Here is a 288,358-nt window from a genome sequence, read left to right as displayed (position 1 = left end):
CAATTAACTTGTGTTCTCTGTTTCATATCTACTGAATATAGTAGGACTGAAGGAAGATAGAGCAATACTACCAGAGATTAAATAAATTAACCAGAGATTAAAGATTTGTTTTGGATGATCGGCGTGGAAGGGCTGAGTTCACTCTATTTAAAAACATAGTTAGGTTTCTCTCTCTGTTATAACATAGCAGCCTCTCTGCAAAACTCAATATTCAACCCAAGGCCAAAGAAGCATTTCCTCAAAATGTTTTATCTTTAATAAAATTCTTTTGTGTGTGTGGTATTAGCAAATATGATTTTAGAAAGCATCCAAAACCTTCTCTTATTTTAGTAGTAATCACTTGAATCTCTAATAAGTCAGCTTCAACCCACTTTCTCTGGTCTAATCTTCAGAGGGAAGCATCGCTAGCTTATGAACGTGTAGGATGTTGGCACTGGACACCACTAAGTAAGCCTTGCTGCATTGTCATAACTACAAACATAAACGGAACTTCACATTTTGCCTGTAGATCTTCAGGCTTAAGGTATCAGAAGAATGGGGTTTTCCAATACATTGATTACGTGCTCTGTGTGTGTGTATACTCGTCTTTTGTGATAGTTATACCTGATAGAGAATATGGGCACATTTTATCAGGTAACATATCCACAGACCAATACTGTTCCTCACATGACAGAATTAAATTCACATATTAATGAATGGGACTATCAATATGACCCGTCCTCTAAAAAGTATAAAATAGATCATTGCTTTCTACAACTATCAGAGTATTGAGAAGCAGTAAGTTTTCCTTCTTTCTCTTTCATATTTTCATGGAGTCTCGACTGCCGCACACCCAGCAGTCTATTGACTACAAGTGACCCCAGAGTTTATACCTCGGGAAGGGGTAAGCAGTGTCAGCCTAGCCCATATACAGGCTCGTGACTCAAGGACAAGCTGCAGCCTGGGGCTCACCAGATGAGTTTGTCAGGGGAGAAATGTCAATTTGAGCAGATGTGTTTTGTTTTTATAATACAGCTTAGAGAAACGGAATGGTTGTCATAGTGTAGGAGTTTTAGCGAGAGTTTTAAATTCAATAGAGAAGGAACCCAGAGGCACATAAACAAGAAAGGAATGAGAAAGGCATTGCAGAATTTAGCAAGAAACTGATGCTTCCCCCTCATCCTTTACTGAAAAGATTTTTAAGAAGCAGTGATAATAGCTCCAATTGCTACCAGCAAATGCCATGCAGAGGCAACCAGAGTTGTTTTTTTGATTAGAGGAGCCTGGCTTGTAACCAGCTTACTGTTTCATGCTTGAGAGTAAGAATGGCCAAGTCATGTTTGTCTGGGTTTACAGGCAGAATTGGCCACTTACTGGCTAGGTGACCTTGGACAAGAGGTCCATTTCCTTACCTATAAAACGGGGTTAATAATAGCACCTATCTCATAAGGTGTCTAAGAGGATTATGGCTAATGATACATGTAAAGGGTTTTGCATAGCACCTGAACACATAGAAAGTGCTCAACAGAAATTTACTCATCAATATTCGTAAGTATTTGAAGACAGTATGTTCTCTTAAGTAGGCTAATCCACCCTGAATCTTTTTCAACAAATGCTCTCTCCGTAGGATATATATAAGTAAACGTCAATCAAGCCCAGGTGAAATGATCATAAATTCCAAATTAGTGGTGGCTTACATAAATGTGGTGTCGCTGTTTTCTACTATCTGTGTAAATACTTCCCTCCATTTGTACAGCTAATTGAGAGCTGAATGTAGTCTCCATAAAATGTTAGCGCTGTAATGCCCAAGTGGAACTTATTTAAGGAACAATTATGGCTAGAAAATGGTCTGTAAAAATAGCTCCCGTCCCTGCATCACATTGCTTGTTCCCAGCGGTGCCTTCAAGCCTTTCTGACAAACAGGCCTGCCCTCCTGCAGACCCAGGAGTTTATTCTGCTTCACACGCCCCAACGAAACTGCCAGCTGAGGTCTAATTGCAGAACCTTCATTACCAGGGATGATTGATACTATAAAAAGAACCCAGCTGAATTTTTCACATCCTGCTGGGTGAGCACAAGGGCGGCTCTCCTGTTCCTGTGCCCCGCCTCCCCACCCGACCCCCACCAGCAGTTATCCTTGGTACCTGTGTGGTCTGGTCTCTGCAGGAAGCTCCTAGCAGTTGACAGATGTTACCTCCCTTCTGCTCGGATCCTCCCTCCGCAGAAGGCGGGCTGATGACCATGATAGATAGGGCTGGCCTTCCTTCACAGCTGCAGACAGGATCTTCATTTCTTAACCTCCCCACTTAAGTATCTTGCTTAAGGTCACCCGGAAGTGTGAGACCAGAGGAAGATGAGACATTTCTCCTGTCCCCGTAGGCCTTTGTGACAATGTATGGGTGACTCTATCTGTAAATCAGCCTTTTCCAGTTACATTCTGTTAGTCCATCAACAAGCATGTGTAAACCTCCTACTCAGTGTTCAGTACTGAGTTAATGACAGTGAAGGGAGATATTCAGAAGCAAGAGGACACTAAGGAATTTAAAACCTAGTTGGAAGGCAGAATTAGGCAGGATTGCTCCTGCTTCTATAGCTAATAACTTTAAGAAGAGAGTGATTTATGCAAATTTTATATGAAGCTTACGAAAAACCATTTTTCCATCTGTGTGTGTGTTTGTGTGTGTGTGTCTGAGAGAGAGAGAGAGAGTGGGAGGGAGAGAGAGGACAGAGCACATCTCTCTGTATATCTCGAAACAGAAAGGCAGAAAAAGAAACGTCTGGAAAGATGTTCACCAAATAAGTTAGGTTGCATCTCTAAGACCTGCGTAGCAAAATGCCTGAGAGCGTAGTCTCTGAAGACACAAGGTACATTTACATCCCAATTCTGCCACTGACTGTTACCTTGTCCATGTTATATTTAGCCACTCTGAGTTTCAGTTTTCTTAAAGCGGGATAGTAATTGTTGTATCTCATAGGGTTCTCATCAGGATTAACTAGAGCATTGTGTAGTGCCTGGCACGTGGCATTTAAATATAAGTGCTCAATAAATGTAACTGTTTACAGTGATAAGCTATTGAAAGAGAAGAGGATGGGAGGGGAAGCCTTAGAAAAGGCAAGACTTGAACGGGTCTCTGGAGAACAATAAAGATTTGGCTGGCTAGAAGGGAAGGCTGGCAGTGGGGAGGCGGGTGTTCTCAGGGTTAGGGAAACATTCTGAGCAAAGGCAGAGGCAGGAAGGAGCCTTATTTGTTCTCCAAGAAAGAGAAGGCTTGTGGGAAGTGAGAAACAAGGTTGCATAAGAAGGGGACCCGAGATAGTGGAGGGCCTCAGGGATTCTGGGTGTTGTCCAATAGGGAAAATAAAGCTCTTGAATGTATTTGAGCCACAAAGAATCTCATCAGTTTAGTGTCAGAAAATCACCCTGTCATTGAGATGAAAAAGTGAAGTTAGAAGAGCAATAGAGGCAAGATGGTGTGATTTTTAATTTTCCTTACTCCCCCCAACAAAAATAGGGATGACCCCTAAGATAGCAAAACAGACAAGAAGCAAGCTACCAGACTGGAAGGCAGCAGAGGGAAGACAGTTCTAAGAGCCAGAAAGCCTAGAGATTACTATTAAGTACTCACCTTCACAAGGAGGGGATTTCATAAAGGTGTAAGTTTGACAGACCCAGCTGAAATTGTAAGGGGGACTTTCAGCCTCCAAACGGTGGTATAGTTGGCATGTGGCCAACTCCCCTTGAGAAGAAGAGTCAAAGTGCATGTAAGGTCGGATCTTAACAAACGGCACCGCGAAACAGAGGAAAGCTTCAAGCGAGCTTTATTTGGGAGCGCTCCCGGGCGAGGTTCACTGGCCCGAGAAAAAGGGGCCAGGGAAGTCGCGCCCGGGCGAGGGTTTTGGCAGAATTTATAGGGGAAGAAGGGAAAGGGGTGTGGTGAATCCGGGAGGGCGCAGGGTATTCCTTATTTGGTGGTCTTTTCGAGTATCGTGGGGGACCGTTAGTCCCGCCCCTCGACAGGCGGGAAGGCTGGGCCGGGTGGAAAGTCCCCAGGTCAGTTCCCGGAACTGGGTGGTCCGGAAAGTCTCCAGGTCAGTTTCTGGAACTGGGTGGTCCGGAGGGTTTCGTTCTGATGCAACCTGTGAATCTGATTGCGCTCCCCTGCCTCGGGCCAGTTGGCCTTACAGTGGAGAACACGTTTCTACAAGATTTCAAAAGAAGTGCTCTGAATGGATCATTGCCCGCCCCAACATTACTGAGAGACAGGAAAATAGAATGTCAGGCCAGCAGAGGGTTGGTGCATTAATGTTATGTGAGTCTAGAAGCCTCGTGTGAGAAGGAGGGAATGGATGGCCATGGGAGCAAAGGTTAGACCAAGGTGTCCCTTCCTCCTGCCTTCCTGTCAAGTAAGTAAAACTCTTGATAAAAACAAAGAAAGAAACAAACAAAAACAGTGCCAAGGACAGAACTATGGGGACTCAGACTATGCGGACAAGATCATCTTATGAGGAGGCAGCAATGGGAGATGGTCAAACCCAGACCCCGATCTATTGATTCTCTTCCCTGGGGGGCCATCTCTGTCCTCCTTTAAATCAGCAGGAATGACACAAATAAGAGGCTGAGTTGAGGCTTCTCTCCACTAAGGGCGCATTAACAGCCAAATAGCTGACACCTAGAAGGCAAAATGAAATTGCAGAGAAAAGTACCCTGATAGCTGAGGAATGCAGCCATTAATAAAAGAAAGGTAATAAACGGAATTATTCATACTAGATGATAGGCAGATTTTAAAAATTGAAATAGGTATAATATATACAATCAAAGAGTGACAAATAGTATATTAACATGAATATAACAATTTTTTAAAAGATCAAGTAAAAATACTAGGTAGGAAAAATATAACAGTTTAATTAAGGAATTCAAAGAGACAAAAAACAGAATGGATACAAACAAATTTGAACCAGTGAACAAAAGATCAGGTTGAGGAACTATCTCACAAGGCATCAAGAAGAAATAAAGTGAGGAAAAATAAACTAGAAAAGGTAAGAATAATGAAAGCAAAAAGTAGGGATTTTAACAGGAGTTCCAGAAGGAAAGAAAAAAGTAAACAGAGGGAGATGTGGTAGACTGTAGCACTACGCGGTCCCCAATGAACCACACCTCTCATAATGTAGAGTTAGGCCCCCCTCTCACACTGATGCTGAACTTGATCATGGGCTTTACTTTGACCAATGGGATATCAATAAAGCAAGTAGAGATGTAAGTACCTATGCTGGGTGTGATCATGTGAATTACCCTGATTACTGTGACAAACGTAACATCAGTAAACTTGAAGCGAGCAGAGACTTAAGAAGCCCTTGTGTACACTGTCCTGACCGTGTGAGGCAGCCTAGTCTAGCCTCCTAGGATGAAAGACCCCATGATGAGAGAGGCCTAGTCATCCCAGCTGTCCAGAGGAGCCTAGTTCCCTGGATTCCCTTCAGCTGAAAGCAGACACAGGAGTTTGCCCCATGAAACCAATAGAACCTCCCAGACAACTCAGAACCTTAAGAAATCATTGTTGCTCTTTTAAGCCACTACGTTTTGGGGTAATTTATTATGCATGCAGCAATAGCTAATTCATACAGGAGGTATAGATAAATAATGACCAAAAATTCCCAGGGTAAAAGATTTTAGACTGAAATAAAAAATATTTGAGACTGAAAGGCTGATACAGTGCAAAAAAGATAAGAAAAAAAATTATCTAATATTTATAGTGGAATGTAATAACTTCACATTCCAAAAGGCAATTCTAAGAGCATGTAGAAAGAGAATATATATCTTACAAAACAACATGAATTCACTTGACATTAGATATCTAAATGGTGACACTGAAATCAAGAAGTCAATGGAGTATTCTTTTCAAGGAGAAAAAAAGGACTTCTAACATAGAATTAAACTATCCCATTTAAACATGAGGATTCAATAAAGATATTCTTAGGTAAACAAGGCTACAGGAACTTTAAAATATTCCTGGACCAAAAATATTGGTGTAGATAATATTTGGTCCAGGAATAAACAGGACCAAATATTCCTGGACCAAATAAAATAAAAATATTCCTGGACCAAAAACTAATGAATTAAGTTAACAACTCAAAAAGTTAAATATAATAAATAAAAACAAATCTATTTAAACAAATATATATAATATATAAATATATATCATGAAGAAAAAAAATCTTTTATTTGAAAAGATTTATAAGGTAGACAAACTTCTGGCAAGAGTAATGAGAAAAAAAAGTGAGATGATAAAATAAATAAAACAGAATAATAAGGAAAAAATACCTAAAGACACAGCAAAGATCTTAAACATAATCAGAGTGTCATGAAGATCTATATGCTAATAAATTTGACAACATAGACGAAATGGCAGTTGGGGGACTCCTCAGGCAAAATTACTGAGGCAAGAAGAAATAGAAAATTGGGGGCAGCGGCGGAATAGGCTGGGGCAAGTCGCACTCGCTGCCTTCTACCCTGAAGAGAGACGCGGGGGGAGGCGGGTGTGGAGAGCGGCTCTGCGCTCTCCCCATCGCTCCACTCACGCCCCAGTGTAATGAGGGTCACCCCCTCCCCCCAGCCAGCCCAGGATGGGGCGCGGGGCACGGTTGATGCTGGCCCAGGATGGATCAGACCTGTGAACTACCTAGAAGAAATTGTCTGCTGCCCTTTTCCAATCCACTGAATTTAGATGCCCCTGAAGACAAGGACAGCCCTTTCGGTGATGGTGAATCCAATTATTCTGAGCCACTTCATAGGTGTACTATGCAGTTACATACTGCCAGTGAAAAATCCCCAAATGCTTATGGACAAGATTCTCCATCTTGTTACATTCCACTGCGGAGACTACAGGATTTGGCCTCCGTGATCAACGTAGAGTATCTAAATGGGTCTGCTGATGGATCAGAATCCTTTCAGACCCTGAAAAAAGTGATTCAAGAGCTCAGTCGCCAATTGTTTGCACTTCCCTGAGTCCTGGTGGTCCAACAGCACTTGCTATGAAACAGGAACCCTCTTGTAATAACTCCCCTGAACTCCAGATAAAAGTAACAAAGACTATCAAGAATGGCTTTCTGCACTTTGAGAATTTTACTTGTCTGGATGATGCAGATGTAGATTCTGAAATGGACCCAGAACAGCCAGGCACAGAGGATGAGAGTATAGAGGAGATCTTTGAGGAAAGTCAGACCAATGCCACCTGCAATTATGAGCCTAAATCAGAGAATGGTGTAGACGTGGCCAGGGGAAATGAACAAGACAGCACACCAGACAGTAGACACGGTGCAGTCAAATCACCATTCTTGCCATTAGCTCCTCAAACTGAAACACAGAAAAGTAAGCAAAGAAATGAAGTGGACGGCAGCAATGAAAAAGCAGCCCTTCTCCCAGCCCCCCTTTCACTAGGAGATATAACCATTACCATAGAAGAGCAATTAAGCTCAATAAATTTATCTTTTCAGGATGATCCAGACTCCAGTACCAGTACATTAGGAAACATGCTAGAAGTACCTGGAACTTCATCATCATCTACTTCACAAGAATTGCCATTTGTAAGCAGTTTTTGGTACAACTTAAATATATACATAAATGTATATATACAGGCAACTTAAAGCGAAACTATAAAAACCAATTATAACTAATTGGTTTTTGGTTGTTTGTCAGTTCACAGATGAAAGCCTACTGCTAATGATAAGCTCTTTGGGGAAATTTTACTTTGATTTAAAAAATTTTCCTCTATTGTATGAGTTTGGTTCTTTTTTGATTCTTCCCAGTTAACTCTCCATTGAGGACTGGCTAAGAGTTAAACTCTTAAGGGCATTTGATTGAGTTCAGATTTAAATGTTCAAGATGGAGGTATACATTTGTTTAGCTTTTTCTTTTTTAAGTGGGCTCGGCTTTGGTTTGCCGGTATTACGGGTACAGGTGAACCAGTTAATTACCTGGAGTCCTGTTTCTGTGTAAGGCATGGCTTATATTTTTAGTTGATGGGGTGACTTTTTGCTGCAGGTTGAAATGCATTGTGGGTAAACATTCAGAGTAGCTAAGATGAGAAGGCCTTCTTGGACATCAGTCAGAATTTAAATTAGGCTAATTTTCCTGAACTACGTATTGTACAGAATCCTATGCTTCAGGTAACTGCCACCATCAGAGTAGGCTCTTGAACCTTTCCTAGTTTTAAATTTTGAAGTGTATATAAATGTGTGGTATGGGTGTATGTGTATAGAAATGGAAAAAAATTTAATTTGAGTTACTCAATAGTGCTACATATTACTGTTAGATTGTGGTAAATGATAAAGTTTTTTAGAAGTTGGATCTTATGCAGAATTTTTTGACTATTCCTAGTTGGCTAAATGATCAGTTAACTTTTCTTAGCCTCAGTTTAATCACCTTTAAAATCTGATTGTTTTAACTTGATTGTTACAAGATTCCTTTCAGCTTTAAATATTTGATTCTGATTTTGTTTCTGTCCAGACACATTGTCATGGTCACCTGTAATGTCACCAAAGAGGATACCATTTCCTCCCAACATACCTCTGAAATATTATGTAAAGATTTAATCAGAGAAAATTTTATGGTGTGTGTTGATAGTTTTGAGTGCATTAAACATTCATTTTACTGTAAAAAAGGAAAAGAAGAAATAGAAAATTGGAATCAAACACTATAAATTAAAATAGTCATCAAAAGCTCTCTACCTAAACACACACATACACACACACACACACACACACACACAAGTAAATTTTACCAAACTTTCAAGGAATGAACAGTCACTATCATCAAAGATGTTCCAGAAAATTTTTAAAGGTTAAAAACTCCCTAACTCATTTTATGAAGCATATAGGAACCAGGTTCCAAAACTGGATAAGAAGTACAACAAAGCATCTTCTATACCAATAAGATCCAGCTGAAAAAATAATATAAGATACTATTTACAATAGCCAAAAAGCAATAAGGGAATCTAAGAATTAACCTAAGAATAAAGAACTTCACCAAGAAAAAATTTAAACTCTATTAAATAACAAATGAATTTGCATAAATGAAAAGATATGCCATGTTCATGGATGGGAAAATGCAAAATTATAAAGAAGTAATTCTCCCCCAAAACTATGTATCTAATATAATCTCAGTAGTACTTTCAAAATATTTTAAGATAGTAAATGTTATATAGAATAAAGGTCTATAAGTAGTAAAGCAATTTTGAAACTAATGAATAAATGGCAAGAGGGAAGCATGAGAGGAGAGAAGTAGGAGAGGCCTCACTATATCAGATATTAAGTTTATAATATAAAGCTGTAACAACACTATCAACAGATGAATGGATAAAGATGATGTTGTATATATACATACAATGGAATATTAGCCATAAAAAAGAATGAACTAATGCCATTTGCAGCAACATGGATGGCCCTAGAGATTATCACACTAAGTGAAGTCAGACAAAGACAAATATCATATGATATCGCTTATATGTGGAATCTAAAAAAATGATACAAATGAACTTATTTACACAACAGAAACAGACTCACAGACATAGAAAACAAACTTAAGGTTACCAAAGAGGGAAGCAGGGGAGGGATAAATTGGGAGTTTGGGATTAACAGATACACACAACTATATATAAAATAGATAAGCAACAAGGACCTGCTGTATGGCACAGGGAACTATATTCAATATATTGTAACAACCCATAATGGAGAAGGATCTGAAAAAGAATAGATATATATGTGTGTGTGTGTATATATATATATATATATATATATATATATATATATATATATATTTAGTTATATATATAACTGAATCACTTTGCTGTATACCTGAAACTATCACAACATTGTAAATCAACTATACATCAATAAAAATAATAAAAAATAAAGCTGTAACAATAAATATATTGATACACTGCAAAACAAAACTCAGTGAAGGTAGACTGGAAACAGTGGGATCAGTTGCAATCTTGGATGATTACAAAAGTGCAGGCAGAGAATGGTGAGGCTTGGCATTATCCTGGTGGAACAGCAGTGGGAACAGCACAGCAGGGGTGCTATGAGGTATATGTCATGAAAATGTCAGGAGGGATTTCTGACTGGATGGATATGGGGGTTAAGGAAAAGAGAAGATCGGGTTGTGTGACAGGAGCTGAGCCTGGCTAGATAGACCAGGGATAGACTGTGTAGATCCTTTATAGGAAGTTAATCTCAGAAAGGTTAAGTTTAGGGGCAGCAGAGAGAATGATGAACGAGAATAGAGGGAGAACAGTTAGGCTAACTGGAGAAACACCCATTAAACTGTTTCAATATTCAGGTTGAAGGACTGAACTAAGACAGTGGGAATTGGGAAGGGAAGGGGGAATTCGAGACAGGAGATATTTAAAATGTTGAATCTGAGTGACTTGGTAGATTAGCTGAAAGAGGATGGTGAGGGAAGGGGGTGGTTCAAGGAAACTGAGTTGTCTAGCTTTGTTAGGAGGTAAGTGGCAGCAGCATTAACCAAGATAGGAAATTCGAGGCGCACTGTTTTTGCTAGAAATTAATCTAATTTTGAACATGTAAGTACGGATGCTTCCAATTACACATGTCCAGTGGGTAATTAGAAATGTAGGTTAGGGCTAAGCATATAGAATTGAGAACCACCAGAGTTTGGGAATGTAACCGAAGCCATGGATATGCCTAAGATTTCACAGAAAATCAATATGGAAGGTAAATGTCAGGTGGTCGAGTTCTCCAGGAGTCTGTGGTCTAAAGGCAGAAATTAGTTCTGCCTTTCAGAGGTGCAGGGAATGCTGGGAAAAGTGAGAGTCACATTTGGCGACTGTCAGATCACATCTGCTCTCTGTGGTGTGTTTTCCTCACTGACTGACAATCAGACACAAAAAATATATGCAACACATCAAACAGACAAATCCACTCTGCATGGATCTGCCTAAATATTTAGACACAGCCAGGAAGTGACAGAAATTATTAAGAAATTGAAATTCCAATCACTAAAGGTGATCAGTGAAAGAGAAAACATCTCTCGTTCCATCTCGACTGATGATCTCATTCATCATCAGACCAGTGGTTGATTTGTCACATCGAGAATGGGGAAAGGACAGTTCAACAAATGTGGAAGTTCTCTATTTAACTGATTGTTTATACCTCATCCCTTAATTCTCCTTTGGTGAATTTTCTTCTTATGACATCCCAACACGAAAGGGTAGACTGAGGAAGTGAGCAAAGGGCAAGGCATAGGTAGGGTTAAAAGGATACTAAATTTGGCATCAGAAGATTGAGCTCAAGTTCCAGCTCCGCCAGTTCCTACGTGTGAGACCCAGGCTCCCCGAACCTGTTCTTATCTATAACATAAGAATATTAATTCCTGACATACCTACCTCACAGGGCACATGAGAGTCAAGAGCTAATGGATGCCAATTTTCGAATTGCATTCTTCTGGGTTCCAGGCTTCCTCAGTGGTCCCTCAGAAGCCACAACTCCAGGGCGGAGGGAGGGGAGGAATTATCCACATGGGCAGGGCTCTGATGTCTTCTGGTCTGGCTACACCACAGCAGCTCCACTTTTATCTGCTTTATATCATGAGGTGCCAAAGGAGATTTTGTTTGAGACTATGTATCTACTGCTAAAAACATCCTTGAAACTCACTCCTACATATGAAAGGTCCACACATAAACATGAACTATTATCATTAGAGTGGAAATTCACTGCCCTGGATAAATGTTGGATGAAAAAGAACATGTATCTGAAATTAGCTTTTTGGATTATCTGTGCTCTGCAATTCTGGTATCCTCTCTTGAACTTCATTATCAGATAATTAAGAGTTCCCTGTGTGTGAATTTTTATTATAATAATTATAACTTGGCTCCTAGTACTGCCCTGAATTACATCTCCTATAACAACCCTGACTTATTTATCTTGATTACATCTGTGGGTGGGGTGCTGAGCAGCTGGGCGAGGACTGTTACCATCTTCCATTTTCCTGGTTTAATCACGATTCCCCTTCCTGCAGCCCAGGAACTGATAGGAAGAGGCAGGGTCCCAACGTTTCCCCACTGCAGAGACACCATTCATGAGAGTAAACTGCCCCCCACCGCCCAGAGTTCCTGCGAGAGAACTCAATTTCCCTCCAGGTTTCGGCACATTATTGCACACCATTAGACAAGGCACTATCACAAGGGAGGGTATCAAGGTTGAGAAGCAGAGCTTAGGTTTTCTGCAGGCAGATCATTGATGACTTCCCTCTGGTGTGTCTTAATAGGATTCCCAGGAGCTCAGGCTCTGAATGGTCTGTAGTGCTGATCTGCTGAGGAAAGGGAAATGGGTTAACAAAGGAAAAATTTCAGAGCTGCTCTAGTTTTCAAAAGAGCGGCATAAATCCTGATCGGGTTAGTGACCATGGAAGCCGGAGGTAGTTAATTATTATTCATGGGTAAGAATATCAAGTTACCCATAAGTCCCTCCTTTTCAGCAATAACATCCAAGAAACACCAGTCAGAAATAAAGGGAACATTTAATTTAAGAAAGCTCTTAAATTCTTAATTATCTTAGCCTCTGAAGACGGCAGGCCTTTCTCGAGGCAGTAGCTTTTGTAGTCAACTTTTTCAAAAATCTGCTTCCACCTCCTCAGGGATGTGTCACACAGCAGCTTGTTCTCTTCAAGTGTTGCTTTCTCTAATGCCACCCGGACATCCAGCCAGGACACCAGGAGGAAGCATTGCAGGGTTTTTTCCATTTCTTCTCAACCAGAGAAAAGGGAGGATTGGAATAGTGTTTCCTAAAGTCATATTCAAGGCCTAGGTGGCCTCTGTCACAGTAGGAAAATGACAAAAGTTTTGGGTCTCTAAATGGGAAGCAAGGAGATCTTATGGAGGCTGAAGGGAAATTCCAGAATCCTTCACTGGCACCAAGCTGGAGTAGGAAAGAGACGCAGAGCCCTGTTGGCCCCTAGAAGAGCCATAGCATCCCAGCTCCCATCAGCTTGTTTCATAGAGGTGAGAACAATGATAACTAAAGGGTAGGGAGCAAAGAATATGGTCTACATGTCGGAATTCATTTGGGAACTTCCAGAACCTTACCAGGAACCGCTGATTTCTTCCTCAGATAACAGAAGAACACAGGAATTGCCATATGAGCCCCAAACATGATCCACCCAGCCTAGAAGTTGCTTTATCATGAAAACTCCAGAGGTATATTAGGGGAAGACATGCTGGCCCCAAAGCCTCAAATCCCAAATGTTTTCAGTGTCCAGCATGAGCATCTCTAAGAGCAAAGTCTCCGTAATTCAGAAGAGCTCTTCTGCAGTGTGGGCCGAGGAGAAGAAAAGGAAGCGGGGAAGAAAACCAGTCTTTGGGGAAAATCTATTTCGTACAAGGCTCTCTGATAGGTGTCTTTACACTGAGCACCTTTAAGGCTCCCAACAACCTTATGAATTAGGTATTCCTAATCCCAATGTTTTAAATGAGGGACCTGAGAATTGGAAAGGTCAGGCACTGTGTCCAAGGTCACATCAGTAATACAGGGTAGAACGGAGTTTCTCTCTCTCATCCATTTCATTCAATTAACTAACTGCTAAATCCTATTGGTTCTGCTGCTTAACTGAGTCTCAGATCAGTCTCTGGTCTGACTGACCGGTCTTATTACTATGAGTCTAGTTCAGTCTGGACCATTGCAATGACCACTTAACTGGTCTCCCTACTTGTCTCAATACCCCTGTCCCCACCTCTGCCTGTCCCCCTGTCCCCACCTCTAGGCTCCCACGTCACCCTCCACTAGCCACACTTTCCCTTCTAAAATACAGAGCTGATCCTATTACTCTATGCTTAGAAACCTTCCATGACTCTGACATCTACATGATAAAGACCAAACTCCTCTGTGTGACTTATGAGGCCCCCCATGGCCCAATCCTGCAAGCACCTCCAGTCACTTCTCTGGCCACACCTATTCTAACCTTAGACTCCACATACGTTAAATTCTCTTGCAATTCTCCAACATGCTGTTTCATGTCATGGGACGTGTCCCTGAACTAGGATACCCTTACCACCTACCCTAGACTGTCTTGGTAAAGTCTATTTTCTCCTTTAAGTGCCAACTCGGAACATCACTTCCTTTGTGAAGCCCTGATACTCACAGGCTTAGATGCTCTTCCTCCAGGGCAGTAACTTATAAACAGGTCCTTTATAGCAGTGATGACATTATATCATAATTGGCTTTTTAAGTATATGTCTGTATCCTCACTAGACTGAGCTTTTTGTGGACAGGGATTGTGTCTCTTCATCCATTTACCTCTTGTATTTAACAGTGTCTTGCCCCGAGTAGGCACTAAATAAGAACTTGTCAAATAAAATGAATTGATTGATTAATGAGGGGAATTTTTAAAAACTCAGAGTGAAAAAAATGAATAGATGAAATTAAAAAAAAAACAGGTTATCTGACTCAAAGCTGCACTATAAAGGAATTTTGAATCATTACTAAAATATTAGATTTCTTTTGTAAACACAGAAGGAACAAGAAAAATAACTATAGAATAAACTTGATATGTAAAATTTGAATTTAAAATAGACAAGGTAACATTATTATTCATTTCAATTTGCAAAGAGTATACACAGAACTGTGATAAATTATATCATGTAATATTTCATAGTTTTCAAAGGATACTTATATAGTCTGCTTCATTTGAACTTAATGGCAACCCATGGGGTAAAACAGAGGAGGTATTTACTATCACCATTTTTCATGTGAGGAAACTAAGGATCAAAGAAGAACTAAGGACACACCCAAAGTCATACAGAGGCAGAGAGAGAACAGAACCCAAGAATTCTGAACGCAAGTTTAGAATTCCTCCCTCCCTACGGGTGACCTCTGATAGCAGGCTTTGATCATTTGACTGACAGTGAAAATGTACTATGATCTTCTAGTTTCCTGTTCTGACAGACTTCTTTAATCCTTTTCAGACAATAGGCAATTGGGTCCCATGCCCCTCAAGACCCAAGGCAGGTAAATTCCTTCAGGGTCAAGATTCTACTCCCTTAATCTTCCTAGCAAACAATTGGCACTGTGATTGATTCGGTGATCTCATTGTCTCAAGCTTTAGAGTCACCTTTCTGAAGACTGTGGCCAGAGAGGGTATAGGCAGGGCAAGGACAGAGCAAGGGTGGGAACAGAGAGCAGAGATGTAGTGAAGGGATATAGAAGGAGGCAGACAGACCTAGGGTGTACAAATTCTGCCTCTACCTACTCACTTTTCCATATAGATGTCCAGTTATTCCAGCATCATCCAGTGAAAACACTTTTCTTTCCTCAATGGACTATTAATAGTGCCTTTGACTGTATAAATGGTCTATTCTTGGGTACTCTAGTTGGTTCTATTGATTTATTTTTCTTTCCTAATAGTACTCTGTCTTGATAGTGTAACTTTACTGTAAGTATTGAAGCCAGTGTAAGTCCTTAAACTTTGTTCTTTTTCCGCAATTCTTTGGACAATCTTTGTATATAGATGTGAGAGTTTGAGAATTTCTACAAAAAATCTTGGTGGTATTATGATTGGAATTGCTCTGAATTGATAGATCAATATGGAGAGAATTGATATCTTAACAACATTGAGTCTTCCAATCCTTAAACATGGTACAGCTATCGATTTTTTTAGGTCCTTTAAAATTTCTCTTTTGTAGTTTCCAGTGCAGAAATCTGACACATCTTTTGTTAAATTTACTCCTAAGTATTATATGTTTTTGCTCTTATCGAAAATGGAGTTAGAGGTTTTTAATTTTTTTCATTTTTCAGTTCTACCTACTGAGAGCAAATGTGAATTTACCTTGGGGTTAATAAGCTTAACCCTCAGAGTTCTCCCTTGTGAAGATCCTTTGCAAGATCTTTGGAAGTACCCTAGCAGTTTTATCATCATAATTTTGTATTGTTTTTCTTAAATAGGGCCCTTTCTTAAATTGTAAAAAATTCAGACCACACAAACTTAGATTCGTCCCTTGTATGATGGTAATGTCCTTGACTTCTCTTAGAGCCTCAGTCCTCTTATCTGTAACGTTGGGATAATGATACCTAACTCCTAGGATTATATTTTTTTATTGTGGTAAATGACATATAACACAATTTACAATTTAAACCGTTTTAAAGTGTACAGTCCAGTGGCATTTAAGTACGCAATGTTGTACAACCATTACCACTATCTATTTCCAAGAATTTTTCATTACCCCGAAAGGAAACCCTGTACCCATTAAATAATCACTCCCCATTCTTCCCTCCTCCTAGCCTCTGGCAACCACCAGTCAGTTTTCTGTCTCTGTGGGTTTGCCTGGCTTCTTTCACTTAACATAATGTTTTCAAGGTTTCTCCATGTTGTAGCACGTATCAGTATTTCGTTCCTTTTTATGGCTGAGTGATAGTCCATGGCAACATACCACATTTTGTTCCACTGTCCATCTGTTTATGTACATTTGGGTTGTTTCCGCCTTTTGGCTACTGTGAATAGTGTTGCTATGAACATTGGTGTATAAATTTTTGTTTAAGTACCTGTTCCCAATTTTGGGGGGTATATACCCAGGAGTGGAATTGCTGGGTCATATGGTAATTCCGAGTTTAACTTGTTGAGGAAACACCAAACTGCTTTCCCTTGTAGGGTTGTTTTCAGGATCAAATTAACCAACACATTTGTACAGCTTTTAGTATAGTGCCTGGCACATAGGACTCAATAAATCACTGCTGAAAGATAAAATTCAAATTGTTCACAAGTTATCGGCAATAGAGTACATCTGCTGTAAAATATGTTATGTGTTGGAGGGAACAATTAGTCGCTGCTCTTCATCTTTTTGTGTGGAGGGGCTGCCATTAGAATAACATTCCAAGCCTTTGTTCCATCCCTTTTCTTACCCCTTCCAGGAAAAGAGGAGTGACTCTCTATCTGGCAGACCAAACAGGGCGTGCTAATGTCAGCCCATTTCACTCTTCCCTAAGGATCTACATGCTTGTCAGGAGCAGGTACTCAGTCTCCCGTACTCTGCCATAAGTTTTAAGGGGCAGGCCCCTGTAACAGAGGTCTGAGGCTGTTCAGTTCTAAGGCTGCCATAGCAGGGTGGTGGGTAAACTTAATCTGGATCATGGTACCAGCAAGCACACTTGCTAACAGACCTAAGCACCTTCTCCAAACACCTTCCTCATGAGTAATAAAGATTTTATTGTTGACTACTCAGTCATAAAAAAGAATGAAATAATGCCATTTGCAGCAACAAGATGAACCTAGAGATTATCACACTAAGTGAAGTAAGTCAGACAGAGAAAGACAACTACCATATGATATCAATTATATGTGGAATCTAAAATATGACACAAATGAACTTATTTACAAAGCAGAAACAGACTCACAGACATAGAAAACAAACTTATGGTTACCAAAGGGGGAAGGGGGGGAGGAGGGATAAATTAGGAGTTTGGGATTAGCAGATACAAACTACGATCTATAAAATAGATAAACAACAAGGGCCTACTATATAGCACAGGTAACTACATTCAATATCCTGTAATAAACCATAATGGAAAAGAATATGAAAAAGAATGTATATGTATAGCTGAATTACTTTGCTGTGCACCAGAAACCAGCACAACATTGTGAATCAACTATACTTCAACGAAATAAAGAAAGATTTAATTTTTGATTTACATTTGCCTGACCCCTGTGTGTCTCACACAATTGGTTCTGACAGTGGAAAGGATAAGGATATTACATACTGCTCCCCCGGCCAAAAAAACCCTGAACATATCCAGAAAAATTAACAAGCCTATTTCTAATTCCCATGTTCTTCTACCTCAAATATAAGTAGGTTAAAAGACAAACTTTAAATTGAGATCAAATATAATGAGTGATTATTTGTGGTTTTTAGAGAGTTTTTTATTCTTTGATCTTGGAAAATTTGGAATTAAAATAGAAAGGCTGTGGACTATTGTGTGGTATTGTTATAGTAAACCTTGAGATAGAAAATGCTTTGCTTGCAATTCTTCATTGTGGAGAGACTTCATTTCAGAATCCCCATATTCTTAAATTAACAACCTTGAGATGGTATTTGTTTTCATTTTTGCACTTAATAGGGCATAATATCACATTCATTCTTTTTTCTCCTGGGATGAGTGTAGAATTGACAAGCAGTGAATGTTTTCTTTTTAATTCAATTCAATAAACATTTATTGAGCACCTGCTATGTGCCAGACACTGTGCCAGGCATTCTGAGGGAGGCCAAGATGAGTAACCTTCAGTTTCATATGCAAGGAGCTTTTAGTCTGGTGGCAGATGAAGGAAGACACTTACATAATCAAACACATGGTAAAATGTAGCTGATCTGGCTTTAATTGGGTTTCAGCCATTCGGTTTAGATGATTAAAATCAAATATGTGTCACCAAAGGAAATTGGATTCAGAATTCTTATTTTATTACCTATTCCCATGTTGGTTATCCTCCCTTCTGTCAGGCAAAATTCCTCTCTCCCTTTGGAAAATGACGTGTTTCCTATAGCTGCAAACATATCATGAACTATTCAACAAGCAGTTTATTTTATCATTATGAACCATCCTTCAAGTAGCTTAATTGTTTAGTTTTTGCTGCTATTTCTCAAGTAGGTAGCAGGAAACATCAGGCTGATGAACGAACAAGCTAATGAATAAATAGAATCCTGAACTAAGGCTCAAAAGCCATGAATTTTAATTTCATCTCAGCTGTAGCCCATACAAAATTCCTTTCTCCAGAGCCACTTCCCAGCTCACACTGTCTAAGTTCACATGACGCGTAGATTTAAAGGAGTAGAAAACAAAGTTATCCAGCGCGTCTATATCTAGGCAAACCTAGGTATGAACATATCTTGAAGGACAAATATAGGTACAGTCAAGGCCCAAATGAGAAGCAGCTGTAGCTAAATGATTTCGGATGGGGCTTTGAAGGCAGACTGCTCAGGCTTGAACTTGGCTATCTCACCTATTAGCTGTGTGATCTTGGGAAGGTAAGGTGACTTGATTTTTTCATCTGTAAAATAAGGGTAATCACAGTGTCTGCTTAATAGATTTGCTGTGGGGAATAAAAGTGAGTTAATATTTGTAGGCATGTGGACTGGCCCCTGGCACATACTAAGGACCCAGGCACATCAGCTGAAACACAGTCACATGTGTGGAGGGATGAAAACACAGTCACAGAAGGAGGGATGAAAACAGAGCCCCCAAAGGACATGAAGAGGGCGGAATGAGGTGGAATGAAGTGAAACAAAAGAATGGGCAGAATGAAGGGAAAGTTATAAGATGGAAAAGAATATGAGGCAAATGCACAGCTCAGAGTGAGGTGATGATCCCATTGCAGAGTGGGGAAAGAAAGGAATGATGCCCTCCTGCTTCCTGTTCTATGTGATCTTGTGCAACTCACCTGACTTCCCTGCACCTCACACTTTTTCTCTGCGAAACAGATGGGAGGCAGTAGAGTATAGTGGTTAAATACCAGCATCACCACTGACCAGCTGTGTGACCTTGGGCAAGCCACTTAACCTCTCTGGGCCTTAGTTTCAACTGTTCCACGGGGATACTAATAGTTCTTACTTTGTAGGTACTATGGGATCGGGAAGTGTGTATTTAACTTGAGGTCTCAGGATATGTTTGTATATAAAGGCATTTTATAAACTTTGAAGGAACCCACCCCAATAAATACTAGGAATTATATGGCCTTCAAATTTATTTAGCATTTTTCATTTTGAGAGCACTATGGCCTAAATATTTTCTTTCTCTCATCATCCAACTGATTTTTGAAACTAATTGAGAATCTCAGTCAGTTACAGAGATTTCATAGCTTCTATCTTTCCTGTCTGTGGACTGATTTCCTAGCTAATTCTCTCCCTCTGGATAGCTGTAAAAGCAAGAAGTACTGCCAGGACAGCTCTTATCAAAATATTTTAGCACTTCTGCATCTGGTCCTGGCCATAAAATAGAAGTGCAGAAACACTTATGTAAAGCTTTCAGAGCTGTGAAGGAAAAAGAGAGCTCTTACTTTATTGGCTCTGGTTTGTATATCTCCAGGACAGGAAGGAAAAAAATAACTTAAAGATTTAAAGCAAAAAGGCATTCAGTGAAAGAAACTTAAAGATATGACATGAGCACCAGCAACTAAGATAAACAAGAGAGGAAAAAAGAGTGAATGTTGTTGAGTGAATTATCTTTCCCCTGGGCTCTGTTCAGCTTTGTGTACCAAGTAAACTAATGAGCTGGGCCTGTGGGAGAACTCAGCCATCCATATGCTAACAAATCAGCTTTCCACACAATCCTTCCCACCCTTGCCCAACTGCTGCGCTGGCGGCTCACATCCACACCAGCCAGTCTCCCGGGCCCCAAACCTCTTCCTCCTATTTTCTTTTGCAGCTCAATTCTTTCTCTCCTAGCCCTTCTCATGATCAAATAGGAAATGGGTAAGACAGCATTCATTTAATATTTTTGGAGCATCTACCATGTTCCAGACACTGAGCCTGGATCCGGGGTATGAAGATGAATAAGACAAAGCCCTGCGCTCAAAGAGTTCCGTGAGCGATGGGAGAGACAAGCACAATGCCCGTTGCAAGAACTAGCCCGGGGAGGGGGGATGTCCTGGGGGCACAGTTGGGGTGTTATCACTCTCTCTGAAGGCCTTGGAAAGACAAAAGCTTTCACTTGGCATTTCTCATAACAACTGTCTTAGATAGTCCTCATAGCCATTATGGGGAGGTACTGTTTTTATCACTTTATACATTAGAGAACCAAGCTCAATGTAATTAAGTAACTTGCTCAAGGTCACAAGTGACTGAATCTAAACATGACAGCAAGGCCTCTGTTCTTCCCAGTAACCTTATGTTGTTGGCATCAGACAGGATGATGATGCTGGTGAGACTCAGAGGAAAGGAGAACGGAAGGAAATCCTAGGTGAAATTGTGGGTAACACGTGGCAGAGAGGGAAGGCAATTGCACAGAACAGGGAAGAGTGAACAGGAGATTATACGAAGAAAGAGAGGAAAATGATGGTGTGCTGAAGCCTGCTCTTACTGACTCTCACATTCAGAAATTTTTCTAGCTGGGTTGCCATACCTTTGGTAGTTTAATCTGCCATAGTGGGAGGATCTGTAGAACAGAAATTGCCAAGTGTTACAAATCAGCTCTTTTTTTTCCCCAAAGGAAAAAAAGCACACCATTAGGAGGAAGCCATGAGAGAAAGAGTGAATGGTCATTGGAGAATTTACATGTACATGTCTTTGGCGGGGAAACTGAAGTCTCAAGTGATACACATCCCAACTGTTCACATACCTCTGTTTCTAGTGATAAAGAAGAGAAAGCATGGAGAGTGTGTGTAAATGTTAACAGACTTTGCTTTCCCCTCTTTAACACACTGCAATAGTCAGAATTATTTGGATTGTGACAGAAACCAAATTCAAACTACCTTGAGCAAAAAAGGGACATTTATTTGATCAGGCCCTCCAAACAGGAAGTCCAGGAAGGAGATGGCCTCTGGGATCCCTGAGAGTTAGGAAGTGTGTTAGTTGCCAGCTCTAGATCTTTTTCTCCCCCTCCATTTTCAGCTTTGTTCTGCATGTTCACCTAATTCTTTCCAATTACAGAGGGGGGTTCTATGCTGAGGAGGTGAGAGTAGGAGAAATCTAGAGTGGAAGAAGGAGGGAGTGGTCACAGATATTGTCAAGCTGGCATCATCCCTGCTTGGTGACCCCAGAGGACGGAGACAGTTTTTCCCATCCAGCATCCGACTCTGTTGGGAACAACTGTGATAGTCCTGGCTTAAGTCAGATACCCATGTCTGGGCCAGTCACTGTGGCCAGAGGAACGGGAGCCTGATTGGCTAGACCTAGGTGATGTGTGCATACCTGAGGCCAGAGAGAGTAAGGTTCTGTTTAGTAGACATACCTGGTTTGGGGTAGGTCAAGTGGCTGCACTTACCAGAAGAGATGGGAAAGGTTAGTTAAGTGGACCAAATAAAAATATGTCCCCTCTACCTGCAAATCTTATTTTCATAAACATTAGCATTCTGGATCTTTAGAGTACTTAAATGAGGCCCTTATGCCACATGGGGCAAGGACACAATCATTTGACTTCAGGATTATTTCTCTATCAAAGTTGATTTCCAGCTACACTTAGAACAAAACTCAAAATCTCGTAAGGTCATATAAAATCTGGCGGCCTGCCTACATCTGCATCTCTAACCTTCTTAACCATCACCCCAGAGCCACACCAATCTCTTCTTCATTTACATCCCTCCAGTTACACGGGTTTTCTTTCTGTTTCTAGAGAAAGTCAAGTTCATTCCCATCTCCCAGATTTCTAAGTGTTGTTCTTTCTGCCAAAAATGCTCATCCCCTATGGCTGGCCCTTTCTCAGACCTCATCTCAAATAGCACCTTTCAGAAGGACTTAACTATCATAAGTAAACTAGCTTTCCCCCCAACTCTAAACAATTTCTGCCTCTATTCTGTCTTATTTCACTCGCATCTATCACCACATCACACTTTCTTTTTCATTGATGATTTGTTTCCTTGTTAAGTGACTGTCTCTCTCTACTAGAACGTAAGCTTAATCAGAGCAGGAACCATGTCTGTCTTATTCACTGTTATGTCCCCCTGCCCTGGCACAGTTCTTCATACAGAATAGTGCTAAATAAATACATGTGGAATGAGAAAATGAATGAAGTTGCATGTGTTATGCTACTATAACCAGCAGAATGAACTTAGGGCAAGAAAAGAGGTTCAGGCTTTGTGTGGTGTTAACTCAGTTTCCTTGACACAATCCCCTCCCATCCCCTGTCTTCTTATTTCTGCTCCACTTAAACTGCTCAACAGTAAAAGATGCTCACTTTCTGACCAAATCTAATGATGTCTCTTTGATTCATTTCATCTTGATCTTTCTGCTGCCTTTGGCACCATTGCCCAACGACTTACTTGATTTTTCTCTTTCTAATTTCAAGTTCCACATCTTGATGCTACTTCCCTTACACTCCTACCTCTTCTGCCCTTCCTCATCTCTCCTTTGCTGGATCCAAGTCTTCCCATTAATCCTGGACAGCCATCAAATCTCAGTCTGTTTTATTTGCATATTTATCATGTGAACACAGTTTGGTCCAAAAGAAACTTCCAGAAGCCAAAAGATATACAGGAACCAAAGTTCAGTCAACCAAATCAGAGCAGGAACCAGAATTCACCAGTGTTGTCAACATGCGCCTGTAACAATTCTTCCAGGAACTTTAGTGTCAAAATCATTTATATACTGACTAGAATAGATTTAGGAGCATTACTAGGAGAATATCAATCTAGTCACACAACCTGATGTCAGAAGATACGACCTTAACACAAAGAAAAAAAAATCAGAGATGAGGACAAATATTTATGCCTAAAGTTCTACATCACAGTCTTATTCATAATAAGAAAACACTTGTAAGAAAAGCCAGTATTCAAAAAAAGGGGGAAGAAATAAAGATGTCTTTAAAATCAGATTTTTCAAAACATTGAATGCATGGGAAAATAATCAAGTTATATTACTGAGTGAAAATGGAGGACACAAAAAATTTAAATATGCATATATACATATATTTGGTATATGTATGTATACATCTATAGATATAGACAGAGAAAACAAAGAAGGGTAGATTTATTTACGGGTGATTTTCAATTATGTTATATGTTTTTATACTTTTAAAATATTTTCTAAACTCTACAATAAGCAAGTATGATTTTATGATGTCACTAATTTTTAAAAGAACAAATGACTACTTTTCTGTAAATACCTTTATACATTTTTTGCATATATATTTCCCAATGTAATTTTTAAAAACTTGACTTTGGATCATTTGTGAGAACTGTTTTCTTCCTTTTTTAAGTTTTTGTTTTGTTTTGTTTTGTTTGTGGTACATGGGCCTCTCACTGTTGTGGCCTCTCCCGCTGCGGAGCACAGGTTCTGGACGCGCAGGCTCAGCGGCCACGGCTCATGGGCCCAGCCGCTCCGCGGCATGTGGGATCCTCCCGGACTGGGGCACGAACCCGTGTCCCCTGCATCAGCAGGTGGACTCTCAACCATTGCGCCACCAGGGAAGCCCCCTTTTTTTAGTTTTTTAAAAAAATGAAATATACATAAAGTTCTGCAGGACTATGCCCAACACACAAGTCAGGGGGTTGTCAGTCCTCATATAAACAGGGCAGAGTAGCTATAACTACACTAAGGCACATGCATCAAGTGTCCAGGGTGTGAGGAGGAAGTGGCAGGGGAAAATACAGAATGAACTTTTTAAGTTTCTGTCAGTGAAGCTTGGTCTTGTTTAACTAATGAAGGAACTTGTTTGACAATAGTGTTTTCCTGAGTTTTGTAGGCAAGCTTCATGATGAGAAAACAACTGAAATTACAGATGATGGGATGGATATTTAAAAGACGAAAAGAGCCGATACGTAGAAAACGAGATGCTGATTCATAAGTTGAAATGCATAATTTAATTATTAGAGATAATCAGTAAATCTATATCCATTAATGGAATAAAATACAAATTACATAGTCAGCACAATTCAGTGCTTACAAGCTATGAGGATAATTCAAAACAATAAAGAACAGCTGTTTAATTAATTGACCATTTCCATTTTTATTAATTGAAGAACTCTATGGAAATCATTTAAATTGAAAAGAACTGTATTTGGTGGATAATACATTTAACCATTCCAGATACTTTCTTCAATGAAATATTTATTTTCATTCTGTTATCAGATTATTTTTATTGTTGGGACTTTTCATGTTAAAAGCCCGAGCAGTACACAACACCTCTGGGCCTCATTTTCTCATCAGAAAAATAAGGGTGTTGTAACGCTGGTTCTGATACCTCATTCCATGGCAGTGGGGCTACAGGACTTCACAAAGCCTTTACCCCATTTCATGGAAGTGGCTGCTACATAAGAGTGTGATCATCATCTGTATCTTTGGAGTTCCAATTTTTCTTAATCAAGCAGCCTTAGTGATCTTATTGATAAGCAAATATTGTACCCTTGAACTTATGAAATAAATTTACTCTGATGTTCTAAAATTGTTTTATTTATTGGGTAGAGTTCCACATGAGATTTTGTTGGGGAACAACATGGCTTTACTGTTTTAACAACAACAAAAATTTGAAAACTTATGAGCTAGAGGAGCTCAAAGCTGTGTTCAGCTTAGACTCTGAGATTATATACAAGCAGCATCCCAACCTTCTGATTTCAAAAAGTATTAGATCTAGGCCTTGCCCTAACCTGGCTCATCACCTTGAACTAATACCCTTGCAGGACCAGGGTCCATTCCCTACACTACTTTTCACTTTAGAAAAATCACTCAAACAATCTAATGGTCTCTTTGCACTTTTAAAACTGTCACACAAGGGAAGAAGTTCATGTTATATCATTAGATAAAAAAAGCAGGCTACAAAGAAATATTAATACTTCCTTCCCACTTAATATAAATATATAGCTGAATCTAGGTAGATAAATGCTAGATAAATATAGGTAATATTATTTTTTACAGATCTTGCAATGCAACATCACTATTCAAAGCACTTTGTGTATATTAACTCATGTTTTGCCCTCACTCTGAGGTGAATCATATTACTATTACTATCTTCATTTTATGGATGAGGAAACTGACATACAGCAACCAATTACATTACCTACCCAAGGTTATACAAACGCATAGAAAGAAATTTCTGAAAGTATTTGTTCTAAAAATTGTAAGACTATGGGTAATGTTTGCACTTTAGCCTGTGTATAATTTCTAAAAAAGAATTTGTATTACTTATGTAACCAAAGGAGAGGATGTCAGAGTTCCCACACCCATTTTTCCTGGAGAAGCTCTCACGTGGAGTCTGAGTGATGGAAGAGGAACCCCTGGGATCACAGACCCTGCTCTATTTGGGAATGGGGCAATGATCCATTAGGATCTGCAGACAGCCCTTTGTTCTGCGTAATACAGGATGGTAGCAATTTTTATTTAGTTGGCAGGAAGTGGTTACGATAAAATGTCCTTGGAGAGAAAACTTGCTCGTACAGGATGGCTCCCTTTTACTAAGAGTGAGTCTTCAGCCTGCCCTACCAGGCTGTCAGCGTCAGCCCCAGATAAGCCAGGCTTGCAGAAATTATGTCTTCATCTACTTGGCTGCACGAGAATCGGGGATCTGGCGCCAGCTTGCGCCAGAATTGTGTTGAACTACTTATTTTTAAATTGTACTTATCTGCTTTAAGTCTCTGTGTTTAATTTCTCCAATGAGACTGTGAACTCTTGGACGCCAGTGATGCTCCGGGACCTTATTTTTCCCAGAATGAATGTGATACAGTGTTTGATGAATGGTAGTTGAATGAAACAGAAGCATATATATATATTTACATGTGTATGTAGATTTTGGCAATTTGGAATATTTATTTTCTGTGTTAAACTAATGGGCAGCACATTGGTAAGTAAATTCATCACTCCAAGGTAATACCCTTTTAAAAAAAGATCACATGGAAATGAGTTCTCTGACTGGATTATGCCAGGTCACACTGTGGTGCTGTCAGCTACCTTAGAGGACCCAACTGCGAAGGTGGACCCCTCTGATGCATGCTCAATCACCAAAAAACAGAAGGGTCTTCTCCTCTTCCCGTCCTCTTCTTCCCTTCCCCTTTCTGAATAATTCAGTCCTAAAGCCATCATACAGGGCAAAGCAATGTAGACATCAGATGGGTGGCCTACTGTTGGGTGTCAGAACTCAAGTAGGGTGAGAAGGTAGCTATTCAGGGAAAGGAGCAGCCAGCATACTGGGGAGTTGATCAAATACATAAATAGATTAAAAATAATGAGGGCCAAGTTTCTCACTGTCATATAAGAGACTTAAAAATAAAGTAAAGGAGAAAGAGAATAAACACTGTGGTGTTGAAGTGATATCAGAGGCATCAGTGTAAGCTCACAGATTTCAGTAAATATATATAGATATGGAAATCAATTCAAATGTGTATATTCATATATATATATGTGTGTATATATACTTATATACATACCTATTCCTTACCTAAATATGTCTCTGACTTTTTATATTTTCAATTCCACATTTGCTTTGTCTGGGATTTATTTTTGAGTACAGTGTGAGATGGAGTGCCACATTTTTTTTGACCACATAACCAGCCAATTTCATCAACACTATTTATTGAATAATTCATCTTTCCTCATTGATCTGAGACACTTCCATTTCTATATTTTATGTTGACTGTAAACATCTTAGAAAAGCAACTCTGATCGTCTCATTAATGACGGAGGAATGCCGACACACCTCTACTTCTGACATCTTCTTGGGTATCAGTGGCCTATTTCCAACTGAGTGTCTAGAAGACATCCTTAAATTCAACACTTCCCAGACTAAACTGACCCTGTTTGTCCTCTTGTATTTCTGACATTACCTAACTGCCTGGCAGACTCTCAACTATCTCTGACCGTGCACTCCCCTCTCACTTTTTGTCTCTTCCTCCTTTTCCTTTCCTCAGCAACTCTCAAGTTTAGATCATCAGCGCTTCTCTCCTGAGCTATTACAACAGTTTCTAAATGTTTACCGCTTCTAAGTCATCCTTTGCACTGATTTCTGAATAATGAATACAAATAATGAATAAGTAAAACACAATATTAATAATAATCTGATCCTGTCCCTATAACATGGCAACTCAAAAACCTTCAGTTTTGTGCACTGTCTTAATTAAACACTACAGTGGAACACTCGAGGCTGCCGTGATTGACATATCAGACACTCTTTCTTCTACCTGACGTGCACTCTCATTACTCATACTAAACTCTGGTCCTGGAATATGCCAAACACTTATCCCATTTTGTGTTGTTTCTTTTTCTCCCCCAGCCTGGAAAATCAAATCTCTTTAAAAAAAAATCTATTCTCTTTTCAGGTCCGGCTTAAACACAGCCCTCTTCCGTGAAGTATTTCCCTAATCCTCCAGTTGAAATTCACTACTTCCCACTTGCCTCCAAAGCACTTTGTTTATGCTTATATGATACTGTGCATTTCTTTATGCCTCATAGGTAAGTACTATACACCTTAGTTTTCAGATACAGATTGTAACCCCTGAAGGCAGGACCACATTTTTGTTACCTCTGACCTCTGCTTACAGCTAACAGTTTTAGCCCACTTCCTTTGGCAACTTGCTAATTGCACTACCTCCCTTCCTTCCTCCCTCCCTCCCTTCCTTCCTTCCTTCGTTCCATCCCTCCTTCCTTCCTTCCCTCCTTCCTTCAATACTGATTTAATAAGTGTTAATTGCACACCAAGCACTATTCTAGCACTGGGGATACTGTGATTAACAAGACAAAGTTCTTGTCCTCATGGAACTTGCATTACACAAGGATTTGTATTTTATCCAACCATGACCCTATAACATAGGGGCTATTATTCTCCCCCTTTAAATTATTCCTCAAGAATGGCCACGTACTTGGCAAGTGGCAGAACTGAAATTCAAACGCAGGTCTGTGTGGTACCACTTGCCGCTAGCACCATAACTTGATGAAATATTTGGGGAACCAAAAAGGTACCTCAAGAGGATTAAATAAGATACCTCTTTAGGCACTGACCAGAGAGGAAAACAATTATGTGTCACTGTTGAAAAAGCCATGACCCCCTTTGCCATCTCTACATGCTCAGGAAGTAAAGAGAAACTGAATTTTACACCCAAATTGGATCCTTGTTCTGAGGGCTCACATCGCTTTACTGCAGAAAATTGAACAGAAAGAAATTCCCATTTATCTAAATACATACTTTACACTTAAAATCTTCACAAGAACGCTTCAAGGTAGATAGTGTTGTCTTAATTTTTATAGGTGAGGAAATAGACCAGGGAGGGAGCATTTAAACAACGGTCCACAGTCACATAACTGTTTCTGGCGTTATGTTTTAAATAGAACTTTTATAAGTAAGTATATATATAGAGCTTGTATAAATTGAATCATAGTTAAAATGTACATGGAAAAGTTTGCGATTTTAAGGACTTCTTTAAAAGGAACATTATTCAATAAATGGTAACTGGATTTACTGATTTGCCAAAATAAGTTCCAGATGGATCAAAGATATACATGTAAAACACGAAATCACAGACATCCTATAAGAACACATGGATGCATATTTTTGTGCTTCTAGAATGGGCAAGACTTTAGAAAATATAACACAAAACCCAGAAGTTGTAAAGGAAAGACTGATAAATTTGATTACATAAAAATTAGAGTTTTATATAGCAAACTTCATTCCCTTAAAAAGAAGGCAAAACGTAGACCTCCTCAAAGAACTACATAGGGGTTTGGAGCCCAAACCTGCTACTAATACAGGACTGCACGGCCTGGCATGTCTTCTGTACATCGATCTTGCTTGACAACCTCAAGTGATAGTAGACAGACAATAAAACAGGACTAGAGTCAGTATTCTACATCCTGAACTATGTGTTTCCTCCCAGTCGCAAGTTGCAACTAACTCACAATTTACTACTTGGGGGACCTTAATGGAGGAAAGTATATGATGTGCTGTCTGAGGCTTCGAAAATGGAAAGAATAAATGTGAAAGTGAAACATGTGGTCTGTTTGACAGTCAAGGCTGATTTGATGGATCTGAGTGACCAGATCCCTAGAGCTCCTTGTCACTCCTTCCTGAAGATAGGTCTCAGTCATAGAAGAGGGAAGAAAAGCAAGAATGAAAAAGCAGGTGAAGTCTATTTGATTCCTGGTGGAACTGGATTTTCTGCACAAGGTACTACTTTGATATTGTTTAAAATTGAAGTATAGTTGAGTTACAAAGTTGTATTCGTTTTAGGTATACAGCAAAGTGGTTCAGTTATATATATGTATATGTACATATACATGTATATATTCTTTTTCAGATTCTTTTCCATTAAAGGTTATTACAAGATATCGAGTGTAGTTCCCTGTGCTATACTGTAGGTCCTTGTGGGTTATCTATTCTATATATAGTAGTGTGTATATGTTAATCCCAAACTCCCAATTTATCCCTCCCCCTCCTTCCCCTTTGGTAACCGTAAGTTTGTTTTCTGTGTCTGTGAGTCTATTTCTGTTTATAAGTTCATTTGTACCATTTTTTTAGATTCCACATAAGTGATAACATATGATATTTTTAAAAGATATCTTGTTGAAGGGAAGCTGTAACTGAATTTGTGACTTTCCTTAGGAAAATTATGGAATTTATTAATTTAGAAAACTTTAGGAACTCAGAGGTTTATAGGGGAGTTTCTGTGTGTTTGTGTCCATTTGTATCGGTAAAATGCATATCCTGTATTAAGCTGTTTCTTCAGCATGACAAACCTGAGCTTACTGGGGATGAGCAGTAGACTTTTTTGGTATAGCTATGCTTTTATTCTTCATCATCATTGAAGTTATTTTCTAATGAGACTTTTAGAATCATGCTGAAGCTTTATGATAGGAAGATAGCTGTTTAGGGAGGCCATTGACCCATCCCAGTCTAGTCACTTTTGCTTTGTGACAGAACCTCAGTGTTTGTGGGGGGTGTGTGTGTGTGTGTGTAAGAGAGTTTGAAGAGCAGCACGATCAAAGAGCACAATAACACTTTGGGGCTCAGGCAGCTTTGTGATGGTATATCCTTCACTGAGTGTTACCCTGGGAAGCTGGCTGAGGGAATCTTCTCCTTCCCACTTCAGAAAAGATTACTGAGCTGTCACAGAACCCTGAGAAGGAGACACAAGATGAGGAGGAGACCAGAATAAGGTGGATCATCACACCTGGAACCTTGAATAAGAAGGCAAGGGAGAGAGATTCTCTCTCTCCAAGCACGCATTATCAAGGTGGGCAGAGTCTGAGCACCAGCTTCATTAGTAAGCCAGAGAGGATGTGTACAAACCCTCATAGGGATTAATGGAAACTGCTAAAGAATGAAACCCAGGGAAGACTGGACTTAGGGCAAATCAGCTAGGAGAGGGGCTGAGGGCAGGAAGAGTGTGCTCTGAGTCACTGCAGCTTGGGTATAAATGTCCATGAAGCCTCACAGGTTGACGAAGTCTGAATATTGTTACATGGTAGGGTTCCTTCCAGGGTTTTATGAATCCTAATGCTGTACATGCATATAACAAGGACTAATTGTTCCTTCTAAGCCCTAGAGTGAATTGGGATTTGGAGATGGCAGCGATACTGCAGGAGGCCTAAATAGGTGTGGGTCTCAGTTTGTTTGTGAGTGCCCGTGAGTAGTGAAGAAGTTGAAATTACAAACACCTGACAGTCTTCTTGAACGACCCTGGAAAGGCATAAAGTGCTTGGCAAGTTTTTCGGAAAGGAAGAGAAAGAAAATGCAGCCTTGCTAGAGCTTAATTATTTTGCATCCCTTGGAGAGATAAGCATTAGAAAGTAGTCTTTTAACCCTGTCCTCTCTACCTTGAAGACTGAGCTTCTGTAGAGACTGAATTTCTTCCTGGATCAAGACAGGCAGTAAATGTCAGATATGACCAGAGTCCTCGGATAAAAGATCACCCAATGGATTTAAAACTTAAGCAGGTTACCTGCTGCCGTACGCACATACAAGCTCATGTTCTGGGACACGCAGGGGTAGAATCCATGGGGGGTGGGGGTGGGTGGAGACAAAATGTGGTGTGTTCCTCAAGAGAATTACCACGGCATTGGGGGAAAAAAACATTACACTGCGGCTAGGGAAAACCACTTGGACACTGCAAAAATGGCAGGTGTCAGAAGTGAAATAGTAACAGCACCAAACACAGCTATGACAATAGCTCACATCTACTGCTTACTTACTAAGTGTCAGGCATTGTGCGAAGCACTTTACAAGCACTACCTCATTTAGGAAATTGAGGAACGTTAACGGAGAGCGTTAGAAGCTTGACATTTGAGGTTATAGATATCCTAAGTCATGTGCTATTTCAGTAAGACTACCTGATGTTTGAGAAGTCTTGAGCAGGTATTTGGAAGTGTTATCAACTGTAGAGTTACACAGGCAAAATTGCTAAATCATCAGTGAGCCAGAAAAGACCAAAAAAGCTTACTTATTAAAATTGGAGACCCTATGATGGTAATGAAGCAGGTATAGATCAAGCTCTGTGTGAACAAGTAATTATTCGGGCTGCCTTGAGCAGAATATGTCAATCAAAACTCTGACTGGCAGTCTAAGAACAGGTCACCCAAACCAACTGGGACAGCCACTGAACTACCAGGAAGGCGAAGTCCTGACTAGATCTAGGGCTTCTGAGAAGACCTATAGGTGACCTCTTGCCAGTCGCAAGGCTCAGTCTTCCAAGAAATGACGTGGGGAGCAGTGCTCAGAAAACCGCAAGACAAAAGCGCCCTTTAGGGCTTCCCTGGTGGCGCAGTGGTTGAGAATCTGCCTGCCAATGCAGGGGACACGGGTTCGAGCCCTGGTCTGGGAAGATCCCACATGCCGCAGAGCAACTAAGCCCGTGCACCACAGCTACTGAGCCTGCGTGCCTGGAGCCTGTGCTCCGCAACAAGAGAAGGCCGCAACAGTGAGAGGCCCGTGCACTACGATGAAGAGTGGCCCCCACTCGCCGCAACTAGATAAAGCCCTCGCACAGAAACAAAGACCCAACACAGCCAAAAATAAATAAATAAATAAATATTTTTAAAAAAGCATTTAAAAAAAAAGTGCCCTTTAATGGGTTATTGGTGTAGGGAACGAGGCTACACGCAAGAACACTGATCAGGTAGAAAACCCATCTTTAGTATTCACAAGCTAAAAGCATCACAGAGAGTCAGACCCAGCAAAGTGGCTAAGATACGAATTGGTCCTACCCCTCACAATAGCAGTCACTAGGCGTGCAGAGATTCAAGGGTATCAGAGTGGATGCAAAAGGAACAAGGGGGATTTGATGTCACGTGGTGTGGGACAGCAGATCACAAGCAGTTATGACCTCCCAATCACTCCACGACCTATACCCGACTCGCCTCCTTTTACGAGAATTGGGTGGATTAGGATTATGTGGTTTTAGCATAAAGGTTTGACTTTACCGTCTTTGGAACTGTGAGTGCAAGGCTTGAATTTTTCTGAAGGAAAGGAAGAGGTAGGTGCGGGTGGCAGTGTCTCTGTGCCTAAAAGAAGGTGGGACAAGGAACATCCACATGGACTCAAACCTGCTCCGGTTTGTTCAGAGGGCTTGCTGCACACTGGGCAGCAGGCTGGAACAGAGATCCAGAAGTTTTCCCCAACCCCTGCAGACGGAAGCCTACCGAGACAGACTCAGGAGGAGCGAAAGGCCTCTGCTCTTGAGGATGTTTCAACTGGTTCCCCAAGAATAAATTGAGAAATCTTAGAGAGTTTCGCTGCTGGGTGAAAAGAGAGGTTGAGGAGAATGTTACCCCCTAAGACCAAAATTTTTCTTTCTATAAATGGGACTGAGTGGTCTTCAGGGAAAACAGCATAAAAGAGAGCAGCATGAACCTTTTCCCTTTAGAGAAAAGTTTGCAAAGATTGCATTACTTGGGATTAGTGAGATCATCTTGAAGAATTCTAAAGAAATGTCAAAGTCTTGAAGTCCTATGACCTATATTCTTCCTCATGGCAGAAGAGGGAAGATGGGGTTAAAAAAAAAACAAACTATAGATTGTAGCAGACCACTGTCCAGAATACTTGCCCTAGACTGCCTCCTGGAACATCAGTGATTTTCAGTGTCTATTTGAAGAGAAGCTTGTCAAAACCCTATGACTGAAGGGACCTAAAAGAGACCATGACATAATCGGTGTATAATTTCAATTGGAGAAATTCGGAAGTAGAATGACTTGCATCTAGACCTGGATGTTATTAACAAGGATGCTTTGAAAACTAACATATAATACCGTAAAGCAAAAAGAAAATAACAAATGTTTATGGAGTGATTCTAGGCTATTATCTCCCGAACTTTAGCCATTCCCATGCTACCACCCTCAACATTTTTGCCATCTCTTTGTGCTTAACTTCATTTAATGTGTTTCTTTAAACCAATATGCACTTTAAACTTACATATACTCTTTTAAAGAAGAGACTTTATAACATGACTGTAAAAAACAAAAAAAAGAAAACACTTGCTGTAAATAGGAGGTAACAATAAAAACAAGTACTTATGTAATAGAAACCCAAACAATGCAAATGAAACACCTCCAGCTAGATACTACTGCATGTCAGAGGCTCTCAGCCTGAGGCCTGCTCTCTCTTTCTAAAGGGTAAAAAAATAAATACACAGAAGAAATAAATAAATAAATAAATACATTCTATCTTAAAAAAAAAAAAAAGGGAGATTAGGAAGTGATAGCTGTACAAGGACCAAATGGAAACTTTTCCCTTGAAGTAATCAGCAGGACTGAGAGAGCATTGGAAAGGGAATAACTTTCTCACTGTGTGATTCAATGTCATTTAATGTCAGCGTCTGGGTACTACTGATAATCCTCTCCCGTGCCACTTAAGCCCAAATCACAGTTTGTGTGCTGTGTACTTTGGGAAACACAGTTCTTGACCCTCCCAAGATGATGTAAACCTCATCCACCTTGAATGGAGTGGAAATACAGTGGGGAATCAGAGAAAGAAGGTATAAAAAACTCTAGAAAACAGATTAGGAAAATTATGAAGCAGAAACAAAGCAGGAGCAAAAAATGAACAAGCATAAGGCAAAATGTAAAAGAAGTTGAGGGGATAAACTTATTTGAATGTAAACAAAGACGACTAACAAAAGGAAGAAGCAAAGCTCTTTTAAGACTGAAAGTGGCTACCAAGTGACATCACATCCAACCAACATCCAACCAAGATAAGCGTGAGCAGAAATTATCCAAATAAGCATATGGACTAACTCTGTAGGCCATATCAACTGTCATTCATTGCCCTCTTTTCTTGAGGGGGAGTCGAGATGCTGTGGGTGAGATGGGCTACAGACCCCTCTGACTGCCCACTGGTTTGTTTTTTGGCCACGCCGCATGGCTTGTGGGAACTTAGTTCCCCGACCAGGGATTGAACCTGGGTAAAACACCGAGCCCTAGCCCCTGGACCGCCAGGGACTTCCCTGCCCACTGTTACATCACCACAGGGGGGAACTAGCTGGCTCAAGTAACAGGATGGACTGGCAAGTCAGGTTATTTCAGCTACTTCAAAACAAACACATTCTTCATCCCTCTTCCTCTCTTTCCCCCTCCCCCTGGGGAAAAACGAGGATTTGCCCAGCCGAATCTTGCTTCTCAGATAGCTGTTTTGCATGTGGAATGTGAGTTGCTCATCACTTAATTTGTTTTTCTAGAAGGTAATAAAATATGATTTATAACTGGTAGGCTCAGTGGCCAGAGAGAGTAATAAAACTCCAAACCCAATGCATTGGTATTCAATACCCTTACCCATTCCAATATATAATCTAGTTTACGGCACAGCAAAGATGGGTCACCTGGGGCTCCTATAGTTGACATTTATGCCTTGGAAAATAATTTCTAATGATTGGCGCAGGGTAAATAAATAGAAGACCAATAAACCTCAAGGTAAAAGATATTTTTGTATCATATCAGAAGCTACATGTATGCTAACTAACATAAAATTGTGTTTTGTTGCTTTAAAAATTCCACCATCTGGGTTATAACAGTGACTCAACATAATAGCCATAAATATGTAATAATATACTTAATATATACATAATATAAGAAGACGTAAATATATATACGTATTTTTTGAAAGCTTCAAAATGGTGTTTCTCGAATACCATTCCAAATGTGATTTTCTGAATTTTCAAAGTTCCTTCCAATTTTGGTTCATCCTCGCATTGACAGAATGAAGCAGAATGATAAGACTTCCTAGATTTTAATGTAAAATTTAAAAAATTATAGTTTACACTTGTGTAGTGCACTGCAGTCTATAGAGTGTTTTCCCTACTGATCTTCACCATGATCCTGTGAGGTAGGTAGACTGTACAAGGGGAGTTGACTGATCCAGCAGGGTTGAGTGACTTAAGCCCACACAGCCAGTAAATGAAGCTGACATTCAAAATGAGCATGGGTTGGGGCAGGTGCATTGCCAGGGGAGGAGAAGCTGTCTGTCTCCTCAGAGACCTCACTGGTGTCCTTACTCCACGGAGTCAGCAAGTTGCAAGATCGGTCCCTAGCTTGTCAATGTCCCAGAATTTTGCTCTCAAAGTCAACTGAAGCACCTGGACCAAACCCAGAAGGGACCAAAGTCTACACCAAAAGGCTGGTCTATTTATTGTGAGAAACCCTACTACCATGTGAACCAAATAGCATGCAGATGCTGGTGCACTGCAGTACCCTCTGCCTGTGGCAAATCATGCGGGATGACAAACTGCAATCGTGGGGTTCAGTGATGGGTGTGAAGGGAGGGGAGGATGTTGAGAAACAGAAAAGGAGAAACATGTACTCACACAAGGTGCCCATCCTGATTTCTAATTCCATTAGTACCAGTATTTATTATCATCAACTGTCCCATTCTAGAAGGGAGGAAATTTAGACATAAAAAGTTTAATTAACTTCCCCAAAGTCACACAACTAGTATGAGAGACAGGATTCAAACCCAGGTCTATCTGCTTTCAAGCCCCTTGAGCCTTCTGGAGGGAATGTGGTAGTGATGATAAGGATGGTGGTGATGGTGGCACAGCAGACGAGAAAGGAGAGGAGGTGAGGGAACAGTGAGAAAGGAGGAGAGGGGGAGGAAAACAGGGAGATGGGGGAGAGGCAGTAGGGAGAGGAGGAAGAGCGAGCGAGTGAGTGAGAGAATCAAGAAAAAAAGGAAGAGGGCTTCCCTGGTGGCGCAGTGGTTGGGAGTCCACCTGCCGATGCAGGGGACGCGGGTTCGTGCTCCGGTCCGGGAAGATACCACATGCCGCGGAGTGGCTAGGCTCGTGAGCCATGGCTGCTGGGCCTGCGCGTCCGGAGCCTGTGCTCAGCAACAGGAGAGGCCACGACAGTGAGAGGCCCGCGTACCGCAAAAAAAAAAAAAAAAAAAAGAAAGAAAAAAAGGAAGAGGAAGAAAAAGAGACAGAGGGGAAAGTGAGGGAGGGCCAGGATATAGCCTCTAATTGAAGTAAATCTCAACATTTCCAGGGACACCTTACCGTAACCCAAGTGTGAGCAATCAGCAGGACGGGATCTAGAGAGTACAGCTCTGCTCCATTTGGGGAGTAGGGCTGTTCTTCCGGGGGCAGAGGTAGGTGAGGGAGTCAGGGGGAGAGCCAGGCAAGCATTGCAGCATGCAGTGTCAGGGTGCACTTCCTCCCATTTGGAGAGGAGACTGGACTAATCAGCCATTTGGGGATTTGTAGAACGACCAATTACAAGAAGCAAATTGTAGCCCATATCCCGTAGAAGGAATTTCACTGTATCACTAGACCGCTAATTTGGGATCCTGGCCTCACTGTTTATCTTCTACATTAAATATCTTAACCACTTAAACTCTCTGAGCCTCAGTTTTCCCATCTGTAAAATGGAGCTAAAACTTGCCCGACTTTCCTTATTGTACCTAACATTTCAGAAGCAATTACCAAGTGCGAGCACTATGCTCAGTGCTCTCTCGACAGGCACCACTGTTTTTAGTACTTAGAACAATCTTGTGATTCATAAAATAAATTATGATTTACTTGTTTTATAAATGATAAAGGCTTAGCGAGGCTAAGTATCTTGACTGAGGTAGGATTACTGTAGCTTTGTTATAAAAATCTCAAAGATTTAGCCTAAAAGTTCTTTGATTCAAAGAGTAACTTAAAAAAAATTCTAGTCCATGAGACCACTGGAACCTCATGAGGAGTAAAGCATTTGTTTGATTTCACTTCTAGGTACTGCCTCTCCAGATGGTGTTCTCACACCGGAGCCGAAGCACCTGCTCTGAATTACGGCAGATAAAAGTGGGAAAAGAACTTCGCCTAGAGCAGGTTGGGGCCTACAAGCTTGCAGGGAGCAGGTCTCTCTATGAGTAAAACCCCCGTGTTAAGGGTCAGGTTGATTTCCTTTAAGTCTAGGCTCCTCGAATGGCAGCATCAGTGAATTTTTTAGTAGGACTCTTCATACAAAGTGGAAGACATTTAAGTGATACCCTCCAAGTTGTAGCCCTCTCTAGAGGTGCCCTTTGATAGTGGAGAATGTCTGCCAGACAAGGAGTGGCTCAGGATTTGGATTGAAAGAGTTCAAAAAAAACTTCTTGAAATTACTTTTTAAAGAATGACATCAATACCCTATTACAACATATAATTTGATGACCAGTAATAGGGAACACATCCCTTCTCCTTTTGTAATTTTATAGGTTCCACATTATTTTTTAGAGGTTTAAATATATCATCTCTTCAGGACCCTGTAGATTTTAATTATCAAAGCAGCTACATCCGTTTTTATACCAAAAGCAGAGTGACCTTATTTTATAATGGAAACAAAGCCCAAAGCTTGGTCCCAGCAGCAGGCAGTTAATAGGTCATTCCATAAAGATTTATATATACTTTGTGGACAGAGAAGAATTTCAAGTAGGGTAAGTCAAACTTACAGACTCACTTATCTTTAATCACTTTAGACAAGTTAAGATTTCCTTCAATTAGAGGCTTACAGCCTGGCTACATGAGGTTTGTTTTTATGAAGACGCCCCAAAACACTGCCATTAAACAATTTAGAGAAGAGTAAATTCAGCAACTAATTTTAGTATACCTGCAGGGGAAACAAAAACAACCACCACATTTCCTTTCATTTTAGGATGGAGGTAGCTTCACTGTGGGTTAGAGAAACAGGCAGTATTTCATAATTGCATTTAGATTCCTGCCATAAGAAAATACTCCTCCAAAGTGAAAGCAAAAACTTGGACAGAAATAGTTGGAGGGAGGTATGTGTGTAGGAGAGGATGAGGGCACTCTTTTATTATCTTTTGGATTCAGCAATAGTAATATCATCTATCTTTCTCACTTTAATGCTGTGAAATTCTGGAGAAAAAAAAATCTGCATTTCAAATCCTCAGTCTCTGCATCCCTATTCCCACACCTGCTATCCTCTTCCCTCAACAAAAAAATCTGTCACCAGTGCCTTTGCTATGATCCTTTCTTGTGTGGATTCTCTCTGGAATAACAGCTAAATCAGGAAGGGCCTTGGCCACAGCTCACTGCATCGGTGACCACCTTGAGGCCAGCTAGGGATAGACAGTCTCAGACTCTGGCCAGTTGCCACTGATGCAATTGCTTTGAAAAGCAGGTTCTCGTCACCACTAACCTCATGCAGAAAAATGAAAATGGGAAACGCGGTGATATTCTATTCAGTTTCCTCCTGCTCATTCTAGGAAATAGAACCAAGGCAACGTAGGATTGGACTGAAACGAGGTTTTTCTTAGCAAAGAAACATTCCACATGCAGAATCAGTACAAAATGTGGTTTAGAGAGTATTCTCAAAACTATTAAAGGACCATTCTTCATCTTCCTATCAGTGAGGGTGGGGGTAAGGTGCGGTGGGAGGTGGGGTGGGTCATAAATGGTTGACACAGAGACTAAGCCACATTATTCTTGTTTGTGAAAAGAGCATTCAAATGCATATAAGCTTTACAAATTATAATGTGATCATAACAGATAGAAGTATCCTTTAAACATGTTTTGGATGAGATATGAGGAAACGAGGTTGTTATGATGTTTTGAGATCTCTTAATTAAGACTATTAGAATTTTCTGCAAAATAGGGTATCATTCATCTGCCGTGTGAAGCCCAGAGCACCTATGCTCTGGGGGAGGGAAATCAGGAGTGGCTGGGCCTCAAAGTGAGAAAGACACTCAGTACAAGTGGAATGGGAGTGACAGCTTGCTACCAACTACAGTCCACATCATGTCCCTGACTCAGTGAATACATGTTCCTAATAACCTGCCTTATTCCTGGCTCTCTTTCTCCCTCAAAGCTCATGCTGTTGGTTAATCGTTTGTGTCATCTGCCTGAGGGGCTGTGTCCCCTCGGTGGGGGGAGCCTGCTGGAGACTGCATGCCTAAATAAATAGGCAGAGAGAGGAGTTACACCGGTGGAATCCTGCCATGAAATCACAGCATTCCCTTCACCATGGGAAGGGCAAGGGCCAGCCTCCCTACAGTTCAGATGTTATGCGCACTAGCAGTAAATATCACCCAGATTCATCAGACTGAGAGAGATGCTGCTAAGCTCAGGGACCGGAAGAGCTCAGCCTCAGGAAACTGGACACCGGAATGAAATGGGAAACCAGGATGGGGACCAGACCTGCCCACCCAGTGGGGGAGAAGGTTAGCATCTGTTTTGTTTTGTTTTTTGACCTTGCTACGTGGCATGCAGGATCTTAGTTCTCTGACCAGGGGTCAAACCCACGCCCCCTGCAGTGGAAGTGTGGAGTCTCAACTACTGGACCGCCAGGGAAATCCCAAGGCTAGCGTCTGACAAGGCGGTTCAGTGCAGTGGTTATGAGTCCAGCTGTGGGGTTTGATAGTCTGGTTCCTACTAACCAACTGATCTTGGGCACATTTCTAAACCTTTCCAGTTTCAACGGCAACCTTGAGTTCCTTAACTCTAACAAGGAAATAACTACGTTCTGAGAATTACAAGAGATGTACGCATTGTCTGTAGTAAGCACTCATTAAATGCTAGATATCATTATCATCAAAGGCAAAACAGATTTGCAATACGTGTAAGTCAAACCATTATACCATACACCTTAAACTTCTACCGTGTTGCATGTCAATTATATCTCAATAAAAATGGGGAAAAACTGAATAAATAAATAATAATACATTATTAAAAAAAAAAACAGACACGGATTTTTTCAAATGGCATCTGATGTGTGATTGGTGGTTCTTTTGTCCCTGACCCTGGGTTCTTGAATGGGGAAAAGGGGCACACTTAGCTGGGCTTTAAGTTATGTCTTTTACTTCAGTTCTGAAAATGTTGACTTTGCGTTGGATTAATTTCTCTGCAGAGGAGCTGGTATGAAAGTAGGCCAAGCTCTCAGTTGGCCATTTTTCCTGTATGTGCTACCTGGTCTCTACAAGTTGTCTAATCAATATTAATGAGTCAGAATTCATAAATGTCTACCTGAGAGAATGGCAGAGCAGTAACCTCTGACCTTTCATCCTGTCTCCCCTGTTTTCTGGGGTTTTGATAGTGACAATTATGGTCGTAACATCCATTTTTATTAAATAAGGAAAGACAAAATCAGGAAAATGAGTCTTGGGTGCACTTGGCTGTGCTGCTTTTGTAAACGTGTATTAACTATTCATATTAACTTTGTTCTGGGCACTGTGCCAGCTGTTTTCCTCATGCTCTATCCTCTAGTCATTGCAAGAACCTACGAGGAAGTAATCTTTACAACTTTCCTGAGGATCAGAGAAGTCAAGTAGCCTGCTCCAAGTTTCACAGTTGCAGGTGGCAGAGTCCTAATCCATCAATAGCTAGATCTAACTATCTATTCACTCCTCAGATATTTTGGAGTGCTTGCTGTATAAATTCTGGAAGATAAGCCATGAGTCCATTCTCCAGCAGTATATAGAATAAAACCATTTGAAGGCAACCTTGTGGATAAATCTACCCCCCCCACCAGTGCTTTTGACTCATTTCCCCCTATACCTGCACCAAACAATAGGATGTCTGTAAAGCTTGTACCTTCAGAGAAGCGGTAACTGCCTGAACCCTGGCTCTCCGGAAGTGGAGTGGCTGCCTGCAGGTGTGTATGTTTTTCACCCAGGCTGGAATCCTGGCTCCTCCTCAGGGAGCTCCAGAAATCCTCAGCCTAAGGTCGATGGCAGTGACGACGTGGAAGCTTTCTGTTCTGGAGAAGCGTCTTAAGGTTCATTACATGACCACATCCTGCCCCAGGAGATTCTCACTTAGTGGCTCAGGGAAGGGACAAGGCCTTGCAAATTAAAAAAAAAACCCAAAACATAAAAACAACAACAAAAACACCTCCATAGGTGATTATGAGCTACAGCTAGAAGTGAGAACCCCTGGAATTGGTTAATCAGATGGGAGTCATTAATCTCTCTGGTTAACAGAAAAAGGTAAAGAACACCTGACACCAGTGATGGTGGGGGTGATGATAATAATAATAAATAAATTAGTTGAATGAATGAATAAATGAATGCTTCAGTGTAATCTTGGGATTTAAATGCTCCCAGACTATTTGGTTATTGCATTAGAAATAAACATTTCCCTGCCTTTGCTGTGCCACAGTCATGTCAAGAGACCCAGCTCTTTTATGGAAAGTTACAACTTGGGACCTCTGTGTCCTTTACCCATCATTGACTTGCAGCTCTGTGCCCCTTGGTCCATCTTCCCTCCAGGTTTTATTCATATTGCTTCTCGGTGTTCTTTTTTCTATATTTATGCAGTGCTTCATTTGATTGCTTACTTTGGGGTTAGGGGTTGCTCCCCAGCTCTGCTTTTATCTGTATAAGGAATTTCTGCTTCTTCTGTTACATCAGCCTAAATGAACCTGATACCCAGAAGAGGCTGTGACTATCATTTTCCCCACTGCCTATAGGAATCCCTGGTAGAGAAGTTAAGTCAGGAGAGAAGTTCAGTTTAGATGCAGAGAACAACTTTGTAAGAAAGAGCAAGACAGCCGTTTGAGGGGTCTTCATTTTCCTCCAGTTCATAAAAATAAGGGGACATTGTGGATATTTTGCTTAAAAATGAGAGAAAGCACTAAAGACCTTTCCAAGTTCCTTGTTATTATTGATATATTAACATAATGATTAACGTTGCTACTGTGAAAATGATACAGTTAGTTTTTTTTTTTCTGTTGGGTACTAACCCCATCTTCAAATCTTGATGTAGTTGTAGAGGTAGTAGTAATTTCTGTGTAGTGTATGTAAATCTTCAGCATTATTCACATCTACTGGCGCATCAATTCCTTCGTTCCTTCCTTCCTTGCATATATATTTCCAGGAAGCACAAAGATTTGAAGAAAAAAACTATCACCAACACAAAAACAAAAATGAAAACCCCCTTCAACTTTAATGCATATCTGGCTCAACTAGAAATATAAAGAACTATAATTTTATTGATGTTGCCTAATTTTTTTCATGCTGTTTAAAACTAACATGTTACTATAATTTTGAAAAACATCAGAAAAGTGTAATGCATCCATTCTTTCAACTTCTGTTATAGGGAAGAACCCTACAACATCTTGATAGTGGAATCTCTGAGTTTAGCATTTCTGCATCAAGACAGAGATGTCTATATAGCATGATGGTAACCAAATCAGGTTTTAGGTAGGGTGATACAGCAACTGGCCCTAAAGGAGAAGAGCCCTCTTCACTATTTTGCTTGCACTGCCCCTGAATGCAGAGGACTGCAATTGAAGGAGCAATATTGTCTGAAGTGAACTTGAACATAATGGCTCATAATAAACAGCAGACTCCATGTATGAAATTTAGTGCAATATTAGCCCTCAAATAAGTGTTAACTTTAAAAATCAGACACAAAAAGAGTTTTGTCTTTTCAAAACACATCCTGGCCATCACTTGAGAGGCAATGCTAGAGCCACACATCTCACTGTGGCTCCATTCCTACCAGAAACATTTTAGTCTGCAGACTCCCAAACAGATTTCCCTTTAAGGCTCCAAAGGGTTTCCTGGCTGTTCAAGTAGTCCTGTTTCTGTATTATAGGCTCAAACTTCACTCCATGCATTAGAATATTAAATTGAAATTGCACAGCATGTTTGGAACTTTGAACCTCATTTGCATTTTGGAATAGCTGTAAAATAAATACAAAGCTTAAAATTATAATTGGAAATCTGTAAGTTCTTTAAACTGTTGTCATGCTTGAAGCTACTGAATAAAGTGTCTTTGGAAAAATAGCTCCTAATTTCCAGCATTTGTAAGTAACCTCAGTTTGGTTGTATAATTGGACACACCTCCCAACTTCGGTCAATGCAGAGTCATTGTTCTCTGAAAGATAAACACACATTGTAAACTTGGAATTAGTTTAAGGTAATTAATAACAACCTGGAAAAGAAAGGGAGTTATGTGCCATGAAATCTATGACTCTGAAAATTCACAGGTCAACAGATTGGATTTCCTTGTTCTTAAGACCAGCTGTGCACTAAGGAAAGTCACGACTACTTTATTACTCTAGTAGTTAGGCAAATAGGTATGTCTGAAAATCCATTATGTACAGAAAAATATGAAAATCTACAATAAAAATAATCATAAAGGACTATTATTATTATATGGAAAATGATTATTTAGAATATACACACATTTTTCTGATATTGTTAAAGTGTAATTTTCCCCCAGATGATTGAAACATTCCCTAAGCACCAATAGTTTAAAACAGAATACTTTTTGGTAGACGTCTTTTTGGCTCCGGACGCGCAGGCTCAGCGGCCACAGCTCACAGGCCCAGGCGCTCCGCGGCATGTGGGATCCTCCCGGACTGGGGCACGGACCCGCGTCCCCTGCATCGGCAGGCGGACTCTCAACAACTGCGCCACCAGGGAAACCCTGGTAAACATCTTTTAAAATTGATTTACATATTCCTTGTACATTGAATATAATTTAACTTTTTAATGAACCAGTTTGAATGTCAAAATTGAGGGGTTGAGAGTTAAGTGCTATCACCAGAAACAAGGAAACAATATCTCTACCTTTCCCTATTTCCACCCACACCCTGCTCCCCCCAGCCTCCAGCAAAACCCTGCTCTTCCTCCTCATTGCTAAGCATCAAGTCTTGTAGGGCACAGATATGGAGGCTATCTTTGATTCCCTCCCCTGCCATTCGATCAACAAGCTATCTGAATGTCCCTTGAAATGCCCACTCTTTTCCTTCACCAATGACCCTACTATAGTTCAGGCCATTAATATCTCTTAGCTAGAGGGAAGGAAGAGTTTTCTAAATGGTCTTCTTGTCTTTATGTGGTCTGACCACCCTGAAGTCCATTCTCCATTTTCTAGCCAGAGTGATCCTTATAAAAAAGGACATCTGATCTAATCACTACTTTGTTTAGAACCCTTTAATGGCTTCCTATTACTCTCAGAATAAAAGCCAACTCCTTAACGTGGCCTTCTTAGAGGCCCTTCATGGTTCAGTCCCTATTACCTCTGTTTTTTTTTTTTGTTGTTCTTCTTGATCTAGTCATGTCTGATAGATTGTTAAAATCTCCCACTCAGAGAGCAGGTTTGTCAGTTTCTCTTTGTAATTTTTCTTTCTGTAATTGAAAGCTATGTTATTAGGTACATTTGACTTTTGGTACTGACCCTCTTTATTTTTATTAATACATTTGGTTTAAAAGACTTTATTTGGTCTGATATTAATAATGCTTCATTGACTTTCTTTTTGACAGCATTTTGATAATTTCTTTTTTTATCCCTTTATATCCAATATTTCTGTGGTTTAGTTTTGTTTTTTGCTAGTGTTACATACCTGAATATTATTTTAAACCAGTCTGATAATCTGTCTTTTAGTAACTAATTTAAATCTGTTTAGTTATTGTGCTTGCTGTTATTAGAATTTAATTCTACTATTCTATTTAATTTGTGTGTTTTGTTTGACGTGTCTTTTTCTTCTTTTTTCTCCTTTCCTGCCTTCTATTGAAGGATCAGTTTTCCATATCAAATATCCTCATCCCTTGCTACTCTTTTCTCTCTGAATGTTTAGAAGCTCTAGATCAGTTTTTTATTAATATAAAATATCTTATAGACAAAGTATTCAGACAGTTATTATTTATATTCCTCTTCCAAACATAACAAAGACCGTAGCATCTTTTAACTACCCACTGTAACCATTTCTTTCCTTTTCTTTTAAACACTAAAGTAGCTATTATTATTATTTTTATTGAAATATAGTTGATTTACAATATTGTGTTAGTTTCAGGCGTACAGCAAAGTGATTCAGTTATATATATTTTTTCAGATTATTTTCCATTATAGGTTGTTATAAGATATTGAACATAGTTCCCTGTGTTATATAGTAAATCCTTGTTGCTTATCTATTTTATGTATGGTAGCTTGTATCTGTTAATCCCATACTCCTTAAGTAGCTATTTTTAATTCTACCATCACATTTTGTTAATTTCTTCCCTCACTAGTATCTTTTGTATCTTATACTTTCCCTCTGGGCTTAATTTTCTCATTGGGGGAAGTACATTCTTTAACAGTTCTTCTGGTGTAGGTCTGTGGGTGGAAAACTCCCTTGCCTTTTATGATTGAAAATGTCTTTGTTTTGCCCTCTCCCTGAAATGGCAGTTTATCTGGAAATCAAATTCTTGGTTGATAGTGTTCCATTCAATACTTGGAGAAAACTCAATTGTTTTCTTGTTTCTGTGGTTGCTTTTGAGAACTCTGGTTATAGTTCCTTTGTAAATAATCAGTGGTTTCCCTTTGGTGACTTGAGATTTTATCTTTATCCGTATTACTCTGTTGTTTCACTATAGTGAGAAAAGTGTTCCTTTACTCTTATTTACCTTGCTCAGTACATATGGTGTTCTGATGTTTTGATTAGAAAATCTTCAGTCATTTCTTTCTTCTTTTTTAAAGTATAGCTTATCCACTCTTCCCTTCAGTTTTTCCTTCTGGAACTCCTATGAGACATATGTTGAAGCCACTCAATATAACCCCATGAATCTGAATGATTTTTCACATTTTGAAATCTCTTTATTTTTCTATATTATGTTCTGGGTGAATTCTTCTGAGTGAATTCTTCTATACTATGTTCTGGGCGAATTACTTTTTCTCTTCAACTTTGGCCAGCTCCAGGGTTAACCCCATGTATTGACTTTTTTAAAAATTTCAATGACCAGATTTTTATTTTCAAGATTTCTATCAGTTTTTTGCCATATTTACCTTATTTACCTGTTCTTTATTCAGCTTATCTGTTTCCTAATTTCTTTTCTTTTTAAAATGAGTGCTATGCCTTCATTGATCGCTTTGAGAATGCAAAAATATTAATTAAAAAAATCTTTGTTACACAGTACCATAGAGTTAATTTTATCTGGAGTAAGTTCATATTCTGAGCGTTCATTTTGTTAGCAATCTTTCTTAGTATTAGACATCTGAATGTCTTTGGAATTTGCTGGTCAGCATCATTTTGAGTGGAAAGGTTCTATTTGTTTTTTTCTGTCTTATTTTAATTTAGTGTGCTTTTTTTTTCCCCCTCTCACCCTCTTTGTGCTCACCCCTCCAGGCTCAGTGATTTTTTATTTTATTTTATTATTATTATTTTTTTGCGGTACACGGGCCTCTCACTGTCGTGGCCTCTCCCGTTGCGCAGCACAGACTCCAGACGCGCAGTCTCAGCGGCCATGGCTCACGGGCCCAGCCGCTTTGCGGCATGTGGGATCTTCCTGGACCAGGGCACGAACCTGCGTCCCCTGCATCGGCAGGCGGACTCTCAACCACTGCGCCACCAGGGAAGCCCAGGGAAGCCCATGTTCAATCCTTTCAATTTTAGGTCTTCTCCCCACTTTTGCCCCTGGCCCAAGCCTGTTGGTGGCCTGAAAGAGTGGGCTCCTTCTGGTTCCCGATCCTTTACGCTTGTGAAACTACTGGTGCTTCACATACTACAGGCAGCCACAGCACCTCCATGCAAAGACACGCTGCGTATTAGTCAAGACTTTACATTGCAAGCCACAGAAACTAATTCTGACTGCAAAAGAAATTTATAGGCTTGTGTAACTGAGAGGTTCAAAGGATGAACTAGCCTTAGATATGGCTGGGTTCAGAGCAGAAGCAGATTTACTATGAGCCCAGGGAAGCTGAAGCTTCTGGCTTCCTCATTGCTTGGCCCTGTCTTAGGCACTGGGAGAGAGTAATGTGTTTCCATAGTCATATGTTTTTCTGAAATTTAAAAATTTCACTTTCCCCCTTCAAGAGTATTGGGGGTTTAGGGCCAGGCAAGCGATTTATTGGAAGAGTAAAGCAGGGAAGTTTCTGGATAAGTGGCAAAAACAAACAGCTGTGGATGCCTGTGCATGTTCTGCTCCCTATGTTGGAACACCACCCTTCTTCCCTGCTGGTTAATTAAAGGCTCAGCTCAGGTGGCACTTGATCTAGGAACCTTCCTTGACACATGCCCAATCTCCCTCCCTTCACTCTGGTGCCCTTTCAGTGAACACATGAGCCCCTGGGGCTTTAGTCTAACAGCACTCTTCCCTGTCAGGTAATTGTCAGTGCTCATTTACCACCCCACACAAGACTTCGAGTTCACTAAGATAGGGATTCTGACTTCTCCAAACTTCTAGCACCTAGTAGAGGCTGTATCACACAGTACCCTTCAACAAATGTGTCTTTTATAAGCAAATGAGCCTTAAATACTTTGGCTCAGAGAGACAGGTGAGGATTTTTGGCTCTCCTGACTTACCATGGAGCTGAAGTGAGAGTTTCATAACATTGAACTTAGGTTATCCCTGACCTGTAGGAAAAAAGCTTTACAGAAGAATGCAAGAGTGGAAAGAGCAGGGCCAGAGCTTGGTTATTTTTCTACACATTTAGGGGTCATGTCTTTGGGATATTTGGGAACCAGTTGAAACTAAGAAGGAACAAGTCATGTAAGTAAATCAAAAGCCTCTTTTTGCATACCAGCTGTATTTTTTTTCTCTAGCATATGACTTCAGTTTCACTTAAAACAGAGCTAGATGGTGTGTGTGTGTGTGTGTGTGTGTGTGTGTGTGTAATAGGTGTTAAACTGTTTCGATAATAGAAAAGTTAACGTATGATTGAACAAATACAAATAACTTTTGCATTGTAATACATAAGTGTATCCCAGTAATGGTCCTATAAATCTGAAATATGTCGGGGTAGATTTTGTTTTGTTAGGAATTGAACAATTCCTATTTCCTAAAATATTAATTAATTTACATGGATTTATAAAAGGGAAATTACCACTTTATCTGCCACTTTGGAATCCTGTCTATACCATTGATCAAAGCACAGCTACTCCTTGAAAATGAAATATTCTCTTTGTACTGTCTAGAATGAGATACGTCCCTATTACACGTATATATGAAAAAAATGTATATTTCATGTACTTTCTGATTTCTGTTGATTGCCCTCAGACATGTTCATCTTGATACAACTGAGTCCACCTATTTGAAATCTGACCTTAACTTTCTCAAGTATCACTTTATTTAAAAATTATTTATTTAATTATAAAAGTAACACAAACAGAACACATGGGGAAAAACTATATATAATACCAACATCTTAACACAACAGCTATAATCTTTTTCAAATTTCAACTTGCTTTTAAAAACCAACAAAACAATACTAATTCTTTTTTTTTTTGCGGTACACGGGCCTCTTACTGTTGTGGCCTCTCCCGTTGCGGAGCACAGGCTCCTGACTCGCAGGCTCAGCAGCCATCGCTCACGGGCCCAGCCGCTCCACGACATGTGGGATCTTCCCAGACCAGGCCACAAACCCGTGTCCCCTGCATCGGCAGGCGGACTCTCAACCACTGCGCCACCAGGGAAGCCCCTAATACTAATTCTTTTAAAACTCATTTGAGAGGGCCCTAGTCTCTAGAAGGGAATATACACATGCACACACACACACACACACACTTTTTGATGCTTGTGTAGGATTATAATAACTGATAGCATCATCAAGGGCCTTAGAATTGCAGACTGCATTTGGACATCTGCAATAACCTCTAATTTAAATAATATTTTTACTCTCCTGAAGGAAAAATGAATTTTGCAAAACAGGCAAGGGCAAGAAAGGAAAGGACACAGATAAGTCTTCTCCACTGGTTATGAGGTTGAGCCTGCTTAAGTCATGCTTGTCAACTAGGTTAAGGCAGGTTTCATGATCGATATTTCTGTGGTTAACAATTTGGTGTCAACCTAGATAACATTTACCTTTCAAGGCTTATGTAACTTGCTATTTCATTCAGATGTCAATATTTATTTCCCCTGATCTTTCCATGGAAATTAATGACCTCAGTAGTTGAACCCAAGTGTTTCTCTTCCTTTGGCTTACAGAGAGGCTCAGCATTAGAAACTTATTCATAAAATTGGCACACTTTATAAAGACACATTGGGAAGGCAGGGAATTTCTTATACCTACTTTTCACAAGTGTCCAACAAAAATTTCATTTTGGACTGGGCTGCCAGCCTGACTGGGTGAGAGGTGGCACCTAACATTTTTATCTCTTTATTTGGTGAATCAATGACAATGACTTCTTTGGCATATGGTAGATAGTGAGATATGCAGAGCTTCTGGAAATACTGCAGACTGGAATTGTACTTCGAATTGTGCCAGTGAAGATGAGGATTTTTGCTTGATTTTTAACTAAGGCTGACCTTTTGTCCCTGCCGCTGAAGGGACTGCTCTCCAACTCCCAGTCATCACTAAGGATATGTAGAGGCACTGACATCTTATCAAACAAGTGAGAATATTTGTGCATTACATAGAAATTTTTTGGACTTAATCACAACATGGTTCTTAAGATTATGGATAACAGAATCAACTCAGGGTGCTTTTAAGCCTGAATTTAAACAGCATTGCTGTCTTTTTGGATTTTAGCACCTTCTCGTTCATACTTATCTCTTTTATGGGAGGAGTGGTGGTGAGGAGTGTGATGATGGGAGAACGTCTTCCAGAAACTGAACCACGAGGAAGCTGTTGTCCTGTAGGGTCATATGGGCTGCTGTCAGAGACACCTCAGCCAGGAAACCTAACCTGAAGGTCGCCATTTTATTCTTAACACAGAGCCTGGCACACGGTTGCTGCTCAGTAGAGATGACTCGAGCTTCGGGTGCCCAACGACGTGCACATAGGCTGTAAGGAAGAAGTTGGAGACTCAGTCGTTGAGCCCTAGGGACCAATGGTCCATAACTGAAGACACGATCTCCACAAAGCAATATTAAACGTTAACCTTGGCCGTCAGATCCCTTTAGTCCTAGCAACCCTTGGATTGCAGCGAAGCCTTCGGGACCTGAGCCTCCCCGCCCTCCCCGCCCCCAACCTCGCCAACGCCGGGTCAATCCCACGAACTGGCGATGCCGAAGCCTGGCACCGGTGAAGTTATCAGTGAAGCGCGAACGGTCGACCTTCTCCCATCACGTGCCCAGACGCCGGCTGCAGGACGCTTCCGGGGGTCGCGCAGCCGACGGGCGGGAGGGCGGGCGCTGGAGCCCGCAGCAGCACCGCGAGGCCGGAGCGCGGGCCGGGCCGGGTGGGGCGGGGAAGGGGCGGGGGCGGCGGCGGCGAGGCCGGGAGCGTGCGCGCGCACCTCACACTCCGCCGCTCGGGGACGCCCACTCGCGAGTCGGGGCCGGAGGCAGGCCCGAGCCATCCGCCCCACCCCCGCACGCCGGCTCCCCTCAGGAGTGTGCCCAACGGGTGTCGGCAGTCGGCTGCTCTGCGCCCTCCCGGCCTAGGGAGCCACGGGACGAGGACCGGGCCGCAGCCCCGCACCGCGTGGACGCGCTGCCTCTCCCGCAGCCGTCGCCGCCACCACCAGAGCGAGCGGCTGCGAGCGACCGGAGGTTGCGCCGCGGGGGCCCCCACGGCGGCCAGGCAGTCCCCCACGGCGGCCAGGGAGGAAGGAGACGCAGCTGACCTCTGCCCGCCCAAGGCGCGACTGCTCTCGCGAGCCCAGGGCCGCCGCCACCCCCGGGCTGAGCGAGGAATGAGCAGGCGCCTGCCCCGGGTTTTCGGACAGGGGGGCCGCGGCTTTGCTTCTTCCCACGCCGCGGGGTCGCGGAGGCTCGGTCGCCGCGGCCGGGCACGGCGGGGCCAGAAGCGGCCTCGCTCTGGGAGCCGGCGCCTGGGTTAACTTAACCCGCTGCCGAGAGGAGGAGGAGGAGCCGAGCGGGGGCGGCCGCAGCGCCTCCCCTCCCCCCGCTCACGCCGGGGCTTCTCAGTGGCCGCGGAGGAGGAAGTTCCGCTCCCTGACAGACCCGAGCGGTAGCGACAGCGGCCGCGGCGGCCGCGGCTGGGAGGGCGCAGGTATTTTGGACGCGGATGCCCTTCGCGCCAGCCGTCGAGGGAGCAGCGTCGGAGCCCGGGGACAGCGTCGGGAGGCGCGGGCGTCCGAGCCCTCCTTCCTGCTTTTCGCCCAGCGCGGCTGCTTCGGTTTCCCGGCGAGGCGGGTGACCCTCCTCCCGGTTGACTGACTTCCGAGAAGCCCCTTGTTTTTCCACCACTGAGGTTCAGAGATTCTGCAATCGAAGCATCCGAGGAGCTCAAGTGAACCTTCTACAGCTCCTTGGATCACGTCAGGCTCCCTTTTGGGGCGGGAAACCACGTTGGAGCATCTCCCAGAGGTTCAGGAATGGAAGAACCCACCTTGCATCCTCAGTGCGGTGTTGCTTGTCTGATCTACCCTTAGGAATGGAGAGGAGACTTGTAATCACCCGGTGAGGTACTGAGAGCCAGATGGCAAAGAAAGTATCACAGGACTTAAACTAATGATCGTTTGGGGGCCACACTCATTTCTGCATGTAATTGGATGAGCGTGAAAGAGGTGCCCTGTTGAAACGCACAGCAGTCCTTTAAGAGGAGGAAAATTGAGTTTCCCCATTTTTGCCAGGATTCTGAAGACTGTTCAATGTATCGTACATTTGATGTAAGATGAGAACTTTATAAAATATTCTGCCCAAGAGCGTAAACGATGACTACCCCAGCGCTGCTACCCCTCTCTGGACGAAGGATACCACCTCTGAACCTGGGGCCGCCTTCCTTCCCGCATCACAGGGCTACCTTGAGACTTTCTGAGAAGTTTATCCTCCTCCTTATTCTAAGTGCCTTCATCACCCTGTGTTTTGGGGCATTCTTCTTCCTTCCAGACTCTTCAAAACACAAACGTTTTGATCTGGGTTTGGAAGATGTGTTAATTCCTCATGTAGATGCCGGCAAAGGGGCTAAAAACCCTGGAGTCTTCCTGATCCATGGACCAGATGAACATAGACACAGGTTTGTTTATTTCAGAAGTTCTGGTATTAACATTTGGCAGAGCAAGGTATGGTTTATTGCATCAAATCTGTCATTTTTTTGGCAGTAAAATGTAACTTTCCCTGAGTCGTGAGAGTTGTATTTTTACACAACTAGTTAAATAGAATCATAAACTGGAAGGACACCTAGAGCCCCATCCAAAGTCCAGCTCCTTCCTTTTATGTAGGAGGAGTGTTTGTGCTCAGGGTTGTTGTGTCTGATGTGAACAATTGGGAATGGAGGTATGAAGACTTAACCTGAAGAAATAGTGACATACGCTGCGCCTTCATTTATTAAGAATGTGTTGCATTCAATTATTGTGCCACCCTGTGAAATAGATCCATGGAATCCTGACATCTTCTCTGGGTTTGTTCTCTCCCAAACGGCTCTCATCTCTGGCTGGTAGTTAAAGCTTAGTAGTGAATCTTAGCTTTTTAGAAAGACAAACACAGGCACAATAGATGTGTTTTGGTACTCTGTGGAATCAGTTAAGTTAAAGAGATCACTGAATCTTAAGTCACTCACTTTGTGACTCTTGTAGACAAGGTTTGGTTATGTTTTAAAATTTAATTTTTTTTTTTCCCTAAATGTGAAAGATGGAGTGTATCGAATAACTGTTAGAATTTGCTTGATTAAAGGGTTCACATTCTTTAAAATCAGTAAATCCGAAGTGAGCTCTTGGGAGAATATGGGCAAATTAGTATAAAATGGGAGCTCTAGTTACAGTCTCTTTAAATCATTTATGTAATTTGTATCAAAAGAATCTGGGCAAGTAGTTTGCTTTCTTCAAACCTGCAGTATATATATATTTTTAACCTGCTAAACCTTTCTCCTTTTTTCTCTATTTCTTAAAATAATTTTTGAGCATGTAAAAAAATCATATGTTTTAGTTCTGTTCTCAACTGATGCTGTAAGTTTTCATCATGCACGAGGTTTTTGAAAAAGCTTGTGTTCAAATGTTATCCTAAGTTAAATACTTTAGAAAAATGCACTGTTGTAATGAGAGCTGGTTTTTCCTTTTTCTCAGTCTAGTTAATTTGTTCTTTGCTTGCTGTTTCTTTGACTTTGGGCTGAACCTTATGGAGTAATTACTTCTAAAATTGTTTCATATCATTCGTCTGTAACCAAATTAATTTGAAATTTTTGCCATCATTTTCAACTTCTGTACTCTTTTCATTTGTTTCTTTTATTTTGCCCTTTGCTCTTTGTGACTTCAAGAAAAATCTGATATAATCTGTGAAATAACGTTGCTGAAAAATTAACACTGAAAGTACTGTTTTCCTTGAAAACCTTATTTCCCATGTTATTTATAATGATAAGTATTTTTTTTATAAAAAGATGTTAAGACTGACTTCAGAGCTCTTTGAAGTCATGAATTAACTTTATTTAACTCTTATAAGTTGTCTGTCATATACTTAACAATTTACTTTATATTTTGTGTGGTCTAAAGGTTAAAAAATATGGCACTTTCTAGTTTAAAAACATTCACATAGAAAAATTCTTTGTTAAGTGGAATTTAAATTTCAAATTTGAATGAAAATACAGATATGTCCATTTTTTTCACATTTAAAAAAATCTGCTTAAATCTCTTAAAACAAGAATTCTAAAATTTATATAGCCCTTGAATACATATGCTTCTGTTTCGCTGTACAAGACTGTTGGATACTGTTGGATCCCGGAGTTTGGAGTGAGAGATTGGTCATTGAGTTTTCTTAACAAGGGATGGTGAGTGAGCCAAATTCTGGGTTTTGGGTAGTAAGAGTCTGGATACATGTGAGAACTTACTCAAATCTATTTGGTTCCTGAGTTTTGGAAGGCAAGAATTCAGATAGAGTTCAGGTATTGAGGGATCCCTGTATTAACTTTGTGTATATTTTATGTGGTTATGTCAGTTTATTTTTTTTAAACATCTTCATTGGAGTATAATTGTTTTACAATGGTGTGTTAGTTTCTGCTGTATAAAAAAGTGAATCAGCTATACATATACGTAGAACCCCATATCTCCTCCCTCTTGCGTCTCCCTCCCTCCCTCCCTATCCCACCCCTCTAGGTGGACATGAAGCACCAAGCTGATCTCCCTGTGCTATGTGGCTGCTTCCCACTAGCTATCTGTTTTACATTTGGTAGTGTATATATGTCCATGCCACTCTTTCACTTCGTCCCAGCTTACCTTTCTCCCTCCCATGTCCTCAAGTCCATTCTCTATGTCTGCGTCTTTATTCCTGTACTGCTCCTAGGTTCTTCTGAACCATTTTTTTTTTTTAGATGCTATATATATGTGTTAGCATACAGTATTTGTTTTTCTTTTTCTGATTCACTTCACTCTGTACGACAGTCTCTAGGTCCATCCATCTTACTACAAATAACTCAGCTTCGTTTCTTTTTATGGCTGAGTAATATTCCATTGTACGTATGTGCCACATCTTCTTTATCCATTCATCTGTCGATGGACACTTAGGTTGCTTCCATGTCCTGGCTATTGTAAATAGAGCTGCAATGAACACTGTGGTACATGACTCTTTGAATTATGGTTTTCTCAGGGTATACACCCAGTAGTGGGATTGCTGGGTCGTATGGTAGTTCTATTTTTAGTTTTTTAAGGAACCTCCATACTGTTTTCCATAGTGGCTGTATCAATTTACATTCCCACCAACAGTGCAAGAGGGTTCTCTTTTCTCCACATCATCTCCAGCATTTACTGTTTGTAGATTTTTTGATGATGGCCATTCTGACCGGTGTGAGGTGATACCTTACTGTAGTTTTGATTTGCATTTCTCTAATGATTAGTGATACATCCTTCTCTAATGATTAGTTAAACATCCTTTCATGTGTTTGTTGGCAATCTGTATGTCTTCTTTGGAGAAATGTCTGTTTAGGTCTTCTGCCACTTTTGGATTGGGTTGTTTGTTTTTTCATATTGAGCTGCATGAACTGCTTGTATATTTTGGAGATGAATCCTTTGTCAGTTGCTTCGTTTGCAAATATTTCCTCCCATTCTGAGGTTGTCTTTTGGTCTTGTTTATGGTTTCCTTGGCTGTGCAAAAGCTTTGAAGTTTCATTAGGTCCCATTTGTTTATTTTTGTTTTTATTTCCGTTTCTCCAGGAGGTGGGTCAAAAAGGATCTTGCTGTGATTTATGTCAAAGAGTGTTCTTTCTATGTTTTCCTCTAAGAGTTTTATAGTGTATGGCCTTACATTTAGGTCATTAATCCATTATGAGTTTATTTTTATGTATGGTGTTCGGGAGTTTTCTAACTTCATTCTTTTACATGTTAGCTGTCTAGTTTTCCCAGCACCACTTATCGAAGAGGCCGTCTTTTCTCCATTGTATATTCTTGCCTCCTTTATCAAAGATAAGGTGACCACAGGTGCGTGGGTTTATCTCTGGGCTTTCTATCCTGTTCCATTGATCTATATTTCTGTTTTTGTGCCAGGACCATACTGTCTTGATTACTGTAGCTTTGTAGTACAGTTTGAAGTTGGGGAGCCTGATTCCACCAGCTCTGTTTTACTTTCTCAAGATTGCTTTGGCTATTCGGGGTCTTTTGTGTTTCTATACAAATTGTGAAATTTTTTTGTTCTACTTCTGTGAAAAATGCCATTGGTAGTTTGATAGGGATTGCATTGAATGTGTAGATTGCTTTGGGTAGTATAGTCATTTTCACAATGTTGAGTCTTCCAATACAAGAACATGGTATATCTCTCCATCTGTTTGTATCATCTTTAATTTCTTTCATCAGTGTCTTATAGTTTTCTGCATACAGGTCTTTTGTCTCCTTAGGTAGGTTTATTCCTAGGTATTTTATTCTTTTTGTTGCAATGGTAAATGGGAGTATTTCCTTAATTTCTCTTTCAAATTTTTCATCATTAGTGTATAGGAATGCAAGAAATTTCTGTGCATTAATTTTATATCCTGCTACATTACCAAATTTATTGATTAGCTCTAGTAGTTTTCTGGTAGCATCTTTAGGATTCTCTATAGTATCATGTCATCTGCAAACTGTGACAGTTTTACTTCTTTTCCAAATTGGATTCCTTTTATATGTTTTTCTTCTCTGATTGCTTTGGCTAAAACTTCCAAGACTGTGTTGAATAATAGTGGTGAGCATGGGCAACCTTGTCTTGTTCCTGATCTTATTGGAAATGGTTTCAGTTTTTCACCATTGAGAATGATGTTGGCTGTGGGATTGTCGTATATGGCCTTTATTATGTTGAGGTAAGTTCCCTCTATACCTACTTTCTGGAGGGTTTTTATCATAAGTGGGTGTTGAATTTTGTCAGAAGCTTTTTCTGCATTTATTGAGATGGTCATTTGGTTTTTCTTCTTCAGTTTGTTAATATGGTTTATCACATTGATTGATTTGCATGTATTGAAGAATCCTTGCATTCCTGGATGATGATCATGGTGTATGATCCTTTTAATGTGCTGTTGGATTCTGTTTGCTAGTGTTTTGTTGAGGATTTTTGCATCTATGTTCATCAGTGATGTTGGCCTGTAGTTTTTTCTTTTTTTGTGACATCTTTGTCTGGTTTTGATATCAGGGTGATGGTGGCCTCGTAGAATGAGTTTGGGAGTGTTTCTCCCTCTGCTGTATTTTGGAAGAGTTGAGAAGGATGGGTGTTAGCTCTTCTCTAAATGTTTGATAAAGTTTGCCTGTGAATCCATCTGGTCCTGGGCTTTTGTTCGTTGGAAGATTTTTAATCACAGTTTCAATTGCAGTGCTTGTGATTGGTCTGTTTATATTTTCTGTTTCTTCCTGGTTCAGTCTCAGAAGGTTGTGCTTTTCTAAGAATTTGTCAATTTCTTCCAGGTTGTCCATTTTATTCACATATAGTTGCTTGCAGTAATCTCTCATGATCCTTTATATTTCTGTGGTGTCAGTTGTTACTTCTCCTTTTTCATTTCTAATTTTATTGATTTGAGTCTTCTCATTTTTTTCCTTGATGATTCTGGCTAATGGTTTATCAATTTTGTTTATCTTCTCAAAGAACCAGCTTTTAGTTTTATTCATCTTTGCTGTCGTTTCCTTCATTTCCTTTTCATTTATTTCTGATCTGATCTTTATGATTTCTTTCCTTCTGCTAACTTTGAGGTTTTTTTGTTCTTCTTTCTCTAATTGCTTTAGGTGTAAGGTTAGGTTATCTGAGATGTTTCTTGTTTCTTGAGGTAGGATTGTATTGCTATAAACTTCCTTCTTAGAACTGCTTTTGCTGCATCCCATAGGTTTTGGGTCGTCATGTTTTCATTGTCATTTGTTTCTAGGTATTTTTTTATTTCCTCTTAGATTTCTTTGGTGATCTCTTGGTTATTTAGTAGTGTATTGTTTAACCTCCCTGTGTTTGTATTTTTTACAGATTTTTTCTTGTAATTGATATCTAGTGTCATAGGACTGTGGTCAGAAAAGATACTTCATACAATTTCAATTTTCTTAAATTTACCAAGGCTTGATTTGTGTCCCAAGGTATGATCTATCCTGGGGAATGTTCCATGAGCACTTGAGAAAAATGTGTGTTCTGTTGTTTTTGGCTGGAATGTCCTATAAATATCAATTAAGTCCATTTTGTTTAATGTATCATTTAAAGCTTGTGTTTCTTATTTATTTTCATTTTGGATGATCTGCCCATTGGTGAAAATGGGGTGTTAAAGTTCCCTACTATGATTGTGTTACTGTCGATTTCCCCTTTTATGGCTGTTAGCATTTGCCTTATGTATTGAGGTGCTCCTATGTTGGGTGCATAAATATTTACAATTGTTGTATCTTCTTCTTGGATTGATCCCTTGATCATTATGTAGTGTCTTTTTTTGTCTCTTGTAATTGTTTTTATTTTAAAGTCTATTTTGTCAGATATGAGAATTGCTACGCCAGCTTTCTTTTTGTTTCCATTTGCATGGAATATCTTTTCCCATACCCTCACTTTCAGTCTGCATGTGTCCCTAGGTCTGAAGTGGCTCTCTTGTAGACAGCATATATATGGGTCTTGTTTTTGTATGCATTCAGCCAGTCTGTGTATTTTGGTGGGAGCATTTAATCCATTTACATTTAAGGTAGTTATCAATATGTATGTTCCTATTACCATTTTCTTAATTGGTTTGGGTTTGTTATTGCAGGTCTTTTCCTCCTCTTGTGTTTCCTGCCTAGAGAAGTTCCTTTAGCATTTGTTGTAAAGCTGGTTTGGTGGTGCTGAATTCTGTTAGCTTTCGCTTGTCTGTAAAGGTTTTAGTTTCTCCATCAAATCTGAATGAGATCCTTGCTGGGTAGAGTAATCTTGGTTGTAGGTTTTTTCCCTTTCATCCCTTTAAATATATCCTGCCACTCCCTTCTGGCTTGCGGAGTTTCTCCTGAAAGATCAGCTGTTAACCTTATGGGGATTCCCTTGTATGTTATTTGTTGCTTTTCCCTTGCTGCTTTTAATATGTTTTCTTTGAATTTAGTTTTTGATAGTTTGATTAATATGTGTCTTGACGTGTTTCTCCTTGGATTTATCCTGTATGGGACTCTCTGCGCTTCCTGGACTTGATTGACTATTTCCCTTCCCATTTTACGGATGTTTTCAACTACAAACTCTTCAAATATTTTCTCAGTTCTTTTCTTTTTCTCTTCTTTTTCTGAGACCCTATAATTCGTATGTTGGTGCGTGTAATGTTGTCCCAGAGGTCTCTGAGACTGTCCTTAGTTCTTTTCATTCTGTTTTTTTCATTCTGCTCTGTGGTAGTTATTTCCACTATTTTACCTTCCAGATCACTTATCCTTTCTTCTGCCTCAGTTATTCTCGATTGATTTCTATTTTTTATTTATTTATTTATTTTTTTGCTGTACGCGGGCCTCTCACTGTTGCGGCCCCTCCCGTTGCGGAGCACAGGCCCTGGACGCGCATGCTTAGCGGCTCGTGGGCCCAGCCGCTCCGCGGCATGTGGGATCTTCCCGGACTGGGGCATGAACCCGTGTCCCCTGCATTGGCAGGCGGACTCTCAACCTCTGCGCCACCAGGGAAGCCCTCAATTGATTTCTTCTAGAGAATTTTTAGTTTCATTCATTGTGCTGTTCATCATTGTTTGTGTGCTCTTTAGTTCTTCTAGGTCCTTGTTAAACGTTTCTTGTATTTTCTCTGTTCTATTTCCAAGATTTTGGATCATCTTTACTATCATTACTCTGAATTCTTTTTCAGGTAGACTGCCTGTTTCTTCTTCATTTGTTTGGTCTGTTGGGTTTTTACCTTGCTCTTTTCATCCGCTGCATATTTCTGTGTCTTTTCCTTTTGCTTAACTTACTGTGTTTGGGGTGTCCTTTTTTCAGGCAGCAGGTTCGTAGTTCCCGTTGTTTTTGCTGTCTGCCCCCAGTGGGTAAGGTTGGTTCAGTGGGTTGTGTAGGCTTCCTGGTGGAGGGGACTGGTGCCTGTGTTCTGGTGGATGAGGCTGGATCTTGTCTTTGTGGTGGGCAGGACCACGTCCAGTGGTGTGTTTTGGGGTGTCTGTGAACTTACTACGGTTTTAGGCAGCGTCTGTGCTAATGGGTGGGATTGTGTTCCTGTCTTGCTAATTGTTTGGCATAGGGGGTCCAGCATTGTAGCTTGCTGGTCGTTGAGTAGAGCTGTGTCAGCATTGAGATAGAGATCTCTGGTAGAGGTTTCGCCATTTGATACTCTGTGGGGCTGGGAGGTCTCTGGTGGACCGGTGTCCTGAACTTGGGTCTCCCACCTCAGAGGCTCAGGCCTGACACCTGGCCGGAGCAGCAAGACCCTGTCAGCCACACAGCTCAGAAGAAAGGGGAGGGAAAAAATTAAATTAAAAAAAATTAATAAAGTTATTAAAATAAAAAATATTGTTTAAAATAAAACAGTAATAAAAAAAAGAAGAGAGCAACCAAAGCAAAAAATGAAACCACCAATGTTAGCAAGCACTAAAAACTGTACTAAAAAAAAGAAAAAATAATAAAGGAGAGAGTCCTAGAACACATGGTAAAAGCAAAGCTATACAGACAGAATCACACGAAGAAGCATACACATACACATTCACAAAAAGAGATAAAGGATAAAAATATATATAAAAAAGAAAAAGAGAGCAACCAAATCAATAAACAAATCTACCAATGATAATAAGCTCTAAGTACTAAACTAAGATAAACGTAAAGCCAGAAACAAATTAGTTGCCAAAAGCAAACCCGAAGTCTACAGTTGCTCCCAAAGTCCACCTTCTCTTCTCAATTTGGGTTGATTCGTTGTCTATTCAGGTATTCCACAGATGCAGGGTACATCAAGTTGATTGTGGAGATTTAATCCGCTGCTCCTGAGGCTGCTGGGAGAAATTTCCATTTCTCTTCTTTGTTTGCACGGCTCCTGGGGTTCAGCTTTGGATTTGGCCCCACCTCTGCATGTAGTTCACCTGAGGGCGTCTGTTCCCACCCAGACAGGATGGGGTTAAAGTAGCAGCTGATTGGGGGCTCTGGCTCAGTCAGGCGGGGAGGGGGGGGTGGGGGGGGAAGGGGTACAGCTGGCGGCGCCAGAGGCTGGCGTGACCTTGCAACAGCCTGAGGCGTGCCGTGTGTTCTCCCGGGGAAGTTGTCCCTGCATCACGGGACCCTGGCAGTGGCGGGCTGCACAGGCTCCCCGGAGGGGATGTGTGGATAGTGACCTGTGCCTGTACACAGGCTTCTTGGTGGCTGCAGCAGCAGCGTTAGTGTTTCATGCCTGTCTCTGGGGTCCGCGCTGATAGTTGTGGCTCGCGCCTGTCTCTGGAACTCGTTTAGGCGGTGCTCTGAATCCCCTCTCCTCGCGCATCCCAAAACGATGGTTTCTTGCTTCTTAGGCAGGTCCGGACTTTTTCCCGGACTCCGTCCAGGCTAGCTGTGGTGCACTAGCCCTCTTCAGGCTGTGTTCACAACGCCAACCCCAGTCCTCTCCCTGGGACCTGACCTCCGAATCCCGAGCCTCAGCCCCCAGCCCTCACCCGCCCCAGCGGGTGAGCAGACAAGCCTCTCAGGCTGGTGAGCCCTGGTTGGCATTGATCCTGTGTGCGGGAATCTCTCCGCTTTGCTCTCTGCACCCCTGTTGCTGCACTCTTCTCCGTGGTTCTGAAGGCCCCCCCCTCCCCCGCCCACCTCCCGTCTTTGCTAGTGAAGGGGCTTCCTAGTGTGTGGAAACTTTCTCCTTCACAGCTGCCTCCCAGAGGTGCAGGTCCCTATTCTTTTGCCTCTGTTTTTCCTTTTTTCTTTTGCCCTATCCAGGTACGTGGGGAGTTTCTTGCCTTTTGGGAGTTCTGAGGTCTTTTTCCAGCACTCAGTAGGTGTTCTATAGGAGTTGTTCCACATGTAGATGTATTTTTGATATATTTGTGGGGAGGAACGTGATCTTCAAGTCTTACTTCTCCGCCATCTTGAAGGTCCCCCCCCTCAGTTTATTTTTATATCGATTATCACCGTATCTGAAAACACAGTCTGTAGTTATAAGAACTCTTCTAATTTGATCAATGAAATACATTTCAAATTAGAGATCATTCCAATAATAAGACTACAATGTAAAAACATTAATATATAAACATTAACATATTTAAAAATAATTCGGAAAGATAGCATTTTAACAGATATAGTTGGTACTAAGATCATGCTTATTTTGGATGTGGGTCAAAGAACCATCTTTCTTAATTTGGAAAATAAAACTTGATGATTTAATTTTATATGTGTGGAGAGGAGTGCAGGTTAGTGGGATGAGGAACCTTACTTTAACGGAGAAGTAATGAAAAATAAATCATGGCCATTATTTCTTACTTACAGTATTTAACAGATACTTGTTGAATTGGCTTTTCTTAATTAGTGTAGTTAGGTGCTTAAGCTTCGGAGTCAGACTGCGTGGTTTCGTACCCTAGTTTGTCACTGATTAGATGTGTGATATTGAGCAAATTTTTAAACTCTATGCATAAGTTGCTTCCTTTGGATGATAGTGGCATCACTTTATAGATTGTTATATTGAATGAGATAGTACACGTGAAGTGCTCAACATAGCTCTTAGCATTTAGTAAATGCTCAATAAATATGAGTAGTTATTATCATTAATTATAGTTTTAATTGAATATTTTAATTTTGAGTCTACTTACTTTAAAATATTGTACATGTTCCTGAAAAGTTGGGTAGAGATTAATTAATATTTTAAAAGTACACCAGACCCTTATTGTCTAAAGGAATATTTTATAACCAAACTGTTTAGCAACAAATGTGTATTGCATGTCTGCTGTGTATCAGGCCCAATTTTTATGGAGCTTCGCATCTTGGGGGAGGGGTGAGAGGGGATGACAGGCATTAAATAAACAAATTTATTTTTTAGGTGTGATGAGTGTTATGAAGGTGTACCCAGTGTTATCAGAGTACATAATGATGTGTTTTAGCCTGTGGAGTGGGGGTCGCGGGGACAGGCAGTGGGAGTAGGGAAGGCTTCTTGAGGAAACAACTGCTGAGAAGCTTACAAGTAGGAGATTGCTAGGTCAGGTAGAGTTGTGGGAAAAAAAGTGGTCAAAGCAGAGGACACAACATGTGTGAGAGCCCTAAGTAGTACTGTTGTTGAACCCAAGTTATGTGCCTGATGCGCAGTGAGGCCAAACAAACCAAAACGTCAGAGTTTGGAGTGGAGAAAGGTTTATTGCAGGGGCCAATCAAGGAGAATCGTGACTCATGCTCAAAAGACCCGAGCTCCCTAAAGATTTTGGGGGAAGAGTTTTTATAGGCAAAATTTCAGGGGAGAGCTGCAGGGTGTGTGACCTACTTCTGACTGGTTGGTGGTGAGGTAACAGCGTGGTATTCTAGGAATTTCAATCATCAGCCTTCTGGTTCCAACTAGTCAGAGGTCCACATGCTTGTGCTCAGCCTGAAAATACCACCCTCCACCTGGATGGGGGCCCTAGTTTCTGTAGAAGAACTCAGAGATATGTATGAGATTGTTATGCACAGCCCTGAGGAAGAACTGGGCCCCTGCCCCTTCACTGCACTATCGTTTCTTTCTGCTGTTCCCTCATTCCCCTAATTAGTAACTGAATCTGCCCTGTGGAACTTAGGAAAGGTCTTGGAGGTGGAAAGCCTTTTTCCTACAAACAAGAAACCAGAAGCAGAAAGGGTTTTGTGCCCTGGAGGCCCCCACGGGGTCCTGCTCGGTTTCAGTATCATTGAGGATCTGAGAAATATTCAGATTCAGTATGGCTGGTATAGAGATTAGTGGGGTGCGGTTAGGTGAAGAGACTAGATGACAGGTCAGATTTGGCCTCCTTATTGATTGGAAAGTTTGGATGAGTTGCCAGCATTGATATATCAGGAGAATTTCACACAAAAGTCTGGATTTCTGGCTTCTCTTGAAAAATGAGAGGATATAACAACATCCAAGTCTGTATTTTCAGATGGCAACGCTCAGCTGGATCCAGGCAGCTGCTACTCCCTCTAGTGGGGCATGGACTCTTCATTTTATGCCACTCAATTAAGTGGCCCGATAAGTAAATTTAATGAATCAATGTTTAACCTGGTTGTTGTTGAGTTTGGAATCCCTAGGCAGGATCCTGGAGAGTTTTTAGTCAAGTATTTTGATCTTTATGTTAAGTACTATGGGAAGTCATTGAAGAGTTTTCATTAAAGCAAGGGAATGTCATAATCATTTAATATTTTTTAAAAATTTAAATAATTACTTTGGTTGCAGTGTAAACAGTGGATTGGAGAGGAACAGGAGGAAATGTAGTGCAATCAGTTAAGAGAGCCTAGGTCACAGAGGATACTGGCTTAGACCAGAGTGATGAAAGTGGAGAAGGAGAGAAATTAGTGGAGAAAAGTAGTTGATTCAAGAGATGTTAAACTATTAAGTTTCACAGAAGTTGGTGGTTGATTGAATATGGGGGCTGAGGTAGGAGGAGGAGGTAGTCCGGGATAACTCCCAGTTTCTGGCTGACATGATTATGGATTACTAAGAAATATACACTGTATTTTTTAAAAAAATATTTATTTTATTTATTTATTTACCTTATTTTTTTTGGCTGCGTTTCTTAGTTGCAGCACATGGGATCTTTTTGTTGAGGCACGTGGGATCTTTTCGTTATGGCTCGCGGTCTGCTCGGGTTTCTCTCTAGTTGTGACATGTGGGTTTTCTCTCACTAGTTACGACGCGCAGGCTCCAGAGTGTGGGCTCTGTAGTTTGCGGCATGTGGGCTGTCTCGTTGAGGCGCGCGAGCCAACAGTTGTAGCACACAGGCTTAGTTGCCCCATGGCATGTGGGATCTTAGTTCCCCAACCAGGGCTCGAACCCATGTCCCCTGCATTGGCAGGCGGATTGTTTACCACTGGACCATCAGGAAAGTCCCAGAAATATCCGCTATATTTAAATAATACTTTAATTTATGTAATTGTTACTACATGAATTTGAGATAAAGTATTTTCATGAGAAAACCTGTATGTTTCCTTCTGTTAAGTGGTTCATAAATAATCCAGAGTTTTCAAACAATATATATCTTCCAGATGATGACATAAAATGTATAGTTTGATGTTCATGACAGTCATGTTTATTAGCATCTGTGATTTTGAAGTAACCAAAACAGGTATTGGTTATAGTATACATGAATATTGTTATAAATATACAATGATACACATAAAGTATCATGTTCATAATTTGTGTACATAATAGACTTATCTAATAAGAATTTTATTTTTTTCTTCCTGAAACAGGCCTGATAGTAACCCTTTATTCACAATAGTTTTATACATATATATATAAAATACATGCATACAATATATTGTCAGCGTGTTATTTACATTTTCTTATTTCTGTGCTTACATTTAGTTTTCATTTATTACATTCATTTTATTTAAACCTTTCTAATTTGTAAAATGTAACTATTATACAAAAATACATAAAAGAATAATCCACACTATAATAGATAGTATTTATATATAAATACTCATGCAACCACCTCCCAGATTGAGAAAACAAACATTGTCAGCACCCCAAAAGCCTCCAGATCATCACTTCCCAAACCAACCCTCCTCAGTATTTCCTGACCCCATTTGTGTGTTTGACTTTTATGGTAATTACAACCATGTGTTTCCCTACCGTTTTACCACTAGGTAAACATCACTAAACAATATAGTTAAGATTTTCCTGTTTTAACTTTTACATAAGTATATAAATGATGTATGTACTGTGTCTTGCCTTTTTTTGTGTGAAGGGGCTCAATATTATCTTGCTAAGATTCCATCATGTTGAAGTTTGTGGTGGTAGTTTATTTTCATCACTATGTAGCATTCTATTATATGAAAATATTACAGTTTACTTAATTCAATCTCTTATTAATGGCCATTTGTGTTATTTTAAGTTGAGGATAATATAAACAATGTTTGTTTTATAATAAGAATTTCATTAATTTTCACTTCGAAATTGACATTTGTTTTATATATTGGCATTATGTAAATGGGCTTTGTGGTTTTGTTTTGTTTTTAAAATATTTAGTTGAACTGCCAATAAGTTTCTTCCTCCAGTCAGGATTTTGCAAGTATGAATTGAATACTTGCGGGTTGGGTGTATGTTAACTTCTGATAGTTTCCTCAGACGTAAAGAGCAAAGGCTTTGGAGTTAGAAGGACTTAAAGTTGCATCTTGGTTCTACTAACTAGCTGTGTGACATTTTACTAGACATAATCACTCTAAACCTGTGCTGGATATATGGTAGTCACTAATGTCATATGGCTTTTGAACTTGACACCAGATTGTAGCATGCTTTGGTGAGAGTTTCTCAAGTTTTTCATGTCATGATTTGTATTTTTTGCTTGATTCATTTTTGCTTTCTGTTGCAAGAGTAGAGATTTTGTATCTCACTATTGTGATTTTAGCTTTCTTATCATCTTTCCTCATTTCATCTCTCTTCCATGCCTCCCCCACCCCCACCCCCACCCTCATCCTGTTCTTTACTCAGGGCTTACTGCTCCTGTTTTAGGGAGGTCACACATTTTATCCTCTAAGTCTGTGGGGCTTTCCTTTGTTCTACTTGCATATTGATCTACTTGCATATTGAGTGAATACCCTTTTCAACTCCATAGTTGGAGTACAAATTGATTTGTATAGCTCTCAGTCTGTTTTCCTCTGTTCTAATATCTTTAAGTCGTTTCAACTGTGGCGCTAGATTTCACAATTCCAAGTACAATTGGCATCATGGACAACTACTGAGATTCTTCTTGTTCTGCTTCATACCACTTAGAATACAGTTTTTCATTCTACTTCCCCCATCCTCCAGGAGTTGTTCTCTGACATAGCCTAGCTAATTAAATAATAAGGAAAGAATTGGGAAGAGACTGTGGGGAAAGGAAAGTTGGACAGTGCTCTGACTATATAAAGGTTTCTGTCCCATTTTATCATTGGGTCTCTGAGATAAGTTACAGTTGGGGTTGTGTAGTAGTTTGGATATTTTTTGTTTCATGAGTTAAATATGGTTATAAGTTACTGAAGAATTCTTCCAGATTCTGACATGATGGCTCTTATTTCTTTGATAGTCTGAGTTTTTATTATTTTCTGCATGTTTCATAAGTATTAATAGTAATTTGGTAGAAGCTGTGTTTTGGGTCTGCTCATCAGATGAAATTTTGTATACCCTTATTTAAAGTCTAATTTTGATCCTAAGCAAAGTGATAGTGACTTTGCTTTTATTAGTTCAGCATTATAAAATCACTGTTATAAAATCAGTATGTTTTTCATTCTTCTCAGAAATGAATAAAGTATTAGTATGGTGTGGTTAAATTGCAGAATGCCAAGGTATGTCCTGATTTTCATGTTGGTCAGGAAGTGTTGGACATTGCAGGAGATGACATACTGTTCAGTGCCCCAGAAGTTGAATGCTAATAGGTAAACATTATTTATTGGATGAAGTTAAATGTTTTAAGGAAATAAAATTTGTTCAAACATATTGATAGTTTATTTGCTTTAAAGCTATAATAGCCTTTCCAAAATTTCTCTTGGGTTTCATAGCAAGTGTTCTAGGGCTGTGAAATGTTTATTTTTATTTATTAATATTTCTTTTGATTTTTCTTCTTATTAAAGTATGAAACATACAATCTCAGAATATTCCTTCTATATTACTAACGTAGACTTATGTAGATTATGAAGCCTCTGTAATATGTAGTCTAAGATTAGGTTTCATTTTTTAATCATCATTTAGTGTTATAAATCTGTGCTTGAATTACCTTGACTTGCTTTTAATCTTATTTAATAATAGTGTTCTTTGATCTACAGCAGTCTTGTTAATATTAATTTACCCATTAACAGCTGAGATTGCCCACATCCACAGATAGATTTATTCCTTACTTTCCCTGCCTTTACGTAATCTTTTTCCCATGTACTTTTATCTTTCTCATGTATTGTCTGTGACTGCATATTTATAATCATCTGCTTACTTATCTGTTGTTCCCAGTAGAACATGGGCTCTTTGAGGACAAATGACTGTTCTTTTAATTATTTTTGTATTTCCAATGCTTGAGGTACATTTGACCCTTAATGAAAGTATATATTTTTTTATTTTAAATTGAAGTATAGTTATTTATAGTGTTGTGTTAGTTTCTGGTATCCAGCAAAGTGATTCAGTTATATATACATATGTTCTTCATCTAATTTTCTGTTGTGGTTTATTGCAGGATATTGAATATAGGTCCCTGTGTTATACAGTAGGACTGTGTTGCTTATCTATTTTACATATAGTAGTTTGTATCTGCTAATCTCAAACTCCTTATTTACCCCTCCCTCACCCCCTTTCCACTTTGGTAACCATGTTTATTTTCTATGTCTGTGAATATGTCTCTGTTTCGTAAATAAGTTCATTTGTGTTGTATTTTAGGTTCCACATATAAGTGGCATCATACGATATTTGTCTTTCTCTTTCTGACTTTATTTGGTATGATAATCTCTAGGTTCATCCATGTTGCTGCAAATGGCATTATTTCACTATTTTTATGGTTGAGTAAATACTCCATTGTGTAAATATACCACACCTTCTTTATCCATTCATCTTTTGATGGACATTTATGTTGTTTCCATGTCTTGGCTATTGTAAATAGTGCTGCCATGAGTATGGGGGTGCATGTATCTTTTCAAATTAGAGTTTTGTCTGGGTCTATTGCCAGGAGTGGGATTGCTGAATCATATGGCAGCTCTGTTTTTAAGCTCTATTTTTAAGGAACCTCCATACTGTTTTTCATAGTGGCTGCACCAATTTATATTCCCACCAGCAGGGTAGGAGGGTTCCGTTTTCTCCACACCCTTTCCAGCCTTTGTTATTTGTAGACCTTTTAATGATGGCCATTCTGACCAGTATGAGGTGGTACCTCATTGTAGTTTTGATTTACATTTCTCTAATAATTAGTGATATTGAGCATTTTTTCATATGCCTGTTGGCCATTTGTATGTCTTCTTTGGAGAAGTGTCTGTTTAGGTAATCTACCCATTTTTTGATTGGGTTCTTTGTTTTTTTTTTACTGAGTTGTATGAGCTGTTTGTATATTTTGGAAATTAAGCCCTTGTCAGTCGCATCATATGCAGATATTTTCTCCTAGTCCGTACGTTGTCTTTTGTTTTGTTGGAGGTTTCCTTGGTTGTGCAAAAGCTTATAAGTTTGATTGGGTCCCATTTGTTTATTTTTGTTTTTATTTCTGTTCCTTGGGAGACTGCCTTAAGAAAACATTGGTACGATTTATGTCAGAGAATGTTTTGCCTGTGTTCTCTTGTAGGAGTTTTATGGAGTCATGTTTTATATTTGTCTTTAAGCCATTTTGAGTTTATTTTTGTGTATGGTGTGAGGGTGTGTTCTAACATTGATTGGCATGCGGCTGTCCAGCTTTCCCAACACTACTTGCTGAAGAGGCTGTCTTCTCCATTGTATATTCTTGCCTCCTTTGTTGCAAATTAATTGACCGTAGGTGTGTGGGTTTATTTCTGGGCTTTCTATTCTGTACCATTGATCCATATGTCTGTTTTTGTGCCAATACCATGTTGTTTTGTTTTGTTTTTCCTTTTTGACCATGCTGCATGGCTTGTGTATTTCCCCAACCAGGAATTGAACCTGGGCCCTGGCAGTGAAAGCATCAAGTCCTAACCGCTGGACCACCAGGGAATTCCCAATACCATGCTATTTTGATTGCTGTAGCTTTGTAGTATTGTCTGAAGTTTGGGAGGGTTATGCCTCCAGCTTTGTTATTTTTCCTGCAGGATTGCTTTGGCAATTCTGGGTCTTTTATGGTTCCATATAGATTTTAGAATTATTTGTTCTAGTTCTGTGAAAAATATCATGGGTAATTTGACAGGGATCATATTAACTCTGTAGATTGCTTTAGGTAGTATGGCCATTTTAACAGTATTAATTCTTCTAATCCAAAAGCATGGGGTATTTTTCCATTTCTTTGAATCATCTTCAGTCTCCTTTATCAATGTTTTATAGTTCTCAGCATGTAAGTCTCTCATCTCCTTGGTCAGGTTTATTCCTAAGTATTTTTTTTTTGATGCGATTTTAAAAGGGATTGGATTTTTAACTTTCCCTTTATGATATTTCATTGTGAGCATAAATGCAACCAATTTCTGTATGTTAATCTTGTATCCTGCTCCCTTGCTGAATTTGTTTATCAGTTCTAGTAGATTTTTGTGGAGTCTTTAGGATTTTCTATATATAGTAGCATGTCATCTGCATATAATGTCAATTTTATCTCTTCTCTTCCAATTTGGATACCCTTTATTTCTTTTTACTGTCTGATTGCTGTGGCTAGGATTTCTAATACTATGTTGAATATAAGTGGTGAACACGGGCATTCTTGTCTTATTCTGGATTTTAGCAGGAAGACTTTCAGCTTTTCACCATTGAGTATTATGTTAACTGTAGGTTTGTCATAAATAGCTTTTATTATGTTGAGATATGTTCCCTCTCTACTCACTTTGGTAAGAGCTTTTATCATGATTGGATGTTGAATTTTATTAAATGCTTTTTCTGTGTGTATTGAGATGATCATGTGATTTTTGTCTTTTCTTTTGTTGATGTGGTGTATCACATTGATTGATTTGCATATGTTGAACCATCCGTGTGAGTCTGGGATGAATCCAGCTTGATTGTGGTGTATGATCTTTCTCATGTCTTGTTGGATTTGGTTTGCTAATATTTTGTGGAGAATTTTTGCATCTCTATTCATCAGAGATATTGGCCTTTAGTTTTCTTTTTTTGTATTGTCTTTGTCTGGTTTAGGTATCAGCGTGATGGTGGCTTCATAGAATGACTTTGGGAGTGTTCCCTCCTCTTCAGTCTTTTGGAAGAGTTTAAGAAGGATCAGTATAAGTTCTTCTTTGTATGTTTGGTAGAATTCCCCATTGAAGCCATCTGGAAAAGTGTATATCTTGAATAAACGATGTCCATGGCAAGGTGACAAATTCCGCAAGAGAAGATATAAACAAAATGCTAGGAGGGATTGAGAGATAAGATGTAGGACGAATGATGTCTTAAAGTGTGAAGGATACAGTCTTTAATAAAGGCTCTTTATTAAAAATAATTTTAAAAACTCAGGAATTATTCATATTTGCCCTTTCTAGAAAAAACTTTTTCATACACATGTATCTAAGGTATTTTACATGTCCTCACATTGAATTTTTCCTTCTTTAGGGAAAAAAATAACAGTAGAGAGTATGTGATGAGTGTTTTCACATGTTTAACCTTTAGTCTTTACATCAGACCTGTAAGTTAGGTATTACTAATCTTATTTTTACAAATATGAACACTTTAAAATCTAGATCATGCCATAGTTGGAAAGTGGGCACCACAGAAGCTAAGCATCTACTTAAAATCTGTAGTATGTGGTAAACATTAATTTAATTGATTAACTGGGCAAATGTTATGTTTACATATTGTTTGAAGGTTATAAAAATATTTAACTTACGGTTTAGGCTGACTACATATTCTTGGCTAGGAAAATGTTTGCTACTTTCTTTTTCCATAATTGTGCAAATTCTGTCAGAAAACTTTGTTTTGATTGTCACTAAATTTTTGCTGGAGTTTTTTCCCTTTTAGAACATGGTTGTAATGAAGCATGGATGGAGATTTATTTACAGATTGGCTTTTAGGATTTATTATAAAGCAACATCCACTTTAAAAGGCATTGATTCCAATGATTTATCTTGGAATTTTATGTAGTCCAGAAGGAAGGCATCATTGTATATTTAAAAGGGCATTGGGCTCAGTGTTAAGAGATAGGGGCTCTAGTTTCAGTGTTGTCCTTACTTGCTGGATGCATTTCATCAAGCTATTCAACTTCCTTTGTGCCTTATTTATGAAATGAAGGAATTGAATGAACCTTTAAAGATTCCTTCCAGCTCATGCATATGAAATACCAGTAATTTTATGAAGTGGGGACTGAAGAATGTGTAGTACTTTAGTTCAAGGCATTACAGATACTTTGAAAATAAAGTACATACTAAATAGGAATTAGTGTCATTTCTATATATAAAAATTAAGATTAAAAAATCATTTATAAATCATCATTTATAAATGACTAATTTATTTATATCATTGATTATTTATATAATGAAATGTGTACCAATTTAAAGAGTGTAAATGACTGAAATGCTGTTTTTATACATTCTTATTTCTCAAGTTTAAAAGTATAACTTACTAGACATATTTTATACCAGCCTGAAAGTAATAGGTATATTTACAAAAGTATTTCCAGGTGTCATTTTTGAGCTCAGTTAACAATTACATCTCTCATATAAAACTTTAGGATAGATTCTATGGAAAAACAAGAGTGCTTGAGTAATTCAGGCCTCAGACCCTGTGAAGGCTCTTATTACCCTGATGCCAAATTTTCTTTAAGATTATAATTTCCTAACCTCAGTATTGAAAGATGCCATTGAAAGTGTCTGTTCTTTTGTTCTCCATATCTTAATAAGAGCTTTAGAGATAAGTTATATAAATAGTTTTTAAAAAAAGGATGTGAAGTAATCTGGAGACTACAGAGAACAATGTGTGTATTGTTTTTCCTTTTACATTTTTGACGTTTACATATTTATAATATCAACCTCTGTTACTTGTGTAGATCTCTTGGTCTCTCCTTAGTGATATCACATTCACTTATTAAGCAAGTGTTTTTGAGTATGATGTACCAAGCATTATACTAAGTATTGGGGTTATTGGAGAATATTACAGAGGATTAATTTTCAGTTGGACACTACTGAGAAAGTTAAACCTTAGATTCAGATCTTAACATTGTCTTAAAGCATATAGTATTATCTTTGGAGTCAGATTCTGAGGGTCTTAGAGATGTCTTTTCACCTAGGTGAGGCTCAAGTATATACATTTAGTTCTTTGGTATTTTTTGAGAGTTCAGATAAGTTGTTACCTTACCTTTCTTCCTTTCTTTTTTTCCTAATATGCATTTATGTCATTAATTTATGCATTTCTGACGTATGGACAGGGTTATCAGGAAGTGAGATGCAATGTTCTGAAGCTTTCTTTAATAAGGAGCTAGACCCTGGCATCTAAAAGATGATGCCAATCATTGTGCTAAGTTGAGATTTGGTACAATTATATGTATTTGTGTATCTAAAACTATTTATGTTTAGCTCTATAGGGTTATATTGTAAGTTTATTTATAAAATTACATGTGTGTACATGACTTCTTTAATTACTTTGCAGTAAGGTGGCATCTGATATAAAGTTTATATCTTTTTGGTGTGTATAATAAATGTGAATTATTTTTTCTGTTAATTTGTGATGCCATGAATAAACATTTACCTTTTCATGACCTAGATTTTTTTCCTCTACTTCAAAAGATTGGTTATATCTAGGGTGCAGTGAACATTGATCGGCTGGCTCCTCTTGCACTTATACTGTTGGTGTAAGTGTAAATTAATAGAATTTTTGTGATGAACAATTTAGTAATCAACTATTTTAGTAAATATCAACTACTTCAAAGTACATATTCTTTAATTTAGAAATTCTTCTAAGAACTTATTCTTGGAAAATCTTTACATCATTGCACAAAGAGATGTTTAAGAATGTCCCCTGAAGCTATAACATGATATATTGTGAATGATCCAAATGTCTGTTATCAGAGAGAATTGGTTAAATAAAAGATAATATATCCCAGATTATAGAGAGTTCTTTTTTTCTTTAAACCCCCTATGGATCCTTCCAGTTACTCCCTAAAATAACATACTATTTTAATAGTTTTATAATAGTGTACAATAGTATGTTTTGATAGCTGCTATAAGTCCTCTTTATCATTATTTTTTTTAAAGTTATAAGCATACATAAAAGTCTTAACAGCTGATATTGTCACTGTATCCACTATTTTAAATCTTAACATTTTTCTATTTTAGCTGAAGATTACCCTTCTTGAGGTAAACCTCTAGCCTGAGTTTGACATTGTCTTTCTCAGTACATGGTTTTGTACTTCTACTACATATATATCAATATAAATTATATATACCAATAAATATAAAAATATATAATTGTATTGTTCTGCACGTTCTTAAACATTGTATATCTCATTCAGCAAGTGTTTTTTTTAATTCAACATTTTAAAAATGATTTATGTATATTAACATATCAGGCTCTGGCTTAGTTATTTTATTCACTTACATATTCTATTGTATGATTAAACTTCAAATTATTTATATATGCCCCTGTTGATAGATTTTTTTAAGGTTAATTCCATATTTTTTGCTGCAAAAACATTCTTGTACATGTGTTCTTGGGCACATGTGTTTTTTCTTCAAGGTAAAAGCTTAGCAGTAGAACTATTGAGTTGTAAAGTATATGCATCATTGTCTCCATAGTTTGTTGCTAAGTTAGTCTCTAAAGGGGTACCAGTTTACACTCCCATTTGCATCTTTGCAAACCATGGCATTGTTAAATTTTAAAAATCTTTAGCAATCTGATGCCAATTTTAGTTTTTAGTTCTCTGATTACTAGTGAGGTGGGATATTTTTTATTTATTGGTTGTTTGGGTTTCCTCATCTTTGAGTTGCTTGTTCATTTTTTTGCCAACTTTTTTTGAGATTGTTTTTCTTATTCATTTGTAGGAATTATCTGTACATTCTAGATGAATTCTTCATTAGTTATATGCATTACACATATCTTCTTGCAATGGATGTCTGAGTTTTTATTTTGTTTATGGTCTCTTTAGTTTTATAGAGGTTTAAGTGTGATTGAAGTTCATTATATTTTCCTTTATGGTATTTTGCTTTTTGGATTTTTACATAGGGAATGCTTTTATACCCTGAAGTTACAGTCTTCGATATTTTCAATTTTGGTGGTTTTAAAGTTTTGTTTTTCACATCTAGGGATTTAATCTACTTGGTTTTGATTTTTGTGTATGATGAGGTAGGGACTGAATTTATATTTATCCATATGGGTGTCCACTTTGTCCCTGTGCTACTTATTGAAGAGTCTTTCCTTTCCTATGGGTGTGTAATGCCATTTCTGCCATATGACAGTTTTTCATATTTCCATAGGTTTGTTTCTGGATTCTCTATGTTCTTTTGTGTATTTGTTGAACTAGCATAACATACTGTTTTAATAATGGTAAGCATAGGGGCTTCCCTGGTGGCGCAGTGGTTAAGAATCCGCCTGCCAGTGCAGGGGACATGGCTTCGAGCCCTGGTCCGGGAAGATCCCACATGCTGTGGAGCAACTAAGCCCGTGTGCCACAACTACTGAGCCTGCGCTCTAGAGCCCACAAGGCACCACTACTGAGACCCACATGCCGAAACTACTGAAGCCTGCGCGCCTAGAGCCCGTGCTCCGCAACAAGAGAAGCCATTGCAATGAGGAGCCTGCGCATTGCAGGAAAGAGTAGCCCCTGCTTGCCGCAACTAGAGAAAGCCCACGCACAGCAACGAAGACCCAACACAGCCAATAAATACATAAATAAATAAGTAGAATAAATCTTAAAAAAAAAAAGTGTAGCTTTAGAAAGTCTTGATATTAGGAATTGCTTTGGACTGAATGTCTGTGTCCTCCCCAAATTCTTTTGTTGAAATCCTGGTCTCCAATATGATGGTATTAGGAGATGGGGCCTTTGGGAAGTAATTAGGTCATGAGGATTAAACCCTCATGAATGGGATTAATGCCCTTATAAAAAGACACGAGAAAGCTTGCTTTCTCTCTCTCTGCTCTTACTACCATTTGAGAAGTTGGCAGTCTGCAGCCTGGAAGAGGATTCTCACCAGAACCTGACCATATTGGCACACTGATCTTGGACTTCCAGCCTTCAGGAACTGTGAGAAATAAATTGTTGTGGTTTATAAGCCACTCAGTCTATAGTACTTTGTTATAGCAGCACAAACTGACTAAGACAGGTAGGGTGGGTTCTACCTCATTCTTTAAAATTGTGTTTGCCTTCTTGATTCTAAGCTGTTCCACAAGTATTTAGTTTTTTAATTGAGGTAAATTTTGCAAAACATAAAATTAACCATTTTAAAGTGAACAATTTAGTGGCATTTAATACATTTCACAGTGTTGTGCAGCCACCACCTCTGTCTAGTTCCAGAACATTTTCATATCCCAAAAGGTTACTCTAAACCCATTAAGGAGTTACTCCCCATTCCTTCCTCTCCACCATTCCCTGGCAAACCACCAATCTGCTTTCTGTTTCTAAGGATTTACTTATTCTGGTAAGTATTATTACCTATGTGGTAAGTATTTCACATAAATGGAACCATGCTATGTAAGACCTTTTGTATCTAGCTTTTGCTTTTTTCACTTAGTATGATGTTTTTGAGACTCAGCCACACTGTAGCATGTATCAGTTCTTCATTCCTTATCTGTTATAGGTCTCTGCAGATATTTTGTTTCTTCTTGAGTCAGTTTTGGTAATTTGTGCCATTTTAGGATTGTATCTGGTTTATCCAGGTTATCTAATTTGTTGGTGTACAGTTGTTAATAGTACTTTCTTTTATTTATTTATTTTTATTTTTTTAAAGATTTAAGTTTTTAAAATATATTTTTGGCTGCGTTGGGTCTTCGTTGCTAAGCGCGGGCTTTCTCTAGTGTGGCAAGTGGGGACTACTCTTAGTTGCAGTGCACGGACTTCTCCTTGTGGTGGCTTCTCTTGTTGCAGAGCAAGGGCTCTAGGCACGAGGGCTTCAGTAGTTGTGGCTCATGGGCTCTAGAGCGCAGGTTCAGTAGTTGTGGTGCACAGGCTTAGTTGCTCCGCGGCATGTGGGATCCTCCCAGACCAGGGATCGAACCTGTGTCCCCTGAACTGGCAGGCGGACTCCTAATCACTGCGCCACCTATAGTACTCTGTTTTAATCTTTTTTATTTTCGTAAAGTTGGTAGCGAGGTCCCCATTTTTATTTCTGATTTTATTTGCTTCCCTTTTTTTGCTTTGTCATTTAGCTAAAGTTTTGTCAAATTTGTTGATCTTTTCAAAGAACCATCATGTGTCCCTTTTTTAAATTATTCTCTATTTTGTTTATCTCTATTCTGATCTTTATTGTTTTTTCCTTTTGCTAGCTTTGGGTTTAGTTTGCTCTTGTTTTTTTAGCTACTTAGATGTAAAGTTACATTATTAATTTGATACCTTCTTTTTAAACGGAGGTATTTACTGCTATGAATTTCCCTCTGAGCACTGCTTTTGTTGCATTCCATAATTCTTGGTATGTTGTGATTTTGTTTTCATTCTTCTTGTATTACCTAATTTGCCACGTGATTTCTTTTTTGACCCATTGTTTGTTTAAGAGTGTGTTGTTTAATTTCTACATATTTTGAATTTTTATTTTTTTCTGCTATTGATTTCTAATTTCATTTTATTGTAATCAGTGATACTTTGTATGATTTAATCTCATTACATTTATTGATAATTAATTTGTGCCCTAATATATGGTCTATCTTAGAGAACATTCCATGTGCATTTGAGAAGAATGTGGATTCTACTGTTGTTGGGTAGAGTGTTCTATATATGCTTTTTAGGTCTAGTGGGTTTTTATATTGTTCAAGTCTTCTCTTTCCATATTACTCTTCTGTCTATTTAAAGTGGGGTTATTGAAAGTGGGGTATTGAAATCTCCAACTGTTATTGTGGAATTGTCTGTTTTATTCCTACATTCCTATCAGTGCTTGCTTCATATGTTTTGGAGTTCTGTTGTTTAGTGTATATATTTAAAAAAAATTTTTTTTATTGGGGTATAGTTACTTTACAATATTGTGTTAATTTCTGCTGTACAGCAAAGTGAATCAGCGATACATATACATATATCCCCTACTTTTTGGATTTCCTTCCAATTTAAGCCACCACAGAGCACTGAGTTCCCTGAGCTATACAGCAGGTTCTCATTAGTTATCTGTTTTATACATAGTAGTGTATATATGTCAATCCCAATCTCCCAGTTCGCCCCACCCCCCCTCCCCCCTTGGTGTCCATACATTTGTTCTCTACGTCTGTGTGTTTATTTCTGCTTTGCAAATAGGTTCATCTGTGCCATTTTTCTGGATTCCACATATATGCATTAATACATGATGCTTGTTTTTCTCTTTCTGACTTACTTCACTCCGTATGACAGTCTCTAGGTCTATCCACGTCTCTGCAGATGGCACAATTTTGTTCCTTCTTACGGCTGAGTAATATTCTATTGTATATATGTACCACATCTTTATCCATTCCTTTGTTAATGGACGTTTTGGTTGCTTCCATGTCCTGGCTATTGTAAATAGTGCTGTAATGAACATTGGGGTGCATATATCTTTTGGAATTATGGTTTTTTCTGGGTATATACCCAGGAGTGGGATTGCTGGGTCATATGATAATTCTATTTTTAGTTTTTTAAGGAACCTCCATACTGTTCTCCATAGCAGCTATATCAATTTATATTCCCACCAACAGTGCAAGAGGGTTCCCTTTTCTCCACACCCTCTCTAGCATTTACTATTTGTAGATTTTTTGATGGCCATTCTGATCAGTGTAGTTTTGATTTGTATTTCTCTAATAATTAGTGATGTTGAGAATTTCTTCATGTGCCTGTTGGTCATCTGTATGTCTTCTTTGGAGAAATGTCTGTTTAGGTCTTCTGACTATTTTTTGATTGTGTTGTTTGTTTTTTTGGTATTGAGCTGCATGAGCTGTTTGTATATTTTGGAGCTTAATCCCTTGTCAGTTGGTTCATTTGCAAATATTTTCTCCCATTATGAGAGCTGTCTTTTCGTCTTGTTTATGGTTTCCTTTGCTGTGCAGAAGCTTTTAAGTTTCATTAGGTCTTATTTATTTATTTTTGTTTTTACTTTCATTACTCGAGGAGGTGGGTCAAAAAACATCTTGCTGTGGTTTATGTCAAAGAGTGCTCTGCCTGTGTTTTCCTCTCAAGAGTTTTATAGTGTCCAGCTTTACATATAGGTCTTTAATCCACTTCAAGTTTATTTTTGTGTATGGTGTTAGGGAGTGTTCTAATTTCATACTTTTACATGTAGCTGTCCAGTTTTCCTAGCACCACTTATTGAAGAGGCTGTCTTTTCTCCATTGTATATTCTTGACTCGTTTTTCATAGATTAGGTGACCATAGGTGTGTGTGTATATCTCTGGGCTTTTTATCCTGTTCCACTGATCTATATTTCTGGTTTTGTGCCAGTACCATACTGTCTTGATTACTGTAGCTTTGTAATATAGTCTGATGTCAGGGAGCAGGATTCTTCCAGCTCCATTTTTCTTATTCAAGATTGCTCTGGCTATTCAGGGTCTTTAGTGTTTCCATACAGATTGTAAAATTTTTCTTCTAATTCTGTGAAGAATGCCATTGGTCATTTGATAAGGATTGCAACTGAATCTGTAGATTGCTTTGGGTAGTATAGTCATTTTCACAGTATTGGTTCTTCCACTCCAAGAAAATGGTATATCTCTCCAACTGTTTGTGTCATCTTTGATTTCTTTCATTGGAATCATATAGTTTTCTGAGTACAGATCTTTTACCTCCTTAGGTAGGTTTATTCCTAGGTGTTTTATTCTTTTTGTTGCAGTGGTAAATGGGATTGTTTCCTTAATTTCTTTTTCTGATCTTTTTTTGTTAGTGTATAGAAATGCAAGAGATTTCTGTGCATTAATTTTGTATCCTGCAACTTTACCAAATTCATTGATTAGCTCTAGTAGTTTTCTGGTGGCATCTTTAGGATTTTCTACATATAGTGTCATGTCATCTGAAGACAGTGACAGTTTTACTTCTTCTCCAATTTGTATTCCTTTTATTTCTTTTTCTTCTCTGATTGCCGTGGATAGGACTTCCAAAACTCTGTTGAATAAGAGTGGCAAGAGTGTACATCCTTGTCTTGTTCCTGATCTTAGAGGAAATGCTTTCAGTTTTTCACCATTGAGAATGATGTTTGCTGTGGGTTTGTCATATATGGCCTTTATTATGTTGAGGTATGTTCCCTCTATGCCCACTTTCTGGAGAGTTTTTATCATAAATGTGTGTTGAATTTTGTCAAAAGCTTTTTCTGCATCTATTGAGATGATCATATGGTTTTTATTCTTCAATTTGTTAATATGGTGTCTCACATCGACTGATTTGTGTATATTGAAGAATCCTTGCATCCTTTGGATAAACCCCACTTGATCATAGTGTGTGATCCTTTTAATGTGTTGTTGGATTCTGTTTGCTAGTATTGCATTGAGGATTTTTGCGTCTGTGTTCATCGGTGATATTGCTCTGTAATTTTCCTTTTTATGTGATATCTTTGTTTGATTTTGGTATCAAGGTGATGGTGGCCTCGTAGAAGGAGCTTGGGAGTGCTCATCCCTCTAATTTTTTGCAAGAGTTTGAGGAAGTATCGTGTTACCTCTTCTCTAAATGATAGAATTCGCCTTTGAAGCCATCTGGTCCTGGACTTTGGTTTTTTGGAAGGTTTTTAATCACAGTGTCAATTTCACTACTTGTGATTGGTCTGTTTATATTTTTTATTTCTTCCTGGTTCAATCTTGGAAGGTTGTACCTTTCTAAGAATTTGTCCATTTTTTCCAGGTTGTCCATTTTATTGGCATATAGCTGCTTGTAGTAACATCTTATGATCCTTTGTATTTCTGCAGTTTCAGTTGTAATCTCTCCTTCTTCATTTCTAATTTTATTGATTTGAGTCCTCTCCCTTTTTTGAGTCTGGCTAAAGGTTTATCGATTTTGTTTATCTTTTCAAAGAACCAGCTTTTAGTTTCATTGATCTTTGCTATTGTTTTCTTCGTTTCTATTTCATTATTTCTGCACTGATTTTTGTGATTTCTTTTCTTCTACTAACATTGGATTTTGTGTGTTTTTCTTTTTCCAGTTGCTTTAGGTGTAAAGTTAGGTTGTTTATTTGAGATTTTTCTTGTTCCTTGAGGTATGATTGTATTGCTATAAACTTCCCTCTTAGAACTGCTTTTGCTGCATCCCATAAGTTTTGGGTCATCATGTTTTCATTGTCATTTGTTTTTTGGTACTTTTTGATTTTCTCTGATTTCTTCAGTGATCTCTTGGTTATTTAGTAGCATATTGTTTAGCCTCCATGTGTTTGTGGTTTTTTTACTGTTTTTTTTTTTTTTTTCCAGTAATCGATCTCTAATCTCAGCATTGTGGTCAGAAAAGATGATTGATACCATTTCAATTTTTTTACATTTACCAAGGCTTGATTTGTGACCCAAGATGTGATCTCTCCTGGAGAATGTTCTGTGTGCACTTGAGAAGAAAGTGTATTCGGCTGCTTTTGGATGGAATGTCCTATGAATATCAATTAAGTCTGTCTGGTCTAATGTGGCATTTAAAGCTTGTGTTTCCTTATTAATTTTCTGTCTGGATTATCTGTCCTTTGGTGTAAGTAGGGTGTTAAAGTCCCCCACTATTATTGTGTTACTGTCGATTTCCCCTTTTATGGTTGTTAGCCATTGCCTTATGTATTGAGTTGCTCCTGTGTTGGGTGCATAAATATTTACAGTTGTTACATTTTCTTGGATTGATCCCTCAGTCAGTATGTAGTGTCCTTTCTTTTCTCTTATAATAGTCTTTATTTTAAAGTTTATTTTGTTTGATATGATTATTGCTACTCCAGCTTTCTTTTACTTCCATTTGCATGGAATGTTTTTCCACCCTGTCACTTTGTCTGTATGTGTCCTCATGTTTGAAGTAGGTCTCTTGTAGACAGCATATATATCCGTCTTGTGTTCGTATCCATTCAGCCAGTCTATGTCTTTTGGCTGAAGCACTTTATCCATTTACATTTAAGGTAATTATTGATATGTATGTTCCTATTACCATTTTTAAAAATTGTTTTGGATTTGTTTTTTTGTGTTTCCCCCCTAGAAAAGTTCATTTAGCATTTGTTCTAAAGCTGGTTTGGTGGTGCTGAATACTTTTAACTTTTGCTTGTCTGTAAAGCTTTTGATTTTGCCATCAAATCTGAATGCTATCTTTGCTGGGTGAATTAATCTTGGTTGTAGGTTTTTCCCTTTCACCACTTTGAATATATCCTGCCACTCCCTTCTGGCCTGCAGACATTTTGCTGAAAAATCAGCAGATAACCTTATGGGGATTCCCTTGTGCTTTTCCTTTGCTTCTTTTAATAGTTTTTCTTTGAATTTAATTTTTGTTAGTTTGATTAATATGTGTCTTGTCGTGTTTTTCCTTGGGTTTATCCTGTATGGGCCTCTGCATTTCTTGGACTTGGGTGGCTATTTCCTTTACCATGTTAGGGAAATTTTTGACTAATAATCTCTTCAAATATTTTCTCAGACCTTACCTCTTTCTCTTCTTCTTCAGGGCCCCCTATAATTTGAATGTTGGTGCCTTTAATGTTGTCCCAGAGGTCTCTGAGACTGTCCTCATTTCTTTTCATTCTTTTTTCTTTATTCTGTTCCTCAGCAGTTATTTCAGCCATTCTATCTTCCAGCTCACTTATTCGTTCTTCTGGCTCATTTATTCTGCTATTGACTCCTTCTAGTGTATTTCTCATTTCATTTATTGTGTTGTTCATCACTGTTTGTTTGTTCTTCAGTTCTTCTATGTCCTGTAAAACATTTATTGTATTTTCTCGATTCTTGCTTCCATTGTATTTCCAAGATTTTGTATTTACTATCATTACTCTGATTTCTTTTTCAGGTAAATTGCCCAGTCCCTCTTCATTTATTTGGCCTTGTACGTTTTTACCTTGCTTCTTCATCTGTTTCATGTTTCTCTGTCGTCTTATTCTTGTTGATGGGTGGGGCTGTGTTCCTTTCTTGCTGGTTGTTTGGCCTGAGGCGTCTAGCACTGGAGCTTGTGGGCAGTTGAGTGGAGCTGGGTCTTGGTGCTGAGATGAGGACCCCTGGGAGAGCTCACAGCAATTAATATTCCCTTGGGCCTGAAGTGTTCTGGTAGTCCAGTGGCTCGGATTTCGGGCTCCCACCACACAGGGGCTCAGGCCCGAGCTCTGGCCTGGGAACGAAGACCCTGCAAGCCGCAAGAAAAAAAACAGACAAACAAAGCCCAAGGCAAATAATAAAAACAAAACCGAGCAAACAAAAAGAAAAACAAGCACACACACACAAAAGAAAACAAACAGACAAATAAAACCCAAGATAAGTAACAAAAACAAATCCAAACAAACAAAAAAGAATCAACAAGCAAACAACATCAAAAGAGACAACATGGAAAGCAGAAAACAAGAAGACACCCAAACAAACAAGAGAGCCCCCAAACGAATACCAATAATAAAAATTAAAACTAACTTAAACAGAAGACAAAAAACAAAACAAGATTAAAAAAAACAGAATAAAATAAAAGCTGCTGTTTCATTGCACTGTTGCTTCCGGCACATGGTTGGCAAATGCTGCGTTCAGTCAGGTTACAAGCTGGCAGAACAGAGTCTTTTGCACAGCAGGCAACCTTTTAATTACTGTTTCCTGATATTATATTCTTCTTGCGTGCCATCACTTGCTCATCTCTATTTTGCCAATGCTTGAAAAATAGCTGATGCTTCTTAAATGTCTTGGAAAGGATGTCATAGAGACTTGAGGTGTAGGTCTGCCTCCTCAGTTCATGGCTGGCCAGTTAGCTGTGCCTTCCCTATTCTCAGTTTGTCAAGTCAGAGAGTCTGGATAAGATAGTAAATGCACAACATAATCCATCTTTCTCTCAGTGTATATATTTCTGTACTGTTGTGTCTTCTTGATGACTGGCCTCCATAAGTATCTTAGAATCAGGTATCAAGATTTGATTCTTCTACTTTCCAGTCTCCCTTTGGTATTGCCTGTTGGTTGAACCTAATAGGAAACCAGCTGACAAAAGGGAGGGGGTAGTTTACAAAGTCTAAGACCTAGCATCAAGAAGGAGAGCACAGAAGAGTGAATTTGGAATTGAGGATTTGGGTTTACTTACTGATGCTACCTGGCTTCCTTGTTTTTAGTGTGTGGACTTTATTTAGGTCTAGATGAACAGTCAGTGAAGCAGTCTATGAAGGGCCACTTTATAGAATTGGAGTTGAATAGCTAGCACCTCACCTCAGGCAAATTTTTTTTTTTCCCCTTTCCTCCCCAGCCTCAGGCAAAATTTAATGCCTGTTGGGATCGGCCTTTTCTCTGGAGAGCCTTGCAGTTTCCTTCAGGTGGTGGTTTTGAACTGGGTAGATGATCAAAAAGACCTCTCCCCAGGAGCAACTGAGGTAGGTTCTCTCAGCTTGTGCTAGAAGTTATGGAAGTTACAGCAGTTCTCAACTCAGGTGAATAGCCTTGCAGGAGAGCAGGCTGTATAGGTTAGACCCTTGCTAGGTCCCAGGTCTCTTCCCAGATTCCTGAAAAATACCTTCTATATGAGTGAGTAGTAGTAAATAATAATTATGGGCTGGTTGACTACATTCTTGCATTTTATCTTGTTCTCATTTATGCCATTTTCAAAATAACTTGGAGTTTTAAACATGTAGGTGAGACTTCTCTATTTTTCAGTGGTATTGATGGGTCAGAATTTTCCATTGTACATTGGTTTAATTGCCTTAGCAAGAATTGAGAGGGAATGAGTCAAAGCTATGTGCATAAGTCATAGTCCCAGAATACCTCTTCCATTAACATTAAAAAGAATTATAGGAGAGGAATCTTGGATACAAATAGTAGAAACCAACTGTAACGCATGCAGAAAAAGGTATTTATTGGAAGGATATTGGCTTTCAGAATTGACCTAAAGTCAGGAGAACTAAGTTGAGTGTAGTCAAGCATTAAAGGAAGTCACATATGCAGAACTGTAGTGAAGGTTAAGGAACAGTTAGTGTACCACTGTCAGTGCTGCCGGTCTCTGAACACTAGTTATGGCTTTGCTACCTCTGCATGGAATTCCTTTCCTGAGTGATTTGTAAAATTGAGTTCTCGTTTCTTTATATCACTTACCCTGGATCTGTAGTCCCGGCCAGAGCATATGATTGCCTAAGTGTAGTCATAGGCGCTTGCCTTGCTGTTAGGGGATAGAAAGATAGAAAGATCTTGAATCTTCTGGCTTCTATAGGAAGGGAAGGAATTTTGCTACCAATATACTGGTGAATTCCTGAATTTAAGTAGGGAATTACATGTAAACAGCTTAAACATAAAGTAAACTGAAAAGAACCCTAAGTTTTATTACAGTGACTTGTTTTATAGTTAGGCATGAATTTCTTATCTGTGTTGTACTATTTAGAGATGTAGATATAAATAGTCTTTCTAGACTCTACCTTTTCAGACCTTCTGTGCAGGGGTTTAAAACAGGAGCCAGTAATGCTCCCCTTCAAGGATTCTTGGAAACATGGGGGCATTTTTTGGTTGTCACGAGGGGAAAGGTGGCACTATTGGTATTTAGTGTATGGGGGCCAAGAATGCTAACCATTCCATAGTGTCCTGGTGGTTGCACACAAAAAAGGTTTGAATTGTCTTGCCCCAAATGTCCATATTGCCTTTGAGAAATACTAGGTTATATGGATTATTTTAATGAAGGGCTAAAAATTATTAGTGGCTTCCTTTGCTTCATTGTCTTATACTGTAACTTGAGCATTATTTCTCGCTTCTTTGCTTTGCTTCTTGGTCCATTTCCTTACTTCAGGGGGCTTAATTCCTTAAAAAAATTTTTAAAATCTGGCTGTAACACTGTATAAAAAATTAACTCAAAGTGGGTCAGAGACCTAATGTAAGAGCTAAAACTATAAAACCCTTAAAAGTTAGGGGAAAAGCTTCATGACATTGGATTTGGCAATGATTACTCGGATATGACATCAACTGCACAGGCAACAAAAGGAAAAAATACATAAGTTGGACTTTATTAAAATTAAAAATTGTTGTGCCACTGTTTGTGGACCGCAGGGCTTGAGCTGAGTGTCAGGGGCTGTCTTAGTCTGCTCAGACTGCCATAACAGAATACCATAGACAGGATGGCTTAAATAACAACTTTCTACAGTTTTGGAGCCTGGAAAGTCCAAAATCAAGGCCCAGCAAGATTTGGTTTCTGGTGAATACTCTCTTCCTGGGTTGCCGGTGGCTGCCTTCTTGCTGTGCCCTCAAATTGCTTGTCCTTTGTGCTTGTGGTGGCGTGGGAGGGCGGCAGAGAAAGATCTATTTCTATCTTCCTCTTTTTATAAAGCCACTACCCATCATGAGGGTCTCACCCTTATTTTTATTTATTTATTTATTTATTTATTTGCGGTACGCGGGCCTCTCACTGTTGTGGCCTCTCCCGTTGCGGAGCACAGGCTCCGGACGCGCAGGCTCAGCGGCCATGGCTCACGGGCCCAGCCGCTCCGCGGCATGTGGGATCTTCCCGGACCGGGGCACGAACCCGTGTCCCCTGCATCGCCAGGCGGACTCTCAACCACTGCGCCACCAGCGAAGCCCCGAGGGTCTCACCCTTATGACCTAATCTAATCCTAATCACTTCCTAAAGGCCCATCTCCAAATACTATGTTGGGGGTTAGAGTTTCAACATATGAATTTCTAGGGACACAAACATTTTGTTAGTATGAATTTTGAAGGACATGTTTAGTTTAAGAGATAGTGTCTAGGGAGAAAACAAATAAACCTAGGTAGACCACAGAAACAAAATGTTAGTTTGAAGGGGGTCAGTCAGTTTGTCAGAGAAGGAGGGTGTGAGCCAATAACACGAAAATTAGAGAAAGAAGAAGAAAATAAAGGTTCAAAACCAGAAAATGGGAAGGCAGAGCTTAGAGAAATTCCCTGGAACAAGGAGAGGTGGCTTCAGCATTTGTTGTTGCGTCTCACTGCCTTAGGTGTAGGCAGAGGGTACTTGGTAAGGATACTTAAATTGAAATAGCTGCTTTGGGCCAGGAGCTGCACTGAAGCCTGAGTGGATAATACTTTATTCCATAAGCAAATAATGAATAACTTAACAAAACCGTTTTATAAAGAATATTTTAAATAAACTCTTTTTGTGTCTTGACAGATGACCTGTAGTGATGTTTTATTTTGTACTGATGATTTTTTATAATCAGTAGTCTAATGCATTAGTATTGTCTTTGGCATCTCTGCATTTAATGGTAACTTTTTGATGATCATAAATGATTTGGGGGGAGAGGATCTTGATTATAATCAGAAAACCATTCAACTTTCATCCTTTATACTTTTTTAGTCAATCAGAGGGACTACTTAAAATACCAAATCACCTTCTAAGACCAAAAAACAGTGAAAGTCTTATAAAATATTGAAGCTGAAAGGAAGAAGGTGGGGAGGAGTTAGTATGCATGATAATTTCCTTTTCCTTTGAACTTTATACCCATTTTCAGTCCTGATTCATTGCAGAAAGGCCAGGCTTTGTTTTATATAGAACGTGCATACTGGGGTGGTGATTTTACTGTTTTTTTTATTACGTATTTTTAAACTCCAGCAAAACAATTTGAAGGTCTTATAAAGTTTATGATGAGTTTTTACATATATTGTTTAGTTATCTGTGTGTCTGCATTTACCTATGCTGAGATTTTTTTAAAAATTGAAGTATAGTTGATTTACAATATTGTGTTAGTTATAGGTGTACAGCAAAGTGATTCAGAAACATACACATGCATATTTCAGGTTCTTTTCCATTGTAGGTTATTACAAGATGTTGAATATAGTTCTTTGTGCTATATAGTAAATCCTTGTCTATTATCTATTTTATATATAGTAGTGTGTATCTGTTAATCCCACACTCCTAATTTATCTCCCCCCACTCACTTTGGTAATCATAAGTTTGTTTTCTATGTCTGGATGTGCTTAGATTTTAATCTCAGGCTATAGGTGATACCTGAGGGTGGAGAGAAGTGAATTGACAAAATGTGTTTTTGGTTTTTTTTGCCTTGAAAATATATTATAAAAATTGGCTTGGTTAAAAAAAATACATGAGAGAAACAACAATCAAAATGATCACATGAAGGAAACAGAAACTTGTTATACAGCACTATATTTATTTTGGGGGTTGAAATAGTATGGTCAACATAGATGATCAGCTTGAAATAATATAGGGTCTGAGATACATAAAGAGAATTAAGGTGGTTCTCCAGGTGATCATTCATTCATCAAATATTTATTGAGTACTGTGTTTTACAGTAAGGATTAACAGAGTAAGACAATGCTCTAAACTCAAAGAGCTTAAGAAGCTCACAGGAAAATGATAAATATGAAAGTTTATAAGATTTATAAATAAAGGACTAAGGGAAGAGTGACCTCAGCATCATGGCTGCATCAGACATACATCATCCCTCCTCACCACCCCCCAGCAAAATTCTGGCATCCATTCACATACAAAAATGCCTTTATGGGTACTGTGGTACCCAACACCATACACCAAGGGACCCAGGAAGAGTCTCACCCATCCATGCATTGGATAATAGACCTTGGTCCCAGCTGTGGACCATGCAGCTGTGAACCAGCTCCAGCCTTTCTTGGCTGTGGTCTGGAACCTCTGGAGAACACTGACTTAGACAATCATCCATGGATTAGAGAGCCTTAGTGGACATCTGCATTTCCAGAGGAGAAGTTCTAACACTCTGTTAGAGCAAAAAAAAAGAAAAAGAAAAAAGAGTTTGGATTCATTGGAGTGGGTGAAAGGAACAGCTTGACTTTACCTGAATCATGCTTCCCCCAGTATGGCACAGCTTAGGGCCAAGAGAGCCTATTTCAACCTGTGGTTTCTCCCTCTGGGGAAAGGGAGAGCAGGTGAGTGAGCAGCCAGCTTCCCTAGTTGTGCAGGATGCTGCCAAAGAGGCTCATTTCTCTCAGCCTATCCAGAGTGTTAAATTGTGAGCTCTATGACGGGGGGTGGGAAAAGAGTGTGATAGTGCAGATAGGACTCTTGGAGAACATTAAAGGGACGTGGATCCTATTAAGTGCTTCATGGACTCCATCAAGAAGCCTGCCCGTGAGTTGCTGGGGAAGCCTCACCTGTGGATTCCTCCAACTGGCCCATGGGCATCCCTAGCATCCCACATGTATCATTCACATACCCTCCCACTCTGCAGGCAGCTCTCTGTGTTCCTGAAGGTAGTGGTGAGAGCAAGCTTTGGAATTCTCCAATCTGTGTGCCAGGGAGAGAACACAGACTTGAGCCGTAGTGCCACCTTTGGGAAGACGAAAGAGAGGCTGTCAGCACTCGGTCTGGTGCATTGCAGGATTGAGAGAAAGCATACAAGCTTAAGAATTCTGCCACAAGAGGGAACAAGAAGCATGGATCAATTGTATCCATAGGAGGTCTGAGAAAGCCCCAGAATCTCTAACAGGGCTGATGGAAGATATTTCTCCCCAGAAGGCAGTTAGTAAAGTCTGGAGGAGCTAACTGATATTTCAAATGTGAAGACAGCAACACAAAATTCTAAGGAACATGAAAAACCAAGGAAACATGACACCACTGAAGGATCACAGACTTTTAGTAACTGAACTCAACGACATGGAGATCTATAGTTACCTGATGAAGAATTCAAAAATAGCTGTATTGGGGCTTCCCTGGTGGCACATTGGTTGAGAGTCCACCTGCCGATGCAGGGCACACGGGTTCGTGCCCCTGTCTGGGAGGATCCCACATGCCGTGGAGCGGCTGGGCCTATGAGCCATGGCTGCTGGGCCTGTGCGTCCGGAGCCTGTGCTCAGCAATGGGAGAGGCCGCAACAGTGAGAGGCCGCAACAGCGAGAGGCCCGCGTACCACAAAACCAAAACAAAACAAAACAAAACAAATAGCTGTTTTAAGGAAACTTCAGAAAATACAGACAATTCAACAAAATCAAGAACACAATACAAACAAAATGTGAAGTTTAACAAAGAGCTAGAAATCATCAAAAAGAACCAAACAAATTCTGGAGCTGAAGAATTTAATGAATGAAAAGAAAAAGAAAAAATGAAGTGGAGGGCATAAACAGTAGAATGGACCAAGCAGAATAAAGAATCTGTGAAAGAGAAGACAGGAACTTTGCAATTATAGTCAGAGGAAAACAAATAAGAAATAATGAAAAAGAGTTAAGAAAGCTTATGTGATCTAGGGGATGTGTTCAAAACCAATTAATGAATTTTAATATTCCAGAAGAAGTGAGGGAGAAGGGGAAAGAAAGCAGAAAGCTTATTTAATGAAATAGTGATTGGGGAGAGATTTGGATATTCAAGTTCGTGAACCTCACAGGTCACCAAACAAACCAAACCTAAGGAGATCTTCTCTAAGACATATTACAATAAAACTGCCAAAAGTCAAAGACAAAGAGAAACTAGAAATCTATAACAGGAGGAAAGCTTGGAAATTCACAAATATGTTGAAATTAACAACACATTCTTGAACAATCAGTGGGTTAAAGAAGAAATACAAAGAGAAATTTAAAAAATATCTAGAAACAAATGAAAATGGAAACACAACATACCAAAACCTATGGGATTCTGTAAAAGCAGTTCTAGGATGGAAGATCTAGCAAAAAGCAGTTCTAGCAATGTAGTTTTCTACATTAAGAAAAAAGAGTGCTCTTAAATAAACAACCTAACTTTATACGTCAAGGGACTAAGAAAAAGAACAAACTAAGTTCAAAGTTAGCAGAAAGAAGGAAATATCAAAGATCAGAGCAGAAATAGAGAACAGAAGAACAATAGAAAAGTAGAAAAGATCAACAAAACTAAGAGCTGTTTTTTTTTTAAATAAACAAAATTGACAAATCTTTAGCTAGGCTAAGAAAAAAGAGAACTCAAAATCAGAAATGAAAGCGGAGACATTGCAACCGATACTGCAGAGATACAGAGGATGGTAAAGGAGTACTGTGAGCAATTATACACCAACAAATTGGGTAATCTATAAGATATGGACACATTCCTGGAAACATGAAACTTACCAAGTCCGAATCATGAAGAAAGAGAAAATCTGAACAGTTCAATAATGAGTAAGGTGATTGAATCAGTAATAAAAAACCTCCCAATAAGAAAAAGCCCAGGACCAGATGGTTTCACGTATGAACTCTAGCAAACAGTTAAGAATGAATTAAGGCCAGTCCTTCTCAAACTCTTCAAAAAGTTTAAGAGGAGACAATAATCCTAAACTCATTTAATGAGGCCAGCATTACCCTGATATCAAAGCCAGATAAGGATACTAAAAGTAAAGAAAACTATAGGCTATCTGATGAATATAGGTGCAGAAATTCTCAAGAAAGCATTAGCAAACAGAATTCAACATCACATTAAAAGGATCATACACCATGATCAAGCAGGATTTATCCCTGGGTTGCAAGAATGCCTCAAATACACCAATCAACATGTTAATAGAATGAAGCATAAAAAAGCATATGATCATCTTTGTAGATGCAGAAAAAGCATTTGACAAAATACAACATCCTTTTATGGTAACTCAGTAAGTTGGATATAGAAGAAACATACCTCAACTTAAAGGCCGTATATAATAAAATAACAGCCAACATCATACTCAGTGGTGAAAGGTTGAGAGCTTTTTCTCTAAAATCACAAACAAGACAGGTACACGCACTTTCACCATTCCTATTCAACATAGTACTGACAGTTGTAGCCAGAGCAGTCAGGCAAGATAAAGAAATAAAAGACATCCAAATTGGAAAGGAAGAAGTAAAATGTCTTTGTTAGCAGATAGACTCCACCAAAAAACTGTTAAACTAATAAATGAATTCAGTAAAGTTGCAGGGTGTAAAATCAACATACAGAAATCTGTTATGTTTTTTGTTTTTGTTTTTGTTTTTTTGCGGTACGCGGGCCTCTCACTGTTGTGGCCTCTCCTGTTGTGGAGCACAGGCTTCGGATGCGCAGGCTCAGCGGCCATGGCTCACGGGCCCAGCTGCTCCGCGGCATGTGGGATCTTCCCGGACCGGGGCACGAACCCATGTCCCCTGCATCGGCAGGCGGACTCCCAACCACTGTGCCACCAGGGAAGCCCCCATTTCTGTTTTTTCATTAATTTATTATTTTTTTTGTCTGGTTCTGATATCAGAGTAATGTTGCCCTTATGAGGTGAGTTGAAAGTATTCCCTCTTCAATTTTCTGAGTTTCTGTAAAACTGATACTAATTCTTCCCTAAATATTTGGTAGAATTCACCAGTGAAACCGTCTGAACTGGAATTTTCTTTGTGGAAAAGTTTTTGACTACACATTCTGTTTCTTTAATAGATATAGGCTATTTAGTTAATCTAGGTCTTCTTAAATTTACTTGAGTATTTTTTTATTTCTAACAAGGTGTATAAATTGTTGAAATTTTGGTGTAACGTTTTAGTGATACTCATTTACTATCATTTTAATATTTGTAGGATTGTGGTATGCTTCTTTCATTGTGTTATTTGTGATTTGTGGCTTTTCTCCCCCTCCCCTCTTATTAGTATTGTCAGAATTAATCAATTTTTTTAATCTCAAAAAGCCAGCTTTTTTATTGCTTTTTCTCAATCTTCTGTTTTCTATTTTTTCACTTCTATCTTTATTATTTCCTTTATTCTGCTTATTTTAGGTTTAATTTTCTCTTTTTCTGTTTCCTTAGGTTAGAACTTGAGGTCCTTCATGTGAGATCTTTTTTTCTTTCCTAATATAGATTGGTTAATACTATGACTTTCCCTTCTAACCGTTCTTTTTTTTTTTTTTTTGGTGGTACGAGGGCCTCTCACTGTTGCGGCCCCTCCCGTTGCGGAGCACAGGCTCTGGACGCGCAGGCTCAGCGGCCATGGCTCACAGGCCCAGCTGCTCCGCGGCATGTGGGATCTTCCCGGACCGGGGCACGAACCCGTGTCCCCTGCAAAGGCAGGCGGACTCTCAACCACTGTGCCACCAGGGAAGCCCCTGCTCCCCATTTTTAATAAACATCTTTATTGAAGTTTTCTTTACATACCATAAAATTCACCCATATAAGTGAACAGTTAGGTTGGAGCATTAGCTGCCTCCAGTAGGTTGATGATTTCCAAATCCAAGTCTTCAGACCTGGACGTCTTAACCTGTGTGCTTTGCTGACCTTTTAAACTTAGCGTGTCTAAAAACCGTACTTAATAATTCTTTCTTACTCTTTCCCTTTATTCCAAGTCACCTGTCCTCTAGGCTCTGTCTAGTTAATGGTACTCCTTTCTGTTTAGTCACTATAATGAAAACCTATCATCCTTAACTTCTTTTCTCTTTCATGTTTAATCATTTACCTAAACTTACTATTCTTGACTTTCTAAGGTCGCTGATATTTGGTCCTTCTCCATATCTACGCTAGATGGATTTTATTAGTTTTTGGTCATTTTTTGCCTGGGTGGCTGCTATGATCACCTAACTCCCTTTCGTACTGCCAACCTTGTATCTCCCTTTCTACCTCCTCTCCCAGGTCAATCCTGAGGAGGTGTTTTTCTGAAGATTTAAGTACAGTTATGCCATTTTCAATTAGAAGTACTTTAATGGTTTGCTTTTGTCCTCAGGTTGCAACACAAGCTCTGTTCATGATTGAGCTTTTGTCTTCTCTGTCTTCCTTATTATGCCCAGTCTATTCTATGCTACTGCACCCTTCTCCACCCTGCATACTATACCCTAGTGGCCATACCAACCTACCTTCTAACTGGTGTATTGTGTCGCTTCTTCCATATCTTTGTACACTATTCCTTCTCTACTTAGTATGCCCTTATTTTCTTGATCTTCCTAGCAAACTTGTTTTTTTCTTTTTTTTCCTTTTAATTTCTATTTGAAGATCATGCCTTTCTAATGCTATTTCCTATGTAAATCTGTTTTCAGGTTGTACTCGTGTGCTTATTAGAATATGCCTATGCTGTTAGACACCTCTTCTATCTAACCTATGGTCCCCTGGTACCTCACCTGTAGTTATTTACTTCCTCTGCTGTGATCTTCCTGTTTGGTGCTTATTTTGTTTACATATTTATTAGATTGTGAACTCCTGTGGGCAAATAATGTGTCTTATTTTTCTTATATTCCCTGCATCGAGCTCAATGCCACTCACATTTGGTAAATATTTGTTGATTATCATTGAGTTAGGCTGAAGTTAATTCAGTGACTGATAACTAACCTGAAATTACCATTAATTCAAACTAAAATCCCCTAAAACCCAAGTTAGATTAATCTGTAACAGCTCTTTATGTAAATAAAATCTGTTAATAGCCACATAAATGACCTGTATCTAACTAAATTTAAGATGGAGACAGTGAGTTTGTGTTGATGGTTCATCAACTGCTTTATTAAAGTGGGAACACTAAAGAAGTTGGTGTTTTGTGGGAGCTACATGACCAGAGTAATTGGATTTGGTGTAGAAGCTGAGGGTCAGTGAATTTCTCTGTGCTTCACCTTGAATTGCTTTCATCCTCTTTCAGGTAGCTGACAATTACTCGTATTGAGAAACAGTTGGACTTTTCTATTAACATGTTTTCTTAAGAATGGGATTCACTCTTATAGAATTTGTGAGCCCAGGTGTGATAGAATTTGTGTTGTTTGGTTCTTAACTATAAATCAGTACACCAGAAGAATACATGATTTTGCTTAAAAGGGTAACATTCAGAAAGGTCTTTGTTATTTATAGGACAGTGTTATTCTGTGCAAATGGGATATATTAATTTGCTATTGCAAATCATCTTAGACTGTATTTGTGAACAACTCCCTTATAATGGTTGATACCTCTTGGTTACTTTGAGTTTAAAGAGTTACTCATGACATTTCTCTTTGGAAGGGCTTAATTCCTTTAGGCACGTGCCGCTGAGCTCTGTAGAATACTGTTATTTGAGTATTTTCTGTACTGGTTGCTCACTCTCCTATAGTTGTTTCCTAAAACCATTCTTGGCCTATACTTGTACATAAGTAGCTATTTACATAACTGTTTCAACTATTTTTGTTGTGCTTTCCTGGATCCTCTGAAATATCTTTAGGGTGTTATTACAATTTAGGGTGTTTGAAAGGTTATTTAGTATCTAACATTGTTATTAAAAACAAGGACCATTGTATGGGCATTGTCTTTTATCTTTTAAAAGATAGAATTACATTGTTGATTTATTCAGCACTTTTTAAAAAGTCACTTCATAGGGGCTTTGGTGAGTTTTCATAGAATTTGGAGATTAGTAAGAGTCAATTTAGTAAAATTCCCTTATAATGGTTGAGGGTAGTTAATATATGCCAAAGTCTTTAAGGGCTCTCATGTTTCTTAAATCTAGGTCAAAGAACAGGGCCTGGAAATCTTAGCAATGAAATAATGGATGTGAATGAAAGCTGATGTAAAAAATGTTTCTATCAATATGAGGAAAGAATGTTATCAAAGGAAGTTTAAATGCTTGGAGTCCAGAAAGATGAGACCCAATGAGTAGGAAGAGAAGGAAATTACTGAGTACCTTCTGTCTGTTAGATAGTTTCTTTCCCTTCCTTGTTGTACTTTTATTTATAATAATTTGTAGATTCTTTGGATTTTCTATATAAAAAGCATGTTATCTGTCATAGAAGGCATTATTTTTTGGAACTTTAATTTTTTTCTTATATTTTAATCTTACTTTTGTCTCTTGTTTTACTTTGCTGGCTAGAAGTACAATCAAACAGAAGTGTGATAGTGAGAATCCTTATTTGTTTCTCTCATTTTGAAAGAAACGCTTCTAAAGTTTCACTATGAAGAATGATATTTGCTGTAGGTATTGGAAGATATCTTTTATTAGATTGAAGTTCTCTTTTTCTCCTTTGCTGTAGAGTTTTAAGAATGGGTGTTGAGGGCTTCCCTGGTGGCGCAGTGGTTGAGAGTCCGCCTGCCGATGCAGGGGACATGGGTTCGTGCCCCGGTCCGGGAAGATCCCACATGCCGCGGAGCGGCTGGGCCCGTGAGCCATGGCCGCTGAGCCTGTACGTCTGGATCCTGTGCTCTGCAACGGGAGAGGCCACAACAGTGCAAGGCCCGTGTACCGCAAAAAAAAAAAAAAATGGGTGTTGAATTTTGTCACTTTTCTGTTTTTACTTTGTACAATTTTTCTTTAATAATAGGTAGATTACGTGGATAGAATTTTCTGATGTTAAACTATTCTCCTTTCTGGGATAAGTCCAATTAGTTATGATGAATTTTTTTTTCTATTTTTTAAATGTTACTGATAATTTTGCTAATATTAAAAAAAATCTGTGTTCATGAATGAACTTAGCCTGTGATTGTCCTTTTTCCATGGTAATCATTCAGTTCTGTTTTGTGCATGTTAAATTAGAGGGGTTTGGCAAGTGTCTTACATGATATTAGAAATTTGGATCTGGAGTACTTAGTAACGTGGAAAAGGCTGACTATAAATATTTTGATATAATAGTTGAGAAAATACAGCTGGATGATGTTGAATAGGAAGGTATATAGAGTAAGAACAGAAATGAGGATGGAATACAACATTTTGGGGGTTCATCGATGGTGGTAAAGCCAATAATTAGAGACTTGTTGGAAAGGCAGGTGTGAGAAACAGGGAATTCAAAGGAAGGAAAAACTTCGCTATCAGTTTTTAACTGTGGTGGGTAGAAGAGATGTGAGGTTAGAGAAAATGGAAACAGCAAATGTAGTACTCTGAAAAAGTATGGTGGTAAAAGGAAGGAGGGGGGACACCAATGAAGGTAGAGCTGGAGGCAGTTTTGAAGGAAGTTTTTATTTAATTTTTTAAGGATGGATGAGACTTCATGTTTGTAGGTGAAGAGTAAAACTCTAGTAAAGAAGGATGTAGTGAATATAAAAGGGAAATGTATATTCACCTAAATCTTTGCCAAACAAGATTTCAATGTAATTTTATCTGTTCTTCTGTAATCTAGGGTTGTATTTGTCTTTCAGAATGTTTCCAAACATGATTTATTTAAACACTCTAATTGGAGAAGGAAATCTATTACTTGGTTAGTTTATTTCTGGCAGATCAGCCCTTAGATACTAACGAGAGTCTCAGGGAAAGAGGACATCTAGGGTGGAGAGTGGCTCAGTAAAGACTAGGTCATTCACCAGCCATAAAAATCACAAAATAATAGTGGCTTAAGCAGAAGCAAAGTAGAAGTCTGTTTCTGATTTATAGGGCAGTTTCTATGAGGGAAGCTGAAAAATAGAATTTTTATTTTGCAGGAGCATATGCTTAGCTAAAAATTGATGGCTCTAAGACTAAGGAGGAAGGGAGCAAGATATTGAGAGAATGGTATCAGTGTCTACACAGTTGAGACAATCTTTTAAATAAAATTCATCTTTTGTGTGAAAGGCAGTATTTGCATAGTTTAAGAAGTCAAAATGCACCTGTTTGTACCTAGGCTCTCTACTTACTAGCTCTGTGACCCTGAGCAAATTCCTTTTTCTCTTTGTGCTTTAGTGTTTTCCTAATAAGATGGAGAACAGTGTTAAATATAAGGTGCCTCATAAATTGGTATGAGGATTAAATAAGATAATCTAAGTAGTTGACTAAGTCAGTGCCTGGTATATCTAACCCAAAAACAAGTATTAGTTTTGTCATTTGCCTCTGATTTTCAAGAATCAAGGGTGTGTGGAAGGAAAAAACAAAAACAAAACAAAACGAGACAACAACAACAACTAAAAAAAAACCCCAAACCTAATATTACTTATGGGATATCAAAAAGTGATTTAACTGTTACGCATAGGATATAATTGAAAAAGTAATTTCAAATCTCATGAGAACCTGTAGATTTAAGATTGAATTTTTTTTGGAAGCCTTGGATGGTACCCAGAGTTAGCCAGACTGCAAAGTTTGAGGGCACAGTCCTCCACAAGACCACCCTTACTTCGGATACCACCTGAAATTTCAGGGGACTCCCAAAGCCACCCTCAGGTTTGATAATTTGCTAGGACTCACAAAACTCACTGAAAGTTATCACACTCATGAAAGGATTATAGATTACAGAGAAAGGATGGAGTTTAAAATCAGCCAAGGGAAAGAAGCACATAGGATAAATTCCAGGAAGGTTCCAAATGTGGAGCTTTTGGTGTCCTCTTCTTTTAAAGTCAGGACATTACTCTCCCAGCATCAGTGTGTGACAGTATGTGTTGCCACCCACCTAAGCTCACATGAGCTTTGGCGTCCAGAGTTTTCAAGGCATGATTAATTGATTTCCCATGTAGCTGAACTCAGTCTCCATGTTGGCTCATACTTTGTGACCCAAAACCCTTACCCTGAGTGGTATTGTTGGATTTTTTTAGCATGGCCAGCCCCCACCCTAGGACTATTGGATGTGGCCAACCCCATCCTAAAATCTGGTGTGGCCAGCACCCACCATAAACAAGGACACTTCTATGAAGTTTGACAGATTACCTCCCAGAAGCTGAGGACAAGTCCAGACTTCTCTTTGGGCAAGGCCAAATTCTTTACTACATAGAAAGATATAAGGCACTGATGAAAAGCAAGAGACATTTGCAAATGGAAGTTCAACATGATTATCTGTTGAAGATATCAAAGTTAAAAAAAAAATCTTAAAAACACATAAGTAAAACAAAGATCATTCAGGTGAAAATAAACATCCAGAACATTTGATCCAGCGGTGTAATTTAAAATCTAGAAATTTGGGCACTAAAGCAAAATTTGAGGAGCTCCTTGAAAAGAGATCAAAATAAAAATTTGAGATATATAGGGGAAAAAACGAGAAAGAAAACTCATGGTGCTACTAAATGATTATTGTGGAAAGATGTTCTTAAGGAAGAATAAAGTGCATTTTTTTGTAAATTGTGGGGATTACTGCATTCACTTGTATTTTGAAACAGATTGGAGGATTTGATATAATTAATGGTTTATGTTTGTATAGAAAATTACAGTTTTGTTAAATACTTGTACTTACCTTGGATAAGTGTAGCCAAGTGTATTAGGAGAGTATTATTTGTTTTCCTATTTTTATTGAAGAAAGTACTGATGTTAGAGGTTTTTGAGTGATTTGTGCCAGGTTGCTGGGTGAGTTTGGAGCAGAGCTGGAACTGGAATCCTTGTCTCCTAACTTTTTGCTTAAGTACTTTTTTTCCCAACTACAAAATGATTCTTCTTGGATCTATTCTCTAGGCCTAGGCACAATGTTTTCTGTTGGTAAGGAGGGGGAGGGGGATTGGAAGGCAATTGGGTGGTACCTGCCTGTATTTACTTTGGTTATCTCATCTAAGACTATTCAGCACCTGTCTGCTGCTGCTGCCCTCATCTGCCTGAGTCTTCTGAACAGATCAGCCCAGGATTACCCTTGGATGCACACTGGGGCCAACCTTGGCTCCTCTGTGCCATACTTTTTTCATATCCAGTCTGTCTGCAGGCCCTATGGACTTTTTCTTGCTACCCGAATGACCTTGTTTGTCCCTGACTCTCTGGCTCTGCTGTGATTCCTCCTCTTTTCTCTGTTTTCCTCATCAGCCCCTTTTCACAGCAAGGTATCCAATTTTCTTTTTCTCTAAACATTTAACATTTTATTTTAAATACTAGGCTGTGAATTGATTTTTTTCTCTCTTGATATACAGTTCTGTGATTTTCAGCACATGTTCACATTTGTGTAACCACTGAAATAGGATATATAACAATGCTATAATCCAGAAAAACTGTCCTGTATTATTCTCTTATAGTTAACCTCTCCCTTTATCCATAACTTGTGTCATCCACTAATATAGTCATCATCCTTCTATTTTTGTCTTTTTGAGAATGTCAAGTAAAATGTAACTTTTGAGACTCTCTCCTTTCACTGACATAATACCTTTGAAATGCATTCAAGTTGTGTTTACAAATAGTTTCTTTTTATTGCTGAGTAGTATTCCCATAGTGTGGCTATACCACAGTATAAACAGTGGTTTACTTAACCATTTACTTGCTGAAAGACATAAGGGTTGCTTCCAGTTTTTGCCTGTTATGAGTAAAGCTGCTATAAACATTTTTGTATAGGATCCCCCCCCCAATTTTTGAAATTGTAAAATATGCATAACATAAAATTTACCATCTTAACTATTTTTACTTGTACAGTGCAATGGTATTAAATACATTTATATTGTTGTGCAACCGTCACCACTATCCATCTCCAGAACTCTTTTCATCTTGCTAAACTGAAACTCTGCACCCATTAAACAATAACTTCCTACTTTTTCTTTTCCCCCAGCCTCTTGCAACCACCATTCTACTTTCTGTCTCCATAATTTTGACTATCCTAAGAATCTCATATAATTGGAATCATATAGTATTTGTCTTTTTGTAACTGGCTTGTGTATAGGTTTTTGTGTGAACATAAGCCTTAATTTCTCTGGGATAAATGTCCAGGGCAATTGCAGGATTCTGTGATAGTTACGTTTAGTTTTTAAAGAAACTGCTAAACTTTTCCAAAGTAGCTGTACTGTTTTACAATCTCACCAGCAATGTTGTTAAGTCCAGAGTTTGAATTCATTTTCTAGAGAGGTAACTTTGGTGACCCCCTTAGAGTAGTCATCACTGGATGATTTGGAAAATAGTAACTACCACTCCTGTATTCATTCACGTGGATTGGGGGGGGAGGTGGAGAAAAGATTCAGCGCTGGGTAGAAACTCAGTAGGTATCTACTGCAGTAGTGGTTTCCAAACCTGTATGCACACCAGAATCATCAAAGGAGCTCTTAATAATACAAATTCATGGGTCTCATACAGACCTGCTAAATTGGAATCTGTATTTTTAACAAGGGCTCAAGAGAATTTTAAGTGGTCATGCTCACATCAGTTGGAACATTGTGTTGTAAGATCGATGGAATTTCCAAAAGTTTAGAAGTGTATGATGTATATTTAACAAATAAAAAATTTCCCATCCTCTTATCTTTCCTGCTTCTCTCTCTTTGACCCTATGTTTATATTTTGTCCCCTCTTCACATCAGTTTATGAAATGCTCTTATTTATTTATTTACTTAAGCTTTATTTTTAATTGAAGTGTAGTTGATTTACAATGTTGTGTTAGTTTCTGGTTTACAGCAAAGTGATTCACTTATATATATTCTTCATATTGTTTTCCATTACGGTTTATTATAGGATATTGAATATAGTTCCCTGTGCTATACTGTAGGACCTTGTTGTTTATTATTTGGTCCCCTCTTGATACTTACTTCTATTTTTTATTTGGTCTCCCCCATCTAGTTTTTCACTGGTCTCTCTTTTCTCTCTCTCTCTCTCTTTTTTTTCCTCATGTGTCTACTAATAAGTTATTGATTGCTATTTTCTGTTTTTACTTGGTCCTTCAATTGTAACTTTCTAGGTTCCCTTTTTCTCCACTGTGTGAGGTGGTTGCTCTTCAGCATCTAGAGCTCATTTTCTTTCTCATACTAAGATATATTTATCCTCTTCTTCAGGCAGGTAGATCCAAGTCTCTCTCACGGATCATTCTTTTTTTTTTTTTTTGGTGGTACACGGACCTCTCACTGCTGCGGCCTCTCCCGTTGCGGAGCACGGGCTCCGGACGCGCAGGCCTAGCGGCCATGGCTCACGGACCCAGCCGCTCCGTGGTATGTGGGATCCTCCCGGACAGGGGCACGAACCCGTGTCCCCTGCATCGGCAGGCAGACCCCCAACCACTGCGCCACCAGGGAAGCCCATGGATCATTCTTATTAATGGCAGGAGCAGAAAACAACTATCAGGGTTTGGTGGAGGAAACTTTAAGTTTTATGTTTATTTTTCTCCTCTTCTTATAGGGAAGAAGAAGAACGTTTGAGAAATAAAATTCGAGCTGATCATGAGAAGGCCCTGGAAGAAGCAAAAGAAAAATTAAAAAAGTCAAGAGAGGAAATCCGAGCAGAAATACAGACAGAGAAGAATAAGGTAGTCCAAGAAATGAAGACAAAAGAGAAAAAGCCACTGCCAGCAGTTCCTATACCAAACCTTATAGGAACACATGGTGGAGACCCAGAAGATAATGACCTAAGAGAGAAAAGGGAAAAAATTAAAGAGGTAATAAGCTGAGATTTGTGATACGGGGTGTTATGGATATGGATATGTCTGTCTGTCTGTCTATCTATCTATCTATCTATCTATCGGGCTGGCCAAAGGTTCCTTTGGTTTTTAAGTAAAAAAAAAAAAAAGACACATTTTTCATTTTCACCAAGAGCTTTATTGGACAATGTATTCACCATTTTATTCCACTACCTTCTGCCATTTTTCAGGCAACTTCATAATTCCATCTTCCCAAAGCTTTTTATCTTTTTGAGCAAAGAACCGTTCTAGGTGCCTTTTACAGTCTTACGGGGAATTGAAATTTTTTCCATTAAGAGAATTGTGTAAAGAGTTAAATACATGGAAATCGGAAGGTGCAGTGTCTGGTGAATACGGCGGATCAATCAGAACTTCCCAGCCAAGCTGTAACAGTTTTTGCCTGGTCATCAAAGAAGCATGTGGTCTTGGGTTATCCTGATTGAAGACTATGCATTTTCTGTTGACTAATTCTGGATGCTTTTCGTCGAGTGCTGCTTTCAGTTGGTCAAATTGGGAGCAGTACTTGTTGGAATTAATCGTTTGGTTTTCTGGAGGGAGCTCATAATAGAGGACTCTCTTTGAACCCCACCATATACACAACATCACATTCTTTGGATGAAGCCCGGCCTTTGGTGTGGTTGGTGGTGGTTCATTTTGCTTGTCCCGTGATCTCTTCCATTCCACGTTACTGTACAGTATCCACTTTTCATCGCCCATCACAATTAGTTTTCAAAACAGAACATTTTCATTATGTTTAAGTAGAGAATTACTATGCGGAAATATGGTCAAGAAGTTTTATTTTTGCTTAACTTATGTGGAACCCAGACATCAAAGTGATGAACATGACCAAGCTGGTGCAAATGATTTTCAGTGCCTGATTTGGGTATTTTGAGTATGTCGGCTGTCTCCTGTGTGGTATAACATTGATTGTTCTCAGTGTCTCGATTTGATTGCCATTAACTTCAAATGGTCTACCTGACCATGGAGCATCATTCAGCGAGAAATCTCCATGAAACTTCACAAACCACTTTGGACATGTTTGATCAGTCACAGCACCTTCTCCATACACTGCACAAATCTTTTTTTGCGTTTCAGTTGCGTTTTTACTTTTCTTGAAATAATAAAGCATGATATGCCCCAAATGTTGCTTTATTTCTTCCATCTTCAATATTAAAATGGCTGCACGAAAATTCACCAGTTTTGGTTTGTTTTTTTAATGCACACTGATATGAGGTCTGTCACAATACGATCTAATAAAATTGTTTGGAATGAAGTTAAAGACAACTAAGCGCTACTAGAGCCATCTTACAGAAAAAACTGAATGAATCTTTTGGCCACCCAACCCAATATCTATCTGTATTTGTACCATCTATGGTGTCATACTTTGATCTTGTTTGTTTTGAGGTCAAAATTGTAGTTCAGTTTGCAAGTTGGCAGTAAGAGCTAAAACTCTCTTAATATCGATTATAATTATAGAATACTTAAAATTTTTGATATAATGTTGTTTGGATAGTTACATTACTCACCCTGTGTTCAGAGATCTTTTGATGTTCAGTATTTTATAAATAATGTAGAGTATATCCATAACAATTTATCATTTAATAAGAAATTTCTTAAGTGTTTAGTTACTCGGAACTCAGCTAGATATTATGTAAATCTTCTCATAAACATGTTTCTGAAGAGTTAGCATTATGTCTGCCATCTTTCAAGGAACCCGTTGTGATACCACTTAACTATACTGCAGATTAAGAACACATCCTTCCAAAGAGTCTCAATGGATTGAAGAGTAGGGAAGGATTGATTTCAACTTTTTTGAAATTTCTTTTGGTCTCAGAAGTCTGTCAATTTGTTATTCTAGGAGTTATTTGGAGATAAAGAGAGTACCAGAGGGAGAGGAGATCTGGTGAATATTTTAGTAGAACTTTGTTAATTAGAACTCCTAATTCTGGGTGGAGTTTGTAGTTGTACTGCTTATGAAGAAAAAGACTTCGTTAGAGTGTAATAGCATCAACAATATTTCAAATCTATTGTTCATCATAAAATAAGACAATAAGTTTAGTTCAAATAGATATCTATTTGGATATATTCTAGTAATGAATATGGAAGATTTGCAGGTATTTTAAGCGTGGCCTTATGAATTGGTATAAAATATGCCCTCTGATTTTACCTCACCTTTGGATTCTGTGTTTTATACTCAGGCTGCTTGAGGCACTTTCTTTGGACAGTGTTGAGGACTTTGATACATTTCTTTTCAGATGCCTGACCCTTTTTTTTAGATGTCATTAGAATTTATTGAAATACTGTCTGATGTACATAATAATTCAGATAGGTAACTGTGTGTTGAGAGGACCCAAGACCACCCACAGGCTCAGTGATTCACTGGGAGTACTCACAGAACTTAGCAAAACTGTTGCATTCATGGTTTTGGTGTATTCAGCTGAAAATGTACAGATTAAAATCAATAGAAAAGGCACATAGGACGAAGTCCAGTAGAGACCAGGTACAAACTCCTAGTTGTCCTCTCCCAGTGGAAGGATACGGACAGCGCTTAATTCTTCCAGAAGTGATTTGTGGCAATGTGCACAATGTATTGCCAGCCAGGGAAGTTCACCCCAGCCTTGGTGTCCAGATTGTTTATCAAGAGTTCATTATGTAGGGTTGGCTAATCTTAGTTCTTCAGCCCCTCCAGAGGTCATGCTGATACCGTGTGGTTCAAGGTCCCCACCGTAAATCACGTTTTAGCATAAACTATCTGACATGGCCCAAGACTTCAGGTAAACAAAGATACTCTTAACAGGCAGGATAATAAAGGTTTAGAGGTTATTTTCCAGGAGACTGGTACAGGCCAGACCTTTTTTGAGGATGTGCAGGGTTTGGACAACCCAGACCTGCTAAGTGAATCCTATAGAGCATACAATATTATCCAGGGTTCTTGTAAATTAACATAAAACATATTAAGAATCCCTGTGTAGGCTCCTGTTAAACATTATGGTAACTGACTTAGTAAGCAGAGAAAGTTGGGATCTAAGCCTGCAGGGGAAGAAGCTAACAAGAGGCAAGGTGATGTGAATACCTGCAGAATATCTGAAAGTATCAAGAATTAGAAACACCATTTACCTCTGAAGGCAGGGGTATAAAATAGAGCTGGAAAAGGATTATTTGAAAGTTTTTAAAGGAGCTCTTAACCCTTAGATCCCTAGTTCCCTAGCCTAAGCATCCTAGTTGCTGTCCTCCCTTCCCCAAAAGAAGACTAAAAGTTTACTTTTGGATGGATGAATTAGGGAAGATCTAGACTTTGGGAATACCAAGTATGGCTGAGGGGAAAGGGCAGAGGTCATTCTAAAAAGTGAAGCGGCCATAAAAAGAAAAACGAAATTGAGTTATTTGTAGTGAGGTGGATGGACCTAGAATCTGACATACAAAGTGAAGTAAGTCAGAAAGAGAAAAACAAATACTGTATGCTAACACAGATATATGGAATCTAACAACAACAACAACAAAAGTGGTCATGAAGAGCCTAGAGGCAAGACGGGAGTAAAGACACAGACCTACTAGAGAATGGACTTGAGGTTACAGGGAAGGGGAAGGGTAAGCTGGGACAAAGTGAGAGAGTGGCATGGACATATATACATATAGGTAGCTAGTGGGAAGCAGCCGCATAGCACAGGGAGATCAGCTCGGTGCTTTATGACCACCTAGAGGGGTGGGATAGGGAGGGTGGGAGGGAGACGCAAGAGGGAGGAGATATGGGGACATATGTATATGTATAACTGATTCACTTTGTTATAAAGCAGAAACTAACTCACCATTGTAAAGCAATTATACTCCAATAAAGATGTTTAAAAAAAAAAAGTGAAGCGAGTAGTAGGGATGGAGGGAATTAAGTGAAAAATGGATTCTGAATATTGAGACAACTTTATCCTGCTCAACTCTTTGAATTCTGGCAGCCAGGTGTATTTTCAATTAGCAGGAAAATGAAGGACTTCTGTCTGGAGAGACTTGACTGGCCCAAGAGGAAAGACCTAGTCTATTTCTCAGTGAAACACCCCTGGGTTTCATCTGAGCTCCCTAAGATGAGGCTCAGTCAATAAGTCTTGCCTCTTCACTGACAGCCTTTGATTGTCTTGTAAGTGCTTCACTCATATGTGAAGAGCAAACCACGGATCACCAGACATGTAAGGAAAGTTTCTCACATGAGACAAATGGAAGAAAGGAATTTAGAGGATACAGAAACCATACAGGGAGCAGAATACATATATCAAAAAAGAATATCTTTAGGATGCCGAAAAGTTAAATTCATGAAATGAGAATAAGTTATAAAAAGGAACATTTACAGAATAAGGAAGAGTTCTTGGAAATTAAAGATATTGATACATTAAAAAATTCAGTAGAAGAGTTGGAAGATAAAATTGAGCAAATCTCTTGGAAGGACAAAAGATTAAGAAAACAAGAAAAATGATAAGATCAATCTGGAACATCTAACAAGTGATTAATTAGGAGTTTTGGAAAAAGAACAGGGAAAATAGAGGGGAAGAAGTCAAAGAAACAATTCAAAGGCTCCTACTGAAATTTTAGAAAAAGAGGCGTAAAAAACAGATCCTAAAAGTTTACAGAGAAAAAAATAGTTTCACCCAAAAGATTTGGATTGTACATAATGGCACATTAGATTCCTCAACAATAATATTAGAAAGTGGAAGAGAATGGAGCTAAGGTTAGGAAGAATTATATATTCAGCCAAATTATGAATCAAATCTGAGGGTAAAGATATTTTTAGATGTTTTCTCAGATTGCTACTGCAAAATATGCTTCAGCATAAAAATAGGAAGATAAACGATTTTGGAAACAGGATCTGTCACTAGAGAGAGAAAGGAAGGTCAGTCTCAGGACTGTGAAAAAGGGGATCAGATGATGGCTGTGCTTCAGGTTGAGAGAATGGAAGTCTAGGTTAGAGTTAGGAGGATAGAGAGCCTCAGGAAGGATTTATCAGAGAATAAAATGGAACTGATGGTTTATCTGATGTGTTTAATTATATTGAGACAAATTTTGAAACTCAAGTATAATTTGGAAGTAAATTAATAATTGTTACATTTAAAACTACATCAACAAAAATACCCACCAAACTTCAGACCAGTAGTTAACATCAGGGAAAACAAAAGTTGAACAAAATAATATAGTAATTGTAAGAAAAACATGTTGTTAACTACATTGGTAGGATGTGAGCCAGGGAATATATGTGGGGAAGTTTATGTGGAGGTGAGCTGATAGTGTATACGAAAGCTAAATTATCTTAACTATAGGGGAATATAGTAAATAGCTAAAACTTTTTTTAAAATCAAGAAATAGCACTAAAAAATGTACTTAGAAATACAGTGGTAAATAGAAAAGCAGGTCAAAGAGTTTAAGTAATTGGCTAAGGAAAGTGGAAGGAAAGGAAAGTGGGGAAGATAGGACAGGCTATTAGATTTTTTAAAAATTCAACTTTATTGAGACATAATTTATGTACAATAAAATGTATTTATTTTAAGAGTATAGCTTGGTGAGTTTTGGCAGATGTATATACTTGAGTAACAACAGTGGCGATCAAGCTGTGAATAGGTCCATAATCTCAGAATGGTTTATTTGTGCCCCTCTTCAGTCTACCCCATTCCTTGGCCCCAGGCAACTGCTGGTCCGCTTTTAATCATTATAGATTAGATTTGTCTTTTCTAGAGTTTCAGTGAAATGGCGTCATAAGGTATGTGATATTTTGTTTCTGGGCTTTGGCTCAGCCTGTTTTTGAGATTCATCTATGTATATTACAATAAAGGTAATTTTTTTTTCTTCGTAGTATTCCATTGTATGGCTATACGATGATTTGTTTTATTCATTCACCTGTTGAACATTTGTTCAACCTTTGGTCCAGTTTTTGGCTATTATCAATAAAGTTGCTATGTACATTTGTGTACAAGTCTTTTTGTGGGCATATGTTTGTTTTAGTTTGACGTTTCAGTCTGTGATCTGTTGTGAGTTATTTTTTTTTTGTTTATTGTGTGAAGTAAAGGTTGTGCTTCATTTTCTCCCCATAGGGCTTTTTAGTGTTCCAGAATTATTTGTTGAAAAGATTATCCTTTCTTGATTGAATTACCTTGGCACTTTTGTTCAAAATCAATTGATAAAATCAACAGATGTTGAGTCTCTTTCTGGACTCATATCTGTTTCATTAATCTATATTCCTGTCCTTAATGAGAGTAGGACGCTGTGTTGATTGACTTTTATAGTTAAGTTTTGAAATCAGTTAAGTCCTCCAACTTTGTTCTTTTAAAAATAGTTTTGGCCATTCTAAGTCCTTTGACTTTATTGAATTAGCTTTTCTGTGAAAATAAAAGGTTGCTGGGATTTTGATTGGGATTTCATTGAATCTGTAGATGATTTGGGAAGAATTGTCATCTTAACAGTATTGACTTTTTCATTCCCTGAGCATATCTGTCCGCTTACTTAGGTTTTCTTTAATTTACCTCAGCAGTGTTTTGTAGTTCTTAGTGTATAGTTCTTGCACATGTTCTATTTCATGTTTTTTGATGCTAGTATAAATGGAATTGTTTTTGAATTTCCATTTCTGTTCATTACTAGCATATAGAAATATAATTTATTTTAGTTTGCTGAACTTGTATCTTATTTACTGAAGTCATCTTCTAGTTTTAGTGGCTTTTTATTTTAAGATTGCTTAGGATTTCCCTTGTACATCGTCATGTCGTCTGTGAATAGAGGTACTTTTCCTTTCTCCTTTTTGATTTTTATGCCTATTATTTCTTCTTATTATTGCCATGGCGAGGACTTTCAGTACATTGTTGAAAAGAAGTGATGAGAATAGATGTACTTGATTTGTTCTCAACTTTAGGAGTAGGGTCTTTTACCATTAAGTGTGATGTTAGCTGTAGTTTTTTTTTGAAGATGCCCTTAATTAAGTTGAGGATGTTGCCTTGTAGTTGTGGTTTACTGAAAGTTTTTTTCATGAATTGGTGTTGAATTTTGTCAAATGTTTTCTCTACATCTAAAAAGATGATTGTATGATTTTTTTCTTTTTATTCCGTTAACATGGTGAATTATAGTGATGTGTTTTTGAATGTTAAATTAGACTTATATTCCTGGGTTAAACTGCACTTGGTCATTGTGTAGTATCCTCTTTATATATTGTCACTTTTTGTTAAAGAATTGTTAAGGAATTTTGCATCTGTGCTTTTGAGATATGTTGGTTTTTAATTCCCTTGTAATGTCTTTGCCTAGTTTTGGTGTCTGAGTAATGCTGGCTGCAAAAAACAAGTTGATAAATGTTTTAATGAATATTATGTTTGAGATACCACAGGCTACTGTTACATAATTCAACTAATATATAATTAAATACTCTGCTGTTGTGTAGCTTAGTACTCCCTGGCTTGTAAGAAACTCAGTTCAAACTAATTGATATAAAAATATTTTTTAGCTTAGGGGCTCTGAACTAGAGCTTCAAGTTTGGCTGAATCCAAGTCTGTAGATGTTATTGTCAATAATATGCATGTCTCTTTCTGTTTTCTTTTTTTATTTAGTTTCTACATGTTGGGAGAGAGACCCCATCAGCTCCAGGATTATATATTACATAGATCTTGAGATTGCAAAATGAGATTCCTTCTGTCTGCTGGTGTCTATAACAATATGTATGAAAGGACTTGACTGCCTTTACTTGAGTCACATGTACTCAATCACTTTGTGTAGGTCAGGGGTTGGCAAACTACAAACTGCTGGCCAAATTCTGATTGCTGCCTATTTTTTAAAAATACAGTTTAATTGGAACCCAGTCATGCTCATTTGTTTATGTATTGTCTAGGGCTGCTTTTATTTTTTTAAAATACAGTTTAATTAGAACCCAGTCATGCCCATTTGTTTATGTATTGTCTAGGGCTGCTTTTATGCTGCAGTAGCCAAGTTTAGTAGTTGCCATACATGCTTACGGACTGCAAAGCCTAAAATATTTACTTTATAGGAAGAGTTTGCTGATCTTTGGTCTAAAGGTTATGGATACTCTAGCTAGGCTGTGTCAATTGGTTGTGGAATCAGAGCCGCTTTTTGACAGCTTTGTCAGAATCACAGTGAGGGAAGGAGAGCTGTTTCCAAAAGGATTGGCAGTTCCTAAAAGGAAAGAATGCCAAATAGACACCTTTCTCCCCAATAAAAACAGTTTTTCTATTACAACTCATTTTTTGTTCTGTTGTATAGACTTAAGGTAAACATGATTATGTGTGTTTTCACACTGATACAGGTGTTAATAGAATAATATACTAAAGTAGGAGATACAGGAGAATGTGTAAGGATATAGTAATAGAATCTCTAAATTATGTGAAATATAAAGATAACAGTCTGTGAAAAATATAAATTGATGGGTTATAATTTTTCCTTTCTCAGATGATGAAACATGCATGGGATAATTACAGGATATATGGATGGGGACATAATGAATTGAGACCAATTGCAAGGAAAGGACACTCCACTAATATATTTGGTAAGTTTACTTTTTTTTTAAATTTAATTTTATTTATTTTTTTATACAGCAGGTTCTCATTAGTTACCCATTTTATACACATCAGTGTATATATGTCAATCCCAATCTCCCAATTCATCACACCACCACCCCGCCCCTGCCACTTTCCCCACTTGGTGTCCATACGTTTGTTCTCTACATCTGTGTCTCAATTGCTACCCTGCAAACCGGTTCATCTGTACCATTTTTCTAGGTTCCATATACATGCATTAGTATACGGTATTTGTTTTTCTCTTTCTGACTTACTTCACTCTGTATGACAGTTTCTAGATCTATCCACGTCTCTACAAATGACCCAATTTCATTCCTTTTTATGCCTGAGTAATATTCCATTCTATATATATGCCACATCTTCTTTATCCATTCGTCTGTCAGTGGGCATTTAGGTTGCTTCCATGTACTAGCTGTTGTAAATAGTGCTGCAATGAACATTGGGGTGCACATGTCTTTTTGAATTATGGTTTTCTCTGGGTATATGCCCAGTAGTGGGATTGCTGGGTCATATGGTAATTCTGTTTTTAGTTTTTTAAGGAACCTCCATACTGTTCTCCATAGTGGCTGTATCAATTTATATTCCCACCAACAGTGCAAGAGGGCTCCCTTTTCTCCACACCCTCTCCAGCATTTGTTGTTTGTAGATTTTCTGATGATGCCCATTCTAACTGGTGTGAGGTAATACCTCATTGTAGGTTTGATTTGCATTTCTCTAATAATTAGTGATGTTGAGCAGCTTTTCATGTGCTTCTTGGCCATCTGTATGCCTTCTTTGGAGAAATGTCTATTTAGGTCTTCTGCCTATATTTGAATTGGGTTGTTTGTCTTTTCAATAGTGAGCTGCATGAGCTGTTTGTATATTTTGGAGATTAATCCTTTGTCCATTGATTCGTTTGCAAATATTTTCTCCCATTCTGAGGGTTGTCTTTCCATCTTGTTTGTAGTTTCCTTTGCTGTGCAAGAGCTTTTAAGTTTCATTAGGTCCCATTTGTTTATTTTTGTTTTTATTTCCATTATTCTAGGAGGTGGATCAAAAAAGATCTTGCAGTGATTTATGTCAAAGAGTGTTCTTCCTATGTTTTCCTCTAAGAGTTTTATAGTGTCTGGTCTTACATTTAGGTCTCTAATCCATTTTGAGTTTATTTTTGTGTATGGTGTTAGGGAGTGTTCTAATGTCATTCTTTTGCATGTAGCTGTCCAGTTCTCCCAGCACCACGTATTGAAAAGGCTGTCTTTTCTCCATTGTATATCCTTGCCTCCTTTGTCATAGATTAGTTGACCATAGGTGCATGGTTTTATCTCTGAGCTTTCTATCCTGTTCCATTGATCTATATTTCTGTTTTTGTGGCAGTACCATATTGTCTTGATTACTGTCGTTTTGTAGTATAGTCTGAAGTCTGGAAGCCTGTTTCCTCCAGCTCTGTTTTCTTCCCTCAAGACTGCTTTGGCTATTCGGGGTCTTCTGTGTCTCCATACAAATTTTAAGATTTTTTTGTTCTAGTTCTATAAAAAAATGCCATTGGTAATTTGATAGGGATTGAATTGAATCTGTAGATTGCTTTGGGTAGTGTAGTCATTTTCACAATGTTGATTCTTCCAATCCAAGAATATGGTATATCTCTGCATCTGTTTGTTTCATCTTTAATTTCTTTCATCAGTGTCATAGTTTTCTGCATACAGGTCTTTTGTCTCCCTAGGTAGGTTTATTCCTAGGTATTTTATTCTTCTTTTGCAATGGTAAATGGGAGTGTTTCCTTAATTTCTCTTTCAGATTTTTCATCATTAGTGTATAGGAATGCAAGAGATTTCTGTGCATTAATTTTGTATCCTGCAACTTTACCAAATTTATTGATTAGCTCTAGTAGTCTTCTGGTGGCATCCTTAGGATTCTCTGCAAACAGTGACAGTTTTGCTTCTTCTTTTCCAATTTGTCATGTCATCTGCAAACAGTGACAGTTTTACTTCTTTTCCAATTGTATTCCTTTTATTTCTTTTTCTTCTCTGATTGCTGTGGCTAGGACTTTGAAAACTATGTTGAATAATAGTGGTGAGAGAGGACATCTTTGTCCTGTTCCTGATCTTAGAGGAAATGCTTTCAGTTTTTCACCATTGAGAATGATATTTGCTGTGGTTTTGTCATACATGGCCTTTATTATGTTGAGATAGGTTCCCTCTATGCTCAGTTTCTGGAGAGTTTTTATCATAAATGGGTGTTGAATTTTGTCAGAAGCTTTTTCTGCATCTATTGAGATGATCATATAGTTTTTCCGCTTCAGTTTGTTAATATGGTGTATCACATTGATTGATTTGCATACATTGAAGAATCCTTGCATTCCTGGGATAAATTTCACTTGATCATGGTGTATGATCCTTTTAATGTGTTGTTGGATTCTGTTTACTAGTGTTTTGTCGAGGATTTTTGCATCTATGTTCATCAGTGATATTGGTCTGTAATTTTCTTTTTCTTTTTTAACATCTTTGTCTGGTTTTGGTATCAGGGTGATGGTGGCCTCATAGAATGAGTTTGGGAGTGTTCCTCCCTCTGCTATTTTTTGGAAAAGTTTGAGGAGGATGGGTGTTCCCTCGTCTATAAATGTTTGATAGAATTCACCTGTGAAGCCATGTGGTCCTGGACTTTTGTTTGTTGGAAGATTTTTAATCACAGTTTGAATTTCATTACTTGTTATTGGTCTGTTCATATTTTCTGTTGCTTCCTGGTTCAGTCTTGGAAGGTTATACCTTTCTAAGAATTCGTCCTTTTCTTCCAGGTTGTTCATTTTATTGGCATACAGTTGCTTGTAGTAGTCTCTTAGGATGCTTTGTATTTCTGCGCTGTCTGTTGTAACTTCTCCTTTTTCACTTCTAATTTTATTGATTTGAGTCCTCTCCCTCTTTTTCTTGATGAGTCTGGCTAATGGTTTATCAGTTTTGTTTGTCTTCTCAAAGAACCAGCTTTTAGTTTTATTGATTTTTGCTCTTGTTTTCTTTGTTTCTGTTTCATTTATTTCTGCTCTGATCTTTTTGGTTTCTTTCCTTCTGCTAACTTTGGGTTTTGTTTGTTCTTCTTTCTCTAGTTCCTTTAGGTATAAGCTTAGATTGTTTATCTGAGATTTTTCTTCTTTCTTGAGGTAGGCTTGTATTGCTATAAACTTCCGTCTTAGAACTGCTTTTGCTGCATCCCATAGGTTTTGGATCATCGTGTTTTCATTGTCATTTGTCTCTAGGTATTTTTTGATTTCCTCTTTGATTTCTTCAGTGATCCGTTGGTTATTTAGTAACGTATTGTTTAACCTCCAGGTGTTTGTGTTTTTTATGTTTTTTTCCCTATAATTGATTTCTAATCTCATAGCATTGTGGTCAGAAAAGATGCTTGATATGATTTGAATTTTCTTAAATTTACTGAGCCTTGATTTGTGACCCAAGATGTGATCTGTCCTGGAGAAGGTTCCATGTGCACTTGAGAAGAAAGTGTTATCTGCTGTTTTTGGATGGAATGTCCTATAAATATCAATTAAATCTATCTAGTCTATTGTGTAATTTAAAGCTTGTGTTTCCTTATTAATTTTCTGTTTGGATGATGTGTCCATTGGTGTAAGTGAGGTTTTAAAGTCCCCCACTATTGTGTTACTGTCGATTTCCTCTTTTATAGCTGTTAGCAGTTGCCTTAGGTATTGAAGTGCTCCTATGTTGGGTGCATATATATTTATAATTCTTATATCTTCTTCTTGGATTGATCCTTGATCATTATGTAGTGTCCTTCCTTGTCTCTTGTAACATTCTTTATTTTAAAGTCTGTTTTATCTGATGTGAGTATTGCTACTCCAGCTTTCTTTTGATTTCCATTTGCATGGAATATCTTTTTCCATCCCCTCACTTTTAGTCTGTATGTGTCCCTAGGTCTCTTGTAGACAGTATATATATGGGTCTTGTTTTTGTATCCATTCAGCGAGTCTGTGTCTTTTGGCTGGAGCATTTAATCCATTGACGTTTAGGGTAATTATCGATATGTATGTTCCTCTCACCACTTTCTTAATTGTTTTGGGTTTGTTATTGTAGGTCTTTCCTTCTCTTGTGTTTCCTGCCTAGAGAAGTTCCTTTAGCATTTGTTGTAGAGCTGGTTTGGTGGTGCTGAATTCAGTTAGCTTTTGCTTGTCTGTAAAGCTTTTGATTTCTCCATCGAATCTGAATGAGATCCTTGCCGGGTAGAGTCATCTTGGTTGTAGGTTCTTCCTCTTCATTACTTTAAATATATCATGCCACTCCCTTCTGGCTTGTTGAGTTTCTGCCGAGAAATCAGCTGTTGACCTTATTGGGGTTCCCTTGTATGTTATTTGTCCTTTTTCCCTTGCTGCTTTCAATAATTTTCCATTATCTTTAATTTTTGTCAGTTTGATTACTATGTGTCACGGCATGTTTCTCTTTGGGTTTATCCTATATGGGACTCGCTGTGCTTCCTGGACTTGGGTGGCTATTTCCTTTCCCATGTTAGGGAAGTTTTCGACTATAATCTCTTCAAATATTTTCTTGGGTCCTTTCTCTCTCTCTTCTCCTTCTGGGACCCCTATAATGCAAATGTTGTTGCATTTAGTGTTGTCCCAGAGGTCTTTTAGGCTGTCTTCATTTCTTTTCATTCTTTTTTCTTTATTCTGTTACTCAGTAGTGAATTCCACCATTCTGTCTTCCAGGTCACTTATCCGTTCTTCTGCCTCAGTTATTCTGCTATTGATTCCTTCTAGTGTATTTTTCATTTTGGTTACTATATTGTTTATCTCTGTTTGTTTGTTCTTTAATTCTTCTGCGTCTTTGTTAAACATTTCTGGCATCTTCTCGATCTTTGCCTCCATTCTTTTTCCAAGGTCGTGTACTTTCTTCACTGTCATTATTCTGAATTCTTTTTCTGGAATGTTGCCTATCTCCACTTCATTTAGTTGTTTTTCTGGGATTTTATCTTGTTTCTTCATCTGGTGCATAGCCGTCTGCCTTTTTATCTTGTCTATCTTTCTCTGAATGTGGTTTTTGTTCCACAGGCTGCAGGATTGTAGTTCTTCTTGCTTTTGCTTTCTGCCCTCTGGTGGATGAGGCTGTCTAAGAGGATTGTGCAAGTTTCCTGATGGGAGGGACTGGTGGTGGGTAGAGCTGGCTGTTGCTCTCTTGTTTACTTTTTCTAATTACTGTTTTCATTTTCTACCTTCATTTTAAAAGTAGGATCTAACTTTTTAGGTACTTTCTAAAACCTGAGTACTGTAGTCCCCTCTTATCTAAGGTTTTTTTTTCCCTCTGCAGTACTCAGTTACCTATAGTAAACTTTGGTGTGAAAATATGAAATGGAAAATTGCAGAAATAATTCATAAATTTTAAATTGTGTGTCTTTCTGAGTAGCGTGATGAATCTTGCACCATCCTGCTCCTTCCAGGCTAGGGTGTGAACCATCCCTTTGTCCTGCTTGTTAGTTACTTATTAGCCATGTGGATTATGAGATCAACTGTGGAGATATTGCAGTTCTTCTGTTCATGTGACCCTTATTTTACTTAATAATAGCCCCAAACCACAAGAGTAGTGATGCCAGCAAGTTGGATTTGCTAAAGAGAAGCTGTAAGTGCTTCTTTTAAGTCAGGTGTCCCCAAGCCCTGGCCTGAATAGCAGTACTGGTCTGTGGCCTGTTAGGGACCAGGCCGCACAGCAGGAGTGAGCGGCGGGCAAGCGAGTGAAACTTCATCTGCTGCTCCCCATTGCTCACATTACTGCCTGAACCATCCCCCCCTCACCCCCCGCTCCCCATGGAAGAATTGTCTTCCATGAAACTGGTCCCTGGTGCTAAAAAGGTTGGGGACCGCTGCTTTAAGTGAAAAGATGAAAGTTCTTGACTTAATAAGGAAAGAAAAAAAAAATTGTTTGCTGATGGATCTAAGGTAAGCACGAATGTTTTATTTGTGAAATTGTGAGGAAAGAAATACTGTGCTAGTTTTGCTGTTATACCTTAAACTGTACAAGTTATGGCCACAGTGCAATAAGTGCTTAGTTAAGATGGAGAAGGCATTAAATTTGTACAATAAGATCTTTTAAGGAAGAGAGAGAGAAAGAGACCACATTCACATGACTTTTGTTACAGTAAATTATTATAATTGTTCTGTTTTATTATTAGTTACTGTTGTTAATCTCATACTGTGCCTCATTTATAAATTAAACTTTAACATACGTGTGTGTGTATAGGAGAAAAAACGTAGTATATATAGAGTTCAGTACTATGCAGGCTTTCAAGCATCCACTGGACATCTTGGGATGAATTCCCTGTGGATGAGGGGGAACTGTTGTATTTCTGTGGAACTATAATTTGAAGCAACATGTATTTTTTGGCAAGTTTCAGTCAAGATTTAGTTATAGTTGCTTTTGAAAACACAGATGTGATAGATTTTCTATTTACATACAGATGTTTTAGTCATTTATTTGAGTATTTTGAAGCTTTTTCTGCATCGTTTTACTTTAAGCAAAGTAGGTACCAATTTGTAATCTTTTATCTTCAACACAATACCAATTCTGATACTTGTACATTTTAGAGGAGGAGAAAAAGGATGGGAAATTCCAGTAGTGCTATCTATGTATGTTAAAAAAAAAAAAAAAAGTAACATGGCCAAGGTGACTCATTCGGTAAATTGAGTGAATTATATTTTACATTCATAGTTCCAAGGGAAAAATTAACAGTGTGTGTGTCTGGATGGAGGTCTGGGGAAGAGGTTTTTTTTTTTGGCTGCGTTGGGTCTTCTTTGCTGTGCACAGTCTTTCTCTGGTTGGGGCGAGCAGGGGCTACTCTTTGTTGCAGTGTGTGGGCTTCTCTTGTTGTGGAGCATGGGCTCTAGGCGTGTGGGCTTCAGTAGTTGAAGTATGCGGGCTTAGTAGTTGTGGCACGCAGGCTCTAGGGTGTGTGGGCTTCAATAGTTGCGTGGGCTTGGTAGTTAAGGCTTGTGGGCTCTAGAGCTCAGGCTCAGTAGTTGTGGTGCACAGGCTTAGCTGCTCTGTGGCATGTGGAATCTTCCCGGACCAGGGATTGAACCTGTGTCCCCTGTATTGGCAGGTGGATTCTTAACCACTGCGCCACCAGGGAAGCCCCTGGGGAAGAGCTTTGTTTAACTTGGATTTGCTCTTTCTACCTCTCTTGAGTTCAGTTCTCTTGTTAAACTTATCAGTTGAAAAGAGTAAGTTAACTTACTTAACTTTTACTTAATCCAAGGATAAGTCTTGAGAATTACCAAGTTGTTCTTTATAGTCTTCATTTCTTTCCCCCATTTTGGATGCTTCTTGATGTGATGGATATCTTTTAAATAACAGTAGGTGAAAGCAAGAAAATATTAATGGGGCAGAAAGCACATACATTAGTCATATGCAGGGCAATCATCTTTAGTAATTGTAATGCAACACCACAGTAATCCAAATAACATTTTTAAAAAATGTGACTCTGGAAGAATTTTTCTAGCACTATGATTTCTCTCATAATTTGTTTGATGCTTGATTGTTTTCTGTCAAAAAAGAAAATGACTGAAAAGATCATTTCTCCTGGGTTTGAGAGATGTTGGGATGGAGGAATAATGGAAAAAAATTTTCCTTTAGGTAATCAAAGACACCAGAGATCTCATATGTGACATTTAATTTAGTGGCTATCACTTAATGAAATAGAGTTTATTTCTTCAGCAGAGGTTATAGAGTGATCTGAAGAGTTCCTGTTGCTTTGTAGATGCCACATGAGACATTAATGGACTAAAAGTCATTATATTTAGTGATTAATGAAAATTAGATCCTCTCTGCAAGTAACCATCCCTTTATATTAAACTCAGTGGTAAACTCTGAGCCTTTTTAAAAAATTGGAATATGAACATGTATCAAACATGAGTTGGATGTTAATTTTCTGCTTGGTTTTTTAAACCTTATTTCTCAGAACATCTAATGTAGTAACACTTATCAGATAGATCGTCCTAGGCAAGGTAGTAGGTAGATAATATACATTTATTTTATTTAATCATTGCAATAACTGTGTAAGGAAAGACTGTTTGCTGAATTTAAACCCAGGTAACTTCTTAAAATTTTATTCCTTATAAGTCAATATAAATCATTTCTTTTAGGGAGCAAAAGGAATGTTTCTTAAATGATGTGATTCTGTTAAAATCGTAATGAGTAAGTTTTGACTTAATGTTTTTCTTTTTAAAAATAATAGCATTTATTTTTTTAGGAAAGGTCGTTTTAAGTTGTGGCACTTTTGTCAGACTTCTTCAAAAGTGACCTTTGTAGACCACTATTTAGTTAGGTTGTTAAATGATGACCAGGGCAGTGGCAGCTTCAGATTATTGTCAGGTGAGTTATTGTCAGCTGCTCATTAGGATCATTAAGCTGATTTACTGGGTAAACAAAGTTATTTGTGAGGTCATAGAAATTAAAGGAGCTTAGAGATGGAAAGGGTGACTTTACAAAATGAGACTTTTAACTCATTAAAAGAGCAGAAGCAATATTTTGTCAGTTTTGGTCCACCATTTCTGAGGGATCATCTTGTAATGAGTAGCAATTAAGTATTTTCCAATAAAAAGTTGTACCTTTTTATTGAGTCATGAGGTCAGTTATTTGCTTTAGAGATTCTGTGATTGGGTTTCTGAATAAACTGTATTTTCCTTTAGAACAATAGTCATATACACGTTATTAGTAGCAACATCTGTAGTATTTATATAATGCATATTGTGGTGGACTGAGTCTTGTCCCCCATCAATTCACATGTTGAAGCTCTACTTTCCAATGTGACTGTATTTGGAGATAGAGCCTTTAAGAGGTAATTAAGATTGAACGAGGGGCCCTAATCAGATAGGGCTGGTACCCTTAAAAGAAGAGGAAGAAACACCCAAGTTCTCTCTCCCCCTGCACATGCACCAAGGAAAGGCCATGTGGGTATGATATAGTGAGAAGGTGGACATGTGCAAGCCAAGAGGAAGGTGCTCCTCTAAAAACTGGAAGCACGATCTTGGTCTTCAAACCTCCAGCACTGTGAGAAAATAAATTTTTGTTGTTTAAGCATCCTAGTCGTTGGTGTCTTGTTATGGCAGCCTGAGCAGATTAATAAATGTGCTATATGCCAAGGACTGATTTAAGTGATTTATGTGCACTAGGAGACAGGTACTATTATTATTGTTCCCATTTTACAGATGAGGAAACTGAAGCACAGTTAGGGTTAACTAACTTATTCAAGGTTGCACAGCTAGTAAATAATGTAACCAGAATTTGATTACAGGCAGCTTAGTGCTAAGGTTCATGCTTCTAATTGATATTTTGTTCTGCTTCAGTAAACTTTAAAGATAGAAGAAAATTAATACCAGCACATGGGAAAAATCCATTATGACAAAATTACAGTGAAATGGTAGAAAAATGAAAATGCAATCTGTATTATTTTCAGTAGTCAAAATTAGTTGCTTATACTTTTAGAAAAACTTTTGAGTGGTTACATTTTTTTCTCAGCCAAATAAGCTAAGTGGGAATGGATCCTTTATTGTTTATTTTGTCTTATATTTTTAGACATGTAGTTAGTTTATTAAAGGATTAATAAAAAAGAGTTTGACTCTGTTTCCTACTTGCTCTGTTCCTTTTCTGCATCTCATATTCTTGCTAGTGAGTATGATTTGAGATTTTTTAAAAAAAATCTGTTTTTAACCTTTTTATTTAAATAGAAGTCTAAGGGAGGAGTCATAGTTCTGAGTGTCTCATTTGACCTCCCAAATCAGTATGCCTTTACAGAATCAGAATCTTAAGAGTTGGGAGGAACTTTAAAAGTCTAGTCTATTACTATAGGAACATATAGGCAGGTATTGAACTCTTACAATATTCTAGATTATAAGGAAAACAATTTAAAATGTGTCCATTTCCTGTCTCTTAGCCTTGACTATTAAAACATTCTTTTATATGATAACTGAAATCATATTGCTCTGACTTTTGTCTAGTTTGTCCTTGGCATCAGAGGATTCTTTATGTACAGATAACAGGAGATCCATTTCAAAATGGCTTAAACTAAAAAAGAAATTTAATCGGCTCAATGATGTTCTAGAGTAGATCTGGTACCAGCTAAGCTTTTTTCTTTATCTCTTTCCTCTATTTTCCTCTTTGTGTTTGTATCTTCAGGCTGGCTTCATAGAGGGATGGCTGCAGCAACTTGAAGCTTCATATCCTCCTACTAACACATCTATAGAAAAGAGAACACTGTAGAGAAGAGAGCACTTGGTTTTCTCAGAAACCACCTTGTTTCTTGTTTATCTGGGTCTTGTGTCCAGCCTTGACCTGAAAGCTATACCCAGAGGGTTGGGATAGATTCCTTTGGTTTTGCCTAGTTAGGGCTCAGCCCTGGAGCTTGTGAGTGGGAAGAGGAAAATGTTGATGGACGTAAGTTATCACTGGTAATAACTTTTCCAGCAGTGATTCATAGTCACAATTAATTATTTTTATTTAGATATCCTGGAGAATTGAAAGATTTTTGTTAGGAATAGATTTTTTTGCATTTAAAAGAATTTTGATTTGGAACAGAATGTTACTTGATCTTACAATGCTTTTTGAAGTGCACCTTTTATTTTCAGTGTATGTGTGTATGTATAAATTCTTCTTGATATTTATAACTTGCTAATGATTTCTAATATTTTGTTGAGGATTTTGCATTCATATTTTGGGAAGGATATTGTTTTGTATTTTTCTTGAACTATTGTCTTGTTTCAGTATCAGTGTAATTTTGGCCTCATAAAATGAGTTTGGAAGTGTTCTCTGCTCTTCATTTTTCTGGAAAAGATTGTGTACTGTTGGTTTTATATTTTTCTCAAGTTTTTGATATAATTTGCCAGTGAAACCATCTGCATCTGGAGCTTCTTTTTCTGGGAGGTTTTTTGTTTTTTTTTTTTTTTGTAGTACGTGGGCCTCTCACTGTTGTGGCCTCTCCCATTGCGGAGCACAGGCTCCGGACGCACAGGCCCAGCGGCCATGGCTCACGGGCCCAGCCGCTCCGCGGCATGTGGGATCTTTCCGGACTGGGGCACGAACCCGTGTCCCCTGCATCGGCAGGTGGACTCTCAACCACTGCGCCACCAGGGAAGCCCTCTGGGAGGTTTTTAAACTACAACTTCAGTTTATTTCACATCCTCTATAAGGGCCATTCGGTTTATCTGTTTTACCTTGGGTTAGTTTTGGTAGTTGATGATTTTGAGGAATTGGTCTATTTCATCTAAGCTACTGATTTTGTGTGCATAGAGTTGTTTGGAGTATTATCTTGTTACCTTTTGAATATCTCTGGCAGCTGTGGTTATAACCCTCTTTCATTCCTAATACTGGTAATTTTTCTTTGTTTGTCCTGCTAGAAGTTTATCAAATTTATTGATATTTTCAATAAATTTTTCTTTGTCCTGCTAGAAGTTTATCAATTTTATTGATATTTTCAAAGAAGCAACTTTTGGTTTCATTGATCTTCTGTATATTTTCTTTATGTTTTCAATTCTTTGATTTCTGCTCTTTGTTATTTCCACTCTTCTGCATGATTTGGGTTTCTTTTGTTCTTGCTTTTCTAGTTTCTTGAAATAGAAGCCTAGATTATAGGTTCATAATCCCCTTTACCAGTGTAAGCATTTAGTGCCATAAATTTTCTGCCAAGTGGTGCTTTAGCTGCATCTGAAAGATTTTGATGTGCTGTGTTTTCATTTTTATTCAATTCAGTATGTTTTAAAACTTCCCTTGAGTAAGTTGTTTAATTGCTAAATGCTTAGAGATTTTTCTTTTCTCTTTCTGTGACTGATTTCTAATTTAGTTCCATTATGGTCAAAGAATATACTTTGTGCGATTATAATTCTTCTAAGTTATTTAAGGTTTACTTTTTGACCCAGAATATGGCCTGTCTTGGTGAATGTTCCATTGGTGCTTGAAAAGAATGTTTATATATGTAGTGACTGTTATTGGGTGTAGAATGTTCTGTTAATGTCAGTTAGACCTCATTGGTTTATGGGGTTGTTCAGGCTTCTTCTGTTCTTGCTGATTTTCTATCTAGTAGTTCTGTCAATTACTGAGAGAGGGGTGTTGAAGTTCCCAACTGAAATATTGGATTTCTTTCTTACTCCTTTCAATTCTGTCAGCTTTTGCTTTATATATTTTGAGGTACTCTTGTTAGGTGCTTACACATTTAGGATAATTATATCTCCTTGGTAGGACCACCAAAGCCCTAATACCCAAACCAGACAATGATATTACAATAAAAGGGAACTATCAACCAATGTTCCTCATGAACATGGACACAAAAATCTTTGACCAAATTAGATTTATCTTAGTAAATGTAATTCAGCAATATGTAAAAAGAATAATACCTTATGACCAAGTGGGGTTTATCCAAGGAATGTGTGGTTGGTTTAACATTTGGAAATTAGTCTATGTAACTGAAGATATTAAGGGACGAAAAGAGGAAAATTTTATGAGCATCTCAGATGCTGAAAAAGCATTTAACAATACTCAATATCTATCCATAATAAAAACTCTCAGCAAACTTGGACTGGAAGGGAACTTTTTTAGCCTGATAAAGAGTATTAAAACACACCCACTCACCCACACACACAAGAAAATTCTAGGGAATCTACCAAACAACAATAAAAAAGTACTAGAATGAAAACAAATTTAGTAATGAGGCCATATGATACAAGTTTGATATACAAAATAAATTATATTTCTAGATACTAGCAATAAACAGTTGTAAGTACAATTTTAAAATAATACCATTTGCAGTAGCATAAAAATATGAAGTACATGTGGATGAATTTAACAAACTATGTACAAAGTCTGTACACTGAAAACTGTGATTATTGAAAGAAATTTAAAAGGACTTAAAGGAGAGAGATGCCTGTATGAGTTGGAATACTCAGTATTGTTGAGATGTTAGTTCTCTTGAAATCCATATTTAGATTTAAAGCAATCTAAGTAAAAATGACCTTTCCACATAAATTGATAGGCTGATTCTAAAATCTGTATGAAAACACAAAGTATGTACAATAATCAAAATAATTTTTAAAAAAGAACAAAGTTGAAGGATTTACACTACTTGATTCTACGATTTACTGTAAATCTTCAGTAATGAGGACAGTATGGTTTTAGCATAAAGATAGACATAGAGATCACTGGAAAAGAATAGAAATAGAACTGCACATACATTTTTAATTGATTTTCAACAAGGGTGCTTTCAGTGGGTTATAGGTAAGTCTTTCTGGTAAGTGGTGTTGGGTCAGTTGTAGAAAAATAAAAACCTTAACTCTTCAACATTGTATAGAAAAATGAACTTGAAATGAATCATAGATCTAAACATAAAAACTTAAAGTATAAAACTTCCAGTAAAAAATATTTGAGGACTTCCCTGGTGGCGCAGTGGTTGAGAGTCTGCCTGCCGATGCAGGGAACACGGGTTCGTGCCCCGGTCCGGGAAGATCCCACATGCTGCGGAGCGGCTGGGCCCGTGAGCCATGGCTGCTGAGCCTGCGCGTCCAGAGCCTGTGCTCCACAACGGGAGAGGCCACAACAGTGAGAGGCCCGCGTAACGCAAAAAAAAAAAAAAAAAAAAAAAAAAAAAAATTTGAGAAAATCTTTGTGACCTTGAGGTGAGCAAAGAATTTTTAGAATACAAAAGGAATAAACCATTAAGGAAAAAAAATTGCTAAATTGGAGTTCATGAAAATAAAAAATTTCTGCTTTCCAGAAGACATTAAGGAAATGAAAAAGCAAGCCCCAGAATTAGAGATAATATTTGTGATACATGTATAAAGATGTATTCAGAATATATAAATAATTCACCAATAATTCACCAAAGAAAGTAAATGAGTAGCCAATAAGCACATCAGTCACCAGGGAAATTAAAATTCAAACCACAATGCAAAATCCTGCATACCCAGTAGAATGAATAAAATTAAAAAGACCAACAATGTCAAATACTGAGAAGGATGATGGAACAACTAGACCTCTTATACATTGCTGCTGGGAGTATACAGTGGTACACTCTGGAGAGCAGTTTGTCAGTCTCTCATAAACACAAACTTACTATACCCCACAGCAAGCCTGTTCCTAAATATTTCCAGGATGCTCATGAGTGAGATCAGATAATAGTTTTATTTTTCTTACTAAATTATATTTTTGCATCAGTGGTATGCAGAATTCGTTAAGTTGAATTTTAAGCTTTCTTTTCCTATGTTCTATCAAAATTTATGTCGAAGTTATCATCCTTAAAATTAAAGTAGAATTTATTCTATGAAACTTCTAGAGTGTGATACTTCTATAGTGTGTAGCTCTTTGAAAATTTCTCAATTTCCTGTTTCTTGGTCTGCTTATCTAGATTTTCTATTTCCTTTTTCATAAGTCAAAATAATACCTATTTTCTTAGAAAATTGTCAACTCCACTCATTTTCAAATTTATTGGGACGATATGGCTAAATTAGGCTTTTTTAAAAATAGTTTTCTTAATTTCCTTTGTATCTGCCTTTTAAACTCTCAATTCCTTTTTTTGTGTTTTTATATGCACATGACTACTTTTAAAAAATCAGTTGGTCCTAGATTTATTGTATAGTTCTTTTCATAGAACCATCTCTTGAATTTATTATTTTGACAGTTTTCTTTATTCCTAATTCATTTATTTCGTTAGCTTTTCTGATTCTTCTACTTCGTTGCTCAAGTTTATCATTCTTTTTCTTATTTTCTTAGTAGAACATTTTCATTTGTTCTCATTAAATAGTATACAATTTTTAAGTTATGAGTTTTTCTCAGAGAACTGGTTCAGTTGACTCCTATGTTCTTGTAATAAATCTTTATTAATGCTTTATATATTCTTTTGTGTCATATTTTAATTCTTATTTGACCCAAGTGTAGTTTTAGACCCTTTAATTTTTTCCAGTTGAAACCTTGAGTTGTCTAGATAAGCACTCACAGTGATAGCCAGTAATTTCAGTTTTGCCTTTTTCTTCGTTGTACTGTTTAGCTCGTGGCACAAACCTCTCCTTGTGGAACCAACTAGAATTGGTATAAATATGTGGGTCAGGCCTTTTTCCATTTCAGAGTAGTCAGCACCTTAGAGGAGCATGCACTTACAGAGCTAAATAAATAACTAGAGAACTGAGCATAACTACCTATAAAAATTGAAATAAGAACAAAAACAGGGACTCCTAAGGATTTAAAATAAGGATGATATTGTGGACAAAATACAAAAATAAAAAGAGGTACATATTTAATTCAGATGATTATGCAAGAGATAGGGATATATGGGTGACTATCAATAGCTTGATAAAATTTTTATTATCTTAATTAAAAGCTGAGGAACAAGAAAAGAAAAGGGAAAGTATGTCTGTAACAACCCAGTTAATATCAACATGAAGGGAACTGAGTGGAGAGAAGACCAAGGGATTTATCAGAGTGTGGTGTAGTACTTGTTTTATTAGTGGGAAGATATACTTCTTGATAAGTTGAAGAAATTATTAGGAGCACATGAATAAGAAAATGTGATGTAGGTTGAGGACAGTCATTATAAGAACAAATTTGTATAGCCTTAAACCATCACAAGAAAACATTATTTATTTAGGAGAAAAAGGAACGGAATTAAAAAGGAAAGAAAAGAAGGAATACTAAATAGAAAATGTGAACCTAAGTAGTGTCGAATGCTGACTCCTAAAATATCACCCAGATAACTTGTTGATGAGACAAAGCTGAGTTTAATGCTTACCATGGTAAGGGAGATCACTACCTCACCAGAGCCATAGTAAGCCTGTCAGACGAGGAAGGACAAAGTTGAGATATATATTGAGATTTTAAGTCTTGTTTAACAAGGGCCTTTCAGTTGGAGAGTTATGGTTGATTATGGCTTGGTTATGATTGGGTAGGGATCATGATATAATAGTTTTGGATTGGTGAGTGGAGAATTTGGAGGCAAGAGGTTTAGAGTTTTAGAGTGTTAACCATCATTTGATACTTTCTGTTAAAGAGTTGATGGATCTTTCAAGAAGTTCCTGGAATCAACAATAACTTATTTTGCAGCTTCTCTCTTTCTGAGCAAGAGTTTTCTGGAAGAGTAAACTCATGTTGATGAAGACAGTGTAACAGTAAAGTCATGTTAATGTAGACAATAAGCTGTGTGGGTGATTTTCATTCTCAGAAGGTAGAAATAATAGTTGAATTCCTGGGGTTGGGGAGGACCCAGCTGCTCCATGTTATTTGTTCTTTTACTACACTACTAGATTTGTCTTGCTAGTATCTTATTCAGGATATTTGCAGTTATATTCATTAGTAGGATTGGCCTGTTCTGTTTTCTTGTGTTTACAGTATCTGTTTTTGGTATCAGTTAGGCTAGCTTTGTTGAATTAGTTCCTCCCTCCCTGAAACATTTTCTTTTAAGATCAGGATGATCTCTTTCTTGAAGATGGGTAGATCTTACTATTTTGATTTTCTCTACTCACATTTTATTTTATGACTTCTTTTAAAATATGTTCTACCAGCTTTTTGATTGTTAAGGACTATTATAGTTTATATTCCATCACGGTTATATAGCCTTTGTTATACTTTTATTATTATTTTAAGTATATTTTTTGACCTTTTTATGAATTTGTACCAAAAGAGCATGGTTCCTTGTTGTCTTATGACTTAGCTTATCATCTTGAACCACCGTCCCCATTTCTTAAATTAATCCTCTTTATTTTTTTCCCCCAATCTATCTCAGTTAAGTAGATAGATCTCATTTTCTGACCAGGAAGAAAATTAAGGAGAATTATAATTTTAGTTTTCCTTTATCTTCCTATTAGTTATCAATGTGTCATCTTTAGGAAAATGTTTTAAACAATGTATATTATCTATTCTTACGGAAAAGTGAACCATGTTGAGTATTTTTTTCATCCTTATATTTCTACTTTGATTTACTTTTTTTAAAAACAATTTATTTATTTATTTATTTATTTATATATTTGGCTGCATTGGGTCTTCGTTGCTGCATGGGGCTTTCTCTAGTTGCAGCGAGCGGGGGCTACTCTTGGTTGTGGTGTGTGGGCTTCTCATTGCTGTGGCTTCTCTTGTTGCAGAGCACAGGCTCTAGGCTCATAGGTTTCAGTAGTTGTGGCACACGGGCCCAGTAGTTGTGGCTCACGGACTCTAGAGTGCAGGCTCAGTAGTTGTGGCGCATGGGCTTAGTTGCTCCACGGCATGTGGAATCTTCCCGGACCAGGGCTTGAACCCGTGTCCCCTGCATTGGCAGGCGGATTCTTAACCACTGTGCCACCAGGGAAGTCCTGATTTACTTTTTAACTATAAAAAATTAAAATAGACCTTGTATGAAGGGCATCTTTTTAATGACATTTTCCCCCCATATATAGGAAGTTCACAAATGGGTGCTACTATAGTAGATGCTTTGGATACCCTTTATATTATGGGACTTCATGATGAATTCCGAGATGGGCAAAAATGGATCGAAAACAACCTTGATTTCAGCGTGGTGAGTATACAATTCATAATTTATTCCATTGACTATGAAAAGACACTGTAACACTAGTTTTGAGTGTTATACTAGCAGTTTAAGGAAATCCTAAGTCCCCCTTCTTCTTTTGCGATTGTCAGTTGTTCAATTTTTGCGTAAAATAAACACCCTTTCTCACCATTTTCCTTTTCCTTTTCTTACCCTTATCATTTAAGGTAATGTGTTGCATGTGTTAAGGCAAGAGTTAGGGAGAAAAAGCACATTGAATTAGAAACATCAGGAAACCATAAATTACTTTATAAATATTAAGTGTTTTATTATTTTTTAAAGAAATAATGATTGGCACAGTTTTTTTAAACATTTTTTTAAAAATCTATTTTATTTTTTAAATTGAAGTATAGTTGATTTACAGTGTTGTGGCTTTGGCACAGTTTTGAAGTGCCTTCATAGTTAGGTACATGCTCATCCTTCCAGCATTTTGGCATAGTTGTTAAGTAGTGGTGCTTAGGTTTGAAGCCCAGCACAGTCACAATTCTAGTGATACTTGGGAAACCTACCTATAAGTAAGTGCTACTTATTCTTTCTAAACCTGTCATAAAATTGCTATCCTATTGCAATATTGTGAGGATTATTTGAAATAATCTGGTACATATTCAGTGTTCAGTAAATGTTAGCAGTTATTTTCTTCGTTACCAGTCTTCACCTAAAAGATGTGTGGACTATTTTGTCATATTCATTTTCATCTTTCATGATATTTTTACTTGCTGTTCCTTCTGACTGTAGTGAGAAGCCACTCCTTATCTGTTTTTCTCTTTGGCAAACTCTGTATCATTCAAACTCTGTATCATTAGCCTTTCCTGATGGTAATTAGACAAAAACTGATTACTTTCTTTTATATTATTTTAGCATTTTGGACATAGCTCAGAACAGTTTTTATTATCAGGTTTAGGTTTGGCTGTGAATGACAGAAAATCTAGTATAAAATAGCTTAAGCAAGATACACGTTCATTTCTCTTTCATGCAAGTCAAGTACAAAGATAAACAGTTTAGGGCTGGTTTGGGTAGCTCCTCGATGACCAAGGACCTAGGATCCTTTGTCTTATTATTCTGTCAACTTCAGTATAAAGCTTCAACCTCATGGTACAAGATGATTCCTCAAGATAAGGTAGATAAACCTTCCAGTGGCATAAAGGAGGAAGGGGTAGAGAAAAGATATGTGACTGCTCAGAAGTTGGTTACCCCATTTTTGCTTGTGTATTATTGAGTGAATCTAACTCATGTGGCCCCACCTTACTGTAAAAGGGGATTGAGAAATACAGGGGTTTTTCCCCTGTATAGTTATGTAGCTCTTAGAGATTATGTACTTCAAGGTCATGAAGATACATTCTTGTACTTAATTCTAAGTGTTCTAAAGTTCTGCTTTTGCATTTAGGTTTTTAGTCCTTACATAGTTGAGTTTGTGGGTAGGTTAAGATAGGCAACTCTCAATTGATCCTAGCACATTTATTTCTCTACTATTTATACATGCCACATTAGTCATGTATTAGTTGTATTACTCTATTCTTTTCTACTGGCTTTTCTCTTTATCCCTACATCAATATTTTAGTAGTCTAAATATTTATTATATTCTTAACTAGTTTTATAAGAAAAGCTTAATATCTATAGCTGAATCTTGATATCTGATCTTATTCTACTAGGAAATTATCTTAGCAATTCTCAGTTCTTCTTTTAAGCTCTGGAAAAACTGTGTTGAAATTTTGATGAGGATTGCATTCAATTTATAGATTAATTTGGCGAGAATTGGCATTTGTGAATCTCAAATACTCCTGTTTGTTAATATGGCAGCTTTATTATGCCTCATAATTGGTTGGTATATCATTGTGTCAGTTGGCTCAATCAAGAACCAGAACTGTACAGTTTTTTTAATTAGAGGATTTAGTGTTTAGAATTGTTAACCAAGTAATGGGGCACTGAAAAGACAGAAAGGGAACATTGTGGTATTACAAGAGGTAGTAACTACAATAAATGGCTGCCATGCCTGGAACTGTGAGAACAATGGGGAGAGGTTGAGATCATTAAAATTTACTAGCTTGGGACTCTGTTTTTGATACCTTAGGAGTTCTTAAAAGGGGCTTCTCAGACCTGGGACTCAGACCTCTGAGGAGGGGGTACCTAGTTAGAGCTTGGTATCTCTGAAGGGCACAAGGAGGCTGATTTGGGGAATGTGTCTGTGGCAGGGGAACTGTAACCTGGAACCACCTGCCACCACCAGGGTGAAGAACCATGGCTGGTTTGACACTGTCAGAAACTAGAAGTAGACTGGAAGGAATAAGTTCCTTTTTCTTCCTTCAGCTTTGTATGACCTTTGTAGAACCTTCTGTCATCAGCAGGGCTTATAAGGAAGCCAGATGCATTTGAATAGTTCTAGTTTCAGTATACTGAAGTAGAGTGTAGAAGGATGGATTTGAAGCTGAGAAAAAATAGCTTAATAATCAGCACAGTCATTTTCCATTCTTTCACTTTTACCCTTTCTGTGTCATACGTTTTAGCTCTATATTTTACATATAGTGCGTATTTAGATTTTGTTATTTTTATCCAGTCTTGGAGTCTTTTAACTGTTAAGCTTGAAATATTTACATTTAGTATAACATATTTTTGGAGTTGAATCTTCAATCATTGTTTTGCTACCTATATCATTATTATACTTCTCATTTGCCTTTATTTTCTGTCTATCTTATTTGGATTAAATTACTTCATGTCTCTTTTTCCCTCTACTAGTTTGACTTTATACTTTCCATTTCCATTCATTTTGGGGTTACCCTTAAAATTTTAATAGGTATACTTACCAAAGTTTAAAATTAATCATTTTCTCTATCCTTCTTCTGAAAAACATAAGGATCTTAGAATGCTTTAATTTAGCTCATCTCCCTCTTGTCTTATGTGTAATTGTTGTCTAGTTGGTCCCAACTTGTAGTTGAAACTTCCAAATTAAGTAATGAATAAATAAATAAATGTATTTATTGAGTGCCTTCTCTGTGACAGACACTGTTCTAAATCTGTGGATACAGGAATTAACAAAACAGAGTCTTATCTCTAGTTTATACTAGTTTCTATTCTAGTCTGAGGAGAAAAGCAGTAAATACATATAAGATATATTGAATATAGCATGTCAGATAGTGATAAGTGCTTACTCTTAAGGAAGAGTAAGTAGGATTGGAGTAAGTGGTGGTGAGAGGTTGCTATTTTATATCCATTGGCTATTGAAGGTGACGTTTCTGAGAAGAGACCCAAGGGAAGCCATGTGGATATGAGAGATCCAAGCTTTCTCCTAATAGATATTATAGCTGAGTATAGAATTAGAGGTTGATGACTATTTTCTCTTAACCTTTTAAAGATACAGTTCTATTGTCTTCCTGTTTCTGTTATGCTATTGAAAAGTAGGCTATCAGTTTAATATTCAAAAGGTAATCTGTCTTTTTTCCCCTTGTTTTAACATTTTCTTTTTTTTGCTTTGTTGTTCTGTAATTCCATTACCATTCTGTATTTAGACTATTCCTTAAAGGACTCATGTTTTATCAGTCTGAGGACTTTTGTTTTCATCAATTTAGAAAGATTCTCAGTCATTTCTCCTGTGAATAATGCCTCTCCCTCAGTCTCTCCCTTCTCTCCCTCTAGAAACTTTTCTTATCTTCTGTCTCCTGTGAGGGAAGGTATGAATTTTACAAATGAGAATTATATAATATTCAGATGATGATAAGTGTTAATTGGGGAAATAGTACAGAGTAAGGAATATTAGTGATGAGGGGTTACTTCACAATTTTATATTGTGTGGTCAGAAAAACTTTCTACGTGAAATTTGCTCAGAGATCTGCAGGTAAAGTATAAAGACTGACACAGAAGTGAGTTTGACAGTTCTCAAACAGCAGGTAGACCCACTGGGTAATAAAAAAGTGAGTCAGAGGGACATTGGTAGGAGATGATGTCAGAGAGGTTGTGGGGAATCAGATTATGTTGGGTCTAGTAAGTCATTTTACTGAGTGTAACCAGAAGTCATTGTAAGGTTTTGCACAGAGTAGTAACCTATGATAACTTTAGATTTAAAAGGTTCACCACTGTAACTATATGGTGCTGAATAAGTAGAGTGCTGAGAAGAGGGTAAGGATGGTATTATTGTTCTAGGGAGTGGAGAGAGGCCCTCTCTCCCTCTTTTCCTTCCTCTGTATATTTAGTGAATGTCTACTATGTACCCTGCAGTATGCTATATATTGGGAATATATGAAGTAGTATAAACCACTTTGCTTTTGAGGATGGGGTAGGATAACAGTTATGTTATTAAAAAATTACATTATATTGTGAAAATTCTATATTAGAGAATTATGCGTGTGTTAGCAAATGATGTCTTCTGCCTATGAATGTTGGAAAGACTTCAGGGTAATATATATTTCCTTTTAATTTTTACTTAAAAATTAATTATGAATGTTATTTTTCTGTTAGTCAGTTTTGTATATTCTGTGGATTCTTTGGTTATTTTCTTTGCCACTTCTAATTTCTTTCCATGCATTAGAATCTTCTTCAGCAATATCTTTATCCATATCTAAATACAAACCTATAGACTCTATGTGGTAGGGTTATTAATACTGCTATACTTGTGGCAAATTTCGTTCCGTTTGTCATTTGCCTTTTAATTTTGTTCATGATTTTTTTTCTTATAGGTAATTTTCATTATGGGGAAATTCAAGTCCTTCTATCATCATTTGTTATCAATGCTATTGATTTTATGCTTACAAAGTACCTGCTTTCTCAAGGAAGTATAGATATATTGTCACATTTTTTCTACTTTTTTATTTCAGTTATTACCTAGGAGTCAGTTTTTTCAACATTATTAATTGAAAAATCTATCATCTTGCCATTATTTTTTGGTACCTGCTTTAACGTTGATTAAGTTACATATACTAGAAAAACATTTAAAATTCATGAGGAGAGATAGAAGTAAAAATGGACGTTATAGTGTAGTGATTAGAACAGAAAGGGACCCGTAGAGAGAACACTTCCAAAATTCAAGAAGTAGAGGCTTTCATGAGGGAGAATAGTCAATAGCATCAAATATCTTGATAATTTCACAATAATATGTAAGGCACATGAAAATGGCCCATTGGTTATGGCAATTAGGAAGCTGTGCTGACAGCAGTAGAGGAGTTTCAGTAACATTAACAAATGGGAGGTGAGATTGCAGTTGCGTGAGAAACGAAGACATAGAAAGTGGAAAAAACCATTCTCCCCAGCATGTTTGTGAGAAACATATGAAGGATTGAAGATATTTTGAAACCTTTACAGCTTTATGTATATGTGAATATTTTCAATATGTTTTCACAGAATTCAGAGGTGTCTGTGTTTGAAGTCAACATTCGATTTATTGGAGGCCTACTTGCAGCATATTACCTTTCAGGAGAGGAGGTGAGCAAAATCAAGTGATACGTTGTTTGGGGGGAAAGGTTGTGAATGGAATTTAGTAAAATGAAAGATTTCATGTCGTCTTTTTATTTTTTTTATGAATTTATTTATTTTATTTATTTTTATTTTTGGCTGTGTTGGGTCTTCGTTGCTGTGCACAGGCTTTCTCTAGTTGCATTGAGCAGGGGCTCCTCTTCGTTGCTGTGCGCAGGCCCCCCATTGTGGTGGCTTCTCTTGTTGCGGAGCATGGGCTCTAGGCGTGCGGGCTTCAGTAGTTGCAGCACTTGGGCTCAGTAGTTGTGACTTGCGAGCTCTAGAGCGCAGGCTCAGTAGCTGTGGCGCACAGGCTTAGTTGCTCCGTGGCATGTGGGATCTTCCCGGACAAGGGCTCGAACCCGTGTCCCCTGCATTGGCAGGCGGATTCTTAACCACTGTGCCACCAGGGAAGCCCCATGTTGTCTTTTTAAATTGTCCAGTATTGGACTAATCTACAGGTTTGCTGAAATAACTAGATCTTCAGGTAGAGCTCTGTTTCTTGGGAATAATGATTTTTCCATTTTGAGAATCTCAGTGAAACAAATTCATCACAGATCCTAGCACTATATATACTATGTCTCCTCTGTAAGAGTTATCCTTCTCCAGGATTTACCATTGCAATTAATTACATGGTTGAAACAAAAGTAGAAAATATATTAATAAGATTAGAATTAAGGAATGAATCAGTAAGAATGAATATGGATCCTCCTAAGTCCAAAAATTAATTAATATAACTGCCTATTTAGAAATTGAGTGCAATTTATTGCTGTAAATTAAAACAAAACAAAACAACAGCTCTGAATTCTCCTTTATGGAAGTCTTGGTGTAATACACACAGGCACACTTGAGACTTACCGGTGATGGGGAAGTGGGTGTAGGAAATTGCTTTTTACTACTCAGATGGGTTAAAGAGTGGGCTTGGAGAGTGCGAGAAAGAGAAGCTAAAGGAAGAGGTTATAGTCATTTCTGTTTTGTTTTCTGAGAAACTCCTTGGCACATAGATTTACTTGATTTGTTGGCCTAAATGATTGTAAGATAGCTTTGTAAATTTAAGAAAACTCACTTTTTATTATATGTATTGTAAAGATGGATTTTTATATTGTCTTCAGTTTTTATTTTTTGTGTTTAACTTTAAAGTGGTCATTTTTAGGATTGTTTTTCCCCTTATGGCTTCTAGATTTTGGTCTTTAGAAAGCCTTCCCTATGGCTGTATCATTATTAAACAAATATTTCTACTTTTCTTCTGGATTTTTATGATTTTATATGCTTATATTTAATTATTTCATCTATCTTTGTGTGCTTTTGTGTGTAAAGAGTGAGATACCCATGTACAACTTTTTCTGTAGAAGAAATATGTTTGAAGATGATGGTATTTAATATATAGTATTAGATAAATAACATTTATCTTAATATATGATTTTACTGTCAGCCTTTACTATGTAATTTGATTATACCTCCAAACTATGTTTCAATTGTCAGAACACTTCAGTTCCCATTTAATAAAATAAAAGGTTTATACTCTGGCAAAGAGGTTTTCAAACTTCAGTGTGTTTCAGGGTCACATAGCGTGCTTTATAAAAATGAAGATTCCAAGCCCTGCTCACAGGACTGAAATTCAGTTGGTTTGAGGTGGAAACCATTATTTATGGTTTTAATAAAGTACTCTGTGTTAAAGGTGATTTTGGAAATGCTGATTCTATACTTTGAGAAACTCTGACCTAGCTTATATGAATAAAATCATTGTAAATTAATTGATAGGATTTTTTGGTCAGGTTTATTGATGTATTATTATATAGAGTAAAATTCACCCACTTTAGTGTATACTTCTTTGAGTTTTGAGAATGCATACAATCTAGTAAGCACCAGCACAAGTAAGATATAGAAGAATTCTATCATCCCAGAAAATTCTCTTTTACCATTTTATAGTTACCCCGCATGCTACCACCAGCCTCTGGTAACGACTGATCTGTTTTCTGTTCATACAGTAAGGAGTACTGGCTTCTTTCATGTAGCACAATGCATTTGAGATTTATTCATGTATTTAGTAATTTATTCCTTTTTACTGCTGAATGGTATTCCATTGTGTGGCTCTAACAGTTTATCCATTCACCAATGGATTGGTTTTTAGTTTTGGAGATTCTGAATAAAGCTGCTATAAATATTTGCATTAGGATTCTGTGGGATCATAAATTTTTATTTCTCTTGGGTAACTATCTAGAAGTGGGATTGCTGGATCAAATGGTAAGTAAACTTTGGAAGCACTCCCCAGACTTTTTCAAATAGTTCCCTTCCATCATGACCAGTAATTGGTATTGAGAGTTTCTTTATTATTTTTAGCTATTCTAATAGGTGTGTATTAGTATCTCATTGTGGTTTTATTTTACTTTTCTCTAATGACAAACTATGTTGAGCACCTTTTCATGTGCTTATTTGTCATTCATATATCTTCTTTAATTGTTCACTCTTTGGCCATCAAATTTTTTTTGTTTTCTCATTATTGAATGTTGAGAGTTTTTTGTATATTCTATATATTCTGGACATAGGACTTTTATAACCTATGTGTTTGTAAATATTTTCTCTCTGTCTTTGGCTTTTCAGTGACTTAACAATATCTTTTGAAGAACTGATGTTGTTACATCTTGAAGTAGTCCAGTTTATCAGTTTCATCTTTTATGGTTCATGTGTTTGGTATTTTACTTACAAAGTGTTGCCTAATCCAAGGTCACAAAGATTTTCTCTTGTTTTCTTCTAAATATATTATAGTTTTACTTTACTATACTTTTAAATCTATAATCTATTTTGAGTGAAATTCTATATGCTGTGAGGTAGAGGTTGAGATTCATTTCTTGCCATATGGATATCCAAAAATTCTAGCACCATTCGTTGAAAAGACTCGTCTTTCTCTATTTAATTGACTTTGCACCTTTGTTGAAAGCAATTGACCATATATGAAATCAACTGACCAAATGTGGGTATATTTCTAGACTCTGTTGTTGATCTGTGTATCCGTACTTTTGCTATTACCACACTGTGTTCATAATTATGGCTTTATAGAATTGAAATCATGGTCTTTATGGTCTCGTAATCAGGTTATGTGTGAGTCCTCCAACTTTGTTCCCCTTCAAAATTGTTTTGGCTATTCTAGTTTTATTTTCTATATAAATTATAGAATCAGTTTCCTGATTTCTACAAAATATCTTACTGGGATTTTGATTAGGATTATATTAAGTCTATCAGGAAGTTTAGGGAAAATTGATATCTTCCAATCCATGAACATAGCTTATCTCTTCCTTTATTTAGTTCTTTAATTTTGTTCATTGATGTTTCTAGTTTTTACAGATCTTATACATATTTTGATGGATCTGTACCTATTTCATATTTTTTGATGTTATTAAAAGTGGTACTGTACTGGTGGCACAGTGGTTGAGAGTCCGCCTGCTGATGCAGGGGACATGGGTTCGTGCCCCAGTCCGGGAAGATCCCACATGCCATGGAGTGGCTAAGCCTGTGAGCCATGGCCGCTGAGCCTGCACATCCGGAGCCTGTGCTCTGCAACGGGAGAGGCCACAACAGTGAGAGGCCTGCGTACTGCCAAAAAAAAAAAAAAAAAAAAAAAGTGGTAAAATGTACATAACATAAAATAATAACATTCACATTGTTGTGCACTATGCAGTTGATTTTTATATTGACCTTGTGGCCTGAGATTATCATAAATTTACTAGTTAATTCTAGTCACTTTTAAATGGATTTTAATAGATTCTTTGGGAATTTCTTTGTAACTAATCATGTCGTCAGTGAACAGAGATGTTTTATTTCTCTATATAGAGAACAGTTTTATTTGTATAGTTCTTTTATTTCTTTTTCTTGCCTTATCACATTGCCCAGAACCTTCACTAAATACAGAGTTAAATGGGAGTGGTGAGAGTGGCATTCTTGCCTGGTTCTTGATATTAGGGGAAGAGCATTTAGTTTTTCACCATTAAGCATAATGTTAGACATAAGGTTTTATTTTTTGTTGTTTGTTTGTTTTTGTAGTTGCCCTTTATCATCTTGAAGAAATTCCCTGCTATTCCTATTTGCTGAGGTTTTTAAAATCATGAATGGATGTTGAATGTTGTCAAATGTTTTTATGGCATTTAATTAGATGATTATATGGTGTTTCTTCTTTATCTGTTGATAATGTGAATTATGCTGGTTGATTTTTGACCATGAAACCAACCTCGCATTTTTGGGAAGAAACCCCACTTGGTCATGGTGTATTATCCTTTTTAAATATTGCTGGGATTGATTTGATAATGTATTGTTGAGAATTTTTTTGTATCTGTGTTCATATGGGATATTGATCTACAGTTTTAATATCTTTTTGTGTATGTGTGTTTTGTATAAGAGTAATACTGACCTTGTAAAATGAGCTTGGAAGTGTTTCTTCTTTTTTTCCATTGGAGAAGTTTGTGTATAATTGGTATTATTTCTTCCTTAAATGTTTGGTAGAATTTCCCAGTGAAGCCACATGGGGTTGGAGTTTTTTGTTTTTGTTTTTCCCACTAAGTTTTAAAATGTATATATTCAGTTTCTTTGGTAGATATAACACTGTTCAGGTTATTTATTCTTGAGTGGCTTTTGTAGTTTGTGTGGCTTTTGTTGTTTGTGTATTTCAGGGAATTTGTTTCCTCTAAATTGTGGACATAAAGTTGTTTGTATTACTTTGTTATTATCCTTTTTATATCTGTAGGGTCTTTAGTAATGTTCCCCATTTCATCTTCTCTTTTGTTGTCAGTCTGGCTACAAGTATATTAATATTTTTATTTCAAAGAACTAGATTTTGTTTCATTGAGTTTTCTCTATTTTTGTGTATTCAGTTTTATTAATTTTTTGCTTTTATCTTTACTTACTTCTTGCTTTGGGGTTAAGTTGCACCTCTCTTCCCATTTCTTTTCCTGTTTTTTTCCAGTTCCTTATGGTTGGAGCTTGTTAGCTCATTAATATGACACCTTTTCTTATTTTATTTTATTGATTTATTTTTATCTTATTTTTTACTGAAGTATAGTTGACTTAACAATATTCTATTAGTTTCAGATGTATACATAGTAATACAATATTTTCATAGCATATACTCCATACAGAGTTATTTTAAGATATTGACTGTATTCCCTGTGCTGTACATTACATCTTTGTAACTTATTTTTTCCCAGTAGTTTGTAAGCATTAATATCATAGATTTGCTTCTCAGTCTTTCTTTAACTGCATCCTATGAATTTTGATATGTTATGTTTTTATTTTCCTTTAATTCAAAATATTTTCTAATTTCTCTTCTTCCTTTTTGATTGCTGAGTTATTTAGAAGTATGCTGTTTAATTTCCAAATATTTGAGGATTTTCCGGATAGCATTCTGTTATTGGTTTCTAGTTTAATTGTTTAATTGGCAGTGAATAAAGAGCAAATTTATTGAATTTTTTGATATTTGTTTCATGGGCTAGAATATGGTCTATCAAAAAGAATGTATGCTTGAAAATATGTGTATTCTGCCGTGGTTGGGTTAAGATGTCAATTAGGTCAAGCTAGATAATAGTGTTGCTTGATCTTCTGTAGTTTTACTAATTTTCTGTCTACTTGTTCTGTCAAATACTAAGTTTTGAGGAGTCTTGAAGCCTCCAACTATAATTATGGATTTGTCCGTTTCTCCTTTCAGTCCTATCAGTTTTTACTTTATGTATTTTGGAGATCTCTTCTTAGGTGTGTACATATTTAGGATTGTTATGTCTTCTTGGTGAATTTGGTTTTTTATTGTTTTAAAATTTTTCTCTTTATCTCTGTTCATATTCTCTGTTCTTTAGTTTGTCTGATACTGTTATAGTCACTCTACTTTCTTTCAGGTGGTATCACATGGTATATCTTTTAATGTATGTAATCTACTTTTGAGCCTGTTGAAGGCTTTTTTCTTTTTTAATTGGGGTATAATTGCTTTACAGTGTTGTGTTAGTTTCTGCTGTACAGCAAAGTGAATCAGCTATATGTATACATATATCCCCATTTTTGGATTTCCTTCCCATTTAGGTCACCACAGAACATTGAGTAGAGTTCCCTGTGCTATACAACAGGTTCTCATTCGTTATTTGTTTTATACATAGTAGTGTATATATGTCAATCCCAATCTCCCAGTTCATCCCACCCCATTCCCCCCTTGGTGTCCATACGTTTGTTCTCAATGTCTGTGTCTCTATTTTTGCCTTGCAAACAGGTTCATTTGTACCATTTTTCTAGATTCCATATATGCGTTAATATACGATATTTGTTTTTCTCTTTCTGACTTCACTCTGTATGACAGTCTCTCGGTCCATCCTCATCTCTACAAATGACGCAATTTCATTCTTTTTTATGGCTGAGTAATATTCCATTTAATATATGTACTACATCTTCTTTATCCATTCATCTGGCGATGGACATTTATTTAGGTTGCTTCCATGACCTGGCTGTTGTAAATAGTGCTGCAGTGAACATTGGGGTGCATGTGTCTTTTTGAATTATGGTTTTCTCAGGGTATATGCCCAGTAGTGGGATTGCTGGATCATTGTTGAAGGCATTTTGCATCTCTGTTTTACCTTGATTTTTAAAGTTACTATTTCTAATACTTCATTTGACCTTTACAGTTTTCATTTCTCTGCTAAAATTCCTCGTTGTCTTCATGTATGTTTTCCACCTTATCCACTAGGTCTTTTACAATAGTAATTATAGTCATTTAAAATTCTTTGATTATTTCAACTTCATTAAGTCTGATTTGTCACTTGCTTTGTCTCTAGAAAGTGGATTAATTTTTCTTGCTTTCTTAAGTATTTAATAATTTTTTATTCAATGCAAAATATCATGTATGGATGAGACAGTAAAGACAGAGTTTAATAATATTTATGCCTGGAATAGCATGACTGTGCTATTAGTGTTAGGAGCTCAGTCAGTTTAGTCTGAGTTGAACCAGGTTTGGGTTTTTTATTGCTAAGGTTACCTACAAAGTACCACTAGCTTCAAATTCCTCTAACACTACCTTGTAATTAGAGTGGGCCTGTTTTGCAGGCAAGTGTTTCTTAATGCTCTTGCTTTACTGTCCACTTTAGGCATTCCCTGTATGCCTGTGCCTCAGAGAGGGTCTGCCTCTACACCCTGTTTCTCTCCCAGCCATGAACTCCTGTTACTTGCTACTCCATGCTTCCTAATATTTACCAGGTTAAACATTATATGATGTCTTTGAGATAGAGTATTTTTTTCTTACTTTCATGCCTGACTATGTAGAGGAAATACTAAATTGTTTGTGTGTAGTTGACTAATTTGCGTACCAAAAAGCATATGATTCAAAATTACCTATGAACAGCTTATGAAAGAGAAGTGTCAGCCTCTGCCATTTCATTAGGCTCCTTATCTGAAGGTCGAAGCAAACTGTTGAAATTTTGGTTGCTGTTGTAATAGGAAAACACTAAAATGCTGAAAAAGTATACGTTACCAGTATTTCCATTTTTGCAGTTTTAACTCCTCAGACTTCAGGGAGAAACATTGTGAAGTGGAGGGAAGCACAAGTACTTTGGAGCTAGAGGTTTGAGGCTCTGTTCTGCCTCTGCCTCCGTTTCATAAAAATATTTGTCAAGCTATTTACCTTCTGTAATTTAAGTTTCCTCATTTATAAAAGAACGAGAGAGTTCACCTGAGAGTTGTTGGGGGGATTAAATTATGTGAAGGTGCCTGACAATATCACCTGACTCAATAGATACTACTTTACTTTTCTTTCCTCTTCCTTTGACTTTTTTCCTGTGTGGTAAGTATACTGTTTCTAACAGCTGGGAAATCCTTCTACTTATTTAAAAATAGATAAGTTAATTTCTTAGGTTAGAGTCTACTAAAAGGTAGAGAGAACGTTTTACTTTTCTGACTTTCTCATACAATCAGATTTCACTGACCATTTTACTTTCATACTTGATCATTTTACATTGAAAGCTCTGATCCATATCTATTTCAGGAAACCAAAAATAAATCCCTGAAATCTGCTAAAAATAAATAAAACACTGACTATAAGATTATTCTAATACTGGATAGCCAATAAATTCCTATGTCTCACATAAGACAGAAAATTAACTATAATTTATAACATGGCAAACCACCTCTCTTATATTTAGATAGAGTATAACTAGAATAAACATTTTATATGCATTCAGTGTTCTGGTGTGGGAACCAAATGAGGGTTATATGCCATCCTAACACAGTGTTCCTCTGTCCTGTGATTTATTAATATTATAAATGTGAATCTTTATAATATTTTCTCAGAACAAGGTTATTTATTTTAAATATTCACAAGTTTAAAAATATTGATGATTTATTATGTTTACTTGAGCCTCAGATATATGACATTTCTTTTACAGTATTTTCTCATTTTTTAACGGCTATCAAAGTGGCATCCCTTCCTGAGTAAGATAACAATGTAATTTATGTGGATAAATGCATCTGAAATTTGTCAGATAAAACAGAGAAATGGTTATGTAGAGTTTAATACGTTTCACAGAATATAAACACAAAATAAAAGAAACAACAACAGCAAACTTTTTCTTTACTAAAACACAATTGTGTACTTCATTGCCAGTAGGTAAGATCGTTTCTGAATAAGTTCAGGGATATTTTCTTTTTTACTTTTGGTTGCGTTGGGTCTTCGTTGCTCCGCATGGGCTTTTTCTAGTTGTGGCGAACAGGAGCTACTCTTTGTTGCGGTGCGCGGCCATCTCATTGCAGTGGCTTCTCTTGTTGCGGAGCACGGGCTCTAGGCATGCGGGCTTCAGTAGTTGTGGCGTGTGGGCTCAGTAGTTGTGGTGCACGGGCTTAGTTGCTCCACGGCATGTGGGATCCTCCTGGACCAGGGATCGAACCCATGTCCCCTGCATTGGCAGGCAGATTCCTATCCAATGCGCCACCAGGCAAGTCCCAGGGGTATTTTCTAAGGCAAATAGAGTGTCCCTTTTTTGCCCTAAAGTTCTGAATAAAAAAAGAGAAATGTTACAGTGTTAATTTTTCCTGATTTAAATATTAGCCATTATTGTCCTTATTGAACTAATTTTCATTATATTTTTGCTTCAGAAGTTACTGCAATTTCCATTGACCTCTGCATTTTCTGTAGATGTGTTAGTAATTGGATAAAACATTCCACTAAGCTTTGCTGACCTAGATACCATTTTAAATGTACTCTCCAACATTTCATCTTAAATATGTGAGTTCATCTACATATTTGTATACATTCATACATGTTTAAAGTCACAGTACTAATACAAATTCACAGTTGATTATGATTATGATTACTGGTTTGATCAGAAGTTAGAGTTTACCACATGATCATCCCAGTAGATGCAGAAAAAGCATTTGATAAAATTCAACATCCATTCATGATAAAAACTCTCACCAAAATGAGTATAGAGGGAACATGTCTCAACATAATAAAAGCCATTTATGACAAAGCCACAGTCAACATAATTCTCAATGGCAAAAAGCTGAAAGCCTTCCTGCTAAATGCTGGAACAAGACAAGGATGCCCACTCTCACCACTTCTATTCAACATAGTATTGGAAGTCCTAGCCACAGCAGTCAGACAAGAAAAAGAAACAAAAGGTATCCAAATTGGAAGGAAAGAGGTAAAATTGTCATTATATGCAGGTGACATGATACTCTGTAGAGAACCCTAAAGTATCCACACAAAAACTATTATAACTAATAAATGAATTCAGCAAGGTAACAGGATACAAGATTAATATACAGAAATCTGTTGCATTTCTTTACACTAACAGTGAAATATCAGAAAGAGAAGGTAAAAAAATCCTGTTTAAAATCATGTCAGAAGACAGTTTAGGGCTACCACAGGTGCTAGAAATTTAGGGGTAAAATCCAGGACAGGAGAGAGCCACAGGAGAAGCCCCAGATTTGCATGCATGAAACTGTGTATTTAGACCACTTTGTTTTATTTCCCTGTTTATCAAGCTATACCATAATTTTCTGCCTGAAATAGACTCTCACCCTTCCACATTCTCTGCCTGGTAAAGAACTTAAAACTTCAAAGTTTGTTTATTTTAAGCAACGCTACTGAATGAAGTTAATTTATATACAATAAAATGTACCCACTTAGTATCTAATTAAATACATTAAAATTTTAACAAATGTTTGATATGCTGTTGGAGAGAATACAAACAATACAAACTTTTTGGAAAATTATTTCGCTTGTGTCAAGTAAGCATTTAAAATTTAAAATTCTCTGACCCACTAACGCACTTCTAGGAATGTATTATCTAAAAGTAACAATGTGGATACATAAGGTATACTCAGAAGGATTTTTTTCATTGCATTAGTGTTTGTAGTATCCAATGTTTGAAAACATGTAGTAGGCCAGTGTTTGCAAAGACCTGAATATTCATCTGGGGGCATGGTTAAATAAATTGATACATCTGCTACTATAGAATATTGTACAACTATGAACATAAGTTTGATATATTTCAACCAGTAAACATAGGCTTGATATATTTAGTGATGAAAGCAAGTTATAGACCAATAGCTTGTGTGTGTGTGTGTGTGTGTGTGTGTGTGTGTGTATGTTTCCATTCATCCAGTCAGTTAGCCATTGCAGTATTTGGGGCAAATAATAATAGCAGCTTGGACTAAGATGGGTTGTAGAGATGAGAGAGATAAATGATATCAAGGAAGATAAATTTAAAAGGATTGGGTGATATTTTGCAGGGGGAAATGAGGCAGAAGGAGGAGTTGGTCCCGCCTCCAGTTTTCTGGGTTTTGGTACTAGACCGATGGTGGGGCAGTTACTAGATATTGAAAACTAAGAATACTGGATTGGGAGGGGAAGGTCATCAGTTTGTTTCAGGTGTTTTGAATTTGAGGGGATTTTGCTATATTTAAGTAGAACTAAGTAGTAGACAGATGTAATGGATCTGGTACTCACTGGAGAGGTGTTGACTGGTGATATAAATTTGGGAGTCAGTTGCTTTGCTGATAATTGAAAACAGGCAACTTGCTCAGGGAGACAATTTAGAAAAGGAAGAGGAGACCTAGAACCAACATTCAAGAAGCACCACATTAAAGGTCAAGTATGAGGAGGATGAGTCAATGAAGGAGGCAGGGAGATTGTAGTATTATTAAATACAAGGGAAGTATTTTAAGGAGGAACTGGTCAATAATGTCTGAAAATGCTCTTTGCTCAAATGTGTGGCTAATCCTTAGCAAGATCCCTTTAAGTAAAATGATGGGAGCAGAAACTAGGTTGAAATAGGTGGAGTAGTGAGTGGTAGGAGAGGAAACGGATACAGTAAATTAGGCAGTTTTGTAAAAATTGGAAAGGTACTTATGATACTATGTTAGTAGCAGGAAATGAAAAAAAAAGCACAGTATAAAATTTGTCTACATCTGTATCTGTATTTATATCTAATATAGTGAAATAGTAAAGCAAGTACATGAACTTGAGCTGCACTGCCTGGGTTTAAATTCAGACTTACCACTGTATGACCTTGGGCAAGTTAACTTCTCTGTTTTATACCTCAGTTTCAACCCTGTAAAATGGGAGTAACAATAATACTTACCTCATTGGGTTGTTGTGGGGATTAAATGGATTAATATATATGCTTGCCATTATCATCATCATCATCATCAACCCAACATTTTTGTAGAATATTGTAAAGAGGCCTTAAAACTTTTATATGTTAACATTGAATATCTCAGAGAGATGGGGTTGGTATGGAGGAGAGAGAAGATAATTTACTTGTTTACTTTAAATCTCTGTACACTTTGTTTTGCGGTACGCGGGCCTCTCACTGTCGTGGCCTCTCCCTTTGCGGAGCACAGGCTCCGGACGCGCAGGCCTAGCGGCCATGGCTCACGGGCCCAGCCGCTCTGCGGCATGTGGGATCTTCCCGGACCGGGGCACGAACCCGTGTTCCCTGCATCGGCAGGCGGACTCTCAACCACTGCGCCACCAGGGAAGCCCCACTTTGGCTTCTTAAATCAATTCATTCAACACTTGTTGAGCATGTTGAATACACTAGGCGCTCTTTTAGGTACTAAGAATACAACAGTGAATACAAGAAAAAAATTCCTGTTCAACCGTGGCTTACATTCTGCTGTGAGGGTAAAAGGCAATAAACAAAGTATATATGGGAGAGAGAGTGTGTGTATACACACACTTACATACACATATATACACTGTTAGTGATAAGTGCTCAGGAGAAAAATAAAGCATGGAAGGGGATAAGGGGTTTTTAATTTCAAATAGGATGATCAGGGAGTGCATGTGAAGATAACATTTGTGTAAAGAGCTGCAGGTGATACGAGAGAGCCTTGAGGATTTCGTTTATAAGAGCATTTAGTTGAACGGAACAGCAAATGAAAGTTAAAGTTAGTGAAGAAAAAGCATAACTGGCATTCTCAGAGAATAATAAAAGAGGTTAGTGGGGCTGAAGAAGGTTACTGGAGCGGGGAGAAAGGGAGTGACGCCACAGAAGTAATAGATTTATTTGGAAAAAACATATTCTATAGGCTTTTAAAGAGCTGTGGCTTTTACTCTGAATGAGGTGGGAAGTCATTTGAGTGTTACGAACTCTTGACTTCTATTTTACATTCTAACTCTACTAGGTTGAAAACAGATTATTACTTTAGTAAATACTCCAATTAGAAAAGAACAACTAAAAGTGTACATGGATTCTAATATCACTTCCCTCCCCAAGAATCTACAGTGCTTCTGTGTTATCTGTTGTGTTACCCTAAGTTTCATTGCTTATGTTTTAAAGCTCTTCATAGTCTTGCCACATTTTACCTGTTTAATCCCATTTCCTCCAATTCTTCCAGACCTAGGTAATTCTTCTAGTCCTAATTTTTCTAAACCTAGGACCAGTTTTAGCATAGTTCCGTTACTTAAAATTTGTTCTGGTAAAAATAACTGGGAGATTTTACAACATGGACAATGAATACAGAAAAGTTTTCTTTCTATAAATAAATGTCTTGGAAATCTTCATTTAAGTGTTGTTGAAGCTCTTAAACATGTAAATAATTGATTCACTTTCATCATCTCATTAGTCAAGAGTCCCAGTTGCAGAAAACAATCTGTTTTATCTAGCGATTTATTAGAAGGTACTGGCCAGCTAACAGAATCTTTGGGAGGGCCATGAAATCAGATATTTTTGTTATATAGCTTGGAAACATGCAGGCAGGAGAAATGCTCAAGCATACCATGTGGCTTTCATGGTATGATCCAGCTCCATTCCCTCTGTTGCCCACATGTTATCTTTGAAGCTAGGCACCAGTCACTGGAACTTCTGTCAGAGCTACCACAAAAGAATCAGACATTGTCACCACTGTGCTTGAAAGATCACTGCTTCAGATCATTTACTTCTTCCTTCCAAATATTGCATATTTATGTATACTCAGCAATGCCTAGGCCTTGTCTCGAGCTTTAGCTGGAGTGGAGTCTGGAAAATGTTATGTATGTTATCCATCCTCTGCAATGTATGAAGGTATGCTTGAAAGATTTGAGTGAGTGTTGAGTATCTACCACATTCATGATAAAAAAAAATGAAAATAAAAACGACAGTGGAGTATCCTTTTTCAATTATCAGATTAGCAGCCATCAAAAGTTTAACAACTTTTATGTTAACAAAAATACAGGGAAACAGCTGGTCATAAATTCTGGTAGAAATATAAATTTGTGAAATGTGTAGAGAACAAATTGGCATTAACTATTAAAATTACAAATAAATGTACCCATAGATTCAGTAATTCCACTCTTGGAATTTATCATACAGAGTCACATAGTTTGGAAACATACGTCTAGCAATAGGAGACTGACTAAATAAATTACAGTATGATCTATACAGGGGAAATTCTGCAGCCACTAAAGAGAAGGATGTGGAATGATTTGGAAAGATCTCCAAGGTACAATAAATGAAAGAAGCAAGTTGAGCCTAGAGTATATGATATTCTGTGTTTGAAAGACAAAGACAAAGACATGTGTGTATAAACTGTAATAGAATTTCTATTTCTGAGAAATGGAAAATGAGGATTTGATGTGACATGCTAGGAGCCATGTATACCATAGAACTGATTTAGCACAAAATATTTACTAGACATTTGAGAAATCGATAGCTATTTGCATTGTATCAATAGAGGGAACTGTGTGGTCAAGGAATAGGACTGGAAAAGGGACTTATGTTTTACTTTGATACTTTTTGGATTTTATATTATTTGCCTGCATTGCATACTAACTAATTTGTTTTAAATTAGCTACTGCTGTTGTCTGCCAAACTATGTTTCTGCAAATAAGGAGTGTAAGGCTGTGGTATATTTATCATTAAAGATTTTGTATATTCCTGAATAAATTAAGAATTCTATATAAGGAATTTTTTCTCAATGACATAAGGGTGGTGTATTTTGGCGTCGTGTTGTATAATTGGTTACTATATATGTTAACTGACATAAGAAGCTGAAAATTAGAAAATGTGTCACTAATTACTTCTGGAAGTGAAATGAGAATGCTTTCTATTTAGAAAAAGCTTATGTTTATAAGTTAATTTACTATTTTGAATATTAGTTTTATATGTAAAAGATGTGATAATATGTGATTAACAAATACATAGCATTAATATTAGTTCTTAGATAAGAACTTAGTCCCTTTGTCCTCATGGTAAAGCATGAGGTAAAGAAGCAATACTCTTTACTGTATAATGCAGTTTCTCTTTACTAACATATAAATGTTAATACAGAGAGAACTGAGTTTTCCATTTGCTTTTCTGAGTTAATGGAATGAATATGAGAAAATTATTAAAACTTTTACCTTTTTACATTTTTTTTACATTGTTACATTTTTCACTGGTATTTTTGTGTTAAAGTAAGTATTCAAGGAAATGGTAAATTGTAGATATATGAGAATATCTAATTAAAAGTTCTGCTGAGCTTTTCCTTATTTAAGGAACCTTGAAAAATATCTTAACATCATATTGCTTTTCTACTTGCACATACTCCTCTCTAATTTAGACCCCCAATAATGTTGGTATGCTTTGTTAATATAATGTCACCTTAGAACTTTGATCTAGTCCTGGCTTTCAACTACTTACTTATTTGAAAAATCTAATAATATTTTAACAAAAATACTTGACTGCAATGAAAAGATGGAACCTTAAATGTCCAATGAATTTGAAATTAATTTGAGAGAGGACAGATTTGGGGCATATAGAAGAACACGCCACTTTTCCTAGTAGGATATTATGACCTAATCTCAGTTTTGAGTCTCTATTAAGTCAGTAGTCTTCAAAATGAGGTACACAAATCTGTTGGTATATGCTAAGAATATTAGAAATCTTATTATATACGTCTTGGTAATAGTACATGGTTTTGAAAGTTTGAGAGCCATTGATATTTAGGCAATTTATTGGTTTTTTTGTTTGTTTGTTTGTTTTGCGGTACGTGGGCCTTTCACTGTTGTGACCTCTCCCGTTGCGGAGCACAGGCTCCGGACGCGCAGGCTCAGCGGCCATGGCTTACAGGCCCAGCCGCTCTGCGGCATGTGGGATCTCCCCGGACCGGGGCACGAACCCGTGTCCCCTGCATCGGCAGGCAGACTCTCAACCACTGCACCACCAGGGAAGCCCAATTTATTGTTTTTTGTACCAAAAAAAGCAGCAGCTGGGACCAAGGGGTGAAGCATTTATAACTCATAAAATAAACTTGGAATGTGAACATAAACATTTTCTTTTCTTTTAATAAATGTGGCTGAACCTTAATGGAGAATGTTGAGGTATTAACAAGCTTATGGTAATTCAAGGGCATTTATCCAAATTGGGTTGCATCTCTTTCTTTTGTTTTAATATTTGTACTAAGCTTGTATACCATGGATGAAGATTTCATAGCCTAGTGTTTTCTCTCAGATTTTTTTCCCAGTTGAAAATAAAGATAATATCAACACCAAAACCATGTCCTTCCCTTTCAATTAATTGCAGTTTCTGGCCATTTCACGTTGGGTAGCTTTTTCCTCAGTATCCATCCACTTTACAACCATTTTCTCTGATTGCTGTATGCTCTGTGGTACCAAAAGAGATGGCATTTTTTTCCCTCGTACTTTCATGTATCCAGTACATTGTGGTGTGCATCCTATAAGAGACCAGGAAATATTATTGACAACAGTAATTTCATAAGTTATGAATGTTCATGTTTTTATCTCAGATATTCAAGATTAAAGCAGTCCAATTGGCTGAGAAACTCCTTCCTGCCTTTAACACACCTACGGGGATTCCTTGGGCAATGGTGAATCTGAAAAGGTAAATTCTATTTTTATGTGGTTATTCCTGTTCTAAATAAATTAGATTAACTGATTTTTTGACCCTTTAAAAAGGTATTAGAAATTTCTAATGATCAGCCCCCACCATACTTTTTAAGACTTAAACTGTTTTTCTCTTCATATGTACAGAAGCAAACTGTTTTTCTCTTCATATGTACAGAAGCATATTTCTTTAAAACATTGTCTGATTTTTAAAATATGTTCTTTACTTTGAAACAGTTCGCTTGCCGTAACCGTATTCCAGTTTCTACTGCTTGTTTCTCTAAGTCTAGATTTCTGTCTCTTACAAAATAGTTCGTTCTTTATGATTTGCTTATTCATTTCCATTTAGTGCTGTAATGGATTCAAAGTGCTTTCCCTCTTTTGTTTTATGTACACGGCATGTTGATCTTCTTCTAAGTCAAAATGGAACACAGTATACCTTAAAATCAGGACTTCCTATTGCTGAATGTCTTACTGATGATAAAGGAAGACATAATTCCTGACATTGACTATAGGGTCCTTTTTATGGTATTTACACTGTTGAAGTTCAAAGTGAGGCATGATTCTGTGACAGCTTTATTTGGGAAAACTAATCTGTTTTAGTCATTTCTAATGGAGAACTTTATAAAGTTTTAATTTTCACTGAGAAATCAGTATTTAATACTGAACATGACATCTAGCTTTACTATTCTTTGATGTCATGCAATATATATAATGTAAATTCCCTGTTTGTGAGGAAAAAGCTAGCTAGAGTTCCAGACCAACCTCCACAAAAGGATGTGGTCACATACCTGTTCTCTGTCCTTAGTTTCACGATAGATTTTCTGATGTTTCCTTCAGTAGCATTGTCAGAGTCATATCATATAACTTTCTTAGATAATAAGAATTTTAACTTAATTAGCTTACAATTTAAGTTTGAGATGAAGAAAGACTGCAGGATGTTATTATTATTTGTCTATATAGAAAATAACCTAAAAATCCAGCATTGCGGAACTTCAAACTTAGATTGAGATGAAAATAGAAGGGTTTTCAAGGACCATGTCTTGAACATAAGTTTAATTTTCATGTTGTTTCTTTGTATATATTCATACACATACGTATTTTACTTGGGTTTACCGACCACAGATGTAATTATTTACCTATTTTTTAAAGGTTTTTGTTTTTGATTTAGTTCTACATGTGTCTCACAAACAGACTTTCTTCCAATTTTGCTGTCTGAAAGCCAACTTATGTTAATAATCTAACATTATTTATCTCCTACAATATGATATGCAGCATATAGAAGCACAAACATAGATACTGGTGGAGCTTTTAAAATTTTTTATGGTTTGTTTGGATACTTGCTTTTCTACTTCTTATTTTTCTCACTCAACAAAATCTCACGGAAATACCCTTCCAGGTCATGCCACAGAACTTTAAATCAATCTTTGTGATGACTACATAGTAGAATATAGGATGTATTATAACACATAGGTTATACCATAATTTGTTTAATAATTCCATATCAGTGATATTTGTTTATTTCCATTATTTTGCTACAGTAAACATTGTTACAATGGCATCCTGTTATATGTGTCCTTGTGTAGTGGGGAATTTTCTCTGAAAATGATTCTTAGGAATGTGATTGCTGTATCAAAGGGCATATGTCTCTTTTATCTTTGTGGGATAGATTCCCGAGTGTGGAATTGCTGGATCAAAGCATATATGTATTTTTAAATTTAGTAGTTACTCCCCAGATGTTTTCCAAAAGGCTGTAGGTCATCATATTTCCATCAACAGTGTGTGAGAGTACCAAAATGTCTACAAGTATATGTTCTGTTTCATTTTCAAGAGACTGATGGCTATAAAGTGTTACTATTGTTATTTTCATTTGTATTTTCTGCTTAGTGAATTTGAGCATCTTTTCATAAATTTGTTGGACATCTAGATTTGTTTTTTGTGAATTGTCTGTTCCTAGTGTTGATTGGATTGTTTGTCTTTTTCTAGTTAGTTTATAAAAGAGCCTTGTAGATTATAGAATTATTTCTTTTTTCCCTGTTCTACTACTTGTTTGTTATCTTTATTTATAATAATATTTCATTCCTAAGTTTTAGATGTTTATATATTCAAATATATCTTTTATAACTTTGGGGTTTTCAGTCTTGGTTAAAAAGATTGTCTTCACCTGTATTTTATAGTCTTCTGGATTTCCATAAAATGTTTTTATAATACTGCTTTTTTTAAAAAAATCATCAAATATGATGTTGGCTGTAGATTTTTTAATCAATTGCCTTTATCAGATTGAGGAAGTTTTTTTCTCTAGGTAAACTGTTAAAATAACTTAGAATAAAATTATTCAAAAACTCATTAGATACTATTCTTACTAGGCTCTTTGTGAGGTGTTTTCACAATTTTAAATGTCATTTAATTTCCTAACAACCATGTGAACTAGGTATCATGAATTCTCACATTATGGATAAGGAAACTGAGTCTCACAGAAAGCAAATATCTTTTTTTTTTATTGTGGTAAATGTCACATAATAAAAAACATAACTATTTTAACCATATTTAACTATATAGTTCAGTGGCACTAAGTACATTCATATTGTTGTGCAACTCTCTCTATCATCCATCTCCCGAATTTTTCACCTTCCTAAACTGAAACTCTGTCCCCCTTAAACACTAACTCCCCATTCCCCCTCCCCAATCCCCACTCCCCGCCCCTGACATCTACCAGTGTACTTTCTGACTCTATGAATTTGACTATTCTAGGTACCTCATATAAGTGGAATCAAACAGTATTTGTCTGCACCTAATGTATATTGGAATGCATTTTTAAGGTTAATTTAATATATGTCCTGCAAACATGGTACCTTCTTTTTTATTCTTCCCCTGTGCTATACAGTAGGTACTCACCAGCCATCTACTTCATACATAGTAGTGTACATACGTCGGTCCCAATCTCCCAGTCCATCCCACCCTCCCCCACTTGGTGTCCATACATCTGTGTCTCTGTTTCTGCTTTGCAAATAGGTTCATTTTTCTCAATTACACATATGTGCGTTAATATATGATACTTGTTTTTCTCTTTCTGACTTACTTCACTCTGTATGACAGTCTCTAGGTCTATCCATGTCTCTGCCAATGGCACAATTTTGTTCCTTTTTAAGGCTGAGTAATATTCCATTGTATATGTGCCACATCTTCTTTATCCATTCCTCTGTTGATGGACATTTAGGTTGCTCCCATGTCCTGGCTGTTGTAAATAGTGCTGCAGTGAACACTGGGGTGCATGTATCTTTTGGAATTACGGTTTTCTCTAGGTATATGCCCAGGAGTGGGACTCCTGGGTCAGAGAAGGCAAATATCTTGCTCACGGTCCTACAGTTAATTAATGGCAGGACTAGGAGCCTATGTGCTACATCAGTAGTTAAGATTATTATTCTTATCTTCTACATCTATTTCAGCTCCTCTACCAAATCATGTATTACTCTATTCTGCTTACACTTTAATGGTAACTATAAGATATGGTTCTTGTGTCTAAAAAAGCTCATAATTATTCCATACTTGTCATTTGACTTACCTAATTTAATATTCATCTAGGTGATACAGAGTTTAAAAAGTCAGCTAGTGCTAAAAGAACTAAAACCAATAACATCAATCCTTCTATGAGAGAAAGATTTATATTTTTTACTTCCTCCTAAAAGTAGAAAAGACCTTAGAGAATGGTTTAGAGTTCTAGTAGGAATAACCTGTGAACTCTGCTACTTGAATAATTAATCTAGACTTCCAGTTCCAGCCATGGAATAGCTTATATCAGGTTAACTCTCCCACTGAAAACAATCATAAAAGGTCAGCAAGATGGTTTGAAGGGATTAGAGAGCAATTAATTAAGGGGGGACCCAAGGGGCTGTGATCCTAAGAGAAGGTCATCTCTGTAGAAACACTGGCTTTACCCCTGAGGGCATATTCTAAATTACGGTGCATGGCAATTGAAGCCAAGCCTAACATAGCAGTCATTTAGGGCAAAGAAGACTGTGGTCAGGTCTTGGAGCTGCCAGAATGGCTGAGATACGAGGGACAAGTGTCTCAAGACAGGAAGGAATTGCAGAGGAAAAGCCCCAAAATTTATGTACAAATTTTCCTGAAATTGTTGGCTGATTCTATACCTGCCCATGCAGGGGGACTCAAAAGAACTAGATAACAGCATTTGGAAGCTTATTTATCAGCTACATGGTACTGGCGAGACAGAGGTTAGTGTTTGAGCCTGCCAAGGTGGAGGGCCCTGTGAGGCTGTCTGTAAAATAAAAAGTGAAAAATCTTGTTTAGAATTTAGTATTTTGAGATGTTTAAATGCACTATGAATGAAACTTTCATTTGGGACTTTGGGACAGAAGTTTTTACATGGAAATGGGATTTTGTGTTTATACTTGACTTTGCTATAATCCATTCGCCATGCTGACGCCTAGGTAATCTTTCTAAATGGTATGCTTTATTCTTTAAATATTATGTTACATTCCTTAAAATTCTCCATGATGTTCCATCATACTTAAAATTTAAAAAAACTTTATATTTCACCATAGCATACAGAATTTCTGCACAGTTTGGATTTTACCTAGCTTTCTAACCTCATTCTGTATCATTCACTTCCCCTTCCTGAGCTCCAGCCACACTAGACAACTTTTTCCTCAGGGCCATTGCATTTGCTATTTCCTCTGCTGGGAATTCTCTTCTTCGTATCTGTTCATCGCTAGCTCCTTCTCGTCATTCAGGTCTCAGTTTAAAGTGTGTCATTTTAGAAACTCTTTGAACATTATACATAAAGTCTTCGAACTCATTTTCCATCACTAGTACTCAGTATTCTATCACTGTATTTAATTTTCTTCGTAACAATTATCACTATTAAAATGGTCTTACTTATTATGGAAACAGGAATGTTATATGTCAGGTTCACTACTATATGTCCCAGATAATAGTAGGCACTTAATATTTGTGAAATGAATGACTGTCCTACATAGTTATTGTATCCATATTTCTTCCTTGATTCTCATGTCTGGCTTCAAAAAAATACATTACTGGCATTTGCCTGTCATAATTTCAAAAACAATATAAAAATAGCACCAAAAAATTAACGAACTTTCAGCAAGGTAGTGATATACCCTGATATCTATTTTAATGTTTTCTCAACACATAAATAGAACATATCAAATTGAATTGTCAGTATACAAGTAGATATAAAGGGGAAAGTTTAACAAGTACATGGTACTGGGAAGACAGAGGTTAGTGTTTAAAGCTGCCAAGGTGAAGGGCCCTTGATAAACACCCCAGGCTTTCAGCTGAGATCCCAGAGGGCCACTTCCTAGAGGGAGAGGTAAAACTGAAATAGACTACCCTTAACAAAGCCTAAAACCAAGGTAATCAGCCTATACTCAACCTATGTTTGAGAAGAAACTCAACCTTCTGAGAAAGAAGATAACATCCAAAAAGTCTACAATTTTTCATTTATATAGTTTGGCTTCCAAAAAAATTTATAAGGCAGGCTAAAAAAAAAAGAAAAAAAAGTAAGAAGATGTCCTAGACATATATCTGCACAAATGAGATGTACACAAGATTATTCACTATAAAAGTTTTCATAATAGCAAAATATTAGAAATTTGCCAAAGGACCACTACAGAGGATTGATTAAATAAGTTATGTCTATTTATATAACATAGTAGTTTTCATACAGGCACTATGAGCATTTGAGGCAGGACAGTTCTTTATCAGGATACTGTCATGTTACATCTTTGGCCCCAGCACAATAACTGTAAGTTGCACCTTCAACTCAGAATGCTCTCACACATTTTCATATGCCTCTGGGGTGAGACATTTCAATTGAAAATCATTAATGTCATGGAATTCTGTGCATCTATTAAAAAAATAAAATGAGAAAGTTGTTTATGAACTGATACGGAATGCCTACTGAGGTACATCTTAATAGCAAAATCCGACATACAGAGCAGTAAGTGTACTTTGCTATGTTTTGTTTAAGAAAGGAGGAAAATAAGAATATATATTTGGATTGCTTATATATGCATAGAAATTTCTGTACTTATACATAAGCTAATGAATGATTATATTTGGAGCCTGTAAGGGGAAGAGAGATGAGAATGGGGTGAAATATATTTAATGTATACTTTTCTACATTGTTTTGATTTTTAGAACATGTGGATATTCTATTAATGATAATTTAAAAATAATAAAATTTTAGATATAAGTAATCTATTGTTTGAGATAATTTCTAAGAGATATGTTTAAAATTTATGTATTCATTAAAAAAATGTTTCATTTTTTTCTCAATCCTGTCTCCTTTTACCTTTTCTTTCATTCAGTGGAGTAGGGCGAAACTGGGGCTGGGCATCTGCAGGTAGCAGCATTCTTGCTGAATTTGGTACACTGCATATGGAGTTTGTCCACCTCAGCTACTTGACAGGAAACCCGATTTACTACAAAAAGGTTAGTTTCCTTGCCTTCTTTTCTTTGTTATAAAAGAATCCTTTAGGATTCTACCCCAAAGATTTGATTAAAGCTTAGGAAATGTTTGCCTTTTTAAAAATTATATAAAGAAATGTCCCTTCTATTTAGAACATATTTAAAATATTTACTGTTATTTGAGAAGATATAACCACTAGTAAGTTTTTTTAAAATTCCATTACTATCTCTATTTAGCATTGTGCTGAAGTTCCTAGTCAGCATGGCAAGATGAGACAAACAAAATGAACAAAAAGGTAAAGAATTGAAAAGGAAGAAAGAAAACAGTAACTTTTCACAGATTAGATGATTACCTAAAATATTAAGAATCTACATATAAATTATTAGAAATAAGAGCTTAATTTATATTTTGAATAAAAGGTCAATATAAATATTAAAAATCAGTAGAATTTCTCTGTACCAGGTACAGCAGACAAGAAAGTATCATTTATAAAAACATATCTTATGTGGTAGAATAAAAGTATAAGTTTCCCACAAATAAATCTAACAAAAGACAAACAAAGTTCAAAACTATTAAGTGACATTAAAGATGACCTAAATAAATCGAGAGATGTATTACGTTCATGTATAGGAAAATAACACCATAAAAATTTCAGTCATCTCCAGATTGATCTATAGCATCAGTTCAATGCCAATCAATTCCCCAATACCTTTTTTTTTTTTAATGGAACTTGACTATTCACTTCTAGCATTTAAATAGAAGAGAAAACATTCAAAATATTCCTGAAGAAAAACATGTTGGGTGGGTTTATATTACCCAGTTATCAACACTAACAGTATAGTGTTGGTGCATAGAGACAAGTAAGACTGATGAACAGAATAAATAGCCCTTAAACAGACACACATATTTGTGGAAATGTTGTAACAACGATAGCATTGTAGATTATAACAATTCTAGGAGCATTAAAGGTTTAAATTTAAAAGACAAAATCTAATAAAGTTGAAAATACATATACTCTGTAACCCAGCAATTCCACTCTTTGGTATGTACATTTATATCATATACATAAAAACATTGGTTATATTAGCAATTTATATGATAAGATTTAATACAGCAGTGAAAATAAATTATGGTCACATTCATCAATCAAAAGAGTATAATACAACTTTCATAAAGTTTAAGGAAGCAGAGCTGAACAAAATATCGTTTAGGGATTCAAAAGTGATTTTAATAGAATCAGGATGATGATGAACATAAAATTCAGAGCTGTGATGATATCTAGGACAAGGGCAGTGGTATGTGAATGGGTAGCAGTAAACAGAACAGCAAAGGTTATGTAGTGTTGTATTTCTTAAATTGAGATGTGAGTAGAATCTATATATATTCCTTTCTGTGTATGAAATATTTCATCAATTGAGAAGAATTTTCAGCTAAGATAGCAAAATGGAGCCAGATCACAGAATTTTCCATTTCCTGATTAAATTTAACAATAACAGTGAAAATAATAAAGACCAGCAAAAATTCATCAATTACAATGTAAGAAGGAAAGGCTGTAGCCTCATGTCATGGCAAAAAAAAAAAAAAAGCAAAAGATTTCTGCTATGATACTTAAGTCTGTTTCCCACCCTATCTTGAATCCTTACTGGGCAGAGAAAGAAAGTCAGCAAATTCCTGGTATTCCCTATTAATCTTACAGGGGAGACCAGTGCGTAGGGTGTCCAGTATGTAATTCCCACAGCACAAGAGGGGTTCTCACCTTCCATCCTTCATGAGCACAGAGGCTTCAGGAAATGAGCTAGTACACTAGTACTCCAAATCTCAAAGTGTATCCAGAAGGGGAGAATATCCCCGCACACACACAGTAGGAAGGGATTTGAGGACAATTCAGCTATACTCTATCAAACCAAAGTTCAGGTCAGAGCTGACTCAGTTAAATGTGAGCAAGATGAAAAAGAAAGCATGGCAATTATACAGACATACTGCAGGAAGCAAAATCAGGGCAGTAAATAGCATGTAAAAGACTGATAAAGAACCCAGTTTGAAATTTTAAAGGTCTCTGTGAGTAATTCATACTATAATAGAGATTGAATTCAGTAAAATTAGAACTCAAAACCAAAATAAAACAGTAAAATACAAGAAAATTGTAGAGCTAAAGAAACAAATTGAGACCTTACATAATATATTTCTGTAAAATAAATAAATGAAAAATAACAAGTAACTTGTACATAGTTGAAAACTGAATTACTGACATGGAATAAAAGCAAGAGATAATCATAGTGAAAATAGGGAAAAACATAAAGAGATTAAAAAGATGATAAATTTGTAAAACAGAGATAATCTAACCTATAGTATTTCTTTTTTTTTTTTTTTTAATTTTTGGCTGCGTTGGGTCTTCGTTGCTGTGTGTGGGCTTTCTCTAGTTGTGGCGAGCAGGGGCTACTCTTCGTTGCGGTGCATGGGCTTCTCATTGTGGTGGCATCCCTTGTTGTGGATCATGGGCTCTAGGTGCATGGGCTTCAGTAGTTGTGGTGCGTGGGCTCAGTAGTTGTAGCACACCGGCTCTTGAGTGCTCTAGTAGTTGTGGTGCATGGGCTTAGTTGCTGTGTGGCATGTGGGATCTTCCTGGGCCAGGGCTCGAACCCATGTCCCCTGCATTGGCAGGCGGATTCTTAACCACTGCACCACCAGGGAAGTCCTATATGGTATTTCTTAAGTGGAGGACCTAACCCATAGAACTCACCTAAGAGCAACAAAAAGGAGAAACAGAACTAAGAACTCCATTTTTAACAAAATTAGGAGATACTTGATACTGCATGTAACAAGATAGGAAGAAAGGTTGGCATAAGCAATCAAGGTCACAGAGAGGTTTGGGTAACTGAGGAGAGGATATTGATGGCTACAGATTTCAAAAATGAAAAGCTAATAGAGGGGCTTCCCTGGTGGCGCAGTGGTTGAGAGTCCGCCTGCCGATGCAGGGGACACGGGTTCGTGCCCCAGTCCTGGAAGATCCCACATGCCACGGAGCGGCTGGGCCCGTGAGCCATGGCCGCTGAGCCTGCGTGTCCGGAGCCTGTGCTCCGCAACGGGAGAGGCCACAACAGTGAGAGGCCTGCATACCGCAAAAAAAAAAAAAAAAGCTAATAGAGCAGTTCTCTAGATTAAGTGGTACATCTTGAGGTACAAAACCAAATCCTCATTAGCAGCAATGAGAACAGGATCACAGACAGATGGTGGATGCTTCTTTGGACCCCACTAAATATGATGTGTTGAGAAGCTAGAAAAACAGAATTCAGTTAGGAATCTCACTGACAAGTTGTATTTGTGCCCATACACTTCGGTGAGGGAAGAGAACGAATGACAGATTCTCTATTATGCGTAGTGCTGCATTGCTAGTTTCAGTTGCCTGAGGAGAAGCAAAGGCTTAAAAAAGCACATTCACATTTGGACTCTACTTATCCTTTTATGTCAAAACTCATGTGAATTGCTGGTTCAGGAAAAATAGTAATGAGTAAGTCATCAAAAAAGAACATGTATAGAATTTATACAAAAATATTACCAGAAAAAAAAAGAAGGAAAAAATGTGAAAAATAAATGATGGCCAAAAAATGCTTATCAGAAAATAGCAATTGAAGACCTGGACCAAACATCACCATGAGAGAGAAGATAATGAAGCACTCATCTCTGTGAAACAAGAATATAAGATGTGATATCATTAATAAAGTGTAAGAAAAAATTAAGTTATCGTCAAAATGAAGGGGAAAATGGAAGCAATACAAAGAAAGCATTCAAAATACAGTAAGAGACTTAGAAGACAAAATTGAGACAGGCTAGTAAAAGTATGGAAATGAAAAGATAGATAAAAGGATTTAGAAAGGAAATAATAGATGTAGAAGAGAAGCAGAGAGGATTCAATGTATGCATTATTTTCAGGAGACAAAAGAACGCTAATTTTTTCGTCTTTCATAACAACATCATCCTGAACTGACTAAACCTGGTTCATGGAATTATTCAGATTGAGATTGTTGTACATAGAGTTGGTCTCAAACATGAAAGAACACAGGTAATAAACATCCCTGAGCCCATTCCTAAAACTGCATGATGACAGATTCCAGCTGAGTGAAAGATGATTGGGAACTTTGTGTTAAAAGGATTAATGTTATAATGCTCAAGTCCAAAAAATAGTGAAGTACATATAAGGTCCTGTGAAAAAGAAAATGTTTCCCCAAGTCATTTATGCCAATTAAGTTATCCTTCAGATGAGAAGATAACATTCTCAAATAAGAATATAAGAAATGGTATACCTTCGTGCTTTTTTTTTTTTTTTAAGCACTTAAAAAATCCATCATCCAATCTAGAGATGAATCAAAACAAAGTCCCTGGGGAAGTCTCTAGCGTCTTAATATGTTTCATGATTTTTCCCCCCTTAACTTCAGGATGTCTTTTAGGAATTGGAAGTTTAGGAATTTTAGAAATATAGGGATATCTATTATGGGATCAATATTTAAAGTTCAGCAATTTAGTTTTACTTTATTTACTTTTTCATCTATTAACTTCAGAGTGGTTTCATACTTTTTTATTACAAATGTCCTATTATGATTATATTTCTATGAAATTATTTCTGATTTTATGTTTAGTTATGCATACATTGAATATGTCTGGAATGATGTTTATCACCGATGTTTCTGATGGCTATTTCTGGATAGTACAGTGTTGGAATTTAAATTGGTTTCCGTCTGTGCTCTTTTCTTTGTATTTTTATTTCTTGACTTTTAAATAATGCTCATATTTCATCGTATAAAAATAATGAGTCATTAGAAGCCTTTCCTTACCGTCTCTCTCTCTCTCTCTCTCTCTCTCTTTCTCTTTCTCTCTCTCTCACACACACACACACACACACACACACACACAAGATTGGGGGTGGGATGAGAGTGTAGGCTCTGAGTGAGGAGAAAAACAAAGCCCAGATTAATATAAAACCTTAATGATTTTATTTTCATTAATTGCATTCTTAATTTTATTTTGCTTATTAGGTCATGCACATTCGGAAACTACTTCAGAAAATGGATCGTCCAAATGGTCTTTATCCAAATTATTTGAATCCACGAACAGGTCGCTGGGGTCAGTGTAAGTATTTCTATTACAACTGATGCTTTGTTGAAAGATTGAAACTTGTGCTTGATGTATTGATAAATATACTACATGTAGTGTTAGAAACCTCAGTTAGTATATAACCCTGTGATCTGCTAGTGCTGTTACCTTTGGCAAGTTTCTAATTTCTCGTAGCTTCATGTTTTCTACTTGTAAAATGGAAACATGAATTTCCCCTCTCACAGGAGTATTTTATTTCGTGTATGTGTAAGTACTTTGCTAAAATATAGTGTGGCATTTGCGCAGGGTTGTACTTTTAAGCCCTTATTTGTAAACTATATCTTCATGTAAATAAGAGCATTGCTTGATATAAGTATGTAGTAGCGGAATATGAAGAACAGTTGAGCATGTCAAATGACTAGAAAATGGGGTGATTGCTCTTAGACAGGCCATGTCTGGTCATTCATTTTAAAAGAAGGTATCAGTGTCTGTTATTCACCAGGCTCTTGAATGAGACTGGAGATAGGGAAAGAATATATAGGACTTGGTCTGAATTCAGGCAGCTCTCTGGCTAGCAGGCAGGGTAGGCAGACACACTTAGAAGTAGTTGAAATATAATGTGATAGATGTATTGATAGTAGAGGAATGTACCAATTATTAGGTGAGACTGGTAGAAGTGATTTCCTGTCTCAGGAGACAGTGTTTTGTTTGGGGAGGGGGTGATTTTCTTATTAGAGTTTTAGAATTGATCTTTGAAGGAATTGATTTTTTAAAAACAATAAATAATAAATGTTTTCTGTTAGTTCATGAAAAAAACAAGACACAAATGGACAATATACAGATGTTCATATTTAATCCTAAAAGTGGTGCTAATGAGGATGATACGTGGAGACAACGTAGTGTAACAGTACACTCTTTCTGTACAGACTGGTGCCACTTTACTAGAATGTACAAAAGACTGCCATCTGTAGTACCATATTTGTAGCATCTCCATAGACTGGTCATCAGAGACCTTTGTCCCTCTGTCTTCCCACTTCACCAAGTCCCTAATCAAATCAATGAAGCTTTTAAACAGAAGACACTGTTCTTTATCTATTAAATCTATAAAGGAAGTGGACACATCCCTGTATCCAGTGCTTCAAAAAGTATTAGGGCTTCCCTGGTGGCGCAGTGGTTGAGAATCTGCCTGCTAATGCAGGAGACACGGGTTCGAGCCCTGGTCTGGGAGGATCCCACATGCCGCGGAGCAACTAGGCCCATGAGCCACAACTACCGAGCCTGTGCGTCTGGAGCCTGTGCTCTGCAACAAGAGAGGCCACGATAGTGAGAGGCCCGCGCACGGCGATGAAGAGTGGCCCCCGCTTGCCACAACTAGAGAAAGCCCTCGCACAGAAACAAAGACCCAACACAGCAAAAATAAATTAATAAACTCCTACCCCCAATATCTTCTTAAAAAAAAAAAGTATTAAAATTTGTATGACCTTTGAACTAGTGACTCATTTCTAAGCATTTATTCCAAAGAAATTTTCAGATATATATATGTATATATATATATAGATAGATAGATAGATAGATAGATAGATAGATAGATATACACAAACGCACACACACACACCCAGCACATATATATGTATATATAGAGAGGTAATTTACAATTTTGGAGTTATTTATAATAGGGATAATTTGGAAACATTCTAAAGCACTCCATAGAAAGTCCAATGGAACTTTCTATGATGATGAAAATGTTCTATTTCTGTCCTGTCTAATATAGTAGTGGTTATTAGCATGTGGTTATTGAGCACTGGAAATGTTAGTATGGTTGTGGAACTGCATTTTAAATCTTATTTACTTTAAATTAATTTAAATTTAATTAGATATTTGTGACTACAGCCTACCACATTGGACAGTGCAGTTTTTAAACATCCTATGAAAGAAATTTGGTTAAATTATAATCCCTCCAGATCTGATATACAATATAGTCATTAAAAGTTATGTTATAGAATACTTGACATAGGTAAATATGAAATATCTAGAAAGATATTGAGAAAAAGGGAGAAAACAAATACCACAAGGATAGAAACCAAAGTGTTACCTGTGGTTTTTTACTGAATGTTTGTTTTTGTTTTGTTTACCTCTATTAATCTAAATTTGATAATGGACGTGTATTACTTTTGAAGTAAGATTAAAAACATTTTTAAATAAGAAGATGCTATTTTCCACACCAAAATCTTAGAATACTGGAAAAAATAAATCACTGTTTGAGAATCGCCAGCCTTTGAAATGACCAGCAGTGTCTCACTGATGGCATCTTAATTATTAAAGTTATAACTCTTTCTCTTCATCATATGGTGTTGTGAAAACTAGATAGCCACATGAAAAAGAATGAAGTTGGGCCCTTACCTTTATTAGATACAAAACTTAACTCACAATGCACCCAAGACCCTAAATTTAAGGACCAAAACTATACAACTCTTAGAAGAGGGACAAATCTTCATGACCTTGGATTTGGGAGTGACTTCTTCAAAAGCATAGGCAACAATAGAAAAAATAGATCAATTGGATTTCATTAAAATTAGAAACTTTTGTGCATCAAAGGATATTGTCATGAGATTGAAAGACAACCCACAGAACAAGAGTTTATTTGCAAATAAATGAGAGTTAATATTTGCAAATCATATATCTGATAAGGGCTTAACATCCAGAATATATAAAGACCTTCTAAAACTCAACAGCAAAAAGACAGACACTCAATTAAAAAATGGGTAAAGGACTTGAATAGATATTTCTCCAAAGAAAATATTCAAATGGAAAATAAACACATGAAAAAAATGCTCAGCATCGTTAGTTATTAGGGGAATGCAATTAGAAGCATAATGAGATGTCACTTCACACCTACCAGGATGACTGTAATCAAAAGGACAGATAATGAGTGTTGGTGAGGATGTGTGGATAAATTGGAACCCTCTCACACCGCTAGTGGGAATGTAAAATGGTGTAGCCACTGTGAAAAACAGTTTGGTGGTTTCACAATAAGTTGAACATAGAATTCCATATGATCTAGCAGTTCAACTCCTAGGTATCTACCCAAAAGATTTGAAAGCAAGGACTCCAACAGATACTTGTATGCCAGTGTTCACAACAACATTATTTGCAATACCCAAACGTAGAAGCAACCAAAGTGTCCAAGAGATGGATAAACAAAATGTGGTATATACATTCAGTGGAATATTATTTGGCTATAAAAAGGAATAAAGTTCTGATACATGCTACAACATCGATGAACCTTGAAAATATTATGCTGAAATGAAAAACACCAGTTGCAAAAGGACAAATACTGTATAATTCCAGTTACATCAGATATCTAGAGTAGTCAAATTTACAGAGGCAGAAAGTGGATTGGAGGTTACCAGGGGCTTGGGTGGGAGGAGAATGGAGAGTTATTGCTTAATAGGTACAGAGTTTCTATTTGGGGTGAAGAAAAAGTTTTGGAAATAATGACAATGTTTGTACCACATTATGAATGTAATTAATGCCACTGAATAGTACACTTAAAAAATGGTAAAAATAGTAATGTTCATGTTATATGTATTTTACCACAATAAAAAATTGCAGTAAAAAACAATTCTTTCATTCATACTTGTTTTTTCCCACAAAACAAATCCAGATGACTTCTTTAGAGTATGTTCACTCTCAGCATTTATTAATTTTGAGACTGTTATAAAAAGAGCTATTCACTGGTTGTTTTGACAAGAGGTCTTTAAACTTCTAGGGGAGCTATCCTGATATCCCTTTAGCAGCTGCAGTCCTTTTAAATTGTCCAATTTATTCCTTTTAGTATTTTTGTATATTTCGTATCAGTTTCTGAAGAGTGTATCAAATTCCATTATTATCTTTGAGCAGTATACATCTGTCATAACTATAAATAGTCTGCAAAACAAACAGTGAATTGAACTGAAATTTAACAATTCAGCTTTGGCTAACTGTATTATAATTAGAGTAATGATAATGTCTGTGACATGCACACAGCAATCACAGAGAATAGTTATGGCAATTACCTTCAGGAAAAGTACTTGGCAACAGATATAAAAGAATATAGTAAGCAACCTAGATTTAAAGGCACATCATTAATATCTTTTTTTTTTACTCTATTTTTTCACTAGTTTTCTAAGTACAACACTTAGCCTATGCCGTTTAATGACTTAAGTGAAGAAAATATAGGAAGTTTATCATTACTGATTAACTAAATTTTATACTACTGATTTAAAAACTGTGAAAGAAAAGCAAGAATGGGTATAATATTTGGAGTTAGAAGACTAATCCAGGCTTTCCTACTTAATAATTTAGATAAGTTATTTAACCTCATGCCTTTGTTTCTTCATCTGTTCTAATTGTACTTATTTTAATAAGACAGTTGTGTGGGTCATATTTATGAGATAATAAATATATTTGAAAATGCTTCATAAACTATAACACATGATACAAATATTTTTATTCTAGAATTTCTTGTAAGAACACTTCAAGAATTAACTTCTTAGAAACCTGCCGTTAACTTCATGACATGCTAAGACAGATAATATGAACCATTGGTATTTAGTAATACTTTATAATGTGTTATCAATTTCTGAATTTCAAAAGGACCTTGGAGTGACATGGTTCATCAGATTTGACATCTAGGCAGGCATGGTTCAGTGGTTCAAATAAGAAAGTCAGACTGCTGGGTGATAAATTCCGTAGTTAACCAAGGATTGCAGGCGTCTGCTGTGTATTCATTTATTAAGCATATAAACTTCCACTGGACCTAGAGTCTAGAAGAGCTGGAGAGAGCCTGTCAGGCAGGACTGAGACTACATCCTGTAACCTAAGTAACCTGTAACTAAATCTCTAATCCCTAGCAATAATTAACATATCTAAAAATCATTTCCCCTAAACCGTGATGCCAAAGACTTTTGCCTTTTCCATCTTTTTCTCGTTATTTCACCTACTTTAATTTTGTTATGTTTTCTTTTCCTGCTCATTTATTAATCCTTAGATCTACGACATATCCAGAAATATATGTTTGAGACCAAAGTTGAGACCAAATATATGTTTGAGACCATGCTCCTAAGTACCATTTGTGTCCTTTGATCATTTCATACATTCTCTCTGAGTAAACTCCATTATGGCTCAAATACACTTTTATAAATCCCAATTTTATAACTCCCAAAGTTATATCCCCAACTTATCTCTCTCTGGATTTCCACATGTTTGTTATATCCATTTAGCTATCCAGCCAGTCCCTCAAATTCAGCATGCCCAAGATTCAGACTCCTTCCACTTTAAGCCATTTCCCCCTCTAGTATTCCCAGTTTCAGTGAAGAGCACCACTGTTCACTCATTTGCCCCAGCAAGAAATCTAGACATCATCCATGATTTCTCTTTCTCCATTCTTTCAGTAAACACCTGATAGATATCAAACCAAAAGAGTGTGGTAGAGTCAAGAAAAATTAGATTATTTTAAGATGTTAATAATAAGAGGTAGTTTCAGTTGAAGGGTAGAAGTTGATAAACCAAGAGGGGGGATTCCTGGAAAGGAAGCAGAAGTGGTTAGTGTCCAGAGCTAGATGGAGTGCATAGAGTAGAGAAGGAACATTTCTTCCTCTTTAACAGGCAAAGGGAATAGATAAATTGATAGATGGGGGTATAGGAAGTTGAAAGATACATTTTTGGGGTGAATGATCTGTATTTTTTATGTGAATTTGAAGGCTTGGTTGTCTGCTGAGAGTAAGGAAGAAGGTAGAGCTGTAGAGGCCTTTTGAAGAAGAGATTTCAAAAATCTGCTTTAGGGAATGGGAAAGAGCACTAATCAAGGGGTCATAGAAAAGTTGACAAGCAATGCTGAGGTTCTCATTGGCGGTGAAAATTGTGAATTTGGGGATAATAGTAGAGTAGACTGACAGGTGGGCCGATGTTTTACTGGTTGCATGCAATAGGTGAACAGTGGCACGAGGATCCTGAATGGTTGGACAAGAGGATCACCTGTTGCTTCCTTTCCTAACCAGCCTAGACTGCATAGGATCCAAAATAGTGTGAGAATACGCGAGCACGTTTAGTCTTCTGTGTTACCTGTCCTACAAATCCCAATACTTGTATCAGTGTAGCCATGTACCTTTTGCATTCATCTACAGAGTCAGCTGAGGATTGCTGATGAAAATCATCAGTAATACAGGGTAAAGTCACTATAAATTTATAATTTCCAATTCTAACTGGATCACCCCTCACAACTCTAACTTTGATCAGTTTACTTTCTTATTCTTTACTCTCCTTAAGTCTTATGTATAAACCTCCTGTCCATCCTCATCTCTCTTTTGACTGTTTCTTTATTTTCAATTTCCTGGGCAGTTTTAGTTTAGGTGTGTCTTTAGTAAAAAGTATTTATATAGATTAATAAAATAAAACTTAAAAAAATTCCTGTGTGAGAGTCTCAGTTTATTTTAAAAGATGAGTTTAATTTGATTTGTTGATGTTACTGATAGGTTTGGGCTGATTCCAAATATCCTTTTTATTTTGTTTACTTGCTTTTGTAAAAACAGTTTTATTAAGGTAAAATTGACATAAACTGTATATAATAAGGTATACAATTTGACAAGCTTTAAAGTAAGTATACACTTATGAAAACCATCACCACAATCAAAATAATTAACATATCACCCCAAAAGATTTCCTCATACCCCTTTATGATATTTTCCTCACTCCCTTTCTCACTCCTTCCTCGAGCAACCACTGATCTGCTTTCTATCATTACAGATAGGTTTGTTGTATTCTCTACAACTTTATATAAATGCAATCCTTTATATGTACTTTTAATTTTTGTCTGGCTTCTTTCACTCAGCAGTATTATTTTGAGATTCATCCATGTTGTGTATATCCGTAGTTCCGAGTACAGTTCCACTTTGTGGAATACCACAATTTGTTTATCCATTCACCTGTTGATGGACATCTGGGTTATTTTCACTTTGGGGCTGTTACAAATAAAGTGCTTTGAACATTCACACACAAGCCTTCGAGTGGACATGTGTTCTTCTTTCTCAGGAGTAAATATCCAAGAACGGGATGTTTGTATCGTATGGTAGGTGTGTATATTTATCTTTTTAAGAAACTGCCAAGTTGTTTTCCAAAGTGGATGTACCATTTTACATTCCCATCAATAGTGTTCTTCCACATAATCACCAATACGTGAAAAAGACTACTAAATATGTGAAATACCACATCCAGGACAAAAAGATATCCTAGAAAATTGGATACATATTTGAGGAGAGTGATTATGGTAAACTCCTACTGGACTAAATTTGAAGTATGTTGGAAATACGGCTGTCACTATTATGTTTAAATTATTGGTCTTAATATAGTCATTGTAATTAAAAAACATTATTTTTTATCCTCTGTCTTCTATTTCTTCCACCTCCATCCTTCTCTTTTCTCTTTTGTTGCAGATCATACATCAGTTGGCGGGCTAGGAGACAGTTTTTATGAGTACTTACTAAAAGCATGGTTGATGTCAGATAAAACAGATCATGAGGCCAGAAAAATGTATGATGATGCTATTGAGGTAATTATTATCAGAACCTTTACCTAATTAACATATCGAATATATGATGTATTTGATAGAAATTGATGAGCATCTGTACATATTATATACATTCCTTAGAGTTTGTTAGTATTTTAATAGTCATATATTAAGTTTTTCTTTATTGTGGCACTTTAAAGAAATTGTTGAGGAATTTAGTGTAACATATTTATGTATGAAAATTTATCTTAATTACTTGTAGCTATTTTCTACAGAGACTGGAAAAGCTAACTTCACATACTTTTCCATAAACATTCCTTTTTTGAAATGACCCATTAAACCTACATGTTGAGAGCCTTATGGGTAAATAATAAGGACAAAACACTTTTATAGTACTTTTTACATGCCAGGAACTGTTCTGACCCCTGTTCTGACCCCTTTTACATATGTGAAATCATTTAATCTTCTCTACCATTTTGTACATGAGGACCTTAAGGTGCAGAGAGGTTAAGTAACTTGCTGAAGGTCGCATAGCTTAGTTAGTGATGGAGCCTGGAACTCGAGTCTAGATCCAAAGCCTATGCTCTTAACCACTATTCTGTATTGTTTTATATTTATGTAACCCCGTATCACAGTGTAAAAGTTTAAAATTGGAACAAGTTTCATTCTTGGAAACACTTATATGTGATACCTCCAAGTGGAAACTATGAAATAGAAAAGTGATTTAATTACTTTGTAAATTATTTGCTTTCTGATCTAGTATAAACCCCTATCCCTGTAATAATTTAATCACTTTTAAAAATTGTGTATTTTGTATGTAACACCATTTCTGACTCTAGTCAATCATCCATACTCAAAGTTACAGTTGTTTTGTATTTAAGTTAAACCAAGGATCTTATTACCCATTTATGTCCTTACTTTTTGAGGAACTAATCTCTATAGTTGTTTATAAAAATGCACAGGAGTTGAACTAATATGTGGCATTATAGTGCTTCACCCATTGTAGGCATTCAATAAATGTTTCTTGAAGGAGTGTGTTGACTAAGAAATTGAACTAAATTGATGGGTAATCAGGAATCTCCACTTTAGTATGTGACTTCTAAAATTCTTTATGAAGACCTGTATTTTGAAAAGTTGTAGAATTTTATTCTGTTATTAAACTTTAAACCTAGAAATTTTTATGATGCAAGAAAAGTCATTATCTAGGAAGAATGTAATAATTTTAGAATTGCAATGTTGGAAACAGCCACCCTTAGTCATTCCCACTAGTCTGTGGGTTCCTTGAAGACAGATTAATTTGTTTATTATTGTCTAGTATGACCTGAAACAATAGGTATTCAGTAAGTATTTGATAAATGAATGACTGTATTTACTGTTTTTATTTTTGAGAAAGTGTGACATGTCATATACCACGTAATCATTTTTTCTTCATAGTTCGCTGCTTGTAACATTTTGAATCTAAAACCATTTTCTCTTGTTTTGCATAATGTTTCCTAAAGGAAAAAGAACATGATATTTGTCATTGCTTTTTAAAAAATTTATTTTTCTTATTATCTATTTTATACATATTAGTGTATATATATCAATCCCAATCTCCCAATTCATCCCACTCCCACCCCCCTGCCGCTTTCCCCCCTTGGTGTCCATACGTTTGTTCTCTACATCTATGTCTCGATTTCTGCCTTGCAAACTGGTTCATCTGTACTGTCATTGCTTTTTAAATCATATATTTTGAAAAGCATGATACCTGTTTTGAAAGTTAATCTCATAAATTAAAATTATTTTCCATGAATCATCTGCTATATATGTGTCCTAAAAATCTTTCTATATTTGTATTCTGTGTCCTGTTTTTATTAGTTCTTAAGTCTAAAATGAGCACCTACTAAGTGTGTTTAAATAACCAGTTGGCTAACTTTCATTTTGAGACATGTATGCAGTTTTTGCGATGTTAATTATCTTCGATGACTGTTAATTCTGTTAGGAGACAGTATATACAAATTGTAAAATAAATGACGTGTGGTATGCACAGAAGAGATAGGAATGATTATGAATTTTAAGATCCATTCTAGTTTGAGATAAGTCATTTTTTTAATTTGTCTTTCTGAACTAATATATTTAAATTATTCCATCCTCATCTTACCTTCCTCTACACTTATGGCTACCCATATTCCTGGTTCCTACATCTTAGCTTTCTTTTTAAAAATTATGTAGTTATGGGTTTTATATTCTGATCAAGTTTATATTTAGTCTTTATTTAAAATAATGAAGAAAAATTATACCTTTTTAAAGGTCCCTTTGGAGCAAGAAATTAATGCCACTATTTATGAAGATTTGTTTAACAATTTTTAATAGAAGAGCAATAATATTACTCTTAACTGCCATTCAAAAATTTTTACATAAGTTGAACTCTTAGACATTTGTCTTAATTTTACTGAGAGAAGGGAGCCATACAAGAAATTTCAGGGGTCTGTAAGTGAATTGTTGGTAAAAAGTTTACCCACATGTTAGAAGTAGGGAGGTCCACAAAGATGAAAAACATTGGCCCTTTACTCAAAAAACTAATGTTTTCATTTGTACTTCATAGTACTATGGTTAAAATAAAACAACAATAAACATTTATAATCCAATGGTGGTCCCTTATTATTTTACTTATCAGCTACCCCTTCTTCCTCTAACAGGTCAAATACAATTATCAAAGAGTACCATTTATTTATAAAATGACTTATTAATTGAACAATTGTTGAATGCATACTACACTTATAGGGTTTGTGGAGTGTAAGATGATGAATAAGGCATAGTCCTTGTGTTTCTGTAGAACAAACATTATTGTGATAAAGAACATAGAATAAATTTTTCAAAAGCTGATTGTTATTGAGCTTGTCAGAAAACAGCCCACAATAAAAATGTGAATTGAGTCTTATTACTTTTTATTGTCAGGAAAGTATAGTATTTAATTATGTATAATAATTTCTACCAAAGAGAACTGAATTAATGCAATTCCTTATACTTTTACAAAGAAGTGCCTCTAAAGGTAGAGAATTATTCTTTAGCCCCTCTCAGCAAAGTCTAAGAACATGGTCCAAAGTTCTTAAACTATTTCATTTTTAAAATGAAATGTGATTGTTGGACTCTACTTCGTGTTATATTCAGGTTTAATGTAAAATATTTATCTTTCCATTCCCACTGCTTTAAGGAAAGTTGACATTTCAGAAGAAGTAAAATTGACATTGTCCCATGGCCTGTCTTAACCCGGGCACAGCATCCAAAACAAATGCCTAAGTCTGTGAAGTAAGGAACTAAGGAGTTAAGTTTGAACTTTCAACTGTTTTTCTAAGTTTTATAACATATAATGTATCTCACCTAATATGCCTTTTTAAAACACTTAGACAACATGTATAGTTACATGAAAAAGAAACCATTTTAACTGATTATCAAAATCACATTTTTCTGATTAACTTAGGTGTTTTCTTCCTATTCATTTTTTGTTGTTTGAAATAGAAAATAAACCGGTAGAGCCTCTGGGTTTTAACTTGTCATCCTGAACTCAGTTCACTGATTATTATGAATTTCATTTAGAGCAAGAAGAAAAAACCTGTAATATGGGTAGTGTTGTGTTGAAAGGTAATCTTGAGGCCAGTCTCCTGTCTCCCACCTTGTCTCATTATACTTGTGATTTGGATATTTGTTCAAGATGATGTGTAACTTGATTGCTCACTCCCAAACTTAATTATTGTAAATTAAGTCTTCCAGTTTGGGAAAGTTACAGCTTTGTAGAATTTCATATTACCAAAGTTTTGTGTGAGAAGGATGTAGTAAGTTTGAATACTAACACTTTTCCTCTAAAATTTTGAATATCTACTCTTTCTTATAGGCTATAGAAAAACATCTTATTAGGAAGTCTCGGGGAGGTCTTACCTTTATTGGAGAATGGAAGAACGGGCACTTGGAAAAGAAGATGGGGCATTTGGCCTGCTTTGCTGGGGGAATGTTTGTGCTAGGAGCAGATGGTTCTAGAATGGATCGAGCTGGACATTATTTAGAGCTAGGAGCGGAAATTGCACGTACATGTCATGAGTCATATGACAGAACTGGTAAGAATATTAATAATGCTAATTACTTAGTCTAAAATAATTTCTAAGATAAAAATATGTCCAGGAATTAGAAGGGAAATAAATAGGCAGTTTTTACTTCAAAATAATTTATTCTAACACAGTAAATTTTCTTAAAAACATGAATTTTAATTCTGAAAATAATGTTCCTGCATCTTTCTAAATTATTATTCTGAATTCTGTTTTTGTTAATAAAGATTTTGAAGAAGTTGTTTTAAAGACAATAGGTAGGGCTTTTAGGGATGTATGGGCTAACGTTGTTTATTTTAATATAGAAGAATCCATTTCATCCATTTATTTCAGCTTCTGTAAAATCAGTTGCTTAAAAGAATACAGAGTTGATTTAGGTTACACGCCTTGCCAATAAAGATATTAGTTATATTGAGTATGTATATAACTGTATGTTATATGTATAATTGGTATGTAGATAACTAGTAGTTTGTCTCTTGGTCAGTTCACCAATAATTTTAATTTGTTTGTGCCTTTAAAAAGAACCTGTTATGTTGCTTTAGGCAAGTATGTGATATTTCTGGGCTTCAGTGTCCTTACCTAAAAAAATGAGACGATTCTCAGTTTTACAGGTGACAAAAATTGGTTCCTGGGGGCAAAAAATATCTTTAAATATAAAGCATACACACACACACACACACACACACACACACACACACACACACACACACAGTCATAGATAGATAAACAGTATATATTTGTTAATAATATTTCATGGAAGGAGAAGGCAATTAGGTTTAAATAAAAGCCTGGAGAATAGGGTTGAGAAACACTGGACTAGGTCTTCCAAGTTTTTCTCTGGCTTTAAAAATGTATTTTTTAAAAATTATTATTATTATTGTTATTTTATTTATTTTTGGCTGCGTTGGGTCTTCGTTGCTGCGCTTGGGCTTAGTTGCTCCGTGGCATATGGGATCTTCCCGGACCAGAGCTTGAACCTGTGTCCCCTGCATTGGCAGGTGGATTCTTAACCACTGCTCCACCAGGGAAATCCCAAAAATGTATGTTTCTATATGAAATAATGGAAAATGAGTTCCCTGAAAAACTAAAAACTAGAAATTTCTGATTGTGATTTCAGAAGTTGAATTGTTGTTTTAGTTAAATAACTGAATTTATGTTTTAGGGTTAATTTGTCATCAGGTACCATGAAACAAATATGGTTGGCTTAATATTTATCCTAGTTCATAAATCTGTCAAGTTATTTTTATATAATAAAGAATTGAATTTGTGGTGAAATTGACCCTTCAGCTCTCTCAGTAACCAAATCAAGGATTCCATTTCGTGACAAAATATAACTAAGTCAAAGGGACATTGAAGCAGATGTTATTTTGTGGTGGTTTAAGTTAGTATATAATACATCTAAAGTCTGTTATCTGAGTTACAAATAGAAGTTAAAATATATTGTCATGATGTCAGTATAGAATATCAAATATATACTTAAAGCTGAAATTAGTAAAACATTGAGGACCAGAGTGGATATTAAGTGTTTGTACTAGGACTCATGATAATAAGACTTGTTGTTATGCAGCTTTTGACCACAAATCAAATACTAGATCTAAAATAGTAGCATTTCATGCAACAGATGTATTAAAATATGGTATATTATGGTTATTATATTAATCATTCACTCCATTAAACATGGAGCACATATTATGTGCCAGGCGTTAATGCTGGATTCTTACAGGTTGAAGTGTGAACAAGATATCTTCCCTGCCTTTGAGAAATTCATAGAATACCAGAGTTACGAAAGGATGCCCTATATTTCTGACTTTCACATTTCATACTGATATGAAACACTGATATTATGAAAAGAACATGTGAACTAGGATGCAAAAAGCCCCTGTTTCACTGTTTATTATCTATGAGCTTTAGGCAAATCATTTAGCCTTCCTAAAGCCTCAGTTGCTCCATCTGCAAAAAGTTGGGGTAATAATACCTACGCTGTCTTCCTCAGAATGTTGTGAGTACAAATGAAAAATTTTAAAATGCAGTCTCTGGTTGTTGCCGTCATGCTTGTTCTGACATCATTTTCACATTGCCAGTCAATGAACCTGTGACCTTCTTTGCCATCGTATGCCCCAAAAGATTACTATTTGGTTTGTATCCTATATTTTCACATCTTTCACTGTTTTTACTTATCTTTAATCTCACCTTAGATCCTTTAATTAAGAAGTACAATTCTAGTTTTGCTTACTTCCTACCATTACATCTTCTGCTGTATTTTCTTATAGCTAGGCTATAATTTTTGGCAACCTTGTTTAAAAATATATTCACTTCTTAGCAGTTATTTGGGCTAAATTCATACAATAATTACTGCCTTGGGATTGTACTTCAGTTTGTTGGAATTATAATTAACATTATTTCAAAATCTGGTATTCTTCATATATTCCACTTACTGATAAACATGGCCTGCTGCTTAATACTTAGCTGGGTTTGTAGGAAATGTTGCTGAATCTTTTCATGAGACTGAGCAGTAACTTACTGGTAGTTAAACATTATTATCTCTACATGGGAAGCTAGTTTGATACATTGTTTTAGTTTATTCTGAGGTAAAATGCAAAATTAATGCCAAACCAGATCTTAGACTTCCGAAATATAGTACCTTCTTGATCTGGGTTTCTAGATTAAAAAAAAAAATTGCTGAACATCATTAAAATAATGATTATTATATAACTTAATTTATTTCATATTGAAATTGGATAACACCTTTCTTAGACTATGTGCTATCGCATTTTGGGGGGAAATTTAATCTCTTTAGATACATATAACATGTCCAATGGACAAAACATCCATTGAACATGGAGTAATGGACATATTTTAAGAGTTTCTACAACTGTTTTTTCCTTAAGAGAAGTTAATAGGAGGGAAGGATACAGGAAAATAGTTTAAGTTCTTCCCTTACTATTAGCCCATTCAAACTGTATTCAGATTGCCTGTCCCAGATATTCCTCATGCTTTTTAGCTTTTGTTGAATTTCTTTTGTTGACTTGAGTGTACTTATTTTTCCATCTCTACAGATTCTGCCTGTCTTGGAGGACTCAGGAATATTTTTTTTCCCATGACTTTACGGACTAATCTGTACCTTCTTTAAAATTATCTTTTATTTTCTTACAACTGACTTTTAGCACATTTGATATTTTACTTCAATTGTTTTCTTCGTGCATGTCTCTTTTCTTTACCTACATTATATGATTTTTGCATCCTCTAGAGTTCTTTTTACCTAGACACTAAATTATTTATGATTTTGACTCAATTTTTACTTGTTGGATTAGTTATTTTCCTTTTAGAAATGATATATCAAATATAAGTGGGAAATTTAAGACAGGGAGTAGAAATTAAGTGCAAGGTAGAATGTTATGAAATTATTTTTTTATAGCATTGCATAGACAAAAGAGCACCTAAGAAATAATGCCCTCAGAAACATGAAAGCAATGATTTGACAAAAATAATGGATGTGGTATGTAATATATTACATATCACATACCAATGGTATGTGGTATGTATATGTTACATGCCGCATACCAATGGATGTGGCTTGTATGGTTTTTACTCACCAGCTCCTCACAGAACAAATATGTTATCTTTCTGGTGTGTTTTATTTGTGAAGTTATGAATGACTGATCAGTGAAATAAAATTTTTAGTAAGAAGTCTAAAATATTAGTTCCATGCAGCCAATTTCTACTTCAATTCAGGTGATAATATCATTATAATTACAGAAGTTATTATCTAATTTAGAGTTAGCCTTAAGAGTATCATTTGAAAACTCTGTATGATCAATTAACACTCATAGTCTTTGAGAAAAGAAAAACAAGAAATCCAGACAAAATGACTTATCTTACTATTTATTGGATTACCATCATCTCAGTGCTTATGATGTTTGACTTTTATTATTTTAAAAACATTTATTAAATGACAAATAATATTTGATTGTATGCCAGACCTTGTCAATAAGCTGAGTAGAAGTTTTCTTACAAAACATTGATAATTTCTTAGTTAGTCCTAACCTCAAATCCCATTGAGGAGGTGGTCAGAGCTGTATGAGCACACATAAAGTTTAGCATGTAATTTCAGAGGCTTCTTTGGCACACATTAATCTCCCTCTTCCAAAGCCTACCGTAGAGTTCATGATCCTCAGGTTAAAAACCCCTGCTTAAGTTCTGCTTTAGTTCTCCAAGACTTAGCAGTAAACAAACTGTGAGTATTAACTCTTCTGGATCACACGCCTTGCTTTTAATAGAGCTATCTACCATCACTATAGTGTTTCTGATTTTGTGTTTTTTCTTGGGGTTGGGGAGTGGTACGAAATGCTTTATTTTCACCTCCTTTGAATTGTGATTATTTGGAGTTTATGGCATCACCCTTGTAATGCTAAAATTTGGCTGCTGCAACACATGTCATGCCAACAACTATGGCATGATTTTGTTTATGGTATAGTTCTTACTCTCCCTTTTCTGAGAAAATATAAAAATGTCCAGCATTTCTTGAAAGAGGCAAGAGACTTTGAAACTGTTTGCCACTGGTACAAACTAGTAAAAAGAAAGAAAGATGGCAGCTGAGAGTGGTAATTGTGTGTGACTCCAGCACCCCAGTGGAGGATGGTTTTATATTGCCAGGTTTAGGGTGCTGGGTGTGATTAGAAAGAGGTTCTTAAAAAGCCTTTCATGTAGTGCTGTGTTCCAGCCTGAATGGAAGTCATATCATTTAAGGAGTATTATGTAATGTTGAAATATATGTGTTATGGCCATGTTTTAAAAAATTTTTTATTTTTATTTAACTATAGTTGATATACAATATTGTGTTAGTTTCAGGTGTTTATTCAAACTGATAAATAGGCAATTTACTGATGAAATTCTTAGTGGTTGGCGTTTTGAACCTCTTCCTAGCTGTATATACAGAAGCTATAGGCAAAGAGAGATGATTTTTAAAACTGGGTTAAGTTTTAAAAATGTATTGTTTCTTACTGTGGTATACTTTAAAAGGTTAGGGACTAACTAAATCTAATTCAAAATCTGAGCTCTAAAATGTTTTCTTATATGTATGTGTTATATTAAAAGGACTTTTAAATTGTCTTGACTTTTAAAAAAAATTACTGTGCACAATACGGTTACCTGTCTCATTTGACTTTGGACCAAAACAGAATATGTAATGTGTTTATGTCTAGCTTGACATTTGTTTCCAAAGGATTACTAGACTTTTGTCAGTTTAGTTAGATATAGCAGTATGTTGATGTACATTATTTACGAGAAATATTTCACGTTAGGATAATAGGAATATTTATAAGAAAATCAAATGCAGATCTTTTAAAATCACTGATTTTGCAAAACAGCAACAATAAAAATAAGACAAACAACAAAACAACTTTACTTCATGCTGCATTCTTTCAGGGGGAGGAAAAAACTCTGGCAAACAAACACAAATGGTTTATTCTGTTCATTTATTTGTTTTGTCATGTTACAGCATTAAAGCTAGGTCCTGAATCATTCAAGTTTGATGGTGCAGTCGAGGCTGTGGCAGTTCGGCAGGCTGAAAAGTATTACATCCTACGTCCAGAAGTAATTGAAACCTATTGGTACCTGTGGCGATTCACTCACGATCCAAGATATAGGGAGTGGGGCTGGGAAGCAGCACTGGTAAATAAGCCGATATTTCATTTAATGTGCAAGAGTGTTCAATTAAGCCTCCTGTAGTGCCATGTATCCTCATCCATGTTACCTCATGTTCAGTAACTATAGGGCTACTTTCATTTTTTTTTTGATGGAAAAACTGTTAGTTTGTTTCTTAAGCAGTAGAAGTAAACCTTAAAATCCAGTTTAGTTTTCTGTTAGAACTATTTTCCTCCTAGTATTCACTCATTATTCTTACTGAATAACTAAAGGAGTCATTTAAATGGCAGTTTTTCACTATGATTATAAAATTTCTATACTTGCCTATTAATGCTTAACCTCTGGGGGGAAAATAAAATCATTGTGAAATTGCCCAGATTCACAGCCTGGGTAGATTAACCCCCATTCACTTCAGCTTGTGTTCAGAGTAATTCCTTAGTGGCACCATAAGAAGGACTAGTGAATTGTTAAAAATTTTCTACATTGAAAGACAAAAAAACCCCAACACACTCTCTCTCTTTCTCTCTCCATATATATATATATACACACACACACACACACACGTGTGTGTGTGTGTATTTGTAATGAGGAATTTTTAATGGTTAGTAAAGTAAGCAAATTGTTTACTCATAAAATGCTAGCCTTTCAGAGAATTCCATTGTCATCAGTACCTGGGAGGAAGAGAAATCATTAGAGTTTTCATGAAAGTATAGCTTATCACTGGGAGTGAGGAGGTGTTTTATTCTCTAAGACATACTAATTATGATAAATAGTACTAATTATGATGGATATTCAAATTGTTTAGCTTAAACTTGCAATCTAGATAGAATGAGGACATTCTAGGTGAGGTAAGTAGTGTTAGTAAATTGCTCAGACAAGAATGTGCATGATGTGTTTTAGGGCAGAATATAGACCAATTTATGTAAAAAGGTTTCACAGGGGCAACTCCAGAGAGAGAAGTTTGGAGCCATTATGTAGATGGTCTTACATGCCAGATCAAGGCATGAATACTTTACTCAGTGCTTCAGGAATAACACACACATACTTAGTTTTCTCAGTTACTATATAAGTGTTTCTTATTTGGCAGGTGGGGATTAAAAGTCCTTTGCCTGTCTAAAAAGCCCCTCAGGTCTTCTTTTTCTTCACCATCTCCTACCCACCAGAGCTCCCCTGACTTTAAGAATCCGTTATGGGACTACTAAAGGTTTTTGAAAGGGGAAGGAACTACTGAAGACTTTTTAGTGGGGAGTAACAAAACAAAAGGATCTGATTATAATCTGCAAATTGGTGGGTTTTGGAGACCACTGCGATAATCTAGGAATAATGTGATAAAGACGAACTAAGGTGAGGACACTTATGTGTTGTCATTCAGACATAGTTGGTCCTTATGGAGTTTAACAATAAGAGAATATTAATGGAAACAAGGCAGTGATGAATACAGAGCAGGAACAGATGAAGCATTTATTGTTGCTGCTTTTCTCTGACTACCTGTGTCCAAAATTGGAAACACAGCTGCTAGTGAAACTCTCTGTGCAGGAGGATCCTGCTGCAGTTGAGAGATAGACAAAATGTTGGCACAGTGGTTTGGGAATAAGACACACACACATACAGACACACACACTTCTGTTGTGTAGCAATGGCTTTTACTAACGCTTACATATATCAAGCAATATTTTATATAGGGGAAATAGGTAAAGTAATCCTGCAATGAATATGACTTGAAAGTCCACTAATATTTAATGCTTCTTATTTAGAGGAATATGGGAGATGTATCTGAATCATGTGGGGCAGGGAGGTGAGGGATGGTGGCAGAAATGCATCTTGTCATTGAGAAACACTAAAGGATAATTTATCCTTTTCCTAAGGTTCTTTTTTTTCCTGTGCGCCTTCTTAAAGGTTTGACAAGCTCAAACTTTAACCCATATCTGTCCATATTTGAATTACAGAGTTAAAATTATGCTTCTATAGCCTATATGGACACACACAAACTCTGAAGAACAAAAACTGAAATAATTATACTTAAAATTCAAGTTTCAAAAGTATGACATGATGAGAAGGGGGTGCAGTGTGGAGACAAAAGAGAAGAACTCACATCTTAAATAGAATTTTCCTTCTTGCCCACCACTGGCTCCCATGTTGGGTTTAAAGAAAGAAAAGGGAAGACAAGCTGGAATAGAATAGTGGTATCTCATGTCTTCTGTAGCTTTAACTATTCCAATTTACATCTTCAGATTTCCAAACTTGAATATGTTATGCATGAAAACGTGCCTTTAAGAAGTGTCTCTAAATGGCTTAAAGATTAGTCATGCCTCCCTGATACTTTCACAGTATCCTTAAACTGCTCCGATGTTCTACAGTGGTAAAGATGCATGATCGTTGTGAAGAATATGTGTTTAAAAACGTATTCATGTAAATTGATACAGGCAGTGTGGAGAACAGTAAGGAGGTACCTTAAAAAACTAAAAATAGAACTACCATATGACCCAGCAATCCCACTACTGAGCATATACCCTGAGAAAACCATAATTCAAAAGGAGACATGTACCACAATGTTCATCACAGCACTGTTTACAATAGCCAGGACATGGAAGCAACCTAAGTGTCCGTTGACAGATGAATGGATAAAGAAGATGTGGCACATATATATAATGGAATATTACTCAGCCATAAAAAGAAACGAAATTGAGTTATTTGTAGTAAGGTGGATGGACCTAGAGTCTGTCACACAGAGTGAAGTAAGTCAGAAAGAGAAAAACAAATACTGTATGCTAACACATATATATGGAATCTAAAAAAAAAAAAAGTTTCTGAAGAACCTAAGGGCAGGACAGGAATAAAGACACAGACATAGAGAATGGACTTGAGGATATGGGGAGGGGGATGGGTAAGCTGGAACGAAGTGAGAGAGTGGCATGGACATATATACACTACCAAACGTAAAATAGATAGCTAGTGGGAAGCAGCCACATAGCACAGGGAGATCAGCTTGGTGCTTTGTGACCACCTAGAGGGGTGGGATAGGGAGGGTGGAGGGAGATGCAAGAGGGAGGGGATATGGGATGTAGGTATACATATAGCTGGTTCACTTTGTTATAAAGCAGAAACTAACACGCCATTGTAAAGCAACTCCAATAAAGATGTAAAAAATAAAAATGTTTAAAATACTTAGAGAAAAGTACCAACCCTTTGGTAAGGAGACTTTATAAACCAAGCTGTAATCAAAATGGAACTATATAAAAATTAACAATTTGATTAAATAAACACTTTTAGTGTTAATTAGCTTTTCATTAGAAAGGAGGAAGACCAGACAAGTAAAATCTTATTCTGAAACTGTCAAATTCTCATAGAGATCTCTGTAAACTTTTGACTGTGGTTCCTTAACTTGTCCTTCCAAGTTTGAAACTCTATGGAATTGACTCTTTTGTCTCATCTCTTTTACAGGCTATTGAAAAGTATTGCCGAGTCACTGGTGGATTTTCTGGCGTGAAGGATGTATATTCCTCTACTCCTACACATGATGATGTACAGCAGAGCTTCTTTCTTGCTGAAACATTAAAGTAAGTAGATGCCTTAAAAATTTTTTTTTAATTGTAGGCGGGTTTTGCTCTGTGGTCACTACATGATGAATTATGACTATGTGATGTTACACTATATTTTATTACAAAAATCTTTCTATGTAATTGTGTCTTCAATTTTTAGCTACATCTCATGAAGGCATTTTGTCAAATAAGAGTACCTTTATTTTGTATTTAGCTCTTTACTATGCATTAGAATCACGTAGAAGACTTCGTAAAATACAGATTACCGGGCCATGCCCAGTTTCTGATTCAGTAGATCTAGGGTGGACCCTAAGAATTTACATTCTGACAAACTCCCAGGTGGTACGGATGATGCTGGTCCTGGGATCACACCTCAACTCCCTGTTCTAGCTAATGAAATCTGTTAGGAACAATCATAAGAGTTTTGATGGTTACTAGAGGGTGTATGACCATAGCCACCCATCCTCCCAATGAGGTTTCCTGTAAAGAAATCTGTATAAAGGGAATAATTGAAAAGAAAAAAGACAGCTTTATTATTTGGGCTTATAGTCAGAATCCCAGGCAGAATTATACAAACTTTCCTGGAAGAAGGTGGAGACCTTAAATATGTCCACTTCCCAAAACCCCTGCAAAGTAAGGTCCTTAATACCTTCTTTTAAATTTCACATTTCTATTTCCAGTCAGTCTCTACTTGAATACCTCATAAACTGTCACTACATTTGTCCCAAAAAATATTATTTCCAGACATTGTTCAGGTTATTTGAGGATATATCAGTAGGCAAAAGGGAAAAAAATTCTCAGTCTCTTGGACTTTACATTCTAGTATACTTCTAGCTTACATTCTGGTGTATTATGGTTTAAATGTACATGTCTCAGACTACGTTTCTTACCCTAAATGGCAATCTTACTCCAATTTTTCTTTTATTATCCCTCACATTTTTATTTTCCTATCTTCTCAGCTTGTACGTTATGGTTATTTCTTTTTTTCTCATTCTAATATATCACTTTCTTGTTATATCATTTCTTTATTTTGCCCCCTCGTTTCCATATCTGTAGTTGACCCTAGACCAAACCCTTATTTTGCTGAGATGGTTTAGTCAGTTCCCTCCCTCCAGTCATTTCTTGTATTTGTTTATCCTGTGTCATTAGGCTTGAGACTGTACGAGATAGTTGAAAGAGCACTGGACTGGAAGCTAAAACTGCAGGAGCTTTAGTTATACACTTGCTACAACCTAGCTGAAGGAACATGTCAAAATAAAACTTCCTTGCTTTCAGTTTTCATAGTTGTCAGCTGTGGAATTTGACCCAAATTATGTAAGATCTCTCTCTCCTTTAAAATTTTTTTTACTGTTTTTTAAGCCCAGAAAAATCGTAAGAATAGTACAATGGTTGTATCTTTCACCTAGAGTTACCTTTTGTTAATTTTTGCTGCATTCCCATACCCCCATGTATATGTATACATAGACACAGTTCTACTTGTTTGCTTATTTATTTATTTGCTTTATAATTTGAGAGTTACCAGCATTCTGTTATTTACCCAGGAATTTTTAGGAAAAGGGCATAATCTTACACAATCACAATACGGTTATCACGTTTGTGAAACTTAACATTCATACAGTACTGCTGCTTAGTATGTAGTCCATTTTCAAATTTCTCAATTGTTCTAATAATGTACTTTATAATTTTTTTTTAACCCCAACCCAGGGTCCAATAAAGGATCAATTGTTGCATTTACTTCTCATGTTTCTTAGTCTACTTTAACCTAGAACAAAGTTTCCTTATTCTTTTGTCTTTTATGACATTGACATTAAGTATTCAGGCTAGTTGTTTTGAAGAATGTCCCTCAATTTAGATATTTGTGATTGTTTCCTTATGATCAGATTTAGGTTAAACATTTTTGGCATGAATATTATATAGATGATGTGGCCTCATTTCATCTCATAAAGAGGCACATGATAACGGTTTAACTCATTGATGATTTTAAATTTGATCATAGGGTTAGATTTGATTATAAGGTCATGTAAAGAATCTTTTTTCTTTTTGTAATAAGTGATCTGTGGAGTGATAACTTTGAGACTGTGTGAATATCCTTTTTCCAACAGTCTTTCTCACTCAGTGTTATTAGCATCTTTCCTGAGCATCTTCCCTGAATTGAATATTACTACAGTAGAGGTAAAATGCTGATTTTTGAGGCCTCCTCTAGTCTTAGAAATTACTTGATTTTCAACATTCATATACCATTTTCTTCATGTCACTCTTCTCCTGCTCAAAAGCTCCAATGGCTCATTCATCTCTAGCTTCATTTCTCACGTCTTTTCTTTATATATTCTATCCTTAAACCATGTTAATCTATCTGTTTATATATCTACCCATCTATAATTTGTTCTTTTGAATTTCATTGTCTATTTGATATTTCTTTGGCTCTGGCAGGAATGTCTTTATTCTTTCTATCAGTTAATGCCCCTCTCTAAATAAAGTTCAGATCTTACCTCTTGCAGGTTGGCTTTCATAATTAATTCTCAAATGCCTCCTCAGTACACACCTTGAGCACTTTAGCACATGGGGTAGGGCTGCAAATACACATGTGCCGTGCTGTTTTTCCCCTTGTAGTATATGGGATATCACCAGTTGACCTTGGTACTTTTCCCTGCCAAGTTCAAGTTCAGGAAGAATCCTTCTCAACGCAGTACTCTAGGTAACCAGTTATATATATACACACACACAAATACATTTGGATAAATAAAAGTAGAAAAAGTCAAAGGAGGAATCATACAGGTATTTATAACAAAACCTAGGCTAAGAAAATTATCACAGTTGAGCACTACATTCATTTCACCTCAGCTCAATTGTTGCATGTTTATTTGAAGGTCTGATAAATTGAGAAAAGTGTGCATGTTGAGGATATATTTCAGTCAGTTTTTCTTGAGTTCATATATGTCAGATATTAAATGGCTAAGAAAAATCACAGGTTAGTTGGAAACATAGTCTTCTTAATGAATTTATTATTAAAAGAAAAGAGAAATACATAAAATTAAGACCAAGTTTACCACCATGGTGTGTCTGCTTTCAGTGGTATCAGAATCTCCAGGGCAGAAGTTGTTTTGCGTGTGTGCACCTGTCTGTGTATCTTGCTTGTGTGCTTTTTCCCCCTTCCTATCTTAAAATTCAAAATTTGAATATAATGGCAAAATTCTGGAAAACTATATAAGAATATGTCAATACTTTTATATAGTGAAAGCTATGGAAAAAGATGTACATGGATGTTTATTGAAGTTATAAAAATAAAGAGTTACTATATGTTCAATATTAGTTGAAAGGTTAAATAAATTATGGCACATCCACAGCGGGTATTATGGAACCAATAGCAATTATAGACTCATCACAGTATAATGTTAAGTGAGCTATTAAGTGCATATATACATATATAGATGCACATCTTAATATTATTTCAATAACATCAAAATGTATACTGTGATTTAGCTTAATTGGTGGTATTCTTTTAAATCCATTCCTGGTTTTGCTTTTGTAATCAGGTAAAACATTTTTTTAAATAAGTTAAACTGCAGTCACATTTTCCTGTCTCAAATTCATTTGCTGTCTTTGTGCCTAGAATCAAAAGACATTTTTTGAGCTGCAAAAAAATTTAGAGATCCAACATACACCACTGCAATCCATTCCTCCCCTCTACACATAGACATTCCCAATGCTAAAAAATCTCTTTACAACATACAGAATATTTTGTCATAAAGTCTTTTGTTAATCTCTAGTTTTTTGTTAATCTCTAGTTAACAGGCAGCTCACTGCCTCATAAGGCTAACCCATTACATTGTTCAGAAGCTTTCATTGTTAGAAATATCTTTCTTATATTGAGTTAAAATCTGCTTCACTATGCGTTCCATTCAGTGATCCATACTTTACCATTTGGAAATACGGAGTCTTCTACATGGATGTTAACTAAAAATACTTGTATTTATCAGGCTAAAGGTGACAAGTTTCTGTACTATTTCTTTCCGATACCAGTCTGGTTGACTTCTCTAGAGATGATTCCATGGTTTTCTAGACTGAACACTGCATTTAAGATGTGAATAAACCAGTGCAGAGTACCAATTGCTAATTTGGTCTTTATACCTTCATCAAAGCAAGATACTATTGTATTCTGTTTTCTGGTAGCCCTGTCAATATAGCTTGAAATTTTGATATAGGTCTTTTTTTTTTTTTTAACATGAACTAAGATAATTATTTTCTATCTTACATTGGTATGATTAGCTTTTATGAAATTTATTACATTTTACCTTTATCCATTATTAAATCTTATTTTGTTAGATTTAACATATTCTAATTTATTGAAATTTTTTTGAACTCTTGAGTTTTTCATTTAATGTATTAGCTATTCTACCTTTGTGTCACTTACAGATTTAACAGGTATGCCTTTTCTGTATATACCCAAGTTAATCAAACATTAAAGACATCTAACCTATGTATTCTTAACCAGTTCATACTTATCTATCTTTTCCCAACTCTTTCCCTTAATAGCTGTGTGACGTTGGACAAGTTACTTAATTTCTCTACCTCAGTTTCATCATCCGTAAAAGAGGAATTACTAATAGTATCATCTCAAGGGCTTGTTATGGGGATTAATATAGCGAAGCCCTTAGAATTATACCTGGCACAAAATACAAGATAGCAGGTATAAAGTCACTATAGGACAGTAGGGCTGGGAGATGGGGAAAAAAGGTAGACGTGAAGCAATGGAGGACAAGGACAAACTAGAACTCACAAGGACCAACGATCCCACATATGTGTCTCACTGCCTCTAGCGTTGATAAACAGGTGACTTGCAGAAGTAGCTGGCACCTTCTGCCACAGGGCTATACATGCCTGGCCTGGGAACTGGAGAAATTGATGAGGAGCTCCAACAGGAACTGCAGAAATTGCAGGTCTGGCAGCTGCCCCACACCTCTGAGGTGAGCCAGGTAATCACTGACAACATGCATAACTTTAACAGCATGTGGCAACCCTGCACCGTCCCTCAGAGCATTATGGCTCCTGCTTTACTTCAGCCTCCACATCACATGCATATGTTTTTGTAGCCAACCCTAACCCAGAATATACAGAGAAAGTAATTCTGACAAATACAGTTCCAGCTTAGCTATGCTGACAAAGTATACAATCACCACAGGAGACAGGTCCCTCCAGATAGTGAAAAATATTATAACCTACTTTATATCATATGGTATACAGTATTTGTATATAAAAGAGATCATTTTAAAAGTATTATAAAGCTATACTAATTAAAAGGCTTTAGTAGTAGTACAAGAATAAATGGAACAGTGGAACAGGATAGTTTGGAAATAGGCCCACTTATATGTAGAAACGTTATCTTTGAAAAATGGCAGTTCGGATCATTGAGGAAAAATTAAATAATTTAATAAAGGAAGTTAGAAAAATTATCCATTAGAAAAAAAATAAAACGGTATTCCTGTAAATAATAAAACTGATCTTATAGAACATAGCTTTAAATATTAAACATGAAATAAAATCCTGAAAAAATTTGGAAGTTTTTTTTTCTCCCAACTCTGGGGGTGAAGATGGCATGACACAAACCCCAGAAACCATAGAAGAAAAAGATTTAAATTTTTAACTACAGAAAAATGGACATCTGTAAGAAAAAAAAAGAACATTAAACAAAGTAAGACAGATGACACACTGGGAAAATATATTTGCAATACATTTGATAGTCAATGGGTAAATTTTCTTAAAATGTGAAATTATTAAGGAATAAGTATTAAGCTAAAATAAGTAAAGGCAGTTCACTGCAAAATACAGATGGAAAATACCATAAATACATGAAAAATAAACATTTGACCCACTCATGAAGAAATGAAATAAAACTAATAATCAAATACCATGTTTCACTATCAGATTACTTAAGATTTTAAAAGTTTGCAATCTGGTGTTAATAAGGATGTATGGATCCAGTCACTTATAAACACTGGAAGTGAGAATGTATGTTGTTTGATGTGAGTGATTTCAGTGAAATCTGAAAAAGAACCTGTTGAAATATTAAGAGCACATTAATTTTGCTTCAGTAATCCTACTTCTAGAAGTTATCCTACAGGTATACTTCCCCAAGTGAGAAAGATGGATAAAAAAGATTGCTCCTTACTTCCATATTGTTTATATTCTTTTCTCTTATACTGAATAATTAAGATTAAGTGCTGCATGTACCTTTTTAGGCACATCTCCTGTTACACCACTTTCCCCATGCATTTATTTGATCCATACCTGCCCACTGTACATTTTCACTTATGTGTTTTTACTCTTGCTTTCCCTTCTGCGTGAAATTTACGTTCCTTTTTTTTAATCCCTTACAAAATCCTATTACTTTGTCAAGGTCTAGCTCGAATATTACTATCTCTGTGAATCCTCTTCAACACTAAGACAGAATTAAGCCATTTTTAGGTATACTTAAAATACTTCCTTTGTTCTGATAGTCTACGTGAAATATTAATATCCTCACTGCTTACTTTCATGTTTGGGATAGAGTATACATACATTCAACAGATGTTTGTTGAACTGTACAGAAATAACAGCATAGCCCTTGTCATGTTAAAATTAGTCAGATAAACATCTGTCTCCTCTGTCTTGTGTAGGTCCTGAGAAATCAAGGCTAATATGGTTTGTTTTTAATACAGATATTTTTTAAAGTGTAAAAACAGTATGTGGATATAGCAAAATGAATTAAGTAGTATGAAACAGAAAAAATGAAAAAAGTTTCTCTGTATTCCACATGTAGTTTCACTTCCCAAAGATAACTACAGTTGACCCTTGAATGACAGAGGTTCAACCTTGCAGATCCACTTATATACAGATTACTTTCAATAAATATACTGGAAAGTTTTTGGAGATTTGTGACAATTTGAAAAAATATGCAGGTGAACTGAGTGGTCTAGAAATATTGAAAAAATTAAGGAAAAAGTCAGGTACATCATGAATTCATAAAATATATGTACATACTGGTCCATTATACCATTTACTGCCATAAAATATACACAAATCTATTATTAAAAGTTAAAATTTCTCAAAACTTTGTCACAAACACTTAGGCTATAGTTGGTGACATTTGCATCCAGTGATTCGAGTATATGCTTAAAATGCCTAGTGATGAACCAATCCCTCCCATCAGGAAACTTACACAAGCCTCTTAGATAGCCTCATCCACCAGAGGGCAGACAGCAGAAGCAAGAAGAACTACAGTCCTGCAGCCTGTGGAACAAAAACCACATTCACAGAAAGATAGACAAGATGAAAGGGAAGAGGGCTGTGTACCAGATGAAGGAACAAGATAAAACCCCAGAAAAACAACAAAATGAAGTGGAGATAGGCAACCTTCCAGAAAAAGAATTCACAATAATGATGGTGAAGATGATCCAGGACCTCGGAAAAAGAATGGCGGCAAAGATCGAGAAAATGCAAGAAAGGTTTAAGAAAGACCTAGGAGAATTAAAGAACAAACAAACAGACATGAACAATACAATAACTGAAATGAAAACTACACTAGAAGGAATCAATAGCAGAATAACTGAGGCAGAACGGATAAGTGACCTGGAAGACAGAATGGTGGAATTCACTGCTGCAGAACAGAATAAAGAAAAAATAATGAAAAGAAATGAAGACAGCCTAAGAGACCTCTGGGACAACATTAAATGCAGCAACATTCACATTATAGGGGTCCCAGAAAGAGAAGAGAGAGAGAAAGGACCAGAGAAAATATTTGAAGAGACTATAGTTGAAAACTTCCCTAACATGGGAAAGGAAATAGCCACCCAAGTCCAGGAAGCGCAGAGAGCCTCATACAGGATAAACCCAAGGAGAAACATGCCAAGACATATAGTAATCAAACTGGCAAAAATTAAAGACAAAGAAAAATTATTGAAAGCAGCAAGGGGAAAACGACAACATACAAGGGAACTCCCATAAGGTTAACAGCTGACTTCTCAGCATAAACTCTACAAGCCAGAAGGGAGTGGCATGATATACTTAAAGTGATGAAAGGGAAGAACCTACAACCAAGATTACTCTAACTTGCAAGGATCTCATTCAGATTCGATGGAGAAATCAAAAGCTTTACAGACAAGCAAAAGCTAAGAGAATTCAGCACCACCAAACCAGCTATACAACAAATACTAAAGGAACTTCTATAAGTGGGAAACATGAGAAGAAAAGGACCTACAAAAAGAAACCCCAAACAATTAAGAAAATAAATGGTCGTAGGAACATACATATCGATAATTACCTTAAATGTGAATGGATTAAATGCTCCAACCAAAAGACACAGGCTTTCTGAGTGGATATGAAAACAAGACCCATATATATGCTGTCTACAAGAGACCCACTTCAGACCTAGGGACACATACAGACTGAAAGTGAGAGGCTGGAAAAAGATCTTCCATGCAAGTAGAAATCAAAAGAGAGCTGGAGTAGCAATGCTCATATCAGATAAAATGGACTCTAAAATAAAGAATGTTACAAGAGACAAGGAAGGACACTACATAATGATCAAGGGATCGATCCAAGAAGAAGATGTAACAACTATAAATATATATGCACCCCACATAGGAGAACCTCAATACATAAGGCAACTGCTAACAGCTATAAGAGAGGAAATCGACTGTAACACAATAATAGTGGGGGACTTTAACACCTCACTTACATAAATGGACAGATCATCCAAAATGAAAATAAGGAAACGGAAGCTTTAAATGACACAATAGACCAGATAGATTTAATTGATATTTATAGGACATTCCATCCAAAAACAGCAGATTACATTTTCTTCTCAACTGCGCACGGAACATTCTCCAGGATAGATCACATCTTGGGTCACAAATCAAGCCTCATTAAATTTAAGAAAATTGAAATCATATCAAGCATCTTTTCTGATCACAATGGTATGAGATTAGAAATGAATCACAGTGAAAAAAAGGTAAAAAACACCAACACATGGAGGCTAAACAATAAGTTACTAAATAACCTAAGAGATCACTGAAGAAATCAAAGAGGAAATCAAAAAATACCTAGAGACAAATGACAATGAAAACACGACAATCCAAAACCTATGGGATGCAGCAAAAGCAGTTCTTAGAAGGAAGTCTATAGCTATACAAGCCTACCACAAGAAACAAGAAAAATCTCAAATAAACAATCTAACCTTACACCTAAAGGAACCGGAGAAAGAAGTACAAACAGAACCCAAAGTCAGCAGAAGGAAAGAAATCATAAAGATCAGATCAGAAATGAATGAAATAGAAACAAAGAAACCAATAGCAAGGATCAATAAAACTAAAAGTTGCGTCTTTGAGAAGATAAACAAAATTGATAAACCGTTAGCCAGACTCATCAAGAGGGAGAGGACTCAAATCAATAAAATTAGAAATGAAAAAGAAGTTGTTACAACAGACACTGCAGAAAATACAAAGCATCCTAAGAGACTACTACCAGCAACGCTATGCCAATAAAATGGACAACCTGGAAGAAATGGACAAATTCTTAGAAAGGTATAACCTTCCAAGACTGAACCAGGAAGAAATAGAAAATATGAACAGACCAATCACAAGTAATGAAATTGAAGCTGTGATTTAAAAATCTTCCAATAAACAAAAGTCCAGGACCAGATGGCTTCACAGGGGAATTCTGTCAAACATTTAGAGGAGAGCTAACATCCATCCTCCTAAAACTCTTCCAAAAAAACTTGCAGAGGAAGGAACACTCCCAAACTCATTCTATGAGGCCACCATCACCCTGATACCAAAACCAGACAGAGATACTACAAGAAAAGAAAATTACAGACCAATATCACTGATGAATATAGATGCAAAAATCCTCAACAAAATACTAGCAAACAGAATCCAACCACAGATTAAAAGGATCATACACCATGATCAAGTGGGATTTATCCCAGGGATGTGAGGATTCTTCAATATATGCAAATCAATCAATGTGATACACCATATTAACAAATTGAAGAATAAAAACCATATGCTCATCTCAATAGATGCAGTAAAAGCTTTTGACAAAATTCAACACCTATTTATGATAAAAACTCTCCAGAAAGTGGGTAGAGGGAACCTACCTCAACATAATAAAGGCCATGTATGACAAACCCACAGCAAACATCATTCTCAATGGTGAAAAACTGAAAGCATTTCCTCTAAGATCAGGAAAAAGACAAAGCTGTCCACTGTCACCACTATTATTCAGCATAGTTTTGGAAGTCCTAGCCATAGCAATCAGAGAAGAAAAAGAAATAAAAGGAATACAAATTGGAAAAGAAGTAAAACTGTCACCCTTTGCAGGTGACATGATACTATACATAGAGGATCCTAAAGATGCCACCAGAAAACTACTAGAGCTAATCAATGAATTTGGTAAAGTTGCAGGATACAAAATTAATGTACAGAAATCTCTTGCATCCCTATACACTAACGATGAAAAATCTGAAAGAGAATTTAAGGAAACACTCCCATTTACCACTGCAACAAAAAGAATAAAATATCTAGGAATAAACCTACCTAGGGAGACAAAAGAGCTGTATGCAGAAAACTATAAGACACTGATGAAGGAAATTAAAGATGATGCCAACAGATGGAGAGATATACCATGTTCTTGGATTGGAAGAATAAATGTTGTGAAAATGACTATACTACCCAAAGCAATCTACAGATTCAGTGCAATCCCTATCAAATTACCAGTGGCATTTTTTACGGAACTAGAACAAAAAATCTTAAAATTTGTATGGAGACACAGAAGACCCCGAATAGCCAAAGCAGTCTTGAGGGAAAAAAACGGAGCTGGAGGAATCAGGCTCCCTGATTTCAGACTATACTACAAAGCTACAGTAATCAAGACAATATGGTACTGGCACAAAAGCGGAAACATAGATCAATGGAACAAGATAGAAAGCCCAGAGATAAGCCAACGCGCCTATGGTCAACTAATCTATGACAAAGGAGGCAAGGATATGCAATGGAGAAAAGACAGTCTCTTCAGTAAGTGGTGCTGGGAAAACTGGACAGCTATGTGTAAAAGAATGAAATTAGAACACTCCCTAACACCAAACACAAAAATACACTCAAAATGGATTAGAGACCTAAATGTAAGACCAGACACTATAAAACTCTTAGAGGAAAACATAGGCAGAACACTCTTTGACATAAGTCACAGCAAGATCTTTTTTGATCCACCTCCTAGAGTAATGGAAATAAAAACAAAAATAAACAAATGGGACCTAATGAAACTTCAAAGCTTTTGCACAGCAAAGGAAACCATAAACAAGACGAAAAGACAACCCTCAGAATGGGAGAAAACATTTGCAAATGAATCAGTGGACAAAGGATTAATTTCCAAAATATATAAACAGCTTATGCAGCTCCATATTAAAGAAACAGACAACCCAATCCAAAAATGGGCAGAAGACCTAAATAGACATTTCTCCAAAGAAGACATACAGATGGCCAAGAAGCACATGAAAAGTTGCTCAACGTCACTAATTATTAGAGAAATGCAAATCAAAACTACAGTGAGGTATCACCTCACACCAGTTAGAATGGGCATCATCAGAAAATCTACAAACAACAAATGCTGGAGAGGGTGTGGAGGAAAGGGAACCCTCTTGCTCTGTTGGTGGGAATGTAAATTGATACAGCCACTATGGGGAACCATATGAATGTTTTTTAAAAAACTAAAAATAGAATTACCATATGATCAAGCAATCCCACTACTGGGCATATACCCAGAGAAAACCATAATTCAAAAAGACACATGCACCCCAATGTTCATTGCAGCACTATTTACAGTAGCCAGGTCATGGAAGCAACCTAAATGCCCATGGACAGATGAATGGATAAAGAAGATGTGGTACATATATACAATGGAATATTACTCAGCCATAGAAAGGAATGAAATTGGGTCATTTGTTGAGCCGTGGATGGATCTAGAGACTGTAAGTAAGAGTGAAGTAAGTCAGAAAGAGAAAAACAAATATCGTATATTAACGCATGTATGTGGAACCTAGAAAAATGGTACAGGTGAACCAGTTTGCAGGGCAGAAATTGAGACACAGATGTAGAGAACAAATGTATGGACACCAAGGGGGGGAAAGCCGCAGTGGGGTGGGGATGGTGGTGTGATGAATTGGGCGATTGGGATTGACATGTATACACTGATGTTTGTAAAGTTGAGGACTAATAAGAACCTACTGTATAAAAAAGTAAAATAAAATCCAAAAATTAAAAAAAGATGCCTAGTGATGCTAATCATCTCCATGTGAGCAGTTCATCTCTCTAGTAAATTGTATATCAAGAAAAAAGCGATCTCTCCCTGTTTTTAAGTATATTTTTCATCATGTTTAGTGTAATGCTGTAAATCTTGGATAGCACCATGGGACCCCTACAAAGTGCCACTAGTGATGCTGGACATGTTCCTAAGAAGCAGAGAAAAGTCAAGACATTGACATTTCAAGAAAAAGTTGAATTGCTTGATATGTACTGTAGATTGAGGTCTGTAGCTGTGTTTTCTCACGACTGCATGATAGATGAATCCAGTGTAAGGACGAGTGTGAAAAAAAAAAAGAAAAATTCATTAAGCCATCACTGCAGCTACACCAGCAGGCACAAAAACCTTGCACTTTTTGCAAAATACCCTTTTATCTTGTATTGAAAATGCAGCTTTTTTTTTTTTTTTTTTTTTTTTTTGCGGTACACGGGCCTCTCACTGTTGTGGCCTCTTCCGCCACGGAGCACAGGCTCCGGACGCGCAGGCCCAGTGGCCATGGCCCACGGGACCAGCCGCTCCGCGGCATGTGGGATCCTCCCGGACCGGGGCACGAACCCGCGTCCCCTGCATCGGCAGGCGGACTCCCAACCACTGCGCCACCAGGGAAGCCCCGAAAATGCAGCTTTTTATGTGGCTGCAGGATTGCGAGGCATTCCTATAGACTCTAATATAATTTGAGAAAAAGCAAAGTCATTATATAACAACTTAAAGCAAAAGGAAGGTGCAGGATTTAATGCCTGTAAAGAATGGTTTGCTAATTTTAGAAAGAGCTTTGGCTTAAAAAATTTCACTATAACACAACAGGAGAAGCAGCTTCTGCTGACCAAGAGGCAGCAGAGGAGTTCCCAGACACCATTAAGAAAATCATTGAGGAGAAAGAATATCTGCCTAAACAGGTTTTAATGCAGACAAAAGTGCCCTCTTCTGGAAAAGAAAAATGCCAGAGAGGACATTTTTTAGTAAAGAAGAGAAGTAAGCACCAGGATTTAAAGCAGGAAGGGATAGGCTAACTCTACTGTTTTGTGCAAATGCAGTTGGGTTTATTGTAAGAACTGCCCTTATCTCCAAAGCTGCTAATTAACCCTTGAGCCTTGAGGGGCAAAGACAAACACCAGCAGCACGTCTTTTGTTTGTGTTATACTGTAAGAAGGCCTGAAGGAGAACCCTTTTTCTGAATGTGTTCCATCGTTGCTTTGTCCCTGAAGTGAGGAAGTACCTTGCCAGTAAGAGACTGCCTTTTAGGAAAGCAACGGCGGGGTGGGGGGGACGGGGGTGGTGGTGTGAAGAATTGGGAGATTGGGATTGACATATGTACACTAATATGTATAAAATGGATAACTAATGAGAACCTGCTGTATAAAAAAATAAATAAAATTCAAAAAGACTGCCTTTTAGAGTTCTTTCGTTATTGGACAACGACCCTGGCCCCCTAGAACCCCAGAGTTTACCACCAAAGGCGTCAAAGTGGCCTGCTTGCCTCCAAACACAACATCTCTAATTCAGCCTCTAGATCAGGGGGTCATAAGAACCTTTAAGGCACATTTTACACAGTACTCTATGGAAAAGGCTGTCAGCGCTGTGGAAGAGAACCACAACAGAGAAAACATCATGAAAGTCTGGAAGGATTACACCACTGAATATGCCATCATTATTAAAGAAAAAGCCATTAAATTCTTGTTGGAGGAAACTGTGTCCAGATGTTGTGCATAACTTCACAGGATTTACAACAGAGCCAGTCAAGGAAATCATGAAAGAGATTGTGGATATGGCAAAACAGGGAGGAGGCGAAGGGTTTCAAGATACAGATGTTGGAGGAATTTAAGAGCTATTAGACACCACACCAGAGGAATTAACAAAAGATGAGCGCTTCCAAACCAGTGGCAGATGATGAGGAAGAAGCAGTGCAGAAAACAGATGGACCTTAGACAGTTTGGCAGGAGGGTTCCGATTATTCAAGACTGCTTTTGACTTCTTTTATGACATGGACCTTCTATGATATGGGCACTGAAACTAAAGCAAACAGTGGAGGAAGGATTGGAACCACATAGAAACTTTTTTGGAGAAATGAAAAAGCAAAAAAGTCCGAATTTATGATGTGTTTCCATAAAGCTACACTGATTGCGCCTTCCTCTCCTACCTCCCCTTCCACCTCTGAGACAGCAAGACCAATCTCCTCTCTTCCACTTCCTCCTCAGCCTACTCAACATGAAGATGATGAGGATGGAGACCTTTCTGATGGTGGTCCACTTAATGATTAGATCATCATGTTGTACAGTTAATAAACTTATCTGTTGTGCATGTGTGTGAGTGTCTCCATGTGAAAATCTAATAACTATATGGCAAGAACTGTATGGAATGAGATGTTTTTGTGTCATCATCATCGCTTAGGTATTCATCGTGTAGAACATCGTGTGCAAGACTTTTACTGCATTCCCACCAACAGTACACAAGGGTTTCCTTTTCTCCACATCTTCACCAACACTTGTTACCTTTTGTCTTTTTGATAATAGTCTTTGAAACAGGTGTGAGGTGGTATCTCATTGTGGTTTTGATTTGCATTTCCCTGATGGTTAGTAATGTTGAACATCTTTACGTGTATCAACTGTTGGCCATTTGTGTGTCTTTTTGGGAAAATGTTCAATTTCTCTGCCCATTTTTTAATTGGATTGTTTGGTTTTTAGCTATTGAGTTGTGTTGGTTCTTTATATATTTTGGATATTAACGCCTGTCAGATATATGATTTGCAGCTATTTTCTCCCATTCTATAGGTTGCCTGTTCATTTTTTGGATTGTTTCTTTTGCTGTGCAGAAGCTTTTTAGTTTGATGTAGTTCCACTTATTTATTTTTGCCTTTGTTGCTTGTGCTTTTGGTGTCATATCCAAAAAATCATTGCCAAGACCCATGTCAAGGAGCTCTTCCTCTGTTTTCTTCTAGGAGTTTTACAGTTTCAGGTCTTAAGTAGCTTCCGATTGTATCACTTTATCATTTCTAATTGTATTTTTTAAAGCATTCCTGATTATCCTATATAAAATGTCAGTTTGTCCCCTTATTCCCTCATTTTCTCTTACTTTAATTTCCGCCATAGCACCTATCTTCTAACATACTGTATAATTCCCTTAGGCATAGAAGAATATATGCCTTAGAATATGAACTCCATGAGGGCGGTGATATTTGTATATTTTAGTTATTGTTTTATCCCCAGCATCAGTGGTGGAGCCACACATAGTTGTTTCAGTATTAAATATTTGTGGAGTAAAGGATTGAATCATTTGATTCTGAGAGAGAGCTGAAAAACAGCCATTTTATAAGATCTTACAAAAATGGGAGTGGGAAGGAGAAGAGAATAATAGAACTATTTTATTTCCTGCTTGAGGCTCAGGGCTTGAACTCAGAATTCAGTTAGTGCTAGAATATAGCTAATAATGAGCGGGTCAAGAAATTAGTAAACCAAGAAGGAAAGGCACAAGGCAAGATGTGAAAAGTGGAGGAGTCAGGGGAGTTGATCTGTTTTCAGTAGAGAGTCAAAGGTTCAGATGCCCACATGAAGGAGAAAAGCAGAAACAGTACAAACTGGTGATAGAGGTTACAAAATTGGTAAACCTAGGGCAGTGGTTCTTAAACTTGAGCATGCATCAGAATCATCTGGAAAGCTTCTTAAAACAGATTGCTGAGCTCCATTGCCAAAGTTTCTGATTAGAAGGTCTAGAGTGGGATCTGAGAGTTTTCATCTGTAACAAGTTCCCAAGTGATGCTGATGCTGCTGGTCTGGAGGATCACACTTTGAGGCCACTGACACCTGTGACTCCGTAAACCACTTATGGAAGCAATTAGGGATCAAGGAATTACCTATACTGACAAGGAATAGCTAGTATACCATGAGGTCATGTGGACAAATCATGGCTATATTTATGTGGTCCAGTCTCCTCAAATGGTACTGAAGGTATACCATATTTTTTAATCCCTCTTAGGATTTACCACAGTGTCACTGCAGTCCACATATTAGACACTAGGGGACACACACACAGAGTGAATTTCACTTGTGCTGTTTAATATAAGCATTTTTTTCAGTTTGCAAGCTGTGTACTTTGAAATATCCTTGCCAGTTTTCTTCTGCTGCAGTAGAGGGAGCTACAATTCAAATTATACTTATGTAGCAGTAACACATAATAAGATTATTTTCCTTTTCCATCATTCTTTTTTTCTTTAAAAATTGACATATATACACTATCGATACTATGTATGAAATAGATAACTAATGAGAACCTACTGTATAGCACAGGGAAATCTACTCAGTGTTCTGTGGTGACCTAAATGGGAAGGAAATCCAAAAAAGAGGGGATATACGTATATGTATAGCTGATTCACTTTGCTGTACAGCAGAAACGAACACAACATTGTAAAGCAACTCTACGCCAATACAAAATAAATGAATAAAAAATAAATAAAATAAAAATTGGCTTTATTAAAGTTTTCTAAGTGTACAGTTCATTGTATTTTGGCAAATATATAAGCTTGAGTAACTACAGCCACAGGTAATATGGAATATTTCCATCCTCATCTTGCAGTGAGTCCCACCCCAACCCTGAACACATAGCTGCTTTGTGTTACTATAGGTTGCCTGTATTATGCACTTTTTTTTGTTTGGCATTCTTTTCAGCATAATTTTTTTAGCTCAGTAAGTGCTGTTGCATGTATCAGTAGTCCATTCCTTTCTCTTGGTAGTATTCTGTTGTATGGCTGTGCCACGTATTCTTTATTCATTCACTTTCTGGTGGTTCATTAGTCATACGCTTTTGAAAGGAATTATGTTTGTTTACCATTTGACTACACATCAGTGTCTTGCTCTTAGTTTTTTCTATCTAGGAATTTTTAAATTTCTCCCTTAAAAGTAACTAATGCCACCTATTTTGCTGTTACCAAATAATTACTATCAAATAATTTGCTATTAAACAAAATTCTAAATGTTTTTAATCTTGGGGCTTCTTAAAGCAGAGACGGCAAATATAGAACTGTAGGAGCTAAAATTTGTGGCAACAGTCTTCCTCTCAAAACTCAAGTAAATATTGCTGACTGAAGTTTTTTGTTCTAAGCTTGTCCTGGTTTTCAAAAAATTCCAGTGAGACTTCTGTTTCTCCCTTTGCAAGCAATTTTATGCATGTTTTTCCTGATATTTACCTAAGTTGGCTAATTAGGTGCTTTTTCTAGGGGAATATTTTAGTATTATAAGAAAGCTAGTAATATACAAATAGAGTAACAGATTTGTGGTAAATTACCAAAAATGTTAATTGTAGTATCTAGAAAATGAGTGTATATGGGTTTCGCTGTAAAATTCTTTCCAAGTTTCTGTAGGTTTGAAAGTTTTATAATAAAATATTGAGGTGGGAAGAAGGAGGAAAAGAGCCAGTAAATTGTTATCCAGGAGACAGATATTATTGCTGATGTTGTTGTCATATCCTATAGTAGTTCCAATTCTTCTTTTTATAGCTACTGTTATCTTCCTTTGCCTGTAAAGTTATTCTCAATATAAGCAAATGAATGTACAGTTAGCCAGCTACCAGACTGTTAAAGCTAATTCCCTAGTGAACAAGATTTTGAAGTAGGTTCAAAGACAGTTGTGATAATGGTTTTGTCAACAAAGCATCAAGAGTAGTATGATTCAAGTTTGTCAGCAAAAGTGTCTAAGTAATACATTTGTGAGAGAGGAAGAATCAATGAGATAGATTATTGGGGTAAGGATTCTTAGACAGGAAAAAGTAGTTCAAGAGGGAAGACTCAAAAAAACAAAGCCACTATTCTCTTCCATTTATCTTTTTTTAAAATCTTTTATGTTATCTGTAATTGTATCCTAAAGTTAACTTTCTACCATGAGAAGACTATTTTTCCAGCTGGATGAGAAAAGAGCATTAAATCTCCTGTTCTCTGCTATTCTCTGCTCACTTAGCCCTGAAGCTTGGTTTATAGACTAAGTCAAGTCAAAAGTATTTATTAAGGAGTTGTTCTCATCTCAGAATTGTGCTATTTGAGAATTAAAGTGTATGAAACATATGCTCTACTCATGAGCTTACAGTGTAGTTAAGAAAGCTCTTACTTCTGGTCATGGGCAAACTCAATAAAAGTACAAAGTATATATACAGTGCTAAATAGAATATAAATGTTTTGGAAATTCAGAGAAAGGAACTTTGGTGTGAGCTAGAGTAGTTATGAAAAAAGATTGAAATGATGCTAAGTGATACATAAGATGTTAATAGGTGATATAAAGCAGAAAGTCACTTCATGAAAAGAGGGATCCAGCTTGAGAAAATAAATGCTACCTTTCTTTAAAAATACAGTAAGAAAATTATCCTGACTAAAGAATATTCAGTAGAAGTAATGGGAGATAGGATTCTAGAATCAAAATCAGGGAAGCAACAATATGGAAGAACATTGAGGACATTATGTGAAGTGAAATAAGCCAGTCACAAAAAGACAAATACTGTTATGATTCCACTTACATGAAGTATCTATAATCAGATTCATAGAAAAAGAAAGTAAAAAAGTTGGTTATCAGGGGCTGGGGGAGGAGAAAAAGGGAAGTTGTTGTTTACAGGGTGTAGAGTTTCAGTTTTGCAAGATGAAAAAGTTTTGGAGATATGTTTCACAATAATGTGAATATACATAACACCACTGAATTTTAAAACGGTTAAGATGGTAAATTTTATGTTCTGTGTTTTTACCACAATAAAAAACTAGAGAATCAATGTCATGCTACAAAGGGAATTGTAAGATAAAATGCCAAAACATCTGTACTTTAACTCTAACCCCTATAGCTTACCCTGGAATGTAGTGAAAGGAAAACAAATATGACTGAGAGAGCCCCAAAGGGAGAAAAGTAACTTGTTATTTTAAATGATTGCAAGGACCCAAAGAAATTACACATCAAGATACTACAACAAATGTGATTTTGTAATCAATATTAATGTTCTTTCAGGAATGATGGAGAGAAACACAACAGAATAGATATATAATTTTAAAGAAGGGAAGAGTTGGATTGAGAAAAATAAAGATAGATGAACTTAATGTCCATTTTCACAAAATTCTAGAAAATCATGGTATGAAGTCTTTAGAGAAGAATCAGTGATCATGAAGAGCCAGAAAGGGTTCCTAAGAACAAGTTCTTGGTGGATAAACTCTAATGATCTTTTTGGATCGGGTTAATAATAGAGGGTAAGAGATTCCATGAACATAGTTACATAGTGTTCAGCAAATCATTTGACAAAGTATTTCAAAATGGAAGAGTAGGTCTTTTGCTTCCTCCAAGCTGGAATACCAGGGATCATATTTACCATTCCTCTTGAAACAAACAGATAAACTGTGTTTGAAACAATGGTTTTCAGAACACTGGACAAGAGGCAATGAAGGACTGTAATCTCTGAGAGATGGGACACAAGCCAGGTGAACCCTGTGTTTGCCCCAGCTTGCTGTCTTGATAGAGTTTCCAGTCCACTGCACAGGAAGGGGACCTGAGGCAGAGTGCAACAGATTCCTTGAGGAGATGGAGCTGTGATTCCAAGGAAACTAAGATAGCTAGTGTTCACAGGAGAGTACTAGAGAGGAGAGAGCTGCACAGGGATCCCAGGAAAACCCCCTGGAGTGTTCAGCAGAATGAAGGAACTACCTGAATTGAGGGAAGGACTCATCTGTGAGGGATTAAAGGGAACAGTTTATGGTAATCACATAGGACCAGGAATAGTGTCTGGTTTCAGTAGCCTGACTGGAAAAACTCCTAATTTATTGTGCACCAAGTAGAGTACTCAGGAAAGTCCTGCCTCAGTAGAGGTGGATAATCTACAAAAATATCTAGCAACCAACAAGGTAAAATTCATAATGTCTGGCATCCACTCAAAGATATCATGTATGCAAAGAAGCAGGAGAACATGACCTATCATGAAAATAATCAGTTGAAACTAACTTTGAACTCACAGATGTTAGAATTAGCAGACAACATTAAAACAGTTATTATAACTATATTCTATACATTCAAAACGTTAAGTAGAGACATGGAAGATATAAAAACCCAAATAAAACTTCTAGAAATGAAAACTGCAGTGTCTGAATTGGAAAATAAATATACCAAATAGGATTAATAGCAGATTAGACATTGCAGAAGAAAAGATTACTGAACTAGAAGATACAGCAATAGAAATCCAAATGAAACAAAAAAAATCTTATAAAGATGAAAAGAGCATCAGTGAACTGTGTAACAACTGCACGTAGCTTAAAATATATGAAATTGGAGTCTCTGAAGGAGAGGACAGAAATATGGATGAAAAAAAAAATTGGCCACACTCTTTCCAAGCTTGATGTAAACACCATACTCAGATCCAAGAAGCTGAATAAACTTCAAGGACAAGAAACGTGAAGAATACTTCCCCCAAGGCACGTTGTACTCAAATTGCTCAAAGATAGTGATAAAGAAAAAAATCTTAAAAGCAACCAGAGGGAAAACACAAGTTAGCCAAAAAGGAGCAAATATAAGAATGACATCAGAGTTCTCATTGGAAACAAGACTATTATCTCTCTGAACATAACTATAAAATAGTTAAACAAGTTTTTTTCAAATCAGATCTACAGCATATTAGTTAATACATCATGACCCAAATGGGTTTATTCCATGTATGGAGGCTTGATTTAACATTGGAAAAATCAATCAGTGAACTGTTAAAGAAAAACCATATGATCACCTCAATAGACAGAAAAATCATTTGACAAAATCCAACATCCATTCCTGGTAAAACTCTTAGCAAACAAAAAACAGAAAGGAACTTCCTTAACCTGAAAAAGGGCATATATGAAGAACATATATCTAGCATCACACTGAAAAACTAAAATCCTCCTAAGTTCCTCTAAGGTCAGAAACAAGACACGGATGTCTGTTCGCTTCACTTCTATTTAGCCTTGTATTGGAGGTTCTCCAGTGCAGCCATACAAGAAAAAGAAATAAAAGACATCCAGATTAGAAAGAAAGAAGTAAGCTACCTTTTTTTTTTTTTTTTTTTTGTAGAGGATAATTGTTCTCTATGAAAATCCTATGGAGTTTCTCAAAAATTAGTTACTAGAACTAATAAGTGAATTTAGCAGGGTTACAGATAGAAGATTAATATATTAGAGTCAATTGTATATACTAGCAGTGAACAATCAGAAATTGAAACTGAAAAAATTGCCACTTATAAATATTGAAATATTTAGGGATAAATCTTGCCAAAACATATAAAAGACCTGTACACTGAAAACTAAAAATCATTGCTGAGAGAAATTAAAGACCTAAATAAATGGAGAGACTCACTTTATTTATGGTTCTGAGAATTCAGTATTGTTAATTCTCCCTCAATTGTTCTATAGTTACGCAATCCCGGTCAAAATCCCTGGAGGCTTTTTTGGGTAGAAATTAATAAGCTCTTTCTAAATTTCATATGAGAATGCTAAGAACCTGGAATGACCAAGTTTGAAAAAGAACAAAGTTGAAAGCCTAATAATACGTGATTTCAAGACTCATTATAAAGCTATCATAATCAAAACACTGTGGTATTGGTGTAATAGATAATAATAATTGATAGCCAAATATATGAAAAAAATGGGGGGGAATTGATTTTTGACAAAGGTACAAAGAGATGCAATGCAATGCAATGAGAAAAGATAGGCTTTTTAACAAAAGGTGCTAGAATAATTGGATTTCTGTATGCATATACAAAAATCAACTCAAAATGGATTATAGACCTAAATTTAAAACCTAAAAATATACAACTTTTAATAGAAAACATAGGAGAAAATCTTTGTGACCTTTGGCTAGGCAAAAATTTCTTAGATATTATACCAAGCATAATCCATAAAAGAACAAATTGATCAATTGGTCTAAAATTTAAAAACATAAGCTCTTTGGAACAAACGTATGGACACCAAGGGGGGAAAGCGGTGGGGGGTGGTGGTGGTGTGATGAATTGGGAGATTGGGATCGACATGTATACACTGATGTGTATAAAATTGATGACTAATAAGAAAATAAATAAACATTAAAAATATAAAAACATAAGCTCTTTGAGAAACATTTGAAAGGAAATGAAGTAAAATGATGAAAAGTCAAGTCACAGACTGGAATCTTTGCAAAGTATATATCTGGTAAAGGACTTGTTTCTAGGTTATATAATACTCAAAACTCAAGAATAAGATAATATACAACCAGTTTAAAACCAGGCAAAAGAGTTAACAGACACGTCACTTATATCTTCAAAGAAGAGGGAAGGATGACAAATAAGCTCATGAAAAAGTGCTCAACATCATTAGCATAAATTAAAGCTACAATGCAATACCACTACACACCTATTAGAATGTCAGAATTTACCCACACCTGAAGATGTCTCTTTAATTTCTGGAGTTTGGACTTTCTGTGTGGAGATACAATGCTTGGAGTATCTTATAATTCTGAGGAGGAAGTCAAGAAAATCATGGAGATTCTGATTACTGGGGAAAAGATTAGAAACAAAATCTCCTGCCTTTACAAATGTAGCAGAGAAAGAAAATATTTTTATTGTTGAATAAGCATTAAACCAGACTACAGTTTCCATCACAGGCAGATTGCAAAGACAGAAAGAAATCTTACCTTTCTATATAACCAGGCAGATATATCAGTTACATACATGTTCTGAAGATAAATGATAATTTATCCTTCTGTAAAAGTACAGTTGACCCTTTTTGTTTTCTTTTCTTTCTTTATTTTTTCTTTCTTTATTTTTGGCTGTGTTGGGTCTTTGTTGCTGCATGCGGGCTTTCTCTAGTTGCGGCAAACGGGCTACTCTTCACTGCAGTGCGTGGGCTACTCATTGTGGTGGCTTCTTGTGGAGCATGGGCTCTAGGCGCATAGGCTTCGGTAGTTATGGCTCAGGGGCTCTAGAGAACAGGCTCAGTAGTTGTTGCACACGGGCTTAGTTGTTCTGCAGCATGTGGGATCTTCCCAGACCAGGGCTCGAACCCGTGTCCCCTGCATTGGCAGGTGGATTCTTAACCACTGTGCCACTAGGGAAGCCCTACAGTTGACTCTTGAGCAACACAGGTTTGAACTGCATGAGTTCACTTATACGTGGATATTTATCAATAGTAAATATTGGGCTGGCCAAAAAGTTCCTTCGGTTTTTAAGTAAAAATAAAAGACAGTTTTCATTTTCACCAAGAACTTTATTGAACAACGTATTCACTGTTTTGTTCCACTACCTTGTGCCATTTTTCAGGCAGCTTCATATTTCCATCTTTCCAAAACTTTTTATCTTTTTTTGAGCAAAGAACTATTCCAGGTGCCTTTTACAGTCTTCCAGGGAATGGAAAATTTTTTCATTAAGAGAAATTGTAAAGACCAAAATAAATGGACATTGGAAGGTGCAGTGTCTGGTGAATACGGCAGATGAATCAGAACTTCCCAGCCAAGCTGTAACAGTTTTTGCCTGGTCATCAAAGAAATATGCAGTCTTGGGTTATCATGATGGAAGATTATGCATTTTCTGTTGACTAATTCCAGATGCTTTTCATCAAGTGCTGCTTTCAGTTGGTCTAATTGGGAGCAGTACTTGTTGGAATTAATCGTTTGGTTTTCCGGAAGGAGCTCATAATAGAGCTCCCTTCCAATCCCACCATATACACAACATCACCTTCTTTGGATGAAGGCTGGCCTTTGGTGTGGTTGGTGGTGGTTCATTTCGCTTGTCCCACGATCTCTTCCATTCCACATTATTCTACACTATCCACTTTTCATCGCTCATCACAATTTGTTTTAAAAATGGAACATTTTCTTGATGTTTAAGTAGAGAATCAAATGTGGAAATGTGGTCAAGAAGTTTTTTTTTGCTTAACTTATGTGGAACCCAGACGTCAAAGTGATTAACATAACGAAGCTGGTGTAAATGATTTTCAACACTTGATTTGGCTATTTTGAGTATGTTGGCTATCTTCTGCATGGTATAACGTTGATTGTTATATCTCAATTAATGTCTCGATTTGATCGCTATCAACTTCAACTGGTCTACCCAACCACGGAGCATCATCCAGCAAGAAATCTCCAACATGAAACTTCACAAACCGTTTTTGACATATTCAGTCAGTCACAGCACCTTCTCCATACACTGCACAAATCTTTTTCTGCATTTCAGTTGCGTTTTTACCTTTCTTGAAATGATAAAGCATATGCCGAAAATGTTGCTTTTTTCTTCAATCTTCAATATAAAAATGGCTACACAATATTCACCAATTTTGATGTTTTTTTTTAAATGCATGCTGATATGACAGCTGTCACAATACAATCTAACAAAATTGTTTTGAATGAAGTTAGACAACTAAGCGCTCCTAGAGCCATATTATGGAAAAATCTGAACAACCTTTTTGGCCAATCCAGTACTACAGTAGTACGCAGTCCGAGGCTGGTTGAATCCATGGATGTGGAGGAACTAGGAATACAGAGGACTCAGGGATACTGTACTCGAATTAACCCCCATTTAGTTTAGGGAGCAGGGGTACTTTCTTGACAACACCATTTGCTATACCTAGTACCTTCTAAATTCACATGGTGATTAGGGTGGCCATCTGTGTTAATTGCCTTTATCCAGTGGAAAAGTAATACTTCTGTATTTATGACAAAGGGGTAATCAGAGCTTGGAGAAAGGTACCTAAGCTAACCTCCCACAGTGACAGAGAGATTGGGGTGCTATCTTCCTTGATGTTTATATTTCAAAGTCATGGTTCCCAGGCCTTTTAAGAAAAACATTCCTGGATTGTAAAGCTGGCAAGAGGTTTACAAAGCTTTTAAAAAGATTTTACATACATATCAAAGGGACTCAAGGCAGTGACCTAAGAATAGGGAAAAAGGGATAAGGTCTTTTGGCACCAGGAAAAATTTAATATTTTTTCATTAATCTTTAAAAACCCAAAGATCTGACAATGTTTTACTGCTGAATTAACCAACCTTTGCTACCATCTACCTCTGGGCTTTTTGTTATGTGAGATAACCCCAACTGTTTATGTATTGATAGTATAGGTATCCTCTATCCTATAGGAAAGTCATCCTAAATTATTTGACCCCTAAAGACAGAGGAAGATGAATTTTCCCCAGCCCCCTTATGTTTCACGACAAAGCCTAAACCATTGAAGCATACCAGAAATGTTCTGCCTCCTTCAGTTTATCTTTTAAAAAATGCATTTGAATCCACAGTACACCCACATTTGTTTCAATATTTTTTCTTCCCCACCAAAAAACAACTTTTAAGATTTGAGAAAAGATGTGGGGAAAGGCAGAGAGGGGCAGATCTTTTGGAGAGGTTAATAATTGTATATTTTAATGTATCATCTTTTAGAACATAATTTCCACTGAGTGTCTTTAATTCGATTTCTAACTAGTCTATTCTAAGACATCATTTAAACATTAGGAGTATAAATGAAATGGAAGGTTTAAGTAAATTATTTTTCAAGCAATCTGAGGTTTTATTATGAGTTACTTGTAGTAGTCCCTAATGCAAGCCTTTAGCATTGTAACATCTATCTGTAGTACCCTGGACACTGCCACTGCTAGTTGTGAAAAAGAATAAACAAGTCGGCAAGTCTCATTTGGTAAACATAAAGGATTAAATAAAGAACATATTAGCTTGGTAGTTGGTTCTTTTAGCCTTACCATTTCTCCATAGATACTTAAATGTTTCTCCTCAGATTTTGTTGACTGTTCTTTCTGTAAAACTTTCCTATTTGGTGGTTACCGCCAACACTTATGTTGAGATGACTTCTGGCACCATCACCTCCTCTGAATGTCTTGTTTTTGTAGATAAGAGAAAGATAAAAGAGATGTATGTGAGCAGCATTTAAAAATAGCTCTAAAAAGTCAGCAAGACATCCAGTAAAACTGAAGTACTAAATAGCACCTTTTTATATACTTACAGGCCTTTGTCAATGCCATTTGTCATCTATTATCTCTAACTTTGAACTGTAGTTTTAAAAAATCCTTATTAGGGCTTCCCTAGTGGCGCAGTGGTTGAGAGTCCGCCTGCCGATGCAGGGGACGCGGGTTCGTACCCCGGTCCGGGAAGATCCCACATGCCGCAGAACGGCTGGGCCTGTGAGCCATGGCTGCTGAGCCTGCGCGTCCGGAGCCTGTGCTCTGCAGCGGGAGAGGCCACAGCAGTGAGAGGCCCGTGTACCACAAAAACAAAACAAAACACTAAAAAAAAAAAATCCTTATTAGAGGAAAAAACATCTAGTAGTCTGATAGCTAATTTAGATTAGACTTTCCTCAACTTTTGCAGCAAAGATCACACTTCTCCAATTGTTCTATTTTTAAAATCCAAGTTAAAAATCTTAAATTTAAGTCAGTAGTAGTGTACCATGTCCTTGACATGAATTGTTTAGCTATATTACTGTACTTTTAAACATTTGTTATAAATTTTAAATATATCTATATATCTATAGTCTAGCCTCTGCTCCCTAGGGATTATTTGACTTTCCAAGAAGTAGTTAGTCTTATTCCAAACCCCTACTTAAGGTCCAGAGGTGTCCTAAGGAGAGTAGACATGGAAGTTGTATTAGTTTCCTAGGGCTGCCATAACAAATTACCACAAACTTGGTGGCATTACAGAAATTCTATTCTCTCACAGCTCTGGAGGCCAGAAGTCTGAAATCATTTTCTTCTGAAGGTGTTCCTTGGGTGATGGGAGCTTAACTTCAGTCTTCGCCTCTGCCTTCACATGACTTTCGTCCCTATATGTCTCTGGGTCCAAATCTCCCTCTCCTTTCTCTTGTAAAGGTAGAAGTCATTGGATTTAGGGCCCATCCTAAACCCAGGATGATTTCCTCTTGAGATCCTTGACTAATTATATCCCCAAAGACCCTATTTCCAAATAAAGACACATTCTGAGGCTCCAGATGGACATGAATTGGGGGGCGTGGGGACTGTTCAACCCACTACAGTAGTATTAAGATTATTCTTTAAATGATTGTTTAAAAATAATAATACCACTTTCTGTTATCTAAAACTTCCACAATCACTATCTTATTGATTTTTATAACTTGTGTGTTTATGTGAGGTACTTCTATAGCATCCCCAATGGAAAGGAATCATTTTGCAGGAAACTGCATTTTCTCTCTATTCCTTCACTGACTCCTCTCCCAAGTAGTGAGAAGATTAGAATGAGCCTGATACATTTGCCCACATTTAACCAAGAGACATGGAACTGCACAGAACATAGCTCTCCTGGACATATTTGTGCCCAGAACACAAAGAGCTTGTGCTTCTGATCTCCATTCAGTAAGCTGACCCAGCAGAGTCTCTTGCTATGTCCATCCAAGTCTTTTTTCAGTTCTACCTTCTCTGCCTGTAACCTGGTGAATAAATCTCAGTCAAGCAGATCTCAAGGTCTAGGATCAAAGTGAAATTAGAAGCACTGTCACTCTCCATTCTAGCTTTATCAGTTATAAAGTTGATAAGCAACCCTCCTTTACCCCAGTGCTGTGTTTTTACTCTGTCATCCAGAACTATAACAGTAAGCAGAAAAGATATTAATGTGCCTATTTTTAAAGTAAGTTTAGCTAGAATATTGTAAAGGGATTCTTCACCAAAGCCTAGTAAGGCCCAGCGATTGCTAAGATCAAGAGTTAGAACCCAGATTTCCTGACTCTGTATAGCTGTTTCTTTAAGCTTACTTTGATGACCCCCTAATAGAATTCAGATTAGAATTTGCCCAATTATAGTACATAATATTCTTACCTATAGTGGTAAGAATCATTTTGTAAACTATCATTTTTAATTTCTAAGTTACCACTGTGGCCTGCAGTGTTTATGGAAAGGTATAAACATATGCCTTCATATAAACAATGCTATTACCTATTGGACTTCTCTGGTGGTGCAGTGGTTAAGAATTTGCCTGCCAATGTGGGGGACATGGGTTTGGGCCCTGGCCCGGGGAGATCCCGTATGCCACAGAGCAACTGAGCCTGCGCTCTAGAGCCCGCAAGCCACAACTACTGGAGCCCGCATGCCCTAGAGCCCATGTGCTGCAACTACTGAGCACACGTGCTGCAACTACTGAAGCCTGCACACCTAGAGCCCGTGCTCCACAAAAAGAGAAGCCACTGCAATGAGAAGCCCACATACTGCAACAAAGAGCAGCCCCCGCTCGCCACAACCAGAGAAAGCCCACGCACAGCAACGAAGACCCAATGCAGCCAAAACATCCCCGAAAAAACAATGCTATTACCTATTAAGAGAGACTAATTATTAAACCTCCTGTAAATCCATAATGTTTCTGAAACCTTTATTTAAATTTGCAGTACCTGCTCTAAGAACTGCAAAAACTAATGTATTAGGAGTATGTGAAAGTCCTTGCTGTGTCCAAATAATGTGCTTTACTTGTTCCTTCTGTGTTTCTTAATAAATATAGATTAATTAATTTCTAGTTATACTATGAGGTCTCCAAGCTGCCAAAACATATGATTGATATTATATCTGAGTTTTAAAAGAAGGTCTCTAAAAAATTGTGAATTGGTTTGTTTTATGCCATTTTACAGTTTGTTGTTTTATATGTTTCAGGCAGGTATATGGGATTTGCTTTTTAACTGCCTTATTTCAGAGGTCTAGTTGTTCATCTTACTGGATTTTCTTATGCACTCTTCTGGAATATTTTGTGTTTCTAATCATTTGAATGGATGAGGTTCATTTTCTGGTGTATTTTTCATCAAACCTGCTCAAAATAGGTCATGGGTGTCCTCTGCCATTATAACTGAGATCACTTGATCTTCTTGTTGAATTCTAATTGAAACTCATTTTCCCCTTTTATTTTCAGATACTTGTATCTTCTGTTCTCCAGTGATGACCTTTTACCTTTAGACCACTGGGTATTTAATACAGAGGCTCACCCTCTGCCTGTGTTACATTTAGCCAACACCACACTTTCAAGAAACCCTGCTGTTCGATGAAAGCAGCTGCAGAAAGACCATTCTCACCTGTGTTTTGTTTACATGGACCACTACAGAAATTAGTCTGGAGAGGGGCCTTTTGAAAACCTGGACCTCTTAAGTCAACATGGCAGGGTGAAACGTGACTCTTCCCTGCAAGACTTTTCAACTTGTAGATGTTTCAACTTTGAAATGATTCCATTTTATACCTGACCAAAACATATTCTGGTGTGTGTAGGACAGAGACCTGATGTGCTTTGATTCTTAACAAGATGGTCACTTGAGAAATTATGCCTGTTACTGCTTATTGCTTTTAGAGTCCTGGAATCTGGAGGCTAGATTTCCTGAGAATAAGCCAAGAATGTGGAGCACCTTGCAGGAGTTGGAGATGGCCTTTGGAACCAATTATATATTTGTTTCCTCCCAAAGTGGAGCAGCTCTCAAGTCAAAATATTTACACATTGTTTATCCCTTTTTTCTCCATTTTTAATAACAGAATGAATTAAAATAAATAAGAACAAAAGAACGGTGTAACTGCATCAGCAGCAAGAAGACTCAAAAAGGAAACAGAATATTATCCCTGTCCGAATTTTCAAGTTTCGTATTAGATGACCAGACTGGCAGCCATTTCAAATCTCAGTCTATCTATTCCATTGAAATTCCTTGGTTAAATTTCTTTTCTCTGGAGGCATGATCTCACAAAGAATACTCTTCAAGTCTTTGTCTCCATATAGAATCATTGAAACTGCTATTTATCATAACCACTACTTACGAACCTGGGTTTGGGATTTTGTGCATGTTGTTCAGTCTAGTGTTGGTAGCATGACAAAAAGTGGGGACAATGCCGCAGTTTGTTGCCTTGAAACCTGTCCTAAGAGAAAGCCTTGGTTTTGTTGGTAGGAGATTATTTTTCCAAAGCAGCAAATCTACCAAGTAAATTTTATCTACTTTAACCTCATTACAAACTTAGTAGAATCCCTCCATTTACAACTCTCTTTATGGGGCTTGGCAAAATTCACTGTACTGTCATTGCAGCTCTGAATTTACCTTGAGGAGGCAAATTACTTTTACAATTTACTAAATCAAAAACAAAATATAGTGAAACTTCCTTAACTATTTTTGGGACAGGGGATCCTTTATTATCCCATTAGACGAGGGAGCTTTTCACAAATATTTTATGTAAAAAATAAATTCAACTTTTTTTTCTCCAAGGGTATTTACAGAAATTCAAACAATTAATCAGAATAGCTTCAAAATAATTTTTAGTGATTAAATGTGGTATAATTAATTATATTACACTAAACATGGGATATATCTAAGGGGCTTTCTCTTACCATCAGTAGATTTTAAAATGATATTTCTTTTTAAAGAAATTATGATTTCTCTATATTGGGAGGGGAAGAACTTAAATTTTATCAAGAACTGTAAGATAAATATCTGACTTAATAAATTTTCTGTCCCTTGAATTTATGTCACAGTGCAAGACACTTTTTCTTCCTTACCTTTAATACAGACAGCTTCCATTGACAGTAATAGTTGGGAGTAGTATTATTAGTCTGGTATTTACTCTGAATTTGAAGATTTCATGAAACAGTGTGCAGGAAGCCCACCTTAGAGTTCTGAAGGCTTATTTTCTTATTTTGTTTACTCTTTCACTAGCATGTGGTAGATTTAAATTGGAAAAGATTTAATAAATTAATATAATTAAATATGTTTTAAGGGTGATCATCTTATATCACACATAGTCAAGCACTCCTCACAGTTCAGCAAATGATCCATAAATGATAACCACCTCAAGATTTTCAGTATACATAGAAAGTAAGGATGTAGAGCCAGTTGCATTATTTAAATCTTTAGGAGAGTTAAATTTTATACATATTTTGAGACTATAATACCTTTTACTAGTTGAAAAATTAAAATTTTTAAATGAAAAGTGTAGATGACTAACTTTAGAAGAGAAAGGGGAAAGTATTTGGTTCTCAAAACATGTTAGCTTTCCTCCTGAAAACAGCAGAAGCCCACTTATGGGTCACTAAAAAGAATGAAAAACTTGACTTGGCAAAAGACCCAGAACAGCTGTAGAGATGGCAGTGAACCCTCCCTCACTTCGTTTAGAAGAATGCTGAGTAAAGGGGCCTTCTTGGTTCCCCAAGAACTTCTCAAGGAATGAAAAGACAGAACCCCCGCCCCAAGTGCTCTGTTTGTGTTTCTCGGATGACTGGAGCTCGGGAGAAGGCAGAGAAGTGTACAGGCATGGCCAGTTCTGGTACAAGCAAAAAGCTTGAGGGAGACAAAGGAAGCGTCTTCTTCATCATCTCCTTACCTTCCTTGTGAGAAGACTAGCGCTTATGAGTATGCTTCCTTTTTTTGTTGTTTTTTCTTCTCTGAATACCAAAGGCAATTAAATTTAAGTCAGCTACATATGACCTGCCAGTGTCATGTTTTATTTTTGTTATAGATTAAAAAAATTATTTTCTCCAAGATCCATCCTTATTCCATAGTATCCCATATTCTGCTAGTTTCCAAGAACATTACTTTGTTCTGTCCTTTACAGTCCTTTGCATTTTGTAGACCTTATTACTCAGGTTAAATACTCATTACATTTATAAGACCTTCTGCAGAGAGCCCAGAAATGCTCCTTTCCAGGTGCCTCCTCAAAAGCAGACACATTACTTCGTGCCTTTGGCACAGATGTGCAGAGTAGATAGATCATTTGGTATATAAGAAAAAAGAATAGAGATGCTGAACACCCCCTCTACCTTCTATATTTATTTTTCTTTTAGAATTTTAGGATCATACTTTTTGGTTCAAACCAGTATAAAGTTGTTAAAACCAAGAGAATGTGGTCCCAATCAAAAAGAAGTCTTGGTGCAGAAAAGTAAGTACCCAGTCACAGGGTTCTTACTTTCTCGTGGGTTGCACAGATATGCTCGTTTATGTCTCTCTGACACCAACTTATTCTTGTCTTTGAACAGATGTTTATATGTAAAAGCAAAACCTGGATATTGAAGGAATATATTCCTTCTGTGGAATATTGACCCTGATTCTCTATGATGTCCTCTAGGACAACCCAGGGCTTCACTTGGTAGATTTTAACCAAGCAGTTTAAAATTTGATCATTAACTTCTCATCTCCATTCTCCATTGCCAAAGTCTTTGTCAAAACTACAAATTTGTTGCTAAAAGGTTGTGCTCGCCATTCTCATCATGGAGTTTCTCCTTAGGCCTGGATTTCTTTGAATGAATGAGTGAGTGAATGAGAGGGTGAGTGAATAAACACAGGGTACCTAATATGTGCCAAGCGTTGGGCTAGCTACTTTCAAGTATTAGAACTTTTTGTGATTCCAGTGGCATTTTCTGTATAAGAGTTGTTCATACCATTTTAAGTGTTTTCCAGTATGATTCATGTTACAAAATCCTTAATTTTGTATTTCATTTAAATTAAATAAGGAAAGAAATGGTTTATAATATATTTTAAACAATGTATTACTATATAATACTAACAGCTATAATTGTAGTTAATAAGCCTCTTGGAAAATGTCAAAGAAATACTTGATTTCTGATGCAACTTTAACTAAAATACCTACTTTAGAAATAAACACATTCTTATTTTGCTATTATCACTTTAATTACATAATTAAAAGTTAATGTTTTATAGAAATGCTGATTATTTTATATTCAAAAATTTTGTCACATAATTCATGGGTAAAATTTGCAGTTGTGAATTGTTCATGCTCTGCTATGGTTCCTAGTAATGGTCCCATGCTGTTACATATAAAGAAAAATATACTGAAATATTTCTGAGTTGCTAATAACAGTTCCTAGTAATGGTATCTTGAGTTCTTATTTTTCTTTAGGTTTCCTTACCCTCAAATTGGCTAGCTCATATCTTATCCACTCTTTACGTAGATACATACCTAAATACAGTTGTACACAGAGATTTTTAATACTGTCCTTGTCTGCTAATTAACAAACACGGTTGTTAACGTGTTTTTGGCTGCACAAATTCTAAGCAGAATATTTGAGGAACCAAATATGATCTGGAGATATTTTAATGCACTTACTTGGTTCAGGAACATTGGTGAAGATGATTTTTTGTTCCTTCAGCTCATTCAGATCACACTCTTTGTGATCTATAATGGATCAGCAAGCTTCCTCCAGAGGGCTAGATGATAAATATTTTAGGCTTTGTGAGCCAGGCAGTCTCTATCTTTACTACTCAGTTCTGCTGTTGAACTGTGAAAACAAGTATAGACAATATATAAAGGAAGGGGTGTGGCTGTGTTCCAATAAAACTTTATTTACAAAAACATGGAGGGCTAGATTTGGCCTCTGGATCATAGTTGTTAACCCTTGATCCCAATTTAAATTTGTATAAGACCCTATAATCTTTGACCTGCATCTTTTATCTGTGTTTTGAGTACATAATTCATTTTTAGAGCATAAAAAAAGATGTGTGTATGTATGATTGTATGTATTTGTGTAACCTAAAGCTATATATTTTGTTGTCTTGAAAACAGCTGTACTCTACTGGAGTCTGTTCAGGTTTCAATATGGTACAACTATCTTGAAAGAGGCATTTTTTTGTTCATGGGGTATGCTATCAGTCCTTATCCTTGCCTTATCATTTAATGCCACAATTTCAGAGTCTCTGGGTAAAAGGAAGGGTCTCTGTGGTGTCAAAATAGTATATTTGCTCCAAGTTCTGCCTGCTCATTGATCTTTGGACCAACGACTCTGGATTGCTGGAGCTGCAAAAATTCCTCCGCTTGAATACTCGTAGAGTCCTATGACAAGAATATGATAGAATTTCTGACCTTTGTGCTAAAGAAACCAATCTCTTGGAAAAATTTTAAGCAACAGGAGAAATGGGTTATGTGCCTCAGTTGCCATTTGGCAACCACTATTTTTTAGAGTGCAGAAAGGTACTGCCCTTATTACCTCTACAACAGCCCAAATCTGAGGAGTGCAGAGAAAAGATGGATCCAAAAGAAGAGTTCCCCTTCCTCTTCTTGCACTTGCCTCAAATTCTTTTCAAGTCAATAGCATTATATCAGAATGTCAGTGTGCATGATATTTAAATTAAAGCATCCTCAGCCTTAGCCTTTTAACTGTTTAACAACTAATCCATTTTAAACTTTGAGCACAGTAGAACTCATGAAATTACACGACACCATATTGCTAGTATGTATGTTTGTACGTTGCAATGCACCAGTCATCCTGAGAATAGCTTTTTCACGAAGAAGTTTATCAAATACTTCACTGTATTTGGAAATTCTAGATGAGGGGAAGCCTGTACTCAGAGTGATAGGGGAGCACATGTTCTAAATGAGCTACCTTTCTAGGTCCAGCATACTATACAGATGGCTTCAGCCCAGTGTGAACGTTAAGTGCGAGTACACAAACACATACATACATGTTAATGTGCAGAGGATTTTAAACAATTTGGATGCTACAGAATTCTGCAAATTGCATACCAGAAAACTCCATGGAGATAAGCTCAGCTCTTCTTGGGAAAAGTTATTTTTTAGAAAACTTAGAAATTAGTTTTTGTTTGGATTAACTGAATAAAGCATCCCCAATTTTAATACTGGATTTGGAAGTTGAAATGCCGTTCCTCAGTCTTACTGGTCTCAAATTCAGTGGTATAATTTTTCCCTAAACTAATAAGAGGGGCAAGTATAACCTCCTAAATCGGTACCCACTGGCCGCTCCTGAACTGATTTCCAGTTATGTCCTCCATATGTAATTTTTATAAATTAAAGGTAATATTGTATATTAAAGATTAAATAAAGATGTTCTTTAAGTGAAAAGTCTGTTTAGCTTTCATTTGTACCCAGGATGACAATACAGTTCAATCTTCCTATTTTCAGAACAACTTTGGCTTTTACAGTAACTGGTAATCTTCAGTCTCCCACGTTCAGAGAGTATTTCTTTTGGTTCAGCTAATCTTCACATTCCTTGATGTTATAGAAAGATGAAGAGATTACTTAAAGGGTAATTTTCATGCCATCTAATTTTAAGAAAACAAACTATAGGCCTGTGCAACAATCTTATAGTACGACTGTGCCTGTTATCTCCAAGACCTAGTTTAATCCAACCTCTGAGACCATCAAGCTTAAAAATTGCCTTGGGACTTCCCTGGTAGCACAGTGGATAGGACTCCGCACTCCCAATGCAGGAGGGGACCCAGGTTCGATCCCTGGTCAGGGAACTAGATCCCACGTGCATGCTGCAATTAAGAGTTCACATAGAGATAGGGGAACATATGTATATGTATAACTGATTCACTTTGTTATAAAGCAGAAACTAATACACCATTGTAAAGCAATTATACTCCAATAAAGATGTAAAAAAAAAAAAGTTCACATGCTGCAACTAAGGAGCCTGAGTGCCGCAAATAAGACCCAGTGCAACCAAATAAATAATAGGTAAATATTTTTTAAAAATTGCCTTAATCACTGGATCTCATTCTGTCACATTAAAATCTGACCTGACCCTAAGAATTCTTAAGTGATTCTTGAGCAAAAATAGGCCTAAGGGGCTTTAGGAATAGGATCAGCTAAACTATAGATAGTGACTTAATCTATTGAAACTGTAAAGCACAGTATATTTAAAACTCTGTACCCATGGAGCGTCAAATGAGGTAGTACTAAAGCCCAAAATAACAACCAATTTACATCATTGAGGTCTACTTCTTCCTGGCACAGTAGATTTTAACTTGATCAAAATTTTAAACTAGGAAATTTAAATTATAGATGTATCAAAATTAATTATGGACTTATCTTTTCAGAAGCAACTAAAACAGGACCAGATAAAAGAGTAAGATCTCTGAGTGACTATAATGTGATAAAGTCTGGGCCTCTGCCAGTTATCTGAAATTTTCATCATTATTTTATTGGGTTACAAAACACTGTCAACATGCAAATAGCAATCATGTTAAGAGTATGGGTTCATAGAAACTGTAGATTGGTGATTGCCAGGGGCTGGTGAGTGGGGAAGATGGGGAGATGTTGGTCAAAGTGTACAAACTTCCATTTGTAAGATAAGTTCTAGGGATGCAGTGTGCAGCATGATGGCTATAGTTAACACTGTCGTATACTAGAAAGTTGCTAAGAGAGTAGGTATTAAATGTTCTCACTATACACACTCCAAAAAATGTATGTGAGGTGATGAATGTGTTAACTAAGCCTATTGTAATCATTGTACAGTACATACATATATCAAATCATATATACCTTCAATTTACATCATGTTATGACAATTGTATCTCAGTAAGGCTGTAAAAAAAAAAAAAAAAAAAAGATTGTGGGTTCAGATGGTGAGAGACTGTACCTTGTTAGTAGACCTAACAAATTTCTTCAATTTCTTTTTGTGATAAAATATAACTTAAAATTTGCTATTTTAACCATATTTGTGTACAACCCAGTGGCATTAATAATTACATTAACAATGTTGTGCAACCATCACCACTATCTATTTCCAAAACTTTTTCATCACTGCAAACAATCTCTGTAACCATTAAGCAATAATTCTCCATTCTCTCCTTCCCTCAAGAAAATTTCAATTTCTTAACCCGAAGAAAATCTTAATTTTTTATCTGTAAAAGGAAGATAATACCGATTTTTTAGGAGAACTAAATAAGAAAAAATCCATGTACCTGGACTGAAATAAGCTCACAAACAGCAAAGAGTTGCTGTTTTTAAATTATTTTCATTAGCAGCAGATTGGAGTAAAAATTCCAAAAGAAATAGAAAAGAATTAATAAAGAGGGGAAAGGCAATAAAGAACCAAGAAAACTATAGTTCTACCTCCTGTTTTATACGTAAGGAAATTGAAACAAAAGGGCATAAAGTGAAGGCATTAGATGATCTCTAAAGTGGTTTTGCAATTTCATCATTCATGATTTCATGAAGTGTCTCATGCAGTTTTGTTATTTTTAAAAATTATTATTATTATTATTTAGAAGATGTTGGGGGTAGGAGTTTATTAATTTATTTATTTTTGCTGTGTTGGGTCCTCGTTTCTGTGCGAGAGCTTTCTCTAGTTGTGGCAAGCAGGGGCCACTCTTCATCGTGGTGCGCGGGCCTCTCACTATCGCGGCCTCTCATTGTGGAGCACAGGCTTCAGATGCGCAGGCTCAGTAGTTGCGGCTCACGGGCGTAGTTGCTCCGCGGCATGTGGGATCCTCCCAGACCAGGGCACGAACCCGTGTCCCCTGCATTAGCAGGCAGATTCTCAACCACTGCGCCACAAGGGAAGCCCCAGTTTTGTTATTGTTATTAGTGACATACAAATATATTAATATATGTGAACTAATCAGTTTAAAAACTGTACAGTAGAAGTTACTTTTTGTTAAAACACATACACACCACCAACAAATAAATACACTGAAAGTTAACAGCAGTTATCTTTCTTTGGCAAGGATATAAGAGAATTACTTTTTGCCATTTGCTTTTTAAAATTAACTTTATTGAGGTATGATTTACATAAAATAAAACTTTCCCATTGTAAGTGGGAATATTGGTGATGTTTAGTAAGCTTATAGAGCTACACAACCCTCCCACAATCCACAAAGATCCTGCATGCCCATTGGCAGATGATTTCTGTTCCTGTCCCAGCCCTTGGCAACCACTAATCTGCCTTTTGTCTTACAGATTTGCCTTTTCTGGACATTTCATACAAATGGCATCCTATGTATACCGTCTTTTGCATCTGGCTTCTTTTTTTTTTTTTAACCTTCTTTTAACCTTTAACCTTCTTTTTTAACCTAACATAGGGTTTTCAAGCTGTATCTGTGCTGTAGCAAGTATCAAGAGTATGTTCCTTTTTATTGCTGAAAATACTTCATTTCTATGGATATAACATATTTTGTTTATCCATTCATCAATTAATAGACATTTTGGTTTCCACTTTTTCGCTATTGTGAACAATGCTGTTATGAACCTTTCATACAAGTCTTTGTGTTGACATATGTTTTCATTTATCTTGTGTATGTACCTACCTAGGGGTTGGAAATGCTGGATAATATGGCAAAGTTATGTGTAACTTTTAAAGAAATTTCCATACTGTCTTTCAAAATGACTGATTTTACATACACACCAGCAATGTACAAGGGTGAGAGTACCAGCTTCTCCACATCCCCACCAACATTTGTTACTGTCTTTTCTATAGCCATTCTAGTGGGTGTGAAGTTGTATCTGAATACGGCTTTCATCTGCATTTCCCTAATGACTGATTGATGTTGAGTCTATGCTATTAGCTGTGCATATGTCTTTGGTAAAATGTCTATTCAAATATTTTGCCCATTTATAAAAAAGTGGACTGTCTTACTGAGTTGTAAGAGTTCTTTATATATTCTGTATTTATTTTCTCTAAGATTGTGGGTTTGTCGTCTTACAATTTTTTTTTTTTTTTTTTTTTTTTTGCGGTACGCAGGCCTCTCACTGTTGTGGCCTCTCCTGTTGCGGAGCACAGGCTCCGGACACGCAGGCTCAGCGGCCACGGCTCACGGGCCCAGCCGCTCGGCGGCATGTGGGATCTTCCCGGACCGGGGCACGAACCCGTGTCCCCTGCATCGACAGGCGGACTCTCAACCACTGCGCCACCAGGGAAGCCCTTACAATATTTTTTAATGCTCTATTTTGAATGCAAAATACTCTGATTTTGATAAAGTAATTTAACAATATTTTCTTTTATGGATTTTCCTTTCTTTGCCTAATCCAGAGTCACAAAGACTTTAGACCTATGTTTTCTTCTAAAAGTTTTATAGTTTTAGCTCTTACATTTAGGTGTATGATTCATTTTAAATTAATTTCTCATGTATGATAAACGTCTAAAGTCATTTTTGCATGTAGGTATCTAATTATCCCAGTACTATTGATATTTGTTGACAAGGCTGTCCTTTCCCTATCAAATTGCTTTGGCACATTTGCAAAATATCAATTGATCATAAATGTAAGGTTTTATTTCTGGATTCTTAATTTTGTTCCTTGATCTATGTCTTTCCTTATGCCAATACCACATTATGTTGATTACTGTTGCTTTAGAGCAGTGGTTCTCAATAAAGGGATATTTTTGCCCTGCATCCCCCAATGTCTGAAGACATGTTTGATTGTCGTGACCTGGGGTGGGGGGCGGTAGGAGGGATGGTGCTATTGGCATCTAGTGGGTGGAAGTCATGGACAAGAGACAGTATTTATTAGCTACTTTTTTTTCCCCAGAAAATAGGTCACTCTCCTGTTTCTTTGCATATCTTATATTTTTTTAAATTGAAAACTGGACATTTTAGGTAATATTGTAGCAACTCTGGATTCTGATCTGATCTCCTCCACCCAGGGAGGTGGTGATTGTTGCTACTGCCATTTCTCTGTTTTTTTGTTTAGTGATTTCCCTGGTCTAATTCTATAGAGATCACCTTTCCTGGGGTGTATGACCACTGATATCTCTGCTCAGTGTTGTATGTTTTACATCTTATTTATATTTTTAAATACGTCTTCCTAGGAGTAAGCCCTGCGTCAGCATAGCTTAGTGATCAGCCAGTGATTTGTCAGAAGTTGTGCTGAAATATCTTGAGCCAGTAAGGGCTTCCACCCTTGCCAGTGGATCTGTGTGTAGGTTGTGGAACACATTCAAACTGTGTGCATCTTACAAGTTCACGTAGCTTTTACTTTACATTGGGCCCTCACTAGTGATAACTGCCTGGGTCCAAGGCCTCACATTCAGCCAGGAATGTATACCGATAGCTAGGGCTCTCTCTAGTCTCCCCTGAATATATATTCTGCCTTGCTCTTGCTTGCAGCCTTCCAAACCACCAGGGACATGTGGCAAGGTGCACCATGTTTGTGTCATTCCATGGACCTATCTCCCTGTTAAATTTCTGGCCAGTCTGCCAACTGTTGCTGGTCCCAACCAGAACCAAAACCTCAGGCTAGCTGCATTGATCTTTCCAGTTCTTTTGCCACTGAGATTACTATTTCTAACAATGCCCAGGAGAATGGAATTTTTCTGCCCTCGCTCCACTCCAGCTTGTCCTGCCTGGGAGAACTGCCATGCTGATGGAGCTGGAAGGACATGGGAGCAGCCCTAGGCTGAAATACTGCGGACACACTGTTCTCACCCAAAGGTCAGTAATTTTTCTTGCATAAATGCTTCTTGATATGTTGTATGCCTTTGCTCAATTTCTAGAAAGTTTGTCTATGTTATTCCTTTGGGGAAAGAGATTTGCTCCTCACTCTGCCATTTGCCATTCCAGGAATAAGTAGAAGATGGATGGATGGATGGATATTTTTATTGACATTCTTTGTAAATTCCTCTAGAAATTTTAGCTTTAAAGCCTTGCTCTTCCCACCTAAAAGGCCTTTATCCACTTCTATCAAAATTCTACTTATTTTTTTGGGTTCTCACGCAATGAAACTTTTACAGAACCTTCCCTGACTTCCCTAACTTCCTTAACTTCGAGGGATTTCTTCCACATTTGTACATCCATTGTTCTTATTCTTAACTTTCTTACGATTTATCACATACTACCTTACATTTATGTGTGAACATGCCTTTACGTCCCCTACTAGCTTGTCCAACGTTTAAGGACATAGTATGGTAGTCATCTTTTAACCCACTTAACAACTTATATATCTGTTGAATAAGCACCCGTTTCTCAGACCTCAGTACTCTCCACCAGATCAGGCTACCCCATTTAAGGGTCCATTTCTCTTGATTTGGAGTTTTCTTGCAGCAAAAACTTTATCAAAGCCTATACACTAAGAAAAGTCTAAACGTTAGAAAAGGGATATGTCATGTATTGTGTCCTTTTTATGCAAATGTGGGAAATACACAGTGCAGCTGGTGCACAGAATATCGGAAGGGCCTAGTGGGAGGAACAGGTATCTTCGATTAGTCAGGAGTCGAAAACTGTAGTCTATTGTCTTCCTCTGAATGATTGTAGGGCCTTAGTCAAGTTATTCAACTTCTCTGGACCTCTGTGTATTTTCTATAAAATGAGGAACCTGGACTAGAAAATTTGCATGTGATTCATGAGATAATTAATATGGTTATTATATAGCACACACATTTATTGAACTTTTACCTGCTGTTTCCAGAAGCTCTAGCAAGCTTCAAGTATACATAAATCAAAATAAAATCTCCACCCCCAAACAGGGATTGGCCTGCTTAATATTGTGACAAATGCTCTAAGAGAGGAATGCACTCCATATTATAGGGGCAGAGTAGGAGGAGCATCTCATCAAGCTTAGGGTAGGTTTGGGAGGGGAGAAGATAATCCAGAAAGATTCTTCAAGAACCAGACATTCGAATTGAATTTCACAAGGAAGTAGAGTTTGAAGGTAAGGGGGAAAGGAGCTATTTGATAAGGCAGCGATGCCTGAAGAAGGAAGGGATATGAGATCCAGAGCACAGGTAGGAAGACTAGCCTTGAACTTGAGAAAGTACACCATTTCACTGAGACCCATAAAACAGTCCTCTCATGCAGTCCTTTTCAGGCCCTGAGATTGCATTGTCCACGAGCCAGGGTGGGCCAACAGGGGCACCCACCAAGATCCCAGGAGTAGCTGTCCCTTCTGAAAGTCTAGTTTCAGTCATCCACCAATATCAAGGAGCCCATGAAATACACAAAATGAATGTTATTTAGGGAGAGGTTAAGGGAGTCCCCTGGAAATATCTTTCAAAAATACTCATCAAAACTTTGGATGGGGCTTCCCTGGTGGCGCAGTGGTTGAGAGTCCACCTGCCGATGCAGGGGACACGGGTTCGTGCCCCGGTCCAGGAAGATCCCACATGCCGTGGAGCGGCTGGGCCCGTGAGCCATGGCCACTGAGCCTGTGCGTCCGGAGCCTGTGCTCCGCAACGGGAGAGGCCACAACAGTGAGAGGCCCGCGTACCGCAAAAAAAAAAAACAAAAAACTTTGGATGACTCCAAAACAAATTAGCATGGGCACGGTATTTTGAAACAGTTCAGCAGTAAGTAGCCAGAAATGTATGCCACCACAGGGTGATAATCTCAAAAAAAAAATTTTTTTTAATCTTCAGCTGTTTGAAGCCTGGGAGGCTTGAGATGCAGTGAAACCTCTTGCTTAAGTTTTTCAAAACACCCTGACGTTGATGAACGGACAGATGCCACAAGCTCTTGGCTGCTCGGGAAAGCCTGTTACTAAGAAATTGCTGGGACCTACAGCAGCCTCAGCACAGGGTTCCGCCCACCCCTCGGTTCATGCCCCACCAAAACCAAGTCAGTGATGAAACGTTTGCCAAACAGAAGACAAATATTGCCTAAAAAAGACTTTTCCATTTCTTTCCTAATATGACCTCCCTTCCTTTAAAGGCTTTGAACTAATAGGTAAAACTTATTAGAAGACGAAAAACGTCTCATACCAGAAGATAGACCTAGAAGAATTCTAATTTGAACCCTACGAATGATTTTAGCTCACATAGACAATCGATATGTTGTGAAATAGTGTATTTAATGACACTTTATAAGTCAAATTCTAATGCTTGCAGTTATTTATACAACTCTGCTTAAGTCCTTTGGGAATTATTTTTTCTTTAAACATTTATTGAACATCTATGTGTCAAGAATCATGCAAGCCACTGAAGATACAGAGCCAACTTTGACACTTAACTTGTGGATCTGCTGGGCCAGAAGAAGATAGATTGGCAAGCCACAAATTATGTTTTCCAGTAAAGGTGTGTACCAAATGCTCCCGGAGTTTAGAAAAGAGAAACTGCGGCTGGTGGGGAGGCAGGAGGATGTGACAGCAACACGATTACCGATAACCAGCCCTGATCAAGTCTTCCCCGTCTGTGAAGCAGGGGAAGTGAGTTTCCTAAGCAAAGACTAGGTTTGAGGGCTGGGTTTGTACCTTTTGGAGCAGGCAAAGCTACTTGGTGGTGAAGAAAGAGTGCCAAGGAACCAAACCATCCTCACTCGAGCTTTCAGAGAGGAAGCATTTGACTGAACTTTGGGGAATGAGAAGTTTGTTGGACGTGGTAGGAGTCCAGTTGCAACACACAAGGAAAAGTCATTCTAGGAAAAGGAATATGATCTTCAATATGATCATATTTGAGATGCTGAGGGAAGAAGGGATTACACTTTAGAGCAACCAGTCCTTCCAGGCAGGGCTGCATGACATGTTTGCATGAGCTGGGGAGAGTAGAAGGGGAGGGGACCCAAGACGTGACAGGGGCCCAGTCACCTGAGACCTTGTGTCTGCTGTAGAGAGTTTGGCTTTTACGCTGAGTGAGATAGAAGCCCCTGGAAGACTGAGCGAGGTGCAACGTGATCAGCTCTGTGGCTGTAAAGGGTCCTCTGGCTTCTGTGTGGAGAACAGATTGTTGGGGGACAGTTTAGAGGCTACCGAAATAATCTAGGTGGGGAATGGTGGTGACTCAGACCAGTGGCGAGGACGGGGATCGGGTCTATAATTTGAAGGTAAAGCTGACGTGATCTGTTCGTGGGTGGGGGTGAATGTGAAAGAGAGAGGGGTCAAGGTTGACTGCCGAGTTTCTGACCTGAGCACCCGGCAGAATGGAGTTACCACTTACAGAATGAGAATGGTTAATATTTAGGAAGGGTGAAATTAGAAATTTGTTCTTGAACATGTGAATTTTGCAATTCCTATTAGGGCAAAGCTGCAGAAAGCTCGAGGCACAGGCTTGGAGACTGGGTGGGAACCAGGGACACAGGAAGCCAGGACACAGAAACCCCTGGGCAGGAGGCCACTGTCAGACACAGCCTCCATCGTGGGTCTGTCACAGACCTGTTCTTAGGGGCCCCTTGCTTTGCAGCCTCATGTAAGGTTGGAAGTTTGTGTTTGGTGAACAGTGGAGAAGGGTCCAATTGCCTACTCTGGCTGGCGGGGGCAAGGAGCTTTCTGCCCATCGAGAATCATGTAGTAAGGGATTCCCTAAAATTTGGAAGTTCTAAGTGCTGGCGAGAAACAACAACAGAAAAGACAGATATTCTATAAAGTCAAACACTAGGGATTCAAATCCCAGGTCTGGTGCATATTCACTTGGTGACCACGAGCCACAAATCCAACATGTCTAAGTCTCAATCTTCTCATCTGAAAAATGGGACAATACATACCTCTCACAGGGTGGTTGGGAGGCTTAAATAGCTTGTCCCACATGGCACCACTAGGCCAGACCAGCTGAGGCTCAGACCAGCCTTGCTTCCTGAACAGCTGTCCTGCTGGATGGGAGCCCAGGCCAAGGAGTCAGGACTTCACTCACGGACCCACCACCTGGCTCCAGCCTTGCCCAACAACTCCCAGTCTACCACCGCTTTTATAGGTAGAGTGTGGTTGCCGGACATCCTGTGATGACTATAAATCCCTCTATCATTCGGCTCTCCTCATTCAGATGAACAATAATGCCCTTGTATCCCAAGCCCCTCTAAAATGTCAGGCACCCTGCTAATCGCATTGCAAACATCATCTCATACAATCCTGCTAACAGCGTGAGGTAGGTACTATGATCACTCCCACTTTCAGATGAGGAAACAGAGCCTCAGAGAGGCTAAGTAGCTTCCTCACGGTCATTTGAAATGAGAGCGTATACTCCTAACCTCTAGCCATACCACCTCTGACACGGGCTGATGGAGTCCACCTGCGGGCCCAGCGCTGGCCACTTTAGCTTAAGCATGAAGCCAACCTTCCCTGAGAGCCCGCTGGAAAAGGGAGAGGGATCCTGCAGTTCCCTTCAGAGCCGGGTGGGCCGCTTCTTCCCCATCCTGGTCCAAGCGTGTTGCCAGGCCTGGGTGAGTCTAGCTGGAGCACTGGGCTGCCCACGGGGATCTGCACCTAACAGATCTCAGAAGCCTGGCCAGCCTCCGCCCTCAAGGGCTCATTGGGGTGCCCGTGTGGCCCTGAGGTTCCTCCCTGCTCGGGCTGTGGCTTACAGGAGCTGTGCTGCCCAAGGTGCAGTCCCTGAAGAGCTCGGGAATGAGGAGAGCATTAGGCACTGCTGGAAGCTTCCAGGCTCGTCAAAGATGCTCTCTTGAAGAGGGCACTCGTGTGTGATGCAGTGTGTGCCATTGCCTTTGGGCATTCGGGGCCCAGCACACTTCAGACCAAATACTGGGAAACAGCCCTGTTTGTGGAGGACAGAGGGAAGCAACTCACACCTGGCTCCAGTGGAGATGCCACGTTACATTTGACCCCTTTCATGAAACAAGAAGCACAAAATGAAACATTCTGAGGGTTGGGTGTTTTTCCACTTGGCAAACATCTATGACTTATAGGGCAGATGTTACTCGTCGCTCACTCCATTCCTTTCCTTCTTCCTCCACCCACACTCCCTGTCAGCCCAGCTCAGGCTGAGGGCCTAGATAAGCTGTGCACACTCAGCTCACAAGGCCTTGAGCCCTTGGTGGAGGAACCAAGGGAGACCGCTTGGAGAGGAGAACCCCCGACTTCACCCAGAGCCTGCCCCTATGCTCCTAGGCCAGCAAAGTTTCTTAACAAGTAAGAACAGGGCTTCCCTGGTGGCCCAGTTGTTGACAGTCCGCCTGCCGATGCAGGGGACGCGGGTTCGTGCCCGAGGCCCACAGCAGTGAGAGGCCCGCGTACCGCCAAAAAAAAAAAAAAGAACAGAGAGGCAGGGTCCTCCTTGGCCTCTCCAGGACCCAGGAGATGCCAGAAGGGACCTCAGTTGACATGCTTCCTGGTTTCCCAGCAATATCAGGAGAGCAGAGGATGCAAAGGGCAAAACCACCCAGCACACGTTAGCCGCAGACTGAGCTTCCCATAGCTTTCTCCTTCTTGGGCTTGAGAACCACCAGCCTCCTCCTAAAATAAGCTAGAATTTTTTTTTTAATCTAGTTTAATGGGTCCTAGATACTGTCCTTGAAGATAATTTGCAAATTAGGAAACCAAAAAAAGAAAGAAAATGGGAGAGGGAGGAGGGCTCTTTTAAAAATTCATTCATGCAACTTTTGTTTATTACAAAGCACATTCAGTAATCATTAGTGCCAAGTTACTGGAGTGTTTACAAAGATTCGTTATATTTAGTCCCTACCCTTAAGGACCTATCACTATATTGTCATTTCAACTTTGTTCTCAGGTTGCTTTGAATCAGGAAAATTGCCCTGGAAAGGGCTTCATTCCAGCTAGGCTTTTTGTCAGTAAAATTTAAATCTGGGTTTTTAGGCAAAAGTGACTCAGCTAACAATTAAGCTAAAGACATTTTTAATCAGAGTTAGCTGAGTCAATATGGGTTTAATTCAACTGAGCAAGCATTGAGTGAGCATCTGTTATATGGCAGGTACTAGGCTAGGCACCAGGGGTGTGGAGGTGAATAAGAAGGTCACAGTCTAAATATATCCGAACTACAAGGTGAATTACATGCCATAAGAAGGCATGACATGCTGTGGGCAGAGAGAGTACAACCACGTGGCTGGAAATTCTGAAGAAGTTGGCCTTAGACAGTTAAAACAGCCCTCCTCAATTCTGCACACTCTTCTATCTGTCCTATCCTCTTTTTCTTTTCCCAGCCAAGTCCATTCATTTAATCATTCATCCAGGGATTCACCAAATATTTATGTCCCAGGCACCATTCTAGACCAGGGATGCAGCAATGAGTAACACAGATAAAGGCCTAACCATTTGTGTACATTCCAGTAGGGAAGGGATGGGTAACAGATACTAACAAGTGAATAAATAAATATATCATAATTTCAGTGACGATGAGTGTTGTAAATTAAAACAGGGTGGAGGAGACAAATAGGACAAATGGGAAAGGCATGTGTATTCCATCTCAAATACAGTGTTAGAGAAGGCTTTTCTGAGGTGGGGACTTTTGAGCAAAGACCTGAATGAAGTGGCAGACAAGCCTGGGAGCGCTGGGGGAGGAGTACTCCAGGCGGAGGGAACGGCAGAGGTAGAAACATGTTTGAGTGCCAGGTGGCAGGAGCATCATGAATGAGCAGAAGAATAGCAAGGGAATGAGGATGGAGAGGCAATCAGGGACCAGGTCTGGAAGGGCCAACACCAGGAGTTTGGATCATGTTCTAAGGGTGATGGGAAGCCACTGGAGGATTTGGATAGGCACTCAGATGATCTGATTTGTGTTTTTAAGAGATGCTTATGACTGTGGGGTTGAGAATAAACTGTAAAATGTCAAAAGGGGAAGCCAGGAGGACTTGTGAAATCTTTTCGATTTGAGAAACAAAAATAGAGTTGACCTTTCTGATACAGGGAAATAGCAAGAGGAGTAATGCCGGGGCGGGGGACTTCCGGGGCTTAAGTTTGGTCGTGGCAAGTGTAAAATGCTGTTAGATAGCTGAGTGGAGATACAGAGCAGGCAGTTGGGATACTTGGATCTGAACTTCAGGGAGCAGGATAAATAAAAAGAGATCCGTGTCTAGACATACTGTAGTGAAATGACAAAACATCCAAGATGGGGAGAAGACCTTGAAAGCAGCCAGAAAGAGAAGACAGATCACTTGAAAAGGCCAGTTAGAATGACGCTAGCTTCTCAACAGAACAGTAGAAGCCAGAACTTGGACCAAGAAGGGTTGAGTGAAAATAGCTGTCAACTTGGATTTGTGTACTACTCGAAAAGTATTGCTCAAGAATAAGGGCAGGGCTTCCCTGGTGGCGCAGTGGTGGAGAGTCCGCCTGCCGATGCAAGGGACACGGGTTTGTGCCCCGGTCCGGGAAGATCCCACATGCCGCGGAGCGGCTGGGCCCGTGAGCCATGGCCGCTGAGCCTGCGCGTCCGGAGCCTGTGCTCTGCAACGGGAGAGGCCACAGCAGTGAGAGGCCCGCATACCGCAAAAAAAAAAAAAAAAAAAAAAAAAAAGAATAAGGGCAAATTATATATAGGAAACAAAATTGAGAGGATTTACTACCAGGAGAACTATTCTGAAGAGTAAAATTCAAGGAAGAAAGTGATGTCAACAGGATGGTATGATGTACAAGGCAAAATGGAAAGCAAATAAATGGCAACTATATCAATAAACTCAAAAATGTCTTTGCTGAGTTAAAAAATATTCTAAACAGCACGGTGTGAGTTCAGAGAGGGGGGAAGAGAGGTGAATTCTAGGAGAGGAAGGAAGATGTAGTTCAACTTTAAGACTTTAGGTTAAATATGTACGGTAAACTTCGAAGGTAGCCACTGAAAGACCAGAAATAGCACACAAACATTCCAAATGTGTAAAGAGAGAGAGAAAAAAAGAAACAAAGGAAATAACTTGATGAATTTTTTTAAAGGGAAAAAATGGAGAAAACCATCCTTGGGCTTCCCTGGTGGCGCAGTGGTTGCGAGTCCACCTGCCGATGCAGGGGACACGGGTTCATGCCCCGGTCCGGGAAGATCCCACATGCCGCGGAGCGGCTGGGCCCGTGAGCCATGGCCGCTGGGCCTGCGCGTCCGGAGCCTGTGCTCCGCAACGGGAGAGGCCACAACAGTGGGAGGCCCACGTACTGGGAAAAAAAAAAAAAAAATGGAGAAAACCAGAAATTGTCAGGTTAAAATAAAACCGTGATAGGCTATTAATGCCAGGCAAGACTACATGATTAAGGACATGGGAAAGTGAAGTGCCCCCATTGAGGGGTTGAACATAAGAGAGTGACCCATCAGACCTGTGCTTTAGAAAGACGAGACTGCCTGGACCATGGAGTGTGGACTAAGGGACGAGACAGGAAGCAGGAATGACCATTAGGAAGCTTCACCATCATCTAGGCTGGAAATGATGAGGGCCCGAGCTGAGGCTCTGGCAGCGACAGCAGGGATAGGCAGGGTGGGCGGGGGAGATGAAAAAGACATGTCAGTTATCCTAAGATAAAGCCCCAAATGGCCATGCCCTTAAAGTCAGAATGACAGCCTCGGGCCTCTGATCTCAAACAGGGACACATAAGCCCTTGTGCCGAAACCAGACCTGAATTCTGAGCTCAACGTCAAGGCCTCCGGAACTGTGAGAAGCTGACCCTTTTTCACTTACAAGTGACATCGTTAGTGCTCTAAGCAGCCTGGGCCTTCTAATCCTGCTGTTGAGGGAGGAGGTTGTCAAACTGTCACATTGAAACCCTGTCTCTGGAATGGTCATTTGAGACTCTGCTCTCTCAGAAACTAGAAAAACACTGGAGGAGAGAGAAACACACACGCACACACAGTATCTTAAAACTACCAGCTCTAATGTTATCGCAGTAAGATTTCCTCCCTCTTGAACAAAGCTTGGATGATATCAAAAACCCTGCTCTCACAAGTCCTTCACACTTCACCGCGTGAGGAGATCTTATTATTTTATTAGGCTGGACGCGTTATTATTTCCCATATTTCCTCTTACTGATGAGGAGACACAGACCTAGAAATTGATGTGGCTTGTCCAGGATCACTCAATGGTAAGTGGCAAAGCTGAGAATGGAAACCAGCTTGTCTGGTGTGGAACCAACTCTTTCTGCCGTCAGGTGTGAGAGCTTGTTTTGGTGGGAAGAGGGAGCAGTGGAAGGGAAACTGGCCAACTGCAGCCGATATTTCCAGCCAGCCCCACCCACTAGTCTTTCTTCTTTGGTTTGTGTGTTTTTCCAACAAAGAAGGAACATTTTTAGATAAGTATAAAACCTGGCATTTAGGTTTTAACAGATTTCTCAGTTCAAGAGGCAGAAGGCAATTCCTGCAGGGCGGGGGTGGGGGTGGGGCACAACATCCAACTAATAGCAGTTCCTGAGAGAGGAAATAGAGGAGAAAAATCATCAAAGAAATAACGATAATTTCTTCGAACTAAAAAACATGAACTTATGCATTGAAAGGATTCTGAGTGCCCATCACAAAAGATGAAAATAGACTACATATGTGAAACTGTGACATTTCTGAACACTGTGAACAAAGAAAAATCTGAAGAGCTTCTGAAGAGGGTCAGTTGGATAAAAGTCAGATAAAAAGGATCAGAAACAGAATAGGTTTAGATTTCTCAATAGTAACCCCGGAAGCAAGAACATTACTTTCAATATTCTGTGGGAAAATTATTTCCAACCCAGAATTTTATATTTGGTTAAACTATCAAGCAAGAGGCTTAAAGACATTTCAGACAAGCAAGGTCTTAAAAATGTACCACCTAATAGGAGATGCTGAAGAATAGCAAGCTAAAATTGGTAATTGGCTGAAGCCAAAAGTCCCCATTATTGAATGAACTCCTGAGACACATGACTAAGCCAGAAATTTTATTTTTAGAGTTTACTTAGTAATATAATTTTATTATTAAACGTTTTAGAGGTCAAGTTTTAAAGTTTTGCATTATAAAGCAGGAATGATATTTTGTCAGCATATCAAGGTGCTAGATTACTCCTATGATCATTATATATGTCATACAAACAGATGCTCACTTTCAACTGAGGTTTTTTAGAAGAGCAACTATTTTGATTGTCTCCTCGCCAGCACAAGGTACCCCTGATGGTAATGATGCTTCCAACATATTAAGCTTTTCTTTTCTCTGTTGTAACTAAGGTACTGCTTATTTCAAGTCCTACTTGAAAATCTGGTTGCTGATGAAGATGTCATTTGATTGAAGCAGTCCTGCAAACTGAAGTTTTGTACTGTTGGGATATTTTCATAAGGAAACTTCAGATTTTTGTTCTCACTTAAATTTGTATTTCTTTAAACCTGGGATAATCAACTATGGAAATGAAGTAACATAACTGGGTTTCAGAATCTTCTATAAATTTTCATCTGGGGAATTCCCTGGCAGTCCAGTGGTTACGACTCGATGTTCTCACTGCCAGAGCCCAGGGTTTGATCCCTGGTCAGGGAACTAAGATCCCACAAGCTGCGTGACGTGCCTGCAAAATAATAAATAATAATAAAATAAAGGTAAACAAAGATGATGGAGTTTTGAAGTTGTTAAAAAATTTTTTCATCTGGACCTAAGATTTTATTGCACGCACACCAATTTCGGCATCTTTCTAGAGAAGGATGAAAAGAGGATTTCAACAGATATAATTTAAGAAAAGGCTGCCCTCTCAAGGTCCATTATTTTGATTATTTTCCGGCAGATTCCAGCAAATGAATTATTTCTTTGCAACTAACCTTTGGGTGTTAGCAAATCCCACCAACTTAGTATTATTACCTGACACACAATATTAAGTCATTTTAAAAAGTCAAGTCATTCTTAATATGTAATAGCTGCAGTTCCAACTTGTTTGACCATCTTGTATCAGTAAATGGCAAATCAATTTCAAAGTCATGTAGTTTCTCTTTTACAGAAGAAGAATGATGAAAATGGCCCACTATCTTTTTGCTTCAGCCTGGAACTCTGTTCAAACATACTGTTATAACTCTTAATACACAACTTAAGGATGTACACGACATTTTTTGCTTGTAATTTCTTCACTTTGATTTTTCTATTGTCAGTCTAAAGATTGGTTTTCTGTTCTGTGAATAAGTCTTCTATCAGTTTCACCATTCTCTTGGTGAGACTGCCCTTTCCTACCCCCACTCCCTGGTTTTACTCCTTGGCAAGCATTCATCATTAATCCATTGTGGTGACAATCTCTAAAAAACAAATTCTTCTGCTTGGTTCTGCTTATCTAAATGACTGAAGTACAGAAGTAGCACACTGAATAACATTATGAAAATGTATACTTCCAGTAATGGTGGGGTGGTTTGTTGCAGATCAACTCTCCCACCAAGGAAAAGTATAAAAGCTAGACAAAATACAAAAATGCACCTCTTTGAAGGCATCAGAGAGCTAGATACAAGGTACCTTGGACTTGAGTGGCCAGATCCCTGAGAGAAGAAAGACGCATTGAGATGAACCCTGTATTCTGCAGTGCTTTTCTTTGGAGACATTTGCGCATTTGCCAATTTAGGAGCAGCACAGAACTGAGAAGCTAGGGAGCTGAACAGAGCTTTCCGTCGTCTAAAAAAGCTGAGGAAAAGAAGATGTGAGTTCTGGGATTACCAAGAACAGGCCCTAATAAACACCCCAGATTTCCCATTAGGACCCCCAAGAGCCTGACTCTGGGAGTCAGGGTAAACCAGTAATAGATGGTACTCGCAGAAGACTGAAACCCAACCTTGAAGGTTGGGTTATATTAATACCCACACTGGATATTTTTGAAATGGGTGTGCATGCAATAATTAATTATATTAATTAATCCACCCTGGATTAATATAACCTGTCCTTCCTCTAACTCTATCAGAAACCAAAATTAACTCCTCTCCAGAGGAATATAACATCATCCAGAGCCTCAAATCTGCTCTACAGTTTTTTACGCATAACAGTCACCATTCAATACCAGGCAAGATAGAAAGTAGAACCACGTAACTAAAATCCAAGAGAAAAAAAACTTACAATATAAACAGTCTCACAGATGATCCAGGTATTGGAGTTTATCAGACATGATTTTTAAAATAATTGATTAATATTTTTAAGAAAAGATGACAATATGGAGAATTTTACCAGAGAACTGGAACCTATAAAAACAGTCAAATGGAGGGTGCTCTGTGGTGACCTAAATGGGAAGGAAATCCAAAAAAGAGGGGATATATATATACGTACAGCTGATTCACTTTGCTGTACAGCAGAAACTGACACAGCAGTGTAAAGTAACTATATTCCAATAAAAAAATAAAGAGTCAAATGGAAGTTACAGGAGTAAAAAATAAAATAACTGAAACTAAGCATTACACAGATTAACTGCAGATTAAATACAGCAGAAGAGAGAAGTCATGACTAGGAAGACAGGTTAATAGAAAAGATCCATACTGCAGTGCAAAGAGTGAGGAAAAAAAGATGGAAAACATAAAGAAGAGTGTGAGATATACGTGAAATAGTGAAAGTTCTAATATAAATGCAACTAGAGTCTCAGAAGGAGAGAAGAAAGAGAATGGGACAGAAGCAATATTTTAAGAGCCACTAGCCAAGAATTTTCTAAAATTCAGGCAACAGATTTAAAAGTTCTATGAAATCCAAGTAGTATGGATACGAAGAATAGATACATCAGAATGAAAATTCCAAGAATCAAAGACAAAAGCAGTCAGAGGAAAAAAAAATACATCTTCAGAGGAGCAACAAAAATACCAATAGCTGACTTTTCAACAAAAGCCATGGAAGATAGGAGATACTGGCATGATATTGGTAAAGTGTTGAAGAGAAAATGACTGGAGACCTAGAATATCCTTCAAAAATGAATATGAGATAAAGACACTTTCTGGGGGACAAAGCCTGGGAGAATTTGCTGCTGTACTAAAACAAATGTTTCTTTAGGAAAAAGAAAAATTATCCCATATGGAAGCCCGGGAATGCAGGAGGAATGGAGAGTAATGGTCAGGGTACATAAATGGGTAAATCTGAATGAATACTGACTGTATTAAACAGCAGTCATTTCTTGTTGGGTTGAAAATACATGTATATTTAAACTACAAAAAGCAAGAGGAGGTAAAGGGAATTAAAATGTTTAAGTCCTTATCTTATGAAAAGGAAAAAACCACCAGTTTCCTTTTACTACTACTACTCACACCAATACTGCTGGTCACCAAACGTGTGGATTTTTTTTCACACCAACCAATTCTCCAGTGCCAGCTGGGTATCCTACAACTTGATTCTGTTCGCATTCTATCTACAGGGAGTTAGCATCAGACTCCACAGGTTAAGGGCTCAGCCCCACAAGACTGTCCCCACTGCATATGCTAGTCACAACTGTGGGTCCCCAGGTTACCCACATGTCTGTCTGACTTGGCCACAAATGAAGAGTTCCCAAGACCCTGTCCTCAGGTTCAATAATTTGCTATAAGAGCTCACAGAACTCAGCAGAACACTTATGTTTACCTGTTTATTACATAATAAAGGATATGATAAAGGATACAGATGAATAGCCAGATGAAGAGATACAGGAAGAGGTCCAGAAGGGCCCTGAGAGCAGGAGCTTCTGTCTCTGTGGAGTTGGGGTATGTCACCCTCCCAGCACATAAATGTCTTCACCAACCTGGAAGCTCTCTGAACCATGTAGATTTCTGTGGATGCTTCATCATGTAGGCATAATTGATTATAAACTCAATCTCCCGCCCCTCTTTTCTCCCTGGAGGAGGGGATTGGGGCTGAAATTTCCAAGCTTCTAATCATTGGTTGGTCTTTCTGGTGACCAGCCTCCATCCTGAAGCTATCCAGGAGCCCACCAAGAGTCAACTCATTAGAACAAAAGATGCTCCTATTACCCAGGAAATTCCAAGGGGTTTAGGAAATCTCTGTCAGGAACCAAAATCAAAGACCAAATATTAGGACAAAAGATGTTCCTAGCACCTTTATCACTTAGGAAATTATAAAGAGTTCTAGGAGCACCGACCAGGAGCTGGGGGTGAAGACCAAAATTTATCTCTCTTATTATATCACAATATTATACCATATGTGGGAATTGGTTAAGTACTAATTTATGGTAGGCTTTAATAAGTCAAAGACACCTGTTGTAAATTCAAAGGGTAATCATGAAAAGGAAAATAAAAGCTAATGGAGTGGAAGAAAGAAATAATTAATAAAAAATCTTTATTAACTTAATAGAAGACAGGAGAGGAAAAGCCACATAGATCAGGTGAGACAAAACACAAATGATGAGATGATACTTAAATCCAAATGCCTCAACAATTACATTAAATATAAATGAACTAAATGCTGCAATTAAAAGCAAATATTGTCAGCAAGGAGTAAAAAACAAAAAACTAAGTTATATGATGCTGTCAAGGGATTCAGTTGAAATATAAGGATAAGAAATGTTAAAAACAATAAAATGGATTAAGGTACACCATGGAAATACTAATCAAAAGTAAGCATATATCAGAAATATTACTGATAATATTGCCTTTTCTGCATAGCAGATATTAGGAGTAAGTTTTCTAATATCATAGTTCTTTTTTTTTTTTGACCTGGAATTCATAGCTTGAACAAATCTCAAAAATACATCATCTTTAATTACTGAAAATTAATGGCATTCTATTCAGTTCTTTTATCGAGTATATTGTTTACGTTTTTAACCTCCTAGGACTCAAAACTATGAAAAACTATCTTAAAGCACTCTTGTGATGTCTATTACTTTGAAATCTGATCAGTGAGAAGAAAACATGTTTTGTTTACCTCATTTTTTTTCCTGAAAATTTTCTTTTTTTATACATTATTTATATACTGTATTTAGACAGATGATGGTTTATCATAGATGATGTTGTACATGGTTTTGGAGTAGTTTTTCTCTTTCTTATGTAATGTTGAGGGGACAAATTACATCCTCACAAGCTGTGACAAATTTTACTGAAATATCTTTGGCCTAAATGGAATTAAGTGACACAAAGCTAAAAATAGTTCTTGAAATTTGTTAGTTTTGTGAATGCTAGTATATCAGACCATTCTATAATCATTCGAGTCATGCTATAATGTAAACTCTATTATTCTTTTCTATAGTATTTAGCTTTTTATTAACATTTTTGGTTCAGAAATTTCTCCCTATAGTTATTTTTCTAACCCGCTCTTTCTTACACTTCATATCAATTGACAATCTGTTTCCTATATCTTTAACTATTTGAATTTTTTTTTTGGCCATGCCGCACACAGCTTGCAGGATCTTAGGTCCCCCACCATTGAACCTAGGCCCTCGGCAGTGAAAACGCAGAGTCCTAACCACTGGACCGCCAGGGAATTCCCTATTTGAATTTTTTAAATAATTGTTATTGTACACAAAATTATTCATTAATTATGGTAGTATTTCAATTTTGCAATAATATTTATATTCAACTAATGTGTAGAATTAACACACAAGGTGGTTCTCTCTCCAAAATACATCAAAAATGATTACTTATATTTGAAGGTGAATATTCTAATATTAACAGTAATTTGGATGGCATGACTTAACATATTGCTGACATTTTTGCACTAATTTTATATGGTAGTTACTCTCAAGGTCGCATGATTATTGATTATTACAAACTCATGAATGCAAGAAATTATGCTGAAGTATGCATTTGGCTCTTTGGCCTTTTTTTTTTTTAACATCATTATTGGAGTATAATTGCTTTACAGTGGTGTGTTAGTTTCTGCTTTATAACAAAGTGAATCAGCTATACATATACATATATCCCCATATCTCTTCCCTCTTGCATCTCCCTCCCACCCACCCTATCCCACCCCTCTAGATGGTCACAAAACACCAAGCTGATCTCCCTGTGCTATGCGGCTGCTTCCCACTAGCTATCTATTTTACATTTGGTAGTGTATATATGTCCATGCCACTCTCTCACTTTGTCCCAGCTTCCCCTTCCCCCTCCCCGTGTCCTCAAGTCCATTCTCTACGTCTGTGTCTCTATTCCTGTCTTTGGCCTTTTTAAGGCTGAGGCTTCACAGCAAGGCCAAACTTGAACTAGTAGGCACCGTGTGCACACTATGCCGCATTTCTTAGGCAGTCTTCTACCAAAACAAAGGTGTAAACCAAGAAAGAAGAAAACCTGAGAGTCAGGAAACAGGAGTTCCAACTTGAGAAAGGGAGGAAGAAAGTCTCCAAATTATGGTGAAAGGAGATTTTAGGACAAAAGTTGTGCAACAGGTATAGCTAGCAGCCAGTCCCAGACAGGTCAGGAGGATCCAGAGGCAGAGCTCCAGGAAGTGGAAATTGACAGAAACCCTGATGGGTTTGGCTGTTCAAGGGACTTTTAGATGGACAGATGAGAGCTGGGCTTGCATTTAGTAATAAGTATATGGAAAACTGTATCAGACACAAACTCTGTGAGCCTCTTCTGGCTATTACCGCCGCTGGGCCAACTAGCCAGTTCCCAGAGTTCATCTCCTTCCATCACTTCCAGGGATGAAACACTACACCACAGGGTGTGGGATCTGGTATCCCAAGTGGGCAGCCCACTAAGGAACTGCATAATGCAATCTGGAAGTACAAAGGAATAAATTCACAGGGGGTGAATTTTACCAAATGAGAAACCAGAGAGAAGAAGGAGCCAGACAGATAAATTCTCTCTTCTTCTTTTCCATAGAGTCACTGGGCATGGCTCATCTGGAGAAATGGCAGGTGCAAGTGAACATACCTGCTGAGCAACCTGCTCTGTCTCTTAGTGGCTCTTTTGTTGCCAAGCCTGACAGCATACCACTTTGCATTGCTTCCCATCTTTCCTTGCCTCCCTTCCTTTCCCCTTATCCTCACCCACCTGGATTTGCATCTCCCAAAGGAGGTTTATGCACTTTAATCCCTAGTGCTGACTCTGCTTTTTGGAGGACCTAGCCTAAGATTAAAACTGAACAAATGACTCAACAAGAAACTTCAACAAAAACTAAAAGTAGTACAAGGAAGGAAAAATAATACTAGTATAGCACACGGCTCAGTCATAACATTATGAATACTAAATATCCAACAAAATTTGAGATATAGCTGCACTGGAAGGATGGTGGGGGAAGAGATACCAGTATGTGTAGTAGTGGTGGTTAAAAAGACCTAAATTCTCATCTTCTGATGAGAAACAATTAGACTGAAAAATCTGAAAACCTGAAAAAAAAAAAAACCTAAAAGAAACAACTAATAGAATTGAAAAATGATAACCCTCTTGGTAAAGGGAAATGGGGAATTGAAGACAATTCGTTTTTATCATACTGAATTATTTGACTCTTCAGCCATTTACCTTTATAACTTCAATTTTAAAAGATACATTTAAAAATACATCCCAAATGCAGGAGTGTGGTTTTGTTGTTGTTCCCTATAAAATCAAATTAGGGTAAATATGTGTTTAACTTTTAAAGAAACTTCCAGTTTTCTGGAGTAATGGTACAATTTTTAATTCCCTCTAGCACATGAGACTTTTCCCCATGATGCCTCCTCAAAGGTATGGCCATCTCGTCAGAACTTCATGGCAAACGGCGGTAGGTACGGAGAGTCTGGGGGGCCCTGCGTCCATCTGCAGTGATGCTTATGAGCCCCAGACTGGTGCTGTGTGGCCCTCACCCCAAGGCCACCCTTGGCATCAAACACCAGGCTTCCACCTGCCCTTGTGTCTTGCGGGTGTCAAGCTGCTTGCCAACTCTGGCAGCCAAGCGAATTCAGAAGCTAAACAAAGGCAGGGGACAGAGGAACTTGGAAGCAGTCTGTATGAGAGCCTATGTGCCAGCTAAGAAGCCTCACAGTTTCTCAGGATGGTGTTGTTCAGGCTGATGTCCAGGACAGTGTTTTCCAGTACAAATTCCATGTGCAAGGGGGAGAATTGTGTTAGACTGGGAGACACCAACTGTGGAACAGGAGAATGGGCGCTTATGATGCACCCACTGGGTGCCAGGTGCCCTGCTGGGTATTTTAATGTGCACTGTCTCTGAGCCCCACTTAACTCTGCTGGGTAAGCTTTGTTCCACCTTGCAGATGAGGACCTGAGATTCAGAGAGGTTAAGTAACTGACCAAAAGGCACACAGCACTAAGTGGGGAATCAGGATCCATCTACCTTCAGAGTCCCATGTTTCTCCACCAACATTCCTCTGGCCCCTTACCAGAAAGAGACCTCAAGTGGGCAGCTGCGGGAGGTTGAGAACTACCGGTTGGTGTGGAGGTTCCCAAGGAAAAGTGTCCCAGAATCTGTTTGCTCTCAGATCACTGCCACAAGACTGGGCTACAGGATAACTTGCCCCACAGTAACACCTGGAAAGCTTCAGCAGGTGGCTTTCTCCATCATCATCATCATCATCATCGTCGTTATCATTACGGTTGTTGTACTGCCCAACTTGATAACTGATGAAACCCTTGCACATCCCTTCTTTGATTCGAACTTACGGCACCCTGGGCGGGAGGAGTCATTATTCTGCCCATTTTTCAGATGAACAAAATGAAACTCAGAAATCCTTTCTCCTGGAACCCTCCTTTCTAGGGAGCTCCCTTTGGGCCACAGAGCTCTCAGGGCAGCCCCTCTGAGGGATGGGGTGGGAAGGCGGGGAACAGGCTCCCCATCCTGGGCAGTAAGGGGCCCTGCTAAATATCTGTGGCTGAGTCCTCACCCAGGTGAGGGAGGAAGAAGGCAAGCCGAGTGGATTACTGAGCATTTGAACTCAGCCTCAGAACAGCAAATATTGATTCAAGAAGCTGCCCAAAGGAGCTGACATTTTTATAGTCAACAAATAAAGCCGAGCCTCTCCCAGCCCCACTTCGTCAAAGGCCCTTGCTCCCCACAGCTGTCAGGGCACGTTTCTGTCATCAGCGCCTGGGAAGAGGAGGAAGAACCAGTGGGAGACGTTCACAGGGCCCCGGCTGATGTCACCGCTTCACCTTTAGAGAGAACGGGGAGCCCCAGGCCCCAGGGCTGAGACCTCAGCCAGCCAGCTGGCCCCACAGGTGCCAGAGTCCCTCTGGGTAGAGAGAACCTGGCACTAGAGCCTGGCACCAGAGACAAAAGACACGCCTCCCACGCGCAGCTTCCTCCTGTGGCGGCTCGGGGCCCTCATTCACAAGGAAGGACCTGAGGCCCAGAGAGATAACTGGGTCTCCAAGGTAAACAGCGAGGTCTGCCCAGGTCTTCCGCTTCAAGGCAGCAGGGAGGGCCAGCTCTCACCAGGCTGGAAATGAGAGGTGATCAGCCCTCTTTGCTCTACCTATGGGACCCAGAGCCTGGCATTCACGCGCCTGCCCTCCTGCTTCGCTCAAGAAGGTCCCTCTACCTGCATCCCTCCCTTCCCGAACCCTTATGGACCACCCATCATTCAGGGCCTTGCTCACCTGTCACCGCTTCAGGACGTCCTCCCAGCTCCCTCCCCCCTCCCCCCACCTCCAGGCGGCAGAAGTCACTGCTCTTTCCTCAGTACTCCTGAAGCACAGGCTTGCTTCCTGTCTTATCCCGCTTAGGCTGTTTCACCCTGGGCAGTTCCTTCCTCGGAACACTCTGTTAGTCCTTCCAGGCCAAGAGGAGCAGGGGCTGTGCTTGATCCATTCCCGTTGCCCCAGAAGAGCCCAGAAAAGGGTCGGGCATTTGAAAGACACTCCATCAGTGCCTGTGGAGTTGAATCATATCAATCTAATACTCAGGCGCCACTAAGAACCCCTGGGAGCAAATTTAGCTGCATCTGGACTCAGGAAGGAAGCAGACAAGCCCCCGGTAGGCCCACCGTAGGAGGGAGGCTTAAGCCCTTTGTTCCTTTACTTGTCACCTTGCCGCTCAGCCTCCTTTCATCCATCCATCCATCCCCTGGGTTGAGCGTCTGCTCTGGGTCAGGCCCTGGTTGGGTGCTGGGAAGGCGTGGGGAGGAGGGGTGATGGTACACAGCTCTGCGCTCATCTGGAGCTTCTGGGCATGCCAGGGTACATGGCCCAGGGAACACAGGAGGCCTTTCCTCTCCCACGCTGGTCTGTGGGCCAGTCTGTGAGCCGTGGCTCTAGACACTGTGGCTTTTGGACTTCATGGAGTCAAGGGCAGCCCTTCGCAGAACCAGGCCAGGCAGAACTGTAGAGTAGGCCGTGGTCCTCACTACTGCTACTCTCCAGAGGCTCTCCACCTTCTAGGCACGTGGTAGGATTAGATTTCCAGATCTCCTGTGGTTGGGTTGAGGCAGGGAGCTAGTTCAGGGCAGAAGTGGCACAGACCCCTTCCGAGATGCATATCTCATCACCTGCATGAGACCCTCAAGGACTCTCTTTTCTCCTGAGTAGGCCCAGAGGCCGTCCAGGGACCAGTAGTGGGGCAGCCCTGCTACGCTCCACACCTGATGTGTCCAAGGCAACTGCCCCATGTGTCACCATTTCTCCAGACAGCAGGAAGGGGACAGAGGGCGTGCAGCTGGTCTTTAGGGAAGTGACTTAGAGTTGTTTTTGTTGACATCTCGCAGCCTAAACTGTCACGTGGTCACGCATCCCACAGTGGCTCCTGGGAAATGTAGTTTCTAGTGCAGCAGCCTCGTGCCCTGCTGAAATGCAGCGAGGTTTATTATTCAAATGGAAAAGGAGGCAAGGATGCTTGGGGCAGTTAGTGGTCTTTGACTCACTGTCCCACTCTAAATAGCTCCTGGCTCTCCTCCACAGGCCCTGGCTGCCCACAGCCCACCCCCGAGCTGGCTGGACATGGGGACCTTCCTCATCCTTCCAGCTCTGAATGACCTGGCACAAAACATGTCTCTTCCAGGCCTTCCTTTTCCTCATTTGTAAAAGAAGGGCTTTCAACCAGTGATCACTGAGGTTCCTCCCAGCACTGACATTTGATGACTTGTGGTTTTGGGCAAGTTGTTTAACCTCTCCAGATTTCCATTTCCTCATCTAGAAAATAGAGATAAAAATAGTCCTTACCTCAGAGGGTTGCCGCGAAATCATCTAGGGTTATGCCTGACATATAAGAAATAATCCATAAGCGTCTGCTATAATCAAAATAATCTGAGTTCCGCTTGTCAGCTCCTTAGAAAGAATCTGATGAACTTGCTCGTGCTGAGGCCTAATACAGGGTCAGTGAGTATTTGGCACAAGTGCTGCCATTATTCTCTCTCTGTAACAGACATCACCAATCAACCAAGATATTCTCTGGATGAGCCAGGGTGCAGCCTCACAGTCCACAGCGCCGCCCTCGCACAGCCCCCATTCGATCCAAGGCTCCGTCCCCTCCTTTGGGAAGCCTTCCTGCTTCCACCCCACGCGTGTTCCCAAAGCGGCCTACACATACCCTGTCGTGGCTTTTTTTAGGCTGAGTTGTGATTTTTCCTTTTGCTTGTCGGTGCCCCGACTAGACTGTGAGTTCCGTGAGGCAGGGACTGCAATTGGTCTCTCAAAGGTCTAGCCTGATGCCTGGAACATTGTATATGTTAAAAAATGAATCCTCGATCCTGTGGCTGGCGAGTCGGAGAGAAGTTTGGGGGACGGGCAGTGGGCTGTAGGGCTGCCTCACTGACGACCGTATTCCCTGCCTCTGGAAGCCCCTGCAGGAGCTGTGGGTCATGTCTCCCCAGCCAGATCTCCCCTGCAGGGCTGGCCGGACACTTCTGAGTGAGCTGGGCTAGCCAGCACACATGGGGCTGGGAGGAGGCCAACAAACAGGCGGGCCTCCAAGACCGCTCCGGGGAAGCTGCCCTCCCCAGGGTGCACAGGTGTCTGCTTGCACCTCAGGCTCCAGGGCGCTTCCAACTTAACGACTAATGGACCTGCGGGAGCTCGGACACCTGCTTTCTGCTTTCACAGACCACTGCCCAGCATCACCTTGGTGACAGAACGGAGAATGGGCGGGGGAGGTCGGGGGCAGGAGAGGGCCAGGGAGAGGGCCAGCCATCTGCCTGGTTAGCCCGGAAGGGTGCTGACTGCAGGGCTCAGGCAGGCCGGGATGGGACAGCAGCCACAGCTGTGCTGGGGGGAGCCCGCCTTGCTGCATGGAGAGCTCATAGACAGGCAGAGGTATGGTGGCTCAACCCCCACCGGTTCCCAGTCCTGGCACAGAACCGCGCGGCACCATCTGACTTCAGGACATGGGTCCCAGGGGAAACAGTATGTGATCTGAGGGACTGGGAAGGCCTGTGTGTAACCACGTATCTACCCTCTGGCCTGTGACAGGCCCTGAAATGCAAGAATCAGGAGGAAGCCAGGGCGCCTTACGAAGAATACCTCTTGGCCACCCAATCTATCATTGCAGCCATTTTATAGATAAGAAACCTGAGGCTTGGGAAGGCTGACTTCCAGAGGTCACATAATTTGGAAACAAGGTCACATACCTCCGGGCATAGGGCTTGTCTCTCCGTCCACAGGCCTCTGCAGTGAGGACCCGTTCCTCAGGCAGTCGTTGATGCCATTGTCCTGCAGCAGAACAGATCTGATGGGCAAGAGTCACCAAAGGATAACTAACAATTATTAAATAGTTAACATTTTCTTTCCTTGATGTCAGGTGATCCAAACAGCACGTGGGCCAGGGGCTGGGGATCAAGATAGGAGCAAACCACGGACCCTGACCTCCAGGACTCTGGAGCAGGCGGTGGACTCAGGACTGCCGTGTAGTGGTGCCTGTGGAGTGTTCAGTGATGAGCTGGTGGCTTCTCCACTGGCAGCCTTGGGCAAATAAGAATAATCATACATACATACATATGCCTGGCATACGGGAAGAAACGTGTTAAACCCCATGTGTGGGCTCTCCCTTCACCCCCACCCCTGCCATGCCTGCCACCAGCCGTCTCAGGGCTCAGCCAGTGCCGTCCATTGCTTCTGGGAGGGTTAGGATTGTTCCAACAGGAACCGTACACGGCCCCTGGAAGAGAGGTACCAGCCATACCCCTAGGCTTGGCTCAGGGCTTCTGACCCTGCATGGCAACCCCTCAACTTCAATGACCCAAGATACTTCGGCAAATTACTCATCTTCCTGAGCCCCTATTTTCTCATTTTGTGAAACGGGGTCAGGATTCCACTTTGCCTGGAACGTCCTGTGTCCTCACCTGTACTTATTCCTCAGAACAGATTGCTGGAAGTGGGAGTCCTGGATCAAAGGGCATCAGCCCTTTTACGGCTGGTGCTGCATATTGCCAAATGGTTATCCGGAGCAATTGTGTCAGTTGAGAATTCTGCCAGCAGTAGGTGAAAGCACTTCTTTCCCTGCATCCTCTTCAACACGGAGAGTTAGCTTTTCCAGAGTGTTTCCAGTTTGATGGGTAACAAAGGCATCCACCCTGTGATTAAGCATGCTGTGTGCTGGTTTAAGTTCAGGTTCTAGGGGCAGACTGATGGGTGGAGTCCCGGCCCTGCCCCTAGGGCCATATGGCCCTGTTCACACTAGGCCACACTCCTTGGCCTCGGTTTCTTCATCTGTAGGATGGGGTTACATTGTGGAATTGTTGTGAGAATTAACTACCTTAATGTAAGCTGTGTGGAGCACGGTAGGTGCTTAATAAATGTATCATCTCTACTTCTTTGGCTAGCAGTAAAGTTGAACTTTCATATTTCTTATCTTTCTTCTCTGACAGATAATGTGTTTGTTGTTTGTCCACTCTTCTATGGCAGGACAGGACTTTTTCTTACTGATCTTTTAATAAGTCTTTATCTGTTAATTACATGAACACTAGGTCCTCTAAATTTTAATTCCAGATGCCCATCACCTACAAGCTTTTAAAACTTAAATCCATCTCTGTGGGTGAGGCCAGGTTGTTAGCATTCCCGAGGCCATTCTCCTAGGTAGCCAGGGCTGGGATATGGTGGTCTAGTTTTGTATCATCATCTGCTTGCTAATTTAGTTTTATAAGCAGCTTGAGGTTCAGAAGTTTAAATGTTATGTGTGTAGCCACGTTCATCTTTCTTTTCCTTTATGATTTCTTCAGTATCTTTCAAGTTTAAGGGGTTCCTCCTGTTTCTCCTGGTTTGCCTTTCCCATTCAGATGGTCACGTGTTTCTTCTGTTTCTGCGGTGGCTGCGCGTCTCACTTCCTGTGTGATCTTGGCAGTGTGCTGGACCCTCCTGGGCTTCTGTTTCCCCAAAATGAGGGGGGTTGGGCTAAATCAGACTTTGCCAAAGGCATCCGAGATGCTTTGTGGAAAAAAGGTTTCCTGGCCAAGTAAGTTTGGAAAATGCACATTATGTCAAAAGTTCTGAGAAACAGCACAGAAAAGCAGGGTGACCCAGCAGTTTCTCTCCTGGGTATATGCCCAAGAAAATTGAAAACATGTCCACACAGAACTTGTACACAAATGTTCGTAGTGGCATTGTTCATAATAGTTAAGCAGTGAATACAATCCGATGTCCAGGAACTGATGAATGAATAACCAAACTACCCACACAATGGAATATTATTCAGTCATAAAAAGGAATGAAGTGCTGATTCATGCTCAGCATAAACAAACCTTGCAAACATTATGCCAAATGAAAGAAGCCAGTCCTGAAAGACCATGTAGTATGATTCCAGCTATACGAAATGCCCAGGTTAGGCAGATCTATAGAGACAGAAAGTAGGTTAGTGGCTGCCCTGGGCAGAGGGACTTGGGGGGAAATGGGGAATGACTGCTGATGGGCACAGGGTTTTTCTGGCGGGTGAGAAGAATGTTCTAAAGTTAGATTGTATTGATGGGGTACAACTCTGTGAATACACTAAAAGCCAGTGAACTGTACAGTTTAAAGGAATAAGTTTTATGGCATGGGGATTATGTTGCATAAAGCTGTTAAAAAAGAAAAGAAAAGAAAGGAAAGAAAAAGAAAGGAAGGGAAGAGAAAAGAAAAGAAAGGTTAGGACTTTGGAAGAGCTGGGTGCTTCCCAACTTTGTGTCCACCTATTCCCAGGACCTGGAGCAAGATTTTTTTTAAGCCTTTTCAACCCTTGGTTTCCTCCTCTGAAGAGCACAGCTCAGAGCACGACTCTGCGTTGTGCAGATGAAAAAGACACTTCCACATCTGCTCCTTGCAGCGTCTCCAGGAAGAGGCGGAAGCCAGAGAAACGAAATCGGAGGCCCCGCGAGGCTGGCTTGCCTAGGTTCACATAGCCGCTAAGTGGTGTGGTGTCGGGATTTGAATTTGTTTCTCTCAGGCCGGTCACTTGGAATGACGCTGGCCCAGCTGGGCTCATGGGTTGCAGAGAGATCTGCAGCAATAATGCAGAGTGTGCTCTGAGAGCCGAAAGGGGCTCTACAGATGGGGTGCGTGCTAGCCAGTGAGGATGGGAGAGGTGTGTCGGGGAGAGCCACACCTGTACCCACTTCCTCTGAGGCTGGGACAGCCTTGTCCCAACCTGCAGGCCCTGAGCTTTGTGTTTCTTCTTGTTGAAATGGGAGGCTAGGCCTTACCTCATGGCAGCTGGTGGGAGCTCCTAGTAATGGCAGCCCCCGCTTTGAGTGTTTACCAGGTGGCCTGCGCTCTGCTGGACTCAGGGCCTCGCTGGGCTAAGGCTCGGGAGAGCCTGTGAGTTCAGTGTGGTCACCCTCTTTCACAGAGGAGCAAACCAGCCATCGTGCCACTGTTACATATTCCTTGAAGAGATGATTAAAGGCCATATAGTATTCTGTCTTAGGCATGTACCTCCTTTCACTGTTTCTCTAGTATTTGACATTTGTTCCTATTTTATTTTAAAATGCAAACAACGCTGTGATGGACAAACTTACATATACATTTTTGTGCACCTCTCTGCTTATTTCCTTGAGGTCGATGCCTGGAAGAGGAATTACCAGGTGAAAGGGTATGAACTCATTTACTGTTCTTCGTGTGTTGCCAGGCGGCTTTCCAGAAAAGAAAGGCTGAGACATCCACATTCCCACGAGCAGCATTGGCCACGCCAGTGGGGGTAGATTAGTAACCAGCTTGGGCGTCTGTTCTCTCTCGTCCATTGGGATGATCCCCTGAAAACTGACCTGATCTCACACTTGTTAAAACTTATCTTAACTAGTAACTGGAAATACTCAATTCCATGAATCTATTCTATGGGTTTATGGAAATCCCCAGGGCACCTTCCCACGGAAGCCTAATTGGTAAAGTAGATAATACATCAAGAGGGAGTTGATTTATTATCTCCCCCTCCTGCTGACAGCCTCCTATCAGAAACTTTGTGCTGAGATCTCAGGTGCCATCTGCTGCTTGAAATTGCCAGTCCTTGTGAGAAGTACGGGCCTTTGAGTCTGTCGTCTTCCATCCAGTCAATCATAACAATTCCTAACGTGTACTGAGTATTTACTCAGTAAGCTGTGTGTATTAAGTAATTAATCCTGATAGCAATCCTATGAGATAGACCTTATTATTATGCCCGTGTTAACAGGGGGATGAGGAAATGGAGGCTCAGAAAGGTCGAGTAACGTGTCTGAGGTCACACAGTGAGTGAGTAGGTGGTAGATTAGGGATTTGATTCCAGACAGTCTGACTCTACAGACCGTAGCCTCACCCAGCACCGTGTACCGCTGCTGTACTGTCTGGTGATGGGCAACAGGTACTCTTGGTCAACCAGTCTTGAATTGGCAGGAGGGTACAGAGACCTGAGACCCCATGGCTGGGGCCAGCTTCTGGTCAGCCCCTGTGAGAACAGCACTGACAGGGAGATTCAGCAACACCTGAGACGACCTAGTGAGGTGTTGGTGTCCATCAGAGGAGGCAAGGTACAGAAAACAGATGGAAAATGGTTTTTATCCATTTTCCTTTGCGTTCAGTGGAAGGGGATGTTTCCTTGTACCTCTTCCTTGGCTACCAAGAGTGACCAGTACTAAGGATCGATGTAGCCACCAAGATTCTCTAGGGTCCTGCCTAGCCGTGCCCACTGCATTCTGCCCCCGTCCCAGCAGGGCTGAGGAGTGCGGTGTGTGTGGGCACGTGTGTGCCAGTGTGTGTCACTCGTGCTCACCTCCGGTTTGCTGAAGAAGCGTTGAGCCCTGGGCCTGGCCTGGGGAGGAAGCGCTGTGCTGGCCTGGCGTGGCACTGGGCATGGCATGTGCTCAGAGAGGTGACAAAGCCAGGAGGGGCCTGATGGGTGCCTGGAGAGTGAAGAGATGGCTCAGCAAAGGCCTCAGCCCACCTCTTCCATGAGTTCCCACTGCACTGTCAGCTCTGTGAGAGCTGGGGCCCTGCTGCTTGTCGGCTGCCACGTCCCCCCTGGTAAATAGTTGACAAATGTTGGGTGGAGGCAGGTGCGCTATGAACAGAGGCTTCAATTTTTTGGTGTTAGGAAAATAGACATAAAGCCCAGGAAGGGAAAGTCGGACGTGGAAGAAAAGAGCCGTGAAGGGAAGTGACGTGAGATGCTGTGTGTCGGACCTGGGATGACGAAGTGTAACCTGGAGCCTGCTTGCCAGGAAGAGGTAAGCGGACGTGCCGGCTGAAGGAGGGGTGTGAGCGCCGCAGGAGGGCTGTGCGAGGGTGTGGGCTGTGGTGAGAGAAGAGGCTGGAAACAGGGATGGGGGCCGTCTGGGAATCGCCCGTTGCGGGGTGCATCTCAATTGCCGGGAGGGCTTGTTAAAACACAGGCTGCCCGGCTGCACCCCCAGGGTCTCTGATTCAGTAGATCTGGGTTTGGGCTGACAGTCTGCATGTCTAGCCGTTCCTACTGACAGCTGCACAGCGCTGAGCCCCACCTTCCTGCTGCCTGGGGTCACCCTGGCCCTGCATCGCAGGCTGAGCCTGGAGCATCACCACCAGGGAGCTTCCCCCATCAGCACATGAGGCTGCCTCGAGTGATGGGGACGGATGAGGCAGGAGGCCGCCCTGTGGTTTCCTGCCCACACACAGTCACATCTGTTTTCCTCCAGAAGCGAGGTCCTTGCATGAGCACACGGTGGAAACGAGACGTCAAGAGCAGCACGAAGTAGGACCCCAGCGAGCCGTCGTCCCACCACGCTGCCTCACCCGAAACAAGGTGGGCTTTTCTTGCCTGTCTCCACGTCGCCTGCAGACGGCTGCGGATGCCCGTGGCGGGCTGGGGTGGGAGGAAGGCCAGGAGGGGAGGCTTCAGAACTAGAGACTCCTTCCAGAAGGAGACTCCTGAGAGATGCTGGACAAAGCGTACACATTCACATGCTCCGGGATGAGAAAACCAAGTCAAATGCCTGTTCCTGAAAGGGAACCCACTGGCCCCTGAGATGCCAGTCTGCACCCCCCGAGCTGAGGGGACGGGGAGCAGGTCCTCAGAGTGAAGGCTTAGGGAATCAGAGGTGAGGCTAGAAGAGGCAGTGCACGTGTAGAACGGGTTCAAGACCCACCTCCGCGGCTTAGGAGGGAGTGGCATCACCAAGTTACTGAACTCTGAAACTCTGAAACCCGCATCTGTACAGCCAGCGTACCGAAAGCATTCAATTCAGTAGGCTGGGGTGGAGATAACAGGGGATGAAATGTATGTGGCGAACTCCTGGTGCCCTGATGGGTCTCGTTCGGGGCCAGCCAAGTCCCCGCATGGGAGGCTGTGCCTGGCCCAGGCCTCCTCCTGGGCGGCAGGTCTCGGGAGGGCCCGAGGCCCGGGGAAGCCAGGCTGCAAACCCGGCAGCAGAGCAGCGGGGCGGCAGCTGCTGCCTTTCATCTGTCAGGCTTCCCTTCAGGAGAGGGCACGGCTCACAGACTCTAACCACTCAGGCTTCCGGTGCTCCTGCGTGGGTTTCTCGAGAGCCCAACCCTACAGGCCCCGCCTGCCCTGATCCAGCCGCGGCCTGGGATGCTGGGGGGAAGGAGAGTCAGGGATTCCTTTAGGCCGGAGTTTCTCAAACTTGAGTGCGCCTCTGAATCACCTGGGGGCTTGTTAGTGGACTATGGGGCCCCCTCCCAGAGGTTCTGACTCAGTGGGTCTGGAGTGGGGCGTGAGAGTCTGCATTTCTAACCAGTTCCGGGGTGATTCACACCTTGAGGACCACTGTGTTAGGCTTATCTCTGCCAGGCCTTCTCCCGATTCCACCCAACACGGTGCTGGGGCCTGGCACCGTTCGCACCCGATGTCACCGGCGAGGGGCTCACAGGAACCTGTGCTGGCTGGTGACTGCTGTGTGGCTTGGTGGGCAGGCCCCCAATACCTACTGTCACGGCAGAGGCTTATTTCTGTCCCTGGTCTGGCCCACAGGCCTCTGCCCTTCTGCCATTCCTCCCCAAACCAGCTCTACGTCCTTAGCCCTTGGCTCCAGAAGGGTACCCAAACCTGGACTGAGTTCGGGGGCTCCTTGCCCCTTGGAGAGAAGGAACTCTTTCGTTCCTCTTCCCTTTGCCTTTTCCCTAGGACACAGCTCCGTCAGCCTTTCAGGCCTCTCCCTGGGCCCCTCCCCACATTCACCCCAGGATGGCCTCGGTCCTCTCAGGGCCACCCTCTCGCGTCTCTGAAGCCCCAGCCCTTCCCCCACATCCCCTTCACCATGCACGTACCTCACTGGCCCTAGGCTTGATCTCGCTTGGCTCTGTGGTTGGCCAGGGCCCCCGGTCCGGAGCTCTCCTTCGGCCCCACGAAGGGGGCAGTAAGGGAAGGGCCGAAGGCTCAGGATTGTGTTGGGAAACGCTTGCCCCCTGCGGATCCACCTGCAAAGTACGTATGAAGCCATTACTTAACAAAGGGAAAGGCAGTTAAGGAGCTCAATAAATATTTTTTGAATAAGGGAACACAAATCTCCTCTCCATGCTGCACACTCAAAAACGCCTCTGATGAGAAAGCACTTTGATTCTGGGAGCCCCGCAGGTGTGCGTGCGAAGCCCTTGAGTGCCGACCCAGAATGGGAAACGGGAGCCCCGAGGCAGGAAGTTTCTCTGGCACCGTGATTTCCAGTGCGTCCCGTGGCAACGGGTGTGCCAGGCTAAAAACTTCTACACACCCCAAAAAGGGACCTGGGGATGATACGCTTGGGAAGCACTGAGCGACAGTGTCAGCTGGTCCCTGTATTAGGGAGACTTCTCCGAGCCTGGATCAGGGAGGGGCTTGCTCAGGCCTTGAGGACAATATCCCAAGCGTATTGGCTCCGAGGTCCGTCTGCTGGATACCTGTCTGGGAACCTGGGGGAACATAAATATGAGGACCGGCATGAAGGCAGCTTTTACTTCCCAACAGAGCTCCATAGGCGCCAGCATTTGTGCCCAATGAAGGACAGGGTTTCCTTTCCTTCCAGGCTCCCACCAGCAAGGCCAGAGGGAGGCACGACCCTCACGCCTGACTCCCAAAGAGGTAAGTGCTGAGGACCATGAATAACCTGATGACCTGGGGTCAGAGGTCTCCTCATATACACGTGCACACACCTGAGCTCTGGTTGTTGGCTGGCTGGCTGGCAAAATGAATGGATGGATGGTTTTCAGTCTCTGCATGTTTGACAGCCCCAGTGCTGAAACAGATATTTCCTTGGCAGTCCCCACACCAAAAGCCCATTGACTCAACTTGCTTTGGCCAGCTCAGCCCTGAGCCCCATGGGGAGCGTGGACAGGGAGGGTGATACTGTTCCTCCAGAGGCTGAGATCTTGGTATCCTTGGCCTGGTTTAACTCTGTTCAGGCTGCTATAACAAGAATATCACAGACTGTGTGGCTTAAACAGCAAACATTTATTTCTCACGGTTCTGGAGGCAGGGAAGTCCAAGAGGAAGGTGCTGGCTGACTCTGCCTGGTGGAGCCCACTTCCTGGTTCCTAGTCAGCTCTCTTCTCGCTGTGGCCTCACGTGGTGCAAGCGGTGAGGGAGCTCTCCAGAGTTTCTTTCACAGGAGCCCTAATTCCGTTCCTGAGCGCTATACCCTCAGGACCCAATCACCTCCCAACACCATCTCCTTGGGGGTTAGGTTTTAACATAAGAATTTGGGGGCACACAAACATTTAGTCTCTAGCACTCTACCAGCTCCATCCAGGGCCACCGTTCAGTCTGGCCATACAGGCCTTCCAGAAGCACACAGATGATTATAAAGATGGACAGACAGGGGATCAGCATTGCCATTTATGGGGGTCGCTCAAGCCTTGATTTGCCATTTACCCCTGTGTGACCTCGGCGGCCACTTAAGCCCTCCAGCCCTCGTTGCCTCACCTCCCTGCCACCCTCAGGGGGCTGCTAGTGAGATGGAACGTGGTCATGTGTGGACACTTGCAAGGTCCGTGGAGAGTGCCACACGCCGTGCAGATGTCAGGGGCTGTGACTGTGGTCATGGCAGCTGGTGAATCACAGCCACAGGGATCTGTCATCTTCAGGCTGGAAGTGAGGCCTCCTGGACTCCCTTGTGCTCCGGTCGCCCTTGGCTCAGAGCCCTGCTGCGGCCACTGTCCTTTCCTTGGGCTGACCCTACTTTCACCCCAGGCCCCTACCAGACTTACTCACCTTGGCCTGGGGGAAACAGCACCTTTTCTGCCTGGAATCCCGGGCCATCCCTTGGCTTCTGGACCAAGCAGCCCATTTTCAGCCGCTGCCACTCCACTCACCCCATCCCCTTCCCAGCTCCTCTCAACCAGTGACCTTCCTCACAGCAGCCCCCTCCTTCCTTCGCCTCTGAGGTGGCACTGACCCTGGGAACAGAAAGACCTCGGTTCTGCCACGCTTGCATTGGACAATGACTCAACCGCTCTGTGACCCATTTTCCCTGCCTGTAAACAAGGACCCTGGCGCCCTGCAGGTTGCAGTGAAGATAAAGCAATGACATGTGTGATGTGCTGGCTTAGTGCCCAAAACATGGCATTTGCTCAAGAAATGTGAGGTTTCCTCTCCTCTCCAAGTGCACCGCAGGCTCTGCTCTCAGAGTCTCTGAAGTGAGGCTCGGGGAGCCCCCACCAGAGGCGCACACAGATAAAGCCTGCAGGGCCTCTGCCACTCAAGCTCATTCAAGGAAGCTGAGTCTGAGCTGAGGAGGAGAGGAGTCTGAGCTGCTCATCAGCCTTTTTCTGCCATCTTTTCTTGCCCCTGAAGACAGAGGCGGCTGACAGTGTCCAGGCTTAGGGCTGCTGGCCCACACCCCACCCGGAGTCCTCGGAGTCAGGTAGAGGGGGAGAGAGTCTGGAATCCACACGACGAACAGCGGGCCTTGACCGGCCCCTCCTTACACATCATCTTGGGACAGGTGAACCCCAGAGACAGGGTTGTCCCAGCCCAAATCCACAGTGAAATTGACTGGGCCCTGCCCCTCCAGCACGGGGGATGTCCACTGCTGCAGACAGCTTCAGATTCCTTGGACGTGGTTCAGTGGGAATCAGCTCCATTTAACCTCCATGCACCGTGCACCGAGCCCCTCCTCAGTACCTCCCAGGGATGCAGGGATGAGTAGAGCACAATTCCTGCCCTCCGGGGGCTGCCAGCCCAGGTGATGAGGAAGATGCTGAGAAGCGGCACCTACACCAGCGGTGCGCCACCTGCAGACATCTAGAAGGAGACTGACGCCTGGGCCCACCCAGAACACGGAACGCAGGCACACGCACGCACGCGCTGGACATCACCTCTGCCCTGTCCACAGTGCCTGGCCTGTGGCTCCTCCACCCCTGTACCAGTCCTTCTGGGCATGCTCCTGCCTCTAGGTTTCTGTTGTCTGGGACACCCTTTTATGATGTCAGATTTACTGAGGTATATAATTTATACAAGTAGAATCCACAGGTTTTAAGCGTACAGTTCGGAGTTTGGACAAACGTATACAACTGCATAGCCTCCTGCCACAGGCAAGACATAGAACATTTCCCCACCGCACGAAGTTCCCTCAGTGATCCAACGGCTGGCTCCCTGCCTCCTCGGATCCTGTTTAAATCGCCACCAGCATTCATTCCCTCTGTCCTGCTTAAAACTTCTCCCCAGCACCAGACATCTCGTGTACGTATATACTTACGTACGCATCTTACGTACTCTCCATCCCGTACGTGATTTTTCTGTTTGGTTTGCTGTTGTATTCCCGGCGCTCAGGAATGAGAGCTCAGAACCCCCAGTCCAGAGAGAGAGAGATAACAGAGATGGGGGGGTTGTGGGAACAGTGGGGGTGCCTCCCTCAGCTGGGGGGACAGACCTGGAGGGCGGCAGGTGGACAAAGGAGGAAAGGACGTTGTCATCTGAGCATCAGAGGTCGTATGGTGGGAATGATGAGAAGTGGCTGGAGAGGTGAGCAGAGGGCATCAGTTCTGCTGGACAGGGGGTTTCTCACTCATTTGACCCCCTACCTTATTCCCCAAAGCAGCCTCCTCCAGAGGAGGATCGATAAGGGAGACTTTTAAACAGGGTCTGATCCACATGTTAATGGGGACTGTCCAGGTGCATCTCAAGGGCAAGGCTGGAAGAGCGACAGCCCCACAGGCTGGCCCCTAGGAGCTGGGAGGGAGGTGATGGTGGCTGAGATTGGGCCTGGGCAGTGGGTGGGAGAGGAGAGAATTCAGTGAGGGCAGCAGTTGGTGGCAGCGGTGTTGGGGGGACCGGGAGGCAGACTTGGAGCTTGGACTTGACGCCCCTGGCAGTACGGTCCCGATGGAGTCAGGCCTGGGACTGGAGCAGTGCAGAGTGTTCTTAGGAGATGGGGTTTCAGTGCCCACAATATTCCTATAGCTTGAGAGGGACATCAGTGGGCTGTTCTTCTGCCTGGAACCCCCTGGGCTAGGGGTCACGCCTGGCTCAGTGTCTCCCCCAGGGCCACTCCTCCTCGGCTCCTAGCCTGCAAATGCCAACCTCTCAGCTCTGGCCACACTCTGCCTTTTCATTCTTCATGCTGCTGGTGCTTCAGATCGCCACCGGCCAGGGTGGCTTTCTCACTGCAGGACACCAGTGGGTGATTTCTGAGCCCCTCTGGAAGCTTCCTTCTGGCTCACCCTTCCAGAGGCCGGGCATGTCCTGATACTTCCATGAGGCTGTGTGATGTTTGGGACTTTGTCTTGAAGTCCATCTTAGACATTCAGCCCCTCAGAGGGCTTGAGCTAGGACTTTAGATTTGCTTCGCCAGGGAGGTGTGAAGGATTAGTCAAAAGATGTTGTTTTGTTGTTGTTGCTTTCCATGTCAGCAAATTTTAGCTGAGGCTTCACTCCGTGCTTAGCTCTGTGACAGGAGCTGGGGATGTGGAGATGGATAAGACACACTCATTGCCCCGAGCACAGCAAGGGAAGATGACATATGAGCCAATAAACCACAACAAAGAGAGGTACATAGATGTAGAGCACACTGTGGGGCATCTCAAGAGGCTGTGGTTGAATATGGGAGGGAGTGTTCAGGGAAAGCCTCCTAGAGGAGGTGACGTTTGAGCTGGGTTTTGAAGGATAAATAGGAGTTCACTCATGGTGCATACTAGGGAAGGCTGGCAGGTATTCCAGCAGAAAGAAAAGTTTCTGCAGGGCCTGGAGGACTGAAGGTCCATGATGGGTACAGAGCTAGGATCATTGATAAAGTCCTTGCTGGGTTGCTGGGGTGACCAAGCGTGACTGCGGGGAGGAAGACGTTCATCTTGGAGAGCAGTGTGGGCAGTCCTTCACTGACTGCTTTCAGCCTCAAATTATGTCTGATTGGCATTTGCTTGCATTCTGCCCCTGCCATCCTTTCCCCGTGGCCTTCTCTTGTCTTTCCTCTAACTAACTCCCCTGTCTCCCTCTGGGTTTGCCCCTTCTATGATAGTCTGGGACTGGGTGTGAGGCACTGCGGGACCCTCCTAGCCACACAGCAGGGTCTAGAGCTGCTCCAGCAGCTCGTGGAGAGGCGAGAAGCAGGCCAGGGACTCGGGCAGGCAGCTGATGCCCAGGAAACTAGTGGGGATCTGTCTGTGGGTGACAGGACCCCAGCTTTGAAGGGCAATCTCCCCACCTGCTCACTGATCACCATGTGGGGCTCACAGCAGGGCTCTACCTCGGAGGGCACCTGGGATCCCAGTAGGAGGGCTGCTCAGAACCAGGCATAGGAACCAGGGCAGAGAAGATGAAGCCAAGCCCATGGGGTAGGACAGAGGCAGTTAGGGATGCCTGCTCTGGGCAGCAGCATGGGGGCTCAGAGAGCTACATGGGAGCCCGGAGCTGCCAGGTGGGGCTGAGCCCGTTGCTAGAAGACCTTCCTCTAATGTAGACACCTTTGTCAGGCTGGAGCCAATAGGTAGGAAGGAAAATCAGCTCCATTACCTTGGGAAGGGAGGTGCTTCACATTTTTGACTGTTTTCCTTCACAGAATCTTGAAGGCTTGGCAGGTGTGAGAAGCTAATGGTTCACATTGATCCCTAGTATTTATCTGGGGCTTTCCATGTGCCAGGAACTGTGCTATGTGTTTTGAAAACCCTGCCTCATTTAATCTTCATATTCGCTCCGCTCCGCTCCGCGTGGGAGGTGCTGTTATCATCCCTACTCAGAGACGAGAAACCACAGCTCAGGGTGGTTAGACGTGGCCAGGGCCGAGAAACTAAGTGCTGGTGAGACTGGCAGCTGTGCCCCGGACCACCAGACGGTGCCTCCTTACCGCCCCCCACCCCGGGCACAGAGGGGTGCCCGCACTGTGTGCCTGCCCCGTGTGCCTGCCCCGCCCCACTCTGCTCCCCGCTCTCCCCGAAGCGTGTGCTTTGGGGGATGGGCTGGATGGGTCCCTGCCGTGGGTGGGAGAGCAGGGCTGCTCTGAGCTCGGCAAGCCCTCCTGTGCCGCCTCTCCCCTCCCCCAGCTCAGCGGAGGCCCAGCCCGGGCGTCTGTGCCTCGCGTTGGCCCTCCTGGGGCTGAGAAGCCCCCCGAGGCTGAGTCACGGAGACTTCCTTGGGCTTAACGCTCCTCTGCGGTCCACGGTACCTGGTTGTGGCGGAGGCAGTTGGCCCTTCCAGCCAAGCACTAATCCTAGTGAAATACTTGGCATTTCCAGTCATTCCGGCTGGAATTAAACTTAAATCAAGCCCCAGAAAGCACAGCCAGGAGAAAGTGAGTTGAGTTGCCAAAGAAACCAGGCATCCGGCCTGCTCAGACGCTGGGCTCCCGTCTCAGGGCAGGCGGGCCATTCATGCCCCGAGAGCAGGAGGGGCAGAGACACAGCAGCACGCATGGCACTGCCCGCCCAGGCACCTCCCTCCCTCGGCCCGCCTGTCTGGCGTGTCCTCGTGTCCCTGAAAATTACCACGTGGTCAGACGACAGCCTCTCAGCCAGGTTGCCTGAGGCAGCAGGGGTCGGAAGCTGGGTCCGACCTGACTCGGCAGCGATCACGGTCCCTCTGCCCAGTGTCACGCGATCAGCGATGGCAGCAGAGGGGCAGCCCAGGTTGCCCGTGAGGAGCAGGGGCACCGGAGCTGCTGCCTGAGCCTGACTCCACTGCCCACTGGGGGACCACTAACGCGTGACCCTCTGGGCCTGAGTTCTCCTGTTTGGAAAAACGAGACAGTGGGTCCCTCAGCGGGTGACTGTGAGTGTTCAGTGAGTGGGTTAGTACAGATGAAGAGTTTGGAACTGTGCCTGGCATATTGGAGCACTGTGTGCTTCCGTTATGCTCTGGGCCTCGGTTTCCTCACCTGCAAGACGCAGCTGAGGGAGGGGCTTGACCCCCACGGGCCCTCATGTTCTGCTGTTCTCTGGCTGTGACCAAGGCCCCGCCCCCAGAAGAGCACTTACCCTCCAGGGGAGGAATTGGCTGGACAGACAGCATTATATGCCCCACAAGCCACACCCTGTCCAGTGGCTGTGCCTGCGAGGAGTGTATGTATGTGTGCATATTTGTGTGTTTATTTGTGGACATGTGTGTGTTTGTGGGTATGTGTGTACACACGTACACAGGTATATTGTGTAGGTGCGTATATGTATGTGTGTGTTTGTGTGGATATGTATGTGTGTCTCTGTATATGTGTACAGGTGTCTGTGTGTATATGTGTGTACACGTGTGCATGCAGGTACATGGGTATGTGTGTATTTGTGTACAGGTATGTAAGTGTTTTGCGTATTGTATACATGCGCATGTGATGTGGGCGTGTGATATATACATGTGGGCATGTCTGTGCACACGTGTATACGTGTATCCAGGTGGGGAGCACAGAGAGCCAGCCCATTTGGTTCTTTGTTGAAGCTCAGGTGGGACTGTGGCCCCCACCTCATCTCACGCCTCCTCTCAAACCTGTCTGAGTGTGCAGTGGAGGTGACACGAACCCAAGAAGGATGGATGGAGGGCTGGGGTAGGAAGTGAAGGTGAGGTGGAGGGCAAGAGTGTCTTAACCAAAGAAATCCAGCAGGATTTAGAGTGGAGGAGCTGGAAGGTGAAAATGAGGCCAGTTACTCTGGTTGGCATTATGCTCTAAGCTCTGTGGCTCTCATGTTGTAGACCAGGAAGGTAAAGCTCAGAGAGGTCGAGGAACCTGCCTGAGGTCGTCAGTGGTCGAGCCAGGACTGGGCTACTTCACCACCCTGGGCTGACCGGTAGGAAAAGGCCGACAGACAGGCACCATCACTGGAGCCTCCCTCTGCACGGCTCCAGGCCAGGGTGGCAGTCAGTGTCCCCAGAGTGCTAGACGACAATGTCCCCGGCTTGGTGTAGGGGAGGGCTTGCTGCATAGGAGAAGACACCAGGGCATTTCTATTTTAGTTCTGTTTACAGGGTGTATCTTTGGTCAGGTCAAGTCAACTTTCTGGGCCTCAGTTTGCACATCTGTCATATGGGGCCACTACCCCACCCTGGCCTCATAAGAAGAAGCCGTGTAGTTGCTGGGGTTGAAAGTACAGCCTTTGGTGCCCTCGGAGTGAATCCCAGACCTGACCCTTAGCAGCTGTGTGACTTTGGGCCAGTCAACCTCTCAGCCTCAGTTTTCTTACACGTACAATGGGGATAACAGTGGTCGCTACATCATGGGGCTGCTGTGAGTGTTAACTCAAAGAACGCCTGTAAAGCACTTAAACAACACCTGGCACAAAGAAAGAGGCAGTAAAAGTTAATTACTTTTTTGTTTTTAAAGTTAATTACTTTTGCCATTGCGATTATTTCTTAAGGTTGTTAGGAGAACAAAAGAGGCTTGCTCAGAGGAGACTGCTGAGCTGTGGAGAGACCTGCTGGAAGGGAGGTAGACAATATTGACATACAATATGAAATAACATGGTAGTTTGCACTCATTCTCACCCTCCTTCCCTTTGGGAGAAATGTTCATTCTCACCCCACTGACATTGGACTTGACCATGTAATACAATTCAGCCCACGGAATGTGAATAAATATGGTGATGTATTCCAGGTCTCAGCAGAAGTTTAGCAAGAGTTTCCATCATCGCACTTGCTTGAGAAGTGTGTCAGAAGAACGCACTGACCAGCTGGGGAAGCTCCTACAGCCTGGGCCCTGGGATGAGGAGTTGTGGGGCGGAGCCCGTGGAGCCACAGCAGACAGCCTCCCACAGGTGATGTGAGTGCGAGGGAGATGTGCGTGGTTGTGAGCCCCCGAGACACTGGGGTTGCTTGTTACCACAGCCGAACTGACACAGTATCGAGAAGAAGAGGGGTTGGAATATTACTCAGCCATAAAAAGGAATGAAATCTTGCCATCGGCAACAACACGGATGGACCTAGAGGGTATTATTCCAAGTGAAATGAGACAGAGAAAGACAAATACTGTATGATTTCACTCACATGTGGAATCTAAACAAAACAAATGAACAAACATAACCAAACAGAAACAAGAGTCATAGACACAGAGAACAAACAGGTGCTTGTCAGAGGGGCGGGGCGTGGGGAGGAGGAGAGAAATAGGCGATGGAGATTAAGAGGTACAGACCTGCAGTGACAAAATAAATGAGTCACAGGGCTGAAATATACAGTGCGGGGAATATACTCAATTATTATGTAATATCTTTGTAGGGTGACATCTTGTAACTCGACTTATCATGGTGATCATTTTGAAATGTATGTAAATATCAAGTCACTCTGTTGTACCCCAGGAACTAACGTAGTGTTGTAGGTCAATGACACTTCAAAAACAAACAAACAAACCCATAGAAAATGAGATCAGGTTTGTGGCTACCAGAGACAGGTAGGGGGCTCGGGGGAAGGGAATAAGATGAAGGTGGTCAAAGGTACGTACTTCCAGTTATAAGATAAATAAGTACTAGGGATGTCATGCATAACATGATAAGGATCATTAACACTGCTGTAGGTTTTAAATAAAAGCTGCTGTCGAGTAAATCCTAAGAGTTCTCATCACAGAGAAAACACTTTTTTTTTTCTATTTCTTTAATGTTGTATCTGTATGAGAGGGATGATCACCAAACCTACTGTGGTAATCGTTTCATGATCTATGTAAGTCAAATCATTATGTTGTGCACCTTAAACTCATACAGTGCTGTACGTCAATTATATCTCAATAAAACTGGGGGAAAAAGGAGGGGGGGAGGGGAGGGGGAAGGGGGAGGGGCTCTAAGGAGGTGTCCCACTGCCTCGAGAGAGGAGAGGTGCCAGGCCTTGGAGGTTGAAGTCAAGGAGGGGGTTGAAGTAGACAAAACACATGCACACGCAGGTGTGCACGGGCATCCACACCCGTGAAACACAAGGCAGCCCTCCACATCGGCTGCCCTTTATTTCCATAAGACCCTGTACTAGTCAGCAGGTCCCTGGAGCCGGCTAGCTTTCCCACACGGTCTTCTCGTCCCCCACCCTCCCCCGGGGGCTCCTCCGTTGCTCCTGCCCTTGGTTCCTGGATCGTTCACATCAGAAAGGCCAAGAACCCTTTGCATTGGCTGCTGTTTTGTTTGCCTTCGCTCATGCCATGCTGTTGTGGATGAGAAGGGAGCAGGCCAACACCAGCTGCTGCCACAGACCAAGGGAAACATTTCCCGGCCTCCGGTTGGATGTGGTTCCCTTCCCGTGGGTCTTCCTTCCCGAGCCAGGTCTGTAAACTTGGGGAGCAAATGGTGTGTTGCCACACTCTGTCCGGTCCACAAGTGGTCTTTCTCAGAGAGGACCAGAGAGGGAAGGGGCTGAGGTCTCCGCCGTGCTGCCTGCCCTCCAGCCACAGCAGTCCTCCCGAGAGGCACAGAGGGGCTGGCAGACACCACCATCTTGCTTTTTGGAAGAGGGGCTGCTCATACATTCTGACCTCACTGGTACGGGAAAATTTTCCATTTGGAGTGCTTTCCATCCAGGAGGCAAAGCAAACATCTGGTCACATAGTTCCCTTTCTCCGTGCCAGCCTTTCCACTCAGGGATTCCAGGCATTTGTTCCATCGTTTCTTTATTTTCCTCCATACCAGCTAGCTGAGCGTTCTATCTCCCCTCCCATCCAGGGAGCCATTCATAGCCCCTCTCCCCTTGTGTCTGCTCCTGGCCCTGACGGGAATTTTCCTGTGGCTTTCTGTGGTCTCCAATCCTGCAATTTGCCACCCAGTGCTTGCAGGCTCTCCCTGCACTTAGGACTTTCCGAGCAAATCTTGGTCTGGTGTGGTCGCTCTGGGTAATCATCACAGGAGGCCTTAAAGAAGCCGCCTCTGTAGGCTGGTGGCCGCCCAGCTCATGGCAGCTCATGGCAGCTTTGTCCTGCGTTTGGTGCTTTGGGGATGCAAGGACCAGGGGCGTGCTTGGGCAACCTCCTGCACTGCTGGCAGAGCAGTGAGCAGGGATGAAGCTCGGGCTGCCTCAGCAGGGCTTCAGCACGGTGGCCTGTGGTCCCTCCGATGCTGCATCATCTCTTCTCTGCTCCTGTGTCTTCATCATCCTTGCAGCTCGGCTTGTCTCGGCTGCTGCCTCCGTGGCTCCTACCCGCCATCTTTCTTTCCTCTCCTCCCCATCTCATATGCTTCTGATTGCTCACGCGGTCTAGTGCTTTGTGGCATCTGCTTACTGCCGTCCCTCGTGGGGGGCTCTCAGCTCTGCTGCCCCCTACAGGCTGGAGCCACCTCGGTGTGACTGCTGTCAAACTTCCTGAGAGGCCCCCAGCCCACCTTGCACCACAACCCTGGCTTCTCAGCTCCTCAGAGACACCCAACTCTGTGTCCTCTGCGAATCTCCAAGCTCCGTGCGACAGAAGCTGGCCATGTGGGCCCCCACGGTGCCTGAATGATGCTCAGCACGTGTAGGCATTCAATGGACATTTCTGAGTGGCTAAGTGAGCAATCCAGTCACACAATCGATGTGACCGGAGAGAGAAATCGTAGGTACCCGTGAGGAGCAGGGGAGGAGGCAGGCATGGCTGGACTGAAGGCGGCGGGGCAGGAGAGAGACTGAAGGGGGTTCAGGTCAGACTCTGAGGGCTTGGATGCCAGGCTTCAGGTCTGGGCCTGACTCTGTCACCTGCAGCTGGGGCTGGGGCGTCTTGCTGAGGAAGGAGCATGAATGATTCAGGAGGAGGCCTTTGGCAGCCACCAGAGGATGGATTGAAGCATGAGAAACCTGGAAGCTGGGAGACAGGTTGGGACGCTTTGGAAATACGCCGGGCCTGGCTAAGGGCTGGGCAGGGCCCGTGAGGATGGACGGTGCGGAGGCCTGGTGGAGTGGGGAAGGCGTCAAGCCCGGGAAGATGGGGGCTCAGGGTCCCAGGGTCTCTGCACGGGTCCCACACCCTGACCTCTAGGAGGGCAGAGGAGTGGCAGCGTCTGGATAGGGGCAGATGATCAGACCGGGAGCAAGGACAGTGGCCGTGCCAGTGTGGCCTGGGGGCTCAACAGCCCGGCTCACTCCCCCCCTCTGTCTCTTACTAGCCTGCTGAGCATGGCTAATCACTTCCAATCTCTGCACCTCAGTTTCCTGATCTGTTCCATGGGAATAACAGCGCCCTAGCTGGGATGATTCCCTAAGATAATGCAGGCAGAGGCCACAGCACAATGCCCTATGGGAGCACTTAGTCCTCTGGAAAATGGTAACAACTCCTTTGTAGCTAACATTATTGTAAGAGAATAATATGTTAGTTACACAAACCGGGACCTGGAAGGACTCACGCTTAAAGATTTAGGCACAAGAGCTCAGCTGCAGAACGGGGGTCCCAAGAGACTGCGAACACCTGTGTCTGGGGTCTCAGGGAGGTCACTGAAGCCTGCCCCTCGGGCCAGCGTGGCTGAAAGACTGGGGTGCAGAAGCCCGCTGGTGGTGAACTGGACTCAGCGGTGGAGGTGGTGATGCCTTCCGATTCAATGTCTCCCTGCTCCTTGGCTACGCCTCCGAGAAAGCATGCGATGGAGGCAGCAGGTGAAGCCATTACCCAGAGCACGGAATTGGGGCTGGCTTGAACATGCTTGCCACCCGGTGTCCCTGTCCGCAGGCGGAGCAGTGACACAGCCGCGCCCAGTGACCGAAGCGGCAGGTTCTGTCGGCAGGAGATGTTTCTAAGGCTCGCTTCTGAGTGGAACAGCTCCCACACTTCTGCAGAGCATCTCCACTCCGCCCTGGTTTCTGCAACACCTCGCAGTGGGTCCCGAATCAGCATCACGTTGCATCTGTATGACACCGGGGCTTGGGGAGGGAGGGGACAGCTGTGACTCAGGTGAGTCAAGAGCAAGCGTGGGCCTGCTGCTCCTAAGCAGGGTGCTGGGCCGTTTGTGAACTCCTCTGAACTTCCTTTTGTGCATCTAAACAAGATGAAGATGCTGCTTGTCAAGTTTGAAAGTTCAGTCAAGGTGAGCTGGTTATGAAAATTCATGAAAAACCTGTCACATCGATGACTGCATTGCACCCTCACGGTAAAGCTGCAGTAGGTATGAGGCAGTCATCATTATCCATGTTTTCAGAGGAAACAAGAGTTTCAGAGGGTTATGGATGGCACATAAGCCCAGGTCTTTCCATCTCGAAGCTGGAGCACAGTTCCCCAGGCTAGGGGGCCCCAAAGAGGCCCTCTGGCTGCTTAAGGTTCAGACCGTGTGAGGTAGGTGAGAAGTGGTGTCCCCCCAGACAGTGGCCTGAGGAGCGTTTATAAAGCTGGGCCTAGGAGGGCGGAGGCCATGCCCCCTGCCCGCAGCTTCTAAGGGAGGCCGCCGCACTCGCGTCCCTCAGGAGCAAAGGAGCAAAGCAGCTCACCCTGGGTGAATAGTGGAAACTTCTCAGGGGGGGAGTCTGCTTCCCTCCAGGCCACAGCATTAAGCTCCAAGAAAGGAGGTGGAAAGGGGATGTGCCCAGAGCTGCCTAGGAGGTGTCTGGAAGTTCTACAAAGGCATTGCTCTTCAATAGTGGCCAGCTCCGGAGCTGGATGGCCTAGATTCGAATCCTTTCTCCCGGTTTACCAGCCCTGTAGCCTTGACACGTCATTCAATCTCTCACATCAGTTTTTCCATGTGGAACAAAAGATCCTCCCTCTAGGAGACAGCCCTTGGTACAGCTGCTGGCGCACTAAACAAATGTGTGAGCTACTGTTAGGAACGTCGTTACCATCAACTCCGGCAGCCTCTCCTCCTCTTCATCTGCTACTTCTCCACAGCTTAGAGCCAGACCCAGCCAGGAACAAACAGGCACAAGGGTGAGTATGGAGAAGGGGCAAATCCAACAAAAGAGTCAGGCCAGCTTCGCTCCAAAGCTCTGTAATCCGCCCTCTCCCCGACCCTGCAGAGCCTCTCCTTTCATCAGTGTGACCCATGGAAAGCTGGTCAGATGAAGGGACAAGCCGGGTCAAGCCCTCACCCTCTGACTGACATTGCCAGGTGCCATCTTGGAAACGATGGCCATTAAGAAGCTGGCCCCGCTCTCCTGGACATGCACCACAGGGCAGGGGCATGGTGGGTGGCACAAACCCATGGCTGCTCTGCCATCCCCTCAGAGCCGTGTCCCCTCTACACAATGCCAGAGAAGCAGGGACTCTGTCAGCACGGTGGCCAAAGGCACAGGTCAGGACCAAAGCGTGGGTGCCCGTAGGAGCTGTCCACTCTTCCTCTCACCATCCTGGCGTCAGGAAGACTTGGCTAATGGCCTTGGTGCTGGAAACTACGTCCTCATCTTGGGCTTTCTCCATTACCACCAACTCCGCTCTGCTTGGATGGCTGCCCTGGGGAATTGGTTTAGCACAAAACAAATAGAAATGCATTTTGTACCGGATCATTGGCAACAAGGATGGATTCTAACTGCCCTCTGGCCTGTTAAACTGGAACCAAGACCAAGCGTCATTCTACGGAAGCATGAAGGTCAGCTCACCCAGACACACAGACTCTACGTTAGAAGGTATGGGACTGAGGAATAACCGCCTAGCTGTATGGATGGGACAAGCTCAGAGACACTTGCCCAAGGTTACACAGCAAGGTGAGGGTGATGACCGGAAGCCAGGTCTCTGAACCCTCCCCACCCAGGTCCCCAGCTGGGTTGTGTGGCATAGCCACAATTCTTGGATGTCTGCCAGGGCTTTAGGCTTAATGAGGTAGAAGCTGGCTTACCCTGAATTCTAATGATTAGAAATGCCCGTTCGGGGATTCTCAGATACCATGATAATCACTATTCATAATAAGGACAACAGAGCTTTGGAAGATTTTAATGTAACTTTCTAATGCTTGAACAGTCAATTATTTTTAGCTGAGTTTGGGAGTGGCCAGACGCTCTGTATAAAGTAAATATTCTCGAATATTAATGTATATAAAATCAGCCAAACAACTGATCCGTACCGTCTCTCAGTGAGCCCAGATATTTGACCACACAGAATATCCTATTTCTCCAAAAGCTGGATACCAGTTCTTGGAACTACTTAAAAAACCAGAAGTCTGAGACCTAAGAGTACTCAGCGTGGCTGCACAGTTGGGATGTCAGCACGGGACACAGGCTTCCTGCTGACAGGTGGTCTGTTTGGGGGTCATGGGGTAGACCATGGACCAGGCAATGGAGAACTGGGCTTCCAGGCAAAGGGCTTGGCCAGTTGAGAGAGAAGGGAGGAGGGTGTGAGTGTGCCTGGGGTGAGGGTGTGTTAGGGTTGCCTTGTTTACCAATGATGATTCTGAATGGAGCAGCTAAGGGTGGCATTTCTTCAGGACATTAGAATTACCATTCATTCCTGCAACGTGTCCCTTGATAAGTACAGCTCTACAAGTGAGATTTCAGTCAGACTCTATCAATCACCCATGTCCACCCTTCCCAAGCATTTGAGAGCAGCATCTCACTTCATTTATTCTTCCTAATGCCCCAATGAGGTTGATATGATTGTTCCCATTTCCCAGAAGAGGAAACTGAGGCACAGAGAGATTAGAGCGTGCCAAAGGCCAGAGAACATGCAAGTGGCAGAGCCAGACTCTGAATTCAGGCTTACCTGACACACTAACCTTCCTCTTAGACCAGGTTTCTTTAGATGTGGTCCATGGTCATCTGAATCAGAACTACTAGGGGTGATTGTCAAGATCAAAGACCCCTGAGTCCCACCTCAGAGAATAGGAGCCTCTGGGGTTGGGATATGGGAATGTGCCTTTTTAACCAGTACCCCGGGGGGTTCCAATGGTCTCAAAGTTTGAAGAACAATGTCCTAAATAAAGGAGCAAAGTTAATGCCCACAGATAGGATGCCCTCTGTAGGCATTTCAGGTCAAGATGCCAGGGATGGGCTTCCTCCCGGAAGCTCAGCTGATTGCAATCTGAGAGACACACCTCTTCTCCAGGTGACTGACAGCAGGTCTGATCCCACCCTGCGAGGTGACCCTCCCCCTCCTCACAGAGGGCAGCCTTGTCCCCAGGGTAGGTCCTCCGTGCTGGTTCAGTACAGTGACCAGAGCGTCTTCTGCCATGCAGGTACACTGGGTCATCCCTCACTGCTGCGACATTCAGTTATCCAGGCTGCCCCAGACCCCACCAGCAAGAACGAGGGAGAGGGGTCACCTCACCCTGTGTACGTGATGACGAACAAGACAGCTCGGAAACAGACTTCTAAACACTGGGGCAGGAAACCTGCACCCACAGGCCAGGCCGCGGCAGCATCTCACCCTGGGCTTCAGCCACTGTGTACAGATCAGGGCCAACGTGGTTACAAAACCCCGGTACTGTCTGCAAGCCCCAGGCCTGTGATTATTTCAGACTCTTCCAACAAGAAACAAGCCCTTTGGGAGATAGGTTAAGACAGCTGCCAGGCCCTCATAGCATGATCCCTCTAGCTCTGGGGGTGGTACCATCTTGACGGGAAACGATCTTTGGCCTGGGGTGGAGCTGCCCCAAAACAAGACAATGAGAAAGAGGGGGAGGAAGCCCTGGGCAAGGAGCCCACACTGGTGACAGCTGTGTCACACTGCTGTCCCTGAAGCTGGTGACCCCATCCAGCTGCACGACCTCAGGCTCTTGGCCCCCCTCTGCTGTCCCTTGAGCACCTGTGCCTGTGATCCCATCCCTGTGACCTCAGCTGAGAGCACCTGGGCCAGGGAGGCCACCAGAGGGAAGGCGCCCACATGGTGACTGCTGATGCCAACCTGCCCCTCAGATTCTCCCTCTGGGAGTTTGAATTTTAAATAACAGAGGAGTTGGGAATTTGTGGGGGGTGAAGACTCTAGAAAAGAGAGTAGCCAAGTCTCATGAGTTAACAGAAATCATGAATAGACTTCTGAAGGGCAATGAGGAACATGGGTCGCTAGAGCCACCCTGATGTGTTAGTTCCCACACTAGCACATCCAGGTGTGGGTCTCGGGTGCCGTGAGGTCAGCTCTCCCCCGTCGGGGGTCTCTGCATGATGCCTGTCTCCTCAGGACCCCAGCAACTCTCCATCTGAAGCTTAGAGAGCTTATTGGGTTGCACCCTCAGGGGGTGCACTTTCCAGCTCCATTTCCTGTTGCAGTGGCGGCTGGTGGACTTGGGCTCCAGAAAGAGGAAAGGAACAGTATTGACACCAAGGCACTGAGGTGCGACAGGCACTTTCCCACATCGCGTGGGTTGTTTTCTGTAACCCTCACAGTCTCTCTGAGAGACAGGGAGGGTGTCCCTATTTACGGATGAACAACGTGAGGCCCAGCAGAATGAACAACACAGTCTCTTAGACCCTTGGACCCATGCTGTCTGCACACTCAGCCCCGCTCATGACATGCCGACCAGCACGCGTGGCCCTGTTTCTCTGCTGCAGTCTCTACACTTAACACCAAAGCCCAAACCAAACAAACATAGGTATCTTTCCTGAAGGCCCTTGAGGCCACCTGACAGATGGCCCCTGCGTCATTTCTGAGGGCAGGCGGGCTTCCCTGCAGGAGAGCGCTCTGCCCCAGGCCCCTTGCTGCTCAAGCAGAGAACCCGGCTCCTGTCTCTGCCAAGGGCAGCACGTCTGGCTGGAGGGGACCCTGGACATCCCTCCTCCTTTGTCAGGAGAGGAACCTGAGTCCCAGGGAGGGGAAGTCTCTTGGACTGTCTCTGACATTTTTGGAAAAATTCCCGTTTGCCACACAAACGCATGGTACCTCCATTAGCTCGCTGAATCCTTGCAACATCCAGAGGCTAGAGGTCCTCTTATTATCACCGTCTTGTTATCTTGAGATAAGGAAGCTGAGGCTTAGCAAGGTCAAATAGCTCTCCCAGAGAGACAGGCAGAGCTTGAACCCAGCAAGTCTGATCCGGGAGCCCATCCTTCCAACCATCAGATGAGTCCTGCCCCTCGGCCTGCCACATCTGTCCTGCTGCAGAGAAGTCGGCTCAAGTGACCCTCGTGAGACATGTGGTGCTGTCCTTTGAGCCCCGCACGTTCCTTTACACTTGAGAAGCTTCAGTTGTTGAGACTCAAGTATCTGATGCTTGGTCACTATGCAGTCAAAGAGGGAAGGAGCGTTTTATTTGGAAAGAAAGACTAACATAGGAAATGCCTATGTGGAAGGTTTGGAAGTGAAGGTGACAGAAAATCAGGATTGATTATCCTTAAATTGTCAGATTTGACACTCTTTGGTCAACATGACAGTCCTACTTTTTGTCTCTGACAGTATTTGAGTTGGAAAAAAGTTATTTAATTATATCAGATGCTCTGGTTGCTAAGTATCAGAAAAATAGTTAAATTGGCTAAAACACAGGGAGTCCTGGGCTTCTGGAAGAGAAGAGCTCGGTGGCAGTGTGGTCTTCTGGCTTGTCTGTCCTTGAGTCTTTGGCTCTGCTCTTGCTGGAGTGTAGACTTCATTCAGCACACATCAGCTTCTCTCATGGCAGCAAAGTAACGTCAATCATCCCAGGACTCACATCTACACATCATCCTGTCCAGAAAGAGACGCACATCTGTGGCTTCCCTTCCTCCAGCCACTGAACGTGAGCTTGAGATAACTTCTCATCCCTGACTGGTCATGGTCAAGGGCAAGGGGTGGAATTACACTGATGGGCTTAGGCCCATCATGAGGACACTGGGGTGTCCACATCAGTTCTACCCAAGCAACATGGCAGCTCCCCAATTGCGGAAGGAGAAATGGATGCTGGGTACCAGCCTAGAATGTCCACTCCATACATTTTCCCATTATCTCTTCACTTTGAAGCAAGGAACATCAATGACTTTATGCCATCCCCAGTGTTAGATTCTAGCCTTTCCCCATGATTGGCTAACTTCATTTGCTATAATTCCCAATATCTACCAACTAAAAAGCAATTATTATTACTTATTCCCCATTTCATAGACTAAAAAAACAAGGGCACCTGGCAATCATGTTTTATAAATCTTGACAGATAAGTAAAATTATACTCTTCTACTGAAAATCACAAAGCTTTAAACTTCCACTCTTCCTTGCAAATGAGATGACAAATATTACTGGTGTGGTCTTTCAACCAGATACTCTCCATTCCCCTGACATGACCTGGGCTTGGCCCAGGGGTCCTGGACAATACCAGCAGGGCCCCCCTGGCCATCAGCAGGCCCATGAGGCAGCCAGGGGCAGGGAAGCCCACAGCCCAGCTGCAGCCATCCTCCCCAAACCAAGAAAATGGCCCTTTGACCCCTCTGGGTTCCTTCAGGTTCTATAATTTTCTAGTGTAGAATCTGCCTTACACATCGTATGATTTAGGCAAGGAAACTAGTGATAATAAATTTGATCTCATAATCCAGTGGGACCCCCTCCTCTGAACCCCACAGGAAAAGAGTAGTACAGTGGTTCTCATACTTTTTGGTCTCAAGAGTCCTTCACAGGACCCTGCAGGACCCACCTGAAGACACGGAGGAACTTTTGTCTATGTGAGTTAAGTCTATCGGGATTGACTGTATTAGAAACTCAAACTGAGAAAGTTTTAAAACACAGAACATTCCAGTAGCCTGAATGATGTCATCCCATGTCATGCAGCCTCTGGAAGCTTCGCAGGGTACTCGTGAGGGGATGAGAATTCAAACGGCAAATGATGACTTAGTATCATCTTCCACATAGTTTTGATGGCAGACTCACTGGAATAGAACATAGATTTTGAGAAAGTGGGTTTTTGAATCAGCCTGCCTGGGTTCAAACTCTGGCTTCACCATTTAACCTTTCTATACCTCAATTTCTGTGTGAGTTAATTTTTCCATGCCTGTTTCTTCGGCTCGAAAATGGGGCTGATAATATGACCTGCCTCACGGGGCTGCTGGGAGATTCAATGATATAAATACCTATAAAGCACTTAGAACAGGCCAGGATAGTAAACGTTATTAATAAATATTAGCTACCACTGGCCGAAAATATTAGCTTTTATTACTCACTCACTATTGTTGGTGTAGACCGCTGTGCCTTCCCCGTGGGGCTTTGCCCCTCTGCCTGGTTTAAGATACTGGTGTCGGGTCTCTAAGCACCCCGTGCGGCTATAGCCTCCTGGGGGCCAGTCTGCTCGGATTCTGCCTTTGATCCCCGGCACTGGGTCTTACGACGTGGAGGAGGCCACACGGGCCGAAGAACTCAACAGCTGTTTCTGCCTCAAAGGACCGCATAGAGGGGTCAGAGCTAGCAGACAGGGCTCCTAGCTCACCGTGTTGAAGGCGACACCACAAAGCCACAACTCACTCTTTCGCTGTGGTCCAGGAGAGAATGAACTCAGAACACTGCACGTCCTAGATCTGCAATTCTAGAAGTTCAAAACCAATCATCGCGTGCATAAAGGCACTTAGGAAAGTGTGTGGGACAGTCTCCATCTGCCCATCCAGACCCTCCCGCCACCCTTCTAACTCCCGGCTCTGCGTCTCGGGGAGGACGCCTTCCGGTGACTGCACCCACCTGCCTTCTGGTTGAGTCGGGACACAGGGAGGCCCAGGCAGGAGGGCAGAGGGCAGGAGGAACCAGCAGTCAGGCGGCTTTCCCCTGGCTCTTTCGGTGCTGGGAGCAGACTGTTGTTCGGCCAGAGGCTACAGCTCCTGTCAGGTGGCCCTCTCCGAGCTGCAGTGAGGCGCCCCAGGTTCTGGGAACCTCCCTCTTCTCATCTCTTCAGGCGTAGCGTGGAAATGGCTCACTGCTAGTGCCCATCCCTTGTTAAGATTTCCCTGGACCTTGCCCATGACTAGATAAATGGTCCCTTCATCAAGCTCTTCTGAGTAGCCATGACTGAGTGTGCTATCTCTTTCCTCTGGGACCCAGACTGAAGCAGGGACAGAATACGTGTGTGTGTGTGTGTGTGTGTGTGTGTGTGTGTGTGTGTATTCATACACACACTAGTGTGGAAGGATAAGCACCAAAGTATTTACAAAATTGTTGCTGTGGGATCAGGGATGAGTAATGACTTCCTTCTTCCTTTTGCTTCCCTGCACTTTCTGATTTTTATACAATGCAACTTGTGTTATTTATGTTAAAAAATTGTGTCTGAAATGAAGATTCACAGGTTTATGAAATCCAGTTGTTTCTATGTAGGAGGATGGGGCTTGGGGGAGCCTAGAAGCCCTCGGATCCAGATCCTTCAGGGGCAGACCTGGGCCCTGATCCACTTTGATGGAAAGAAACTAAAGACACTGGCCATTACCCCCTAGATCAGATGTTGTGAGGATTAATGAGGTAAACCCGTCTGCAGCTTGGAATTCTTTTTTTTTTTTTTTTTTGCAGTACGCGGGCCTCTCATTGCTGTGGCCTCTCCCGTTGCAGAGCACAGGCTCCGGACACGCAGGCTCAGCGGCCATGGCTCACAGGCCCAGCCGCTCCGTGGCATGTGGGATCTTCCCGGACCAGGGCACAAACCCGTGTCCCCTGCATCGGCAGGCGGACTCTCAACCACTGCGCCACCAGGGAAGCCCTGGAATTCTTAAGGTGATTAAAAAGAAAATAAGAGGCCCATTATCATTTCTTGGCTTTGGAAGGGCCCTTTAACCTGGGCTGCCTCAAATCTTGCTGCCATCCTGATGGGGTTATGACCGGGCCAGATGAAGAGTAGAAGCAAAAGGGCAGGGCTGCCATGAGGCAGGAGGATGGCTCAGCCCGGTGGTCTTCAAGCTTCAGCATACCTAGAACCACCTGAGGATGTGCTAAATGCAGATTCTAAGGCACCTACCCAGTAGGGCCAAGATGGGGCCCAGGGATCTGGATTTTATAGTTGGCTCTCCTCCACTCCACACACATATACATTATGAGGAAAAGAGGTGCCTCGGCCCATGAGTTTGTGGCACAGGTCCTGCCTCCTCTGGTCTCTCATTCCTAAGACTCAGTGAGCAGAGGAAGGGAGAAGGGGAAGAGAAGGAGGAGAGCTGGGTAGTGGTAAAGGGCAGTCAGGCCCAAACCAACCTGGTCATCACCAGGAGGAAACCCACAAGCGGGAGGTTGAATCGCCTGGGCGATTAGTGGTCCGGAAACCACGGGGACCCACTGGAGACTTTGACTGACGCCGTGTTCTTTTCCATTTCTTCTCTGATTACATTGATCCTGTACTTTTGCTGATGTTGTGACAGTCTAATTATAGACTTCTCGGCTGCTGAGCAAACAGTCGTCCCCTCTCGGTAAATCCGCCTGTTACACAAGCGCCAGCTCTGGGACACTGTCAGTATACGCGGCCAACCCCCTGATGTGCTGGGCAGCCGCGCCACATACCCTTTAGCTCCTTCATGACACTATTGGAGCTGGAGGTGCTGGAGGGAAGCCAGGCTGGGTCCTTTTTTTTCCTTTGTTAACAGATGGGGAAACTGAGGCCCAGAGCAGTGGTTAAAGTAACGCAGAGCTAGGAATGAAACCTGAGACTTGGGGAAGGATGGGTGATGTGTTCAAGGCGCTTTCCTTCCTTCCTCCCTCCCTCCCTCCCTCCCGCTTTCCTTCCTTTTTTTTTCTTTTTTAAAAATTTTTTTGGTTGCATTGGGTCTTTGTTGCTGTGTGCGGGCTTTCTCTAGTTGTGGCGAGCGGGGGCTACTCTTCATTGCAGTGTGCGGGCTTCTCATTGCGGTGGCTTCTCTTGTGGTGGAGCACGGGCCATAGAGCACGTGGGCTTCAGTAGTTGCGGCTCACAGGCTCTAAAGCACAGGCTCAGTAGTTGTGGTGCACGGGCCCTAGAGCATGGGCTTCAGCAGTTGCGGCGCATGGGCTCAGTTGTTGTAGCACACGGGCTCTAGGGTGCGTGGACTTCAGTAGTTGTGGCATGTGGGCTCTAGAGCACAGGCTCAGTAGTTGTGGCACACGGGCTTAGTTGCTCCGCAGGCATGTGAGATCTTCCGGGACCAGGGATTAAACCCGTGTCCCCTGCATTGGCAGGTGGATTCTTAACCACTGCGCCACCAGGGAAGTCCCCTTCCTTCCTTCCTTTTACCAAACATCATTCACTCAGTGTCTATTTGAAGAATTTTGAAGAGGAAAAGTATCACCTGGCCAAACAGCAGAGTGTACAGGCAAGGTGAGGCTAGCTGGCTGGCCTCCATCCTCAAAGCTTCTCAAGAATCCATTTCCTGGTTCTCCAACTTGTAAGCTTCAGAAACTTGTCTGGATCTGTGTCCCAGGGCTAGATGGATCAAAGAATGCTTATTCATTCAATCAATGCTCACAAGAGATGGATGTAAAGACTGGAAGGAAGAGGCACATGTTCTGGCCATCCAGCATCTGAATTTGGAGAATTCCCTTCCTTAAGAGGCAGAGCCCACTTTGCAGAGTTAAAACTCTGAGTTAAATCACATAACCTGATTTTTGAGCCTTCTTTGCAACCAGGGCTTGGGCACATGATCTGGGCTCTGCTGATCAGATGTTCCAACCCAGATTTTGGATCGGAAGCTAGTGATGGGACACAAAAATTCTACCTACCAATGGGTGGCGGCAGTGGTGGGAGTGGCAATTACATCGTTTCCAGAGGCGGCAGCAGCAACGTGCATTGCCTATATCTGTGGTGATGGCATCTTCCCTGGACCAGTTCTACAGTACGATTTTTAAGTCTTGTTCCTGGTAGCACATCCAACTGGTCAAGTTCTCTAGTCATCCTGCTGATTCCGTGGGCTCCCCGTACACGGGCCTCTCACTGTTGTGGCCTCTCCCGTTGCGGAGTACAGGCTCCGGACGCGCAGGCTCAGCGGCCATGGCTCACGGGCCCAGCCGCTCCGCGGCATGTGGGATCTTCCCAGACCGGGGCACGAACCCGTGTCCCTTGCATCGGCAGGCGGACTCTCAACCACTGCGCCACCAGGGAAGCCCCAGAGTCATTTTTGATTGCTTGCACCTGAAAATCTAGGCTAATATGTGGCCTGGAAGACAATGTTTGAGGTCCCCTGGGAGGTGAGGCAGACATTCCTAGCAGGGAGGCATCCTCTTCCTCTGGTAATCTGTGTGGAAATGGCGGGAGTCTCTTCGCCAACAGGCACAGACTCCTGTGCTGCGAGTTTCAGGCATTATGGTGGCTGGCGAGACAGACATCTGGGACCTAAATGTAAGGCAGGTTCAGAATGGACCCAGTGATTGGTCACGAGATATGAAACGATCAGTTGACAATTTACACTTTCATGGAATTCCTTTTCCCTGAAGGGAGATTTGAAAACTTTAATCCTCAGATAAGAGATCCAGAGCCCCGGAAGTGAAGGCAGCCATAGCAAGGTGTTGAGAATTTACCCTCCTCTGCTCTCATCCGACTTGCTTGCCAAGCTCTTCAAACAGAAAGAGAGAAAAGGGCCCAAGCTTGGCAGAGATAAATCCTGTGAACAGGGCAACTGTTCTCACATGCATTCACTACCTCATTTGATCAGCACACACCTCCACGAAGCAGGGAGGCCAGTTATCGTCGATTAGGGAGCTGAGACTCAGAGGGGCTAAGCCATTTGACAGGGATACCAGCCATCTGACTAAACCCTACATCCTTTCTCAAGTGACACTGTTAGGGTGGTGGGCAGGAAGGGTGTCTAGAGATACTACCTCAGAGGGGTGAGGTCAGCCCTGCTCATCTTTGGCATCCTCATTTCTCTGGCAGTGCCACCATCACCCCCTTCCCCTTTCTGGTCCCCCATCTTGCTTCATGCTGCCTCCGTGCCCCAGTGCTTCCACTGCCATGTCGTGCTTGAGCCTGCTGTCATAGCTGTGCCCAAAGATGCAGCCCTCTACCTCCTCCCATAAAACTCACACCTTCTTACTCCAAACCTAGCTCTCATTCTGCAACACCCAAGAAAAATATTGGTCTAAAGAAGCTGAAAAGAGACAGGGATTTACTGGCGAGAGTTCTAGGTGGGAAGTGGAAAGCTGAGTCATGCCTTGGCCCCCCCACCGAGACCTGTGAGGATGTAGAAAATGCCACTGTTCTAAAACAGGTCTGCCAGTGCTGTGGTGCTCCTTAGTTTCTCGATCTGTGTGCTAGTGACAAGTTTGTTCAGTTTGTGAAAATTTATTGAGCTGTGCTCTGATGATCTGTGTACTTCTCTATATGTCAATAAACATTAATAAAAACTTAAAAATCATTTTAAGACAAGATATTTAGATAAGGGCATTTTAATAAATGCTTACCAAGGTGATTCACCTTGGGATAAAGTAATACAAATACTTAAGACTTAAGAAAACTGATAAATGAGGATAACTGGGCACTATACAAAAGGTATTTCTAGCCTTGAAAATGAGGATTAACGATAGAATTTCCTAAGTATTTAAATTAAATCCTACTGAGACATAAAACTTCTTCAGTGTCATGGTGACAGTTGAGTCATGCCTGCATTTTAAAGACTATTTACTCCCTCTTCATTCCTTTTCTCAGCTTTCCTAGGTACAGATCAGTGAATTAAAGCAAAGGTCTTTAAATCATTTTGAATGGGCAAGGAGGCTCCAGTAATCTCGGAAAGACGGTTTCAATATCTGGTCCATGTCCCATGGGCAGTACCTGATGACTTCTCGAGGCTCCTTCCAGTTCCAGGAGGCCACATGGGGTAGAAAGAACTGTGTACTTTAAAAAACAAACAAAACAAACAAACAAAAAAATGGGAATAAAATTCTATAAAAGTCAAGTAATGCCCCAGGAATAAAAAGGGGCTCAAAGAAAAATATATACACACATACGAATAAGGAATTTCTCTTCTGGCTCTTGGCTCTCCCCTCCCCCCTACCACAAAATTGCCTAAGGGTCAGGACGCTGAACAAAATGTGACCTAAGCAAAGATGGGACTAAATCAGGCTAGATCAAATTCTAGGTAAGAATTTCTGACCCATGTTCTACCCTGAGGCTGCTTGCGCTAATGGTATCCATGACACACTGAAAAAGTAGAAATGGTCCTAGGGCCAATGTAATGTAATAATTTGTATTTGTCTTATTGTGATCATGTACCCTGGATTTTTCTGGACAATCTGGATTTTAAGTAACTGGTCACTTTGTTTTCTTAACCAAATTTTTCATTTAATAAATATCCATTCATTCATTCAACAAAACAACTTGCCAATGGTGCTGAGCTAATTGGATATCTGTATGGGAAAAAATAAATCTTGACCCCAGACTGCAGAAAAAATTAATTTGAGATGAATCATAGACCTAAATGTGCAAGTTAAGGCAACCAAGTTCCTAGAAGGAAATGAAGGAGAGGACCTCTATGGCCTTAGGCTGGGCAAAGATTTCTTAAACAGGACATTAAAAGCACTAGTCATAAAAGATAAGATTAATAAATCAGATGTCATTAAAATTAAGCATTTCTGTTTATCAAAAGATAACATCAAGAGAATGAAAAGAAAGCCACAGACTGGGAGAAGGTATTTGTAATACGTATATTGGACAAAGGGCTCATCCATGATGGGTAAAGAATTCTCACAGATCATTAAGACAGAAAACCCCCGAGAAATAGGCAAAAGACTTGAACAGGTATTTCACTAAAAGGGTGGTATCAAAATGGCCAAAAAGCATATGAAAAGCTGCTCAACATCATTATCAGAGAAATGTAAATATAAATCACAGTGAAATATACAACCCCATTTTTAAATTGAAAAGACTGACAATATCAACCCTGGCAAACATGTGAAGCAACCAGAAATCTCATGTCACTGGAATATAAATTGTTATGCCACTTTGGAAAAATGTTTCGCAGTATACTTAAAGCTTAATATGTGTGTACTCTATGAGCCAGCGATTCCAATCCTTGGGTATAAACCCAACATAAATGGATGTATTTCCACCAAAAGACATATATAAGAATGTCTGTAGGTCAGGGGGTAAAAAGGTTCAGAATAAGTTCTGGGGATCTAATGTACAGCATGGTGACTATAGTTAATAATACTGTATTATATACTTGAGATTTGATCTTAATCATTCTCACCGTACCCCACCCCTGTCCCCAAACACACACACACACACACAAAAGGTAATTATGTAAGGTGATGGATATGTTAATTAGCTTGGCTGTTAATTAGCTTCAAGGTACATGTATATCAAAACAACATGTAGTACACTTTAAATATATACAATTTTTGTTAAGTATACCTCAATAAAGCTGGTAAAAAGTATTGTTTGTAGCAGCTTCATTCATGATAGGCAAAAACCTGATGCAACTCAAACATCCACCAGTGGAATGATGTTTTGAATATTTTCGTAATGTATTGAATATTTACGTAATGAAATAATACACAGCAATGGAAAAGAATGAACCATGTTATATGCAACAACATGGATGAACTTCATAGACACATTGTTGAGTGAAAGAAGCTAGACACAAAAATGCACATACTATGTAATTCATCCACAACGAGTTCAAACATTGGTGATAGAGGTGAGAAGAGTGGTTACCTTTGTGGGACTCTGGATGAGAAGGGGCATGAGGAAGCTGGAGATGTTCTATGTCTTGATCTGGGTGGCAGCTACATGGGGATACACATACGTAGGAATTCATTGTTCTGTACACAAAGCACTTTACCGAATTTGTACCTCAAAAACAAAAAGTTTAAAAAAAATTAGACCATCTATCCTGATCCCTACAAGCGTTCACACCGATATCCTATCTCATTAATATTCCAGGGGACCTCCCTCTCCCCAGGGAAGGCATATACTTGAGAACTCTATCCTGGCAGACGTTGAGAACATTAATTTCAGGCAGGGATGGAAAGGGCTGGGTAGAGAAATACTTCATCTAGGAAGTAATCTTTCCTCCCATAACCTAATACAAGATCACTACAAGCTCAATAAACGTTTATTGATAAATAATAGCAACTACAACTTGATATAAATAACAGTCACCACACACTTTATATCAGGCACTGCACTAATAGCTTTCCATTATCTTATTACTTATATAACCCTAAAAAGCTGTCCATTTTTAGTCCCACCGTACAGGTGAGGAAACAGAGACTTATGGAGGGTTGGTTAAGTTACTTGCCCAAGCCCTTACAGATAGTTAGGTGGTGAATGTAGATTCCAACCCAGGTTAATCTGAATTTAGAACCAGGACTCGAAACCATTTGCTACGGAGTGATTGGACGGTGTCCAAGCCCCGCCTGCATGTTGTATAACATACACAACTGAGCTCTGTGACATTCCGAGTCGGGCTGAAGCTGTCACGGTTGCCAGACTTGGCGATGGATTCCTCACGGCTCTTAGTCCCACTAACTGCACACAGGTGGTAACTACGCCGGAGAACCAACTGTGCTTGCCCTTTCCCCAATGACCTCCAGCCAATTTGTTTGGGGAATCAGGAAGGCTCGACCCGCTCAGAAACCAAAAGTTTTTTCCGACTTCAAAACACACGTCGGAGGTAGGCTTGGAGATTTCACTCCCCACTCCTGGAGAGAGAACTAAAGCGAAAATCCCCAGAGGAGCAAAAGAAAAACAGGCCTGCGCGGGAGCGGAATAGAGACGGGAAAAACTTGGGCGGGATGTGGAGGGTGGTGGAGAAGTTATGTGATAGGAATGGCAGAAAAGAGCGTAGTGAAAAGCAGAAAGGAAGGGAGTCCCAGCAGCTCCAAAGTTAAGGGGGTGTCGACGCAGCCCCTCTCTATTGCGCCTGCGTAGTGCTACTCCCTTTGGCACCCCGGCCCCTAGCCGCCCAAGATTTACTCGTCTCTCGGCAACCATTCACCCGAGGAGCCAATCAGAGGGCACCTTTCGCCCTGCCCTCGCCGTCAGCGCCCAGGCGGAAGGATCCCTTGGGCGACGGCTCCGCCCCGCCCCGCCCCTCGCTCCCCCGGGAGGGCAGGCTAAGGGGCGGGGGTTGGGGCGGTCGTGGCGGGCGGGGGCGTGGTCAGGTCGTTTAAGAACGGAGGGGGCGGCGGCAGGACGGTTCACTCTGTGCCGCTGCCTGGGGGCTGTAGTGACCGCGCCGCTCCTGCTGGGGGCTGCCCACGCCAAGGACCTGCATCTGTGGTCTCCTCCGCTGCCGCCCGGGTGAGTCCACGGCCCCCTTCTCTAAAGGTGCGAGGATGCGCAGTTCCGGAGAGCCGCGAGTTCTGCCCTCGGGGTGGGGTGGGGGGGTTGGGAAATCTGCCCCGGCCGAGCGGAGCTCCAGTCTTCTCCAAGCCTGGTGGGGGCACGGCGGCCAGAGGCGAGGTGCGGACAGGTGCCGGGCCCCTGTGCTCCCTTCCCCTCCAGCCCCCGCGACGTCACCCCCGCCCCCTAAACAGCCCGCCCCCGAGGGCCAGGCGAGACGCTCCGAGAGGGAGCTACAACTTTCCAGAGACTTCGGCCGGGGCTGGCAAACTTCAGCGAGTTCCTGCTCCGCGCATCGCGCAGGCTGCGCTTTGGCCGGGCGCGGGCCGGGCGGCCGAAGAGTGTGTGATGGGGGCCTTCAGCACCTTCCCCGGGTCCGACGGCGCCCGCCCCACCCCTGCCTTGCGTGCGGTCTCTCGGGCTCGCCCCGGTGCTCCCGCGGGCGCGCACACCTCGGCCGGTTGGCCGGGCGCAAATTCGACGGCGGCGGTTTCGGAAGGCGCAGTTGGAGACGCGGCGGTCGGGGGCTGCATCTGGCCGGGGAGGGGAGGGGAGGTCCCCAGGCTCGGAACCTGGGCCGGGGTTTTGAGGAGAGGGCGGAGATCCCTAACTTTTCCTGCACTCGCACTAGACTGGGGACACCGAGAGCCGCAAAGTGATCCAAGCGAGTGACTCGTGCGCTGCGCTCCTCTCGGAAACTTCTCAGGAATACTGCGTCGGTGACCTGGTTCCTCCCCTTTGAGGAGTGAAACTTGCTTAACCTGTAGTCTGAAAGCCACGGCCGTTAAGTGGAGTCGGCTAGCGGGGCCGCGGGCGGCTTAGAGGCACGGTGCCCGGGAGGTGTCGCAGTCCAGATCGCGGCGGTGGGAGGGAGTCGGAGGAGGGGGACGAACCTGACGAGTACAGGTTGGTAGCCTGTACACCTAAACGCAGAACGCCCGGAGAAAACAAAACGACGCTGCCTCGAAGGAAGGGAGGACTTCCGGGGAAATGCCTGGCGAGTTTCTCTGGAGAACGCGACTTGAGCAGGGCTCACTAGAACCGAATATTAGAGCTGGACCCCGCGGCAAGGATCAGCTCGGTCCCCTTCCGCTCCCCCCCCCCCCGCTTTTTTTTTGTCCGGAGGAAGACTTCTGCAGGGCTGACTAAATCTTTGTCTTAAGTAGGGACCTGCTGCCTTTTAACGTTTGTTTATCTGTTATGGAGTTATAACGTGCAAACCGTGGACTCTTCAAGTGCACTTATTACAGTAAGCGTTTATAAAGACTTTGTAATCATTTGTATTGTGACAGTTGGTATTCAGGATATTTGGTAGGTGGGTTGGGAGCCTGAACCTCCCCAGGAAATAAAGTGAAGATTATTAAATCCTCCTGAAGTAGACTTCTGGCTTGGCCCAGCTGCCCTGCAGGGGGGATGTGAGTGGCCGTTGTTGGCTACACTAACCTTTCAACGTGAGTAACTTGGCAGGGAAGCAAGCCAGGCAGCCGTCAGGGTGGTAGGAGCGCTTACCAGGAACTGTGCCTTCTTAAACCCCCAGAGGTGTTACTGGGGGAGTGAGACCCTGCCATCCAAGGGGTTGGGGTGGGGACTAGAGAACGCTGACTTTTCTCTTCCCTTTCAGGGAAGCTCTGAGCTGGACCAGCAGGGGTTCTGCCCTTTGACATTCTTGTTTGGGAAGATGGAGAGCTTAGTATCTCTGGAGTCAAGCTTTTACTTGAGATAACTGAAACCTTGTGTCTTAAGGTATACCCACATCTTTAGAGTCCATTTATTCGCAATAAAGAGTTTTTAGAAAGCAGATTTTGGTATATTATATATAATTTTTCAGGTAGCTATGGGTAAATTTAACCTCAAAGTGAAAAAAAACCTTTTTTCTCTGCCGGAAGGCCTCTAAATTGTTACCCCAAACAAAGGTCCCTAATTTCATAAGTTAGTGTGTGTCCACAGAGCGAACAGCAGCACTTTTTGTGTTGAATTTCTTCCACAATACCTGCCTTGTATCCAGAGATTAAGTTGGGGTAACTGAAGGAAAGGACTGGCGTTTGGCCTGTTTGTCAGAATGACCGTGATGTGGTTGAGCACCTATGGCTCTGCCTGCTAATGTGCTCAGCTCTCCTGTGCGTACAAGTAGCCACCGAAATCACATCCTGAGTTGCAGAAGCTCCCCTGCGCCACCTCTCAGTGCCGCACTGAGCCTGCGTCCCGCGGTGTTCAAGGCCAGGCCAGATTGTGCACGTCTGGCACTGCCCGTCAGAACAGAGAAGACCTCACACTTCTGAGAGTCCGAGGAACTGCCCAGCAGTAAAGATAACTTAGAGTGGACTGTAGCGTCCTTGTTCTCCCAGTGCCAGAAACTGGGCACATTCGATACAAAATTAGAAAATGCCATTATTTTTTCAACTGCTCAACTAAGTAGTACCGTGTCTTCATTTTCACCTTTGATATGTTGTGTGCATGGTGTCAGTCACTAAAGAATGACAAGCCAAGAGCAGTGAACGGATGTGGTAAACCCTTGTTGTGTTGCCGAGAAAACATCTTATGGATGCCCGGGACTAGTTTCATGAGTTAAGTTAAACTTGTGATGTTGTGTTTGGGTTTCTCGGTCTCACACGGGGCTCTGGGGTGTATCTGTTGTTGTTGTTATTGGGGGGTGGGGGTGGGGCGGGGTTTAAGGGGAAGCAGTGCAGAGTCTGAGGTGTTACTTGGGATAAAATATTACTCTGGTTAGATAAGGTCCATTGCTTTTATGTGTTGTCACTGAGGTAAACAAGGCGATATAGAAAAATGCTTTCTGCCATCTTGGTGTTTTGACTGTAACATGTTAAATAAATGGGCATAAGCAGTATTATGATGAAGCAGACACCTCTGTGTTTAAAGAAGTGTTCATGTGTTTAAAGCCACTCGGGTACAGCAGTCGTGCTGATCTCTTGTGATGCTTCTGGAACTTCTGGTTTCAGACGTTTTTATCCTTTCACTACATGCATTAATAAGGAAGCTTATATTTGGAATTTAAATGGTTTAGAGGAAGCATCTTTGTGTAGCCCAACTGTGTAAGGAAGCCTTATGAATTGTTTAGAATTAATAGATTTTGTACAGCTGGGCCCTGTAGCCTGTTCTAGAACTGTTTGCAGAAACTCTTGGAACAATAGGGAAAAACTAATGTGAAGAAATAATTGCTGATGTTAAGCAACTCTCTGTGTAGGATGTTTTTTAGTCTCAGAGCCTTTGGGAGTCTTGGTCACCCAACTGTGTAAAGTGTTTATTTCTTGGATAACAGTGACTGAGTCCGTAAGTGGTTAAGTGCTTCCTAGGTAGTAGTTTGTGCCAGGTGCCAAGCAGGCCAAGGGGATGGTATGTGAAAAGGCCTGTGGAAATGCTCTGGATGCAAGAGGAGCTGGGTCCACCTCAGGATGTCCTTGAGGCACTTGGGTTGTGCCGGTTTGTCGCAGCCGCTGGCCTGTGAGCCCCAGGAAGGCAGGGGTCTGTGCTCATTGCTGAATGCCCAGTGCAGGACCTGGCACTCAGAAGGTGTGCCTGTTAACTGGATCCAGTGCTCTGCTGGCATCCGACTGCCATTCCTCTCAGAGAGGGAAGCACACTTCAGGAGATGGCGTCCTGATGGGCCAAGGTGCTGGCACACGTTTTTGGATCGCAAGCTCCGGGCCCAGAATGCTGAGTGGCTTCGGGGCCTTTTTAAAAACGGAGGCCTCTGGTGTAGGTTTGGAGCGAGGAGCAGTGAGGACTAATTGGCCGACAGCTGAAACCCCTCAGGCTGAGCTCCAGACCCGCCCCCTTCGAGCCCTTCCCCCTGCCCATCCACCCCAGCAGAGCCTCGCAACGCGCACTCAGCCTCTCTCTCTCCACATTCACTTGGGTGCTCGTTCTGCTGAGTCTTTCTCTTTTTAACTTTTTGTTTCCCGCTGCCATCGCTGACCTGGTTTAGGGCTGCAGACAGCAGCTCCATGAGAGCTCTGGCCCAGCGCCTCTCCCTGTCTCTGGCCAGCTCTCCGTCCCGGCACCTCCGACAAACACCTTAAGAACTCAGGGGAACTGCCCCTCCCTCTAGAAGATGCGCTCCTTTGAGGACCTGTACCTTTCTGACCTTCTATTCTTTCCTGACCTCCCTTCCTAATTGACCTACCTTGCCTCATGGAATACACACTCAAATATTTGAGCAAGTTAGTGCTCCTTCTTCCTCACCAAACTTTATTTTAATCCAGCTTTGGACCCTCTCAGAGGCGTCTGATCTTACCCCATCTGGGGATCCCCTTATCCCACACCTCTTCTCATCAGTACTTCTTTGCAGTTCTACCTTGTGCCTTATTTTCTAGTTTTTTTTCAAACCTTATCTTAAGTTGGATGAGCGCAAAAAGTTCCATATCTGTCTCTCGATTTGCTCCCCGTAAACACATTTTGAGAAGAAAATTATCCATGAATCTTGAACTGCTCCCACCCTGTCGTGTTGTCATAAGCTCCTCTCACCTTGCATAGCCCTTACTAGGATGGGAGAAGGGGTAATCCTCTACCTCGCCTGGCTGGCTACCCCTTATCCTCCAGACACACCCTGTTTATCCCTGACCTGCGACGGCTGAGGAGGTGGGCATCAGGACCACCGCAGCCGGCTGACTCTGTGTGGGCTTGGCCAGTCCTGGGAAGGTTGCTGACCCACATGCAGAGATGAACCGGGTGCGAACTGGGCACCTGCCGTGTGTCCAGGTGCCGGCCCTGGGGGTGTTGGGTGGGGCACTGGCGCTGCTGCTATCTCCCTTGCCCAGACCCTTTGTTGTCTTCATCCTTACCCCCTCCCTGCTTCTGAGGCTGCTTTAGTTGTGAGGACACCTGGGTTCTGGTCCTGGAAGCGCCACTGCCTCTTTCTTTAGGTTCTACCTCTTCAGTTTCTTCACTGTAAGAAGGACAGTAGAAATATGAGTCACAATTAAGTTTCTAGTAGTCACATTAAAAAGTAAAAATAAGCAGGTGAACATAATTCTGTTTAACCCGTCATGTCAAATACTATCTTTTCAATTTGTAATCAATATAAAAATATTAATGAGTTATTTTACTTTTTTCCCCCTCGTACGGAATCCTCAAAATCCAGTGTGTATTTTACGTTCACAGCACATCTCAATTTGGACTTGTCCCATTTCAGGCGCCCAACAGCTTGTGGATACATTATTGGGTGGCACAGATCTAGACCATCTGCAAAAATGTTTCACTGTTAGATCCTGATTCTCCTCGTGTGGGAGGCAAGAGGTTTTGGAGGAACTGTGTGAGCTAGGACCTATAGGCTCTAAGCTCTGCAGGGGCAGAGATCTTGGTCTCTTGCTTCCCGATAGACCGTAAGCTCCTAGAACAGTGCTTGGAATGTTGTAGGTACTCAGATATCTGAAGGAACGAAAGGAAGCTCAGTCGTTGTGGCCCCCTTGCTGATAATCGTTCACTGTGTGAGTCATACCTGACACCGAAACACAGGATGTTTGAGTCCTAGTCCAGTGCTTGTTCTCTTGTTTGTCTATAGTTTCTTAGAGAATCATCATAAGGTAGTAATAGAATTTCGAAGAACTGAAGATAAAATCTTCTGAGATTGGCAGGGGACCAGGACTCTAACAATTTATCGACAATTAAAATTTGAAAATGGTAGAGAAAATAACTTTCATGTAAAAGGTGTCCACAAGATGCCTGATAACAGCAGCACGTGACTTGGTAGATGCTAATTTGACGACAGGCATCCCAGTGGGCCACATGCAGGGCTTGTACAGCTCACACAGGTGAAGACACCAAAGACGAGGGGGTCTGGCCTCCTCCTGTGCAGTTGGTGCGGAAATAGCTACCACTCCATGGCCTTGCTCCTTCACTTTAATCCTACCCCTCCACTCCTTCCCCCCCTCCCCTGCCCTCCTACCCCGATTTCTGTTCTTAGCAGTATTTTTGATGATGTCAGAAGGACCCCTGAGCCTGGTGATGTTCGCTTGGGCTGCCACCATGCTTAGTACCTGGAGGTCAGGTACCTGCTGTGCGAAAGTTAACTCTGCAGGGAAGGATCTATGCAAAACTACGACTGGGGTGGAACTGCATGTGTAATTAGCATCCTCCCTGAAATGGGGGCGGCTCATGCTCAGGTATCCGTAAAGGGGGATATATGTCCAAAGCAGGAGAAATGCTACATTTGAGCAACTGAGAGTGCTTGTCTCTTTCTTGATAAGGCCCACGGGTTGCTGCTGGTGATGAGGTGGGGCTTTTAGCTGACTGAGGCCCTCATTTTGGACAACTAACAACAGTTCAAAGCTCTGAACTAGAAAGTTAGATGGTAAATTCGTTTGTGGACACAGCCCTTGATAAAAACCTGGGGGCTGTCAGCCCTTAAACCCTACGGGTTGTGTGTAAACTTGTTCATCTTTACAGTAAAGTCTCCTAGGAATTGTCCTATTTTCCTCAGCCTAGTCAGTCTCTAAAACTGTAGGGCCAGCTCTGGGGATCTCTTTAAATGAGTTCAGACTAGTAACATCTCTGCCTTAGAAACAGGCATTTGGTAGGAGGGAGGGAGGTACCCAGGAGCAGCAAGGATTATTTCCAGTTCAAGTTGAGTATGCAGCACTTAATCATGCTGACACCTTGGAAAAATCAAGGCTTCTATGCCTCTCTCCCATCCAGAGATATCTGTGTTCTGACCTTGTTAATACTTACATTTGCAACGATTCAGGGTATTCCTTTAAGCACTTGAACTTCTGTGGTGTCCCTGTTACAACATCCGGGACAGTGTTTTTATTCTGTCTCACGTTGTTTTGCTGCCACAGCGTGAGTTCTTCCAGCGTTATCTCTCCAACCACACTTACTTAAGCGTCCTATTTTGAAAGACAGGAAAGAGCTTTCTGTTTGGAGTCGTCTCAGGGCGGGTGTCTGTGGACGGGGCCCAGGCACTGATAACCGTGAAGACTGTATGTTGGCATCAGTGGGGAGGGAGCGCTTGTGAGGGCCCTCCCGCTGGGAAAGCCTGGGCAGAGC

The 288,358-nt window shown here is 39.9% G+C and overlaps 2 protein-coding genes, 1 long non-coding RNA gene and 1 pseudogene across 4 annotated transcripts in view; all 4 read left to right on the top strand.

The window, feature by feature from the left end:
* The first annotated feature begins 6,634 nt into the window (after positions 1–6,634).
* LOC115859954 (histone-lysine N-methyltransferase, H3 lysine-36 specific pseudogene) lies at positions 6,635–7,620 on the top strand (annotated as a pseudogene).
* Positions 7,621–51,466: 43,846 nt separating this feature from the next.
* Positions 51,467–222,706, top strand: MAN1A2 (mannosidase alpha class 1A member 2). Of its 2 annotated transcripts, none has more exons than XM_030869200.3 (13): positions 51,467–52,852; positions 101,860–102,115; positions 110,552–110,648; positions 128,051–128,169; positions 133,525–133,605; positions 149,863–149,957; positions 156,310–156,433; positions 161,441–161,534; positions 168,968–169,083; positions 172,913–173,132; positions 178,618–178,790; positions 182,205–182,320; positions 222,578–222,706. In XM_030869200.3, the coding sequence occupies exons 1-13, from the start codon at positions 52,551–52,553 to the stop codon at positions 222,672–222,674; spliced, it is 1,890 nt and encodes a 629-aa protein (XP_030725060.1). In that variant the 5' UTR covers positions 51,467–52,550; the 3' UTR covers positions 222,675–222,706. The 2 variants fall into 2 exon arrangements, with proteins under 2 accessions (XP_030725060.1, XP_030725059.1); XM_030869199.2 differs by lacking the exon at positions 222,578–222,706 and adding an exon at positions 211,475–217,392.
* Positions 222,707–250,702: 27,996 nt separating this feature from the next.
* On the top strand, positions 250,703–261,235 carry LOC115859823 (uncharacterized). Its single transcript, XR_009559485.1, has 3 exons — positions 250,703–250,811; positions 253,027–253,082; positions 261,004–261,235. It is a non-coding gene; the product is annotated as an uncharacterized lncRNA (long non-coding RNA).
* A 19,987-nt stretch (positions 261,236–281,222) lies between these two features.
* TENT5C (terminal nucleotidyltransferase 5C) overlaps positions 281,223–288,358 on the top strand; it is a 21,316-nt gene continuing 14,180 nt past the window's right edge. The window contains exon 1 of the mRNA XM_030869202.3: positions 281,223–281,314. The gene's annotated coding sequence lies outside the window, so the exon portion shown is untranslated. The remainder of the gene's footprint in view (positions 281,315–288,358) is intronic.

This window comes from Globicephala melas, chromosome 1, assembly GCF_963455315.2.
Source record: "Globicephala melas chromosome 1, mGloMel1.2, whole genome shotgun sequence".
Lineage (NCBI taxonomy): Eukaryota > Metazoa > Chordata > Mammalia > Artiodactyla > Delphinidae > Globicephala > Globicephala melas.
The sequence above is the reverse complement of the archived record's forward strand: the minus strand, read 5'-3'. Positions and strand labels throughout refer to the sequence as shown.

Bases quoted from the DNA above. Each gene is read 5' to 3' on its own strand.
- MAN1A2 (XM_030869199.2), top strand. From the start codon at position 52,551: ATGACTACCCCAGCGCTGCTACCCCTCTCTGGACGAAGGATACCACCT. The intron at 110,649-128,050 runs GTAAGTTTACTT...CCCCATATATAG, and splicing joins ACACTCCACTAATATATTTG to GAAGTTCACAAATGGGTGCT. The intron at 149,958-156,309 runs GTAAATTCTATT...TCTTTCATTCAG, and splicing joins GCAATGGTGAATCTGAAAAG to TGGAGTAGGGCGAAACTGGG.